The sequence below is a fragment of the Pygocentrus nattereri genome, chromosome 5 (assembly GCF_015220715.1).
Source record: "Pygocentrus nattereri isolate fPygNat1 chromosome 5, fPygNat1.pri, whole genome shotgun sequence".
Lineage (NCBI taxonomy): Eukaryota > Metazoa > Chordata > Actinopteri > Characiformes > Serrasalmidae > Pygocentrus > Pygocentrus nattereri.
Window position 1 is genome coordinate 14,136,737 of NC_051215.1, and position 288,358 is coordinate 14,425,094.

Here is a 288,358-nt window from a genome sequence, read left to right on the forward strand (position 1 = left end):
AAAAAAATAAATATATATATATTAATATATAGACAGTTTTGTTGCAGATACACCTAATAAATAATTCTAATACAAACTCCAAAGAAATTGGGACAGTAATTCTATAAAAATGCTAATAAAAACAGAAAGTAGTGACTGGTAAATTCTTTTAAACCTGTATTGCATTAAAAACTTACTAGGTTTGCCCTACTTTATGAACTTTTGCTGTTATTCATTATTTTTTTTATATATAAATACATGCTAATTCCAGTTTTGATGCTGGAAACATGTTGCAAAATAGGAGCATGTTTACCACTGTGTTACATCACCTTTCCTTTTAACAACACTTAATAATTAAATTTATGGCATTTGGCAGACACTCTTATTCAGAGCAGCTTACAGTTTGATCATTTTACAGAGGATGGTGAAGGTAGTGTTTAGGAGTCTTGCCCAAGGAGTTGTTCCTGAAAAAGTTGCTGTCTAGAAATCAGAATATGTTGCTCCAAACTATGTATATATCTTTCAGCATTAATAGTGCCTGCAAGTTACTCATACCATGAAAACTAACACACCCCTCATACAATGAAAGACCCTGACTTTTAAACTTTACACTGGTAACATTCTAGATCTTTTCTTCTTTGGCCCAGAGAACACAACGTCTATTATTTCCATATAAATCTGAAAGGTTGACTTGTCATACCACACTACATGCTTCTATTCTTCAGCAGCATCTTGAGTCCAGAGACATTGGCAACCTTTCTGGACATTGTTGGTCATGTGGCTTTTATAGTGAATAGTAAAAGTTTTTTGTGGGATGCAGCGATTGATGGTGACATTTGACATTTTGTCAAAGTGTTCCTCAGTCCATGCGATGATGGCTATCAAAGAAATATGGTGATTTTTACTGCTGTGCCATCCGAGGGCAAAGGTCCCAGGCATTCAAGTTGATGAGGAAAAAAAAATCACATATTTTTGTAGTTTTAATTAAAATACAGGTCAATGTAAATGTTTAAACTTAATTACTGTGTATTATTTCTAACAAAAAAGAATGAAAAATGTGAAATATCAAATGAAATACACACACACACACACACACACACACACACACACACACATTTTCTAAGCTGCCTAGAATCCTTCCGGATTGCAGGGGATGCTGGATTGCAGCTAGCAAGATAGGGGGTCCACAAAATCATGCATAGGGCCCCCCACAAAGGCTAGAGCTGTCCCTGTTCTTATTGGACTGTGATGCATCATTTTCCCTGCTGAAAAAAGAGACATCAAGAGAAGCAGCTTTGCTCTTCTCCCTGCCCTGCCTCCTCCCACTCTGGCCTGCAAGGATACTATAATAAAGCACTGGACAAGGAAGAATCACATCACTCCTCTGTCTCCATCTCTCTCTCTCGCTCTCTCTCTCTCTGCGTGTGTCTGTTATTGCTCTCTCACTCCCACTATTCCTTTCCGCACAGGCTTCTGTTTTGTGTATGTGCACTGGCAGTCCATTGGATGTAGAACTTGGCTTTGATCATGTCATAAGGTTTAAACCCAGCTGATGGCTGCTGACACTGTGCCTTGAGAGAGGTGCTTAAAGCCAAGTTGCTCCAGGAGGGAATATCCCTGCTATTGCTTAGTGTAAGTTGCTTCAGGCAAACAAGTAGCAACTAAATATGTTTTATGTGTCTTCCAGGTTGTAGGACTCCATCCTGTGATTTTTTAAATAGGGGAAATTATAAACAGTAATTATGTAGTATATATGGCAGTTTTGTGCTTGAGTTTTATCTTTAGCATACTGAATTTATTGCTGTGCCAACAGACCTCATCTTCTTATTTCCTAAATCCATTTGGGGTAGCTGTGCCCTCCACCTGACTGAAAGTCGAAGATTGAAAGCAAATTTCAGTTTCTTCAGAGGAAATCTTAAACAGAACTGAGAAGCACCCAGATGAGAAAATAACAATGTGTTACATCGACTGTGTTTAATTTGCATATAATCACTGTCTCCAAAATAGTCACTTTACAACAGAAGAGGACAAAAACACCCTTAACTTTTAATGTAAGTTAATGTTAACAGATTTTATTCAGTCATTTTGGACTCTCCCTATTGGTTCATTCATCAGCATAATTTAAATAACAGCCGTTGTGTTCAAATATTGGAGATTCGTGTTTTGTCTTTTTTGATCAATATTCTACATTTTTCTAATCCATTTATAAGCTCTCTGTGGTTTTATGTGCCAAATATTTCAAATTTCATTTTTATAGGACAGGTTTCCTCTCTTTATCCATTAGGATTAAGTGCTCATATCCCATATTTTAGCTTATATTATATTTTCCACTGAAGTCCACTTACATTTGTGTGACATTATCTAACAAAAATGATCATTTGCTCTTTACCTGGCCATTTTACAAACCTCTCCTTGGAACATGTTTTCATTATTGTGCCATTAAGAGTGATTTTTGTAAATGATGTCTTTTCTTCCTTTTATCGTTCCTCACTGTCCAGGCTGAAATGTGGAGCAAACATTTGCGTTTGACTGAAATTCATCAAGGATGTCTGTAAAAATAATCAATAATGACTCCTTTCACACACCTGGCAGCCAGGAACACCTGACAGCCAGGAACAACACAACGTATTATCAGTTGTGGAGAGAGTAGCAGATTTGGCTTTAAGAAGAAAAAAATGACTTTGGGTTTTGGAGCAAGTAGTGTCCTTTAAGCATATCACACTAGAAATATGATTTACTGACATCTGTATCACAACAGCAGAGAGTTTGTATGTAAACTCTTGATAAACCAATCTTTTAATAGAATGTCATTAATGAGTCTGACACTGATGTCTATTAAAATGATCATAAGCACAAAACACTGAAGACAAACAAATTCCATTAGGGAGTACCAAGTGGCTCTGAAATAACTTGGAAAAACTTCAGTCCAGACACACAAAACTACTTAAGTACAGTAACGAATTACATTTACATTTACTGTCCACCGCTCATGAGAATAGTAACAACAACCACAATAATAATTTAAATATATCAACATTTAATTGTAAACAAAACTGACATTTCAAGTGTTTCTATTTTACTGTCAGTTGTCTTTTGTTATGGTCAAAACAGAGGTGAAGTCATTAAGACAAATTGATAGAGGCCTCAATTTGATTTTTTTTATATATATATATAATATTTATTGTCTGTAATTTGATTACTGACTCAAGTTTTGGAAAATTGAAAGACTAGAAATGTGAAGGGGAGCTTTTTATCCTATGTTTTAGCATTATAAAAACAAAAATGATTGTGTAGGTTTATGAATCATCATCGTCATGAGAAACCGATGCACAGATATGGTTTAACTTCACGGCTTAGAAAATGGATGGATGCATGGATGCATGGATGGATGGCCAATAAAGTGGTTACATCTGTCATCAGAGTTAATGAATCAATCAATTGATCAATCAATAAATAAATGAGGGCGGGAAATGGGTGACGTATGATTGTTCCGTAGCACTGCTGTAACACAAAATGAACTATACCCTACGTTACTAAGCAGAAGATTTAATTCTCAAGTAAAATTTCTGGTAATATCATTAGAAAATTCTGGTTCAAATGAGATTAGATCAGCCTGACCAGCTCTTTTGCTGATTTTGACCCACAGAAGTGAAGGTCATGGTGCATTATAAGCCATAAAATCCAGGTTATCCATGCATAACACAATCTTATCAATGAGCTACCATCCTAGTATTGTAGTTATTTTGCTCTTGTGAAAAAAACGGATGACAAACTGCACAGGCTACAGTCTAGCATCATCCTGTACTGACCACTGCTGCTCGGTGTTACTTCGCCAGGGGGCAGACTGGCTGCAGCTGATTGCATTTTCATTAACTGAAGACCAGATCTTGGTCATTTGTCTCAGTAGAGGGTCCATTCACTAGTATGGTACAGTGCACTGTGAGTATATCAGTGGTTACCAACCATGCTCCTTCAGATACGCCTCCAGGTTAGTGCATTTATTGAGGAAAATAAATTCACGCTTTGATGTATTTTGTATGGAAGGAAAATGATAATATTAGGCACCATTTACTTTTCAACAAAAAGTTTAAAAACTATATTATAACGTAATACTAAAGCTGAGACTGATTCATAGATGGAAGTAAACACAAAACAAGAATATTAAAAAAGCAAGAATGTTGTTAAAAATCATCTGTCACTGTCGTGTTTTAGTCTGAATAAACTCCAAAAATGCAACCACCATCTATAGAAACTCCCTTGCATGTCCACTCTTTGACCACATATAACATACCATATAAGCCCACTATTAAGGTGTACAGTTACAGACTAAAGCCCCTCTGTTGTTGCACCATCAGCCCCATCTAATGCATTCCTCATTGCTGAGTTTCTGACCACAGGACTGATATTATTTGGGTGTCAGAAGTTCTAACACAACTTGTAGAAGTGGAGCTGTGCACTTTGAATCCACCACCCATAAATATTTAGCCACAAAGCTGTACCTACAAGATAAGGGTTTCTAATAATGCAGACAGTGTATGTATGTGGAACATTTTAAAGACCAAAAATAAAACAAAACCAAAAATGTTTTGGTCCATAGAGATATATATTATATTCCAGAGGCAGAATTTTAGCTGCTCCCATTAGGCTCAAAAATGTTAACATTCAGGTTTCCACCAGTGTTTACTCACCAGTTTGCTATTTTTGTTTTCTTGGGTGTAAACAAATACTAGTATACAGGACATTGCTTGAGCTTCTTCAGCTACAAATTGGGTCTTTACTATTTTTCCAGACACCCTTATTTTTTCATTGAAATATCTGGGTTTGCTGGGCTTCTTGTTCCCCAGCCTCAGTGTTCGCTCTTTTTGTAATTTTGAGTCCTATATTATGGGGCCTATTTTCCATCATTGAAATGTTCACAGGAAATAGCTCAATGTTCCCATATTACCTCAATCATATTTCCTCAACATGAAAATAAGAGTAATGTTCATGGCTCTAGGATACTTACAAACATTCATATTCTGATGTTACATGTTCAGTAAATTATATCTGAAATTGTGTTTATGTGAACGCTGCTGCCACACAGATCCCTTATGAATCCCTTATGACACCTAAGAGAATGAGAATTCAGTGATGGCAGCCTTTAAACTTTTGTCAATAAATTGATTTGAATTTCACAAGATTAACAACATATTGAAACATTCCCAAAACTGTTGGTGATAACGTTGGAGTCTTTATGCACCTTGTTAACAACAGGGTGACAATACGTCCTCATTTTCCAGGATATGTCCTCTTTTTGGGATCTAAAATACGTTAAGCTGTGATTCTAAACTTTGGCTTTGGTTTCATGTTATCTCTGTGGGATATACAAATGGGTTATATATATGGTCCAATGAGAACAGGGTGCATTTTGTGTGCATTTAATGTCGTCTTGTGCTCTGTGCTTTTTAATATTGCTGAAGTGGGACATTCAGAAATAGTGCTTTCTTTTTGTCACTTTTGCCCATGATGCCCATGTCATATCTAGATTATACCTTTCTAAAAAGCTTAAAATTTTCCTTTCACTATTAAAAAAAAAAGAAGAAGAAATATAAAACAGGCAGGATGTCCCTTACTGTTTATAACTGTAGTTATTGTTGATGTACATAAATAACACACACAACAAAATGTTATTCACTGATGACAGAGGAAATATCAAGTTTTACTAATCTGCCTTACACACACACACACACACACACACACACAAACTGGCCACTTTATTTGGTACACCTGTTCAGTTGCTTGTTAACACAAATGGATAATCAGCCAACCACATGGCTGTAAGTTAATGCATTTAGGCATGTAGAGGTGGTCAAGACAACTTGCTGAAGTGCAGACCGAGCATCAGAATGGGGGAGAAAGGAGATTTAAGTAACTTTGAACGTGGTGTGGTTGTTGGTGCCAGATGGGCTGGTCTGAGTATTTCAGAAACTGCTGATCTACTGGGATTTTCATGCACAACCATCTCCAGGGTTTACAGAGAATGGTCCGAAAAAGAGAAACTATCCAGTGAGCGGTCAGTTGTGTGGATGAAAATGCCTTGTTGATGTGAGAGGTCAGAGGAGAATGGGCAGACTGGTTCCAGATGATAGAAAGGCAAAAGTAACTTAAATAACCAACCAGAATCTCTGAGGAATGTTTCCAACACCTTGTTGAAAGTATGCAACAAAGAATTAAGGCAGTTCTGAAGGCAAAAGGGGGGTCCAACCTTTTACTAGCAAGGTGTACCTAATAAAGTGGCCAGTGAGTGTATATATTGCTGCTGTTGGAACAAAACCTTGTACAACCTTTTGTTGTTTTCCAGTTTTTGACATAATTTGAAAATGCCTGCTGCCTTTTATATTGTGTGTAAATTTCATTATAAACGGACCAAAAGAAATGGCACAAAATGACTCGGAAATGTAGTAAAGTAGGATTTTTCCTTCTCCTGTAAAGTTATTTTGGAGATACAAGGTTTTGTTTCAACTGCAGTGATATATACAGGGAGATTCACTCAAAAGAGGCCCCAACTATTCTGCTGTGGCTCCTGTCAGGATGAAGCAATTTGAACCCAAAAAATACTATACATATCTTGATGTATGTGTAATCGATTGCATTACATGTGATGCTGGAAGTGATCTCTGTTTTGTGCCAGACACATGAAGGGGTACAGGATCTGCACCCAGAAGTTGCAAACGTAGGTTAAACATCTCAATGGCTGTCTGACATCTACCTCATCACTCTGACGCATCCTGCTTGCATCCTGGCTTGTTCAAAGCTCCATATACTGAGGAGCACACTGCTTGGTTCAGATTGCTTCATCCTAGCGACAGTTATTACAGAATATTCAGGGCCTTTTTCAAATGTAAATATATTTTACATTTAAGGTATTTGGCTGACACTCTTATCAAGAGCGACTTAGAATTTGATCATTTTTTACACAAGTAGGTGAAGATGGTGTTAGGAGTCTTGCCCAAGGACCCTTACTGGTATAGTGTAGTGTGCTTGCCCTGATGGGGGATTGAACCCCAGTCTACAGCGTAGAAGGCAAAGATGTTAACCACTACACTAACCAACCACATACATACATACATACATACATACATACATACATACATACATACATACATACATACATACATACATACATACATACATACATACATACATACATACATACATACATACATACATACATACATACATACATACATACATACATACATACATACATACATACATACATACATACACACACACGGTTCCCTCATTTATCGTGGGTGTTACGTTCCAGGACCACCTGTGATAAACAAAAATCCGCAAAGTAGGGATGCTCGTTTTCGGTGTGTATTCATCCAGAGTAAATATGCAGTATTTACTGTAAATTGTAATATTTTATGATTTATAACATTCCTTTATTGTTAGAATTAATATTTTAAATATATTTTTATACATTTTGGGATTTTTTTTTATGTAAAAATTCATCAAATATATATTTTCCACAGATCAATTTCCGCAGAAAACCCGCGAAGTAGCGAAAATCCATGATATATTTTTTCCATTAATATTTTTGAAAACCCGCGATGCACTGAGTCCGCGAAAGGTGAACCGCGAAGTGGCGAGGGAACACTGTGTATATATATATATATATATATATATATATATATATATATATATACACACACACACACATTATATAATCACACATATACACTCATAACATTTTTCATTATTCATTTTCATGATCTGGTTTTAAATGGTGTATTCCACTCATTCAATACACTGACATCACAAACAGAACCCAAATACTTCACACCTCACTTCCACCGCCAGATGAGCTCTTAACATTTTTTGATCACTTAAGTATAAATGCATGAAGATGTAAAGGATCTGGGTTACCCATATTCACTGTGCTTAAATACCAGAAAGCACAGGAACACACACACACACACACACACACAAATTACATAAACCCACAAATGTTAGCATTTGACCAGTGTGCTTAGAGGACAGCAAACTTCTAAAGCAGACCACTGATCTATTTTAATTGCCAATTGCTAGATATACAGAGAGGTAGACAGGTAGATGAGATGTATTAATCTCCAAAAGGGAAAGTGGGTTTTTCACTCACAAACAAAAGAAAAATCAGCCATAAAACACTCAAAATGATGGATGAATTCCAAGGAAGCCATACAAAGACAATGGAGGAAAAGTGTGATACTAAAAACACCAATGAAACATTTTATAGCTAATGGCTCAAATGACTTTCTGAAGTGTTTTGTAGAATACTGAAATATTTACCCTTGATGTTTTTTGACCATATTCCATATAGCATGAATAGGATCACGTGCATTTGGAATACACCAAATAAAATACACCAAAATGTTCACAAAGGGTAGAAAAACCTTTCTCCATTCTAGCTGACTGCCTGGCTTGTATAACTGGGCTAGCACGTGCCACCCACTGGCTGCACATTTTTGCCCCGCCCCTTGCTTTAAAATGCCAACCCCCATTTAACACACCTGAGCCAGCTAATCAGGGTTGATGATGTGCTAATTAGTTGGAACAGGTGTGTTAGATCTCAACAGAAGCTGAACATGGACCTCTGGCTTACGTCAAGCTGACGATTGTAGCCTGTGAAGTGTTGAATCAAGTTCAATTTGTCAGTGGTGTTTCCCTTACTTGTGGCCCAAGTGCTTACTGGTTCCTTAGAGGGTTGTTGGATTCAACCTGTCAAACCTTTACTGGATAAGCACAGTTTAATCCTTGGCCAAGACCTTCATTAATGGATGCAATGAACCAAATAAAAGTATTCAAATGATGGCATGTGATCACAGCCCAGCCAACAAAGAGAGTACTTGGAAATTAATTTTTCATTTTGTTTTTGTTCCTGAAAATGTTCCCTTCTGCTGCACTCTTTGCTGAAGTAGATTGCCCCTTTCTCCTCTGGGGCCGATGTGAGCGACCCTATTGCGTGTACAAGCACACCAAAGAGGACTGTACACTGTCTGTTTGTGGTGGGGCAACTGCAACAGGTAAGCTTTGAGCATCTTCAAAGTGTTTCTCTAGTTTACATGAATCCCTGACTGACTGCTGTGCTTTGTTTATATGGAGTTGCATGTTAAGTTAGAATTTACAATTAGAAAATGTTCAGATACTCATTGCATCTTTTTCTTGGTTTCATGTTTGCATGTTAGCCTGTTCAATTAGCATGCATACACTATTTTTCAAGTATTCTTTAGTAGAAACAATGGTTCTATATAGAACTGTGACCACTTAATAAATTAAATAGATCTTTGCATGTTGAACTGGTCTTTCAGATTGCGTGTGGTGAATATAATGTTCTAGAGAACACTTAAAATGATTCTTTTATTTATACCTTATCAAGCTTGTTGCAATAGAAGACCTATTTCACAATTCAGAGAACTATTTAAGTGTGAAGTGGGCCTATACAATGCATGGTTCTAAATAGAACCATTTCCTTTACTAAAGAACCATTTGAAGAATTGACTTGGTAGTGGATTTTTAAGGCTGTAATGGGCTTATTCTGAGAAACTCAGTCAACTCAAACAGCACAATGTGGTGACTCTTTTTCTGGGTGTTTCATTAAACGTTATTTTTTTCCCTCCAATTTGAGCAACGCTCTACAGGCAGAAATTACTATTTTGGTCCCATCAGTCATTTTTCAGATTTTTGAACAAGTGGCATCTATAACATGTCTTCTCTTACAATGTAATCATAACAAAGCTCTACAGGAATATAATGACATTTAAATGAATGGTGTGGGTTAATGGTGGGCAGTGCAGTTCTAAGGCCCATTTTTAAAGTAATTTTTCTCAAGCAGCTTTCCTAAGTTAAGTCCTGGAGGATATTACAGAAGGATTTCCTCTACTTTTGTCTGGATTTATGCTAGATATTGTACTGAAAATTACATGAAAAAATGTTTTATGATGCTTCATAGTGTTTTCTTGATTAAAACACTAAGATCTCTAAAATCTCTCAAGGGAAAATCTAAAAAAAAAAAAAAGTTCAGACATCAACCCAAGGCTAGATTTTTATAAAAAAAAAATCTGCAAATGTATGCATACTTAAGTAGACAACACCTCACTTGCATATCTACATGTATTTATTTTGCAAAACTACTTGTAAGAATATAAGGGATCACCTGGCTGAGACTCATTAATATAATGAGTCTTGTTTTTAAACCTTGTATTGTCTTGTATTGTTTAAAACAGTGACCCTACTTACCTTTAGTATCTCTCCATTAATCTTTGCTATAGGCCATGGAGATCACTGTGCCACCAGCAGAGCTCTTCACAGCCATGAGGAGGACAGCAACACTTGTCTTTTGGAGTTGGAAAGAATCAACAAACAGATTGAAGCAGTCAGGAGTGAAGTGGAGAAAGAGCAAAAGAGACTGTCCTGGTACCAGTCCGAGCAGGCAGAGAGCGCTAGCGCTAACTCTGTGTCTAGACCAGCTGTTTCTAAAGACCAGAATGGGAACCGGCTTAAATATAAAAAGACAGCTGCTCACCCCTCTGCCTGCAAATATGTGGTTGATCGTACCAGACCTAAAACTGATCTGGAATATGACCCTTGTTCAAATTTCTCTTCTGATCTGCGATCTGGTAGCTTGAAAGATAAAATGAAGTCAACCAATAAAGCAGATCTGGAATGTCATCAGAGAGCCAAAGGACCTGCAAAGAGTGCATGTGTGGATCCAGTTCAGCAGCCATCTTGCAGTTTTAAGGATTCTGATGACGAAGGCACACTTGTCATTGACATTCCACCTCTTGAAAATAACAGAATGCACAGCAGACCTCAGCAAAGCACAGCAGCTAACAAAGACCTTGCTTATGTGGGAAATGAACCGGGAAGTAAAAGGCCTTCAAAGAAATGCACCCATGGTAAAAAGGTAAGTGGAGAATGCTCAGAGATACTACCTTTGGAAAAGAACAAGGAAAAGTTTAGGTCCACAAAGAAGAGCACAGCTAGTGCCATGCAACTGCTGGATTCACCTGACAGGAATCTTGTAATTGATATTCCTAACCAGCAGAAGGAGATAGGAAAGTCGAGACATTCCAGGCTTCAAAGAAAACTGTCTTCTGATGGAATGCACAGTCTTGAAGATGAAAAGACAGCCTCAATTCACTGCACAATGGCCAGTGAAGAACATGAGCCAACCAAGAGGCTGGTTGTCAGTGATGTAGAAAATGAGCAAAAGAGCTTGAAGCAAAGCTCAGATGACACTAAAAGTAGCAAATCCAAAGTAGAGACCTCAAAACACCAATCGATTGGAACAGAGAATTCTCTAGAACCTTGTGAAAATGCTAAGCCTTCCTCATTTGCAGATACTCCAGTATCTGTGCCTGCAAACAGTGTGAATCTTGGTGGTTACGACGAAAGATCCCAAAACATTGAAAATGTACTTGATGACATTTCCCGATGCCTGGACCACCTGAGAAGTGAAAGTGAGAACATCACCTGCCTTCCTGATGTCGAGGCTTTCCTTCTTGACAATATCCCTTCTGCACCTGACTGTTCCAAGACAGATGGTGACTTTTTTCCGCAGTCTGCCAAAGTTTGTGCACAAAGTGTGAATACTGAGAAAACAGGAGTCGAGGTGCAACAAAACAGCCTTTCAAATTGTGTTCAAAAAGTAGAGACCTTGCCCCTCAAGCACCCACCACAGGCCTTGCAAGAAATTATGGTATTTCAGGAGTACTTCCCTAACACATCATCTTTCCCAGCTGTGACCAGGGAGCCTGAAACTGGTCAGAACAATCTGACCTCTGTTGAAACATGTTGGCCACCTGCACACAAAGTTCTTACTCAATCTGTTGTTCAGAACATGCCTGTATGTATTTCTGGAACTGACACTGGATGCGTTTCTTCTGCACAGTCGGTAAAGTTGCATAACTCGGCAGCCACATCAATAGGTTTGACTTCAGGTCAAGTTCAGCAAAAACCACCTTCATCTGTTCCCTCAGGGATCACCTATGGAATAGGCAGTAATTCAGAGACCTCTTCACCTGCCTCAATGGATACAGCTAATAATAAACTCATAGAAATTGAGTCTAGCTCCTCAGAGGAGCTCAATTACTCAGACCTAGACCTTTCAGAGACCGATCCAATGGAAGAGTGCTACAAGATCTTCATGGAGGCCAATGGAGCTGAAACTCCTTCCGCTCAATGTGATGAGCTGGTAAGTGGATGGGTATACATTGGGGTTGGGTTGAACCAGGAGGGCAGGAACTGATCCTGATCCTTATTTTGTAGGAGGATGGCCCAAAGATGCCAGAGGCTGAGGAATCTGTGAAGCCACCACCTACTCAGAGGAAAAGAGTAGCCCATGTGGCAAAGTTTGAGGTAAGTTAATGTCATATATAGTATCATATATAAGTTTAAGGGAAAGTTCAAACCAACGGTGCTAATGTGGTTAAGAATACATGTATGCAAGCCTGCAGATATTGTCAACCTCTATAACTTGTATTGCTTGCTTGCAACTTATATTCTCAAGCCAGTCTTTCTTGGACTGCCTTACAAAAACTAGCAATTTTGTTCTGTTACAGCTCCCAGTACACCTGAACCTAGATGATTGAGGTCCCTAGAACTTTGATAGCCTCATTCAGGTGTGTTAGGAACTGAAACAGAACAAAGATATGAACTGGCTAAGGGTTCCTCAGGACAGTGTCAGGGAACACTGTTACTAAGAGAGTTGTATCTCCATGATCACTCAGCAGGTCAGTAAGACCAAAGCGCAGGTTATCGTGCCTCTTAGAGATGGAGGCTCACAGCTACCCGTTCCAAGCCGGAGTCAGCAGTGCCAGAAGAGAGCAACAGCGCTTACAGCAGCAATGAAAGGATCCCAGTCCTTTATTGCAGCCAATGCACCCAAGAGAGTCTTCACACCTACTGTTATAGCTTCAAGCCCTGTACCAAATGGTGAGTATTCTTATTGGAACTAAAATGTCCAGATCTAGTTTTAGGGTCTAGACAGACCACCCGTCAAGGAAAAGCTAGTGCCAACTAAGACCTCTGCTGTGAAAATGTGTGCTGTGTTAGAGTGCAAAGACTAAAGCCGTGGGCTGAAGCGCAGGGCAGAAATTCTCAATGCTTCTGCATCAAAGGAAACAGCGTAGTCTGTAAAACTACTTTGTACCATACTTTATGTATTAAAGAATATTGTTTGAACAAATTTTAAATGTGTGTTTAAACTATACCTAGTGTAAGGAAGTGAAAGTAAATCACTGTTAGCTTGGGGCTAGGTGGGTAAAAGGGCTACTTAAGTGAATGTACATTTAACAGTGGGGAAAAGGAGCCTTCATATCTCCATGCGTGTTAATTTGTAACAATCTTTTTCAACTTGTGGCTTGTTAGGAATACAGTGCTCAATTGCTGTTAATTTTAAATCTAAATTTGAATAGCAAAAATGCCTCTCAGCAGTGGTGGAAGTTTGCTACTTGTGCTCTTAGAAAGAATGAGGCTACTTCTAGGGTACACACTCTTAAGAGTGGCCACACTTTGTTGCTGTTGAGCGCCTAATTACCTACCATGTGCTCTCCAGAGATGCATTCTGTATATGTGATGTGTTGGTGTCTAACAGAGATTCTTATCTTTTAGCCTATGTGAACATCCTCCCGGTTGGTACGACCCTACGACTAGGCTCAAACCTGCACTTGATCATCCCTGAAGGCAATTGTGCTTTACCGGTCACTCTAATTCCAGCTACTGTTCCTGTAACACGTCCACTTCATCAGCCAGTTCAGAATCTACAGCCTGTACAGCCTCTACATCCTGCACAACCAGCCAACTATACACCTGCTAAGGTGGGTTCTGGTGGTGGGATTATTTTTAAACACTTCTTCCCAGAAATATTATTTCTTTTCCTTTCCATTCTCATTTACTGGGGGGAAACAAAAGGTCTGCAAATGAGTGTTGGAGAATTAAGCATTGTGTGCTTTAGGACTACTTTATTGTTTCGACAGTCAATTCCCACCAAGCGCAAAGCGAAAGGGCGTCCAGAGGTTGGAGTGAAGGTCCCACATGATGTGCGGCAGCGATACGTGAACCTGTTTGTGGAGGAGTTCTTGAGATCATCTGCCACCGTGCAGGATGCCTTTGAGAAGGTTGGCACTGTAATGATCCTTAAAGGATGTACCCTGAATTTATCAAGCTGTAATTGTAGTATATCTATGTTTTAACAGCCTATTTTATTCCTGTCATTATTTCTTACTACTCCTAGGCTCTGGCAGAAGAGAAGACCGTGTTTGACCGCAGCGTCAATAAATTAAAGTATCTAAGCATAGCAGTCAATGCACTCAAGAGACTTAAAAATCAAAACGCTGCTCCTGCCAAATGTAAGTAAATTTCAGCACATAAAGTGCTCTGAATACATTTTAACAACAAATTGCTGGGCTGGCTTTAGATAACCTCTCATGACATATGCTGGTCAGACTCAGACCAGGTCACTGACCCTGTTATTTATTTATTTATTTATTTTTTATTTAAACTATGCAGTTACTACTGAGAGAGATGCACAGGCATCTAGAGGAAATGTGCCACTCAATACTCAAGCACTCCTGGGAAACGGTAAGAGCGCCATTAGCTCTCATTTCAGGGTCACATTAAAGTGTCCATCCTCTTGGTATTAATATCAATTTCATCCGATTCATTATGTACAAATGCATGATGGTCCGTGCTTTGGAGAAGGCAATACGTTTAGTGTGTGCTGTGCACTAGATAGAAATTGTACACTCAGCCAGTGGTCCAGTTTATTTTTGACAGACAGGTCTTTGCCGTTTTGTTGTTAAACTGATGAAGTCGTGCTAATGAAGGTCATACTGGACTGCAATATCAAAATCATCAAAAGTGGTCTGCTCTAATGCAGAATCAAATCACATGGCAATTATATGGTAATCAAAATTGGTTTGCCAGGGGTCTTGTGTAATAATTAACTGAGTAAGGGTGTTGATCTGGGATAAGCCTCATTTGTCTTTCATACCCTATTGCAAGGATATAGAACTTCATTCCTTGAGAGCTACTGCAGATTGCTTGCTCTTCATGGGAGCATCAGATTCAACCTTTAAATGCTTGGATAACTAGAGCTGAACTTGGCTCAGTCAGCACTGATATAGTGCAGTGCTGTGGCCCTCAAGGACTGGGCCAGACTTTTGGCTAGTAGTGGGCAATATACTGGTTCATCCGATCTACTGGTCAGAATTCTTTCTCGGGTATCTAGCATGCCAGTTAACTTATGATACAAACGACCACAGATAACAAGACTCATCAGTACAAACTATGCCAGTGTTATCACCTTAAACTCGGTCGCTGAGTCAAAATGCCTAGCTGGCTTCCTATTTGAGTTTCCAGTTCCATCTTATATGACATGGCAGGTTACATTTTGGTGCATGTGTTGTAGTGTAACTTGCCTTGTATTTAAGGTGGAATGGAAAATATGAGCTGCCGAATAAAAGGCCAGCTTCAGCTTTTTAAATTTTGAACATGAAACAGTATTTAGCACTGTTGGGTGTGTGGAACTAGTGTTGGAAAGCTATGTTGACAGCTTTTTCTATGTATTCAGTTTTGCCTTTACACAATAAGAATGTCAGGTTTACTTTTAATTTTTAATAAGAACCATTTTAACAAGTCAAAGGACATTCCAGGATAATAAGCCACTGTTAACCTATAGAAATAGGTGTACTTCAGCATATTAAACGGTTTTATTAGAAAATAAATATACTGTCAGAAATCTCAATCATGCTTTGTTTTTGGCCATACTGCCTACTACTACTTGTAGCTTAATGAATGGAATAGAGTCCTATTATTTGGTTGGTAATGTTTTTACAGGGGCATTCCAGCCTAAAATTGACAATTTACAAACAGTTATATTCTGAAGCAGTATTGCATCCCACAGCCTCATCAGTTTGACAGATTTCAAACAGCCTGTCCTCAAGTATTGGCCAGAAAGCCCTTGCCGTATTTTTTTCCACTTCAAAGATTATTGACGGGAAGGAGGTTTTTCTATTATTTAAACTGGAAAATCCCACACGAGATCTGGGATCATCAAGGAGGCCTATGGGCCAAATCGGATCTCTTGAGGCCTTAACCATTTCAGGTCTGTTAAAACTATGTGCTAGGGCAGAGCTTTGAGCACTATTTTAGCATTAACTAGACACGTGTTCTGACAAATTTAGACACAGAAGAATGAACAGATATTTGGTTAACTGTGGCATTGGAATTAACATAGAACTGTACGCTCACCATTGGCTTCACAAGTAATTGGGTTCAATCTGTTTGTCTCTTGCTCTAGAGACTGTTGTAGCACCACTGTAGCTGGCATGTTTGTAGGCATTTTAATTTTGTTGAGTGTGACTTTCAAGTGCTTCATATAGATAAAAACAGCAGCTTAATATTGTGTGAATGCATGAGTAATTATTCTGTCTGTACTGCCTCCAACGAAGGTGATGATGCACTATATGATCAACTGAAGGAGCACATTCTTACTGAGGCCATGTTGAAGGAGAACAACTATCCTTGCAAACACCCAGACAAAACTGGCTTTGCTGTTCAATACGGAGACACCAAGAAGGGCAATAGTGATGGTGGGTCTTCTAAAAAGAGGGTTTTCAGTCGAATTACAAAGTTTAAAGCAGTTGCATCTGCCCCTGGAGATGTACTGTGCTTCAGCAGTTACTTCCATTTGTAGTCCAGCACATCTGGTTTTAATATTGAGACTTTAAGTCGGATCAGTAGTGTTTAGATTAGTGTTGGCACTCAACTCTGTATAGTGGTACTGCTCAAGGAGCCAAAATTTAAAATCTACCTCCTGGATATTTATCCAAGACTGAAATCAGAATGCCTTTGGACAAACTTCTGGAAAAAACTGAACACTAGAAACAGGCTTGATTGCCCTGACTGATTTTTGTGATGTGTTTGTGAGATGGATATCTTGCATAGTGGATATTTGGTGCTTGAAGTGTTGACTGACCAAAGCAGAAATTGGCCCCAGCTTACAGGAAGATTTGCTGTCGCTGTGGAACATCTTTCTCTGTTAGCCAGACAGGAAAGCACACTCGCAAAGAGGAGTGCAACTATCATTACGGGAAAGTCATAGAAAACAGAGGTGAGCAATGATGTTACATCCTTTTTCATGAGCCTTTCATACCTGCGCATTATAGGGCTTGTCTTAACTGTGTCTTGTTCTGTTTGCTTTCTCTCACAGTGCCTGGAGGAGTGGAGACGCGCTATAGCTGCTGTGAGAATGCTGTTGGTGCCCCTGGATGCCAAGTGTTTAAGGTACAGAGACAGTGAGAAGTGTTACGTGGGAGGATTAAGCAGTCAAACTTTGAGCAAGTTACTCAGATTAAATAATTGAGACCTGACTAGTTTCAGGTAATTCCACCCTTAAATCAACTTAGTTCAAGAAAGATGCTAATAAATGAGAGGGACTGTTTATGGAAAGGAGTAGGCACTGTGATGAGGGAAAAAAAATCTGCCAAGTGAACCGTGCTCATGAGTTACCCTTCTTGCTGGTGGTCCATGCATCCTGATCTGAGGCATAGAAGTAGAGCTGGAACTAATGCAGACCTTTCATTGGTGAAATGGTCAATCAATGGTCTTGACAGAAAATCATCACAGGTAGTCAGTCAAGTCTTCAGCCACTTCTAAGAAACATTAATGAATCAGCCAGAATCACTCTGTGACTCATGTAAAACCAAAGTTTTTTGAGTTTTGCAGCTGTTTTATGTTTATTGTTAACACTGGAGTGAAATTGTGACCTTTTTCCTGCTGTGTGATGGGAAACAGACCAGGTAGTAATTTCTGGCATAGAGAGGTCTTCTGAAACAGTTGTGATTTGCTGTAGCAGCTAATCTTAAGGTGGGAACCCATTATGTTTTCCTGGTTTTTCTCTTTCCTTTAGTGCGTTTATGTAGCTTTTTGTGAAGAAGAGGGTGCAGGCAGGATGGACTGGGTGGAGACGGGTGTCAGGGCTGATGTGTGACAGAAGGATAGCAGCAAGAGTGAAAGGGAAGGTTTACAAGACAGTAGTGCGTCCTGCTATGATGTATGGTTTGGAGTCTGTGGCTCTGAAAGACAGGAGGCTGAGCTGGAGGTGGCGGAGATGAAGATGCTGAGATTTTCGTTGGGAGTGACAAGGCTGGACAAGATTAGAAACGAGCAGATCAGAGGGACAGTGAAGATTGAGATGGTTTGGACATGTGTTGAGGAGGAATAGTGGATATATTGGTCAAAGAATATTGGAGATGGAGCTGCCGGGTAGAAGGAGAAGAGGTAGACCTCAGAGAAGATTTATGGATGTAGTGAAGGTGGACATGGAGATGGTTGGTGTAAAAGTAGAGGAGGCAGTGGATAGGGCAAGATGGAGGCAGATGATCCGCTGTGGCGACCCCTAAAGGGAGCAGCCGGAAGAAGAAGAAGAAGATGTAGCTTTTTGTGCATGTGAATGGACTGCAATGTCACAAAGCTTCAAGTATATACAAATGGAAGTAACTCTCTCCCTAAGAAATCACTTTTCTTAGCTGTTTGAAATGCTTTCTTGGAATTACAGCACTTTTCTTTTGCTACAAGATGATGTAATCTCATAACACAATCATTACTGACAGCCTACTGGCAGGGTTGCCACACCCTCGCAACGTACAACAATTATTGGCACCTGGGGAGAATTATTTCAGTTTTGCAGCCATGTCGATGCTGCTGACCTGACTTTCAGGATGAGATTTTGGCTCAAACTGATTTTGTAGAACTGTAGTCATTGAAAAAAATTGGCATGCCAGTGTTGACAACTGCTAAGGAGAGAAGAGTCTGTCTGCAGACTGCAAAACAGGGGCAGAACATGTAGGGGGGGAACTGCTCAGGCAGTTGATCAATCAGAACACACTGGAGGGAGGGAGCATTTTAAAGGCTGAATAGAGATTTGCTGCATGAGAGGTTGCTTTTGTTTTTGTGTGGTGTGTTTTTTGGAAGATTGAAGCATGTAAATCTACTTTAGTAGACCCCAAAGATACACTGACAATGAGCAGAACAGGTCTCCTTTAACATTACGAGCCCTCAGTCTACTTTTAGCCTTTGCCTATAGCAGAAAAAGAGCTGAAGAAATTATATTGACAGTCTGAAAAAAGTATTAAAAAACAAGACTGATGTCATTTACTATTACAAAGCAATGTATTTTCCCAATTTTAATGAGCAATATCAGCTTTAGGGTGTAATTACTCTTTAAGCCTTATTCTAGAGCAGCAGCTAATGATTTCAGTAATTCAGGGGTGGCGAACTGGAGGGCAACACTGGTGGATTTCCTGCTTTTAACACACCAAGTGAACCTAGCAATGAGTTAAATCAGGGGTTTGATTAAGAAAATCTCCAATCTGTGCCGGAGTTCGATCACAGCTCAATAAATGTTGCAGTGCTATCATTTTTACTCAATGTGATATGCAGATTATCAAGTAGGGCTGGGCAATAAAAGTTATTTTTGTGATAAATTACATCACATAATACTTATGTCGAGGATACTGTCAGTACAGGATTCCACATTAATAAAGATACAATTTTACTCCTACATCATTGCTATTAAATTGTCATTATCTAACGTTGTATTTTGTGATAGATGTTTTTTTTTTTTTTTTTTTTTTTTTTTTTTTTTTAGGGGACATGCCTAGTGAAGTTCTTGATGAAATTACTAGCCTTATTGAGTCTTAACAAATCAACTTCATGCAACTCTCATCTGTATTGTTTTTAAAGCTTTAATCTGCTGGTTTTTCTGTGTTTGTGTTTTAGCTCCATGTTCATGATGCAGTAAGTCTTCAGGGCTTCGTGAGCAGCATTTCTAAGACTCGTGTAGGCTGTCCAGGGATTTATGCAATAGACACTGTTGTCGTAAGAGTTTTTGTTCTCTTATTTATCCACTGTATGAGGTGCTGTTGGACCAAAACCTTTTATCTCTAAATGGAATCTTCACAGAAAAGAATAACATTCCTCATTAATGGAAAGAGATTTTATTGAAAATCATTCATTTTGGCCCATTTCTATTTGATCATTCAGCTGGTATTTTTTAAATTAAGTTTAAAAAAAAAGCACAATTTGGAGAAACATTTTTGGTCCAATAGTGACTTCCTATAATACGTGAGCTCTCCCAAGGTTGTGGCTTCTCGTTTGAGTGTGATCGATTTGTCTTGGTTTCAGTGCTACACCACTCAGGGTCTAGAGCTGGTGAGAGTCACTGTGGTCAACAGCAGTCTGCAGGTCATCTATGACACCTTTGTTAAACCTAACAATGAGGTCATTGACTACAACACCAGGTACACTTTGAGTTAATAATGTGTCTTGACATCTAGCCATAAATACCATGAATGGGGAGAGGGTTGAGATGAAGTCTTCCTCACCCCACTCAGGTTCTCAGGGGTCAGTGAGGATGACGTGAAGGGCAGCAGCTCATCTTTACGAGACGTACAAGCTGTGCTTTTGAGCTTCATCAGTGCGGACACCGTTCTGGTTGGGCATGGTTTGGAAAACGACCTGTGTGCTCTCAAAGTGAGTTGTGTTCATGTTCTTAAAGTTTCTCTTTCTCATCAGCTTTAACACCCAAGAAAACAGACTCTTGTGTTTTTGCCAAGTGCAGCTACGTGACTCGTTAGTTGCGTTTATTACACAGCAGGAGTTTCACTAACCTTCCTATATACACACCAGAAGCCTGAAGAGCTTGAAGTTGTGTTTTATGGTGAATACAGCATAGTTATTCTAAAGTTAATTATGTAAATGCAAACAAGTCTCTTGAGGTCAACAGGTAAATGATCTATTGTACATTATTCTACATCACTGTAGATGCTACATCTTCATCCTACTTATCGCCGCTGTCCAAAGAAAAACAAGTATCTCCAAAATAGTAACTTTACAGGAGAGGTCAAAGGCTTCCTTTATCTTCAATGTAAGTTAAGGGAAGAAGACTTTATTCTAAGCCATTTCTATTGGTCCAGTCATCATGAAGTTTTCATACAATGTAAAGGACAGCTGCTGAGCTCAAATGATACAGAAAAGTAAAAATTGCAAAAAGTTGTTTTTCATTGGACAGTAATGCAGTAAAATTAAATGGAATATAGTCCAGTCCATGTGTATGGGTCATTCTACTGAAGCAGTTGAAAACACTGTCCACACATGTTTAAAAGTGCATTGATGGAACATTTAATACATCACACTAATACTTAGCCATGCAACTGAACAATTTAAAATAATTTTTGATAATTTGATTTAATATTTGATAAATGTTTATGCTGTTCAGTAGTGAGCATTACATGTTCAAGTATAATCCTGAATCCCTGAAATCACGTTGGAAAAGTACTTAATGTTCTAAAAATTAGCAACATTCTAAAAATAATTTTATCTTAAGACATTTTACTCACTAGCAAGTTTAAGTGATATGTTGCCCTGGTCTTAAAAACATGAAAAAAAAAACACTCTTCAGTTGAATAAATAAATAAAATAATTCATGGTACTACCAAACCATATTCAAATACTCTCTGGACTGAATCCTGATGCCACAGTCCTAAATATATGGCCTCTTGACATATTGACCATGTATTGAGAAGATGACGTTTTGAAACAAAATTATTACAAAATTGGAAAACTTGAAATGGTGTATAATGGTGAATAATTTTACATCTGATTGATTTGCTGCTATAATCTTGCTGTGGACACATTTAGAGAAGTGCAAAACAACCTAAACAAATCTTACTGCCAACATCCATTCAGTTGTTACTGATACTTTGTTTTGGAAGTGACCATTCAGAAAAATAATGCATTGCTTGCTGTACAACATCATTAAATGTAACTTTTATGATTTGTTATTCACTCATTTAGGCATCTGAAAGTATACAAAATGTTAATTAAATTTAATTTTCCTAAATTGACACTGAGAAGTTGCTAAATATTGCAAAATGCCTAGACATCTGAAACGGCCCTCAGCAAGTAGCAAAAAAAGTTCTGTATAGCTTAGTCAAAAGAAAGGGGATACAATCGGATGTTGGTACTGATAAATTTAGATGAATTGTGCAAATATATTTTCTGAAAATACATATATGGACTTTAATGTTTGTTGAGAGAATTTCAAAATTTTAGTTGGCATGCAAAACAATGGTAAAGGATTTTTTAAAAAAATTATAAACATGAGTGTTTTTTAAGTCCCAATGTAAACCATTTCTGTAGAATGACCCATGTAAGCCCCATGTAGCCTGAAAAAGTCAGAGAATAGAAAGGGAAGGAAAGGCCCAGTCTTGAGAACCATGTAATCCCCCAACTGCCTTTCAGCTTCTCCACAGCACGGTGGTTGACACATCTGTGGTGTTTCCCCACCGGCTGGGTCCGCCACACAAGAGAGAGCTCAACAGCCTGACGGCAGAGTACCTCAGGAGGATAATCCAAGAGAGCGGTAGGTTTAGCCAATTAAATCATTTGCTCTGTTAAGCCCATCTTTAATCAAGCGTGTGACTGGCCAGTTCAAACCAGGAGCTGCTGGACCCTCTGAGCGGGTTTTCAGAAATCTTGATCATACAGTTTCTTTATCATACAAGGTTAAGTTTGATATGATCACTGAGAATAAGGGGGTGGGGGAAGGAATGGAATAAAAGCCAAAACACAAAAACAGGATTAAAAACGCATACAGTGGGATCCAAAAATCTGAGGCTACATTGAAAATCTGGTATTATTTCTCATTTAAATATGGAAGAAAAATGAAAGAGAAACATTAAAGATTTTGCACTATTTCTGGATCTTGATTCAAATATAAGCAAATTGGTCATTGATTGATTGAGCCATTTTTTTATTTTTTGGATGTTTTGTTTTATTTCTTAACCCGTTTGCTGAAGCATGTGTTCAAAACTCTCAGGTAGATCTGATCTACTCATCAGAGGCTTTTGCACAAGTTATGTGAAGTCCATGCCAGCTCGAGTGAAAGCTGTCATTAAAGAAAAAGGTGGACATGCCAAATACTAAGAAATCCTGAATAATAATAATAGAATTAGTAAAGAAGCATTTTCACTAGTGGGCTTTCGGACCCAACTGTGTATACATAGAATATACATAAAGCTGTGGGCTGCATTGATAGTACAGTGGTGCAATAATATAAGTACAGTAGCTTATTTTAAACAGCAGGCAATACAGTACTGATAATACATATAACAGATATAAGATATAATTAGAGCCATTTCTGTACATCTGGTGGCCCTAAGCAATATCCTATTTGCACCTGACACCATTCATATTGTGTGTGTAAAAATGGAAAAATAATTTTACAGAAGAAAAAATGGTAAAGGGTGTGTGTGTATAATATACAACCCCAATTCCAATGAAGTTGGGATGTTGTGTAAAACAAATAAAAACAGAATACGATGATTTGCCAATCCTTTTCAACCTATATTCAATTAAATACACTACAAAGACAAGATATTTAATGTTCAAATGGATAAACTTTTTTTTTTTTTGCAAATATTCACTCATTTTGAGTTTGGTGCCTGTAACACATTCCAAAGAAGTTGGGACAGGGGCAACAAAAGACTGGGAAAGTTGAGGAATGCTCAAATAACACCTGTTTCAAACATTTCACAGGTGAACAGGTTAATTGGAAACAGGTGAGTGTCATGATTGGGTATAAAGGGAGCATCCCTGAAAGGCTCAGTCGTTCACAAGCAAGGATGGGGTGAGGTTCACCACTTTGTAAACAACTGTGTGAGCAGTTCAACAGTAGTCCAATAGTTTAAGAACATTTCTCAAAGTGCAATTGCAAGGTATTTAGGGATTTCATCATCTAGTCTATAATATCAAAAGATTCAGAGAATCTGGAGAAATCTCTGCAAGTAAGCAGCAAGGCAGAAAACCAACATTGAATGCCTGTGACCTTCAATCCCTCAGGCGTCACTGCATTAAAAACCGACATCATTCTGTAACGGATATTACCACATGGGCTCAGGAACACTTCAGAAAACCACTGTCAGTGAACCCAGTTCGTCGCTCCATCTACAAGTACAAGTTAAAACTCTGCAATGCAAAGCGAAAGCCAGATATCAACAACACCCAGAAACGCCGCCGGCTTCTCTGGGCCCGAGCTCATCTGAGATGGACTGACACAAAGCTGAAAAGTGTCCTGTGGTCTGGCGAGTCCACATTTCAAATTGTTTTGGAAACCATGGCGTCGTGTCCTCCGGGCCAAAGAGGAAAAGGAAAACTTGCGGAATCTGTGAAGGCACCATTAATGCTGAAAGGTACATGCAGGTTTTGGAGCAACATATGCTGCCATCCATGCAACGTCTTTTTCAGGGACTTCCTGCTTGTTTCAGCAAGACAATGCCAAGCCACATTCTGCACGTGTTACAACAGTGTGGCTTTGTAGTAAGAGTGCGGGTACTAGACTGGCCTGCCTGCAGTCCAGACCTGTCTCCCATTGAAAATGTGTGGCGCATTATGAAGCACAAAATATGACAGCGGAGACCCCGGACTGTTGAGCTACTGTAGTTGTACATCAAACAAGAATGGGAAAGAATTCCACCTACAAAGCTTCAACAATTAGTTTCCTCAGTTCCCAAATGCTTATTGAGTGTTGTTAAAAGGAAAGGTGATGTAACACAGTGGTAAACATGCCCCTGTCCCAACTTCTTTGGAACGTGTTTCAGGCATCAAAATGAGAATTGTTTTTTGCAAATATTCAAAGTTTATCTGTTTGAACACTTGAATATCTTTTTCTTTGTGGTGTATTCAATTAAACGTTCCAACTTCGTTGGAACTGGGGTTGCATATGTATGCATGTATATGCAAGCTTGGGTGTGGGGGGGTACTAAGTAACTTCTTGCTGCAAGAAGTATTGAGCATACTAACAGCAATGTACAAATCTACCAGATCTACACCATGGCCTGACACCACTTGCAACTATATATACAGTATATTCTGCTACTAAGTGGCAACAATTAATGACCCGTGTGTTAAAAGGCAGTTTGTATAATCTCCATAGAAACATACTGCCAATAGAATGACACTCTGGAGCAGCCACAAGCTAAGATAGAGGGGTATAAAGACCCCAGCACTGGCCTGGGGAGCAGTGGAACTGTGTTCTTTTGAGGGTTTGGGCACCACTGAATATCTACGATGAGTTGTAGCAGCATTTGTGATCCAAGACTAATGATCCAACATCAAATTCTGGCCTCAATAATACTTGTGCCTGAATGCAATGAATTCAAAAGCAACATCCAATATCTAGTGTAAACCTTTTCTAGAGGAGTAGAGGCTATTACTAGAACAGAAGGGAACAAACTCCCCATCAAAACCCTTGATTTCAGAAGAAATATTGGATAAGCAGGTGTCTATAAACTTTTGGACATATAGTGCATCTTGCTTAATGCAAAACCGGGTTGAAGTCACTTGACTTGAGGTCCCCATGTTTTGTGTGTAGTTTGAAGTGGAAAAGAAACAGACGTGCTTGTCTGAAAGAATTGTATGATGACTGGGTGTAAAATGATAAATGAGAAACACTGTGGATTCAAAATGCACCAAACATGCATACAGTAGAGATGGTCCTGGAGGCACACTGCCCTGCACATTTTGGTGCTTTTCCTGCTTTAACACACCCACAACTTGGTGAGGGTATGACAATGAGCTGATTAGTTGGCTCACTTGTGTTGGAAGCGTTGAAAGCACTATTTTTTCCTGTGAGGTAGTAGTGATGGAGTAGTTTCAGAATGATGGCCTACATTTAGATGTCCATCTTTAGTCAAGTGTGCCAATTAAAAATAACGTATTTTAAACCTCAGTAGTTTTTCAAGAATAAATATTGCATCAGAATCAGCCACTATTCTGTTTACAGTAAAGGCTTTGATTGTGAATTGTGCCTCGACTTTTATGGAAAACTACTGTGGGAATGGTAATTGAAAGTGATGTACATTTTAAACAATTTTGGGGGGAACAGGAATCAGTTGCTCCAATCTGAATCAAGGTTTTAGAAACCCTGAGTTTTGGGTGTGACCTCAATAATATTAACAAGAATGTTGGGTCACCCTTTATTTTGATGGTCCCCTTATTGATGATCTACAGATACTTCAATTATTAGCAAACATTCTGGTGATATTTAGTTGATCAACAATATCAAGTTCTGTTTAACTGATAATTTAGTAGAAGATAGACTGAGCTTCTAGAAAGCATCCATCAAAATGTGTTACTGAATGGAGAGTGCTGTTAAAAGTGCAGTACATTTGATTTCACTCTTGGACATTATATAACCATCTTTCTCCTTGATTTTCATTTAGAGACATTTTTTAAAAAATCCCATTCTACTAAGCTTATTTATTTGTAACATTCAGCAACTGCTATTGAGAATTCATCCTAAAAAGCTGAACAAGGCAAATTTTGACAACAACTGTGTATAAAATTGAAGTAAATGCTGCTTTCAACATTGCTCTGTCAGTTATTCACTTGAATAAGATGTTATTTGTATTACTGTATCCAAAAACATCAGAACTAATTCTGATTGGTCTGAACTGAATCCAATGTGTGATGTACAATAGGGACCTTTAGTTCTTAGTGAGTGCACCAGTTTTTGGTGTTTTGCTTGCTCAAGCACACCTGATTTGACCCTTCTGTTGACAAGTTTAGATAGTGCTTTTTCAGTGGCGCAGTAACTGAACTGTGCTGGACCCCGGGCCCCCTCGGCTGGACTTGAATGTACCTGTCAGGTTTCAAAACAATAGAACGGTCACTTGTTTGTCATCACTGCTAACTTTTTATTCTTCACCCAATCACTAAATCAGAATTACACTTTGATAAAAATACATAGTTATCTATAATTGGTGTCTCCATAATGATCTGAAATTACTACCCATTCGTATGCAGACTAATGCTAAACAAGAACCATGTGTTTTTGTTCATGTTTGTCACAGCGGAGGGGCACGACTCCCGCGAGGACGCTGTGGCCTGTATGGAGCTCATGCTGTGGAAAGTGAAAGAGGATGCTAAAGTGAAAAGATGGTGATCTCATCAGTAAAGCTCATTGCTTCCTCATCCTGATATACAGGACTGAAATGCATTGTATTTGCTTATAAAAAATTGTTCACTTCTTGTCTCTTGATTTGGGGTGGTTGGCGATGTTGGCATATTAGTCATGAGTTCTGTTTTATTTATGAATGTGATTATTTTTCCATTATTTTTGTTCATCTAATAGTCATGTACTTTTCTTTTGAACCCTGTATTAATGAAATAAAAATGATGGGGTGAGGTGTGGACACATGCATGCTGGGAGAGAAAGAACACTTAGCAATGTTGGGGAAATTGGAACAAAGTAAACACACTGCAGTGATTCTTGTGTGGAGAGGCTTCTTTGAAAATGAGTTGGAGTACTTGTGTGCACGCTGGCCAAGCACTTACCTTGTTAACTAATTAGCTGATTGATTAATTGGCTTCAAAGCCTGAATCATTGCTGGAAGCCAATATCTGACCCTGGCCTAGTTTAGAAAAACTTTTGCTCAATGCCAGTATACCACCATCTACTTTCTCTGAGTTTCTTGTTTTTACATCTCTCTTAAATTTGCTACTGGTTCAACAACATTGTTTAGTGATTAGCTGAGGACCAACCTCTGATACTGTAATCTGAGTGCCATTTTTGGGAAAATCTTAATACAAACTTTGTGGAGTACACTAAACAGTGAGTATTTGAAGGTTATTCTAAAAGCATGTAGCCCAGCTAGATAATTATAAATGGAAAAGCATTATAAATGTCAATTATAAATATTAAAAGGGTTTTAATAAGATGCAGAGAAACCTAAAATAGTGGGTAGTATGTGATTAGAATGGTAATGGTTTATGGCTGACAGTTTTCAATAAAACAGTGAATATGCTTGATTTTCACAACTTTTTTTATCTCCCATTGAGGGGAACATCAGCATATTTCAATAAAATTTTTTTTGCAGTCGGTCTCATTTCCATCAACTTTATTGATGTTTTCCTAAACTCATTAAGTAAGGTAATAATTTATAGTGGCGCAAACTATAACTAGAGGATTCACAACACTTACTACACTAGATATATATATATTTTTTTTCCTCTCTATACTATAATATACTAACTGGTAGTTGTTGGTAATATGTGTAGGCACATAGTCAGAGACTTTAGGCTAGGGTCCGCAATATAGGTGGCTCCACAGCAGAATGTTTCTTGGGTGAAAATAAAATAAATTTCTTTGCAAATAAAGTAACATAAAGCACTGCTTATCATGCTAACAAAGTTAAATGCTGGCCCAGTCTTATTTTACCCCATGCCCCTACCAATTAGCCCTGAGCCCTCCGCTTTGTGCATTCACGCCTAGGGGTAGGATGTTCTGATTTTTGTTGAGATGGAGGGGTAGTGTGAAGTGTTAGGGTTACATGGCCCTCCAAACAGTGGTTTTACAAAGTTACACTCCAAACAGAGTTTTATAAGGAGGGGGGGGGGGGGGGGGGGGGGGAGGAGGAAGGAAAAAACAGCCAGATGGCTGAACCCCTCAAACGTGAATATTTTCTCCATTAAAAATTCCGAAAACCACTGTATTATCTTAATTTAATCTGTAACGAGAAACCGTCAACCTCTAAAGTTGAAAGAAATGTTGAGACATTTTACATGAAGCTATTCTAGTTTTGTGGAAAAGTGTTTCACTAGAGGTAAAAGCGGCTTTAGTTGAGCTAAAGCAAGTCTGGATATGGGCTTTATATTTTTAGTCTATACTAGTACATTAGCACATATTTACAGACAAGATAATGAATCATTACTTTAATAAAATGAGCATGGCTCCCATTGCTTTGATTTTTGTTGAAACTGGACAAAATGGCTCGTTACCTTTGGGTTGCTGACTCCTACTTTAGTCATTTATCAGTAGTCAGTTTCTGAAGCCACCACTGTTGGCTGGATGGGGCTGCCGAATGTTACACCAAAAGAGTCGGTCAGTGATTTGTAAACTTAGAAACTGCACCTATGTGGTAGTTTTACAAGATAAAATGGCCAGTTAAGTCTGAGGCCCTTCATGTGGTGTTTCTGTTATTGCATTTCCTCTTTGTACCACAGCTGATGCTTGAGGACTACTGAAATACTGAAGATTTTATTAGCACCTACATCCATCTATTTAGCTTCCCCTCTCTAACTCAGAAGCTACTGTTCCCTCTCAGATTTAGTTGCAACCTGGGGTTAAATTGGATCAGAACGACAAACAGAGCTGAGCCTTGGTACTGCAGTTTGATAGAAATGTAACTCATTTACACCAGTACACCTGGATGGAAATACCAGCAAAGCTGGTCACCAACAAAAATAGCTCAGGTATTTTGGAAGCTGGATTGCTGGTCAGCAGCAATGGAAGTTCTGCTGACCACCATCAAAGCCAGCAAATGTTGTTTTTGGAAGCTTGCCAAAGCTGGACAACCAGCTAAACCAGCACAGATCAGCTTAGGCCAGAAAAGACCTTATGCTGGTCTGTGCTGTTTATTTAGCAGGACAGTCTTTGTAAAATCCATGTAATCATCCAATCTGATAAACCATGCCCAGCATCTGTATTTAGTTTTTTGACTTGTTTTACCAGCTGAATGTTGTTAAAAGTACTTAAATGTACATCCTTTTCCACCAAGCAATTGTATTTGGTAATAAGTATTACTAATCAGCTGGATATTAATTAAGTTAAATTGGTTGGTGATGGGTTGGAAGGCTGTGGTTTACAATAGTTTGTTAAATCTGATAGGAAGTGAAATACTGCACAGAGATGAACTGTGTCTCTACCACTAGTCTCCTAAAAACAGGAGGAGGCTACTCTATCTGGACCATTTTTTTGGGCCAATTACATATAATTATTCATATGTTGCAAAGGAACATAGATAAAAATAGGGCCCCGTTACTTAGCTCACTTAGCACAGCTACTGAACATACACTGGATCTACAGTCGTGGCTTTTAGAATGGCACAAATTTTGGTTTTCACAAAGTTTGCTGCCTCAGTTTTTTTAGAACCTTTTGTCAGATGTTTATATGGTATAATGACGTACAATTATAAGCATTCCATACATGTTAGCTTTTTATTGACAAATACATCCAGTTTAAGCAAAGACTTAATGTGTACAGTACTGACCCTTCTTCTTTAAGACTTCTGCAATTCGCCTGGGCATGCTGGATATCAGCTTCTGGGCAAAATCTTTAATGGTGGCAACCCATTCTTGCCTAATCAATGCTTGGAGTTGATTGCAGTTTCTGGGTTTTTGTTTTATCCACCCTCTTTTTGAGGATTGACCACAGGTTCTCAATGGGATTGAGATCTGGGGAGTTTCCTGGCCATGGACCCAAAATTTCAATGTTTTGTGCACCAAGCCACTTGGTTATCACTTTTGCCTTGTGACATGGTGCTCCATCATGCTGGAGCATTGTTAATCTCCAAATTGCTCCTGGGACGTTGGAAGAAGATGCTCTTGGAGGATGTTTGCACTGGCATGAATCACTGAACTGTCTGCTTAACCCTTCCATCCATTTTGTCCTACTAGAAGCTCTGTATTGTAGTGCCAGACCATGGTTCCCACTGCTGCTGTTTTTCCTGAAGCGCTTGCCAAAGCAGATCCCACCCAGGAAGGACTTACTGTCCCTAAGTGGAGGTTCACTGTGGCACCTGCACCTAGTGTACTTTCCATTATAGCTTTGACTGCTGGGTCAGAGGTGCAGATGATGGACTGTGAGCCTGGATAGTCTTTGAGACTATCCGGCATTCGAGCTTTGATTATGTGGGTTTCAATGGTGTTCGTTCTTCTACAGAGCTGTCTGGATGAGAAACACCTCCTAATTTTCACTTAAATGTATGCATCTTTAATTTCTACTGCTTGCAATGCATGTGGGTGGGTTATTCTCTGGTGAACGTTATTTGGTTAGAATGCTGAGCAGGGTTCAAATTTTGGCGGAAGGTCTGGGGGAAAAGGGGGTCTGACTTTGAGGTGATGTATAGCTTGTATTTTCACATGTATTACATTACAGGAGTAATTTAACAAGAAGACAAGGCAAGTAGGTCTAATAGCCTAACTTTTCTCAGTTTAGAACTGGCATTCAGTTTTATCTTTTACTTTTTTATGCAAAATCTCAATATAGCAAACTTAAAATGGGGGGATTTCCCTTTTTACTTGCTACCAAAAGTGCTTGTTGCTAAAGTCTGAGTTCTCAGTTAGCTTAGTTAATTGGTACCTGCCTTCATATGGAAGAGACTTTAAAATAAAATGTTTTTTTTTTTAGATCAATGTCTTTCAGGTCATTGTGACCAAATCACAACCTAGTCTTCCCAGGGCATCTCTACTGATGGGTTTTCTCTGTATATATGAAGTCTAGTTCTAGACTAAACTGGACACACTGGACACTGTTTTTGTATGGCTTTTGAAAAGGCTTAGCCTGTTAACATAGGGACAGTGCAACAGTTTCTTCTTAAAACCCATTTATGCAGTTTTCACAAACACTCGGACATTCACCATTGTTTTCTTATTTGGGATTGGTTCTGAGTTAGGAAGAGAATCTACACACACTCAAGAGCACAAAGGTACAAACAGTTGAGGTTTAAGAACACGTCATGAATCTGATGCAAACTTTTTCCTCCCCAAAAATTTGGGAAGGTATTGGTGAATGAGGCCCATCGTCTTAAGTTTTAAGTGTAGAAACTTGACCTAATAACATGGAATGTGTTTTAAAATTTTAGATTATTTGCCAAGTTTAACATACTGGAAAAATGCCCTAACTTTTGCACATTTTCTGTTTTTCCTTTTTACCTTTACCTATATTATGTTCACCAAATAAACAGGAACTGCGCATTAAAATGTGCAGAAATGTGTTCTCAGAGTATGTGTGAGACCAGGGATGCCCAAACTTATGCTTATGACTGTAGGTGAGAAACAACCACTGTAGGCATGAAAACACAATTACATCTAACTGGCAGTCTGGTGCACTGCATTTAATGTTCAGGCCTCTGACTACAAAAATCTATGATGATCTTAATGCTTTGCTGCTTTAGAAGGAGAGCCCTGCAGGAGGACTTGGTTCTGGGTCAGTACCTCTTCTCTGAGATACTGGGAACACCAGCCCAGACCTTGTTTGGACACTGTAGAGAGTCTGATTCTTGATCAGCACCATCACTCTTGGATCCTTACGGAACTAAGACCTTGCTAGAGTTCAACCCCGCCGCTGACTCACTCTGCTCTTTTGACAGGTGTGTGTGAGGGCTGCTGTTCTAGGCCTCTGCGGGTGTGAGTGCGAGGCCAGCGTGAGAGCTGGCGGAACAGTGGTCGGACATGGCCGGGAGCGGTGCCAGGGCACTGCTGGTTCAGTCCGTATGGGCTCATGCTGGACAAGCTGTGTGAATGTGGCCCAGTTGGCAGATGGGCACGCCTCAGCAGCAGCGGGCCACTGTACCAGCGGCCAGGCACAGACTTTCTCTCTCTCTCTCTCTCTCTCTCTCTCTCTCTCTCTCTCTCTCTCTCGCGCACACACACTTCTCTTGGCACCGTAGAAAGAAGCCAGGTGTCTCCCCTCGAGCCAAGAGTGTGCATGTCTGTGTGTATGTGTGATTGGGATGTCTCCGTGATTAGTGCATGGATAACATTTTCATTTGATGTCATAATGTATGCTAGAATATTAACTGTGTGATTGAGTGTTATTGTGGAGTGCCATAAATGAGCCATTTCCAGCCTGGCTCTATTAGCAAGCTAAGAAGCGCTGTGGTGGTTTCAGTGTGAATGTCTAAATACAAACTTAAATTCCACAAAACACTAGGACTCCATGTAAAATGCAATAAAATATCCAAATCCACTTTGACCTGTATGTTAACCAAAACAGTACAAAGACATATTTCAATGATTTACCATATCATTTTCAGCTTCACCGTGGACTGTATTGTGGTCTTATGATTCAACTTTTCAGGACTGTGTTTCCTGAAGCATCTAAGTACAAAGATGATTCTTAAATGGAAAAGCAAGCGTCACCCCTAACATTCTCTCTACCAGAGACGATCTCAACACTCGGCTGCTTTTAGGAAACCTAGCCCAGATTATTTATGGAAACAATGGGCGTTATGGGATCTAAATGGTCTCACCCCTCAGTACCAGAGTGAATTTCTCTTATTATGAACCATCACGCCTACTTAGATCAGAAAATACTGACTTACTATTAGTACCTGGAATTAATAAAGTTACATCAGTGAGTAGAGCCTTTTCATACAAAGCCCCCCCAGCTTCTGAAAAATCTTCAAGTCAGTGTTTGGGACTCAGACACAGCCTCAGTCTTTAAGTCTTGGCTAAAAACCTACTTGTTTAGTCAAGCTTTTGGTAATTTTCCTGTTAGATAAAAGGTACAGATCTGGGGGTTCATGGACATGGAGTATTATGTTAAACTGGGAAGGTTGGTGCTGTTGTCCCGCTGCTCTCATGCGTTAACTCAAGTTCGCTGACATCTCAGGGAGCCGTCATGGTGTTACCTTCTGGTTCTCCTTTTTGGTTAGGCTGTAATAGCTAGACCAGCCAGAGTCTCTGCTGCACTCTGTTAACACTGTACAATGTAATCATTCTGTATTAACAGAACTAACTGTCTCTTTGCTTTGCTGAATTACTGCCCATCCTGTGTGGTCTGATGCTGTTGCTTCTGCTGCCTTGATCAGGTGCCCACTGCTTGCCTGCCTTCTGGACTGGTTTGACTACCATAGAGCTTCCTGCTCCACAACGCTGTGCAAACCTTGCTTATTATGAACCTCCTGATGACATTACTCCATCTTTTAATCATAATCATTACTTCTCCTGCACTTCTCCTATTTCCATATCTTATACTAATGGTCAAAGGGGCTTGGATGTAGGTTTTTTTGCTGCACTGTGAAAAGGCCTGTTGTAAAAAGCACTATATAAATAAACTTTGACTTGATGTTGTGTTCTCCAGGCCTAAGGAATTTCATGGGTAACTTGCACTTTGGTAAAGGTCCCATATGTTCGCTTGGCTGAAGAATATGCTTAGCAAATGTATAATGGACAAATAGCAAAAAAAAAAAAATCTGTTTTCAAAATCTTATCAGTTGGTGTCTTCAATTTCCAAATGATTATTAAATGTTGTTATAAGCAAAGGTGATGTAACACAGTAGTAAACGTGCTCCTGTCTCAACTTTCTGGCACATCTTGCAGGCATGATCTTCACTTAGATCATGGCAATAAACACTGCAAGCATAGGCCTGGTGGTCTACGGGACAAAAAGACTTAGATTTAGATACATGTTTTCTGCTTTAATTCGTTTGACCTAGTCCTCTATCAAATAAGAATTAATGACTTGGTTCAAAGTGTCTTAATTGGAAGACAAATGACCATGCAGTAGTGCTCTAATTGATTGAAGACAGGAACTCAGTTGAACTAATTGAGTGGCATAGCGAAAAATTAGTCAAGCTCAACTACTTTGGATTCTTCAAAAACTCAATAGGTGTTAATTACTCACACACTGAAACCAGTGTATCCACTTGCAGTAGATCGTTTTTATTAGATCATCTTTTAGCAAACCAGTGTGTATTAAAAGATAATTCACCTTATACATTGTCCTGTACAGATACTTTTTGATGAACTGTTTAATGTATTTTGAAACAAGCTTAGGAAAGTGCATTCTTTGACCATATCAGCCCCATTTTATCAACACTGCATTGGTTGTCAGTTAAATTACGCAAAGCTCAAAGTGGCCCTTTCTTTGGCTTTCTCTTTTAAGTTAGGCTAGAACAGCTAGGCCTGCCGTGGTCACTGCTACACTCTATTAACACAGTATATTGTTCTCAGTCACTCCAAACAAAACTAACTGTCTGTATGTTTCTTTGCTGAGCTAAATAACTGTCCTTCTTGTGCTGTGTGATGCTGTTGCTTCAACTGCCTTGATTGGGTGCCCATTGTTTGCCTGCCTTCTGGACCAGTTTGACCACCGTGGGGCTTCCTGCTGTCCAATGCTGTGCGAAAAGCCTCACCAATCACCCTCCTACTGATATTGGTGCATACACAACTATTTAATCATGAACATAATACACACTGAGCTCTTCTCATATTCATGCTAACCTAATGAGGCTTTAACAGTATTTTTATGGATTTCTTTCATCACTGTTACTCACTCCTAATAGTAGTCACTGGTTTTCACTGGTAACAGTGGCTTTTTTCCTACTGTTACTCTGACAGACCTCTAACAGAAGACATTGTATATCATTGGTTAATTTAAATAATTCTGTTCAATGACATGCTGGTTTCTTTTCCTCCATATTCAATTCAATTGTAGATTAATTGTAAGATCCTGTTCTCTATTCATTTCGCTCTTGTATTGTTTTGTCATCTTGTCGAACAGAGGATGCTGGGTTTCCCGTTTGAGTCTTGGTTTCTCTCAGGGTCTCTTCTTGATCTTATGGACATTTTCTTGGCACTCTTGACCTTGGCTTGGTCTTTTGGTGCTTGAGCCTGTATTTTCCACAAAGCTGCTTGATTACAGCACTTGCTGTAAGAAAGCTCTATGTAAATAAACTTGATTTTACTTTACTTGACATCAATCACTGAGTCAGTTTCAAAACTTTTCTTTAACATTCTCTAAACTCTCCAACTCACCACCCAAAAGGGCACCCCAGCTACGCCGCACAAGTGTCCACTCAGAAGGAACAAGGGGTCACTGAACACAGACACATTTAAACTCTGCTAGGTCAGCTTCAGAGAGTTAATTAGCCAGCCATGCAAACTTTGTAACTTTTATAAAACTTTTTTTGATGAACATTCATTTTATGAGTGATTTCTCTGTCTGGCCGTGAACTTTGCTTTAAAAGCTTAAGTAGAGTAATGAAACAGATGGAGTCGTTTGCTTCTTACATCCCAGACACTGCAAACAAAATGTTAGAGTCTTACAGTGTTATGCATTTTATGCATCTTACTGATATTGCCGATAAACTGCCTTTTTTGAGGATTTGAAATTAACATCAAACCTTTGCCATGCTCAGATGTATACATATTCAGTGGTATTTGAGAGAAGAATGTTCACAGGACAAAATGTATTGGGTTCTGAATATTTTAATTTAACACAGGGTGCAATAGAGTCGTTTTTTCGAAAACCCTATTCATTCTGGCCATAGAGAAATTGAGCTTAGACCCAGAGTTCCTAATATGGGCATAACAGCATGGCACCAACTACAAAATGACGACACGGCTACAGGGGCAGGGTTCGGCAACTCTTTCCCTGCCCTGTTCTCCAGAGCAGAACTAGATTTTTAGAAAGACATTTTTTAAAAATCCTCCTTTGCAGTAAAATAAAGCTCTGCTGACTGTTCAAACACAATTTTAACAATAAACGGTCTTCAACACTGGAGTTAAGACAACAATCTCACGAACGAAAGATAAAAGTAGCTAACGAAAATGGTAAAGAGAAAGATTTAAGAGGAACATCGATAAATTGGTGATGAATGGCCTTATTTCCATTTATAAGCACTCCAGTTGGTTTCCTGATAGATTTAATCCGCAGTGAGCAACTGTGAAACACTAAAAAGTTGCAAAAAAGTCAACTTCTTGTTTGGTTACACCTCAAATTATGTAGCAGTTACATTCTGGTGCCTCCAGCATCATTTATTTGGAACAGGAAAACAAGAAGCTGGTGAACGAGAAGCAACTTCAGCCTCATAAAAAGTCGAACGCTGAGAGACATTTTACAGGAAACTGTTCTACTTTTGTGGAAGCGTTTCCTGCTGGAGATGCGAGAAAAGTGGCTATAGCTGAGCTAAAGTTTTTTTTTAGTTTTTTTAGTATTTTAGTTTTAATATATACATATATAACAAAAATTTTATTTAGGGTGGTTTTGATGTATGATGATTGTATTTAAATAAATTACTTGTGATGCTGAAGTAGAAATTAAAATGCATGTAAGTACATTTTAGTCACAGTATATCACACAATACATTCAGTAGTATATTTATAATATATTGTATTATTACAGTCATGTCTACAAATTCCATACTTAAATCTACTGAAGCACAACAACAAGCACCCAAAAGCATGCACAACTAAATTCATAAAATAAATATTTTTAATCAGCTCAATTTTAATCAAATTACTTCCTTTTAAGCTTTTAGAGGTGCCACGTTCAAGAGCTGGTAAATTTTGTTTATTCAACATTGATTGTTTTCTGTTTCTGCTTTTTTTGTGCCGAACTTTTATATTGAAAAATTCACAGAAAAGTAATGAAATGTACTAGAAAAAAATAATATTAGAAGGTAGAAACTTGATAACATGGAGTAGCAAGCAGGTTTTAATGAAACATTCCACCTTGTCACAAGTTCAGTATGATGGGGTTAGACTTCTCAGTTTTATTTGGCTTGCAAAACCATTTTAAATGCCTACTGAGGTGGGATTTGTTGTTCATGTTTAGTTTATTTTAATTAAAGTTATACAGGACAAAAAAGTGTGATTAGAAAATGAGGATGTCCATTTGGCAAGTTCTGCTGCTGACATCAACACTTACGCTCACTTGGTCCCTCGCTCTTCCAAGGGCTCATCTAACAAATGATACTTGAGCTAATAAAGTAATGGAAAGGCCCTTAAGATGGCGGCAAGGAATCGCCAGGCCAATTTCACAAGAGCATGTCAAATCGTGAACTGAAATAGTTTAACTGTCTGAAATCTATGAGCTCAAACAAGTTTGGAGTTTAGTTTGAATCCGTTTCTTGTTTGGCCTTCCCCTGATGACTCAGTCTGCCCATTTACCCATCTGAAGGCATCAGTGACAGGCTTTGGAAAGTTCTGGTAATGCTTTGGCTTGCCCCTCATTCTTGAGGTTCTTTCTGACTCTGTTTGTGCTCATCTTCTGTTAATCATCACTGATCTTTTATTCAGAGTTTGTAGAAGTTAAGCTTTAATGTTCTGTTTATGGACTTAAGTCCATTCTGTCAGCGCAAGGCCGTGGTATCAGTGTGAAACTGGGCGGCATTAATATGAACCTTTATAGCAGTTTGTTTACACTCATTTCGCATCTTGACAGTTAACACAATACAAATCGATTTACTTCACACTTCAAAATGAAGAATTTTAGGCCCTACTTTTTGTAACTCCAACGTGTTCTGTGTTCACATGCTTCTTTTTCAGGGGCATTGATGGACGCAGAAAGATGCACTTGATACACAATGCTGCCACCTGTTGTTCTTGGAGGACACTTACATGCCTGTCAAACTGCTTGCTAAGAAGAGGGAAATGATTCTCTTCAAAACTTTTGAGCATCTCTCCTTATTGCATCTTTCACAAATACTGTTGAAGCAGTAGGTTGTATGAAACTAAGATACCTCAGTTCTTTCTTTAAATCTGTGTAGATTTGGCTGAAAATAAACCATTATGACTATTAGGATTAAAAACGGATGAATGTGTTTCCTAATGGGAACTGGCTTAACGATTAACATTAGTTAGAGATCACTAATTCCCTGGAGAATTTAGATCCTTTTAGAAAACCATACATTTAGAATACGTCACAGGTCTCCTATTAAAGCATTAGGATCCTTAATACTGTGATATCAACCCATCAACAAAAGCCCAAACCCAGCACAAAACTGCCAGGAATGAACAGAAACGTTATTTTCAGCAAGGGGGTAAACAGACCTCTGAAGTCGTGTATCATAGTTAACGCTATGCCCTTTTTTCTTTGACAAAAATATTAAGGATGTTTGAAAATCACTATCACACACAGTTATTTTCCCCATTGAATGTCACTGTATCATCTGAATGATGAAGTCATGAAGGACAAATATAAAGGCTGCCATGTCCATGCTATCAGCAAGCTTCCACTCTTGCGCACTGAAATGACGCTGCATGAAAGTCTATTATTACAAATGAACACTATTATATAACAAGACCAGTTCCTCCAAACGTACTCTATTACTGCCAAAGCAACTACACTGCCACTCTGGACAAGGCTTGCAGGTTTGCATAGGGTATTTTGGTGAGTATTCCAATTCAGTAAGCAGTATGTTAGCTAACATGTCGCAAAACTCATGTTGACTTCTGAAAAATCTTGCAATTCCAAGGATCTAGTGACAAATCCTATCGGGTTTCCAGCTTTCCAAAGTTTCTAATATGGGCATGTGGCCAACTACAGAATGACAACACGACTTCTGTGGTCTATAGTGAATGCAAGGATGGCTAACTATGTGTGACACTAAGTGGACAAAAAGACTTTCTTACAGGCCACAGTTGTTTGGACAGGCCAGCCCCAGAGACTTATGGGTAATCCCTCTTCCTCTCTGACACCCCCTGTGGCGCCTCCAGATTGACAGACCCCCTACTGGGCAACTGTGTGGTACAGTCTCAGCCTTGTCTGCTGAGCGAGATCGCACCACTGGGGGCAGGCTGGGGGTGGGGTCTATCAGGTCAGATGGGGGAAGAAATACGTGTCAACACATGTCCTCTCAGTACCCAATTTGCGAGCCATGCTGTTTGGCTGGAGATTAGTGATCTCACTTTAAGATGCAGCATGCACGCCGTGCCTCTCTGGTGCCAATTACCGAACAAGCGTGCAAGCAGTAGCAACATTACACTTCATTGATTGCCATGTCTTTGTTACCAGAGCAACTCTTCTGATTTCTGCTGGAGCTCTGTCCTCTGTGCTCACACGTGTTGAAAAGACTGCAAAGAAAAAAAAAAAGCGCCAAACTTTCTGTCTGTCTGTCTGTGATATTCTCTCCAAACTTAATCAATTCCAGAGTTGGGTTTCCAAAAAAAAAAAAAAAAAAAAAAACTCCCTCTGAGCACTCCTCTCTGAGAATGGCAGCCTCTGGCCTGAAGGTGTTGCTCTGTGTGTGTGTTGCTCATCACAGAGCGGAGCACGGATCTGTCTTCACTTAGCTCAGCGCAACTCCCTCTCACGCGCACTCTCATCCAGCCAGCCGATGAGGGCTGAGAGAGAGAGTGCCTGGGAAATATCGAACAGCCGCAGCACAGAGCAGAATAGAACTTAACAGTAGACCGAGTAAGAGAATGTACACGAGACTCAGGAAGATAGGAAAGTGTAGGAAAGAGTGTAAGACAGAGAAGGAAAGAGAGAGAGAGCAAGCATGGACAAAGTGACTGAGGAACAAGAAAGTGAAGGAGGGAAGAAGAAAGAGAAAGACGAGAAGAGAGCGAGCGAGTGAGTAGCAGAGGAAGGCCAGATAGAGAGAATAACTAAGGAAGGAGTGGGGCAGAGAGAGTGACTGAGAAAGGAGAGAGATAAGAAGAGAAAGAGCAGAGAAGAGTGGGATTGAGAGCAAGTTAAGAGGAAGGGACAGAGGGAATGGAAGAGAACAAGGACGGAAAGGAACGAGAGAAAAAGAATTAGGAGACCACAGACAAAGACAGAGGAGGTTTAAGACAAGACAGATAGAGAGAGAGAAAAAGAGCAAGACTAAGGCACAGAAGGGGGGAGAAATGAAGGGGGAGCAAAGAAAAAAGAGTGCATGAAAACAGCAGAAGAGAAAAAAGGGGACCAAGGAAGACAGAGAATTGGGGGGGGGGGGGGGGGGGGGGGAATGAGAGTGAGAGAGAGAAATAGAAACAAAGAGAGAATCAGAATTAGAAGACCAAAGAATAAAGAATGCGAGAGAGAGGGAGGGAGAGAAAGAGAGGGAGCAGAAAGAGTGACTGAGGTAGGGGAGAGAGAGAGGGGCAAGGAGGGGGAGAAGCTAGAGAATGGAGGGGGTAAAGGAGAGGGGGAGGCCAAAAAAGATGGAGGACAACGAAGAGAGAGAAGACAGAGGCAGAGAAGTGTTGGAGCAAGTGAGGGAGCTGGAAGAAGAGAGAGAAACAGAGAGAGAAGGTAAGATTGAGAGAGACGGAAAGGAACGGGCAGGAAGACTGACTGAGGAAGGAGAGAGAAAGAGACAAGGAGGGGGAGACAGTGGAGAACAAGGGGGTGAAAGAATGAGAAAGAGATAGAAAGAGAAAGAGGGGGGGAGACCAAAAAAGATGGAGGATGGTAAAGAGAGAGAAGAAAGACAGAGAAGGGGCAGAGCGAGTGAGGGAGGTGGACAGGGCGAGAGAAAGAGAGTGAGAGAAAAGAGGGAGAGAGCTGAGAGGAGTATGTGGGAGGAGGGCTCAACAGACAGGCTCTCCTCCTCTAAGCAGCTTTCCTCTGGAGGCGAGGTCATGCAAGGTCACGGTGGGATTACACTTTTGGCAAACAGGCGGAGGCTCCCCTCACACTGAGGCAGCAGCAGCAGTAGAGCCCGAGACAGCAGCTCCCTGATGACTCGAACCTGGCTGTAATAAAGCCAAGGCCGGCTTGAACCTACAAACAAAAAAGCCAACAGCCTATCGATCGGCTGCCGTCGACTTTTTCGCACCCGTGTCGGGAGGTTGCCTCTGCACAGACAAGACTGCAGCCTGAGGATGTGCAGAGAAAAAAACTCTCTCTCTTGCTTCCAAACCAGACACGTCTCCAGCACGGCCAGTGCAATTCTTCACATATTAATCCCTGACCTACCGTAGCTATGTTTGGAAGGATAATACTGTCTTGTTCTGAGCATAAACTCTGATCGGATGCTTCTTCCAGTTTCCCCTCCGAAATCAAAGCCAGAAATAGACAAACTGTCTTAAGTGTGAGATAAATTTTTTTTTTTTTGGTAGCCGGGTGTCCATATGACTAAATTAGCCCAGTGTGTGGCAGCGAGATACAGTGTGTGTGACCCGGTCACCCTGGAGACACACTTCTTAATCAACGTTTCCTCGGTGGCGGGGGTCAGGCGGAGTGGAGTCGCTTTCTGGCCTCCGGTGCTGCTTTGAAGTTAATTAAGATGCGTCGGAGCTCAGTGGAGAGGATTCATTAAAGCTGGAGCCAATCTGAACAGCGCCCGCCTTGGCGTGGACACTCCGTCCAGGAGGGCTTAAGCCCAGAGAAGAGCTTCCACCTCCTAGGCCACGTCCTCCAAAGCCGAGCGGCTAGTCACAAGCACATCAAAACCACTAGACTGCCATTCGTCTTGACAGTGACCCTGGGTTCACGCGCACTAGGCACTTGACGCTGACAGCTGAAGTGTCTTCAAGCTGTCGTAACGATTTTGAATTAGCAAACAAAGTCAGAACGGCCAGGGGATTCGCCACGACTTAAAAGATCACCACATCCTGTTACATATTCATAGGCATTCGTGTTGATGTCTATAGGATATGTGCATGTCTTTGGCCTACTTAACATCATTAATATTCTCTTTAGTTGCTTAATTCAGTCTTCCTGGACCACCAGTGCAGCACCTTTAATTTGGCTCCCTGTGCTTAGTAAACAGCACATATGTGTTTATTTTCTAAGTGAAATAAACATGTTCACTACAGGGAAGTAATTGAAATGTGTCATTTTTCTGCAATTTTTGTACAGAATGTCTTACTTATTTTTTTTTAATGAAAAAAACTTGGCACAGGCCACATTTTCCAATATGCTATATTCAGCAAATAAACAGTATTTGTGACTTAAAACGTGTAGGAAATTCAACAAAACATGAAATGTAACCAGGATGCCCAAACTTTTGCATACAATTGTATGCTCATTTTATTAGAAATGACCTTGTAACGCAACTTTTCTAGTGTACAGCTAGACTGTATCCCAGTGTAACTGTCATGTCATGCACAATTTATGTTAGTAATCTTCTAGCCTTTCATCAGTGGTCAGTTTCTGTCTACAAGAACATTGTTGACTGGACTTTTTTGGTTCATGCTGAGGTGATCAAAAATACCACAAACACTTAAACCAGTGAAAAACATAACGTAGCAATCCACCACCCAAACAATATCTGGTCAGTGGTGGGTCCTATGGTGGTAGTTTCTCATTGATGGTTGGGATAGAGGTTGACTTCAAAACATAAGCTCCACTCAGGTACAAGACAGAACCTAATAAGCTCTCCACTCAGCCTAGAGCTGATATACCTACAGTACTTACCGCATCTCATTGTTCCAGAAAGCATATAAATCCAGACAGGTCTACGGCTGGAGGGTTTGAACAGGCAGCCCATCTCCTGCTGCATGATGGAGGGATCCAGAGAGGGAGAAGTCCCTGTCCAAGGTGCTCCGAAGCCCCTAGGCTAACGGTGATGAATGGAGCCCCTAATGTCGGCAAACACTTTATCTCTGCTTCATCTGTTTTCATTAGGCAGCCGCAACCTTTGGCTTGGACGGAGCGCTCTGCTGCTCCCAGATTGCTAAAGACGAAACCAGGGCGGCAAGCACGTCTCTGCCTTTGGCCTTCTAACAGGGCTTCCTCCTGCTCCTGCATGCCATTAGAAAAATGTATTCAAAATAATGACTGGAGGCTAAACCAGAGGGGTATTTAGAAGAGGTTTTAACATCTCATACCTTTCAAGCTCCTATCAGGAATGCTGGAAGAGCACTGGGACATCCCTGGATAAACATATAGATACTGTATTTTGGTGATGTGTTCAAGGTTAAAAAGAAATACAGCGACCCTGATGAAGACCTCAAATGACGATTGATTTCTCAATGGGTGAAATGATCAAACCTGTCGCTGTCGTAACAAAACCTTGTATCTCATAAATGGTAACGCTGAAAAAAAAGTTAACGTTAATGTACATTAATGTGTTCTATTGATGTTCTGTTGGACCATTTACAAAAAATAAAAAAGTTAGGATAATGAGGTTTTGGTATGACAGTGACGGTATGTATGTCACTCTCTTCTGATAACACACTGTTAAATTGCACATGGAAGACAAAAACCATTGATTTAATATCTGATGTAAGCTTTACTTTCAAATCCTGTTACATTTAGAACTGGCAATCTGAACATAAAGAAATGCCAAACCGAGAAGAAAAAATACAAAACAAAAATAAACGGTACAAATGGTCTAATTACCAGTTATTGTCACAAACAACCCTGTACAGCCTTAAGAATGAAGTAATAAAAAAGCTTTTTACAGCACATAATTTTACTGAGTGCCAAAAAACAAACAAAAAAATGATACTTGAGCCTTATTGAGTCATAAAATACATCAAAAAATGCAAAGCAAACAGACTGTGCTGGAAAAAAAATGCCAAGGTAAATGCAAAACTGAATTAGTTTTTTTTTTTCTTTTTTTTTTTTAAGGAAGAAAAAACATAAGTGCTACGAGCTAGAAAGACAAGAGAGCGATTCCATGCATCTTTTGAAGGGCTAAAAAGGTAGTCTTTCATAATGAAAAATGATGTCAGAAACAAAAAAATGCACTGCCGCTTCGCAATTAGGCAACAGAAAAGAAAATAAGTGCTTATAAATACTGGTGTCAGCACAGGGAGGGACTTCTGTCCTCCACTTCCTGCCCACACAATCGGACAGGAGGGCGCTGCAGCCATCTTCTTTTACATAATGATTACGTGGTGCCAAGGCAGCCTGATGAAAGGGATCTTGCCCAGCGGACATTCGATCTGAATGGATTCCAGACAAAATGGGTCCCGAGAATCAGTTAGACTCATTCTCGGGGCTTCCAGGCCACTTTTTTTATTCCACCAAGTGGCACTAGAGCATAAAAGAACGTATTTAGCAGCCGGAGCCTTATTAACAAGTGAAAGGGGTCTTCACTTAAGATACGACGTAGCACTTACACTGCATGCTGGGCATATTTGCAGAGAAAATGTCTTTTTCAACATGGGGAAAAAAAACAGTAAAAACTGAAACAGTAGGAAAGAAAAAGAAGAAAATAGCTTTATTGGAATACCAACTTGCCTTCTGTTAGCTTAGGCTGTGTTGGTTCTAATGCAAGCCAGCAACTTGGTCTTAACGTACATCTTCATCCCAACTCACCTTCTCTAAAGGCAAACGAAAAAGCTTAATTAGGGAGGGATCAGTCAAACCACCCAAAGGTCACCTCTATAAGTAATGCTCCAGGGACTTTTGTTGTCTTTCTTGTGAATAATTCCAACTGGAACTAAATTCAAAAGCCTCCTGACTTAAGAGGAAACATCTACAACTTAACAGGGAATGTTCTTCTTATAGCCTGCGGATAACCCTTGTTTTTACTGTAAGCAGGTTGGCTCTGAGAATAAAATCACATGGTTGTCTTTGAGATAAATAAGGATAAATAACAAATCAGAGGCACTATCCTCGAATAAATGAGGGGGGAATTTACTACAAATCTATGATGGGCAATATGCAATAATGTTTCTGGCATTTATCCAGACAGAACAGAAGGACGACACTGTCTTGGCACTGTGTGCAGATTACATGGTTTGTTGATTTTCTAAGTGAAAATAAGTCAACACATCCTCTACAGAGAACAAACTTACCAATTCCAGTTTCAAGTTCATACTTTTTAGTGCTGAGTTTAACACGTTGGAAATTAATAAAGCCTATATAATGTGCCATAACTTCTGCACAGGCCACATCTTCATTTTTATGATGTTTAATACAGCAAATAAACAGTAATTGTACAATAAATTGAGCTTTCTGTAGAGGACATGTACTTAATTTCACGTTTTATTTTTATTTATTAAAATTAACAAGGGTGTCCAACTTTTTGTATACAACTATGTTTTAATCTGTTCTTAACCGATTTAAACGCCTTGGAGCTTTACTATAGAGCAATTCTTTAGATTAATTTTTAAATATAATTTAGCATATTTAGGAGCATCACTGTATACTACAGCTATTGAAATCTAAGGTATGTAATTCATTACCAATTTTAGATTCGATCAATTCAAATCATTTGGAAAAGTGCAACGTTTACACCACTGTGCAAAACTGGCGTTTAGAAATTTAGCCTGGTCCTTTAGTGCCCAGGTGAATGTCTGCTATACGCCTACTGTTCTAGACATTTTAACAGAGCAGTCCAACACTGTTGATTGGCCAAAAAAAAGAGCTTTAGAATCCTTATTTCCAACCAAGAATGGCAGACACAAAGTGAGGCATTCCATTTGCTGAATGCCACTGTTTTGGTCTGTCAAAGTGTTTGGAGGAATTGGCATCAAAGGAAATTTCTTATTGGGTTTAAGTGCTTTCTTTAAAATGTGTCAAAGAGGTTAAGTGCAATTAAAATGAAAAAAAAGGGGAACACAGAATTCTAGTACCATGTTTGCCCGCTTCAGTGAAAGCAATGCTTCCATAAATCCTCCTTCAAATAATGGCTGCCTCCACATTGCACTTAAGAGCCATTATCCAATGAGATCTTCATAATAGCTTGTTAGTACAGGATATATATATATGTATATATATATATGTATATATTTATACATTGTACATTTCAAAGGCTCGTAAAAAAAACAAAAAGAAAAACAAACAAACAAAAAAAGCAACCAGAATAAAAGAAATGTTAAGACACAGAAGGCCACCGATATACCACTGTTTCTCATATCTTCACTCCACAAAGCCCAGCTACCTCTGTATCACTTTAACATTAACCAACGAAAAGTACATTCATTCAAGTCATTTTGGAACAGGTTCTCTTTTTTTTTCTTTACACAAAAAAATTACAAAAAAGCTCCAAAAAGCACCATTGAATCGGCCTTATGTGACAAGACATGTGGGGTTTGTTTTTCTCCCCCAAATACCTGCCACCTCATATATCTTCTTAAATGTACAGGTGCACATTACGTACGATAGCTATGCACAGGGCGCTTGACTGGTCACTCATCTCGTGCTTACAGAGGATGGCCGCTCCACCTTTTTTAGCTATTGGCACAATCTGTGGCAACCGATAGGTATGGCGAAGGTGGTGTGATCCTCAAGGGCGTACGGTGGACTAACAGCCCTTATAAGGGGTGGCAATGATTGCTTGGGCCACCAGCACACCCTGAAAGGCTTGTGCAAAAAAACAAAACAAAACAAAACAAAACAAAAACGAACAAAAGAAACAAAAACTGTACTGCCATCAGCTTTGCCTGACTGGTAAAGGGCCTTCAGCCTGCTTCCGAGGCAAGATCAGTGTTTCTGAAAACCAGTCAAAGCCAAGAGGCATGGAGGGGGGATGGGGGAGGGGGTGGGGGGGCAGAGAAAGGCTACAAAACTATGTACAGTTCGATAAATAATCAAGTGCGTGGTTTGAGGCGTCGCTTTGAAAAACGAGACTTGAAAAGAATGAACTCTTTTCATTTTTTTCCTTTTTTTGTCGTGCTGCAAACGCCCTGGGATATTTCATATCGAGCCCCTAAAATGACATATAAAACAATCGTAACACATAGGCGAGCATGCTATCTGATGCTTTGTAAAAAGACATACTAATGCACGAAAATGCTGAGCGCTTGCACATTTGCATCTTCTTTTTTTTTCTCTTTGTCAAACAAAAGAAAGAAAAAAGTCCTAGATAAAGCACTATTGTCGGTTTTTCCTGGTCATTCAAAATTTGCCAAAAAATTAAAAAATAAAAACAACAACAAAAAGGTGTAATAATTAGAACAAAGAAAAGCAGCTTTGATATAAATGCATCGAGCACATACAGCCTTTTTCCTTTTGATAAACATTTTTAAACATGTTTGTGTGTCTTTCTGTTCTAATTCTCATGAGCAGCGTTTTTTTTTCCGGCTGCTGAAGGAAGGATCTGACCGGTGACTCCTACCGGCCAAAGAGGTGCTCTGGGGATGTGAAAGAATGGACAGATAGAGGATAAGAATGAAAACAGGAGGAGGAATGGAGAGGTAGGTTAAAAAGTGGGGAGGGGTCAGACGGTTTTAGCTCTCTCCGTCAGTCCCAGATAGGCCAGGAAGGAGTGCTTGGGTGACATGGGCGAAGGTGGGGGAGGAGCTTGTGAATAGGGGCGTGACCAAAGTCTAGAGGAGAAGGGCGAGGAGCAACGTGAGGGGGAGGGGCTGTGGAATGTGAAGCGGCGGGTGGTGAAGAGCGTGGTGAGGGGGATGAGGAGGTGCGCCGGGTCATAGTTCCTGTACTGATCGGAGTAGCGAGCGGCCAGTGAGGCCCCATTGGCTGAGAGGTAGTGCGGGCCGGCCAGAGCGCTGTCCGGCTGCTGTTTGCTGGAGATTGACAGGGCAACGGACTGCAGGGCCTGCGATGCGCTCAGGCTCATGAGTGGACTGCTGCTACTGCTGCCGCTGCTGTTCCCTCCACTGCTACTTCCGCCACCCTCCAGGAGCACCAGGGGCTCATGGCTGTCTCCACTGCCCAGGCACGGCATGCCTTCCTGGGCTTCTCCCTCCTCTGCACCTCCCTCTGTGCCCTGGTGCTTCTTGAGGTGGCGGCTGTATACGAACGGGTGCGTGGTGGTGAAGGGGCAGCGGGCGCAGCCGAACGTCTGCCGGGGGGCATGTTTGAGGCGCTTGTGCAGGTTGAGGTTGTCCTTGCGCTTGCAGCTGTAGCTGCAGCGGTCGCAGTGGAAGGGCCGCTCGCCTGTGTGCACACGCACGTGCTCGATCAGCTTGTTGGCCGTCTTGGACAGGTAGCCGCACTGCTCGCAGCGGTAGTGGTTGCCCAGGCGGTGGGCGCGCGCGTGCCTCTCCAACTCCGCCTGGCTGGCCCACGCCGCCTGGCAGATGCGGCAGCGGTGCTCCGGCTTGCAGTGTGTCTTCAGGTGGCACTCCATGGCTGCCGGCCTGTTGGTGGAGTAGACGCAGAGAGGGCACCTGGGTCACAGAAGACAAGAGGAAGCGCAAAAAGGGGGACGTAGGAGGCACAGGGACGGAGGGGGAAGGACATTTAATATTGCAAGGGTTTCTATCTTTTGATCTTCAAACAAAAATGGAAGTACACAAAACACACAGAATGGACGAAGGGGAAGGGATGAAGGATGCACTTAATGTATCTGACCCTGAGTGATGTGTAACAGCTATTGTATGTGTGGGTGTTTGAATGTGTTTATGTGTGTGCGTGTGTCTGTGTGTGCGTGCATGTATGTGTGTGTGTGCTACGTGTGTAGTTGTAGTGTGAGTGTAGTGTGTTTGTGTGTAATGTTTTAAGTGAGAGTTTGCGGACAGGTTTGAAACGGGGGGATTCAGACGGAGGTAAGTGAATAAATGAGTGGCACTTACATTTAAATAGCACCTTTCATCTGCTCAGGGCCCCAAAGCGCTTCACAAACCCTGCAGAACAGAATGACCTCAGAAAGCACACCATGAAGAGCGCTTCTCTACCTCCTCACTGAACCTCAAACGCTATGGCGCTCTCTCTCGCCCTCGCTCTCTGTCTCTTTCTCCCTCTTGCAGCAGCCGAGCGGCCACAATACAACAAAAAACACTCTGGGCAAAGGCTCAGGGTTTACGTAAACATTTTGGATCAATTACTTACAAAACATAAGCATAGTATGGCCTGACCGATATATAAAATTGTGGTCTCAAAAATTTGTTCAGATTTTTTCTGATAATATCAAAAAATTTGATAATTCTGGACTTCTGATTTTCTATGGCCACTCCTTGCTAAACAGTGTGATTACCAGTAGTCAACTGTGAACTGTCAAATTATGACTGTCAATTCTTGGACATCAACTTTCATAGTTTTAACTACAGTCAATAAATATACATCCTCTACAGTGAACACACTTCTGCACATCTAAACGCACAATTACTGTTTATTTGCTAAATTTAACATCTTGTGTTAAAAAAATGTGGCCTGTGCAACAGCTGTCACATTGCCTATATTTATGGGTCCAAGCACTGAAGGTATACCTCTGATAGGGAATCGTGATTACACTATGAAGCTTCAAAAGAATTAACCACTTACTTTTATCTTTTAGATTTTTTTTAGATGCTCATTTCAAAATAATTTGTGGTATCTAGAGGTAAATCTGAATGTAAATAATTTTCCAAAAAAAGGGCCGACTTTTTGGTCCGCAACAGTCATGACATACTTATTAAACATACATCATCACTAATCACTAAAACTAAAAAACACTCTTATCATATCAAACTTTAAACCACTTATATGAATTGAGATACATGACTTTGACACAGATTAGCCTTTGGTGGTAACTACAGTGCACAATTATACTTAAAATAACTATAAATCCAGCTGTCATTAATGTATGTTTCCTATAGATAAAAACACTTTCTAAAATATCTTTATTGAAGGCCCCTGATTAATAATCATGACATATGAAAGGTTTCCCATTAATATACTTTCTGCTTGCAAAAAGGCCCCAAACTGGTGCATTTTTAAGGCCGATTCATGCTTGGAATCCGCATATTGCTGCTTATTTAGTTTTCTCCAATATGGTGAGCTTAGTAAATAAATAGAAGTGGTGCATTAAATTTGAGTTTATTCCCTGTAAAGCATGTGTTAACTTATTTTCAGAAACTTTTGGACACAACTATAAATATTGCAGTGGTATTGATGGGGCATTCTTAGTGCTGAAAAATAGCATAAGAGCATGAACCCATGAAAATTCTGTAATTGAGTTATTCTTCACATATGAGAGCTTTTCATTACAATATAAAACCATCCAATTTTAAGTATTTTGGTTCTCATTATTAATCTCATTATCTTCAAGAATGCATGTATCGGTCAGGCCCTACAGCTTAGCACTGACTATTGTTTTTTATTCATAGTGCCTGGCAGTAAATGCTTTTCTTTAGCTATGCAATTGTATACCTGACCAAATCAATTAGGCAGACTATACAGAATACTCGTTGGCTTGTATTTAAAAGTGCATCAGTATACTCTCCAAGTCTCATCACCACTGAGGGAAAATTTTTTGCCCTTCTACTCTTAGTCACCCATGTGTAATTATTAAACCATATGGTGGTCTTCTTTGCTATTTTGGTTTAACCTTTAGATGTAATAAGTGAAAGAAATCAAAGCCAAAATGAAGGTACTGTTCTCTTTTCTCTTATTCCTAGATATTCTTTGGCCCAAAAGAATGTAATGCAGAAATGTAAAAACTCAACAAAAGATCTGCTGATCTACTGTGGCAAGCTCTATCTCTATTAACTCCTATTTAAGCATAATGGTGAGCTAACTAAAGGCTAATGATGCTAGCATGGGGAAAGCACAGCGATAAAGTGACATGATGAGGCAATGGTATCTGAAATACACAAGACTCTAAAAAGACATGGATTATGTATGTCACACAGCTAGACAAATACCACAGAAAAGAGCAAAGACTGGACTGGACTATGTACTGGAGCACTCTGGGGGGTAAAAAAAGAAATGATATCCACAGAGGGGTCGCTGTGTGTGTGCTGTAGAGTGTCGAGGGAGATTTGTGCTGCGTGTGTTTAGCTGTGTTTGAGTGTTGGCCACTAGGACAGGCTGGGAAAGAACAGTGTGAACTGTAGTCTAATGGTCTTGGCAGTGGTGTGGTTTAACAGATGGAGCAGCGCTGACTAGCTCGTCGTGTTTTCTTCAGATATTTCGCATGCACAACCAGCCTTCTAGCTGGAGCGAGCTTTCGTGGGATTTCAAAGGAGATGGTTTTGTTCCTGAAAGTGCTTAAGCCTTGATCAATCAAAGAGTTCAGGTAGCGCTACAAGTCTGGAGGTCAAACAGTTTGGATTCAGATGCTTTACGTAAGACCCTTAGAATATAAATGACTAAAATTAACACTGGTAATAATGCTGGTTTGGTTTGTTTCTAATTTAAGAACAATGGCAGCACTGCATACACACATTCAGGAGCTTCCTGTACTTTCTGCGTGGAAACATTTATCTTCAAATGGGATCAGGTGATAGGACAGGGGGAATTGGCCATATTTGCTTCAAATGTCACTGATATGCACTAATAAAGTGTTTCAAATCATTACCAGGACAAATGGCTTGGTTTTGATTGGTTGAACGTTAAATCTGGTGAGTCTAAAATAAATCCTACTGGCTTCAAAAATCAAGGAGTAAGTGTTCCCATGGAAAGATGCAGTTAATATTCAGCATATCAGAGACTAACTGAGGCAAATACAAAAACATGACTCTTCACTTTAACCCTTAGAAGTCTAGAGTTTTAAAGTTTAAAATGACATTTTCCTACTATTATTTACATAATTAATCACGTTATATGTTATGCACGGAATCAGGTTTAAATCCTGTATTGATATATACATAAAAAAATGACAAAAATGTGGCAAAAAGTAGGTAGGCACTGATATAGGAATTCTAGGCTGATATTTATCATTTTTATGCAGGTCAAACGACATGTTTTTCTGATTTTCTATGTGAAAATGAGTAAACATATCCTCAACTTAATTTTAGTGCACAATTTCTATTTATTTGCCAAATTTAACATATTGGGGAAAGAAAACACACTACAAACTGTGGCACATGCAACAATTTATGGTTAACTTTTCCCATTATGTTAAATTCAGCAAATAAACAGTGTATAGTGGATTAAAGTGTGCTGAAGTGTGTTCTTTGTAAAGGATATGTAACCTATTTTCATGTGGAAAATCAACAAAACAAGTTATCTGATCATTGGCACCCAAACTTTTGCATTTGCCAAAGCAGATAAGTAAGTATTTATCAAATGCAGAATCTGGGACTACCTGGATTTACATGGAGAAACATAATATTTAATCCTATTCACATATAAATGCAGTATAATGCATATAAATGCGTAAAATGCATAAAATAAAAATGCAGACATCTTAGTACAGTAGCCCAGCGTCGCTTAAATGCTGTGCTCTATTGAGGTACAAGCCGTTTTGAAGTAAATAAGTTGTTAAACAATGGTTTGAAATGTCAGTCAAATCTAAACATCTGTCTGCAGCTGATTTTTTAAAAGCAATTATCTACCAAAATCAATATGATTCCAATATCACTGTAGCTCCCTAAAGAAGACTGTACAACAGCACTTTCATCAAATTCAAATCATAACAAACAATCTCATCTTGTATACAGATAGAAATGTGGTATAGACTGTAGGTTTAAATCTGCACTTTCCACAAAAAAAATCACTGCTTGTCTCAGTGAGAAATAATTAACGTGAAATTCCAGTATGCTTTTGTTTACGTCACTGCCGACTGTGTCTTCTAAGGGTTAAATGCAGAGACATATTTGGGGCAACCTGATCCAAAGCAGCAGCCGGCTCACTAAGGTTGTAGGGTGTGTGGTGGGCGAGCGGAGGAGGAAGGGGGGCAGATGGGAGGGTGGGTTTTTTGGGGGGGGCAGTGAGGCGGTAGAGGAAGCTCGTGCTGTACTTGCTTTCCTTACTTGAGCCCTCCAGCGGGGACGGTATGGCACTTCTTGTGTTCCAGCAGCTGCTCGGGCGTCTTCATGAACTTGTGGCAGATGTCGCACTCGAACATGCGCGTGATCAGGTGGATCTGCAGGTGCCGCTCGTACATGGCCCGCGTCTTACACACAAAGTTGCAGAACACACATTCAAAGCCTTGAGGTGGGGGGGTGGGGGGAGGGAGAGAGGACACGTTTACATGTTTACGTTTATTTGCTCAGCAGACGCTCTAATCCAAAGCAATACTAAAAAGCTTGCAGACAGCAGATGGCACATTCACATGAGCACAAAGCGGTACTGCGAGGAGCCATCACCTAAAGGCTGGAGTTTTATCCAGGATTGCTTAGTAAAAGTGCATCATACATCTGCAGAAAAAGTCATTACTAACAAAATGTACAGCAAGAGAATTATATACGGCTCATTCTACTGAATTAATACAAAAATCTGAGCTGAAAACACATTTTGGATTTTTGACTGACTTGGACTTCAGACTAAAATCCTTGTGCTTTGAGTGAACCAAGACCTTTAATACGCTTACTTTATTTTGCTTATTAATTCTAAAGGCCACAGCATACGGGACACGCTGTGTCACACAGCGTCATGTAGCATCACATAACTGTCTTGTAGCAGAGCCTCTTCACAAACTGGCTGTTTTTGAGCTGAAAAATATAAGCTGAAGAACTGTAGGATGGCTGAGATAACTTACTGTTAACATTTGTCTTTGTGACTGCCTTTCTCTGCGTGAATTTTAAGCCATATGTGATCTGATGTGTATTTCTATAGTCTTGATATGGCTTTTATTCAATCTAGTTATGGTAAAATGCTTAGTGTTTTGCTGTGACTTGCTGAAAATTTGAACAGTAATCATAGTCATCTATGGCTGACGTGTGTGTACCTTCATTTAAAAAATAGTATGGGTACCTTCATTTTAAAAAATGTGTTAGCAATATCAATATTTTTATCTGTGCATTGCTTACAATACGCAAGTACTTATGAACATGTTTTAAGGCATTTTCACTGTCTCGCAAAGTGGTCCCAAACACTATTTTTAGCTGCACGTTTCATTATTTTAGTAGCCCTGTCTAGCAGAACGTCTTGCTTATAGCATCTTCATGTGTGCAATTCAAAATGTTCCTCAACTTTATTGATAAACCTGACTACTCAAGTAGGAACTGTGGTTTATTGGACATTTATTCATATTAAAACTAAACTGATCTTTTTTTAATGATAGCATTGGTTGACCAATTGTTTATCTGTAGGTTAAAAGTTAATCGATTAACAGTTATTAATTCCTAACAGTGACCAAAAAAATGTTCAGCAAATCCAAATCTTTTTACATTGTTCAAAGCAATCTCCTTTACTTTTTAGCATTCTCTTAAGCAGCTTCATGAGCTACCTGAGATGTTTTTCCCAGACAGGAAACAAACCCATACAACTTCACTATTTATGTTAAACACTATTTGTGTTTAGAACAAATTTTATGCCTCTTTAGAACAAAATGTCAAAATAAGATTATGAAAAACGAGCATCAAATGAGGTGTGTCCAAAATTTTGACCAGTACTGCACCTGACAGTACAAGTGCAGCCCACATCTGGGTTGGTTTCTCAGACAGGGATTAAGTCTAGTCCAGGACTTTGTAGCATTCTGAATGGAGATTCTCCATTAAAAGGAAAACAGTACAGGAATAAGCTTAATCCCTATCTGGGTAACCAACCCATAAAGCTCTATTTAATGTTTTGTTGGCATTTCTGTTATTGTTAGTCTTCTGCAACAAGCCCAAAAGAGCTTTAGAAATAACTGTACTCTGCTCTCCAGGCTGGCAGAAGCCCTACTTGCGCCTCTGGAAGCCGTGTGCTGCTCTCCACCCTGACGGTCAGATGCATACTGGGCTGTTTGTTTACAAGTGTCTCTGTTTTTTTAAGTCTTACTAGAGGCTGGCCTGCTTACTATCAAGTAGTTAAATAAACCCAGACTTGCTTATGTGGTTTCTAACACTAAATGACACACTGTGATCTATAACAAAATACAAATATATGTCACACAGCTATCTCGAAGCCAAAGGGTAAAATTATGTATATTTTTCACTGAATTCTTTTTTAAGCCCTCAGTCGCTTCTGCTCCCTGTTGATGGCATCTGCAATCACAGTAATCATTATATTCACTATAATAACAACGAAGGGTCACCCCACCTTTTTCTGATTTCTCCTCTGTTCCTGAGCCCGAGCTTGATTGGCTGCTGGCAGAGGAGGGCGGGGCCAACAGGCTCTTGAGTTCTTCGTTTCCCTGGGTAACATCTCCGCCCTCTGAGCTGTTCAGAGAGTCACTGAGGGCGGAGAGAGAAGAGGAGGTGCTCTTACTCTCGCTGAGGGGGCTCCGGGAGTTCAAACCTGTCAAGCAGGAACGCAGAGAAAAACCCAAGGTCACTCAAACCTTACAAAACACACAAATAAAAAAAACTGCTGCTAGGAACAGTATGGTCAATACTTCAGAAAAAATGCACCAGTAAGAATAAGCATACTACATATATATATATATATATATATATATATACACATACATACACACAGTACTGTGCGAAAGTCTTAGGCACCCAAGACACATTTTCAAAATCTATTTATTTGTGTAGTATGTGTTTATTTTCTAAGAAAAGTGTTAATATTTGAATAAACAAAATTGATAGAATATTAATTAATAATGATTATGTAAATATATATATATATATTTCCACTTGAGTAGACACACCTATCACATTGGTCTACCTTGTAGACGTAAATTCAAATATAACAGCTCATGTGCTATAGGTTTTTGGGCAGGTCTAGCAATCAAACTGGGTGTGTATCACCCTCAGTGGCCCACCCACAGCTCTGGGCACGCAATGGGGTGAAAATTTAGATAGCTACAATCATATGCGAAAGGTTGGGCGCCCTGGTCAAATTATATCTTTTGTTGATTTCATAAGTAAAAATAACTACACATCCCCTACAGTAGGGGTGCACAACTCCAGTCCTCAAGGGCCAGTGTCCAGCACAGTTTGGTAATTTCCCTACACCTGGCAATTAACAGATGAGTGCAATCAGGTGTGTCTGAGCAAGTAAATCACCCAATTGTGCTAGACACTGGCCCTTCTGGACTGGAGCTGTGAACCTCTGCTCCACAAAAAGCACACTTCTACGCATTTTAATGCACAATTACTGTTTATTTGCTGAATTTAACATACTGGAAAAACAAACAACTTAAAATGTGGCCTGTGAAACAATTATGTACAAGCTTAAAACTTGTACCAAATGCTGGTTTTGTGATTATATTTTCCACTGCAATTGTGACATGCATTGCAATTTATTTAAAGCACACCAATAAATGGATTATGTAGCATGGTTTAAGATTTAACTGCATTACTTTGCAGAAAATAATGATCATGTTCACCTGGAATTGTGATTAAGAAGCTTACAGCAACCCAAAAAACAGTGGGTATTGATTTGAAGGCTCATCTAGCCCTCTTCAATATCAGTATTGGAAAGGCCATTATCGTGAAAACAAATAATAAATGATATATTGCGTAGCTCTTCTGATGATACCTATGAAATGACTAACCATATCATACATATTGTTATTTCACTCACTCCAAGAAGCTGCATTCTGTGCAGAGTTTCTGCTAGGAATATCACAATAGTGCATGTAATGCTTGATATCGAAATGCTTTTTTGTCTCGTTTTTGAAAAAGAAGGGCCGTATCTGAGGTAAAAGGCCGGTTGGTGTTTTGCGGGCATTGTGCGGGGTGTTATTCAGCGTTAAAAGGTCGAGCAGCCTGCCGCTCTTTCCTAAGAGCAGCTCCTGCAGCATTAGTCTGATGTCTGTATCCAAGCAGCCAGAACTATCAAGCTCTGCTCCCTTATTGATCTCTTCTCTGCCTGTGAGAGCTGTGTGTGTGTTTGTGTGTGTGTGTGTGTGTATGTGTGTGTGTGTGTACGTGTGTCTGCCCAGGTCAGGGCTGCTACAACTAAGATGGCGGGAGCATCTCAGGGCATGACTCTCCCCTAGGGCTGCCCGAGCTCACGAAATGGCCGATGCCAACTCACACACACACTAACTCACTCACTCTTATTCTCTCATACACACATACAGCGCGTCAGTGCCTCTGTCCCTCTGAGAACGCGCAGGACGAGCAGAGCGGGTGGCCATGTTTAATCTTTTGTTAGCTGAGAAATATGGGACAATGCGATTTGCTGAAACTGGCCTGTACCTGCTGCTGTGAGTGAAGTGTGTGCCCTCTATTACAATAAGCAAAGCTGACGCCCTAAATAACATCGAGATGGATTAACAGCAAACCCTCAAGGAGAGAGTGCAGCGCTGAGCTTGGAATAACCAGCCGCAAATTGAAACGTGCACACATACACACAAGTTCAGTTCTCTTACCAACATACACACAGACAGACAGACCCACCCCTAAAGGACTGATTTTTTAAATAAAATGTCAGCACATGAGCTCAAACATATATCACTTACATAAAGTTAAGGTATACTTTATTGATATTGATATACCTTATTTGTTTCCAGGAGTCAGTTGTATATAGGCTGTATTGCTGCTTCAGAACAAGCAACCTTCTATCTCCATTTTTTGTTTACTTTTTATTTAATGTTTACGTAATTTGAAAAAAAAAAAATAGAAATGTTAAAATAGAGCATATACAGACATTTAATATGCACAGTACACAGTATTGTACAACAGTTTTAGGCAGCTGAAAAAACACTAATATCATACTAAAATACCAATAATTTTAATACAGTAAGTAATGATTCCTATATCACAATGTACTTTTTAATTATTTCCAAACCTCTCTTAATGCAAGCCCCGTTTTATCTTGTGTAGGGCTGGGCAATATGACAATATATCATTATGGTGATAAGTTATGTCACAACACAATGCAATATTATTTTCCAAACATATTGTGTATATTGTCAGTATTTGTAGAACACTGACAAACTGCATGTTTCATTATAAAGAGAGCAAAATTTGTCCCAAGTAACTGGATGTGTGCCAAATATTAAACAAAAAGTCTCTGTATTCACGGTTTTTCATAGAATTTTTCCAAATGTAAACAATTGTAAATAATATACTACTTTTTTTTCTCTGTTCCAACTGAACAGATGCCTGAAAAAATCAATATTGTTACACATTGTGTATCGTGAAAATTTTCTTTAAGTACTGCACATATTGAATATTATGTTTTTGTCAGATTACCAACCTCTAATTTTCTTCATTAAATGAAATCAGGTGTGCTGGTGATGGATTTTAACAAATCTATGTAAACCTATGTATAGATCTATGGTGTCAAGATAAAGTACTGCATATACATATTTGTGTATAATTAAATTACATGTTTTGTTGATTTTAAGTGAAAAAGTGATAATAAACAAAATTACATACGTAATTTTTCTGATTTTAGTGCACAATTTCAGATTTTAGTGCACAATTTCAGATTTTAGTGCACAATTTTGTTTATTTGCTGAGTTTAACATCAAATAAAATCAAATATTTTATATTAAATGCACCATAACTTTTTATTTTCCCAGTTTGTTAAATTCAGTAAATAAACAGTAATTATAATTGTGCATTATAATGTGCAGAAGCACGTTCACTTGTTTCATATGTTAACTTATTTTTTCTTAGAAAATCAACAAACCACGTAATTTGACCCGGAGCACAGAAATGTTTGTATACAACTGTGTACACATGTAAACGATGGAGAATGGCAAATACGAGTGTGAAATGTGTTTATAGTAGTGTCTCTATGTAATACAAATTTTCTTTCAGTTAAAAAATTAAACAGTGAGCAATAGACAAAGTTTTCTGGTCCTGTAGGTTAACTCTGTTTTTCTTTGGTTGGCCTGGAAATGTACAAAAACAAACACACACACACACACACCTACGGTAGTGTGTGAGAAGGCAGACAGACCTGAGTTCAGCCGTTTTGTGGCGGGAGGTGTCTCTGGCACTGGGCTAAATTGCAGCTGACAGATCAGGCTGGCCTTTGGCTGTCACTCTGCCAGCCCGCTGCCCAGTGGACAGGGCCACTCTGGCTCAGTCTAAATGCCAGCGGTGGCTGAGGGAGAGAGAGAGAGAGACTGGGCTGTGCCTGACTGCCTGGGTGGCTGCACAGGAACCACGCGGGCTATTGATTCCTCAACCTTCTATGGCTGATAACACCAGGTCTTCCAGATAAACACACTACACACACACACACACACACACACACACACACACACACACACACACACACACACACACACACACATGTACACACAGTGCTTTGGCCACCCCACTCACGCTCTCTCCTAACAGCAGGCCAGCCCACCCTGGTGATAAACCCATCAAGCTTCTTTTTTCAAAAACACAGTTATTGACCTTCACATTTGGACCAAAAAGCCAAATCTATGGAAGCACTTTTGCTCTTAAGTGACATTCTTCAAAAAAACAGTATTTCATTTTTGATGAAGTCTCTTTAAAGATTTCATATTACATTCCCAAAGCATTTATAATCTTTGCATGGTTTTTTGATGTTCAGGAAGACCATTTTATTTATCATTGACCCTTCTTTTTTTCAACTCTGCTTACTCGATTAATCACTTGATTACTCGATTACTATCACTATAGTCAACAGTGACAGCCCTAAATATTTATCTTTCTTGCTTTCAATACAAGCACAGAGAATGTCTTTTAATCCATTAGTGATTTCATTTGAAATGGTACAGGTGAACTAAAATTCTGGTGCATGCCTGTGAACAAGACACACTGTTTTTGAGAGGAACTGTGTGTTGCAGAGCAGTTAAAACTGTGCATCAATTCTCTTCCTGGGACAAAAATAAGAGTGTTACTACTCACTGCATAATCAACAGATCTGCCTGCTGGTTTACAGGTAGAACCCCAGCAGTTGAAACACCTGCTGTGAGTGAGAGAATCCACACAACTGCATAATCACCCTTTCAGAATTTTCATGACTAATAGCATTGTAACAAATCAGGCTTCAGAGCAGAGCTAGTGAGGAGCTAGTTTTTCCAAAGCCAGTTTAGAAACTAGATGAGTTACAGTAATAAGAATGATAATATAACAGTCCCTAAATTAACTATATCTACAGCACAACCACAATGCTATAGATCATATACTAGAGAGACACCAACAACTGGAACCAAATTCCTTGTGTGTGTCAACATACTTGGCCAATAAATCTGACTCTGATATCACAAACTTCACTACAGATACTGTGATACAGATATAGTATTACAGACTGTACTTAAGTCACTGCATTACAGACACCGTACTACAGACTGCACTACAAACACTGTGCTACGGATGCTATTTCACAGCCTGTACTAAATACGCTGTGCTATATATACTGTACTACTAAGTACACTGTCCTGTAGATACTTCTTTGTCGATTGTACTAATCACAAACTTCACTACAGACACTGAGTTATAGGTATTATATTACAGACTGAACTAAAGACACTGCTCTATAGATGCTGCACAACAGACTGCACTACAGACACTATGTACAGATATACAACAGACTGCATTGCAAACATTGTGCTATAGACACTACACTAAAAGCTGTACTATAAACACTATTCTAAAGATACTGTATCACAGACTGCACTACAGAAACTATACTATAGATGTTACATTGCATTGTATACTTCAGACAGTATTACAGAAACTGCCAATAAATCTGATTCTGATATCACAAACTTCACTACACAGTGCTACTGACCCTATATTACAGCCTGTACTAAATACACTGTGATGTATCTCCTGTACTACAGACTGCACCAGACATATAGATACTATATTACAGATTGTACTAAATACACTGTTATAGATACTATATTACAGATTGCACTAAAGACACATAGATACTATATCACAGACTGTACTAAGACTGCTGTAGATACTATTTCACACACTGTACTAAAGACCCTGCTATAGACACTATATCACAGACTGTACTCAATACACTGTGTTATAAACACTCTATTACAGCACTGTCTCTTTAATACAATCACAATTAAGGTAATTTGATTTCTTTTTATTGTTGTGGTTAAATAATAGTAATCCATGCATTTCTGTTAAATTGTACAACAAAATATATGATTATGGAGAGGTTATGGAGAGAGTAATTCAGTTGGATATGAGAAATAAAAGTTTTTTTTCTTTCGAAGTAAAAAGTTAGATCTTTGGGGTAAGAAGTCCCCAAGACAAGGGGCAAAGGCCCCCTTAAGCACACTATCTTAAATTTAGATGCTACTAAGAGGTGTTTCTTTTGGGGAATTAAAATTTTATTTAGGAGTCTGAGAATGTTTACTTAGCTAAATAAATCTTTTTAATTATTTAATTATAATAATTAATAAAATGATAATTGATTCTAGATTGCCAGCTTCATGGAGTATTTTACAACTTATAATGATATTTTTATAAAAATCATTATAATGATTTTAGTTAAGAAAACAGTTCTACATAGACCCATGAACATTCAAATAATGCTTTGCATGATTAAATGGGTTCTTTGCATCATTAAAAGGACCTTTAGCTATAAAGGGCTCTATGTTAAAAAGGGCCCTTCTTCTTATGATGTCAAGACTGCAACTCAGTAACTACAAAACAACCCTTTTGGTGTTATAAAGAACCCATTTCAAAAAGGTTCCACATTAAAAATACATTCTCCATCAGTCTGAAGAACCCTTTAATGATGCAATCAACCAAAGGGTTCTTTGAATGTTCCTGGGTCTATATAGAACCATTGTCTTTACTGTTTGGAGTATGTAGTTTCAATACTGTTTGTTTCAATTCTATATCTTGGAGGTGCCAGTACATTATAATGAGTTTGTAATGTGAGTGTAGCGAAGCAGACGTGAGCATTGTCCTCTGCTGTCTGCAGTGTGTGGTGTATGTTCTGACCTGCATGCTCGGCGTTCACATGGGCTTTAATCTCAGCTTCATCCACTCCTACGTATTCACACGAGCTGCAGCACAGAGAGAACATCCACTGCTCCTTATCCACATGCAGCGACATGTGGCTCACAAACTGGGCGTTCAGCTCCGTCTGGAAACCACACACTCGGCAGCTACACACACACAGGAGAAGGAGATGCATAGTGAGAGAAGTACACACATGGTGTGAGAGAGTGTGTCTCTGAGTATGTGTGTGTGTGTGTGTTTAAAGGCAGCACCAAATTAAGTCTTTGAACTTTAGTGTTTGAGTATGCCTTAATTCTTGTGGATGTGTAAGAGTAAGGTTGAATATTTTAAATGCCCATCCAATGTTTGAAGATGCTCAGCTTTTCAAAATGTTTTAATTAAGTAACTTTGACAGTTTAGTTATACTAATTAGAAACCTGTTTAGAAGTCTTAGGTTGGGAATAATGGCAAAAGCCACACAGTTTAGCCCCTTACTATGAGGTCAGCGCTCGTTGCCAAGCAAACTTTTCAGGTCTTCAGGCCATCTTTGGACCCAAAAACTGTCAAATCATTATAAGGCAAAATCTGCTCTTCATACCAGGGAGAACACATTGTTGAAGCTAATATATTCAGAGGATTAGCACATAGCTGTTATGTTTTCTTCTTTAATAAGTAAAAGCAACTCAAACATTACTCTGAAAAAGTCAAACGATGTCTCCAAACTTTTGATGGGCAATATGCAGTAGGCAATACGCAATAAGTTTGGCTCAGACAAAGAGAGAGAAAGCAAGAGAGAAAGAGAGAGAGAGAGAGAGAAAGAGAGAGAAAGATCATGCATTTTCAGCACAGATGTGTCATTATAATAAAGCCAGAGGAAAACAGAGCTTTTATAAAATTTCATATTTTTCATTTTTCAAAACTAAAAGCATTTCTTTTTGGTTACGGAGGTAAGGGTTCTTATTCCATACAGATTAAGGTTAGGGTTCTTATTCCATACAGATTACATATACATTATGTGGCCAAAAGTATGTGGACAGCTTACCATCACACCTATATGAGCTTGTTGGACACGGGCATCAATAACGACTTTCCCCTCCATCTTTGCTGCTATAACAGTGTCCACGTTTCTTGGGAGGCTTTGTACCCATTCAGTCATAAGGGCATTTGTAAGGTCAGGCACTGATTTGCATTCCCAAAGGTGTTCGATGGAGTTGAGGTCAAGGTTCTATGCAGGCCACTGGTAATCCTCCATGCCAAATTTATCATACCATGTCTTTATGGACCTTGCTTTATGTAAACAGATACAGAATAGAGGGTCTTCCTCAAACTTTTGCCACAAAGTTGGAAGCATATGTATTAACATTACCCTTCACTAAAACTAAGGGACCAAGTCCTGAGGCAGCCCCAGACCATTATCCCTCCTCCACCAAACATTACTGTTGGCACTATGCATTCCAGTAGGTAGCATTCTCCTGGTCTCTACCAAACCCAGATTAATCCATCAGACTAACAGATGGTGAAGTGTAAGTCTATTTCCGAAGTGCTCCGAAGTGCAGTGGTGATGTGTTTTACATCACTCCAACCAGGGAAAAAACAGAAGTTGATTTTTATGTTCTTCAGCACTCAGTAGCCCCACCCTGTGAGTTTGCATGATCGACTACTTTGTGACTGAGCTGTTGTTGCTCCTAAATGCTTCCTGCATGTATCAATAATAGCACTTAAAGTTTACCAGGGCAGATTCAGCAGGGCAGAAATTTCAAGAACTGATTTGTGGCAAAGGTGGGAACCTGACGCGGTGGTAATCTGACAGCGGCACATTTAAAGTCACTGAGCTTATTGGTACGACCCCAAGCTTGTCTACAGACATTACATGATTTTATACACCTGTTAGTAATGTGTGTGGCTGAAACACCTGAACTCAATAATTAGGAGGAGTGTCCACATACTTTTGGCTAAATAGTGTATGTAATACATAGTGAACATTATTATTACATATAGATACCTACATATATAATAGATATGAGACCTATTATTATTACATAGAACTTTTACATGTGTAATACATATGGGATACATTATTACAGGTATAAAATTCATATATAGCATTTATATGACCCCATTGTCCTTAAAATATATTAAAACAACCCTCTGTATGTGTATTTGTGACTGTTAATGAGAATATTCACCTGTAGTAGTAGGGGCAGTTCTTGCGCTCTCCTCCGTCGGAGGTCACTGCAGTAACGATGTGTTCAGTGTCTGTGCTGACCAGTTTGACTGAGTGGATGGTGAGATGCTGGTTTAGGTTGGCTCTGCACTTCGCTGCATACGGACACAAGTGGCATTTATACTTCCTCTCCTCTAAAATACAAACACGAGAGACACTGCTGTAGACAGTGTGACCACAATGTCAGAAGCACACACACATACAGACACTGCTACCTGACTACTGAAAAAAACACCTGGGAAACGGTGTATCTCTGTGTTTTCCACTATCCTACATGAGTGTAACGACTCTAATGGCATTTTCTAGACTAACACACACACTTTCTTTCATAATAAATTCAAGCCTTCCTCAACCAAAATTGAAGGATGCATAAAAATGTCTAACGCTTAATTTAGCATAATAGCCACTACTGACAGCACTCCCTCCCTTATAAATGTCTATCTTTGTTTCGCGGAGCTACAGAGGAGTTTTTGAGCAAAGACTTTCCTGCAAAAAAAGTTCAAGACATCCTAATCTGATGATCAGATGATTCTGAGAAATCTCAGATTCTTCTAGGATCAGACACCAACTGGAATATTGTATAATTGGAATATGTGTACTGTTGAACTTGTTAGTACAGTTAAAAACACACACACACACACACACACACACACACACACACACACATTCTTAATTTTTGATTCTTTAAGAAAAGACACTTGAAATGTTCGCTTTTAAAAATGTATATTGGTCCTTTTGCCCTGACAGAATATCAACAAATGTAAAAGGCAGCTAGTGTTTCAATTAGTGAACAAAAAAAAAAAACTTGACAAACATAACAACAAAATTAGAGTTAGGAGTTTTCTTCATTACAGCAATACATATAATTGTACTCAAATGTGTTCACTGCACTTTCAGGCCAAAGGAACAGGCACAATTAATAATTATACACAAATATTTTACAATTACGCTAATTTGCCAACAATCAATGCAAGTTTATTCACATTTAAATTAACCAAAGAGCTGTCCCATTATATTCCAAAAGTTTGCACTGATGTATTCTTACTCTACAAGGATCAGCAACCCAAACATTAAGAAGAGCCATTTTGTCAAGTTTCAACAAAAATCTAAATATCTTTGGAACCACAACATTTCATGTCCTTTTTATTGAAGTAACATTTCACCATCTTGGCTGTGAATACGTGCTAATGTCCTAGTACAGACTAAAAATATAAATGCAAACGCAAACTTTCTTTGCTTTGCTTTAAACTGTAGCTCAGATGTAGCCACTTTTCTCACATCTCAGGCAGGAAACGTTTTTCCGCAAAAGTAGAATAGTTTCCTGTAAAATGTCTTTCAGTGTTTGACTTTTTACGAAACTGAAGTCAGCTTGTCATCAGCCAGCTTCTTGTTTGAATATTCCTGTTCCACCTTAAATGGTACATGAGGTGCCAGAATGTAGCTAGCTATATAGCTAACTGTTGCACCATTTAAGGTGGAATGTGAAAATTTAAACAAAAAGCTGGCGAGTGAGAATCTGATTTAAGCTTCGCAACTTTTTAGTGTTTGACAGTGTCTTGTTGCAGATTAAACGTATCAGGAAACCAGCTGGAGTGATTATTAATGAAGATAATGTTCATCTTAGATCCTTCTCTTTGCCTTTTTGTTAGCAACTAGCTACACAAGACTGTTGTCTGCATAGCTATGTGCTTCAGGGTTAAAGGGTGAATAAGCAGTGATACAAATAACTTTAGCCAACTTTAAGACTATTCATTGTTAAAAAGCTTTATTTCACTGCAAAAGTGGATTATTTAATTTTTACCAAAAAATCTAATTCTGCTGTGGAGCCACGACAGAGCAGTAAAAGAGCAGCATGTTGCTGAACCCTGCTCTAGTGCATTAGATGGGAAACAGCTTCAGACTCTTTGTCGAAAACAGTCCCTTATACTGCGCATTAGAAACGTTTACAAACTCTTAATTCAACACACTTCAGATAATCAAACCTTTAGGAGCTTCTGAATCTGAGAATCAGGGGGTTGTAATTATAGCAGCAGAAAAATCAGTAGGAATGTAACAAATTAAAAACGGTTATCTGCACAATATTGCTCCAGTCGTTTAGGTCCGTTTTACCTAAAAATCAAAATAAGTGAAGACTAACAAAGTAAAATTTTCATTTCGATACGTATATAGCTTCCACACTTAAGTGTATTCATGCTGATAGATGTGCAGTAAGTAAACAGAAATAGTAAATATGGCAGCAAGCAGCAATGAGCGGGGCCAAGCACACATAAGCCCAAGAAGCTCTCATGCTCTTTGAGCTAATGCAGTTTGGGACTTCTAGGCAGAGAGGCTGAAAAGAAGTCAGATTTTATTGACAGGCATTCATTTGTCTTGAACAATGAGCAGGGGGCTTTAAACCTAATGTATGTTTACATTTCAATTTACTGATCTACAAAGGTTTGTAGAACATGCAAACGATTATCAACATGTCAAAAATACATGAGTAATGGTAAAATATTCGGTCTTAGTTGTGTTTGCAAAGTATTTTGTTTCTCCATGTTAAAGCCTTTGATAAGCATAACATAATGAGACCCAATGCACTCATAAGGGGCCCTTGCCATAGAGGAGCAGAAGGGGGTCAGAATTGGTCTCAAGGTCTCCACATGTTATGAAAATTAATCAGGGACATTCACCAAAGACGTCCACCGTGTTTTATTCAGATTGACCTTTTGACCTTGGTATAATAAGCTGTAGTCTTTAAATGAAAAATTTAAAATACCAGTTTATGATAAAACATGTAATTACAAAGTTATTCAGATCAGTGAACTGAATCAAATGGTACCATGTGTTTATCTGTAGACTTTGTCATAACATTGTAATATCATTTTTAATGATTTTTAGGGTTTTTAACAGCTGATGCGCCCCCTAAAGGTCATATCTGGACAAAATTTTGCATATCTCGCCTAAGTCTCAATTAATACAAGTACTCAAAGTTTTGAGATGATATGAACAAAGACTGAGTTATAGCAAATCAAGCTAGCAATGCCATGGCCACAGTGATTAATTGACTGACCAAAACCATGTTGAGTGAAAATGCCTTCTTGAGACTAAACTCTAAAAGTTTGGATCAAAGCCCAGAGACTAGTTTGAAAAGCATGGTTTTCAAACAGGTAACGATTACCAAAAAGCTGTGCATTTTTGTAATAAACATGCAATGGTAACATTGTTTGACACAATATATGGCATAAGATTCATACATAGTTTGCATCAAAAATAGTTATAATATATTAATAACATGTAATAATGTACTAATTTTTATGAGTAGCGCACCCCAGTGGCCAAATCTGTTGAAAATTCACTGGTTGTTAGGAAGTGGTTACATAGAGAAACCATTCAAGTTTCATGATGATTGGTCAATGTTAAGCCTGTCAAAAGCCTGCTGAATGCTGATTGGCTGATGGTGGCCATAAATTTCAATGTGTCAAATTGTCCTTACAGTTTCACTTATAGTCTGCCTAGTAGATGCTACCTGCTAAGTCTCAGCTCAAACAGATGCACAAATGCTGAGAAACAGTTTAATGGCAATTCCCCCGCCCCCTAATGATGTATGTCCACCGAAATTGATAGGCTTCCACGGAATCTTGGTATCAATATGCATTTCAAATTTCAATGTTTTTGGCTGAAGCATTCTTGAGTTATACAGTTTTAAATTAATTATTTATCATATTGTTTAGAAAAGTCAAGATTTTTTTGATAATTATTAAGGTTCAGACTCTCCTTAAACTTTTTGACACTAGAAACATGAGGATTGAGTGAAAATCGTAGGACTAGCTTGCAAAAGTAGGTTTTGCACATTATGCAAATTAGCAAAACATCTAAGTGGACAGAGCTAAATGGTCCAAATTGCAAAGTTATGTGGCTTGACCCAAGGAATCAGGCACAAAAACAATTTTGTCTTTACACATCATGGTGTAGGAGTTATGAAGCAAAACGTGTTTTGCTGCTCTATAGCGCCCTCCTTTGGGCAATCAGGGTCATTTTTGTTGCCTGGCGATATGCACATAAACATCAAGTTTGGTGTCTCCAGGACTTATGGTCTCTTCTCCACAACGTTTTTCAGGAGAAAAAGAAGAAGAATCCGAGCAAAAACAATAGGGTCATATGCACGGTCTGCTTGGACCCTAATAATAGCCTCTGGTTTTTTCTGACCTCATGTGACTTCTCTATAGCTAGACTGAGGCAGGTCAGCTGTCTATGTGTCTGCTTAGACTGATCTTGTAGGACTGTGTGGGCTGACGGACCCAGGACCAGCCTGGCTATGCTGCGTTCCAGCTTAGGCTACGGTATGGCTCAGTAATTAGCCCCCAGCACTTTTCCCACTGAGGCTAATCAGACGCATAATCTCTTTAAAGGAAGGGTAATCCAGTATAGTGGACCTTATTTACTTACTTGCAGCATTAATACAGCTTACAACAACATGCAGAGCCAGCTCAGAGCTCATACTGTACTCAAACAGGCGTGTGGGTGAGGTGATGAAGGTCTGTCAGTGTGGGCAAAGGCTAAACGGGACTTTACATTAGGGGTGGACTCACATTCTAGTGTATTGCGGATGTCATCAGTATCTACAGTATTTACACTGACTAACTACATGTTTCACTACAAAGTGAGCATAATTAGGCTTGCTAAATTGGATTTAGTGCAGTGAAGTTTCTAAAATACTGAATAAAAATCATTTTAATTGTAGATGTATTAATATTACCATTGATTTTTTTTGTATATAGCATTACAGATTCTTTTTTGTCAGTTTCAACTTATTAAATCTCAGACAAATGAAATATTGTGATGCATATTGTGTACTGTGAAAATATCCTGAAGTACTGTGATATGATATTTTTACCACTCACTCCTACTTCACATAATAAATAATAAATAATAGATCCATATAGCAGTGGTTTTATATATGTTTGAAATATATCAGAACTGCACTGATTGTTCAAATGTTTGTAGACGCCTGCTTCTTCAACGTTTCTTCTGAAATGTTGGGCATTAAGAATAGTTTGTCCCCCTGTTGCTACAGTAACAGACATTACTCTTAAAGCCTTTACACTACATACTAAAACATTGCTGTGGAGATCTGATTGCATTACGGCTTGACAGACACTCTAGCCAATGCTTGGCATTGGGTGCACCAAGAAGCTGAATTCATCAATTAAAAGAAAGGTCTGGCTACTTCTGGACATGCACTGTATCTTATTTATTTCATTCTTAAAATGCAGCTTTGAATGATCTTTGAAGTCTTTAGATCAAAGTGTCATTAAGGTTGTAAAAAACATTTAATCAGGTGTCTCCAAAATTTTGACTGCTGCTGCATGTAAGACAAGTATGTGTAATACATCTTAAAGTGCTACTCAATGTTTTGTTGGCATTTCTGTTTTGATGTTGGTTTTTAGCAAAAAAACAAACAAACAAACAAACAAAAAAAAAAACCAACAGAGCTATAGAAATACCTGGACTTTCCAAGCTGACAGACAAGTTCTTCAGTGTGCTGCTCTCTGATGGTCAGAGCACACTGGGCTGTTTGTTTACAACATTTTTTTTTCCAGACTTACTTTCTTCCAGACAGCTCTGTCTGGTTACTATTGCAGGCCCAAAAAGAATACAAAATAAATTTTGTGTGTGTGTGTAAGTGAGTGTGTGTGTGGTTGCTCACCTGTGTGTAAGGAAAGGTGTCTGGAGAGGGTTTGCTGGCGGCCGAACACTTTTCCACACACAGAGCAGGGGAAGAGCTGTTCGTTTATCCTCCACTGAGCCAGGCCATTCCCCGCCTCCCCAAGAGCCTTCTCCGAGTCTGCAAAGCACACAAACACAAAACACCTTCAGTTAGCCCAATGCTAAATTTACACTAGAGCTCTACTAAAATTTTGAACCAAACATGAATATAGCCCGGGAAACTTCTCTGACCGAGTCTGACACAACACGACCTCACAGTAACCTGACAAAATTCTGTCTGAATCTGACTACAGCCAGACAAAATTCTGTCTGATCTCAAAAGCAGCCCCCCAAAAATGCTGTTTGACCCTGAATGTAGCCCAACAAAATTCTATTCAAACTCGACTGCAGCCCAAGAACATGCTGTCACTGAACCTGACTGTAACCTGAAAAAATTCTGTCGGAACCTCTCTGTAACAGGACAAAATTCTGTATGAACCTGATTGTAACAGAACAAAATTCTGTCTGAACCTGATTGTAACAGAACAAAATTCTGTCTGAATCTGACTGTAACAGGACAAAATTCTGTCTGAACCCGAATGTAACAGGACAAAATTCTGTCTGAACCTGACTGTAACAGGACAAAATTCTGTCTGAACCTGAATGTAACAGGACAAAATTCTGACTGAATCTGACTGTAACAGGACAAAATTCTGTCTGAACCTGACTGTAACAGGACAAAATTCTGTCTGAACCTGAATGTAACAGGACAAAATTCTGTCTGAACCTGACTGTAACAGGACAAAATTCTGACTGAATCTGACTGTAACAGGACAAAATTCTGTCTGAACCTGACTGTAACAGAACAAAATTCTGTCTGAACCTGGTTATAACCTTTCAAAATTCTGTCTATACTTGACTGTAACCTTTCAAAATTCTGTTTGAACCTGACTGTAACAGGACTCAAACTGCACTGCATTACATCTGCATTACATCTAAACAGGACTGGTTATGCTCACTTTATAAAGAAACATGTAGTCAGTGAGTGTACTTGAAATACTGATAGTATCCAAATTATGCTCAAAAAAGTATTCTGTGACATAATTTATCACAATAATGATAGAATATTGTTATATTGCCCAGCTCTGATTCAAACCCAACTATAACACAAAAATCTGTCTAAACCGAACCTAGACCAGCAGTTTTACTCACATTCATTTTCGAAAGTGCATCGGCTTTATAAAGTTCTGTGCCAACAATTCAAACAACTCCAGCATGCCAGAACAAAACTGTTTAAGATCGTAAAAGTAGGGAGGAAGGCTAAAGTAGAAGGAAAAACCTAAGTGGAGTAGATGCAGGATAAAATCAATGAAAACTGGCTTCGAGAAACCTGAACATGAAATGTGATTCTGACTTTGCCCAGCAAATATTTGGCAAATGATACCTGAACTGGACAAAACCCTGGTGTGAACAATAGAGGGCTGTCAATTTTGGACAAATATTTCAGACACAAATTCACACATCAAATGTATTCAAATGTATTACAGCTGACAATTTCTGAACCTGGTGAACCCAATTCACAAGGCGATTCCAGTGCTTCAGCTCCAGTACATTCCACTTCTCATTTCATTTGAATGAGACGCAAAGTCTTGTCAAAAATCCTATATTCATGAATGGGCATTTTTAAAGTGGCCTTGTCTTCTAGCAGTGAAATCTGTAATGAAGCCCGCACTCACACTTGTCTCTAGCACTTGCAGTCTCTTTTATCTGAAGTTCTTATAACCCTACTCATGCTCATCTAATTGAGCTAACAATAACAATAACAGGCAGTGTTGCTCAATATATCATTTGATAATCATTGTTGTGACATTGGCCTTTGTAATATTGGTATAGCAGAAGTTTGCAGTCTGCACCCATGTGTCACAAGGCCTGCAAAATTATTTACATTTTCTATTAATATTAGCCTCTTTCACCATTAGCTGCACTAAAATCCCCAGCATGCACTGCAACATAATGTGCGCACTGACCCCCTTCCCCCAGAAACAATATATGGGCCAGCGATTACACAAAAAGAAAAGATTCCTGGTGTCTAGTACAGGGTTCTAAAAACAAATGGGGACATTTACGGAAGTTCAACAGTTATCTGTAGACAGTGTAGTTTGTTTTATATATTTTATTTCAAAATTATCTTTGAATAGTCCAAGTATTGATGCTAATCACTAGGGGTGTAAATCTGACCGACATGAAACCTCAAATTTCACTGCATTTCGGTTTATTTTTCTACGATTTGTTGAAAGCTTGTTGAATATTTTGTTCCAATCAATTCTAAAAATCATCTCAGATATATATTATGATATACACACACACAAACACACACATATACATTTTCTAAACCACATATCCTTCTCGGTCGTGGGCTGCGGGTGGGTTGGATGCTGAAGCCTATCCCAGCTGTCACTGCGTGGAAGCCAGGATACACCCTGGACAGGTCGCCAGTCCATCGCAGCGCTATATTATGATACATTTTGCAACATATAAATAGGCACTGGTGAAACAATGGCATGATGTGGTTGAAGACCAAAACAAGCCACACGGATTACATGAATATCTTTAGTCACCCATGGAACCCATCACCTGGGGATGTGACAGGTTACAAGGCTCACATGTGCATTGCAAGCCGCTCCAATATCAGTATTGCAATGATCAGTATCACAATATTGATATATAAGCGGAGTATTGTGCCATCCTATCCTTGAAGCAGTTGCAATATGTAGCTAAAAAAATGCAAAGTGGCATTTTGCCCATATTGTACAGACAATAACATCCAACCTCCTGATTGCTCAGAGAGTTTGAGGTCACTGTGGTGAGAATCAGGGCAAAGACGCAACAAAGCCAGACCAGTGTCGAACAGAGCCATGGTCAAAAAACCTCTCTCCTCTACTGCTACAGGCCTGAGACAGAGACTGAATGAACAAGAGCTAGAGTGAAATGGACAGACAAAAAGCGTGAGAGAGGGAGAGAGAGAGAGAGAGAGAGAGCAAGAGAGAGAGATAGCGAGAGAGCTGTACTCCACAAGGAGACAGACAGAATTAACCTTCTGATGAAGGTGGTTGGCTTGGCGTCAAATTAAAATGCAGCGCCACGCCTCCCCTCTCTTCAGTGGCAGAGAGAGACACAAAGAGACAGAGAGAGAAAGTGAGACAGTGAGAGTGAGAGAGAGAGAGAGAGAGAGAGAGAGAGATAAATAAATGAGTAGATAAATAAATAAATCAGAGAGAATTCCGTCATCGAACATCGTAGTCCCTTCAAATGGCTGGGTGGTGCAGTATGAATGCATGGCCATTATCCTACGGGATCAGAGAACACACAGCCACACACACAGGCAGTTCACTGGTATTCGTGCACTTAACACACACTTTTTGAACACAGTACAGTGACGTCAGCATACAATCATGTATATAACATGATAACATATAACAGCAGAGACACATTTTCAGGGACGTTTGGAAGTTTGCTGGTCATACCAATGACATATACAACATATTTAGACTCCTCCATTCTTCACCCCCCCACACACACTCATACATGGGGCAGCAAGTGCTGGTCAGTGAAATGCTGCATTAATTTCAGTGGAATTCACCAAAACGAGTGCCTTCACGTTTCTTACTTCCGGATGAACTAAATTTTGCAGTTAAATTTTTAAGTGAACTTTGACATGCAATGGCTGCATTGACATCTGAATGGGGGCCCTTCGTATAGCAGCACTGAAGATCCAAAATACAGGATGTGCTATATTTAGTAGCCTTTAAGCACAAACCCTTTTAACATATCTTCCCCACTGGGTATAAATAAAGACATAAAAGTGAGACTGCAGGATAGCAGTTAGTCAGGAGACTGTATTATTATGCTTTGATTTTACTGTTGTAACTGTAGGCAAGTTAGCCAGCTTGCTTTTTTTGTGCAGCACAATCCACCATACAATCTACAATCTACTGGTCCAGGCTTGGTCACGCTCATTCCATAAGGCGACGCAAACTCCAAACGTCTCGTTTGACTGTGACTTTAGGCTTAGAATATTCTTATACACTATACTGCCAAAGTATTCGCTCGTCTGCCTTCACACACATATGAACTTGAGTGACATCCTGTTCTTAATCCATAGGATTTAATATGATGTTGGCCCACCCTTTGCAGCTATAACAGTTTCAACTCTTCTGGGAAGGCTTTCCACAAGGATTAGGAGTGTGTTTATGGGAAATTTTGACCATTCTTCCAAAAGCGCATTTATGAGGTCAGACACTGATGTTGGATGAGAAGGCCTGGCTCACAGATTCATCCCAAAGGTGTTCTATCAGGTTGAGGTCAGGACTCTGTGCAGGCCAGGCAAATTCTTCCACACCAAACTGGCTCGTCCATGTCTTTATGGACCTTGCTTTGTGCACTGGTGAGCAGTCATGTTGTAACAGGAAGGGGCCATCCCCAAACTGTTCCCACAAAGCTGGGAGCATGAAATTGTCCAAAATCTCTTGGTCTGCTGAAGCATTAAGCATCACTGGAACTAAGGGGCTGAGCCCAACTCCTGAAAGGCAACCCCTCCACCAAACTTTACACTTGGCACAATGCAGTCAGACAAGTTCCGTTCTCCTGACAACTGCCAAACCCAAACTCCGTCAGATTGCCAAACGGAGAAGTGGGATTGGTCACTCCAGAGAACACGTCTCCACTGCTCTAGTCCAGTGTCCAGCAGTTGTGCTTTACACCACTGCATTCAACGCTTTGCATTGCACTTGGTGATGTAAGGCTTGGATGCAACTGCTCGGCCATGGAAACCCATTCCATGAAGCTCTGTACGCTGTTCTTGAGCTAATCTAAAGGCCACATGAAATTTGGAGGTCTGTAGTGATTGACTCTGCAGAAACTCTGCGTACTATGCTCCTCGGCATCCGCTGACCTCGCTCTGTCACTTTATGTGACTCTGTCATTTTATGAGTTGCTGTCATAATTTGTTATAATACCACAGACAGTTGACTGTGGAATATTAAGTAGCGAGGAAATTTCACGATTGGACACGAGTGCACAGGTGGCATCCTATCATGGTACCACACTGGAATTCACTGAGCTCCTGAGAGCGACCCATTCTTTCACAAATGTTTGTAGAAGCAGTCTGCATGTCTAGTTGCTTGCTTTTATACAGCTGTGGCCATGGAAGTGATTGGAACACCTGAATTCAATGATTTGGATGAGTGACTGAATACTTTTGGCAACATAGAGTATATCATCGCTGTCCAAAGAAGGCCTTGTATCTACAAAATGGTAACTTTATAGAAGAAGAAAAATATTTCTTAACTTTGAATACTTCATATAAAATGTCATTTTGAACAACGTCTGTTAGTCCTTTAATCATGTAATTTGTACAGAAAGGGCAGCTGGCATTTAATTAGGTAAAAAATAAATATAGAGGTAGGATGTTTCGTTCCAACAGTGATGATTGCAGATACACCTATATACTATGGACAAAAGTATGCAGACACACTTATTGTGTTTAGGTGTTTTAGCCACATACTTTACCAACAGGTATATGAAATCAAGCACACAGTCATGTAACCTACGTAGACAAAACCTGGCAGTAGAATGGGTAGTACTGAAGAATTCAGTGATGAAGAGCGTAGCATGTACAAAATCACCTCTGTTGCATTACTCACTACACAGTTCCTCACTGCTTCTGGAGGCAACAACAGCACAAGATCTGTGTGGGTTTCCAGGGCAGAGCAGCTACATATAAACCTACCATCACTACAAGCAATGCCAACTGTCAGCTGGAGTGGTGTAAAGCATGCTGTCACTGCACTCTAGAGCAATGGAAAGGTGTTCTCAGGAATGTTAAAAATCACTATCTGGCACTCTGATGGACAAATCTGGGTTTGGTTGGACTGTATAGTGCCAATAGTAAAGTATGGTGGAGGAGGGCTAATGATTTGGCCTTGGCCCCTTAGTTCCAATGATGGGTGATGTTAATGCTGCAGCATACAAGACATTTTAGATAATTATATGCTTCCAACTTTGTGGCAACAGTTTGGGGAAGGCACTTTCCTGTGCATGACTATGCCCCTGCGCACAAAGTGAGGTCTATAAAGACATGGTTTGGCGTGTTTGGTGTGTAGGATCTGCAGTGGCCTCTACAGAGCCCTGACCTCAGCACCTTTGGGATGAATTGGAATGTTGATCACAAGCCAGGCCTTCTCATGCTACATCAGTGTCTGACCTCACAAATGCTCTTTTGACTGAATACGCACAAATTCCCACAGAAACACTCCAAAATCTTTTGGAAAGCCTTCCTAGAAGAGTGGTTCCTAGAAGAGGCTGTTGTAGCTGCGCCATATTAATACTCATGGATTTTGAATGGGATGTTCAACAACTCGTATACATTTGATTTTCATGTCTCCATTTACTTTTGGCTATAAAGTCTACATGTATATAACACATATCAAACATATATAAATATATATATGCATACATGACCCCACGTCCCAAAAAATACACACAAACGTGTGTTGTGTGTGTGTGTCGGTGTGTGTGTGTATATGAGAGAGTTTGTCCCCTTGGACGGTTCCACACAAACAAGCCCATTTTTCCAAAGGCTGTCTTGTGAAGTGCAGGCTGCAGGATTGATGGGGGCAGGGAGGGGAAAGGAGAGAGAGCAGTCTGGGAGTAGTAGCAATTTTTGGCATATTGGAGAATATTTAATGGTGGCCATTAAAGAGCAGATGCACTGGCCTTGGACACTAGACCTGAAGGACGTCTCACTGGACTGCTCACTTCCACTCAGAACCCAACCCAAACAAGACCCACGACCAGCAGGCCCAATGCGGCTCTAAAAACCAACTGTGTGGAGCAGGGGATTATATTAAGGAGGGAATTCAGGTCGAGGTTGAAGTCTCCCGTTCAGACCTCATTCTTCAATGCACAGTTAGTGATAAGCAGTAGAAAACAGTGGGAAAGCTGTTAACCTGGTCATGCGATGGCTGTGTCTGCCTGTACAAGGTTTATGGAATCACAGCGGACAAAAGGAAGTGGATTCAATAGCCATGCTGAATCTAAACTGAAGTCACTCTCAAGTCTGCACTCTTAAAAATAAATAGTGCCCAAAAGGGTTCTTTGGAGCGGTGGCATGAAACAGTGACCAGCTCTCCTTCTGGAAATTCACTCTCCTGCAGAGTTTAATTCCAACCTACATGCAGCGTGCTGCCCCTCTTACCCAACATCTAATACACCAGATCCGTACAATCAATGATTTTGAAGAAGTTTTCACGCTTAGAGCAGCTGCTATTACTACTACTAATACTACTGCTATTAATGTTAGTAGTATAATAATTTGTAGGTAGTTTGACCAGAGGAGGATGGGTCCCCGCTTGTGAGCCCTGGTTCCTCCCAAGGTTCCTTCCTCAGCTCTGAGGGAGTTTTTCCTTGCCACTGTCGCCCCTTCCTTGCTCACCTGGGGGTTTTTACCTTCTTGTTAAAACTTTGTCTTTTCTGGAATTCTGGAAGCTGCTTTGTGACAACATCAGTTGTAAAAAGCGCTATACAAATAAATTTGACTTGATTTGAGGATGTGGTAGACTGTGGATTGTACTTGACTCTGCAGGAAGGTAGATCTCCAGGACTACTGCCACAGGAGAACCACTTTTGGTTCCCAACAGAACCTTTCAATGGACAGCTCTTTAAAGATTTTTTGTAAATGTGTTTTTAACATGTGTAAGTGTAAAAAATCTTTGTAAAGAGAAAAGAACTATAAAGATTCTATAACAATGAGTAGGCCAACATCATAGAAAACCATGTTTTTGAAACCTCCATAGAAACCCACTTTTTTGAAATAACAGTTTCATTTAATATATAAACACTGTTAAAGTTCCAAACCATACTGTTTATTCCCCAGTCCATATAGTACATATATGGAAACTAAGCTGCAAAAAAGCCTTTTTTGAATTCATTGCTTGTATTATGTCACAAAATACAATGCATTTACATATATCTGCCTATTCACCCTACAGCAGTTTAGCCCCACCCATTCACACTGATAAGTGTTTCAGCCTGGACTGCTTTTTGAATGAGATACAATCCAGGGCAGGTAATCAGAACAGAGCTCATTTACACATATCAGTCCTAAAGGCATAGTAGGTAGTGCTGTCACCTCACAGCAATAAAGGCTTGGGTTCTGTTCCCCTCCTGGGCAACCAGCATCCTTTCTGTGTGGAGTCCCTATGTTCTCCCTGTGCCTGCTTGGGTTTCCTCCCATAGCACAAAGACATGCATTCAGGCCAACTGAACAAGCTAAAAGCGTTTTTAGTACATAAACCTATACAAATGTTATAAGTCCCCCCCAGGTTAAAAAAAAAAAAAAAAAAAATTAAAAAAATAAAATACAAAAAAAAATGTAGGATAAGGACCCTTTTTATCTATAATAATACATCTAAATCAAAAACCAACCTTACCAACCTTTATTATTAAGAGTTTGCTGCTATAAAAATACATGTTTGTGCAGTAACAGCTGTGCGACCAGCTTGTTCAGATGTTTCTGCTAAGTTATCTATTTATCAATTATAAAAGAATGATTAGTATAACTGTCTTATTCTGAGGCAACAGAAAATAGTTAAAAGTTAAATAACAAAACTGCCTACAAGTGTTCACTGCTACACAGCAACACTTTAATTAAGCAAGACAGCATATTATCAACCAGCGTGTAAAAGATCTGTGACCTTGAACAACCTCTCCCACGTTTTAGAACATCAGAGAATGAATCAAACGCATTAATACTGTATTTGCAGTCCTGTGCTGAAGTAGCTGAGCTGGTCTTAAAAATCAGATTGGTTTAGGAATACCACCTAATTAAATAACTACAATAATGGCATGACTATGCAGTGTGTGTGTAATCATTCCAGCCCATCCGCACCCCCACCCCACCTCTTAGTCTCGTTAGGTGAACATTAATTACAGCTGCAGTAGGTGTTTGTCCTCTCTAGTGTGTACCTCTGAAAGTTGGATTGGGTGCTGAATCAGTGGAGTCACCCAAGAAGCCCACGGTGCCACCGGCTGACTCACAGCCAATAAGATCCTGTGCCTATGACTCAGTGGCTGTGTGACGGAATGGCTGCTCTGACAGCCTGCTCCACCACGACATGGAGCACGAGGACCACAGAGGGAGGGATCGCACCTTCCCACAATGTACCAAAGGTCTGTATACTGTGGTGCATACTGGGTGCCAGTCAGCGCCTCTCACACTGTCCTCTGTCTGGTGGCTGAGTGATATGGTCACAAATCATATTTTTACATATCATTTGATATCAGTAATTGCCAGTTTTGAGACCCCTTTGCTTGATGAGCAGAGAAAGGATTGGGAGGTAGGACGGACTGAGGACACGGATGGAAATTAGAAAAATGAAGGCTCATCACTCTAGGCACAATCATGTGTTGCATCACTGACAAGCTTCATTCCTGTGGAACTTAACTACAAATATGTCTACTTTTGTTTAGTGCACATCTGACGCCTATTCATAAAAAAGTTTACTTGAAAACTAACATTTCTCCTCATTTAGAACCAAAAATCTCAGCTGTTAGAATACTGACATTCATGAAACATGCAGTCATTTGTAATTAACCCTATCCTGAAGTATAATACAGCAATAATTCCTACATATTTTGCTCATAGCTGGATTTTGAACTACTTTGATTTGAAACACCTTCTAATAATAGTGCATTGTGTTTTTGTCATTAAACGATAAAGGAATGAGTTTTCAGAGATCTGTTATGTAAAAGAAATCTCTGGCTTGTGTCTTTACAATAAAATAAGCATCTAAGTTCTGTTTTTTTTTTAACGTGCAAATGTATGCATATTTAATGATAACATCTTATTTGCATATCTAAATGTCATTTATTTTTACAAATCTTCCAAAACATAGAATACATGCAAGAATATCAGTATTCAACTACCAAACATTCACTGCAACAGTGTAAAAAATGACCCTATTCATGCTATTTCATCTTAATACTTATGTCACTGCTCTTCAGCTGTTTTTTTAATACTATTCAAATCACATCAGCTGTCTTTTACATTGTGTGAAGATTTATTTCTAAATGGATCAACAGAAATGGCTGAACGTTACCTGAAATATTGTTACATTAAATTTAGGACAGCCTGAATAATATCTTGAATACCGGAGAAAACAAAAGACTTTTTCTAGCTGATTTGAGACTACCAGACCAACTCCATGCAGCCAAAGTCATGTAAACCTTTTTTGTCCCAAACCTTTTTGGTGCAGAGATGATTTCTTCTAAATTTCATGAGTTAAAATACCAAGCTAACTGTCCTGCTGATGAATGACTAGACTTCACCTCCCTCCTCGTTTAGCAAGCAAAGGGTCCACAATTAGGCCCAATCCCATTTCACCCCTTACCCCTACCACTTAGCCCTTAGCCCTTCGTCACCTCCAAGGGTAGGGTGTCCCGATTTTTGTTGAGATACAGCGGTAGGGCAAAGTGTTAGGGCTACATGGCCCTCCAAACGGAAGTTTTTTCAGAGGCACACTCCAAACAGAGTGTTATGAGAAAATAAGAAAAATTGCCAAGCTGGGTGCGCAAGAAACCCACAAATGTGAGTATTTTCTCAGTTAAGAAATTACAATAATAATTGTATTGTCTTGGTTTAATGTCATTACAATGTATTATGTTCAATCATAAAAAATCGCTAATAGTATGCTAATGTCTCGGTCGCTAGCTAGTAAAATATGCCATTTCACCTTAAAAAGTCTAGCAGTACTGATGCCTGAACATAACTGCTCCTCCATTGGAAACAGCTGACTTCAGCTCCATATCACCAAAGAATTAGGGCTGGGGGATAATAAATAATTATCGCATCCCCCCTCTTTGCAAGCATATAATACCCTAAATTTAACTCAAGACCAGAAGCGAGGTTACCTTCCTCTGCTGTCACTGGCAGGGTTGCCTACAAAGCACCGCTAGTAGCCTGTTAATGAAGTAATGTTCTTTTTTATTTGAGGGTCCCATTTCATAGAGGAAGATTTCAAACACGACACCTTATATCTCCAAGGGGCAAAGTGACATTCGAAAACAACGGGTAGGGACTGGGTCCTAATGTAGAAGTCAAAAATAGTTCAAGCTTTTGCTGCTAACACCAGACTGAGCATAACAACAGAGTATTCATTTTCTTAAAAATACCTGTTTGAATCTGATAATTATTGTTATTGTTTTATCACCCAGGCCTGGGCCTTTCACTCTCTCTTTTTCTCCCTCCCTCTTTCTTCTCCTTCCTCTCTCTCTCTTCCTCTCTCCCTCCCTCCCTGACTGCTGGTAATAGTTGCTGAGCTCATGAGCTTCTTAAAAGGTTCATGTTCAGCAGATGAAAAACTTTAAGAGCTAGCTGTTTCTGAGTTTTAGGTCAAAAGGTGAGCATGAGGTCGAGGGTTTGAAGAGGTCACAAACCTGCTGGGCCAGCCTGGTTAACAGAAGCTCTAAAGTGTGTGCATTAGGTCCTCAAGAGCTTAATGATTTAATTGGTATTATTAGAGACAGAGAGGAGAGAGGAGACAGCCCTGGCACTCATGGAAAAGTCTGACCCACGGCAAGAGGCAGGGACACACACACACAAAAGCCTCACACCCACACACCCACACACACATACACAGAGCTATGGCCACAAAAGCGACACACGCACACAGAGGCAAAAATATATACCTCTATGACTGAACAAAACAAAGTATGGATCGTTTTTAAATATGGATTGTGTGGTTATGTGAAAATAAAACAAAGTCTGAAAGAGTTCTTTGTCTTGACTGTGGAGTGGGAGTTACTGCCCACACCAGGTCACAAAAGGTGTTAAACATTTAGAAAAGAAAACGACAAGGAAAGAGAGAGAGTGAACGGCAGACTGGGGTCATGGCCATGCGAACGTCAGTTGTGTACACTGTGTGCGTGTGTGTGCATGCGTGTGTGTATGCGTGTGTGTGTGTGTGTTCAGCAAATTAACTTTCAGGGCACCCTGGACATGAAAAACCCAATAATTTTTTCATTAACTGGTGTAAGGAAGCGGGCCAGGCTGGCACACACTAATTACCCTCCGCCAGAGGGGCCAGGAGAGGGGAGCAGAGAGCAGCAGCTGCCCAGCGCTGAGGCCTCCAGGCTGGGTGAATACAAGCACAGGGCCTGCTGGAGCTCTGGAGCCTGGCAGCAGACAGGAGTTCACACCGAAGCGTGGGAATCCGCATAGGTCATAATTGGTGGGCAGCCGGCTGCAGCACCCTATACACCAGCCCAAATAAGCAGCTTAAAGACTAGATCTAAACCAGGCCTATACAAGCCTTGCACTTGTCTGTCAGGATAGCACTGGTTTCACTAGCTTTTAATCTATTAGTTTTACACACACTTATTACAGTCACAGGCAAATTCTGGGCACCCCTGGTCAAATCACATGAAACAAAAATAAAACATCGCTATTGGGACAAGATCTTTTCTCCATTTCTGCAGTTTTTAAATTTTTCTACGATTTGGAAATGATTTCTGCCCTTTGTGTCAAAATTTCAGTATGTATGAATCAATAGAAAATAAAATAAATAAAATGTCATTACATTTGCTTCCAATAAAGGTAGGGTTGCCCCAATATGGGAATTTTAGGTCAATGTCATTTTTAAATATTTTTCATATACATATATTAATGCCAGTACATTTAGAATGTAGAATTTGGCAATAAACCCACCTGGATTAGCATTACAGAAAAATGTAACACTCTGTACAGGGTTTAAAATGCAGAAAAAGAATAAATGTGAAGATATAAAAACAAAAGTAAAATAAATACAGCATCAAATATGAGTTCAAAGTCAAATATAAAGCTCTGTCCAATTCTACGATACGATACGCATCCCTAAGTTAAAAGTTAGGAATGTTTTTCCTTATGTAAAGTTACCATCTTAAAGATACAAGGTTTTGTTCCAGTGATGATTTCACTGTATTATAATGTGAGTACTTGCTTAGGTGAAAGAGAGCGGGAGGGTGGGGCTTTACCTTGCTGGTGGGCGGCTCTGGCAGACGAGCTGGCCTCAGCTGGGGAAGAGCTCTTTGAACGTGTGCTGAAGGGCGATTGTCTAAAGCGGTCGTCCAGGAAAGGGCTGAAAAAAGATAGCACGGTTGAATAACGGTGCATGATGTATGTTGATGACAATATTACCTGCTTATGAATTGGACATTTTAGTGTTTTTGAAATACTGACAAGAACAACCAATAACTTGGAACAACATCACTGCTATACCAATACGAGTCTTTGGGCAGGTAACCTAGTGTTATATTCCCTTCCCACTGTATGCTGCCCTGAATAAGAGTACCTGAAAACACAAACCATGGCTTGTAAACATAAATCAAAGATTCAACTTACACTCAGTATCAGTTTCCCCAGTCAGTCAATGGCATGTCCATTCTTATTAATTGATTGGTCATATAGTTTCGTGCAAAAGTTTGCAATCAATACACATGTTCTGTTGATTTTCTAAGTGAAAATAATTTAACACATCCTCTACAGCAAACTGCCATTTTTCTGCAACATCTAGTGCACAATTTATGCTTATTTGTTAAGTTTAACATATCAGAAAAAATGGAAACATTTCAAATGTGCCATAATTTTTGTACAGTCCACATTTCATGTTTTTTTTTTTCCCAGTATGTTAAAATCAACAACACGTAACTTGAACAGGGTCACCCAAACCTTTGCATATGACTGTTTATATGTAAACATTGTATAACTTTGTCAAATTCCATCAGCAGCACCTGATTTATTTTAATGAAGAACTGAACAGATAAACCGGGTACTGGGTGGTAACTGTAAACACTAGAATTCATGGAGGAGAAATCTGGAAATGGTTAAGCTAACGCATTGTGATTGTATCTATTGTAAAGTTAGCATTTTTACTAAACCAATGTCTGTACTGCATTTCAGATGCCTTAGATCTTTGCGCAGTACTACATAATTCTTAATACATTATAAATACTCACAGCCCAGAAATATCCATCCCTATGGTTAACTACAATGGCAGAAATGGCAAATGGCAGCAACTCACCTGTTAATGCCGAACGATGTGCTGTCTTTGTTTTCGTTAGCTTTGCTTACTTTTTCTGTAAGAGAAAAATACAAGGGGTTGTGGAGGTTAAGCTTGTGTGGGTTTTTTTTTAACACTGTACAAACAACAGATACAAAGCTATTCTAATAAAGCAGACATTTTTCATTCAAACCCAGAGCAAACAGGCCATTAGACAGCGACAGTTCAAAGTTCACTAAAAACATGAGCAAAATTAGCTGAGCATGTACAGAACCTAAAGCGCTTCCAGCACAACTGTTCTGTATCTGCAGAACAGAGGGGGTCTCTCCCCACCCTTTTTTATCTGGAGGGGTGCTGGTAATGACCCTGAATCTCTAGGTGGCACTTCCTAAGCCCCCTTTCTCAGACACCCTCTCTGTCACATGACTCACAGAGGACGGAAGGGCTCTCTGGGTTGCCATGACGATGCTGCCAGAGATGTAGAGAGAGACAGGGGGAGAGAGGGACAGTGGGAGCTATAGAGGGAAAGAGAGAGAGATAGCAGTGTGAGAGAGAGAGAGAGAAAGAGAGAGAGAGAGGGTAGAGAGAGTGAGAGAAACGGTGGGATAAGAAAGAGAGAGAAAGAGAGAGAGAGAGAGAGAGAGAGAGAGAGTGTGCCAGAATGTTTGAGAACAAGACAAATAGATACACACACACACACACACACACAAACACAGACACACACTTCAGAGATTCGACTTGGATCGTGTGAATAGTGTGAGCGTGTGTGTGTGTGTGTGTATATGTTGTGGAAGTGGTGGTGGAGGATTTCTCGCTAAAGCTTCAGAGGTGCTACATGGCATTTAAACAGAGAGCCGTAACTGGCAAAGCAAGTGCTGGGGGCAGCTTTGCCTCTGCTAATCCTCTCTGTGCTCTTGACTGAAAAGCCCAATCCTGCCATCATTTAACACCACAAACATCCTCTCCTCTTGCAGCCTTGCGGCACAACAGCCAGGCTGAGGAGCAGAAGAAAGCCCATGGCTCGCTGCCGCGGAGGCTGTACACTAAATAAACAGCCCTGGAGAGCGCTGTACTCCACATGAGGCCGAGAGATATACGCCCTCCATTTCTTACGTTTCAGGCTCTCAGGGCCACTCTAGAAAGGCCCAATCAGAGACAAGTGCCAACATAGTCATAGCCTCAGAGGCTACATCACAGAGGTTCAAGGGCTATCTGATATATCAGTGTATTCAGATGGTCTGTGTCCACTCATGAATTTACCACAATAAAGTTGCTCTTGAACATCTGACAAAGTTGTAAATACAAGTGGTGATGTTTCATATTACCAGAGTGTACAAGCTGTGATGTATAATATGGTTTGATACCACTACAACAAAATAGACCAAACTAGCAAATAATGCACCAGTAGCACAGTATACTTTTCAGTATAAAAATGTTCACAAATTATTGTAACATTCAGTGAGCAACCAAAAATAAATACCAGTAAGCAACACAAATGTACATATGCATATGAATACATTTACATACATGACCATGCAAAATTCTTCATCTTATTAGTGATAACGCATAACTTTGAGTGCTTATTTGCCTTTACACAACAATTCCACAAAATAAACAATAAGAAGTAAAGCAAAGAAGCCACAAAGATCATATATACTCTGATACCAGCAAACCCCTTCTGCCAAAAAGGCAGCACCCTTTAGCGTTATGAACAGTGTGTAATGTGATTTTTTTTGGAAATTTGCTAGAAATCTGACTTTCTCTCTTCAACATCTTGTGAAATAAATGTCAAGAAAGACTGAACACAATCATCTACAACCCACTGGTATATGTTGCTGAATGTAATGTTTCAGCAGGTTTGGGCATTGATTTCATGAGACTGAGGAGAAGAAAGTTGATTATCTAATGAAAATCTTACACAAAACCAACTTTACTGAGCTGTCATGCATACAGCCATAAAACAGCATTTTTTGTTACGTCAGTACTTTCCAGATTAACCTGAAGGTTGTCTTGTTCCAGTCATACCTATGTTGGATGCAAAGCAGTCGGTACAGCACTAGATAACTTTTAAAATCCTAATAGCCTTTGAAAACAAAGAACATCACACACTTAACTTCATTAACAGAATTTTCTGTTATCATCGAATACAGTGGTGTAAAGCACCACCACTGGACTCTAGAGCAGTGGAGACGTGTTCTCTGGAGTGATTAATCACTCTTCTCCATCTGGCAATCTGATGGACGAGTCTGGGTTTGGTGGTTGCCAGGAGAACGGTACTTGTCTGACTGCATTGTGCCAAGTGTAAAGTTTGGTGGAGGGGGATTATGGTGTGGGTTTATTTTTCAAGAGTTGGGCTGGACCCCTTAGTACCAGTAAAATGAAATCTTAATGCTTCAGCAGACGAAGAGATTTTGGACAATGCAAGGTCCATAAAGACATGGATGAGCGAGTTTGGTGTGAAAGAACTTGACTGGCCTGCACAGAGTGAATGAAAGAATGGTCAGAATTCCCATAAACACACTCCTAAACCTTGTGGAAAGCCTTTCCTGAATAGTTGAAGCTGTTATAGCTGCAAAGGGTGGGCCGACATCATATTAAACCCTATGGATTAAAAATGGGACGTCACTCAATGTCATATGCGTATGAAGGCAGATGAGCCAATACTTTTGGCAATATAGTGTACTCCTCCATTATCATGTGACACAAAGTTCAACTGGATTAGACCTTTTTCTGCTTTGATGCACAAACAAGAATAGTGAAAATGCAAACTGAAGATGAATATGAAGTTAACACGGATATCATAGTCAGAGCTAGAGAGATGTTTTACTGTCAACTGGCTGCTGACTTGAAATTGTTAATTGTTTGAACTCAACAAGCAGCTCCTCTGTCTCAGCTGTCCGCTTCTTATCTTTTTTTCTCTCCTCCTGCTTTCTAATTGGCTGTTGCCTGAATCTCTGATTTAATTACACCATAGACCAACTCACACTCATGAACATTTTATGTCATTAAAAAATGTTCTATTTTACAGCTCAACTGGGGGACAAAAGATTGACTCATTTTTTCTCTCAATCCACCGAATCATCTGTGGTGTCAATCACAGATCATGTGGTGTCAATCTCCCGACCATCACTTCAGATTGTGAAAATTTGTCAGACAGGGCAAATCAAGGCCAAGATTAGGCTAAATGCATGCAGTATGAATCCAGCTTCAGCAATCGGCAACTAACAGAATGAAAACACCAAAAAAACATGCTGTTATTTGTGAGAACGGTATGTTTTTTTACAATAGGAATGCTTTTCAACCAATCTGTTTGTGCCGTCGGAAGCGATGACCACCTGGTAGCTATGATTTACTGATGTTAAAATTTTATTAATTAATTCACCTCTGAACACTAAGACTGCCACAAACATCAGCTTCTTGTCAGTTACAGTCTACCTAGCTATACCCCACTGTGCACTCCTATGCACCTTTTTATCAGTGTCATGGGAAATCTTTGTTTATCAACTTAAATGCTAACTTCTGGCTTTGCGAGATTACTCACCAGACAGTTTGAAGAGCAGCTCGGAGGCCATTTTAACCGATATGTCCTGGGAGAAGAGGTCCTTTTGGGGGCGGGGCAGAGGCTCTGGGAGTCCAGCCGTTGGCTCTTTCTTCTCACATGCCCCTAAAGTGCTGAAGCCTAGCAGGTGAGAGGGGGGAGGGGCCACTTCAGAGGGTGGGTCCACTTCCATGGGCTCCGCCTTCACCGTCACTTTCTGGAGACAGGTGTCCTTATTGTTCTCTGGAAAGGGCCAATCAGACAACAGGACCACATTTAGTTATCTGTCTATGGGATACTATGAAATATTTCAGCATTGCTGTATTCAGTATTCATTTCAACTCTAAAAGTTCAAAATGAAAATCAATCAAAATTCAGTGGATCTGCCATAGCATCACTCCTGTCTGCCACCTTCTGTCAGATCTTCCAAGAAAAACTTTTCAAGTCATTCTCTTGAATTGGAATTTTTTTTTTTGTATTTCTAAATGTGTCAAATGAACTGCAATAAGCTGCACAATGTGAACTGATGGTGGTCCATGGAGCTAATCGAGTGCATATCCACATAGGCCAAATCCACACCAGGCCTCCATTGAGTCATCAAGCGCATCACACTTGTGTGGAGTTGCTGAGTCTGAGTGCTGATGTGATTATTAAACCACACAGACAGAGAAGCGCTAATTTTACCAAATACTTGATAGATGTGATGTACACACAACTCCAGGTGGCTGTGGCTGTCTACCTTCTCCGAAAAGAAATGTTCCTACTGTGAATCTGAAGAAAGTAGACAATGATGTTCAATTATCTTGTCTCTTCTTATAGGATATCAAATATAAATTATGCTCAGCTGCTTAACCATGTAATTATTCATGTTAGTGTTGGGTCAGCATACAGAAAGTCACATGTGTGAGCATCACAGACAGCCAAGAAGCTGAGTGGAGGGACGTGCCCAGACTGGTCATCTCAAAACCCAGAAGATTTGACTTGAAGTGAAATCAATTTTAAATTAAATTGACCAAATTTCCCCGATGTGCGGAGGCAACCATGTCATGATTCAGGCACGCAGTTGGCATGATGCTAATTAGTTGGTGTAAACCTTCATTACTTGTTAGCTACATTATCCTCATAGCTCTAGTATAAAACTACAACAGCAAACTTTATGCCTTGGCTGATCAAGTGCATCTGTGGTAAGAGTAAAATATTTGTTTTTTGGCCAAAACATTACTTTAAGCAAAGAGAAGAAGAAAAGAGATGGCAAAGCCATAAAGAGACAAACAGCGCAAGCAGCAGTGAGCTCCTACGGTTCAGTGAGCGTCTTAATGAAAACCAGTGGCTTGACTGTCCTGATATCGGAAAATAAAGAAGCTCGTGGTAGCTCTAAGAAGAGGAGAGAGAGACGGAAAAAAGAGACCATTCCAGAATTCTTCATAGCGTGTTGCAACCTTTCCCTGCCCCTTCTTATCAGATCGGTTCAAAAAGTTAGACAAATAGTGAGCTATAAATAGCAGGATGGTAGATGGCATCTGTGGCTCCGAGGTAAGCAGTCCTGATCAGTGGAGCAGGAGGCCCCTGTGCATGCATGTGTTAGTTCATTTTCACACATTTTCGATATACGAGCTATACAGAGAAAAACAGGGCTAATCTACAGGGCCAAAAAGAGGAGATCTGTATAAAAGCTTTATAAACTGAAAGAATGATATCACTTGTTTTTTGGTGACTGAGTTTAAGACTTAAGGGTTACATTCAGAGAACATATGAAGAGTTCATTTGCAAAAGCATATCTCCATTTTAATGCATTTTCATAAATTATTTATTTATTGTGCATTCCAGGTAACATCAATCAAACTGCAGTCGGGTTGTTTGAATTAAGTAAAAATGCCTCAAAATACAGGTAACTACTGACCTTCAGTGAAAATTTGCTTTTGTATTTATATTTTGTTCTTGGGCAAAAACATAACTGCAATGGTCAATTCATGCTTCAGTATTAAACAAAGCAATAAAATTGATACAAGTTTGAAATATTTCAAAATGTTGAAAATTGCAACAAAACAGCCCATTAGTGGGCAATATTAAACATATATAAGATCAGACCTTGGAAAATCCTATGGCTGAATCTCAAATGGTTCACTGCTCCCTACATAGTGCACTATGTGAGTTATGAAAATTTGGGTTTGACATTCAAATATTGCACTTTATGCCCAATATGAATTGTGCACACATGGCTGAATTTAAAGTGGTGCTTTGTTAGACAGACTGTGTTCTGTTTAGATGCAGTAGCCACTATTTAGAGACCTGTGTCCTGCACTTTGAAGAAAGTAGGGAGCTTCCACCTAAACAGTGCTGCGTCACCTGACTCGAACACTGTGCGTTGATTGGGTGAACAGATTTATGGGGTTGTGCTCAAGAACAGCACTGGCAGTCGACTGTTTCTGCTATAAAAAGTGAACCTTCATTGCCCTGATAATTGACAATTCCGACTTGTGACAAAACGTATTTAGGGGTCAGAATGTGTTAAGATTATTAAGAATAACTCACAACTGTCAGCTTGATTTTTAAAAGAATGGCGTTTACTGTTTTCTGCAAAGGAACTCTGCATATTTACATATATATTAATAAAGTATTCTTAACTTTGAAATGAATGTCAAAGTAACAAGATTTCTATGGGTCCGTTCATCAATTTTAAGATATGTAAAGGGCAGCTTGTATTCTAAAATTATGTGAAAATATGATGCAAAAGTTCCTTCAGACAAAAAACAATATATAATATACATGAGACATATGATTATTATATATAAGTTCTCACATATACATATATACATATGGTACACACTGCTAAAAATGTGTGTGTGTGTGTGTGTGTGTATGTATGGGTATGTATGTGTGTAGTAAGTGTATGTGGGAGGAGCTTGCAGTTTTAGGGCAGTTGTAGCCTGAGAGTGACCCTGACCCCTCCTCTCTCGTGAGAGCGTTGCTGGGCGGGGCCTGTCCCTGTGTTGTTGTCTGGATCTGACCTAGATAGTGTGTGAATACAGTCTGTGTGTGTGTGTGTGTGTGTGTGTGTGTGTGTGCCCAGGTGTCGGGAGCTGGAGGAGGCAACACCACACAGGGACACTGACAACCAGCAGCTCGCTAATCCTTTAATAAGGTGCCTGGAGCCAGCGCGAGGGCTGGGGTTACGGAGGGGACAGACACACGCACACACACACACACACACACACACACACACACACACACACACACACACACACAAGCGTGCACTCTCGCCTCGGGTTCACCAACGTCACTAACTGCTCTCCAATGCACTCACAATGGCAGGGAAAAGGAAGTGATCTTTGAACATACACCCTCATCCTCATCCTCATCCTCATCCACTTGCCATTATTGTACACTTTTTTGGGAGAGTTTAAAAAAAAAAGTTCTTTCACACCCCACACACAACAAGCAAATCCCTCCTTCCACCCACACACACAGACACACACACTCTACAGCTCTATGGGCTACATCTTCATTTGAAGTGAGGCTGACCAGCTGTTGCTATCTACAGCTTTGCGGGTGGATGAGCTCCCTCAGGCCTGCGCTTAACCTCTACAGCGTACACACACACACACTGTGGCCATGTGCACTTACACACCCATCACCTAGCACACACACACACACAAACACGCACACACTACTACTTCAAATGTACTTCTTGTATGTCAGCACTGCCTGTATATCAAATCTCAGCAGGACTTTACTACTTAAATTATAGATAGAAAAATACTAGTGATGTCAAAGATAACATGTTATTACCAGATTCATGCAATAAATTATTTATGGCACTAATTTTTCAACACTTTTAATACATTTTCATAGTTTGACCCTTTGAACTGTCTGTACTTTCAACCTGAAGCTTGCACACTGTTCCTATGCCTGTAACTCCTTCATTCAACTTTTAAGGACACCTATCCTTATCATGGATCTCTGATAAAACCGTATCCAGGTTGTACCATGGTGAATTTACTGATACAGTAATAGCAGTAACTGTACCGTTAGCACTGGTTGATGCCTTCAGGAGGCTGGACAGTGCTTGCAGGAGAGCTATGGATTAATCAAGCTGTAACATAGTATTACGAGAGTGAGAGGCTACAATTGTGGAGAAATTGACTGTATATATGATATGTATAAGATATCTGGTTGGAACATGCAGCCACTGCTGCTCTCACTGGACATCATTGATGAAAATGGGAGACTGTGTTCGTCCTGTGTAGCTTATTTTATCCACTCTTACAGCCATAACAAAATGCGCTACTTTTTAACTGCTGTATTCATTTAAAATTACTCAAATTATTCAATTCAATTATTCTGAATTGTGCACTTTTCTAGAGACATGATGGTCATGACAAAAAGATAAGATTTGCACACCCAGACTAAATGACTGCAATCACTGCAATCAGGCTCAGCCTTATGATTTAGCATGATAAATTAGAATGTAATTTTGTTTTTCAACTAAATAAACATCACAGCAAATTATATGTAATAAAAAATAAGTGTCGCTCCTTCAGCCAAATAACATCAACGCAGCCAAGAAGTTGAAATAGTGGTATTGTAGTATATGTGTAGTAGTGTAGTAGTTTTCAATACATAACTGTCCCTATAATCATGAGATTGTGAGTCCGATCCCTGGTGATGCTACAGCCATCTGTGGTCAGGAGTCCAAGACAGCACAATTGTCCTCACTCTCTGGGTGGGTAGGATGGCTCCCCTTTCTTCCTCCCTATCACTCAAGATGATGCTAGTCAGTGCAGGCGTCTATTAGCTGATGTAACAGATGTGGTGGTTTGTGCTTTCCTCCAAGCGCGTTCGGCTGTCCATGACATTGTATGAGAGGCAGTTTTAAAAAGGTACGGTGCCGCTTCACAGATCTTGCAGGGAGCCTTACCTGCCACTTTCAGATCAGTGCATCACAATGCACTGAAGAATTTTATCACCCCTATTGTGTCTGCTCTAACTAGCACTCAGATAATCTCTGTGTAACATGCTAGCTGATGAAATTATGCACTCTTCTGTTTCATTAGCATACTCTCCCATCTCAGATGTCCGAGCAGCACTGCAGCGAACGGTGCAAGGGAAAAGCCACTTACGGCCACTGGGACACACAGCATTAACCATTCAGCACATGCAAAGTCCTCTTATCACATGTGCCCTTTGATGTACTGTACTGTAGCAGCGGAATATGAATTCAGAGAGTGCAGAGACATGCAGAGCGGAAGAGCAATGCACAGAGAGCTAAAACAGACAGAGACAGACAGACGGAGGTATACAGAGGCCCAAAAGGATAGACAGAGAAAGGACAGAGAGGAAAGAGACAGACATGGACAGACAGGGAGAGAGAGAGAGAGAGAGAGAGAGAGAGAGAGAGAGAGAGGGAGGGAGAGAGAGAGAGAGACAGAGAGAGAGTCATAGAGCAAGGTAAAAGAGCAGTACTATAAACAAAAAACAGGGGAGAGAGAAAAGGTAAGTGAAAGACGTGGGAAATACAGCTATGGGAAAATAAGAGACAGAGAACGTGAGAGAAAGGGACTGAGAACAAGAAACAGATAGAGAGAAAAGAACAGTGGAGAGCAAAAAGGCAAACGGGAAGTGTGTAAAAGAGACAAGCACCTGAGGGGCACAGAGAGAGAGAGAGAGAGAGAGAGAGGGAGAGAAAAGACAGAGGTGGAGAGTTAGAAATGGAGGTGGCAGAGAAGGACAGAGATGGAGTGAGTGAGATACAGAGAGGTAGAGAGATAAAATAGGTATAGAGAGTGAGAGAGAGAAGCCAGAGGTGGAGAGAGAGAAAAAGAGAGAAAGAGAAGGAGAGAGACTGAGCAAGAGAGATACAGAGAGAGTGAGAGAGATACAGAGAGAAGGAGAGAGAGAGAGTGAGAGTAAGGCAGTGAAAAAAGAAAAAGAGAGAAAGAAAGAAAAAAGATGAGCAAGAGAAAAAGGAAGAAGAGAAAAAGCAGGGGAGAGAGATGGGCAGAGAGGGAGAGAGAGACAAAGCGCGAGAGAGAGAGAGAGAGAGAGAGAGCATGAGCAGACACCAAGGGAGAAGAAGAGGGACAGAGAGAGAAAGTGGGGGAGAGAGAGAGAAAGAAAGAAAGAAAGAAAGAAAGAGGGGAGACAGAAAGAAAATGATGAGCAAAACAGAAAAGAAGAAAGGAGGGGGAGAGATATGAAGAGAGACAGAGATAGAGGAAGACCAGGAGAGAGAGAGAGCAAGACAGCAAAGGAGAGGGAAAGAGAGAAAGAGATAGCAAGCAAGCAAGACAGCAAGAGGGAGAGAGAAAAAGATTATATAGATAACTGCTGCAATGATTTAACAACATGAATCATGTCAATAAAGCAAACAGACTTGAACTTGGAAAGAAAGCGAGAGGGGGAGAGAGAGAAAGAGAGAGGAGAAAGGGAGAGAGAGATGGACTCAGACTGAGCGAGAGAAAAAGTGAGCAGAGAGAGAGAGAGACAGAGAGAGAGAGAGGGAGGGAGGGAGGGAGGGAGGGAGAGGTTGTTTCTCTGTGGGTATGATGACCGCTCAGACAGAGAGGTGAAGAGTTCAGCTGCTTCAAAGAGCCGTGTTCGGCCCGTGGAGAAACGGGGGTTTGGGCTCTGCTCAATAATGCAGCACCATTGTGATGCAACACCTGCCCTGGTCCGGACAAACATACGAACGCAGAAAGAATCGGTACACCGTGTGCTTGACCACAGGCCACTGCCGTGTTTATCACAAGCACGATCACAGTGTGGAAGCAGATGAAGCTTTTATGAAACAGGTACAACTGTAAATCAGCAGATTTAATATTTTAATTGCTTTATGTAGTATTCTGTAGCACAGTCTCACCATTTTGACAAAATGCACATATTTGTCCGCCAATGTTTACTACATTACCCAGAATGCAGTGCACAAATGTGTCACTGAGAATCCCGACCGTAATTAACCTCCTGTGACTGCTGATTGCACTGCTGCAATCAATTGTATAGCTTGTAAAATCTCCATAAAAATGTTCTGCCAGTAGAATATGATGCTTTGGAACATTGCACATGAGCCTAAGGTCACCATGCCCAATGCCATGCGTCAGCTAGAGGGGTATGAAGCTTTTCAGCACTGCCCTGTGGCGCAGTAGAACTGTGTTCTGTGGAGTGAGAGAACTCCATCCAACGCCTTTACTATGATATGGAGTGATGTTTGTGATTCAGAGCTAATCATCCAACATCAGTAGTTGTACCTCAATACTGCTCTTGTGGCTGAATGCAGTTAAATACATAGCAACGTTCAGTCTAAAGCCTTTCCAGAAGTGCAGAAGCTTAGAGGCTGCTGCTGCAGCAAAGCGGGACACACCCCCTAATAACACCCTTGATTTCAGAAACACTGGATACACAGGTGTCTACAAACTTATAGCTATCAGCTAGCATTAGTCATATGGCCCCTCTAATGGAGCTCATGAAGTACCCAGGTGCAGAAAACACAAACATGTAAAAGTTAATGTGGTTATACACCCTAATGGATAACACCATGACCCCATGCACAGGGTGCAGGAAAACCAGTTGTCACTGTTATGTCCTTTTAAGATTTGAAAGGAACTTGCTGGGATATCCACCAGAGATCCGAAAGAAAGCTCAGGTTTTATTTTTTTCAGTGCAAAACAAAGGCTGAGTTCACACACCAGGTAAAAGAGGCCCAAATCTGATTTTCTCATCAAATCAGATTTTTTTTGTTTGGCTGTTAACAGTATCTTTTGAATGTGGCCTATATGTGACATTAGTCTGAACAGATCATGCTCCTAAACTGACCCACATGTGCAAAAGAACAATGCTTCATGTTGGTTCATGTGGCTCATCCAGAGGTTAACAACCATGACCGCCAATGAACCCCAGTCGCCCCCAGAGCTTCAGTTTCATCTTTACCAGCATCACAGGACCCATCATGAGGCTTCACTGACTGAAGCTGGGCTCATCACCCAGAATGTGTTTGAGCTTGCCGTAAAAAGGGCGCAGCCACTTCTTTGGTTTGTGTCCTCAGATTCTTTAAACTTTGCTTTCAGACTTTTAACCATTCTTTGATGCTGCAGCCCCACCCTCTTATGGCCACGTTCAACCATTTCCTTCGAAATCTCTTTGAACACGGAGTGGTTGCAATGGGTCTCTTCGAATTTTTTCACAGGTCACAGTAGTGCAAAATTATGACAAATGTGGAGTTGGATTGACATAAAATTCACATAAATGAATCTAATTAAGTTGCTAACTTTACTTCCTCTTGCACTTCCCAGGGTGTAGTTCTTCTGTATACTCTGGCTCGAACATGTATGGTTAGATATTGAAAAAAAATCCTCATTCTACGCTGATGATCAGATCTCTTACTTGAGTACTCCATGTTCTCTATTGTAACACTGATTTCTGCTTCACTGTAAGAGACAAGTAGGTACGTTAACAACAGTGGTTACATTTTGGTCAGATTGTCCCTTTGAGACACTGAAGATCTTTTGCCATGTTCTAATTTTATTATAAAGTGTGATTTGTGAGGTGGTGGCAACCTGCAGCCCACTGTAGCTGCTCTATCTTGACCCCTGAAATCACAGTCTCAAACTGAGCCATGGCTTTAATTGGCTGGGTGTGATGATGAAGTCTAAAGCACTGGGTGACTGGGAGGGTGGGGGTGGGGTGGTATAGAGTCATCCAGAAATCAGTCAGGAAAACAAGGTGGGCTTTTAGATCTGTCTTAGTCATGGGGAGAAAGAGCTCAAACCTGCTGGTAATATGGAGTGTTTTTCACACAGGTGGGCACAGTAGCTCCTGAAATGCTGCGGGCCTGTGTGCCCCCTGGTACAGCTCCGCGTCAGGGCCCATCTGTTGAAACCCAGTCACCGTTAGTGTGGAGGGACTAACAAGGCAGCAGTAATTAGCCCCAGGATGCTACCAGCACCCATCAGACAGATGTGGGGGGAGAAGTGGACATGCTGTTAACTGGTTTGATCAGAACAGAAGTGGAGGGGGGTGACCTACTTAAAAAAACAGGATGATGCAACTCTTCACAATGGGCAGACAGAGATGCTGCGTTCTTCTACTGTTGAATGAAAAACCAAATCAGCTTAACCTCACTATTTATTTATTTTTTTCCAGAGTGATGGATCAAAGTCCAAGTGGGCTTCAACCCCAAACATATGACCATAATAATCTTTAAAAGGCATAGGGTGGAGGAGTTTTACATTAATAAAGCATTAAGCAAACTGTCACTGACTGGCATTTAGCACTTCTAGTGTGCTTATTGTGGTTTTAAAAGCAGCATTTTAAATGTCTCTCCCTTGGCCTGCCTCTTGTCAAATTTATGAAAAAAACTACATAAAATATACAAAAAACAACAAAATAAATTGGATAAAAAAATAAAAACATTTTTATTATTGCTTTTCAATTTGATAAAAATGTGTTAATTCACAATAAATCAAAAACACAACATAAAAGTGTGACCACGATTGTGTAAGAGTAACACCTACTACACCCAGGCTACCAATTACACCTTTAATTGGTTACAGGCAGTAGCACTGCCGTCTATCACCCTGTGGATTCATCCATAACCCTGCAGACTGGGACCCCAAGAGAAGGGCACAGGGTTGCCAAGGCAACCCAGGTCAGGAGGACAGAGTGGATATGAGGCTGTGAGTCAGATGCACAGGACCCCCCCCCCCCCCAATCACCCCCCCACCACCACCTGCCCTCACTCGCTCTAACCCAAGGACGTCGCCTCACTCTGATGCGACACACTCGCTCCTCCGCTGCAGACTCTGCGTTTCCATGGTGACAGCAGACCGCTGTAGAGGCCCAACGTCATGCCTGCTGCAGTGGGACGCTTGATGGCCGGGCAGCTAACGGGACAGACTAACTGGAACCTGAACCCAGCCTATGGGGAGCAGAATGGTGTGCAGGTATGGTGTGAAGCGGAGAGGTGCTGCTGTGTGGCCTGAAGTGGACGAGACCTATTTCCGGATGCACACTTATACACACTCACACACACACACACACACTCTCACAGGGGTATAAAATCTGTGACCTCTCAATGATTTGACCATGATTCTTCAGGAAATGATTCACTGCCTCACCAAACTTCAAAATTTAACACAACTTGATTTGATCAGTTATTTCTATTTATACAGTTTATACATTTATATTGGATTATAAACAATAATAATGATATAAAGATTTTTTTCTATTACTTTTTCATTTAAAAACAATTTAAGAATTTTGTTTAGGCAAAAAATTGGGAGCGTAGTTTATTAAATATTTTGTTAACCAATTCTAATCCATTCTTACATTCAGTTAATTTCATATTGAGTTCAAGTTCAAAGTACAATCATGAAACATGTTTTATTTTCCTCCTAATGTGCTACTTTTAGCAAATAAATTGCGAGTAATTATGCATTAAAATGTGCAGAAATGTGTTCTCTGTAGTGTTTGTGATAACCCATCTTTATTTAGAAAATCAACAATACATGTCAGCTGACCAGCGGCGCCCGAACATGTCTCTGGCTACTAGGGCTGAACGTTTGCTCATGTTATGATATTCATCATGATATATGGGTCACAAAATGATACACTATGCGTAAAGATGGCACAATACCACTTCTCTGTTCCTAAATTGATACTGATATTGAAACCTTAAGTATCAGCCACATTCTGACATAATATTTCTACTTTAAAAACGAATATGCTTTAATTTCACTACACATGAGTAAGCATCAAGCTCAAACTAATCCACTCCACTAGGCCACAGGAAAAAAACACACAGCTAACAACATCTCATCACATAATGTAATTACATGCTATTTCCAGATAGACGTGCTGCAGAAATGGATTGGAATCATTCTTTTTTACCCTCAATAACTGATGCAATGGTTACCTGGTTTCGGTCCCATCTGTAATTATAAGTTGTCATGATAGCTCCATTCGATAATTATAGTAAATGCTCATATTGCTGTCCTGGCGAATATTCAGCAATCAGTAAGATGGCAGGCTGGGTACATTACAGCAATAGAAAATGCCTTACGAGAGTTACTGTCCTTTTTTAGCTACTATCATTTACAGGAGAAAAGAATTAATCTACACTGACTGAACTACAGCAATGAGTATGAATGCAGTGCTGTAAAAAATAGCTGCTTTCTTTCTAATACCTTCTGTTCTTGCATTTTTCCCACTAAATTGTTTTAGAATGTTAAACAAAATTTTATATAAAACGAAGACAAGCTGAGTAAATACACCCTCCAGTTTTCATAAGATCATGCCATTTACTGTGGGAAAAAGTTATCTAATACCAACTAGCTATAGCTGAAAAACTAACTGCCCCTTAGGTACTCAATCCACCAATTAACTAGATTTACTTGATTAATGAATCAATTCAACACCCGTGCTTTATTACTGCCAGTCCTGCTGGATCTAAACATCACTTCTCCAGCAATGTGAAGTAGGTTAAAAGGTCTCGACAAGCAGCACAAGAGATGAGAAGTTATTGAAATAAATCAGTCTGAACATAATTACAGAGCCCTGGGACTCCAGTGAGTCACAATGAGAGCAATCCAAGTCATCAAGGAACTCAGAAGAACATCTGCAATGACCTTGCTTGCCTTAGATGAGGTCAGCATTCATGATTCTACCATTAGAAAGGGTCAAAAATGGGGACAAAAATGGTCTATACACTAAACTGTTACTGGAGCGGTACCCCAGTTGTACCTGTTAAAATATATGTCTTCACATAGAGGAATATAATTGTACCATATTCCACTGAATTTATATTCTTTGAAGTTGAATTGACTCTATACACCCTGTCTTGTTTTCAGGCTTATTATTGTATTGTTTTGTTTTGACCCTCAAGCCATGTGGAATAATATTCTGTGGGCTTCCTGTTACATCTGGACTAAAGCCAACACAGCATTCCACAAAAAGAACATCATACCAACAGTGAAACATGGTGGTGGTAGTGTAATGTTGTGTGGTTGCTTTGCTCCTCATAGGCGACTTCCTATGGTAGACAGAACTATGAATTTTGCTCTCTACAAGTGAATCATGCAGGAGAATGTCCGCTCATCTGTCTGCGATCTGAAGCTCAAGCATAGCTGGGTTATGCAACAAGACAACAATCCAAAGCACAAGAGCAAGCCCACTTTTGAATGGCTCAAAACAAATAAAGGTTTTGAAAGGAGTGCCCTATTCAAAAGCTTGACCTGAAGCCTTTTGAGATGCATTGACAGGACCTTAAACAGGCAGTTCATGATCAACAACCCACCAAAGTGGCTGAATTAAAGCAATTCTGGAAGGAAAAGTGGGCCAAAATTCCCACTGATCTGTTATAGGAAGCCAACGGTAACAGTCAGGTACAGTCAGGTACACATTATTATACAAGTTTAGGGGGGGCAAATATTTTCTTTACAAGGGTGAAAAAGTGTTGCAAAACTTTTTTTACCATCAATAAATGAAAAGTTTTGTGCTCTCCTAGTCTTATATTACATTTTGTATGAGGAGCTAAAACCATTTGTTGTGACATGAAAAACAGGAAATCAGGAGGAAGGCAAATTTCATGGCACTGGTTCAAGGTACTGAAGCACTATTGTAAAAAAAAAGGATCATAATTCAACCATTACTCATAATATCAGCACAGCTCTACTATGTGTACACAGTCCTAAATGCATGCACTCACATATGCAAATGTGCACACATGCACTATTTCAGCCAAGCATACTTGTTACATGTTGTTTGTTCCCTCACTGAAAATCTCCCAAACACACACAGTCAGCACTCGCAGTCATGTTAGCAATAGCCTTGACTTCCAGGCGAGAACTTCGCTTGCGTTTACTGCGCCACAGAACTGGCATGGTCTTCTGGAGTGCAGCTTTGTTCACATACACCACTAACTGTTTCCATTGAGTGCCAAAACACAAACAGCGCACCTCAGACATGACTAAACAGATCTCTAATTTCCCAGCTTGCAGCCAAATTTTTCTCTCCTTGCAGGAGTCAAGCTTTTTTTAACATCTCCACTCATTACATGCAGAATGTAAAGGGCGAATATGGAGTAGAGCTAACCTGGAGATGAGTTTTACTGCTGCCTGTCAAAACATTCACTCAACTCAAAACCACACATGTACACTGTACTGAAAGCAATAAACCCTTCTAACTGCTATCAAAATACAGCCAGAGCAAGACACACGTCTCATATTAAAAGGCCTTGGAAAATCCCCTTCTGATGATGTATCAGAAGTTTGAGCCAGGTGATGATAGATGCGAGCCGCAGAAAGTGTCGCTGCCTTAACGACTGGGCATAAAGGGAACAAAACTCCCAGGCAAAGGTTGAAAATGAAAAGTTTTACAAATTTACTTAATTAGCACTGAGGTTGGTAGTACTAATTCAGTCATTTTTGTTCCGTTTTTTTTCCAGCCTGAAAAAAATACCACTTACCTCAGATGTAATCGATCAGCAGAGACATGTCTAGAGCCCAAATTTTGCTTCTAGTGTACAAATGAAGTCATGGAAACACTGGAGCAATGAACACTAGAACTCAGTAATCACCCAAACAGCCCAGATTGTTTCTGTAAAAAATACATCACCAAAACTTCACTAAACCCGCTCAAACTTGAGACAACAGTAGCCAGTTGCACCAGCTGAACGTAAGTTCAATTGTAACCTAGTTTGACTGTAAACTGCCACTACGTTCAAGTTTACAAGTTGCTAGAATTTGACTGGTCGCACCAAGTTACAGTTTTAACGTAAATGTAGTTAAATGTAGTTTTAGTGGGGTGAGATAAGTTTTTACAATGTATTTTTCCAGAAACTATATGGGCTATTTGGGTGACTATTGGGTTTAATTGCTTGTTAGCAATGTTAGCCTTGTATCTCCAGTTATAAACTAAGGAAGCGGAAATCAAGAGACTCCAGACTATTCCTTTAAGCCTCGGGTGTGAGTCACTGACTTGTGTCCCCAACTCTTAGTTACAGCAAGCAAAATTAGGTGCTCTCTCGACCTGCTGTGCATATACAGTCTCTGGTGAATTTCAGCTGTAAGTGAACAAGCAGCTAATGTGCTGCTGGTCACTGTCCACCTGAGGGCAGACAGCAGACTGACCTGAGGTCAGCAGAGACCATGCAGCTGTGGGGAAACACACACTGTGTTTACAAACATGAAAAGAAGCAGTCCGGTCTCTCTGTCCCTCTCTGTGTTCCCTCTCGCTCACTGTTTCACACTTGTGTTCTGTCTCTCTCTCTCTCCCTCACTCTCAATTTCTCTCCACACTCCCCCTCTTACTTTTCTCTCAGTCTGGCTCACACACACTTGTACGTGCACACACACTGGAGTTGTGACCTGAGGCCAGGCTGCACACGTGTAAAAAGGCGCTGTGTAGCCACGGCTGAGTCACAGCACAGCGAGAGCAAGAGAACACCAGCAGCTGCTGTGAGGTGCCTGTCAAACACACACAAACACACACACACACACACACACACACACACACACACGGCACTGAATCATTCTCCATCATCCTCTGTAATAGACTCCATCTCCCTCCCTCTCTCTGTGCTTATCTCCCTCTTTCTCTACTTCTATCGCTCTCCATCTCTCGATTATACTCTGCTACCTCTCCCTCTTTCTCTCTCACTATCTCTCTCTCCTGTTCCTTCTCTGTCTCTCTCTCACTATCTCTTGCTTTCTTGTCTCATTCTCTCTCTTCTTTCCCTTCTGTCTTTCTCTTTCTTTCTGCCTGTATCTCTCTCCCTCTTCACCTCTCCTTCCCGCTTCCTCTGTCTCTCCCTCTCTCTCAATGCTGCCCCCTCTCTCTTACTCTCTCTCCTTTTCTCTCTCTTTATATACAACTCCTCTCTCTCTCTTTGTATCTCTCACTCTCCTCTATATTCTCCTCTATCTTTATTCTCTTTCCCACTGTTTCTCTACCTCTGCCCCCCCATCTCTCCCCTGCTCTTTCTCTCTTCCTTTCTCTCTGTATCTCTGTCCCTCTCTATCTCTCTCACTCAGGCTCTCTCCATCTCTATCCCTCCCTCTCTTCACCTCACTTCTTCCCTTTTCTGATTGTTTTTTTTTTAATGTAATAAAGTACTCAAGACGACTCATTTTCATGTTTTTTAGACAGAAAGATCAGAAGCTGCTTACTTGTGACATTTTTATTGATTGTGACTCATGATCGGATGTGTGAGTGTAGGCATGTAATTACTGACTCATTGGATGGAGTAATTTCTAAATGAATTAAAGCAAAATTCATAATAATGATATTCTCCAGGAAATCTTCTGAGACTGTTCCTGTCAGTGCAGTAGAGCAGGGCTATCACTTTAGATTATACAAATAACTGACTAATTTCTGATTATTTGGACAAAAAAGGCCTGAAAATGAAATAGAAACAAACAAAGAACATCTGAGTGATATCAGATCATGTCTAGCCTTGGTCATTGGTACATTATGCACTGCAATAACCTATTTATAGTAATCTCTTGATTAGGTATTTACCTACAATTTGATCATCATATTTCAAATATGAATCACTCTGGATAGTAATTTTATTTTAACTTAATTAACTTTATTTAATTTTAACTTTATTTGAACTTATGGATCATTATAAAATCACTTACGGCTCTGTTCATTATCCTGGGCATCTCTAGTTTTTATAACTACTGCTACAAATAGGCTTGAATGAACACAATGCTTCCAAATATTTTGAATACTAGTAAAAAACTATTGCACTGTTGCACTGTTTCAGTACGACAATAAAAAAATTGCATTATAATCAAGTAAACTGCCAACTAATCAGTTGTCATGGACGTGCAGCACTGTTATGTTTGTCCTCATTTCAACTATATTACGTGTCTATGATGGCAGTCTGCTGAAAATGTCAATATTACTGCAAACTGCTGACCTACACTTTCATTTCTGAAAAAAAAAAAAAATATATATATATATATATATATATATATATATATATACGCAAAAGATATACTGCCCCGATCCATATACAATGCCACACTCAACCTGTACCCCTTCTGACAATGATTTTTCTGAAAAAAATCAATGCTATCACCACTAATGACAGCAACACTGTGAGATATTAAAATATATAAGTGGCTCACCAGAACACAACACTGGACAGATGGAGACCAAGACACAGCACCTTTTAGTCTCAGACTACGTGGTCACCCTTGTCTTCTAAAGTTCAGATAAAGATTGGGCCAATGGCCCCAAAAGAGCAATCGATGGGTTTGTTTTGGCTGAAGACTGCTGGGGATGAAAAGGATATTGACTACGCAACATGAAAAGGAATTGACCCTCTAGTTTCTGCCCAAAACGCAAGAGGAGTGAGCCATGGAGAGGTGTAAGGGATAGAGAGAGAGAGAGAGAGAGAGAGAGAGAGAGAGAGAGAGAGAGAGCGATAAAGAGACTGAAGAGAAAGGGAATGAGTGTCAAACTTTAAAATAAGGAAAGAGGAAGAAGAGAGAATGAAGAATGAAAGAGACAGGAAAGGGAAAAAGTGAAAGAGAAAAAGAAAGAGCGATAGAGAAAGACAAAAGACAGAAAAAGAGACAGAAAGATGGTAGTAAAAGAAAGAAAAAGAAAAGAGGGAGAAAGAGGTGATAGAGGAAGAGGGAGATACACAGAGAGTGGAGAGAGAAACTGAAAGAGATGAAAAGGAATGAGAAAGAAAAAAAAAGAGAGAGAGAAACAGAAAGAGAGAGAGAGTGAGAGATAGAGCGAGAGAGAGAGAGAGAAGGAGTGAGAGAGTGAGATATAAAGAAAGTGAAGAGAAAGGGAATGAGTGTCAAACTTAAAAAAGGAAAGAGGAAGTGGAGAGAATGAAGAATGAAAGAGACAGGTAAGGGAAAAAGTGAAAGAGAAGAGGAAAGCGATAAAGATGAGACAGAAAGAGAGAGAAAGATGGTGGTAAAAGAAAGAAAATAAGAAAGAAAGAAAGAAAGAAAGAGGAAAGAAAAGAGGGAGAAAGAGAGGTGATAGAGGAAGAGGGAGATACACAGAGAGTGGAGAGAGAAACTGAAAAAGAGATGAAAAGGAGAGAATGAGAAAGAGAGAGAGAGAGAGAGAGAGGGAGAAATGAGAGGGAGAGAGAGAGAAACAAAGACAACAGAGCAAGAAAGTATAGAGAGATAAAGAAGGTAGTGAAAGAAAGAAAGAAGTGGAGACCGGAGAGAGAGAAAGAGTGAGAAAGGGAGATATGAACACAGTGAGAGAGCGAGTTGGCAACATAATTGATAATGAACCTTATGTCAATAACACTGTCCCTGTCCAGAAAAACTTCCAATTTTTAATTTTTGTTCTTCTTCTTTGTTTGAGCAGCTGTCCTTTGCTGGATGATGACTTGACCAATAAAAACGCTCCAGAATTGCTTGGATAAAAATATCTTTACATTAAATTCCATTAAAAGTAAAGTTTTTCCTCTCTCCTGTAAATTTTGGAGAAACATGTTTTCTATGGATGGTGAAGATGTATAAAATAGCCTTGTCTCTGCTGCTGAGCTTTTACATTTTTTAAAATCCTACTTTATACACTTCACTGACAGTTAACAAGAGTGTATCTTTTGCTGGCTGCTTCAGATGTTCACTGGGTGCATTTTTGTCTGCTACATCTTTGGTGTAATTTTAAGAGAGGAATAACTGACTATTCAAAACGTTTTATCACAGGTTTGTAAGACATTTATTAAACACAGAATACTAGAACACTAGAGACATGGGAAGCACAAGGCCATTACCTTTATGCTAAGTTAAATATTCTGTGGCATATTTTGAAATTTAATCAGTAGCGGCAGCACAACTCCTTCACTAATTTTTATTATTCTAATTCATTTAATCATTCTAATTATCATAAAGTCCCAAGGTCCCAATTGGCCACACAAAGTAAACTTGAAGGGAAAGTGTAACACAGGACCATGATTTCATACACAGAGATCTCTCACTCACACCTTAATCTCCGCAAACAAAACATCATTTAATGCAGTTTCAGCATTTAAAAATAAATAAATACATACATAAATAAAACAAAAAACACATTTTCCTCACAGAGAGCAGCTAAATGTCCCCACAATGACAAAATGTTCATGTTTTCCACCAGCTTGAGGACATTTGGCCTCCACAAGGAGCTAAACACACATAAACATAGCTAAGTATGCATTGCTGTCCTTGTGGGGTGTTTCCATGGTCTTCTGTATGCATAAGAATAAATGCTGCTGTGCCAAAAAAACAAAAAGCAATTTTTGGATTCTTTTTTTCTATAGAACACTGTAGATTAAAAAATCTTCAGGGGAACCACTTTGGTCCCCAAAAAGAACTGAGAATGGATAATCCTGGAGATGTCTGTCCCCACAAAGTGCCAAAAACAAGCACAAGCATTTCACACCAGCATGTCTTACCTGAGAGTTTCATTAGCAGTTCAGAGGCCACTTTCACGTTGATGTCCTGGCTCAGCAGGCTGCTCTTGGTCAGCATGGGGCTGCCCTCTTGGTGCGGCCTGCTGGGCCCAGTGGGGCCATCCTGGGCAAGGCTGAACGAGGGGCCGCGGGGTGGGCTCAGGGGTTCCTCTGCCTGGGGCTCTTCCTTCACACAGAATGCACCCTTCAGCGCCTCCTTCTGGTTGGCCGCTGCAGGGCGAGAGAGAGAGATGGAGAGACCATTTGAACCATCTTTCCTCCTTTTCCCACAGGAACACGCACACACAAAACGAGGAGGCTCTAAATAGGATTTTCTGCATGTGGTGGTTTATCGCTAAAGCCATAGCAATAACCGTCACTGTTCACGCGTTTGAAGCACAGGGGGTGGTGGGGGGGTTATTTATTTATTTTCTGTTCGACGCCTCTGGTGCTGAATTTGTTTAGAGGGCTCGTTTTGCATCTGGGCCACACATAAAGAGCTAGGTGGGGAGTCTTTCTGGAGGAAGGCGAGCCAGGCAGTACTGCAGGGTTATTTAACGAAGCATCAGGACCAGGGAGTTGCTCTGGAATCCGGAGATGTGAGAAAAACACATACCGAGAAAGAAGGACATCTTTGAGGACGTGCCTTTAGAGGGCAACAGGGGCATCTTCAAAAGACCTCCATCCCACCACCCTCCTTTGTTTTGTCTTGCACCACAGCAAGCACTATACTAGTGAAAGCGCATCTAAACTCTAAAGCTATGCAAATATCAATATTCTACATTTTTCTTGTATTTTACTTCTTCCCTGAAAGTCACATATGACATTTGCATGGTATTATGTACTAAAAACTGACCGTATTGCAACATCTCAATTTCCATAGAATTAAACGAGCTGCTTTAAAACTGATATACACTATATGGCCAAAAGTACGCAGATACCTGACCACCACACCTAAATGAGATTGTTGGACATTCCATTCAAAACTATGAACATTAATATGGAGTTGCCCCCTTCCCCTGAACTGAAGGGGACTAAAGGACAGCGAGGAGCAGATTTTCAAATAGAACACACCTGCCGTTGTCAGATTATTGAGCAAAGCCTTTAGCTATACATAACTTTTTTTTTAAAGTTTGATATACGGCACATATACAGTAATTGTAAGCTGTAAATTGCTTTGTCTGGCTATAAACTTGGCTCAGATCTGTGGTGTAGTTGCATTATTTTGTTAGAATAGTCTTTAGCACGCTAACTAGCAAAAGTAAAGTGATTAAGCTGCATCAACAGGAATGTATAAGAGATTTTAAAAAAACCCAGCCATTTGAATGTTATGGTTTTGAAATATTAAGCATTTTGAAGTTGTTTACAGCTACAGCTTATTAACAGATTTACCTGTCATTATCAGGCTCAAAATGGGTGATGCATCAGGTCACCTTCAAGTTCTGCTGCACTTCAGCAGAATAAAGCAAGGAAATGACCCTTAAGATGGTGCTGGAGGTTGAAATGGGCAGATGGACTTCAGGGGCTGGGACGTAAATGGTACATTTTGAAACTCTAACAATGCTTATAAAGTACATAAAAGTCTTGTTTAAAAAATTTATGGTTGCTTTATGTAAAGGAATACAAAGATGAGTCTAGATGTTTGTGTATTCAAATAGCCCCGGCCTTGGACTCTTGGATATTCATATATTCAAATAACCAAGGCTTTAGAGCTACAGTGGATCAAGTGAGAAATCGTAATTAAAAATAATTTGATTCACACAAACATAAGACAGCAGAACAGCTTTGACACCTCAACAGTGCTTCTCCAGGCTTCTTGAAAAAAGATAAGCAATCACCTTCCACGGGTTATATGGAAAGCAAACAAAACACTGCATTTACTGAAAGACAGGCGGATCTTTTTGAATACTGTGCAAAAAGCTCATATCTCATCCTGACGAGTAAAAAATAACCTTCTGAAAATGTGCGTCTTGTTAAAATCTCTCTACATCCACCTTAGTGAATTTGGTGTATATCACTTCTCTAACTGGCCGGATTAGCCAGGGCAACAGGGAAAGCCTGATAATGCCAACGTGCAAAGCAATCAGGTCAATTTCAGAGCAGGATTAAAATGGCGTCTGCTGGAGAAGAGGATGGGGGTTTGGAGAGTAATTAAAGGGGTTGCTTCTGGCCCCCGGGCCACATTACGCCCAGGTCAGATCCAGCAAACTCATTCCGCTGCATGTTTGTTTTGACTGTCTCAATTAAGGCCAACGTGCGTTGGGAATGATCTGGTGCAGAGTAATGGAGAACAGAATGGAGCTGTTTTTCTGTGTGTTAGGTTGAAGCTGAGCAGGCCTTCTTCTTCTTCATGCTATACACCGCAAAAGTGGGGCATTTCTAATCAGGCTCAGATTAATAATTAATATCAAGACATGGAGCCACTTCCTATCGCTGCCAAGAAAAGAACACAGACCGTTGCCTCTCTCTGACACACATACACACACATATACACATACACACAAACCAGACTTCTCTTACTACAGTATGCATTTCTCAGTAACACAAAATGTTTGTCCATTTTTCTAATATTTATGCATGGTGTCCACTGATTTTCTTTTATACTCACAACCACATACACACCAAAGGGCAGTCTGTCATCTCTATGGTTACGTTCCTAAACTAGTTATTATAGTGCATCGTTTTGGTAATTGGTCACTTCATAATGCTGTTTAAAAACATACTGGAGAACATTCAGGGCACTCTTACAATAAAGCAATATCTATAATGCACTGTGCCATTTGCAACACAATATGAGCATTGTTAAAGAATCCTAAACAAACACAGTGAATTTAAATCGCTGAATTATTTCTTTTACTTTTAGCTAAAAAGTTTTATTTTACTGCAAAGAAGGATTATTTCATTTTTACCTAAAAATCTAATTCGGCTATGGAGCCGCAACAGGGCAGTAAAGGAGCCGCAAGTTGCTGATCCCTGGTCTAGACTACATGGACAGAATCAGAACGTTTGTAAATATAAATGGTTGCGATACTTCCAAGTGGATTGCATCCAGTCAGTAGAAGCTGCTATTGCTAAACACTAAAAGAACCAAGTGGACCAAAACATGACAATAATAATAATAGCGATAATAATCTTATTTTTGAGTCTGAAATGTCAAGTCTACCTGAGCACATAATGGACTAGGTTTTAGCTTTTGTCTTTCTTAACGCCCGTTGCAGCCTGAACAACATTCTTTCAGCTTCAGACAGCTTTCTAGCCCGGACATTTTCATTTATTCTCCGAAATAAATGAAACGGAGAGCATGCTAACTATCTAATAATCTGGAGCAGTAGGAAATTATGCGTGCACCCAGAATTAAAACCAAATTTCACCTCAAATCAGTTCAGAAAGGAGTTTTGACAGTCATTCTTATTTCAATGAGTTTGATGTGCAGTGCAGGCATTCAGCCTGATAATCGGTTCCCCTCAGAAATGTGTGGCTTTGAATGGCTTTGGTATTTTTGAACATTTTACTGAATATTAGTTGCAGTGATATTCTCAAATAACTCTTGTACAGGACCTGTACAAAATCCTGTTACACCAATGCAGGTTATCCACCCAGTGAGTGAGTCCTTCACTCTTCTGAAGTAACGCCGATTTGTCCTAAAGTCGTCTACATAGTGTCAAAAGTGTTTCTAGAGTGATAACAGCGTTGTATAGAGTGATACCAGCATTCTATAGAGTGATAGTGTTCTATAGAATGAGAACAGTGTTCTATAGAGTGAGAACAGTGCTCTATTCAATGATAAGTGTTTAACAGAGTGAAAGCAGTGTTCTATAGAGTAAAAACAGTGTTCCATAGAGTAATAACTGTGTTCTACATAGTGATAATACGGTTCTTTAAAGTGATAAGGGTTCTACAGAGTGAGAACAGTGTTCTATAGAGCAATCAGTGTTCTATTTAGTGTGTAACAGTGTAAAAACAGTGTTCTTTTGAGTAATAACTGTCTCTACATAGTGATAATAGGGTTCTTTAAAGTTTTAAGGGTTCTACAGAGTGAGAACAGTGTTCTATAGAGCAATCAGTGTTCTATTTAGTGTAGAACAGTGTTCTACAGTGTAAAAACAGTGTTCTATAGAGTAATAACTGTGTTCTACATAGTGATAATAGGGTTCTTTAAAGTTTTAAGGGTTCTACAGAGTGAGAAGTACTCTATTGAGCAATCAGTGTTCTATTTAGTGATAACAGTGTTCTGTAGAGTGATAACAGTGTTCTGTTAAGTGTTTTACAGAATATTGTACTACAGAGAGATTAAAATGTTCTATAGAGTGATTAGTGTTCTGTTTAGTAATACTAGTGTTCTACAGAGTGAGCACAGTATTCGATTCTGAGAACAGTGTTCTATAGACTGATAACTGTGTCCTATTTAGTGATGTGTTATATAGAATAACAGAAACATGACTGTTCTATTTAGTGAGACACGGGTTCTACAGAGTGAAAACAGTATTATTTTAGAGAGATAACAGTGCTCTATATAGTGATACACAGGTTCTATAAAGTGATAAGAGTTCTACAGAAGGCTAACAGTATTCTGTATTTTGATAAAAAGTGCTCTATAAGGTGACAACAGGGTTCTATACAGTAACTAGTGTTCTGTAGAGTGATAATTTGGGTTCTCTAATGTAATAAGTGTTCTATTGAGTGACAACAGTGTTCTATACAGTGATTGTAGTGTTCTTTATAGTTTTGTAAAGTGCTTAAATTGTTCTATATAGAGAGAGCAGGGTTCTGAAGAGTGATAACAGGGTTTTATAGAGTGCTTCTGATTATTCAGTGTAGGGAACCGTGACTAGAGGACCATTTCAAACACAGGATTTGGCTGCAGAATATACCTTTTGCAAATAGTTAACACAATACTGGTTTTGCAATGCTGATATCTCATAAAGTTGTCACATCAAATGAAATGATGTGACAACAATAATATTATTTATTGTCTGTTCTGAGCATCCTGACCAATCACAGTTCCTGTGGATGGTTTGATGATCTAAAGCTATTTCTACAATCCAAATTAAATAGCCTTAGGAAATTTTCTTAAATTTTGGTGGCATTTTACTCTACTGTGTAACACTGGAATAACCATGAAACAAACATGTCACATGCTGACAGATACTGTTCAGTAATATAACAGTGCCATGTTCCCATTAGCGGTAATTGTCATGAAAGACCAAATCAAGTTTTTCTTAACGTTGTTTCAGTTGCTGTTTGTTTTGTGTTAAATGTGCTTTGGTCAGCCATCATGAAATCAAACAGTGTGATATATGTCATGACAATTAACAGTAATGATAGCATGACACTGTTACATTACTAGACATAATTTGTCATCTCTCATGACACGTTTATGGCCTTGTTATGACAATGTTATGTAGCAGGTTTCAAGTGAAGTGTTACCTTGAATTTACTGAAAAATCTATCACAATTGCAGTACGTAGCACTGCTCATGTACTCTCAATCCTTGTATTCTGTCCATATTGAGAAGCCCTATTCTCTTCACTGTTTCTTTAATTCCTCTCCCTCTCCTGCCCACCTTCCCCTTCCCTCCCAATTTCAGTGGTGATTTTGATCCCTCATTCCTGACGCGTCGAACGCCCTCCTCCTGGCGACCATCTGATGTCCTCTCACCCCGAACCTTGTAAATACACAGTCCGTAACAGCGCGGGTCCGTGTCATCAATCTGCGCCGGCTGGCCGGCTGCTGTCCAGGCCTGATGGCTCTGATTAACGACGATGCGCACGCAAAGCGCCGCTGAAGTGAGATCCAGGCCAGGTGACAGGACACGGCCACCCGTGCCCGAGTCCGGCGGGAGCCGCGGGGAGAGCGAGTGACCTTCGAGCGGAGAAGTGGGCGGCGGCGCGAGCGGGGCACCGGCTGGAAATGTCACCAGTCAGGCGTCAGCAGGCGGACGGAGCAAAGCCCGGTCAGCACCTGGAAGGGCGTCCTCTAATTAAGAGCGTGTCGGGTCGCGTGTCCTATCAGACAGGGACAGGGCGCTATACACACACATATGCACACACATACACACACTTCCTCTCGAAGACGTGCAGAAAAGTACAAGTTGGAGACGTGAGTGCGGAGACACAAAGTCACACCACTCCGGTGACCTTTCGGATCGCAGCTAAAAATAGGGCAAAATTTCCATTCGAATTCATGTTACAGTGAGCGCTGAATAATTTATCAGCCTAATCCGTCAGCAAGTTTGTTTTTTTTTCTGTTCTTCTTTTTTTTCTCCGTTTCGAGGCCCTAATGCACAAAAGGTCTCCAAAATACCAATCGTAAGCTGGGCAAAATGAGCTAATTCTGCTTACTCTATTAGAATTTCATGAAAGTTATCCTATGAGCCTGTCTTGATCTTTCAAGTTGCAGGACATGAAAAAATATTCCGTTCCAAAGCCAATGAAACAGGGTATCACTAAAACAAAAGAAAATCGTATTCATGTTCAGCTCTCTCTCTGCTACCTGGCCAGAGTAACATCAACACTATCTCTGCTCTCGCTGCTGCCACCTGTCATCATCCTCGCTGTCACCTGGCCCAACCTCCCTCCGCTCTCTCTCTCTCTCTGACTCTCGCCTCATCCGTCTCTCTGCCAGATGCTTGTCCAGTCCCCCGTCACCTCTGGCTCCGTCCTGGCTGGCCGCTATCACACCACTTCATTAGCTCCCCACCCCTGTCACGGCGGCCTGCTCCCAGTGCTGACGATCGCCCTGCCGCTAACGTTAGCAAACCAGGGATCAGTGGCCAGCCGCAGCTAGCGTGACACTACATGTGACTACCAAAGCTACGCTGCTGGACAGGTCTACATACGGGGACAGACACTAACACTCTAGATGAAGACAGTCTGTCCCTCATATAATGATTTTCTTCACCAAAGCCCACTCAAAGATATCAATAAAATGGCAAAAAAAATCTAAATTATATAATTTCCCCCTCACCATAAAGCCAAAACATGTTTGGTATCTAAACCCTCATCCTGTTATGTTGTCTGGGTTCTACTGCAGCACAAAGCAGACATAAAGATGCACTGCAGCCTTTCCAGCTGAACAATTCTGTTGCAAAACATGAACAATGGCTTAAGTGATGGAAGCTATTTTTTTTTCTTCCTACATGAAGAAAATATACATAAAATACACAAAACCCGTACGCTAAACTCACTAAGTGCTGTACAAAGTAAAGAATTGTTTATTCACTTTGTCTCCCTGATGCATAAAATGAAGACACGTATTAAATTGTTTTTTTTTTTTAACTAACTGTAATTGAGAAGCCCTGTAATGGGCTGGTCCAGGGTGTATCCTGCCTTCCGCCTGATGACCGCTGGGATAGGCTCCAGCAAACCCCCCCCCGTGACCCTAAGGGAGAAGCAGCTTTGAATATGTGTGTGTGTGTGTGTGTAATTGAGAAATAACACGTTTAGCCCATGTTGCCATAATGGAGCCTAATGTTGCCTATGAGGAGGCTGTTTCTCAATCCAAATACTACTGTACTGAAGAGTATGTTCAAAACAAAACAGATATGTGACTTTGTACAGTATATCTGAGTCAAGATGCAGCCACAGAGTGCACCCACCCCGCAACTGAAAATCTCTGTGCAAGCCTGCAAGCAACCGAAAGAGCAATAAAGTGAGACAGGGTAAGAAAGAGTGGGGCATAACAACAGGACTAGAATGGAACCGTATCTATTTCAATTGATGGAATGCATTTAAAGTGAGACTTCAACAGATGTTAAAATGAGAACAACGGAAACCCAGACACCTGCCACCACATGCCCGTCATAATGCTATTGTCAAATAATGGCATGGGGGTACCATCAGATGATGCTGATGTTGTCAAATAAAATAAAATTACAGAAAAAAATACTATTTTTGTCCATTTTTATAGATTATAGTATGTCACATGGTGTTAGAAAGCACACACGCATGAGATATAATAACTAAAAGCAGTTTAAGGCAAATGATGATTTAGCTGTGCAGGTAGCATGATGCTAAATGGTGGGGCTTCAGTTGCTTGGGGAATACCTGGGGTAAGGGTAAAATTAATATTTTGTAATTCGATTTGTCAATTAATTCCTGCTTTAACTCACTGTTTGTCTATGTAGGGCTTAATTTTGTCAGGGGCAGATATTTGTAAGTCAGATGATTCGCGTGTCACAGCAGACAGTTTTGCCCACATCAACACGATGCGCTCAGCCACTTGGAACTCATAGCTCAGCTCACTGGTCAGTTCACATTACCACAACAGCACTGAGCTCTGCAACCAACATGTCAGCCTCCAGTCTTTTCCAGTCTCAATGCACCGTGGGCCAGCAGACACTGAAATGAATAGGTATTATAATCCATATCCACTTCCATTTGTATTTCAACCTCAATGCACCAAACCAGTAGCACCAACATGTAAGCCTTAGCCTCATTCTCAGGTTCTTCGCTTCAAAGCATGTTGAGAAGCGAATATTGAAAAGAATAGGTAGGCTAATCCACAGCTGCCTGTGGTGATATATTAATCTCGATGGCTTCACACCACTAGACTCAGCATGCACCGCCATCAGGTAGAAGACCAAGCCTGTGGTTGGGTCGAAAAAAAAAAAACTCTGCCCACAAAAGCTCAGACGATGAAGGCAGACTTATTCTGTACAATGCTAGTATTTTAAAAAGCTACAAGTTTGTATTATTTGGGGAACAATGTATCTGTGATCAGTGGAAAACAATTACATAGTTCTAGCTGAGCAAGTGTTTTTTGTTTTTTTATTTTATTGTACACTATAATTGGTCAATGGAGTTTCCCATTAACAGTCTTTGAGGACTCCAGCCAGTCCACATTGGGATTCGACACAAATCCTGACACACCTAAGCTAGGTAATCATGGGCTGCGGCTCAGTGATAACCTGACTGAGAGCTAAGACAGAACTAAAACACTGACAGGCTGGAAGTTTTCATTGACAAGTGTGAAAACCTTTCATGGTCCTTAAAGATGAAAGTCAAACTTACCACTGCATGTCAATTGGGGTCTCGCATTGGAGCCATGAGGCTAACGTAACAAACATGCAGTGAAAGCATTTATCAACTCCTAAATCAATTTTTAAGTAAGTTCCATTTTGTGCCCAACATAATAATACTGATTATTCTGATAAACTATGTTACATTATACAATTCCTGAGCATTTCATGCAAATCGGCAATTTTGAAAACAGGAGTTATTAAACTTTCAGCCTAAGGCCCCTAATTGTGGGTAATAAGTGGCCCCCCGCACTTCAGGCAACGTTATAGAGATACTGAATGGACAAAGGTGTACAAACTAAGATGTGGAATAATGCATTTCAATTATAACGGCAAGACTCCTATATCCTATATATGTAAAGAAGGTGGGGACTTCATGACATATCATTTACCTTGAACTGACCATTCCAATTAGCAGAGAGGCTAATTCGCTTAAACCAGCTACCCAGCCTATGAGAGGAGCCACACCCACCGGTGCAGCACGACAGAGTGTGTGAAGTGTGATCGTTACACGAGACCCAGGAAGCTTGAGCAGCGGCCTGCATTTCAAAGCACTTTGTGGGCTTTTATGTTCGAATCAGAATGTGGATCACAACTGGATGGCCGACGCTTGTGTCAGCGTGCAGGAAAATCAAAGGGGATCGGTCTAACAGCCCGAAAAGAGCCGAGCCGTCCAAAAAAATGATAGGCCAATTATGTCAGAGGTCAGAGAGAGTTCAATGTGTGTGTTCGGATGTGTGTTTGTGTGTGTGTGTGTGTGTGCATGTCTGTCTGAGTGTGTTTTGCCTGGGGATCTCTAAAAGCACTACTCCGCTGTCATTTGCTTCACTCCTCTCCCTCTCCATCTTCATCTCTTCCTTTCATCCCTCTGTCTTGCCCCCCCCCCTCTCTCTCTCGCTCTCTTTCTCTCTCTCTTACTCTTTCTCATCATGTAATCCTTGGGGGAGTATGACAGCAGCAGGCATCAAGATACATATTATTTAGAATGCTTAAGGGTTTCTTCCTATTTTTCACAAAAAAACAAAACAATGCATAAACATTGTTCTGTCTTCACTATGTGCTTCATCTAAATCTCTGAAGCAGATAACAGAACTGTGTTCAAAATATTGATCCTGCAGTGAAGTCTCAGCTGTACATGCGCCAATACAATTATTTAATGGCTATTTTGTTTTGAAAAACAGACACATTTGTAGGATTTTGTGTAGCACTGACTGTTTTTCATAATTGAGTGGAAACATGGATATGGATGGTCTATTTTGCTGATGCTTAACTTACCTTTAACTTACATCCAGAAGGTTTATATGTATTCAGCTGAACTTAACATTTCACTCACCCCATAGCTAATTCATTCTCTAATCTCAAATTCAATACAAAACACTACCTTCTTATAATCTTAAACCTAAACCTTATCACTGCTGAGGTTAGTCTGAGAGTCACCAGGTAGCCCGGCAATAATTTGAGGATCTATAGATCAACTGCATTGTTTTCGTAATGCTAGAATCACTGACTGATTCTAATAAAATTCAATGTACTTCTTTAGCTGAAATAATTTTTTCTGTTTACTTTAATACTTCTGAAGATAAAAATAGAGCCTGGTGTATTTTTTATCATCTATATTCCACTACTGTGTCACAATGTCCATATTCAGTTTTTTACAGATTCTGAATCATATTAAAATAACAAAATTATACAGAATCAAGAAAAAATGTGACATTCCATGATGCAAATGCTGAAACATTTCCTAAAAAACTGTAATGGAGTTGAATCATTTGATGCTAAATGCAGTAAAACTGCATCACAAACTTGTTTTTGTAACAAAATATATTATCAGAATACCTAAAGATATTCTCACAAACACAATAAGTATAACAATATCTCATTTTTCTGAGGTTTGGTAAGTTGGAACAGACAAAAAAAGGCACTAGTGCCACCCCACCCACAATATACTTGTTGCTAGTCACACACACACACACACACACACACACACACACACACATATATATATATATATATACGTATATATGTACTGTGGCCACAGTCTCCAGCTTCACACAACCTCAGGTTCATTGTACAGCAATATGCCATCTAAATATCAAAAACAGAAGCCACATAAGGATGAAAGCCAACACAGACGTTTTCACCAGAACCACCTCCTCTCATTCTCCTGCCTGATCGCCGCGTTAACTAAGATGTCTGCCAGCACTCTCTCGTCTCCTGACTCTGGACTGACATTGCTGAGGGTTGGTGCGGGTCCTCAGGGACCGGCCAGGCTTGATTGGGAGTCTGGGAGCAGAGTGTATCGGGCGCCCCACAAAGCCCCTGCACACACACACTCAAGACGGAGGGGGAGGCGGCTAAGCCTGAGCAGCCCCGACGCATCCAGCCAGGAGGTCACACTCTTGAGCTGAGGGCGCTAATCATTTCCAATTACGGATTCCTTTTTAATTATGAATTATGCATGAATTTTTAATTAATCTAATGTTCCGAAGGTTTTTCCTTTTTTCCACCGTGCCAAGATCTCAATCTAATTACTCTGCATTAAGTGGGGTGGCGGTGGCCCCGTCGCTGACCTTACAGCTGAACCCTGGGCAACCTTCTCGCATCAATCTTGCTGTTGACTCACAATAACCTGGCACTTCCATTACAACAGATTTAAACAAGTCAAAACTTTCTGGTTTGCATAGGTGAATAATTTTCTTAGACACTTTTTATTTTTTTGCGCACTTTTTAATGCACTGTTTAGAGAAGCCGTTCCCAAACCGTCTTGTCTCAGGATCCACATTTGTCCTTCACCATTAACTTTTTAACACTTCCATTACTTTTCTCAAGTAAACTTAAGCTTAGAAGGATTCAAATTTTTGTTGGCTAATACCTCACTACACATAACACAGTACAGTTTCTGGATTGTATTTAATATTACATACAAAAATATATTTAATATAGTTATGGTCAATTTCCTACACAGCATTCAAAATAAATATTCTTGCTTGAATGGAAAATATTGTCTACAACTGGGCTTAAGTCCTGTCTAGTGCCAGCACTTTGTGTTGAGGTCACGCTTAGAAAAGCTAGCAAACAGCCATGACAAACTGCTGTGTATGGGTGTTTTTTTTAATTAGGCTTATTTAATTTGATTGTAGGCTTATATGTTTATTGTTGTTTAGTGTTGGAATACCAGGTCTCAGATACAAGCTGTAATCTGGAAATGACAAATGCCTTTTGATGTAAAAGCACATTTTCACCAAGCTCTGTAAAACTGTAAAAAAAATTGTTTTCCCAAGTAGCATAACTGTCCGAAGGCTTCAGCATACTTGCTAAATGAAGAACAGTTCTATCACAGTTCTCATAATAGTGACATGCGAGCCCAGAATACCATTTGAGGTGGAACAAGAAAATTGGAACAACAAGCTTCAGCCTCATCCTCTTAGGAACCTAAATATAAAATAAGCTATATGTTTTGGTGCTAACAACTAGTTAGTACTACCAAATACAAATACCAAATACCAATAGACTTAACAGCTTACATATAGGAAGTATTTGTTGTTTGTTTAACAGTGAAATATTTTTGTCTGTACCAAAGCGCTCATCAAAACTTCATACGTATTTGTTTTTCTGGCATGCCTTGTTTTAACTGACCAATTACAGACTTTGTCTTGTAGTGTCTTAGTCCGTGTAGTTTGCCCAACTGTAACGTGCACAAAACCTGCGTTTGTTTGTTCTGCAATTACGTCATATTGTTTGCTGGTGCCAGGCGAACGTCGTCTCTGCAAGAAGTATGCTGAGACCTTAAAACTGGCTTTACACTATGAAACATTCATGCAACTACCTGCATGTTGGCCAATCAATGTTGCATTCAACACTGTAAATCACTATAGCATAATTACCCGCAAGGTACAATTTACATATTTGCAGCATTTCTTATCTTCAATATTGCTGTATATATGTCTTTTATCTGTTGTTCTAGAGTTTATGATTATAAATTGAGATTTTTCTCTGTTGTGTGTACGTTAGACCTTTGAAAATGAATGTTTACACAGCCATTACGGTTATAGCCCAATAAACCACCTTCTGTTTAACTTACTTGTTCTTTGACCCAGTGAAATCTATGGTTATAATCTATGGTTTCTGTGGTCTATGCTGTTCAACGTGATGCATTATCGGCACTGTCTACCTATTTCCAGTTTAGTCTCATGTTCGTTTCAATCTACTGAAATTGCATGAAAGTCTCACCGTCTAAAGCCAGCCTAAGCATTGGTCCTACCTAAGGCAGTTATGGCTGGGAGTCTGAGAGAGCATAATTGGCCTTGTTCTCTCCAGGCGGTAAGGATGCCCTCCCCCATCACTGATGCGATAGGAATGCCTGTTAGTGCAGCAACAGTAGCAGCAACATTCTCCTGAGAATGTGTTGAGTTGTCCAGTGACATTTAGTTAGCATTAGCTCCAAAAGATGGGCTGATATTCATGCATTTTCATAACTAGTATAAAGCAGGTACTGGCCATCACCCTCACCCAACTCTGCTCGTTTTTGCTTGTGATCTGACCACTGCTATAGATGTGCTGTAGAGTGAGATGATGTAACGCTACAGTGTTGTTATAGGGAAAGTAAACAGTACTTCTAAATCTACAACTTCAGTTACCTTCAGAATTTCATTCTCTTTGACTTACCACACCATTGATTATCTGACTGCAGCAATTCCCAGTTCCAACCCTACAGGACCACCTCACTGCATGTTTTTGGTGCTCTCTGGACTCAAATGGGTGCAATTTAACCCACGGAATGTGTGGTCATTAGATTATGAGTTCAATTAGATGTGTCACAGAAGTGGACAGTGTAGGTGCAGAATACAAGGGACTGGGAGAAACAACCACAAAAGTCTGCTAGTAATGTTAATGACACTGGCAGATCTGTTTTGACACTCAAATTAGTCCTGCTACATGGAAGGGTTTTACATACTCAAACTCAAAAAGAGTTGAGACAGTACGTGAAATGCTAATAAACAGAAATCAGTTATTAGTAATTTCTGGTTGACCTGAAAACAGTACAAAGACACAAAATTTATGTTTTACCTTATGAACTTCACTGATTATTGCAAATATACACTCTTTCCAAAACGTGTCTGCAAAATGTTATAAAAAGAGCATTCTTTACCACTGTGTTACTGTGTCTTGGCTTAATAACACTTAATAAACTCTGGTGAGTGAAGACAGAAACTAATCCACTTTTTGTCATTGTTACGTTATACAAGTGTTCAGATCTACAACCGCACAGGGCATTTGTTGTCATATCGTGAGCTTACTAATACGACAAATTTTCAATGAGATACAGGTCTGGACTGCAGGCAGGCCAGTCTAGCAACTGCAATCTCTGATTACACAGCCATGCCATTGTAACACGTGCAGAATGTGGTTTGGTGTTGTCATGCTGAAATGAGCATGGACATTCTTGAAAAAGACAGCGCCTAAGAGGCAGCATATGTTGCTCCAAAACAATGGTGACTTCATGAATGTGCAAATTTCCCATTAATACATCCCTCAATACCATGACAGACCTGGCTTTTTAACTTTATGCTGGTAATGTTCTGGATGGTCCTTTATTTCTTTAGCCTGTCATGGAGAGCACTCACAACATGTCCATTATTACCTCAAACAGTCTATTTCAGCAGAGGCAGAGCCCAAGGAATCAGCAGTTTTTCTTAATTTGCATTTGTGGATATACCAATAAAGGGTGTTTACTGACAACAATTTGTCCAAGCATCCCCAAGTCCAAGCAGCAATATCCATCACAATAGGTTGGGGGTTTTTCATATAGTGTCGTCTGAGAGATCAAAGGTCACAGGCATTCAGAGATTTTTCCTGAATCTTTTGATGATATTATGCGTTATTGGTTGAAATACCTAAAACCCATGCAGTCACTCACTGAGGAACGTTATTCTTAAACTGTTGGATTTTTTTGAGATTTTTATGGAGCATTCTTGCTCGTAAAGGACCAGGTCTTTCCTGGGTGCACCTTTCACACTCAAGCATGACTGGATCTCCTGTTTAAAATGCTTTTATGAACACTTCACAATGTTTCTAGTCTTAAATTGCACCGTCACAACTTTACTAAAACCTCCTGCAGGCACCAATTTCAGAATTAACATATATTTACTAAAAACAATGAAGTTGATAAGGTAAAACATTAGATATCTTGACTTAGGACTCTTTCCATTCAAATACAGGTCAAAGTAGATTTATAAATTACTGCCTTCTGTTTTTATTGAACTTTTTTAGAATTGTAATTGTTTCCCAGAAAAAAAATATATAAAAGATGTTTTTCAACATTAGCTAAGTGCTACATTCAAGGGTTGTCTGAAAACACCAAGTAAATACTGGAGACAGACCACCAGAAACACAAAAAATGTGTTGTTAGATAAAGCGAATAGCCTAGAAGGTATTAAAGACAAGCCAATGGTGATGAAGCGTTTCCTCGTCAGGTTCCTCACTGAGGTTCCCAAAACGTTTGTGGAACACTAAGCTACAGTAAAGATTAAAGGTGTCCTACCAGACAGTTTTATTAGCAAGTCCGTCGCTGTCTTTGTTGTGATGTCAGGGCTGAAGAGTGAGGCAGCTGTTGGGCCTGGAGGGCTGGTCTTGAGCCCAGGGAGGTCCAAGGAGCCACTGCTACTGCTTCCAGGCCGCTCCCTGCACAGCGGGGCGAAGGGCGACGTCACTGCCACATCCTGAGGCTCCTCTTTGATCTGCACGTGGTTGGAGGGCTCGCCAGGAGACGCCAACAGACGTCCGTCAGCCTGGGACAGGGCAGGGGATGGGGAGGCTTCCGTAGCCATCACCTGGTCTCCAGCTGCGCCACCGTCGCCCAGCAGGGAGCCCTCACCCTCTTCCGTGTCGGTGGAGGGCTCCTCCTTGACCTTGAGGTCTGGCCGGGGGAAGTGCTGGTGGCAGCGCATATGCAGCTTCAAGCTGAAGTGACGCGAGGATGTGAAGGGGCACAGCTCGCACTGGAACGTCTCGCCACGGTCTTGGTGCTGGTGCACCTGCATAGCGAAGTGAGAGAGAAGTCCAGGGCTTACATTGTGCTGGGAAGACCAGACTGGATCCAACATGATGTAATATATTTTGAATGAAAATTCAGATATTAATCACAACATTTTCTACCAACAACTCACTATATCCCAAAAAGCAAACATTGTATATTTGACTAAAAAGTAGCTATGAAATTTTCATTTAAGCATATGTACAAAATGGAAATACATGACAGACTTAAAGTCCAGTTTCAGCTCCCTAGTAAACTGTTTTTACATTTTTTACATTTATGGCATTTTGGCTGTCGCTCTTACGCAGAGCGACTTACAATTTGATCATTTTACACAGGTAGGCCAAGGTGGTGTTAGGAATCTTGCCCAAGGACTCTTATTGGTATAGTGTAGGGTGGGGGATTGAATCCCAGTCTACAGTGTAGAAGGCAGAGATGTTACCACTACACTACGCCAACCACACGTTAAAGAGAAATTTCACAGATTTTTAAAAAATTCAGATTTTGAATCAAATCGTTAATAGAGGTAAATAAAGTTATTCCGTGTGGTTTGATGTGAAATGTTCCTTTCTTGAGAAACGTAAGAGTCAGAATTATTCACAGTGATATTTATAAGAACCAGACATCCGAAAAGTTAAATGCCTCTAGAAACCATCTCACAGACAGTTAATATATGAAATAGTTACAAATATGCTGCAAAACTATTGAAAACAATAGTATTCAGATCAGACTTTGATCTAAAACATCTTAAATATATATATATATATATATATATATATAAACGGCAGAGAGATACATGCAGGGCTGTATAAGACCCTAACAAAATGGTTACGTCTGTGATACAGACATCGCAACCGCTGGTTCCTATCAACACCACTGGGAAGGACTGGACACAGAAAACTAACATTAGCATTAGCAGTCTACTGGTGATGTACAGAAATGTACCAGGTTCTTACAGCATTTACAATCTATCAATCTATTTCAGTTCTCTGAAGTAACTACTGCTGCAGTTGCCATGTCAGCTTTTATTTTGATTTTGACCTGTGTTGCAATTTTACGATGTAAACAATAAGATTCAGGGAAGTGCGCCTGCACTGTGTTTGAAATGTATGTATATCGTATATGAATGTATGTATATCACTGTTGTCGAAAAAAAAAAACTGTTCTCTGTTTTCGTTGTTGAACCAAAAGAAACAGCTCAATATGACTTGGAAAAAAAGTCTGGTTCCTTTTACTTACATTAAAAGTAAAGTAGTTTTTTTCCTCCTCCTGTAAGGTTAGCATTTTGGAGATACAAGCTTTTGTTCCAATATATATGTATATATCTATGTCTATATCTCTCTCTCTCTCTCTCTCTCTCTCTCTATATATATATATATATATATATATATATATATATATATATATATATATATATATATATATATATATATATATATATACACACACACACACACACACACACACACATTTTCTAAGCCGCTTCTCCTTCAGGGTTGCGGGGGGTGCTGGAGCCTATCACTGGACAGGATACACCCTGGACAGGTCGCCAGTCCATCACAGGGCAGATATATATATATATATATATATATATATATATATATATATATATATATATATATGCACACACACACACACACACACACACACACACACACACACACCCACATTACTTTTACTGATCAGAAAGCAAACCCTTTGCTTTTCTGATCAGTAGATCAAATCATGAGAGTTGTTTAAACATGTTTCAATGGAATATATATACAACGGGTATAACAAGACAAACCACAATACAAAAAGATGGAACCATGATAAACCCGCCCTTCACCGACCAGCTGCCATCTGCTGAGCTCTCATTACATTAATTTTTGTCAATTTAATCTACCATGTTCTTTAGTGTTCTTCTCTTCAGTCTGCCAAACTGATGGTGATTTAATAAAACTTGTTTTTTTACTTATTCTCCCTGCAACCTCCCACAAAAAATACAACACAAAACAAATAAAAGTACGAAGTAAAAGAAATACCGGAAAAAAAACATGGTACGAACCAAACGCAGGCTCAAAAATCTAGGTCTGAACTGAACCATGGCTCACCCCTTATACATATCTATGCATACATTAGTCTCTTCAGAACATAAATTCAGTAACAAATATTTATTTGATCATTTCATGAGTGGTGTCCAAAATGCAAAAGGTTAAACAAATAGGGCCTCACCTTCATGTGGGACTTGAGATTGTCTTTGCGAGCACAGCGGAAGGGACATAGGGGACACTGGTGGCTTTTTAAACCTGTGTGAATCACCATGTGTCTCTTCCAGTAGCTCTTTCTCTTGATGACCAGACCGCACACTGGACACTGGAAGGGCTTTCCACCATCCTCCGGTGAACCTAGGAGAGCGAATGGACCCGAAAAAAAATATTACATACCATAATCTTTACGACTTCGACACTGACGTCTTCCATCCCGACACTAAAAGGCCGTTTAAGATCACATCTCAGTCACTGAGAGTCAGGAAGTGTCCCTCAGTATTCTCAAGTGGATTTTATCATTAGCTGTTATTGTAATTGACTGCATTTCTGGGCTATAACAATATAAATGGCATTTTAAATTTCCCTGCTTTGCACTTTGTCCTGCAGCCCCCTGAGCTGCCCCCTTATGACCAAAGTGACCACCATGAGCCTTGATCACACCGATCAATGCCAAAGTCACAAAGGAAGCCAAACACCATGATGTTTTTAGGAAGCCGATTATTGTTGTTGGCTCTATATCCGGTGTCCATTAGGGCTTAATTGGTCTTATTAGAAGCTGGCATGATTGCATTAGAAATTCTACGAGGCCGTGTCAGGATGGCTTCATAAGTATTCCAGTCGTGTTCCTTGAAAAACATCTGGTAATCAGTGTTTGGTGAAATTACCGCGCTCAGCCATTCATTGACCCGGGGTGTAAAACTTCGAGACTGCCTATTTGCGACAATAAACCACCATCTGTGGCCCAACCTTTCGCAGCGAGGAGATCACCGTGGAAACTGCTCGTGGAGCAGAAAGACTCTGAAGGTCCTTGGAGCAGAGAGTAAGGGACAACAGCTAGTGACGGTTTTCACAGTTATTCTGCCCATTAGGTAAAAAGCAAGGTTTCAATATGAGCCAGAGGGAAGAGGATTTTCACTTGATAGAGATGGGCAATTCCCTGTAGAGAGGGAAGTTTAGCTCGTGTCATGGTGAGATATTCTGAGCCTCGAGTTAAGATTATGATTTTAACCCAGGTGCTCCCTCTTGCAGCGCCACAGCTTAACTCCTTTTATTCGCTCGTACTACTTTTCCCATCTGCCCTCACTGTGAAAGTGCTTTTCTGGATGTAGATCACAGGCTGCAATGACATCTGATCTAAGGCTATGTTCACATTACAGACCTTACGGTTTCAACTTCCATTTCTTGTACAGATCCGATCTTTCAGCCTTGATGACTCAGATGAATGTTTGTGACTCAAATCCATCATTATTGTGACCTGGGTGTGTACAAATGCATCTGAAAATGGTGAATAAACCACCAATTTTTGGAATGTTAGAATCTGTTATAACAGCATTCAATTAAGTACATGCTCATTTTTGGGAGAAATAAAATTCTCAGATTGGGGTCCACTTATGAAGTTGTCTTTGAATTAAACATGTTGTTTTTTTACTGCATCTTTAGGACTGACATACAGAAACTACTAAGCCAGTCACAATTTTAGCTGACTGTTTAAGTTCTTATAAATAATTCCGATTAACTATTTTAATTGTCTCCTTTTTCATTGCATGCAACTAAATGTCCAGACTGGAAGGTTAGATGTCTTGTTTACTAGCAGTCAATACTAAGCGGCTCCCAAATGACAGCAACTGACCTCTAAACGTACTATAAGACCAATCAGAAGTAATAACTTTTGCTGTTTTTTTGTAAGAAGACATGACATTCCTCAATAAATGCATGTTCTTCTTTCTTTTATTTACATGTCTGTGCCTTAACCAAACTAATTCAGTTTGTTGCGATGTAAACATATGACTGAGAAAGCTAAGAACTGTCAAAAACAATTACAGTCAGGCCTATAAATTACCTATAAGCTGCCATATGTGCGGCCTCATTCAAAAAGCAGCCCAGGCTTTTTATAACTTCAGCGCGAATGAGTGGAGCTAAACAGCGGTAGGCGATAACCGTAAAGGCACTGGTTTTGGTGAAATCAGAAACATCTAATTTAAAACAAGGAGTTTTGTAGCTTATATGGGCTGTGAATGAAATGCTCTGAAACTTTAACAACCTTTACATGCTACATCAAACAATTTTATTTAAAAAAAAAAGGTTTTTGATGATATGGGCCCTTAAAAAAGCACCCATAAATCAATAATGTAACCAAAACATCTTTTTGGTAGATCAAAAGAATATCTTCATTTATCAAAACAAAGAAACACACAGTTGGAATTTTTTATACTGCAGCCTTCTAGAATATCAGTATCGCAAGTATTGTGATTAACAATTTACTGTGCAGCTCTAGCTCCCACAGCTCAGATCAGTGTCAAATTTAGGCCAAAAAACAGATTTGGGCCTCTTCAGCTCTTTAATGTGAACGAGCCAAAGTTCGGTTCGGTTCTGTCCTTTGGAAGGAAGGGCTGCAGGCTGGCCGAGTTGCAGGTCGTGGGTCGTGGGCTGCTGTAGGCTGGCCCGGTGCAGAGTGGAAACTGTGATGGCTGCGCTGCCTCTGAAGAGCCTGACCTAAATTCCGGGGGAATCTGCTGAGATGGACTCAGAGCGCTCACTTGGCCTGTGTGTGTGCAAAGAGTGTGCACACAAACATACACACACATATACACACACTGCCGGCCTCCGCTTGGCAGTCGGCACATCCGAGAGGGAGAGGAACTGGTCTGGGAACGTGCCGGCGATTCCAGCAAACCCCCACCGAGCTAACAGACCTTTCCCAGAGTCCACAGCCAACCTCATACACACACACACCCTCCCGCTACATACACACACCCCAAGTGTGATCATGCTGCCACAGCCACTTCAGCTCACACTCACTCTTCCTTTCTGGCACGTCCAAAGCCTCAGGTACGGTTACAGTTCTTAAATAATTATGTGCAATACACTTCACGGCTGTATGTGATCATTTTTGCACTGTATGGCCAAAAGTATGTGGACACTTGCTCATCACACCTATATGAGCATTGTTGATTACCCCCAACCATGGTGCCTATAACAGCCTCCACCCTTCTTGGAAAGCTTTCTATGAGACTTTGGAGCGAGTCTGTGGGAACTCATTCAGTCGAAAGACCACTTGTGAGGTCAGGCGCTGACGCTGGATGAGACAAACTGGTGTTCCAATTCATCCTAAAGATTTTGAGGTCAGGGCTTTGTTTCCTCCTCACCAAACCAGTCAAACCACGTCTTTATAAACCTAGCTTTGTGCACAGAGCAACAGTCAAGCTGGAACAGGAAAGGGTCTTCCCCAAACTGTTGCCACAAGTTGGAAGCATATAATTTTCTAAAATATCTTTGTGTGCTATATCATTAACATTATCCTTCACTGGAACTAAGGGGTCCAAACCCTAAAAAACAGCACCAGACCATTATCCCTTCTTTGCCACTTTGAGTTCCAATAGGGATCATTCTTCTGGTATCCACCTAACCCAGATTTGTGAAGTGTGATTTATTGCTCCAATTATTCATCAGAGAACATATTTCCACCGCTCCACCAAGTCCAGTGGTGGTGCGCTTTACACCACTCCAGCCAACAATTGGCATTGCGTATAGTAATTTTAGGATTGTGTGCAGCTGCTTGGCAATGGACACCCATTTCATGAAGCTTCCAACACACAGTTCTTATGCTGTTGTTGCTTCCGGAGGCAGTTTTGAATTCTGTTGAGTGATTTTTATGTACGCATCATCACTCACTGGAGTGTCCACATACTTTTGGTCATATAGCGTAGATCACACAAACAGGGGCTACGTGAGCTAAAACAGCCACATCCAGTGAAAACAACCAATGAGGCATTTGAAGAGTTGCAGATACTGTTTCTAAGAGAAGTGAATAAATATTTGATCAAAGAACTGTTAATATTTCATTTTTAAGACAATTTATTTACTTTTTTATTATTTACTTTATTTCCATCTACAACTACTTTACAACTTTAAAACAGTATTAGCAATTTGACTTGTTAGATTTTTTTTCTTTTCTGAAAAGACTAACCATAGTTACAAACTTGGGTGATCTGAGCCCTTTATGAGAGGTTATGAGAGCAAGGAACTTCAGTGTGGACCCATATACAAGCCCTTTCTGTTTAACAGGATGAAAATGCACACTTTTCAGGAGGGGGTTCATATATGACGAGGTACACTCTTGTATACTAGGGATGTACAGATCATGAGTTGCTAGGGCGAAGTCCGATTTCTACCAGCAAACTGGATGCTTTTTAGGCCGATTTTAATTTGCCTTTTTTACCTGAAGCTCACACCTTGTGGTCTAAATGAAGACAAGAAACAACCAAAGCACATTACCAGAACTTTCTATTAGTCACAGTAGGAGTGACATAATTTGCTCTTTAATGGGTCAAACTGGTGTTTTAATTTCATGAATGAAAAATTTGTTGCCTATTTATACAGAATAAATCATAAAAAGTGCTACACTGAAAGTGAGAGGCAACAGTCTATTTAAAGAGTCATGCATAATTATGCCACAACATTTCTGTTTAGGTGTAGCAGCAGCATTCAAATACCATAAACACCACAGCACAGATTGGCCAAAATAAAAATGATGAATTGTCCAACTGTGTGTTTGGAGCAAAAATCTGCCAATCTTGGCAGATTCCATGGTTCCTACACATTTTCCATTTCAAAATTCCACACTTTTCCAGACGAACAGTCCACACAGCTTTGCAGAAAACTGCACAATGTTCCACTGTCCAACATCTGTTCCTGAAGATAAAGCAATATAACCGGTGCCACTGATACTCATATTACTTTTGCTTAACATACTGAATAAATAATATTGTTGTTCTGCCCAATTTTTATTCTTTTATAAATAAGAACTGAAAACAGTCTGAAAAAAGTTAATTAAGTTAATTTTCATGATGTCTGTTTAGCCCACGTGTCCATGGAAACAAAATGAATGAAGCTATATGGATTGCTTACACAGAAAAGATAGTCCCTTAACTTTTCTCATAACTACATCACTGCAAAACTCATAAACATTCAGGCAAGCTTAATATTTGTTTATTTGTGATGCTACGTGTATGTGCAATAAAAATATATTGCTGCATTCTCTATCAAACAAATTTCATCGCGGATGTCCGGATTGGGTACAGTGATCAGGCACTTGGAGTAGAGCTGTTTTGTAGGCTGTGACGTACAAGCGTAGGAGTGTGTGTTCAGTTGTATGCCATACTTTTTGCATTGCTTCTGACAACATCAAGCTCACTCTGGCCTGCGCTCTCTCACACAGTAGTAAACACTCTGGCATCACAGGCTGCCTATTACAAACATCATGAAAAACACTCTGCTTCTATGATCAATTTATTTTGAGATATTTTAAGTTTTATATTTTAAAAAACAGATCAGAGGCAATGGTCTGGAGACACAAATATTTTTCCATATTCTCCTTACTTTTTTCCATACTTATCCCGAACTTAAAATGACTAAAATCTAATTCCATACTGTTACATACTGTGTAGGTACCCTGAGATTCTGATCTCAAATGTCTGACAGCAGGAGTTTTCAAACATCTCTCCACATTTTTAAACTCCCCTTCTGCTTGGCATTGCACTGAGACAACAATACTCAAAAACTGACCGAATGCACGGTGGATTGTTGACTACACTTACCTTTGGCATGGCTTGTAAACATATATACTTAAAAACAAATAATAATTAGTCACATTTAGAACTTTTCAATGTTTAGCTGCTCAGAATCATTGTGCTATCGCACAAAATTGACAAATAAAAGAAGCAAAGAAATGTTTACATGCACCTGCCGTTGAGGGCAAGCTGTTACCTGCTTGACTGCTGGGCTTGGCCCTTCCCTTGGGGGTAGTGGGCAGCAGAAGGTCCAGGGTCTGGGTGGGTGTAGGGGCCTTCTGGTTCCTGTCTAACAAAGGCTTGACATCCTCCGAGGGTGCCAGCCCAAGCGGTGGTTGCGATGGCTCCTTTTTATCGGCCAGCAGGTTCCCAGCCGCCCGTGCCGCCACTTCTTTGAGAAGGGCAGCAGACGAGGTCATGGAGATGAGGGACAGAAAAGAGGCGGCCGAAGGCTGATGGTCTGGGGCACCGGCCTGCTGCTGCTGCTGTTGCTGCTGCTGTTGATGCTGCTGTTGATGCTGCTGCTGGCTACGCTCTGACACTTTCTTGGACAGTGCAGCTAACGTGGAGCTAGCTGACTGGGAGCTGAAGGGTGATGCGAAGGCGTCAAAGCGCATGGCATCATCTTGTCGACTGCCCAGGGCTGGCACGGAGCTGACTGAAGAGGAGGATGAAGAGGATGAGGATGAAGATGCAGAAGTGGACGAGGCCACAGCGCTTTTGTCCTGGAGGACAGCATTAGCAGCTGCTTTTAGCTTTTGGATGGCTGAGTCGGGCGACAAGCTACTGCTGCTAGCAGCTGGAGGCCATTTGTCCGCCATTTGCCCGATCCAAACGAAACCAGTGCTACTTGCGCCGGCAGGATCAGTTGGTCCAAAAGGGTCACTAGGCTCTTGCTTGACCGTTGCCACAGACGCGGGTGAAGAAGTGGCAGAGTTACCGCTATTGTTGTTGCTACTGGCCAATCTGCGGGCTAGTGCGCTAAGTTGCTGAGCATGATGGGATGACGGAGAGAGAGCCAAGCCCATTGGTGGAGACTCTGTCCCCCGGCCTGCCCCCCGCACCCCTACCAGCTCCCCTCCTTCCAGCTTCAGTGACCCCGCCTCCAGCAGTCTCCGCAGGTTGCTGCTGAGGGGTTTCCCCAGGTTCCCCTGGGCCGAGTCTCCATAGAGCGACGATACCACTGATGATAGCGTGTCCTGGGACGTCAGCAGCCGGGCATCAAGCCCAAGTGGGTCCAGGGAGGCCCGCCGCTGCACAGGTGTAGGGCAGCCTGCCGGGCCCTCGGCCGAGGCATCCGGGTCAGGCCGAGTTGTCCCGTTCTGAGGGGACACCCGTGGCTCATCCTGGACATCACCATAAGACGACTCAGACGGGCTGTCGCTGGCATTTCCGAACCAGCCGTCCTCCTCCCCCGAGCCGCCCGCCACCGCCCCCTCCTCCACCGGGTCCACATCTGCAACAACAACACAAGGAGTGAGGATTTAAAAAAAAAACATGGACATCATACACACTAGAAGCCTTTTCAAAGAGAGATGGAGTGTGATTGAGCTTTTACTCACAAAAATGTACTTTTGAAAAACAGAACAAAAGTAAAAAGAGTACTGTTCATAATTGTAGTAAATGATTTCTAAGATTTTTACTTAAGGGGCCTATATCCTCAACTTTTGCTCTTGTATTTCACTTTTACCTCCACATGTGATGCTTGTGTGATTTTAGACACTAACAACAGCCATAAATTATCTTAACATCATGCTTTTCTAACCTCAGTTAGAATTAAACAGGCTATTTTTGCCTTTAAAGCTGGCACATTGGGGGCAAAAAAAAAACTAACAAAGACAAGCACATTTTAATGTAATTTAATGAAAACAAAAAAATTTGGAGAATTTCTATTGCTCCATTTATCATGACATTGTCATACAATGTCAAAGACGGCCGCTCAAATGATGCAGAACATTAAAATTTAAATAAGTGAGATCCAAACGTTTTTTTGGACAATGATGATATGTAAACAACCACCGACTGGCTGCCCTGTGCTGTGCTTGTTCAAAAATCAGTCTGGGCTAAAAAACTCCTTATACTTCCGGTGTGAATGGGTCTAAACTGCTGTAGGTGGATGTATGTAGCAGATATTTCAGAAATCACAAAAGCAGTGAATTTAGAGCAGGCTGTTTTTGCAGCTTAGTTTCCAAGTATGGAGTGAATAGCACACTTTAAAAATGTTTATTTACTTCATCAAACTATTGCATTTCAGTAAAGCAAGAACTCCATATATGGGCCCTTTAAACTAGTTTTACATTCAATAACCAAAAGACAAAGAAGAAAAAATGCAGTCCATCAGTCCATTCTTAAAAGACACCTTTCCAGTTGACATTTTATTCCCAAGCCTAAACTGAACTACTGTGTGAAAATATGACCAATACCAGCAAAACCAACAAAAACACACAAGATCCATAACTTTTCACAGAGAGAGATGTGTGAATGATAATCCTGTCAACTTTGTCATTTCATCAAATTGCCAAATCAAAGTTTCACCCTTTAAACTGCAGGAGTATGATTCAGTTATTAATCTTAAGACGTATTATTCATTCATTATGAATTATTTTTAAATTGCTATAAAAATAATATGTATGTTATGTAGTTACGGAGCGTGGTTCTATATTCAGGTCCCTGCAGTTTACAGGGTTAATGCTTTTTTTTAAATATTCAATAGAAGAATAAAAAAGACAAAATGCAGCATTTTCTTTGAAGGCGGCTATCTGACCTTTTCCACCTGACACTTTCTCACTGAGGCCAAAAATGAAAATTATAAGAATATTACTCTGTGAAAAGATGAACAGCAAACAACAGAATTGACTGAAAATCTAAGGTTTCCCTTCATAAACAGAGCATTGGCGATGCAAGAATAACTCGCTCCTCATTCTTTTTTTTAACCATTTTTTTCTTCCCAGGGTCTAAAGGAGCCTAGTAAAAGGGTTACCATGGCGACGGGCCCTTCAGGGAGGCTAGACAGCAAAGATTAGGGTAATGGAGGTTACAGAACCAAATTAATATTCATGAGGCTGCGGATACCACCAGGGAGCCAATAAGGATAGGGTTAAGGTCACCAAGGGTCATTAATATACACTTCATGTATCAATATTCATAAGCAAAACATTACAGCTTGCCAGACAAGGGCGAACAAAGAAAGTGAATATTCCTGATACATATTAACAAACCCTCTGCTAGAACATGTCAAGAAAACACAACAGCGAGAGGCCTGTATGTGAAAGATGTCAAAACTTATCAGTAAGTTGTTGGGTGGGTTTTTTTTTACCCCTTTTTTTTTTACCGAAGAGTGTGCGGTTAAGTTAACCAATTTCAAATGGTATCACCTCTGCAGGGGGAGACAGATAATAAGAAGTTGTGGCAGCAGAAAAGGGCACCGGACCTCTGACACCAGAATACAATCTGTAAAAAAAAATCATTTGATGTCTCCCTCATTCGCTCTTGCTTGTGCGCCTCATGGCCTGCCTCACCCCGCCGACCTCAACATAAGCCTAGTGAGTTCCTCTCTGTTTACAGGAGAACGGCAAAGCCGTTGCTAGGCAACGCCGCCCCAGCGACCCACCGGGATCATTACAGTCAACACACATCTGGCCAGCGCCACTGACTGGGGGCGGTTAGTGGGGGGCTGCCGCAACCTCGGCGCAGCCATACACCCCGAAACTGACACAGGCGCCACACAAAACTTCATCGTTCACAAGCATAGGCTTGGCATAAGACGTCATGTGCACACCTTAATTTAGGTAAAAGGGGATTTGTGAGTGTATATGTCTTTGACTTCCCTTCATACTTCCCATAGCTCAGGGTTTTCCCAACCTATCCCAACTAACACAGTCCACATTTTTGCTCTATTCCAGCTCCTTACCTCACTTGAACCAAACAATCCAGAACTGAATACCTAAAACAGGTGGAAGAAAAATCTTACACCAAAAAGTTGGACTGTCTGGGCATCCCCAGGCACCAGGGTTTGAACTGAGGGGTGTGCTGGAGGGGTCCCAAACCTACCATTAGAGTAAAAGGACTCTTGGGAAGTTTCCATGTTATTTGCTTGAACAAAATGTGATGTTTCAGACAGAAATGAATGCTCTCACACAAGGTTACCATCTTTTTCATTGTGTTCAACACCAGATTCCTCACCCTGGAGGAACTGTAAAAACACGTAGACCAAATTCTTAACATAACCATACAATCTAAAGCACTGAGTCAAGTTTGAACGCACCTCAACTGCCAGAAAACTTTTACAATTTTTGACTTGAGCAGCTCTGAGTAGAGAAAATAAATGTTCTTGACAGCAGTATTATGCACCGACAAATATCTTTGTTAGCAAAGTGTATAGGCTGAGTTTAGGCTGATCGCATCTTTCATGCAACAGTAACGAAATGACTGATTTTATGGCAAACTGAATTCTAACTTGGTTTTACTTCTTATGCGACTCACCAAACATTTTTCTACTGATGACTAAATCAAGTTTTGCTATGTAAATAATTTATATTTTAATGAATTAACTGAGAAAAAGTAAGCCACTAGACCTACTTATGTCTTCTCGTCAGCTTCTGAGTGCAAAAATTCTTTATATTTAAACTGTAACTTAAAGTGTAAATGCAGAAAAAGCGATATTTCAAAATTTTTGCATAATTCACTGGTTGTAAACAAAATTATTCAGATGTGATGTATGATGTGAAATTCTGCACTGTGGAGAAACTTTGCGACTCTGATTTCATTACAGCGGTGGTGATAAGAACCACGGATCCGGATGTCTACAATATAAATACATCCATTTTATTCACTATGCAAAATGACCAGTGACCCTACATGTGTCTGAGTTTCTATGTGCAATGATGGCAAATTACTGGAAGTCTGGTTCGTATCACTACCATTGATTTTTGAATGAATTTAAACGATTTGACTATTTTTGTGTGACTTTTTAATTAGCTATGTAGTGTTAGCTAACAGTAATGTTATCTATGATGTACTAAGCTAGCTGGCTAGCACTGTTAATGCTAATATGTATTTTTAGAACTGTGTGAGGAGGCATTTATCTCTCCAGATGTCTGAACTGGTAAAATCAGATCTCATCTGGTCACACTAGGGACTCGTTTAAGTGGAAACAGTAACTGGAATCCAACCAAAGTACAAACCTCAAATCCCAAGAAGCTGAGACACTATGTAAAATGCAAATAAAAACAGACCACAAACCACTTTCACCTGTATTTAAACAAAACAAGTACAAACACAAGTTCTGACAGAGGCAATTTTACCAAAAACCACAACTGATTACCTGCGACCTCTGATCCCTCAGACAGCACTGCATTAAAAACTAGCATGCTTCTCTGACAGATATCACACTGAATCGGGAATAATTCTCTAGGCTTGAGCTCTGCTAAAATGGAGTGATGCATAGCGGAAGCATTTATTGTAGTCTAACGAGTCAGCATTTCTATTATGGAAATAATGGATGCGTTCTCTGGGCCAAAAAACAAAAATGACCATCCAGACTTTTACCAGTATAACTTTTAAAAGCCAAACTCTGTCATGGTATAGAGGTGTAATAGTGTATTAGTGCCAACACTAATACATGTATAACTTGCACATCTTGCACACTGAAATATAAACACACATTTTGGAGTAACACATCCTGTCTTCTAGCCAGCATGCTTATGATTTTGCCATAGCAGAGCAATAGCTGTCTATGCTTAAAGGGCCTATTTAACATAAAAGCAAATTTATAAAAGTGCTTTTCTTAAATAAGTTTTAAGTAATATGTAAAATAAAGTTTTATACATACCATTTACTACTCAGTGCATATGGTCCTGAGAACCACCTCATTTACATATATCCACCTATTTAGCATACAGCAGCTTAGCTCCGTCCACTCATACTGAAGTTATAAGGAGTGTTTCACCACAAATACCTGCAAGCAGCAAACACAGACCTTGCTTTTAGCCTATGAGAGTGTACTTGTGAGAGTACGTATGCAAACATGACTTTCCTCCACACTGCCCATAGCTCATCATTAAGAGATGGGGAGGAGATGGGAGAATGCACATGTGGGCGTAAGAGTGTCTCTCCTGAACTTGATGAGCAGCTCAGAGCTCAAGATCACCTGAGCGGCGCTGAAGTTCTGCCGTGCGTGACCCATTTCCATGTGACAGCGGGGTGGACGGGCACTAATGGTCATAATGTGGTTAGAAAGAAATGGCTGGATTGCTGACCCAAGGTCCCGGAGGCAGGAACACACAGACACACACGCACACACTCTCAACCTGAACTGTGGTGCTCGCCGCTACGCTAGGCTAAACTACACAGCGCTAAACTCCACCACTTGCTTTATCTCTCTCTCTCTCTCTCTCCCTCTCTCTCTCTCTCTCTCTCTCTCTCTCTCTACGGCAGTGTACAGGCAGACCACTCTGTGGGCGGCCTGACATTTCCCAAGGTCACGGCTCGGGCTCTAGTTCCGCATGGCTTTGTCTGAAACAACCCCCTGCCTCTGCCCCTCTCTCTCTCACTCTCTCTCCTAATCTCTCTCTCTCTCTCTGCCTCTCTCTCATTCTCTTAATCTCTCTCTCTCTCTCTCTCTCTCTCTCTCTCTCTCTCTCTCTCTCTCTCTCTCTCACACACACAAACTCTCTCTGCTAGCCTCTCCTCCAGACATGCTAACACTAGCACTCATAATGCTCTAGTCTAACAGTCACACATTTTTTTTTGACCCCAGCACCAGCCACCCATCACTAAGCAGCCAGGCCTGACCGACTAAGACAAGCATCAAGATGGCCGTGTGGTCATCGGACAGTCCGTTTAGCATCCAGACAAACCGCTGGAGGAAGCACTGTAGCCCAGATACGCTCTGTCTCACTCAGCGACACGCACAGGGCTGCTGGCTATCCGCGGGCTGACCGCTACTTCCGCACTCTCAATGACCTCACACCATCCAGTGGTTCAGCAGACGCTTTCACTCAAAGCCACTGGGGTTTAAGCAACTGCAGGGACAGGCCAGGAGCGACGTGGGGGTTAAGTGCAGTGCGCAGTGGCAACAGCTGGAATAAACCCCAGGACTCCTTGAGTCACAACAAAGTAAGCATGTCAACTAGGCAAATTACAGTTTCCACACTCACAGCACATATTTCATAAAAAAACTGTTTTTTTACTGCATGAGTGACGTTTTTTCTAAGGCTTTAAAGGGAATTCCAATGATTGTACAGAAAGCATAATTTGAGACATAACAGAGTAATTCAGAGTGGTTTGATGCAGATTTGTGCACCATTAAAAAGCTTGGCGACTCAGATTCTCCACAATAGTGGTGACAGGAACCAGAGGTCACAACATGTAATAACATTTTATAAGCAATCTAAAATGACCAGTGAATATACGCCTTCCGCATTTTTATATATAGCGTTTATAATGGCAAAGTAAGAGTACGTATGAAAAAATACGTTTTCTTTGGCAACTACTTTACCTTAAAACCTCCTCCGTGTACTCCTCTGCCCTGAAAGGATGTAGGTTCTAGGCCCAAACCTTATCACAAAACAAAGTCTCAGGTATCAGACAGTGTACTGGTATTCATTTCATGTAAAAAATTTCTGTGATGGGGCTTTCAGAGGCTTAAACTCTTCAGACGTCTGGTTCCTATCAACACCACTGTGAACAATTCTAAGCAAGCTTCTGCAGAAAAATTTTCACATTAAACTTGATATGACTTGCTTTACATCTTCACCTATTAATCCATACAGCTGGTCAGTTCTTTTTCCTTATTTTGATACAAATCTGATTTTTTTCCCTGCCAAACTGAACAGCGAACAGTCAAATGTATCCACACCTTTTCAATTCTAATTCAAAACCAATCTATATACCGAAGCCACCATTATTTTATGAGATGACATGTCAACAGCACAGTGAAGCCCATTAATCTCAGCAGGTCAGACCTAATGGGGTTTACAGTCCAACTAAATGTGGCCAAAGTCTTCTCTTCACACATTCATACGAAGAGGCTGCAAAAGTATTCTATCCACAAGTAAGCTGTTCTTCTAATCATTTCAGTTCTAATACATGAAGAAAAGTACGTCTGTAGCGAGTCCAGCCTGCATCGCACTGCCATACAGCAGAATACAACCTCTCTCTCTGAGCAAGAGAGAGTGATCAGGACAGGAAGGAGCAGACGCAGGCTTTCCTCCCGGGGCCATGGCCACATGACTTGCGTGAGGTTGCCTACCAACACACTGCGGCTATTCTGCCACTCAGTGGGCCATAAAAATTGGCCTGCTGACCCCAGGGGTCACGGAAAGGGCACAGGGTGGGGGTGGAGGTGGGGGTTGGGGGGGATGGCTAGTAGAGGGCTGGCTGCTTCAGCGAAGTGGAAGAAAGGTGGAGAGGCCATTAGTCGATTAAACTAGGGTGCAGCCATCAATATTCCACCACAGCCAACGAAAAAGATGCTATCGCAGGGAAGCAAGGGTGCAACTGCTTTAACTCCATCAGAAATATGAGAGTATACTCAGCAGTAGACAATGTACCATATAACGGAAACACTACATAACGTACTTATACAAATTGGCCATTTTATCTGATACAACTACTACAGGTGCAGTTTGTAAGTGTACAATTACTGACTGCAGCCCATCTATTGGTGCACAGTTTAATAGCCCTCCTCTTCCTTGTCGGCCTGGGATAGCTAGATTTTTGGATGTGATTGTTTTTTTTTTCTTTTATATCAACAGTTTAGGTAGAGATAAAGGTGGGTCACAAATAACAATATGTACCATAATATTTATTTGTTTTCTGAGTTTGTGAAGATGGAACAGACAAAAAAGAACCAGTAATTTCTCTTAAAAAATGACTATAAAAAATATGTATATAATGATTTTCTGTTCAACGCTTCAAACACTGCACTGCAATTAAGCCAATTAAACAGGATTAAATGTGCTGTCTTTGTAATGACACACATAATTGGTCACTGCTCTTGAAGTACTGACGATATCAACAGCCTACTCGGAAAAGGATCATGATAAAACACTGTATATTGCCCAGGCCTAACATGAGGGCTGTGCAGGACCACAATGACAGTGCATTAACCACAGTGTTGAGTACATAAGGGCATCCTTTTTTCCAGTCAAAACAAAAGCAAGATCACGCATTAATAAGAACACAGATTAACATGAACCCAACAACCAGTGCAATATTTCCCTATAAAGCATGTGTCCACTATTGACAAGCAACACATTTACCTCAAGCTTAAGCAAACTTAAAAAGCCAAAGGGTCAAGCATCCACCCCAGCAGGCCAGCATTTTTTTTTCCATTTATATTGTACCTCTGATGAAAGTTCACAGATCACTGTAACAAGGACAGTGCAACTTTTTTTTCTTTAACTTTGGTAACATTGTATATTTGGCTTTGGAAATACTCTTTCGAAGTATTAGGTCTCGCTTTTACAGATCCCCAGACACATCTACTGAATATCTGGAGATTCAAATTGAAATCATATTCAAAGGAACACTAGCTCACTGCTAAAAATCCGAAAGCTTGACCAACGGTCAAGCAGTGATTGGAGGAGAAAATTAAGCGGACGTTTAGGAAAGACATGGAGAGTATTATCGTTATGAACAGCCCATTACACAATGACAAATTAGTTCCCATAACGAGTCAAAACAGCTGTTTAGATTTTCTAATTACTCACACGGGCCCCATAGTGGCTTGGACCCCTGGGCCCCTGCCCCTAAAACCCATTGGATGATCTGGGCCTGTTCTCTGTCCATCAGTTAAAACGGTCCACCTTACAAAAACAATGGCCGTATGTATGAGGTAGGTACAACAGCTGTGCCTGATACAGTTATTCCAGCACCACAAATACCACTCTGTCAGTGTCAGTACTGTGCTACGAATGATCCACCATCCAAACAATATCTGCAGTGGTCCTATGGCGGTCTCTTTCCATTGATGAATGGGGTACAGGGGAGCTGACACCAGACATCTGAAGAGTTGAATGTGTCTAAAAGCTACTTCAGAGAAAGGTATTAAATGAACAGCCTATGAATACACTACATAAAACACTGCTTAACAATTGAGAAGGCCTAAAATTTTAAATTACAATATTTTTTAAATCCATTCATGACAGCGGGACACATGCAAGGTGTTGTGAGGCAAAATAGTTCTCAAAGAAAATGTAGTTTTTTAAATTTACCACTATTTTACTACTATCAATATCACATATATCAACTCAGAAGACAGCCGAAGGTTCACTGGTGGTTTTGAATAGCAAATAAAATGGCCATATTTGCATTCATATCACTATCACTGTAAAGAAATCTGAGACTAAGCTTCTCTGCAATGGATCATTTTACACTTTTAATGACTGCATTATGCACAGATATGGAAAAATTCCCAATGAAACACAAACATAAAACATTCCCAATATGAAACATAAAATGTGGGTTGTGCAAACATTATGGGGCTTTTCATATTTTATGTTTTCATGTTTTCCAGTATGTTAAATTTAGCAAATTAATAGAACAAAAATGTACTAAAATTTACACACATTAAGTTTGTTTTTTGGAGAGGATGTGTTCATTTTACTTACAAAAAAAATAAAATAATAATAATAATGATGCATGTAATTTGACTGGAAGTGTTCAAACTTTTGCATCTCACTGTACGTTAGGTGTTTCTGATAAACTGGCCAATAAGAAACTGGCCTTTACTTCTCACTCCTATTACAAGAGCAAAGCACAGCTTAGCATCTTCCTCCACGAAGATGACCCACGACATATTTGGTTTCCTTTTCATCTTTGGTTTTGCACTGGACCTATGAGGCTAATATAGCTTACAAATAAAGGAACTGTGTCAAGTTGGTAAGCAATCTCTATAATAACTCACACTGTATAACACACTGTTATCTATACAAATGAATACAGACAAAAGTTGGACTTCAGGTTGACCACTACTAATGTTTTTGCCAATCTGATGCATTTGATGTCCCTTTTAGTAAGTAACAGATAACAGATAACAGTACGTCATACAGTGTCAGAAACCATAATATTTGTGATAACAACACAATATGGTGTGAGGTGAGTGTATGATATTTTAGGCATGCAGCTTGCTGGATGGTCATGACCTTCCATTTGTTGTTCACTACATTAGCCTCACTGCTCCACTGCAAAACTAGAGAAGCAAACGTCTCCTGGCTGGTCGTCTACATTTAGTGTCAGGGGTAAACTGCCTTAATTAGAATATTTTGCTCCAAACAGTCCAGCATCCAGGCACACCTGAAACACAGGACTATCGCAATCATGGAATTTTAGCTTAAGACTAACTGTATTGTAATTAACTGCGATTTAACTATCTTTTCTAATTTGTTGTATGCATCTAGTAAGGTTGCCAAAGTTCCTAGCTAACACTGATGGTAACATTGTCAAACAGACACACCACTCTGTTGGCGTGCACACTCTCATATACTTACATATACATATACATACACATTTATGTGTAGCCAGAGAAATCTTTTTTAAGTGAAATTCTAAGCAAACAAAAGCCTCATTCTGCTAGAATACATTCTATTACACTACCATCAGCTTCATAGCTTATTAATTACAAAAACATTATATGCGCTGCCCTCTAAACATGTTATAGCATGAAGTTAGAACTTATAACTTAAAAAAAAAAGTTCCTTGATGTCTCACAAACTGCATTATGCACATTTAAACCATTTAAAGCTTTCTTTTCTTTACAATTATTTGCCTCAACTCAAAGCACATAATTCACATTCTGCTTGTAGTGGCTTAGCATTGTTGTACAATCTGCTGGCTGTGGAAAATAATTGCCGTCAGCTTATTTAACTGTGATCACCTCAAATAACTGTGATAATTTTAACTAAAAGCAATTAGGATTAGTAATTGTGACTGACTGACACATGTGAGTGGAGTGAGTGGAGGTACTACTGTACAGTGGAAGGAGTGACGTGCCAGGTGAAGTTGTGGTACTGTAACAGTGTAGTTGGGCACTAAATGTATTGGGGAGCCCTGAATGAAGGAAGATGAGGAGTGGTTGGTGGCAGTAATTAAGTGTCCGGCTGGGCTCTGGCGGGGGCTGCCACGGCCGCGGGCTATGCTAATGAGTCTGCCTGCTGGTCAGCACTGCCTTATTAGTGCATGGCGACAATATGGCGAGAAGGACACAGGGCCGCCGGTCGCACGCTGCCTCAAGTGACTAACGGAGCTCCACAGGGGGGCGGCCAATCCGTTAATTGGGGAGTTCTCAGATCAGGCCTGACAGACGAGGAGAAGTGTTGAGGAAAAACAAAACAGTCCTTTGAGTTCAAGAAGAGATGTGACAAATCCAACAGACAACATATAATTCCAGACTGTTAGCTTGTCTTATATGTATCTGTACTTGGATGTGAGCTTCAGTGAATTTGGATTTTCGTGGAAAATCAGCTCTAACTGATGATAAGGAGAAGAAAAAAGAAGAGTGTAAGTGGAAATGTGGCAGTGCAGCAAACATCTGTCTTATATGTACTAGGAAGTAGGCTTCAGAAGTTGAGAGCTGTTATTACTGATGCATTGTTCAACTCTTTTAACATCACTGAATAATAGCATAATTACATAGTTAATTACAAATTTAATTACATTTGCATTCTATCTACATGCAGACTCAAACCTGTCGATAAAGAGTCTGCATGTTCATCTCTTCTGCTTTTGTTCAGACGTGCAGCATATGACAAAAAGATGTAATAGACGCAATGTAAAGGATGTTTTTCCATAAAACAAGACTGCATGTATGACAGTAACTTCTCATCCAGCACCAATTGCCACTAGCACAATGTTGTTGGGTAGCTCAGCAAGTCTGCAGGAAAACACTATCAATATTGTTTTGTCAGCTGACTAACATCCACATTGGCTAGCATGATGCTGAATGATGGGGAGAGAAGGAAAACCATCCTACCCACCCAAAGAGATTGAGGCTTATTACACTATCTTAATCTCCCAGACATGGATGGCTGTGTCATCACTTTGGGCTGAACTCACAATCCCTGATATAGGACATATGTCTAAACCAGCGGTTCTCAAAAGGGTCTTCAGGGACTCCAGATGGTCCACATTTTTGTTTCAACCCAACTCAGAACATATCTATCTATCTATCTATCTATCTATCTATCTATCTATCTATCTATCTATCTACAAGGATAAAGCAAAAATGTGGACCACGCTGCGAATCACTGGCTTACACAGTTTAGGTACAATGTCACAAACATTAATGTTGTGTGTATTGCAAGCTCTACTTATTTCAATGAGCTATGACTGAAAAATAATTCATATCATGACATAATTTTCTTACTGATGGTGCTAACATATATGTCCAAGGGTTAAAAAAGAAAATCTGAATCTCTCATACATTGGAATGCATGGAATGCATGAGCAGTACAACAATTACCAAACAAATAAGTCCAGAGACAAAATTGTATTATTCATATATTAAAACAAGCCGCAAAATTCACATAACCTTGAGCTTTTTGGCCATACAAGATAGAAGAACGAGCCCTATTGTATGTTTAATGAGTTTCCCAGCTTTTGAGCTCCGCTCATTGACAAAGTCCTTAAAGCTGCAAATTTCCACATTAACGTAGCTGCTTGTCACGCTGTAAAGCAGCCGGCTATCATCCTGCAGGCCCTCCAGCCTGTGTTCCTCTGTAGCTCCGCTCCTGAAGGCCCTGTGTGGCACACTGAACGGCCCCATCTTTCACAGAGCTGGAGTGAGACCACACTCGCAGCATGGCCCCTGCTATATATAATGGCGGTGATGTCGTTCTGAAGTGTACTACATATTACCATCTGTGTATTTTCGGCACGGCCTCGGCGGTCTGCGGGCACGGCGGGCTCTGTGCCAGAGGTGAAACAGGAAGGAGAAGTGTTCTTGGAAGAGAATGAGACGGCTTTGGCTCTGAGACCTCTGAAATTCCTCTTTGCAGATGAAGCGCCCTTTTCTCGCTCGGCCGTTTATTTTCTAGCACCCCCTCCCCCAACCACTCTTCCATTTTTAGAGACCGCACACAAAAAAGCAACAAAAAAAACACTCCACGGACTAATAATAATAATAATCTCAGATTTACCTTCAAAGAGTGTTGAAATTACACAGTCAGCAGAACTAGGTATCCCCTATACTGCCATGAGGAGCTAATTGGCCCGCTCCGAAAAAGTAATCACTGGCTTCTTTAAGAGTGGTGAGCCGGGGCGATATTAAACAAACTGACAAGGAGAGCTCGGTTTTACGCATAGGAGGATAAAAAACGGATTACGCCTTTAGATTAGATGAATCACTGAAAACCCAAACAAAAATCAAAAAAGGGAGAGAGAGAAAGAAACGGAAGGATGGCTCAGTGTGGTCTGTGTAAACCTGGCAGAAGCAGAAGACGGGAGATAAAAGTAGCAGTGTGCATCGCATGGGGACAGGAAGCAGGGGTGGGCAGGAGTAGGTGCTATGACGCTAATGGCACAACAGGCAGTTGCTACAGAGCTATGGCCGCCTACCCAGGCAGACGGGGGGCGGGGGGGGTAGCGAACACAGGGACGGGTTAAAGCGGCCAGGGAAACTCTCCAGCTACTGTAAATCACACTCCGTCCTACTAACGCAGGCAGGGGACGCAGCCAAGCCAGGCTACTGCCACCCAGAGAGGGAGAGAGGGAGCGGGGGGGGATGGGAGAAAAAAGAAAAAAAAAGAGAAGAAAGAAGGGGGTGTGCGTGAGAGAAAATGGAGGAGGAGGTATGGGGGTTAAAGAAAAAAGAGAAAAAAAAGATGGCTTTTTTTTTTTTTTTACAGTGATATTGGTTTGACAGCAGCTTGGCAGCGGCGCCTACGGCAGTGCCTTCCTGGACGCGAGCCTGTCACTCAAAAACAGGGACACTAATCAGGATTGGTCCCGGTTCCATCCTCAGGAACGGGGGAGGCGGCTCTTCTTCTCGGCCATTAGAGAGAGAAGGACAGGAAAGAAAGAGAGAGAGAGAGAGGGAGAGAGAGAGAGAGAGAACAGCGGGAGAGACTCCTCTCATTTACATGCAGGTCCAGGAGGACAGCACGCTGATTCCTTTTCCAATCTCCATGTTAAACGGTGGCCAGGGCAGCCGATGGTTACTGCCGCATTGTTCAGTGCCGGCACTCTCTGTCACGACGATACCCATCTCGGCTTTCAGAAAAGGCGAAAAAGACACACGGGCCAGATAACACTGCGAACGCTGTACCGAATATGACTGAAAAATCTGCCATGCCAAAGGAGGACGCACAAGTTATTTTTGTCTCCTTTACAACGGCGCCCCTCTTTTTTCGCTTTGTGTAGATACAACCAGGTGTGTCGAACAGAATCCCCTCGACAAATGATTACAAAAGAAAGAAAAAAAAAAAAGAGTGTAATGATCACTATGACAACCATGGCTGTGCCTTTGGCAGGAGGATAAGGCTGACATTTCGTGTTGACCTCAGTGCTGAATTGAGGCGTCATTTGAATTGAAGACTACATTAGAGCTACAGTAGCTATGAGGCTAAAATGTACTCACTGAAACCAGACAAGGCCCGTGTCAGAGTGACTTACGGCACCAGGGACCCACGGAAGGTGGGCCAGCCTAGGAAGGCCCAAAGAATGCAGCCTCCAAAGCACACACCAAATGAAGCTTTAAAACACATTTTGCAGGGCCGGATTTTTGCTAATCAGGAAAACCTTATGAAGAAATTGCAAATACCCACGTTTCTGTGCACCACTTGGGTGGCGGAAAGGATTAATAGCTTGGTGTCCTGAATCAACACGGCCCTCTGAAACTATTCAACATCTCGTAACCAAGAGAAAAATCAAATTTGCACAATTTTCCTCTCATGCCAACCATGTTTCCATCAGCCAAAACATGTTTAGACTCTGAAGCTTTGGTTGTGCGCTGGAACTACAGTGCTAATGTAGCTAATAAGCAATGAAAGCTTATGCCCACCAATTGTGGAAACTGTATCTCTACATCATGGACATAAAATCAGACAAATATTCAAGCTCAAATGTATCTTTTTCTGGATTTTTGCCCTTAAAATCATTTTTTGACAATTTTATATCAATTTCTTTCAAAATTTCTGATGTTTCACAATATAACTTATATTATACACTCAAGGGCATGTCAGTACTGCTAAAACTATTCTAATAATAGCCCTACCGGTTCAGCAAAAACAATCTCAGGCTCAATCTGGTTCATATTCTCCAGCTTTTGTTCAGGCGGAACAGGAAACTCGTATAAGAAGTAACTTTAAGCTATGTTGAATTTCTCAAACCATGTGTCTCATAAGTGCATCCTGCATGCTTGTCCGTCCGACCACCAGACACTGCTAGACATTGGAAAATACCACAGCCATTGATGCTAACAGTCCCAGATGGCCCATGGCTTGGTGGACTAACTCAGATGCAACTGACTGGACAGCAAGAGGTGACTGAGTGACTGCTGCATTTTCACTTTCATTTGTAATGCGACTGAAACATCCCGGACTACGGTCTGCACTGTTTGTAGGTTGCGTTATCTGCTATACTATATAACCAGTACACCGCCATCTACTAGATTACAGCATTTCACTCAGCATGAGTGGTGGGCAATATGACAATATCAGTATTGTGATCAATTACTTCACATTACGTCACATTATACAACAGTTGCTTCCGGCCACGCAAACTGATTGAGAAGCGTTGTTATTTCGCTGTAACATCACAAACATGGTATCACTCCGCTGTGACGCCGTTGCTAAGCAACAACTTTGATAGGAGACGCTCAAGCTATTTGAACGCTTTTACTTCTTATTTTGCCACAAACAGAAAATGGATACTTTTGAAAATGGATCACATTTGACCTGCAGACGATTTGGTCAGACTCTAAAGATGAGACTACACTAAATTCCCAAACTGTCAGTCTGTGCGAGGAGTTGGAGAACGAACTGCCAGCTGTACAGCGTGTGAGCGGAACTTGTTACTCTGACGTAGCAACAAGGAACTAGTTCTAGTCCTTCTACTAGAACTAGTAGAAGGAATTGCTAACATTAAAATATATTGAATGCAACATTCACAGCCCAATGTATTTGTTTGAACACACTCCCTCTCCTGTTCTATTGCTTAAATATGCTTTTCCAATCATTTCATGGACATGAATATAGATAAAATTCCATTACTTGTTTGCTACAGTAGCCTAGTAGCTCCAAACAAGACTAAGGAAGCAAATGTCAGACACCAAACTTGTACGAGAACAAAGCACTGAATAAATGTGATTTAAATGCTGTTAGACTGGACACAGATGTTGATGCTCTGACTGCAGGACTCAGCATTCACTTCCAGAAGCCCACGCCAATACAGTAACTGTCCTTGTTTAACAATGTGACTAGGATGGTGGATCCACGTATCAAGGGCAGGGGTGGATCACAAACACTGAGAAGTTGTCCGCAGAAGGACGTGGCCCGGCACTCTTCAGGTACGCACCTGCATTTTCCGCACTGTAAATCAAGCCCCGGCAGCAGTGACAATGGCTTTCGCAGAGATGACTTCACATCATGAACATAACTCCTCGCTTTTGTAAGGCAGCCAAACGCCTCTGCTCTCTCCAGCTGATATATCGCTTCCCTTGAAATGTGTCAATAGCCGGGGCCGCCCGTGCTCTGTGTCTGTTTCGTTACTGGCACTTTTAATCTCCTCAGTCATAAGCCGGCACTGACTCCAAAAAAGCCCTCCGAGCCTCCTGCTAACCCACTAGTTAAACTCATTAGCATGCCTCCGCTTCTCTGGGCTGGATGGTGGAGACTCTGAGCTCCGTCTCCAAGCTCTGACAGAAATGAAGATGCCCTTTAACTGGGAAAATCCCCACTCTAGAATGAAGATGCTCCCACATGAAAAACACAGGCCTTTAGGAGTGTGTTTAAAGTGGCAGTCTGGCGAAAAATACACAATTTGGCCAAATGTAGTCAATCAGCCAAGATATGTTTAGTGACTTGCGCTCGGGCTACAAAGCTAATGTAGCTAACCAGTAATGGAAGCTTATACTTTATAAAATCAGGCACAGCATAAGTAAGTCTAGTTGAGTTTAAGGGTCCATATCACTAAATTTTTTTCAGTCTTTTCACTGTTAATGTTTCAAAGCAAAGTGTTCAGACCGTTCAGTCCTTATACAGAAGCTATGCAGCAAAAACAGCTTGTTTTGAATGATTTGTGTTTGTGATGTCGCAAAAACAGATGCATTTACATACATACATCTATTCAGCTTACAGCAGTTTATCTCCACCCATTCACACTTAAGTTATAAGGAGTGTTTCAGCTTGTACTCTTTTTTGAATAAGGCACAATACAAGGCAGCCAATCAGAACAGAGCTCCTTTGCATGTCATGTCATAAAAGCATAGACTTTTAATTATAAGGGATACGAAATGGTTGGAAAATGGTCATGAAAAATGAATTATGGTTATTCTTAGTACATATCACTCCAGAAATCTCATAAGTGGAACTTTGCATGCTTGGAAGTATGTGATGATTTAGGTATGCAGTTTGCATGACGCTACATCAGCCTCATAGATTCGGTGCAAAACTAAAGAAGCTAAATTCAGACACCAAACATGTCTAGGATGAATACATTTAAGGTAAGAGGAACTATCATTTTAAGGATGCCACTGAGTTTGACTGCACTCAGTGAGTAGGTCAGGGCACGTTTAAAAAAAAGAAAGGCATTATGAGTTCAGTTTGTAAAGCCTTTTTGTATGGCCTAAATTCACGATACAACTGGGGCCCCAAAATTGTCCAAATCAGTGAGGACAAACTTGTCCAACATGAGCAAGATGCTCTATTTTAAGGTTGGCTGAACTAGGCCTAACATTTCAGATTTCCTACCACAGTCAGTATTTTAACGATCAGGTTAAAAGCGTTCGTTTGGGGAAGAAAGTCCCTCTAAAGGCTGATATTGAGATCAGTCAGGAGAGGTGACAAGACAAGCTCACCACCTGGAGGCCATTTCTGTGTGTTGAAAAATGACAGAAAAAAAAGAAACGAATAGCAAATCACTCTGTTCTATTTTAAACCTATTAACTTTGCCTGGTTCGACAGGCAATGCTCTCCCTCCCCCACTCACCTGGCTGCACTCCATTTAACCAGTGTAACAATCCTAAAGCGATACCAGCCCACCCCTCCTTCCCGCAAGCTCACTCTCTCCCTTGACATCTGAGGAGCGCTGCTCTCTTTCGCTCTTTCAGTCCGTCTAGTAATTCTCCTCCTCTCTTAAGACGGCCACGCCACTCTAGCTAATAAATCACATCCCCTTGTCTGGCGTGGCTCGGCTGGACAGCGGGCAGCCTGGGCCGGACCTGGGTGTTTGGACGTGTGATTGGGCGCAGTGCGGGCGTTAGCAGGCTGTTAAAGGCTGTCCTGCAGGGGCTGGATGCACTTGTGTGGTACAACAACAGAGAAAAGCGCCTCCAGGCCCAACAGCCTCTCTCTCTTTCTCTCTGGCTCTCTCTCCTCCCCCCTCCTCTCTCTTTCCCCAGTTGAAGCAGTGAGCTGTTCCTTATGAAGCTGTGCCAACAGTATGCCTGCTACTCCTCCTGCGAGATGGTTATTACTCAGTCCAGGGCCGAGGTAGCCAAAGGGCTGCTCTCCGAGCTGTACATCTCCATGTTGTGACTTGTCAACATGCGGAAAATCGTTACCCAGCTCAGGCACTTCTATTCCACCAAGGCTTTGATTGAGAAGAGGGTTGGAGGGCTGTGCGGGGGGAGTGTGTGTTTGGACTGTTTTTTCTTTTTTTTTTGTTCCATGTCAGCACTGCTTCAAACACCAGGCTATGCCACTTCCTCTAGATATTGAGACAATGTGACTCTGTCAAGCGTGTTTTTTACACAGGCTTTGATGGCTAGGTGGGTGGACGACTCTCCACCAACCCCCCCCCCCAAAAAAATCATGTTTTGAAACAGGGGGGACCTCAAGTTATTTAAAAACTTTTCTCTGTCAAGTGGTTTCTATAATGTCTGTGCCTATGTGACCTCGCGCCTTCCTGTCTTTCAGCCACAAAAAAGTTTGAAACCGTTCTCCAAGAAAAAAAAAAGAAAGAAAGAAAACAATCTCAAGGCCGTGACTTGCTGAAACACTTAGGCTAGCACATGCAAAGCAGTCCTAAAGCACAAGAAACAGATGTGAGTGGAGAGACACACATCAGTCATTACTCCAGTAAACCAAGCAGAATAAATAAAATAAACAAACAGATATATAACACATATTGTAGCTACCAGAACAGGAGCCTGCATCAGCAAAACGGTAATTTCACAGTTTCTAAGACCCTTCTTAACATCCTTAATAGGCTCTTGCCCAGTGATGGTTAATCGCTTTATCATGGAAACATCCCCCAGTGACAGTAAAAACATTTTAATACTTGTTTTGAAAAAATATAATTCAATTATTGACTTATTTCATGCCAACTATAGGAAGACAGTAGTATTCCCACACACACACATAACTGACTGAACTTTTAACCATTTAAGATGATGTGATATTCTACATTAATACCACATTCATTGTACCCAGCATAGATGAAATTGTTCTAAAAACATGGCTATTGACTTGCGCACGTTAAACGTGCTGGGTGGCCGGGGCTGGGGGGGGGGGGGGGGGGGGGGGTGTGTGTGCAGCAGGCAGATATCATGCCTCTACTAAGATCTGCCTATGGTACGATGTATATTTAGACAACAACAGATCTTTAGACAACAACGTCAGGTTTCAGAGATTAGACAAATGTCTAAATCTCTTACAACTGGGCATCAGGGGAATCACACTCAGACAATGAACTATCAGGCTAAGCTAGGCAGCTAGAGACATGTTGTCTTTGGGCAGTAAAGTTCAAGTGTGATTTGCAATTCTATTCTTTATTAGTACAATGAAAAAAAAGTTGTTGAATTTACATGATTCCAATGTGTAAACTGGTTACGCACAATTTAAATGTTATATCAACTCAAATAACTTAATTAAGTACTTACACATAGTAATTATGTTGATGTAATATATTTCATTCTCATGAAGCCAGTGGACAAATTTGAATTATATGTCAAATTTGAATTATTATATGGACATATTATAAGGAAAAAAATAAGCATATAGCCTTGGAATCTCAATAGACAATCAGTGGCAATAGATTGAGTCATACAGATAAGCTCACAGGATGACACCTTCACCCCAAGTGAAGTTTCTGTCCTGCTAGATCTGCCCTTGACAACTGTAAGTGCTATCACTGTGAAATGAAAGCATCTAGGAACAGCAACAGCTCAATCATAAAGTGGTAGACCGCACAAACTCAGAGTGGGCCCACCGAGTGCTGCGGCACACAGTGCCTATCCTCTATTGAATCACTCTTGAAAGAGTTCCATATGGCCTCTGAAAGCAACATCGGAAAAACTGCGCATTAGGAGCTTCATGAAATGGGTTTCCATGGCCGAGCAGCTACACACAAGCCTAAGATCAAAATGCTCAAAGCCAAATTGGGGTAGGGGGGTGGGTAGATGTACTTCAGACTTCAGATGCACTGAACTCTGAAGCAGTGGAAACATACTCTGTGGAGTGACAAATCACACCTCTTGAGTTTGGAAGAGCGTTACCTGCCTGACTGCATTGTGCCAAGTGTAAAGTTTGGTGGAGGAGAGATAATGCTATGGGGTTGTTTTTCAGGGCTTGGGCTGAACCCTTAGTTCCAGTGAAGGGAAATCTTAATGCTTCAGCAGACCGAGACATTTTGGACAACCATGGAAACAGTTTGAGGAAGACCTTTTTCCGTTTCAGCATGACTGTGCCCCAGTGCACAAAGCAAGGTCCATAATGGCATGTTTGGGTGAGTTTGGTGTGGAACAACTTGACTGGCCCACACAGAGTCCTGACCTCAACCCAATTGCAAACTTTTGGAATTAACTAGAAAGGAGATTATGAGACAGGCCTTCTTGTCCAACATCAGTGTCTGACCACACAAATGGTCTTCTAGATGAATGTGCAAAAATTCCTACAAACTCAATCCAAAATCTTGACGAAAGCTTCCCAGAAGAAGGGAAGCTATATATATATTTATATACACACACACATACATACAAACACACGTGCCTCAATAGTCCAAAAGACTCTGAAAGCCTCATCAACTGCGCCGGTCACTTTACTGCATCACTGTACACTTTAGTCATATAGATCAATGCGTTCCATAGAGCTATTTTTCTCACTGCCATTCACCTGTTCCATTTAGCTTCTTTCTTTAATTATGAGTCAGTGTGGAGCCTTTAAGGCTGTACCTGTGATGAAAGCCAGGCGGTCCAGCTCGCCAGATTAATCTAAATGTTCTGGTTGGCTATGCGCGGCTGGAGCTGTTCTGTGGGTAAGCGCTTGTTCAGGAGAGCATCCGCCACCCCCTCTGCCTTGCCCTTTAATTCATTTCTAAGCGAAAGCCTGTGTATCATTATTCGCTTGAGCTGAACTGGGCAGACACCGGTGAGAGAGCCTGATCAAGTTGGTGGAGAAAAGGGGGGGGGGCAGGGTTGGAGAGGGAGAGGAGAAGGAGGGGTTCTTGGCAGATATTTTCAACAAATCGGATGCCAAGAGCGAAATGGAAACCTCCCCTCATTTTCCTCTCCCCTTAATCCAATGTTTTCAAGCCCTACCCCAGCCAAGGTCATTATAATCATAGAGGAGTGGAAGGGAGCCAGTGACCCACCATTACAGTAAAGGTACGGAGCAAGCTACCCAGACACACACGCGCACGCACACGCACACACACACACACACACACACACACACACACACACACACACACACACTTCTGCCGTCGGTCCAGTAATGAAGACACAGCATCCGTGTAATGCTCCAGTTCCTCCATTTGCAAAATGCAGATACCCTCGAAGCTCATAAGGCTAAAACAGAAATGGCTGGCTCCCCATAGGGAGACATTTTAGCTGATGGCAAAGGTCAGGGCGTAAGAACGATATGGGCTGTGGGTTTCCACAAAATGGTGGCCTTCAACTGAGACAAAGAACAGCAGAGAGCAAGAGTGAGAGAGAGAGAGGGGAAAAAAAGAAGTGGTAACCTCATTCAACCTCTGTGGCTCGGTAGAGAGCTTTTAAAAAACATCTTAATGAGGGATCAACATTTAAAACCAGGCACTAGACGCTCTTCTGTACTCTGATTACTTTACAGGAAGACTGCTGATCTCTGACCTGACGGCCGATGAAAATGTACAAAGTTCTCCTAAATGAGAACACACCAAGGTTATAAAAGCCAAAAGGTGTCACAGTCCCTGCAGGTTTCAAGTGCGGCACTGGAGCTAAAGGCTTTATATTTGACTGTCAAAAAAGAGGGCATGTCACCTCACTCTGGCCTCAGTGCCCTCTGGCCCATTTTCCACATGCAGGTCAGGTCAAATGCTGTGTGTTCTCATTTACTTATGGAAAAAAACAAAAAAACCAAGAGCCAGGGCAGGTATACCTTAATAAATGCTCCGGATCTATGTAATCATGAGCTTTATGATCATTACTGGAAAAATAGTGATTATTCCCTTTTTGATGACTTGTGGAAACGTGTTGAAATTTTGACTGTAGTACCGAGCCTACAAGGCACTTCACTGTACAATACTGCATTGCATAATGACCAAATTTATTGTTCTGCAAAAATTATTGTCACTTTCTATATATGGAAGCAGAGAGCACACACCTGTATTTCGGTATGCAACCCTGATCTGTATAATGGCAAAGCTGACTGGTGACATTTGTTGTGAACAGCTGGACGTTAGCTGAAGTGAAGGAGTTTCACTTTCATTCAGCTGAAGGGCCACTCTTGGCTGGGCCTCATCTTGTAGGAGATTTCTAACCAACAGGAAGAACCAGTGAAATACGATGTCACAACCCTCAGAGCGTTATGGAAGCCTAAACTGAAAAGAGCACCATGAAACCGCAGCTAGCAGTTTTGCAAAGTGAGCACTTTCAGGGTTAACTAGAAGCCTTCTGCCCTAAAGAAAAATAGATTTTTTTTTCAGAAACATCAGCCTTAGAATTGCAATTCATGGCAACTAAAGCAAAAGAAAGTTCTAAAATCATACACCACAAAGCATAAAGCTGACTAATTCTAAGAAAGCCTTCACACACACCTCATGTAACTTCACGCGGAATCTAAAAATAACAGACAGTCCAAGATGGACTATTTCAGTGTGCTGTACAGTACAGCACCACATGTCACAGCTTTTAATGAAAATGGGGACATTTAAAAGTAACATTTAACCCCATTGTGTACATGGTTATGATGGGTCTGGACTTTTTCCATTAGTCATCCCAGAAGTCATGTTCACAACAAAGCAAAAAGAAATTACAGATTATAGCAGAGGCCACCACCAACTCTCTCAGGTGAAAACAATGCTTCTCCATGGTGCTTAGAAAATGTGACTTGAGTAATGTTATTATCATGGCATATTAGAAATTTCCAGTTGTTCTTGTGGCACTTCCAGTTTTAACCATGCAATGTGCCCTGCTCAGTGTTTTCTATACTTAAAAGAAATATTGATTTTGTAGAGAAACATTTTCTTGTTATAACTATTAGTTTTAACAGCACTACTCACCTCCTTTTAGGTTCAACTCAGGGGTTTTCACACTTAAATGTGCATTTTTTTTTGCTGTGGCGCTACCAATTTTAATTCAGAAATGTGCCTTATTTAGTGTTTTCCAAAGTCATAAGAAATGTGGATTTTATTCACTTTTGCAGCAGAAAAAGTAGCTGATACAGGCACCAATTTTGCCAGCAAAATTTGCCCCGTTTTAGCCCATTTCCTCTGATGACTGTTTTCCACAGTAAGGGTAAATGCTAATTTTGTGCTGTAGCACTTTATATAGCAGCTTTAACAGTACAACCTATCCCAATGTTTACTTTCAAAAGCCATGACGAATGTTCTTTTGCTGATACAAGTACCGGTTTACTGGCAAAATTTGGCCCCACTTAACCAATTCCTCTTCTCAACCTTTTCCACTTTCCACCACCAATATTACCAGCTGCCCTGGTGTTTGCTTCCCAAAGTCATGAGAAATGTTCTTTTATTTATGAAAAAGAGGCAAATCTCCCTGTAAAACTGCTAAATTTGCCACAATTTAGCCAATGCTTCTACTCAACCTTTTCCACTTAATATATAACGTTCAGTTGTGTGAACATTACCAGCACAAGCAGCCCTGTTGTTTACTTTCTAAAGTCACAAGCAATTTTGTTCATTCTGTAAGTTTGCAGGGCTAACTGCTAGTTTCACGTGTTTCTCTGCATAGCCAACTCTTCTCGGCCTTTTCCACTTCATATAACATGTACATTTTGGGTTGTGACACTATGAGTATAACCAGCACAAGTTGCCATATTCTGTTTACTTCCCAAGACCATGGGAATTGTTCATTTTGTTCATGACACAGGAAAAAAATTTCTGAAGTAAAAGCTAGTAACAATTCCTTAGCTGAAATGTTCATTTTATGTTGAGGCACTATCACTATTACCAGCATAAATACCCATAGGTTTTGCTTCATAAAGTCATGAGAAATGTTCACATTGCTCATGATGTAGGGGCAAATTGTGTAGTAAAGGTTGCTATAGCAGCTAAATTTAGCCAATTCCTCCTGCTCAGCGTTTTCTACTTAATGCAAAATGTGCAGTTTGTATTATGCCGCAGATTTAACAGTACAGTTTGTCTTTTTCCCCCAAAGCTATGAAAAATTGCTCGTTGTGGGCGTTGATTGTGGCATAAAACTACCAATTTTCCTAGCAAAATTTGCCCCCGTTTAGCTCCTCTGCTCAGTGTTTTGCACAGTCTCGCGACCTCTAGCGGGCAGCACGAAGCGCTGCGGCTCTGTTATACCGAGCTGATAAAAAAGCACAATCTGAACATCCTGCTCCACACACACCACACCGGGGCAAAAACACTCATCACCAACTCCAACAGCACCGACTCAAACACACACACACACACACAGGAACACATAACTCTTAGCACGTCGAGGTCGGACACAAAAGTATTGCTCGTCTTATTGATTGATCTGTGTGCACCGAAAGGCTGCAAAAAGGCAAAAGGGGGGAAAGAGGGGGGCGGAAAAGACGAAAAAAGCCTGAACTTCAGGTGACCGAGCACGGCTCTGACACACAGGCAGCCTGCAGAAGACATGAACCCGAACTGGGAGGGGTGGGAGAGAAACTAACGTTACCTCAGCCTTTAAGAAACCACACACACACATAAAGTAGACAAAAACAAACCGGTCCGGAGTTGCTTAAAGTAGAGTAAAGTTGTCTTTCTGTTGTTCTAAGGCGGCTGCGTGCTGTCTTTGCGCGCTGGTTAAGTCTAGTCTAGTGTGGTAAGCGCCGGAGGACGGGCACTAGCAGCCCAGGCTTGGCTCGCCTGATCCGGCTGACCCCTTCGCCTTTCACCGCGGTTCGTTTCACCCCTCCTCCTTCTCCAGACCGCGCGAGTCTGCGGATCCTCCGGCCGCTCGCCTGGCGCGGGAAGCCGCGAGGGGGGAGGAAAGAGAGCGGCTCGCTCGGGCAGAAGAAGCGGCGCAACCTTTTTGGGGGGGCTAAAGCGAGCGAGACCTTTTGTATCGCTACGGCACGGTGAGTAGTGCCCTGGCGGCTCGCTATAGCCTCACTCACCGCCAACATGGCTGCCTTAAAAAAGAGAGAGAGAGGGGAGAGAGAGGCAGAGAGAGAGCGGGAGAGGGAGAAATAACCTCCGCCGCGCGCCTTTGTCTGCTTCACCTCTTTAACCCTAAACTACGGGCGACCTAAACGAGCGTTAGAAACGCAGAGGGAAAGACACACTTACGCGAAGGCAGACGCTTGGGTTGCTCCTGTTTCCTCCTTGGCATTTTCTCCCCCCCCCCTTTTCGCGTCTTCTGTTTATCACATTCTCCTCCTTGGTTCGGGCTGAGGAGAAAAAAGGTCTTCTGCCATTGAAAGGAGGCGCGCGGAGGCTCGTCGTGCACCTGGCTGCTGCCTTCGCTTTCGCCTGGGCTCGAGGAGGAGGAGGAGGAGGAGGCGCTGGTTGTTGTTGCCGTGTCTTGACTATGGCTGCTCTCTCCGTGCAAGTGTGTGTGTGTGTGTGCGTGTGTGTGTGTGTATGTGTGTGTGTGTGTGTGTGTGCGTGCGCGCGTGTGTCTCCGAGCCCCTAACTAACACTAATGCAGGGATCAAAGGGCAGCAACAGCAGAGCACGCACACACACACTCACTCACACACATACACACTCGCACACACTCCCTCTGTCGCACACACTCACTCACACATACACACGCTGGAGCTCTGGCGCTAGAGAGAGGAGAAAAGGAACAAGGTGCCCCCAAGCTTTCAGGGTGTATACTTTACTGACCAAGAAGAGATTTTTTTTGTACTGTAAGAACAAATTAGCATTTAAATGTAAATAAATAATTAATGTACATTTTACATCTTTTATTTTTAGCGTTTATATATATATATATATATATATATATATATATATATATATATATATATATACACACACACACACATGCACACACACAAAATTACAATTTTACCTTTTACATGAATTTTGAGCACATGCATGTAAAACCCAGTGAAATCCATGACATTTCCCAAAACATTTACTATTTACATACAAATATGAATGTAAAGAACAGTCATGTTCATGTGTTAATTCAGATCATTCTTTTGAATATTCATACATAAATTCTTAAAATGTTTTTACTTTCATATATCAAATCATCACACGTCCTTTTCACGTTGCAACATTATTTTTGGGAATGATCATGTTCTAAATATACATATGATTTATGAAAGATGTATGTGTATAGTTCAATCTGAAGTGATACAACAGATTTGTCATGCAAGGAAGACACATAGCAGCTCATTGAAGGCCTTTTGCTCACAAAAGCTCAGAAAACCACACGTCTGCTTTTTATTATGGTTTATTACAGTTATTACATTAACAAAATCATCAAGTTATAACAATAACGATATATTTTCAGATTTTGTCATTAGAAACAAGTTCATTGTAGACATTTTACACATACAAACATGTTATTACAGTATTTATACAATTACTACAGTTACACAGTCACAAGCAGGTTTTAACAAAATTCAGTTAACCCTAAAATACAACAATATGGGGGAAAGTAACACATTACAAAGGAGCCTAACATGGATATTCCACACACAACTCAGAAAAAGAAGCCACACGAGCATAGTTATTATGCTTATACAATCTCAAGCAGGGTTGTAAGGCCATTAAAATAATAACTGATGAAAATATATAAATAAGTGGAGAATGAAACGATCCTGAAAGCAGCACAAAAGCGTTTCTGTGTGTTTTTAGTGCTGGAGCCGGTTGGAGCCTGGAGCGGCCGGCTGCTCCCCACACGCGGCATGTCTCCAGCAGGCTGGCCGCCGTTGGCTGCTCTCGTTCTTTCACACCTCTCTGGTGTGAGCAGGACGGAGCTGCCATGCTGCCGTCCCCCTCACACACTGCCACCCGCACGTGCTGCTCGTTACCGTGGCAATTAGCGCAGGCCCAAATTAGCCCACTTTGCCTCTGCACAGGTGACTGACACACACTCAGTACCTAGCTCATTAGAATAAGGGAGCCTCTCTCCCTCATACACACACACACACACACACACACACACACACACACACCTACACACACACTCACACTGGCCCATTGTCCTTCTGCAGCAGGTCCTGAGAGGGGGCCGGTCAACTGTAAACTTTTGGATAAAGGGAACAGGAGGAGTGTGAATGTGGGGGCCTAATGTAGCTCAGAGAGATGATGCGTGTATGACTGACAGTTGACTGTATGAATGAAGACAGTGACAGCAGGCGATAGATCTAAAACAGATGAGATTGTTTTAGTTCATTTGTTATGGCTCTAGATATTCTGTAGTTTGTGTTATTTATATAGAGAGCATCTAAAGACTCTATTATAACTCATACACCTCTGTTATCCTGTGTGTGTATGTGTATACCAGGTACATGCCACATTGTGGGGACCAAAAGCTGTTTCTACACTCACATTGTGAGGACCTTTGTTACTTATAATGATATAAATCATTACATTTAAAGTGAATTCTTCTAACCAACTGAATTCTTCTAACCAGCATACTTTTTGAAACTTTTATACTTTTTTTTCATTTTACTGCATTGATTTTTGTATCCATATTGTTAAATTTTAAAAAGTTAGTAACTGTGCTGCCTTATGTAATAAATGAAACCAGTTATTTTTAGCTACTGTATTGGCATGAATTTGTTTGTCAACGATGCATGATGTGTCTGAAGTTAACAAAAAATCTAGGTGATTGCTTCATTACTGACTACAACTAAAAACATCAACCTGTTTTGGATTTAGTAAGAGCTTTAAAACATCATTGACAGCTAAATAACAATGGATATTTGACAGCTGAGATATAAATCTTAGCAAAATACTATATGTTTGACCACCATCCTGAGACAACCAAAGTTCTCACTTAATTTCAAAATTTCTTCCTGCCTGGAGTGGTATCAGAGCAACAAGGAACCGTTGGATGATGGTGATTAAAACGAAACTGCATTTACTCTGTGGAAATCTCATGATATTCATGTTCAGGTTCATGTGAAGCTAGTATTCATGTAATGCAAATGAAGTTATTGACATACGAATTTGAATAATATTAACAAAATACTTAATTACTGTTGAAATAAAACTTTCTAATGATGCCTACTTTGTCCACTAATATACAGTCGTATCAAAAGTTTGAATGATGTTTTGTCATTTGATTGTAGGTTAGCACATCATTTACAGAGAACAAATTTAAATATGGCATTTTTCTGCAAATTGTAGTTTCATTGCAGAATTTAACATTGAAATGAAATAAAACATAAAATATAAAATGTGGCATAACTTGTGCACAGGCTGCAGTACATTAAATGCAGCAAATAAAGAGTAAAGATGCATTAAAATGTGCAGAAGTGTGTTCACGGTAGAGGATGTGTCAACTTATTTTCACTTCAACCCACACTTGAACAAACTTGCACACTGTAAAAATCATGCAGCTTTTAAACTTAAACAAGTAACCAGTTTAACCTGAAATTTTGACTTCACTGAACTTGTAGTATTAAAGTTATAAATTATTTTAATATCATACAATGCTTTAATTGAATATAAAAAATTGAGTTTTACATTTATTAACTAATCATTTGAAGTTCTGCAAACTCAACATTTCAAGATAGATTGGTTACTTATCTGTTTAAGTTTAAAACTGCCAAATGTTTTAGTGTGTGTATGTACTGTCAGAGTGTGTTTAGTGCTTAAGTGTGTTTGTACCATATCAGTGTGTGTGTGTGTGTGTATGCGTATGTTTGTGTTTATGTACTATGAGTGTGTGTGCTGTTTAAATGTCTGTGTATGTACTATATGTGTGTGTGTGTGTACTGTATAAATGTGTGTGTGTGTGTGTGTGTGTGCAATGGTTGTTTTTATTCAACTTTAGATCGCTCTCCTCAGCGAGGTCAGGGGCTGTGCTGTGACCCTGCCAATGCCAGGCAGCTGAGGTAATGTGTGCAAGCAGACAATTGGCTGATAGTAGCCATGGCAACCGCTGCATGACCTCACACTCAGTGTCGACCTAAAGGTCATCTCCCAGACATCATTTTGCCGTGTGGCTCTGTATCAACAGGACCTTGACAGTGACAAATGCCTGCCAATGGAAGGATACAGTGCATTTTCCTATCTGTTTCCATTCAATACTTCACACACACACACACACACACACACACACACACACACACACACATTGTAGTATCATTTTACTAATTACTTCTGGACCTTTAGTCACACATTTACATTTAAATATGTACATTTCAATTAGTTAGAAATTTCCATTTATAAACTGATGATTTCTATCCTAAAGTCTGATGGGCTGAGAGGCGTTTGAAGTCGAAATACTTGATATATGCACACTTGTGGAATAGCTGAAGTCTATATTAATAGACCAAGTTGCTAAAAATCCCTGTTTTGTGAACTGTTATGCTTATACTTAACTCTAATCCTAATCATAACCTCAAGGCAAAACCTACACCTACTCCTAAACCTAACCCAAACCTTAATGTTGTATATTATCAGCTATCACCAGAAAGTTTGTTAGTAATGTAAGTATCTATAGGCTCTGGGCAAAAGACAAGAATTCCACCTCCCAACTCTCTCCCCCAAGCCCCCGCCCCCAGATTGCACATTTGTAAATCAGCTGAGTCTCTGTGCTCCTGAGTGGTGTAACCATATTCCTCATTTTGAGATTGTTGAAAAAACATAAGATTATTTAGGGGCTCAGATTAGCCCACTTATAACACTTGTATGGGTTTAAGTACCAAAAACAATAATTCTTAATTAATTTTTACACAGCTACTTTCCAGCTTCCATTATCCCTTAACATTAAACAGAATGTTTTAGTTCCTGGGTCTTTAAGATGTATGCATGTATGTAAATGACCTCTGTTCTGATTGGATTAAATATAAATCTGATTAAATAAATTTCCCAAAATTGTGTTATTTCACTACAAGTTTGCTTCTATAGCCAAGATGTGATGTTAGCATTGCACTGACTGCTGTCTTCCTCTGTATTTAGAGTAACATTTAAAATAAAATAAAATATGTGATTTTAAAGTTACTTTTAAAGACTTTTCAGCCCAGAAAAGGGAACAGTAACTTGAGTAACTCCACTTGAGTAAAAGTACAAATGTACTTAAATATCGAAAGTAAAAGTACTAAAAGATTATTTATGACTCTAATGTCATAATTATCATTTTTGTAACAAGACATGCTTCATCAACTCTTTTTTTGGTGGAAAATATTCTAGTGTCACTCTTTTTAAACCAGTTTTTTAAAAATATAATGTCATTAATTTGTCTGACACTGATGTCTATCAAAATGATCATAAGCACAAAACACTGAAGGCAAACAATTTCCATTAGGTAGAACTGGGTGGCTCTGAAATAACTTTTTGCGAGCAAGCAAAGTTTCAGATTAATTTGCAACTTAGTTACAAGTTTAAGTTGAATAAAAGCTTGCTTCAAACAGGATCACAAATTAGTTTTCCTTTACTACACTGCTCAAAAAAATAAAGGGAACACTTAAACAACACAGTATGACTCCAAGTAAATCAAACTTCTGTGAAATCAAACTGTCCAGTTAGGAAACAACACTGATTGACAATCAATTTCACTGCTGTTGTGCAAATGGAATAGACAACAGGTGGAAATTATTGGCAATTAGCAAGACACACTCAATAAAGGAGTGGTTCTGCAGGTGGGGACCACAGACCACTTCTCAGTACCTTTCTGCTTTCTGGCTGATGTTTTGGTCACTTTTGAATATTGGTGGTGCTTTCACACTCATGGTAGCATGAGATGGACTCTACAACCCACACAAGTGGCTCAGGTAGTGCAGCTCATCCAGGATGGCACATCAATGCGAGCTGTGACAAGAAGGTTTGCTGTGTCTGTCAGCGTAGTGTCCAGAGGCTGGAGGCACTACCAGGAGACAGGCCAGTACACCAGGAGATGTGGAGGAGGCCGTAGGAGGGGAACAACCTAGCAGCAGGACCACTACCTCCACCTTTGTGCAAGAAGGAACAGGAGGAGCACTGCCAGAGCCTTGCAAAATGACCTCCAGCAGGCCACAAATGTGCATGTGTCTGCACAACGGTTAGAAACCGACTCCATGAGGATGGTATGAGGGCCCGACGTCCACAGATGGGGGTTGTGCTCACAGCTCAACACCATGCAGGACGCTTGGCATTTGCCAGAGAATGCCAGGATTGGCACATTCGCCACTGGCGAATGAAAGCAGGTTCACACTGAGCACATGTGACAAACATGACAGAGTCTGGAGACGCTGTGAAGAGCGATCTGCTGCCTGCAACATCCTTCAGCATGACCGGTTTGGCAGTGGGTCAGTAATGGTGTGGGGTGGCATTTCTTTGGAGGGCCGCACAGCCCTCCATGTGCTCGCCAGAGATAGCCTGACTGCCATTAGGTACCGAGATGAAATCCTCAGGCCCCTTGTGAGACCATATGCTGGTGCGGTTGGCCCTGGGTTCCTCCTAATGCAGGACAATGCTAGACCTCATGTGGCTGGTGTGTGTCAGCAGTTACTGCAAGATGAAGGCATTGAAGCTATGGACTGGCCTGCCCATTCCCCAGAGCTGAATCCGATTGAGCACATCTGGGACATCATGTCTCGCTCCATCCACCAACGCCACGTTGCACCACACACTGTCCAGGACTTTGCGGATGCTTTAGTCCAGGTCTGGGAGGAGATCCCTCAGGAGACCATCCGCCACCTCATCAGGAGCATGCCCAGGTGTTGTAGGGAGGTCATACAGGCACGTGGAGGCCACACACAATACTGAGCCTCATTTTGACTTGTTTTAAGGACATTACATCAAAGTTGGATCAGCCTGTAGTGTGTTTTTCCACTTTAATTTTGTGTGTGACTCCAAATCCAGGCCTCCATTGGTTAATACATTTGATTTCCATTGATGATTTTTGTTTGATTTTGTTGTCAGCACATTCAACTTTGTACAGAACAAAGTATTCAATGAGAATATTTCATTCATTCAGATCTAGGATGTGTTATTTGAGTGTTCCCTTTTTTTGAGCAGTGTATATTAGATCTGTAGATCTCTGTTCATAAACACAAACTAGCAAAATCAAATTTACTATAAAAGGAAATAGTGTTTGTTTAAATTCTGAAAAAAAGACACATGCCAGTCACAACTGCATAGATTGCACATATTTTATATTGTGGTCTATTTATACAAAGTTGGGTTAGTTCCGTCATTTATGTTGGAATAGACACTTCCAAACTTTTACACCACTGTGCTGATGTTGAACCGTGTGCTTGCACTGGGTCGATATGTCCAACAGGTCAAAACAAGCTCAAAACAAAGTGCCTGCTGTGCCCTGATTGGTGTTCTTGCTTCGTGCTTCTTTCATTTTGACATGTTGTGTTTTTATGCAAACATAAGCCAAAAGGAACAACAGATTTTGAATAATGTAATGGAGTAAAAAGATATTTGACTTTGAAATGTAGTGGAGTGAAATAAAAAGTTGCCCAAAATGGAAATACTTCAGTAAATTACTAAACTACTAAAAAACTATTTAAGTACAGTAGCAAATGAAATTTGGGTTGTTTTGGTGATGTTAATGGTTTTACTGAATAAACTCTGGTAAAGAAGCTCCATGGTTGTGAATTTAGATTAATGAAGTAGTAGTAAGATTGTAAGATGAGTGGTGCTATGAGACTGAGTCACTAAAGTCATTGATTGTCTGCAGCAGGGTGTGCACCCTCATTAAAAACTGTTTGGATGCTGCTTGGCCCGGTGTGCATCATAAAATAATGAAAATTAGTCATCTATTGCTCATTGCTAGCAATGTGACCACCTCTTTCCATGCTTAGTAAAGCATATGTAATTTATCCACATCAGTGGGGAGGGAAATCAGTTGTGTCATTTTGCATTATACTATTTCTATAGATTGTAAGTAGAGCCATGGGGCACATGACCTACTGTAGCCTCCAGGTCACCAAGCAGGTTAAACAGAGTTGCACAGATGGACTACTGGGTGTACTGATAGATGAAGTAAAAAACAGCTTTTGTTTAAACTGAGGGGCTGACTGCTTTTTTTTCTTAACAATTAAGCCAGATCATAGCAAGCTATACAGGCTCACAGTTAGCAAACAGGCTAAACTGCTCTCCCATTAACATCCAGTGTAAAACGGCAATATAAAAAGTAAAGATTATGGTTTGTGTTTTTGTAGATCTGCCTCAGTGTTACACATTGTGGGAAAGTGAATGTGTGGCATCAAGGTAGGTTGCTGCTATAGGAAAGTCTGTCCACTCAGCAGCTGGTGGAAGAAGCTCATATCTTTTTGAATAAAGGCAAACCTATAAACTCTGAAATAAAAGCCACATTAGTATTTCAAAAACATTTAAAATAACATCTAAAATCTCACAAAAATGGCTTAAATAGATTTAAATAAAGCACAAAAATGGCATGTTTTTATGTTGCTCTGGCTACTTCACATGTGCATATCTCCACAAAAAGGAGGAGCTTTTCTCGCTTGTGGCTTTACCAGCAAGTCAATCGAAGGGTGAGACTTTCCCCATAAAGACACAGCATTGAGCATTGCAAGATATCTTTATCATTATTTAACCAGGGACCTGTCTCCTCCTCCTTTGTAATGTTTCTGGTGGTACTGTTAGCTTGATGCTTGCATAACATAGAAAAGTACATAGAAAAAAAAGTGGAAATTAGCATCATCATTATGGTGCAAAAATGACTTTTCATGTGAAGGTTTTGGCATTAAACACAGCTACATTATGCAATTTGTAGTATTATATGACATACATTATTGGATAATGTTCATGAAATGACTGCAATATGCAAAGATAGACCCTCAGAAGAAAACACATACATTTCACATGTGAATAAACATGTTGTTTTTGAACACATATTAAAGTATATTTATTTATGTGATCATACATGAAAACCTGTTCACATATGAAAAAATACGTGATGTGTCATTTCATGTGACACATGTTCTTCACATGTAAAATATGTGTGACTTTTCTGTAAAGGAAATTTAGATCTTCTGTTCTTTCAGCAGTCTTTTCATAGTTGCTTGCCAATAGCATACTCAAAACAACTACAATTCCTGTTGGAAGAAGTGGTTGTTGTGATTTTTATTAATTATAACTTATCATACTTTATGTCTTCAATGCTGTATGAAAGCAATAAGCCACTTGAGGCCATGATTACAGTGATTTTACCACAGAGAAGGACTTTCTACTATGTGTCCTGCCTAAGAACATCACATTACCCATGCTAAATTCACAGTGATGTGCATCCTTTCATGGCTAATTGCTTTAAAAAGTCCATATCCTACATTTTTCTTGTATTTTATTTTTACCCTTGTGGTCCACTTAGTTACTTAAACAGTTTCTGTGCCTTTAAGACTCATTTAAGATGAATGAGCTCTGTTCTTATTGACTGCCCTATGCTGTATATACACTTTCAGAGTTGAAGCACTTCAGCATAAGTGGGCGGAGCTAAACTGCTGTAAGCTGAATAGGTGGTTAGATGTAAATAAGTTGGTTATTCTAACATCACAGAAACAATGGAATCAAAACGTGCAGAGTTTTCATATATGGACCACATGGACTGGGTGGCAAATAGTACATTTTGAAACTTTAACCTCTTATCCTCCAGGGTATATTTTGGTTTGTCCATCTGAATTTACATAACCAAATCATTAGGCAAAATATTCAGTAACTGCATGAAATAAATGCAATTTTTAAATGTATTTATTTATTTATTGTAAATATTCACAATAAATTAACAGAAAATGTGTTTTATGATCATAGACATGTTGCTATATGCTTACTATTTACTGCTGAAAGCCAAAAATCATAGAAAGTGTTACCAAAATCTTCGTATTTTTTTTTTTTATAAAAATAATTTTTACAAAGCAGATCACTGAAGAGATGCCATCTGTTTATAGTTTAGAGCCCAGATCTGTGGAAAAATAATTGTGAGTTCAGCTTCTTCTATTATAAGGGTTTAAAACTCCATTACCCATCTATTTGACTGGAAAGAAGACAGTTACAGCCTCATATGACACTGACTTTTTGAATGTAGCTTATGAAATACAAAAGTTATGAAGAATAACTTGACGAAGTGCATTTTGGAACCACCGGTGGTTCCAAGGAGTATAAGGGGCTACCATGGTTGCTTAAGTCCTTTATTTAAAAAAGCAGGGGGAATTTGGTTTTCCATGACATGGGACCTTTAAGATTCAATGAGTGTTGTCAGCTTGATCTCATTGTGGACACACCAGTGTTTTTATCAGTTTGATCTAACATGTATTCAGGAGCTAGATTTTAATATCACTCATTTCACACTAGACCTTTCTTTATTTTTTTAATATTCTATACACAAAATTTCTGGGCAACAGTGGTCAACCTACAGGTAACCCAGCTCTAAAAGACGGTCCGTACCTTCTATATACACATTTTTTACCAGCACAGTGAGGCTCTTCTCTCTATTTAACTACATGAAATTAGCCTGATGCCTTTTCTCAGCCACAGATTATATTCGATCCGGGGCTGTCTGCCTAATTATGTTTCTTTTAACTTTATTGATAACAGCGATTGTTCTGCTGCTCTTTTGAAAATGACTGGTTTTGTCTGTTGGCGTTATTACTACTTATTAAAATGGCTTCCCTGCAGCAGCACAGGTTGTTAGTGTGCTAAATGAATTTCAGGTGATTCAGTGGAGGATAAAGGAGGCTGGATAAAGAGGTATATCTCTCCCTGAGGCCGAACACAGTGGTGTGAGTTACCACTTTTCCAGCTCATCTCAGCCTTCCTCCACCATGTTAGCTTGAGATTAAGCTCAGCAGCACTTTACTTACAGTCCTTTAAAAAACGAGGCCATGAAAGATGTCATAACAAGTGACATGAGGTCCTCTTTATGTAAGAGTCTTTTGCTAACTAAAAGATGTAGCATTACTGTTTTGGGAGAAAAAAAAACACTAAAATAAGATCTGTGCAAATGGATTTGGCAGGAGTCGCATGTCTTTACGTATTAATGTCATAAGCACTGGCTCAGTAAGAAGGTCTGGCTCAATGTTTACACTATATTGCCGAAAGTGTTCACTCACACATGCAAATCATTGAATTCAGTTGTTCCAATCACTTTCATGGCCACAGGTGTATAAAACCAAGGACCTAGGGTTGCAGACTGCCTCTACAAACATTTGTGAAAGAATGGGTCGCTCTCAGGAGTTCAGTGAATTCCAGCGTGGTATAGTGATAGGATGCCACCTGTCCAGTCATGAAATTTTCTTGCTACTAAATATTCCACAGTCAACTGTCAGTGCTAATATAACAAAGTGGAAGTGATTGGGAATGACAGCAACTCAGCCCCAAAGTGGTAGGCCACGTAAAATGACCGTGTGGGTCAGCATATGCTAAGGTGCATAATGCGCAGATGTTGCCAATGAGTCCATTGCTACGGACCTCCAAACTTCATGTGGCCTTTAGATTTGCACAAGAATAGCATAGAGAGCTTCATGGAATGGGTTTCCATGGCTAAGCAGCTGCATCCAAGCCTTACGTCACCAAGCAGAATGCAAAACGTTTAATGCAGTGCTATAAAGTGCCGGCACTGGACTCTAGAGCAGTGGAGATATGTACGCTGGATTGAAGAATTACGCTTCTCCGTCCTGCAATCTGATGGACTAGTTTGGGTTTGGTTGCCAAGAGAACGGTACTTGTCTGACTGCATTATGCCAAGTGTAAAGCTTGGTGTGGAAGTGGAAGACTGGCTAGCACAGAGTCCTAATCTCAACCTGACAGAACACCTTTGGGATGAATTAGAGCAGAAACCGCTAGCCATGCCTTCTCGTCCAACATCTGTGTCTGACCTCACAATTGTGCTTCTGGAAGAATAGTCAAGAATGGCCATAAACACACTCCTAAAACTTGTGGAAAACCTTCCCAGAAGAGTTGAAGCTGTTATAGCTGCAAAGGGTGAGCCTACATCATATTAAACCCTATGGATTAAGAATGGGATGTCACTCAATTTCATACGCATGTGAAGGCAGACGAGCGAATACTTTTGGCAATATAGTGTATGTCTCAAGTGTTAAATCTGCATTAAACTGATGAAGATACATGGGTGGCAGCCTTGTTTCTACACTTTATCCATTTTATCAGCTACACTTACCATGTAGGTGCTAGAATTACAGACTGTAGTCCACCTGTTTCTCTACATACTTTGTTAGCCCCCTGCCCTTCTGTGGTTGTGACCCCATAGGACCAGGTGTTAGTGTGTGTTGTGCTGGTACGAGTGGATCAGACAAAGCTGTATCTGATGCACCAGAGAGGTGTTCAAATCCCCAAAACATACATAATTTAGCTTGTTCAAAAATTGTTTTTTTAATTTTTATAAATGTTTGATTCAATTTTCTTGCATAAAACACCTGATTATTAAAACCGAAAGCATTTTTGAAAAATTCTTTATGCAGATGTACTTTTGGGGTATGTTGCCTTGAGGCAATATTGTGCAACAGCAGAAATAAATGATATTACTGAATATTACTGAACTGTTTAAGAATCAGATTTCAAAACACATTGGAGACTTTTAACTGACATGGACTTTAGACTAAAGTTCTTTTGCTTTGAATGACCCTATAATTTAATTATGTTATTTATTATTTAATTATTTGTTTTATGATGTATTAAGTCTTTAAAAAAACTTTAAAAAATGGCAAATGTTTTAAGTAAAATTGTGTGTAAATTTAGGGACAAACAACTTCCAATAGAAAGTAGCCTAAAATTTATGATTCTGTATATACACTGCTCAAAAAAATAAAGGGAACACTCAAATAACACATCCTAGATCTGAATGAATGAAATATTCTCATTGAATACTTTGTTCTGTACAAAGTTGAATGTGCTGACAACAAAATCACACAAAAATCATCAATGTACATCTAATTTATTAACCAATGGAGGCCTGGATTTGGAGTCACACACAAAATTAAAGTGGAAAAACACACTACAGGCTGATCCAACTTTGATGTAATGTCCTTAAAACAAGTCAAAATGAGGCTCAGTATTGTGTGTGGCCTCCACGTGCCTGTATGACCTCCCTACAACCCCTGGGCATGCTCCTGATGAGGTGGCGGAGGTCTCCCGAGGGATCTCCTCCCAGACCTGGACTAAATCAATGCAACGTGGCGTTGGTGGATGGAGCGAGACATGATGTCCCAGATGTGCTCAATCGGATTCAAGTCTGAGGAACGGGCGGGTCAGTCCATAGCTTCAATGCCTTCATCTTGCAGGAACTGCTGACACACTCCAGCCACATGAGGTCTAGCATTGTCCTGCATTAGGAGGAACCCAGGGCCAACCGCACCAGCATATGGTCTCACAAGGGGTCTGAGGATCTCATCTCGGTACTTAATGGCAGTCACGCTACCTCTGGCGAGCACATGGAGGGCTGTGTGGCCCTCCAAAGAAATGCCACCCCACACCATTACTGACCCACTGCCAAACCGGCCATGCTGAAGGATGTTGCAGGCAGCAGATTGCTCTCCACGGCGTCACCAGACTCTGTCACGGCTGTCACATGTGCTCAGTGTGAACCTACTTTCATCTGTTAAGAGCACAGGGTGCCAGTGGCGAATTTGCCAATCCTGGTGTTCTCTGGCATATGCCAAGCGTCCTGCACGGCATTGGGCTGTGAGCACACCCCCCATCTGTGGACGTCGGGCCCTCATACCATCCTCATGGAGTCGGTTTCTAACCGTTTTTGCAGACACATGCACATTTGTGGCCTGCTGGAGGTCATTTTGCAGGGCTCTGGCAGTGCTCCTCCTGTTCCTCCTTGCACAAATGCGGGGGTAGCGGTCCTGCTGCTGGGTTGTTGCCCTCCTATGGCCTCCTCCACATCTCCTGGTGTACTGGCCTGTCTCCTGGTAGCACCTCCAGCCTCTGGACACTACGCTGACAGACACAGCAAACCTTCTTGCCACAGCTCGCATTGATGTGCCATCCTGGATGAGCTGCACTACCTGAGCCACTTGTTTGGGTTGTAGAGTCCGTCTCATGCTACCACAGGTGTGAAAGCACCACCAATATTCAAAAGTGACCAAAACATCAGCCAGAAAGCAGAAAGGTACTGAGAAGTGGTCTGTGGTCCCCACCTGCAGAACCACTCCTTTATTGAGTGTGTCTTGCTAATTGCCAATAATTTCCATCTGTTGCCTGTTTCATTTGCACAACAGCTGTGAAATTGATTGTCAATCAGTGTTGCTTCCTAAGTGGACAGTTTGATTTCACACAAGTTTGATTTACTTGGAGTTATATTGTGTTGTTTAAGTGTTCCCTTTATTTTTTTGAGCAGTGTATATTTGATTACTATTTTAATAAAATTTTTGCATCGAAATAGATCATAATATAATCCATATATGTATCTAGGGTCTGAATACTTAATTATTTTTTTAAATAGTTTATTTATTTCCTGTGGGATTGCAGTTTAAACTAGTTTGATAGAATGATTCATATAAGAAAAAGGATTTTTTAAGTTTAAACATTTGTAATTTGTACAAGCCCAATTCCAATGAAGTTGGGACGTTGTGTAAAACAAATAAAAACAGAATACGATGATTTGCAAATCCTTTTCAATCTGTATTCAATTGAATACACTACAAAGACAAGATATTTAATGTTCAAATGGAGAAACTTTATTATTTTTTGCAAATATTCACTCATTTTTTTAATTTGATGCCTGCAACACGTTCCAGAGAAGTTGGGACAGGGACAACAAAAGACTGGGAAAGTTGAGGAATGCTCAAAAAACACCTGTTTGGAACATTCCACAGGTGAACAAGTTCATTGGAAACAGGTAAGTGTCATGATTGGGTATAAAGGGAGCATCCCTGAAAGGCTCAGTCATTCACAAGCAAGGATGGGGTGAGGTTCATCACTTTGTGAACAATTGAGAATCTGGAGAAATCTCTGCAAAGTAAGTGGCAAGGCAGAAAACCAACATTGAATGCCCGTGACCTTCGATCCCTCAGGTGGCACTGCATTAAAAACCGACATCATTATGTAATGGATATTACCACATGGGCTCAGGAACACTTCAGAAAACCATTGTCAGTGAACACAGTTTGTCGCTCCATCTACAAGTGCAAGTTAAAACTCTGCAATGCAAAGCGAAAGCCATATATCAACAACACCCAGAAATGCCGCCAGCTACTCTGGGCCCGAGCTCATCTGAGATGGACTGACGCAAAGTGGAAAAGTGTCCGGTGGTCTGATGAGTCCACATTTCAAATTGTTTTTTAGAAATCATGGACGTTGTGTCCATGAGGAAAAGAGGAAAAGGACTGTCCAGATTGTTATCAGTGCAAAGTTCAAAAGCCAGCATCTCTGATGGTGTGGGGGTGTGTTAGTGCCTATGGCATGGGTAATGTGTATATCTGTGAAGGCACCATTAATGCTGAAAGGTACATACAGGTTTTGGAGCAACATATGCTGCCATCCAAGCCACGTCTTTTTCAGGGAAGTCCCTGCTTATTTCAGCAAGACAATGCCAAGCCACATTCTGCACATGTTACACCAGCGTAGCTTCGTTGCAAAAGAGTGCAGATACTAGACTGGCCTGCCTGCAGTCCTGTCTCCCATTGAAAATGTGTGGCACATTATGAAGCGCAAAATACGACAACAGAGACCCCGGACTGCTAAGCAACTGAAGTTGTACATCAAGCAAGAATGGGAAAGAATTCCACATACAAAGCTTCAACAATCAGTGTCCTCAGTTCCCAAACGCTTCTTGAGTTGTTTAAAGGAAAGGTGATGTAACACAGTGGTAAACATGCCCCTGTCCCAACTTCTTTGGAACATGTTGCAGGCATCAAATTCAAAAGGAGTGAATATTTGCAAAAACACAAAGTTTATCCATTTGAACATTAAATATCTTGTCTTTGTAGTGTATTCAATTGAATACAGATTGAAAAGGACTTGCAAATCATTGTATTCTGTTTTTATTTATTTTACACAACGTCCTAACTTCATTGGAATTAGGGTTGTACTATTTCAATGAGACCATGTTACTATAATAATCTTTGCAATGTTTTGATATTTTGCACACCTAATAATCATCAAAAACCACAATTATCTTTTAAAACATGCTAAAACATGAAAAATAATAAGTACTTTTCAAAATGGCCTTCATTTTATAAACAAAAATGCCAACTCAAGTGAAAACTGCAAGACACTTCATGGGTTGTAGGTCTTCTTTACAGAGGAAGGTAAAGTGCCAAGGTCTGATTTGTTTCATTCTGGGTTTAGAAATGGTGTACTTTCAAAATTTTTTGCACAATTTAAAACATATTGGTTGGGATTGATATTCAGACTTCAAGGACAATAAGAGACATCAGACATCAAATAAACACAGCCTAAGGCCCAAATTTATCAGAGTAAATTTGGCTCAGAGCAAGCATCCTGCTCTAAATCAGCCACCTCTGGTTCTTCAGTTATGTGTGGTGGGAAAAACTGGTTCCAGACCAGCACTTACTTTAAACCTCTTGCTGAACATGGCACTTACTGTGCTGTTTTATGTTTATTATGAGCTGTCAGGGCAGTGGGTCTAGTGCCAATGGGTTGTGACAATAAACCGTTGAATAGTAAGAGGGTCAGTGCCAGATTTTTCCATTATGAACATTACACTTACAACACAGAAGGCATGTAGGTTCGCTGGTCATTTTGGATAGTAAATAAAACGGGTATCACATTTTGTAGATGTCATAACCTCTGGTTCCTATCACCATCATAGAAACCATTTCACATCAAAACAAGCCGAGGTACTTTAGTATTGAATAGTGCAGAAATTTGGAAAAGAATGGTGGAATTCCCCTTCAACATTGATATATGTAAATATAGGCACTTTACCTTTAAAAATTTATCTGAGTGGACAGTGCAGAAAGAAGACTTCATCATGGTTGGGCTGGTATAAATGAATGAAGGTTGGCATATGTAAGTGTGTTCATAGTTGTGACGTCACAACCAATATTAGTTCAAAACAAATTAGTACAAAACAAAAGCTGTTTTGTAGCTTCGTGTGTGGACTGGCGATGAACAGTATGATTTTATTTTAAAAAAACAATGAAAATGTGTTGCTCCAAAGATACTAGGCCTTTAACACAGCCAGGGTTGGGCTGAATCAGATGTAACTTCTTTATTTAAAGCATTCTAGTTATTGTTTTGGCCTCTGTTGTTGCCCAGACACTTGCATCAAGCATTCCCCTACTACCTTGCTATCTTGGCTAAATGGATCTTTGCTGTATAACTTTGATTGAGCCACTCAGTTGCAGTGGTGTACACAGATAATGTACTTGAGTTAAAATAGAGATACCCAAGGTAGAATATTACTCCAATAAAAGTAGATGTTTCTTCGTCTAGACCTCCACTTGAGTAGAAGTACAAAAGTATTTGCCTTCAAATGTACTTAAGTATCAAAAGTAAAAGTACTAAAAGATTAACTATGGCTCAATTGTCCCATTATCATCTTTGTAACTATAATGATTTCACAGAATATAGACTCTTGCGGATTAAGGAAAATGTTGAATGTTGAATTCAGAATCCAAAATTCATTATTAAAAAACAGGCAGAAGGTCAAAGCACAAAAAACAGAGATCCAAGGCAAAGAATCCAAAGGGCAAATTAGAAACCAGAGTCAGAGAAAACAGGGAAAAACAAGTCATACACAGCAATACAACTGAAAGAATGCTCAGTAGTTTTCAGAAGAAACAATACCTCACAACTAACTGTTGCTAAAGCCAGGGCTTATAAGATAAACTGATGTCATGTGATCATGAAAACAGGTGTTACACATTAGAATTCAGGAGATCTTGAATTGCTGGAAGCGATAAGGTCTTTTGATCTCCCAGAGGATTCTGGGAGATTAGATACCCAATTGCTGAAACCCAACTCTGCTCCTCTGGTCCGTATCCCTCCCAGTCCATGAGATACTGGAGTTGGCCCCAATGCCTTCTGGAGTCCAGCAGCCTTTGAACAGCATGGAGTGGTGCCCCATCTATCTCCTCACATGGATGTGACGCACTGCACAGAATAGCCTCGTCCAATGGCCCTGCAACAACGGGTTTGAGAAGAGGCACGTGAAAAGAATGGGACACGTGATATCGGGGGGCAAGTCTAGTCTATAAGTAACATCATTGATTCTTTTCACAATTTTGAAGGGCCCTATGTATTTGGGCTGAAGCTTTCTACTTCCCTTGAATTGACGAAAGTTCTTGGTTGAGAGCCACACACGGTCTCTGAGCTGAAATACTTGGTTCTAGCTCCTGCGTCTGTCAGCTTGTTCTTTGTCTCATCTTAGGACATCTTCAATCTGCTGGTGCGTATTCTCCCATACTTGTTCACTCTTCTGCATCCACTCGTCTACGGCCGGCACATCCGTGGTCATACCTGTCCATGATGCTATAGGTGGTTGATACCCCAAAATACACTGGACCGGTGTCATTCCCGTGGCAAGCTTGTGAGAGAATTTTGTGCCCTTTCTGCCCATGGTAGAAAACGCAACCAGTCCGAGGGATTATCACGGCAAAAAAGTTTCAGAAATTTGCCCAGTTCCTGATTGGCTCTTTCATATTGTCCATTCAATTGGGGGTTATATCCAGACGTGAGACTCATGGTAATGCCCAAACTTTCAAAAAATGCAGTCCAAACTTGTGAAATAAATTGTGGTCCCCTATCTGACACTATATCTTCTGGTATCCCATACAACCTAAAAGCATGATGAAAAAGAACTTCCACTGTCTGAAATGTGGTGGGAGATGCAGAAAAAGGAACAAATCCCCCTTGAGAAGCAATCTCTGACTGTTAAGATGGTCATATGGCCTTGGGATTCAGGTAAGTTTGTGACAAAACCACTGCTAGATGGGCCAGGGTCTGCTAGGGATAGACAAGGTCAGGAGTTTTCCTGCAGGCAGCGTCTTAGTGGTCTTAAATTGGGCATAGGTAGAACAAGAGCTAGCAAATAAATGAATGTCTTTATGCATCAATTCCCACCAGTATCTATTGGCTATGAGTTGCTGTGTTCTAGTTTTGCCTGGATGGCTGGATGCAAGGGATGAGTGAGCCCAAGTAATGAGGGAAGGGCAGAACTGATTGGGTACATAAATCTTCCCTGAGGGGCAATGAGCAGGTATCTCTATATTAGCTAATGCCTTTTCGATCTCTTCGTCTATCTCCCAGCGTACCATACTTATGTGTACTTCAGGTGGAAGTATATGTTCCACCTTGTCTACTGAACTTGCTGTGGTGTGTGTGTGTGATGTATTCTGGACAGGGTATCAGCTTTAGTGTTTTGAGATCCAGGTCTATAGTGAGGCTGAAATTGAAATGTGAGAAAAAGCGAGATTGTCTAGCTTGGCTGGAGTTTAAATGTTTAGCAGTACATAAATACTCTAGGTTCTTGTGATCAGTTAAAACAATGAACAGGTTTGAGGCACCTTTGAGCCAGTGATGGAATTCTTTGAGAGCTAGTTTCACAGCTAACAGTTCTCTGTCTCTAATGCCATAATTACATTCTGCTAGGCATAGTTTGTGTGAGTAGAATGCTACAGGATGTAATTTAAGAGGTGAGCCTGAGCAGTGGGATAAGACTGCTCCTACACCTGTCTCAGAAGCATCAACTTCCACAACAAAGGGCTCTGAAGGGTCTGGGTGTTGCAAAATAGGGGCTATGGTAAAAGCTTCCTTTAGTATGGAAAGCCCTATCTGCCTGCTCTGTTCACTGTAATTTCTTACTGCCACCTTTTAGTAGGGAGGTAAGAGGTGCCATAATACCACTGATGAAAAAGTTCTGATGAATCTACAGTAGAAATGAACAAACCCTAAGAAGTACTTTTATGGAGGAGGGTGTTGGCCACTGAACTACTGCTTCGACCTTTTGAACGTCCATGATCACGCCTTGGGAACTGATGATGTAACCTAAAAACGCCACGGCTTGTAGATGAAATTTACATTTTTCACCTTTTAGGTTCAAGCTATTTTCAAGCAAGCGTTCTAAGATGGTCAAAACATGTTAAACATGGGATTTTCTATCTGCGGAATAGACTAGGATGTCGTCTAGGCATGCAATTACATTTCTCCCTAGCATATCTCTCAGTACTTCATTTATAAAGGCTTGAAAAACAGAGGGGGGCGATAGAGTCCAAAAGGCATCACCTGGTACTCATAGTGCCCCATAGTAGCCATGAAAGCAGTTTTCCACTCATCCACTAGAGGCAGAGGATAAGGGTAATTCTTGGTGACTTGATTGAGTGCTCGATAATCGATACAAGGACGTAATCCATCATCTTTCTGATGGAAGGAGGAGTAATACAGTTCTGTAAACAAAAAGCTGACCATTTTTCTATATTATGATCAGTCCAGGAAATCAAGGGGTTGTGTTTCTCGAGCCAAGGGAGACCTAAAATCATCTCAAATTCTGATTGTTCTAATTCTAACAGGGGTAGAGTCTCTGTGTGACGTGCATTAGTCTGTACAAGCACTGGCTCTGTCACTTCTGGGATGATCCCCAGACCTGCTGGACCTCCATCAAGCGCTGTCACCTTCAAAGCTGTCTTTAACTTCTCTACGGGAATATGAAGCTGCTCAACCACTCTGGCATGAATGAAATTGCCTTTGGCTCCAGAGTCAATCAGGACTGAAACGACAAGAGATTGATGCTGACAGTATATAGTAACAGGTATCATAACAGACTTTGAGACCAACCCCTTTCTTGGTACACCCACCACAGTAAACTCCACGTGCTGTCCAGGGGTACCTTCATCATTTGTGGCCTGATTCATGGAGCTGGTGTCCTGCTTTCCTACAATATAGACACAATTGTTCTCGGAGACGACATTGTCTCTCTTCTTGGGATAGCTGAAACACTGCATGGTTTTGACACTGTCAGTCGATTCGGTGCTGTTGGTCGATTCGGCGCTGTCAGTCGATTCTTTAATGTTGAATTCATGTTTCAAAAATTGTTATAAAAAAAACAGAGATCCAAGGCAAACAATCCAAAGGGCAAATCAGAAACCAGACTCAGAGAAAACAGGGAAAACACAAGTAATACACGGGAATACAATCAAAAGAACACTCTGTAGTTTTCAACAATACCTCATAACTAACTATTGCTAAAGCCTGGGATTAAAAGCTAAACTGTTGTCATGTGATCATGAAAACAGGTGTTACACATTTTAATTGAATTGGAGATCTTGAACGCTGATAGGAGCGTGTGTGGAAACCAGAAGTCAGCTGATCTCCTTGTGTATTCTGGGAGATGAAGTCCATGTGTGTTTCCAGAAGTGATAAGGTCTTTTAAAATAACTTTTAATAACTTTTCATGAACAAGCAAAGTTTCAGTTTAGGGTTAATTTGTAACTAAGGCTACGTTTACACAGCAGGTAAAAGTGGCCCAAATCTGATCTTTTTCCTCATATCTGACCAGATGTGTCATCTGTGAGGCTGTGCGAATGGAAAAAAAAAACGCATTGAATCCAAACGATTCCGATTTGAGACGCTTGCATTTGTTATACTGAAATCTGATCTGTATCCAATCTGCAGCAATGCGACTCAGTCTGAACATCCAGATAGGAATTCATGAGACTTTTACGTCAGTTCAACTTGACATTTCGCACTGTTGAGACTCATAAACATTTAGGCTGACATTTCTGTAAAAAAATTAGAGGAGACTCGTCGCAGCCGCTCCGTGTTTGAAAAGGTTTTGAACGAAACGGCCGAATGTGGCTGGAAAAAACTGAGGCTGCAGAGTCAGAGAACAGTGTGAAGAGGGCACGGTGGCATGGTGGGTAGCGCTGTCGCCTCACAGCAAGGAGGGCCTGCGTTCAATTCCCCGGCCGGGTGACCAGGGTCCTCTCTGTGTGGAGTTTGCATGTTCTCCCCGTGTCTGCGTGGGTTTTCTCTGGTTTCCTCCCACAGTCCAAAAGACATGCAGTTAGGCTGTTTGTGTAAAATGATCAAATTGTAAGTCGCTCTGTATAAGAGCGTCAGCCAAATGCCTGTAATGTAATGAAGCCGAGGACACGAAACAAAGAAGTGGCTGAATACCATGCCCTTTTTATTGAGAACTTGAACACACTGCGGGTGATGAGTCCAGCTATCAACCATTGGAACTTCATAATTGCTCCTGTGATGCTGGCAAAGACGAAACCGGGAGCGACTAGTGTTCACTAGTTGTCATGATTGTTTACCTCTGGACAAGCCACATAAAGTATTTTCTTTCGGGCATGTGGGTCGCTTTAGGAGCGTGATCTGTTCAGACTGATGTTGCATACAAATCACATTTAAAAGATAGTGTAAACAGGCAAAAAACAAAAAAATAGGATTTGGTGAGAAAATCAGATTTAGGCCACTTTTACCTGCTGTGCCAACGTAGCCTAAGGCTGTGTAAACGTAGCCTAAGTAAAAGTGGAAAAAATCCCACCTTTTTCCTCATAGGTGACACAGATGTGTGAATGGCAAAAAACGCACTGAATTGGACATTTTCAATTCCAATTTGAGATGCTTTCATATGTGATACTGAAATCCAATCTGTATCTGATCTGCGGCAATGTGACTCAGTCTGAACAGACAGATCGGAATTCATGTAACTATTATGTCAGTACAACTTGACATTTGTTATCATTTCGCGCTGCTGAGACTCATAAACATTTAGGCTGATGTTTCTGTGCCAAATAAAATTAGAGGAGACTCATCGCAGCTGCTCCAAGTTTGAAGAGGTTTCGCACGCTGCCGGAGGAGACCGTATCTGCAGCATTTAAAGAATCTGAGGACATGAACCAAAGAAGTGGCCGTGGTGGAATACCGGGTCTTTTATATTTCGAAACTCGAACACACTGTGGGTGATGCGTCCAGCTGTCAACCACTGGAACTTCACAATCACTCCTGTGATGCTGGCAAAGACAAAACCGGGAGCAACTAGTGTTCACTAGTCGCCATGACTGTTTACTTCTGGACGAGCCATGTGAAGTACTGTTCTTTTGCGCATGCGGGACGGTTTAGTAGCTGATCTGTTGAGACTGATGTCGCATACAGATCACATTTAAAGGAGAGTGTGAACAGACAAACAAAAAATCGGATTTGGTGAGAAAATCAGATTTGGGCCACTTTTACCTGCTGTGTAAACATAGACTTAGTTACAAGTTTAAGTTTAATAAAAATTTGCTTTAAACTCAGGTTCACAAATGCATAAACTAAACTAAACATAAACTAGCAAAAACAAATTCACTGTAACATTAAATAGTGTTTGTATAAATCTAGAAAAAAGAAACATGACAGTCACAACTGCATATGTGTACATATTTTTGTGGTCTCTTTATACATAGTTCGGTTAGTTCATCATTTATGTTGGAATAGACTCTCCCAAAATTTTATGTTGCTGCACTGATGTTGAACTGTGTGCTTACACTGGGTCGGTATGACCAACAGGCCAAAACAAGCTCAAAACAAAGTGACTGCTGTGCCCTGATTGTTGTTCTTGCTTCATGCTTCTATCGTTTCTACATGTTACGTTTTTATACACACATAAACCAAAAGGAACGACAGATTTTGCATAATGTAGTGGAGTGAAAAGTAAGATATTTGACTTTGAAATGTAGTGGAGTGAAAGTGAAAAGTCACCCAAAATGGAAATACTTCAGTAAAGTACACATACACAAAAAAAGTACTTAAGTACAGTAACAAATTACATTTAATTAGTTACTGTCCACCACTGCTCAGTTGTCTGTTTTATGCTAAAGTTTAGAAATAAACAGCAGCATCTGTTACTGCTCTGGGCTGCTGCATGTGGGGCAAACACAGTGGGTGAGTGCCAGTGCCAGGCTGCTCCCGGCATGCCACCTGTCCCCCTCTACCCCTCCTCTACTCTCAACTTGTCCAGCAGTGTGACAGAAGCAGGTGGTCCCCCCAAGATTCACCCTTTGACCTTTTACACCAGTGAAGACATTGTGCATGTACTCCTCTGCACAGAGGCATACAGCGGTGGGGAAAGTACCCTAACTGAATGTTTAAAAATAAAGAAAGTAAGGAAAAGTGACTTCTCTGAAGTGACGCCTGAAGTAGAAGTAAACATTTTTAACAACTTTTAACAATAGGATTTAATAACTTCAAGTTTACTAACTTCAGAATCTCATAATTAAATGGTCATTCAGAGTGGTTTGGTGTGAAACACTCAGTTCTAGAGAAACTAACAGAGTCAGAACTGTTCACAGTGGTGGTCACAGGAACCTGTTGTTTTTGTTTATTCAAATATACCAAATTGTCAACAACAAAATACAGGCACTTATAGTAGACCTTCAAATATGACAAGAATACTTGAAATATTCAAAATGTATATGTCTCCAGTATGTAGAACTTACCTTCTTGGTCTCAATTCTTGGGCTCAAAATCTGAGCTGCTGAGCTAAATTTAAACATTTATGTTGGTTGAACTACAGCTGAAATGCAGCTACTGTGTTTGTTGATATCACTCGTGTGAAACTGTGTAGAATTGTGGTGTAATCACTGTCCCATAGACTCTTGTTGGGGAAGGAGAGTCAGAGCGCACATTGCATTGCAGTGCATGCTGGGGACTGTAGTGCAGCAGCATGTTGTGAAACAGGCTAATATTAATAGAAAATTAAAACACTTTTGGGACACATGGGCTGTAAGTGCTACATGACAAAGTTATTAAATGAACTGGTTATGAATAAGCTGCCTGGTGCCTCAGACATTGAGTCAGTTTTCAGAAGGTTTTGGCCTAAAACATTTTAAAACACATTTATGGTTAAGATGAACATGCAGGGTGATGAAAAGAAAAAAGAAAAGAAAATGTAATTTTTCTCATTTAGCACCACTTCATCATCATTAACTTAAACATAATTTACTGCAATTTCCCCCTGGGATCAATAAAGGAATCTGAATCTGAATCTGAATCTGAATAACATAAAGATTCAGAAGACGTATAGGTTGAATGGTCACTGCGGACAGTAAATATTAAATGGCTGTATTTGCATTGTAGACATTGCGATTCCTGGAACCCTGGAACCTGTAAAGAAATAAGAATCTGTAAGTTTCTCTACAGCCATTTCACATCAAACCACTTGGAATGACTTTGTTTACATATCAATGATTTAATCACATTTTGCAAAATTGGTGGAATGTTCATTTAAAGTGTGTAATGTCTATGAAACTACTCAAGAACTGAATTCTCTATAGAACTGCAGTGGCATTTCTTAGCATATGGCCATTGTCCAGTGAAAAACATCTCAAAGGTAGTATGTTTACTGGAGAAGGCAAAATCTCTTTTAGCTTTGAATGTAAGTTAATGTAGAGGGCTTTGATTCAAAGTGACTTTGGAGCATTTCTATTGGTTCATTCATGGAATGTTTACACAATGTGAAGGACAGCCACTGTGTTCAAATGATGTAGAAAAACAAAAAGCAATAGCGATGGAGATACATGGTTGGTTTTTTTTTTGTTATTGTTGCTTATTTTCATTTGCTTATAAGTTTGTTAAGCTCTATTCTTTGCTTTTGGAAGTCTTTGGGTTTAAGACAAAGTGCAAAAACTACAAAGTGGGTAAAGAGGTAATGCAGTTCAGGAGCTGAACCTACAGAACAGAATGAAATGAAATCCAAAGAAGAGAATTAGGAACTCTGGACTCTAACATGAATTACCACTGTGGAACTGAGGAACATAGTTTTATTCTCGTCACAAATAAACTGTAGTACAAGTTAAATGATTAACATTTGAGACATAAAATCCAAATGTCATTTGTTAAAAATGTACTTGTTGCCATCCTCTGCAGGTGTTGAATGGACATGCTGTATGCAGTTAACTGACAGGAGATCAGTTATGGCTCAGTCATCATAGCAGAGAAGTGAAAGCAAGCAGGTCCCAGATCAGCTGCTGAGAACAATATCAGCCACATTAAGTGAGTGGGCAGTCCCTTTCCTTAAACAGCGCTTCCAAAAAAAACGGATTTCCTCTGCCTCTCGTCCCGTGGAAAGTATGACGAAGGTAGTTGACCCTTACCTTGACCCTTCACCTCCAGCTCTCTGGCTCCTTCGGTGTTTTGATGCTGCTGCATGCCTCAGAGCCTGTGAGCTGACCCAGGTCATTGAAAATAATGATCATTACACAAACGTGTACCAGAGTGTAGAAAAGTGGGGAAAGCATCTCATTTTTTAACCATGAGATGTTGGCAGTTATTCCTTTCGTTTTGCTATGCTACTCAAACGTATTTACATAATAACATATTTAATTGCCTAATAAGTTTAGCAGTGAATTAAATTTACATTTGATGTGCACTCTGCATTAACAGGTTTGAGTCTGAACTTCTGACTTGTAGGTTTGTTTTGATATCATGAACAAAATGTGGCAAAAATGCATAGGATGTAGTAGTTTTCCTCAAAACAACATTAAATTAATATAATAATAATAATAATAATAATAATCATCATGTAGGTCTATTCAATTTCACAGTGACCAGTTAACAGCTGAGCTTTCCTTCAGATAAGAGTGACCCAACAAGAACAGAACAGTGCCTCCAAAGACAAACAAAAAAAAAAACTGACCCTTTGACCTCGCCAGAGCTGACCTATCGTACTTCTCATGTAGTCTGAGTGAGAGGCTCCTAATTAAAAAAAGAAGCTGATCTCTGACCTCTCTAGTACTGACACATCCTTTTTTTCTACAGACAGCATTCTTAAATCCTGGAAGAGGCATTCCACAGCTATACTGTCGACATGTAGTATACCAATGCTGAGATGGGTAATTGACAGAGTGGCAAGAATTCCCATTAGGCCTGTAATGCTTTGGGGGAGTTAATGTACAGTCATATACAAAAGTGTGAATGCCTCTGTTCAAATTTACTGAAAAAATAAATTAACACATCCTCTCAGAGAGCAAATTGTGCAACATTTCTGTGTATTTGCTGAGTTTTACATATTGGGAAATAATAAAAAATATATATATATAAATACACAATATGTCATAACTTTTGAAACAGGCCATAAATTATGGTTTACTTTTTCCCCGTATGTTAATTTCAGGGAATTAACAGTGATTGTGCATTAAAATGTGCTTAAGTGTATCCTGTGAAGGGAATATGTTAACCTAATATCACTTAGAAAATAATGCGGCCTATTTTTATTATGGTTGCGATGCCAGAACCAAGAAAACATTTACACAGGACTCCTTATTCAGCCTACAGCATTTCATCCCATTCGTACGGAAGTATATCTTCGCCTGGACTGCTTCCTGAATGAACCATACAAGGAAATCAATCTCAACAGATGTCATTTACCTACATACAGTTATATGCAAAAGATGGAAAAGCTCTGGGCAATAGACATGATTTGTTTATTTTCAAAGAGAAAATAGGTTATCACATCCTCTTCAGAGAACAGACGCACATTGCACATTGTACTACACAATTTAAATTAAAAAATTTTTTTTTGCTAAGTTTAACTTACTGGAAAAAATAAATAAAATAAAGAATGTACCATACCTTTTTCATATTTTATTTCTTTTCAATATATTAAAATTGAGTAATTAAACAGCAATCTCGCGTGCTTTGTACAGGACATATTCACTGCAAATATTAATGATGAGGCCAGAGACACTTAAGAAATGTCAGGAGTGTGAAATGGGTCTGTGCAACTAGATAGCAATAGATAAATTATATGTCCAAAGTATGTGGAAACCCAAATGAAACAGTTTTATTCAACCTAAATAAATACTTTTAACGAACGATTCTTTCAGTCAATGTAGTTTAGTTAAGTTGAGTAAAAGTAGTTAAGTTGCTTGTTACCACATAAAGTAATTTTTTCAGTAGATCTGATGAGCCAGTTTTTACAGTGCATGCAATCTCAACAGACAAACGTGGGTAGTAAAATGGGTTGTACTGAAGAGCTCAGAAATTTTAAATGTGGCATTGCCATAATTATGATGCCACCTTTGCCAGTTTGTGAAACTTTTGCCTTGCTAGATCTGCCCCAGTGCATTGTAAGTGATTGTAAGAAGTTATTGTGAATTGGAACATCAAGGAGCAACAACATCTCAGCCATGAAAAGCTGGATCATGGAAGCTCACAGAGTGCTGAAGCATACAGCACATAAAAATCACCTATCGTTTGTCGTATCACTCACTGAGAATTCACAGTTGAAGCAACAACAGCATAAGAACTGTGTGTCAGGAACCCAGGGTGTCCATGGCAAGGTGGCTGAACACAAGGCTAGGATCACTATGCACAATGTCAGGTGTTGGCTGGAGTGATGTAAAGCATTCCACTGCCACCACTAGACTCTGGAGCAGTGGAAACGTGTTCTATGGAGTGATGACTCACGCTTCACTATCTGGCTGTCTGATAGAGAGGTTTAACATGTGACAAGAGAACACTACCTACGGTAATGCAAAATGCCAGCAGTAAAGTTTGGTGGAGGAGGGATGATGGTAGGTCTGTATTTCAGGGTTTGGGCTTAGCTTAGTTCCCCTTTGTTTCAGTAAAGAGCAACCATGGTTTGATGAGTTTTGTGTAGAAGAACTCCAGTGGTCTGTACAGAGCCCTGACCTCAACCCCACCAAACACCTTTAGGATGAATTAGAACGTCAATTGCAGCCCAAGCCATCTCGTCCAACATTAGTGCCAGACCTCACCAGTGCTTTTCTGACTTGACGGACACAAATTCCTGTAGACACACTCCAAAATCTTGGGGAAAGCCCTCCCAGATGAGTGGAGGCTGTAATAGCTGCAAATGGGGGCCAACTCTATGGGTTTTTGATGGAATGTTTGATTAGCTCATGTAAGTGTGATGGTCGTGTCCACATAGATTTGGCCATATAGTGTATCGCCTGCAGAGAGTGCTAAGAAAAATGGTCACAGAGGCTCCCAGTGATTTTTATAAGTTATTCAAGTTGTTGATTGTTCATATTCATTTTGATCTGTGTATTTTACTTGGTTTTGTCTTTAAAAAAGTGAAAAAAAGAATTTCTAATGCTTTTATGCATTTGCTTATTTTTTTCACCTGAAACCCTGGAAATTTGTGGTATTACCTAAAAGCTTTGTGTATCATATGTATCATATGTTCATTGTTATACAACAAAGAGTTTTAAAAAAATCTTGAAATGACTGCAGTAGACAGTGATGGGCAACTGAAAATTCTCCTTATTCAGTGGTCCATGGTTGCTTGGCAACAATACTATAAAGGAACTACATCACTTGGCTTAATACGTTTTACGTTTATGTTGATTATTATTAATAATAACTTAAATTGCTTTCTGAAAAATTGTGCATTTTAGCATATTTTATGTTGGTAGCCGTTTAATAAGAGCAATAAGCCACTAAGATCCAGTCAAAAACACTAAGATATGCCCAGACAGTTCTAAATTGTTAAATCACAAAGATTTAAATAAGAAATGCACCGTGTAAGCATACTACAGTTAGATTCACTCGAAAGAGGCCCCAAATATTCTGTAACAACTCTCACTAGGATGAAGCAATCTGAACGAAACAACGTGCAATGTACTCCTCAGTATATGGAGCTTCAACAAGCCGGGATGCCCCTGCATCGGAGTGATGAGGTCGGCGCCAGACAGCTGTCGTAACATTTAACCTCTGCTTGCAACATCTGGGTGCATATCCCTGTACCCCTTCATGTGTCTGGCAGAAAACGGAGATCACTTCCAGCATCACATGTAATGCAGTTGATTACATATACGTCAAGGCATTCAGAGTATTTCAAATTGCTTCATCCTAACGGGAGTTACAACAGAATATTCAGGGCCTCTTTCGAGTGAATCTCCCTGTATAATTTTGATCTGTATCATACTATAATTATAATTCTTTACCACAGAATATCTGAACTTCACAAACTTTAATATCTAATGAGTTTTTTGATTGATCTTGTCTGTAAAATGGTCACCCTGGACTGACCCATCAGTGACCATCCATTATTACTCACTCCAGTTATAATGGCACCTATCAAATTGACACATTTAATTGATCAGCATATGTGTGGGTGCTTGTGTCTGAGTGTGTGTATGAGAGAGAGAGAGGGGGAGTAATAGTGTGCTGATTAATGTCACTTCACCTTAAATTGAGCTCACTAACTGTGCTCAGATAACTCTAATGGTTTACTTGATTTTATTGCCACAGCATAATAGGATATTGCCTTTATCACAATTTGGATTAAGTTTCATATCGCTGCTAATGAATGGTTTGCCACAGTATATGAGTGTGTGTAAGTTCAATTTCACTGTTAATGAATAGGTTGTCTTGATATGTTTGTGTGTGTGTGTATGTGTGTGTGTGTTTTCTGAGAAATGTCTTGGAGTTTGCGAAGAAGTCTATTTGTGGTTGATTCGTTTTCAGTACAACTTCCATGTCTTATCCTGACCTTCTGTTAGGACACTTTCTCCATTTCTATCAGCTGTCATTTATTATATTCCGAATGGAAATGTTTCATTGGAAAACCTCTCAGCTGTAGATACACTGTTATGGTTACCACAGTACAGTAGCCTATCTGACCGCTGCCTAAAATTTGAAATATTGAGAACAGTGTTAAACACAGGCGCTCAAAATCCAATTATAATTTTAATAGGCCTATGTCATAGCCAAAAGAGTAATGATAGAAAATGGGAAATAAAAAGAATATGGTTATTCAGCTTTTCAAGAGCAAGGTTGACACAGTGTGAAGGAGCGATTAGACCTCGCACATACATACATTTATTCAAGCCAAATTTTTTTATAGTGCATACACCACTTTTGAAATATCACTGTTTTTTCAATAATCTTCCATATAATATCCTCTAAAGAGAACACACTTAAACTGTTAATCATCACTCCATTTTTGCCTGAAATGGCATACCCAAAGTAAAAAGAGCAGTATTACCACATACTTTTAGGTAAAGTTTTTCATTTTCCCCAACCAGAATAATTGTATGAATTAGTGACGTAGAGTATTATGATGAATCTATTGATAGCAGCAAGGCTTTGATGAGATGACTGTTACTGCTGTGAATAACAGATCATAAAACTGTTTGTAGGAATCAAATCATGAGATCTCAAGCTTTCTAACTGTATATTGGATCACTGTATTGCTGGACAACTTGATGCAAAAAAAATGCATTTTTAAAAAAAAAACAGGAGGGTATGCTTCGATGGAAGTGTACTGGTACCGGTAAATTAATTAATTAATTAAGCCAGTTATCCTCCTGGGTTGCAGGGTGCTGAAGCCTATTCGAGCACGCATTTGGCAGAAGGCAGGAAACACTATGGACAGGTTTACCAGTCCATCACAGATTAGTAGCAGCGCAGTCATCTAGAAAAGGTTAAGTATGACATTTTTCTGTAGTTTTTAGTGCACAATTTCTATTTAATTTCTGAGTATAACATATTTAGGCCTACCCATGGTTTTGCCCAGGCCTGGATCATTCAATGATTTTTTATGGGCGTGTGCCCAGGGGCCCAAGTCACTAGGGGGCCCCTGTGAGCAATTATGAAATAAAAGCAAGCGAGAACAACAAAACGAAAATGCTTTCATTATAACCAATCAGAATTCACACCATTTTTGCCAGATGCCCCATTTCTGGTCTCCCTGAAATGGAGGAGAGAGAGATCGTTACGACCCTTCCAGTAAACAGTTTGAAGAGAAGCAGCCAGAGTGCTGGAAGTTACAGGTAAAAACAATTTGTCTTGTTTTAGATCTGGTTAGGTTAGCTAAGTTGATACCAGCTAGCGTAACCAAGCTGCCCAAAATCTGGTTGGTAAAATGCTATTTAGACTGATGTTAAATGTGGTGATAAAATTTCTCCCATTACAAAATCTATTAAATACATGCCCCAAACCACAGCTAGACAGCTCTGTCAGTAAAGCATCTATCTTTTGAGAGACTTGTGGTTTGTTCATGTTTTGATGCATACTTGATGTTTCCAGTGTAGACATGATGCGATACTGTATGTTGTTAATTTTGTGCTTTGGCCAATTCATAATTCTGACACTCTCCACTTTCCTAAACATCAGTTTATTTTTCTCCTCCAATCACTGCTTAGTAATAGCTCTTCATTATCTCACTCAAGCTTTTGCATTTTTAGCAGTGAGCTAGTGTCCATATGAATGTACTTTGAATGTAAAGCTCCAGATATTCAAAAGATGTGCCTGAGGGATCATCAAAAGCAGAAGATGCATATTTCCAAAGCCAATATAAAATTTCAACCACTCTAGTTTTAAAAAAATGCTCTGTCATTGACTGCAGTAATCTGCATCATCAGAGGTAAGATATAAATGGAAAAAGAAACAAATAGTTTAGCCAGGCTGCTTGACAGTTTGGGTTTTTAATTTTGTTGCTTTTTCCATCTTTATTTCAGCTGTCCAATTTTTGTTTGTCAAGAACAGATGCATGCTTTATAGGCAAGTGTTGCACTGGTTGTTGGGTTTATGTGTGTAATCTTGCTTGTTTTGTCTCAATTAAAAAAAATGTGCTCATAGTGTTGACATGCCAACATTGCAGTTAGTGTGCTGTGATATTATAACGAAAAAAGTGTAGCCAGATAGGGGTCCACCAAACATATGTGCCCAGGGCAACTCAGCTGCCAGTAAAAGTTAACCGAAGTAAACTGGGTTGTCTGGTACGGTACTGTAAAACCAGTACACTGCTCTAAATGCATAATCTTTTACAGTATGATTCTGTAAAAAAGCAAATATTGTACTGTAAAACAACAGTACATTTACGGCAATAATTACAGTGCATCTTATAAAATGTATACAGTGTTCAGTATCTTCATTATATTAAAATTTCTCTTGAATTTCTGTAAACAGTATTTGTCTGATTTTACTTGTTTGAATTAAGCTCAGATCATATCAGTATTCAGTATAAGCAATTGTACTAGCAATAACCACAGCTCTTTTGTCTTGCTTTTATCGTATTCTATTTTATTTTTCTTTATTCATTATGTTTTTGAATATGTGTCAACATGCCTTGCATACTTGTCTGCTCAGTTTAATATGTATGTCATACATAAACCAAGACAGATTCCTCATATATCTGACACACTTGGGGAAATAAAGGTGACTTTCACTCTGAAATCCTGTTCTAAGTTCCATGCAGTCCTCCAGTCTCGTCTAACACTCCAACCTTCTGTAAAATGGTGTAGCTGCAGTGTCAATATGAGCGATCGAATCTCGGCGTGGTGACTGCAGCCCTGTGGCAGTATGGTGTGTAGTGCAGGGCGTGCTGTGTGCTTTTGTGTGGTCGTGGTTTTGTCTCAGACTGCATTTCTGCCCTCCCTCCATTTCCCTTTGTTTCTCCTCTGCCCCCCTTTGCCAGCCCACAGGCTCCGCCCCCTCCCCAGCCAACCCTCCAATGGGAGAGTCTTCAGGTGTTGACCTTATCGGGTGGAGGTCAATGCCAGGTCAGGGATCTGTTGCTAGGCTACCATCAGATAAGTGGCACCAAGGCTGCATGGTGGGTTGCGCTGTCATTCAGTGCTTGTCATGTAATCTCATTCATTTGCTGACAATTGCCTGCACGTCACAGAAGGTTATCAGGCCCATCCTGTCATAATGAAACGCATTAAAATATTAAAGCAGCCAAAGCCAAGTTCTTTCTCTCTCTCTCTCTCTCTCTCTCTCTCTCTCTCTCTTTTGCATGTCTTCTCTTGTGGGAATGCAACACAGCAAGCACATTCAGACTGGCTGGGTTGCTAAACAGTTCAGCAAATGATCTGCAAAAACCATAAATGACCATCATCAAAAGCACAATTCATAAATGATTATATATGATTATAAATGATTCTTATAGGTGAAAGTGGCATCTTACAGCACAGTTCATTATTGACACTTTTATATCAAAATTCAGATACACAGTCCTTTCAGTACAGTGCAAATGTCTTTGCCAAAGTACATCTAAAGCTGTTTATCTGCGCAATAAGAGATTATTTGTTTAGAATAAACAAATTAACATTAGAATAAATGCAAATAAACATTGCATTGTGATATTATGTGTATCTCCTCGAGGAAGTCCAGCATTTACAGATGGACTAGCTTGTCTAATAAGACCTTGATTCATTTGAATCAGGTGAAGCTGGCAAAATTTCAAGGGGAATTTCACCTATTTTCAAATTCTTGACACAATTCAGTCATTCATTGAGTTATTCACAATGGTTTGTCATGAAATGGAGCATCGTAGAGAAACTCTGCTGCGATCTCACAAAGCAAGATTTCTCAGTTAGCTTCAGAGTTTAGGCCAAAAAGAGGAGAAAGAGGAGAAAAGCTAAGGAATTGTCCTATATGACAGTCCTCAACATTTGGCTTAAGGTATCCAGTTTACTGAGAAATGCGGCTTTGTGAAATATCTCCCAGGAGTCAGGGTGTCTACAACACATATACAGCCGTGTTATTCACCTTCCAAAATGACCATATGATCATAATAAATGTTGACTTATGAAGGTAATGTTGATAATGATAATGGGCTCTTGGGTTGCCATTTTCCCCTCCAGTGTGAATAGGTTTTAAACATTTTCTTGGTAGAGAGATACTTGGTGGAATTTTCCTTTAGATCCCAGTCCCAGTGTTGGTTATAAAATTAGGCGTTTTTCCTTAAAATTTTCAGCCCTAATACAACTACACACACAGACACGTAACACTGCATATGCAGGCACATTAAATGGAAAGCACATACCAAAAGAAAAGAAAAAGGTCATTTTTCATCAAACTTATGGCATCAGAGTTGACCATGACTTTTCATACAGGTACAGTGCTAAGCAAGTCTTAGTTTTAAGTCTTAACTTTGGCTAAAATTATTTATCTGGACAGTAAGTGCATTGTTGCCAGCAAAAACACTATAAACCTACAATGAATGCGAATGAGCACAAACATTTCAAATCATTATTTGAATTTTTGTTTGCTTGTTTGTTTTGTTTCTAATGAGTCGTTTAAATGAACATAGGTTTGTTTCCTAACTTCTTGATGTACTCCAATCCACCTCATGGATTTGTTAAATGGAAATTTTCTCACATTTGTTCACAATTTTTGAGAAATGAAATGGTTAAAAATATAAACAAAGTCATTTAGAGTGGTTTGATAAATGCCTGATGCCGCTGTTTTAAAAGAGTTTTGAGAAGATTTTGGCCTAAAACATATTTTAACCCTCTATCTGGTCATAGGCCTGCTGACAGGCCCCAAAAATGTATTACACACTTCTATAACCTAAGAAAAGCTCCCTTAGTTTGCACTGAAGTCTCTGTAGTTTCTGAATAATAAGCCTTAGTATGCAATAAGCCTGGAATATTAAGGGGTAAAACCCCTTAAATGGCCCTGTGGGCCCAAAGTTTTATTACACACTTATAAGAATAGGTCAGCCAGTTTGCACTGAAGTTGTTGAAAAATAAGCCTTACTATGTAAAAAGCCTGGGATTTTAAGGGGTTAAAATACATTTTAGGCCATAACCTCATTGCAAAACTATTGCAGAATAATCTCAGGCTTTAGACAGTGTATTCATAACCAATTAATGTTAAGAAGTTTCTATTAGGGAGCTTTTTAGAGGAATGAAATGCTTCAGATGTTTGGTTTCTATCACCACCACTGTGAAAAATTCTGTCATGGCAAATTTCTCAAGATCAGAGCATTTCATATCAATCCACTCTGAAAGAATTTGATTATATCTTAACAATTGAATTACGTAGAAATTTTAAAAACTTGGTGGATATGCTCTTTAAATTGTGATTATTTGGCTAAGAATGTCCACCAGAATGTCCACTTTTTCTGGCTTGACTCTTAAACACTCATGTGTCATGTACACAGCACATGGTTGCTTTTGATTGTTCTAACGCATCTACAGTCAGTTCACAAGCTCTGTGTTATTATGCTAAATATCCCCACTTAAAAATGAAGACAACGTTGTTAATAATATAGGCCATAATTAAAATCGCAACTTGTAAGTGCTTGTGTTCACTTGAACACACTCGAGCACATGTAATATTGCATCTACACACATGGGGGTCTGCATGTGCATACATGCGCTTGTGTCCATGTGATTTTTATTTTTTATTTTTTTATGTGTGTGTCAGTATGAGTGTGTGCTGCTGATGGGACTGATCCATCATGACTCATTTGAGGGACAAGTGCTCATGATTACTTACAACCTCCAAATAGCACAAACAAGAGTAGGGGAGGCAGTGTATTATATTTAGTCAGTGTATCCAAGGTCTTCACACAAATGTAATTCAGCCTCCCACTCACTGCCACCTGGACACATCCACTGAATGTGCTGCTCGAAAGCCCGTGTGGATAAATGACAACTGAAAGACAAGGCCCTTTCACACCAGGCCATAAAGAGAGCGAGAGAGACAGAGTGAGAGACAGAGAGAGACTGAGCCTACATTACAGACACACTATAGTGGCGGTAACAGAATTTGAAGCAAGTATGTCTCAAATGAACAATACTCATTGGAGACTAGCACTGACAGTGTCATCAGATAGACTTGAAACCAAAACCTTATACATTTCAGATGATTTTATAAGTCTTCTCCTCAGGGCTGTTTCGTGCTATAAGCAGTGAACTACTGGCGGAACCCAGTTTCCTTTTAAGATTTATGTAATCATTCTGTGAAATATCAATTTTCCACTCAGCCCCAATGCTGTCAGTCAGCCAAGACATATGTGTGTGTAAATTTTGCTTCTTTAGTTTAGAACTGAAGCTGCTAGGCTAGTAGTTCTAACAAACACTGGAAGTAAATGGTCACCAAAGCGATTTACACAAATGCATGCCAAAATCTTCATATACTTGCTTCAAATTATGTGGATAAACTATATAAACTTGTCTGAAAAAACTTGAACATATTTTAGTGAAGAGGCATAGATAGACGTCATTTGCACATGTGAGCTAGAATGGAAGGAACATTACGGTTGGTTGGTGTGGTGGTTAACACCTCTGCCTTCTACACTGTAGACTGGGGTTCAATCCCCACCTGGGCAAACACCCTACACTATACCAATAAGAGTCCTTGGGCAAGACTCCTAACACCGCCTTGGCCTACCTGTGTAAAATGATCAAATTGTAAGTCGCTCTGGATAAGAGCGTCAGCCAAATGCCGTAAATGTAAAATGATCATCTATCTTATGTCTATGACTTTCCGCTACTATTTCAGATTTAAACTCTGGGAGGCTGGAGTGCAGAGGCATGCTATCAAATGTAACTATGCTGGTACAGTGTTAGCACTGTAATACCAAAGGTTTGGGTGACTACTGACTTCCAGTGTTAGCTGCATTAGCCTCACAGCTCCAAGATTTTTAAGACCAAACATGTCTTGGCTGATTGACTGCAATCTGATTTTTTACTGAACTATTCCTTCATTAACTTGTCATTTTCAAGATAACAGCAGGAGCCCACATTATAAATAAAGGTACTGTACAGATATATTTTTTGTTCATTAAGGTACAAAGAGTGTAAACGGTTCCTCAAATGTACAACAGTAGTTTCAAAGTTTAATTGTGTACCCTAAATTTAAAGTTTTCCCAGTGGAAAAATATGTATTTGTACCTTTTCAAAAGCTAATGTTTTAAAACAAAACAATGAAAGAAAAAGCCTGGAGATGAGACTGGATGTGTGAAGTCAAAACAACTCAGAAATGATCATTTCCCTGATTAAAGGTGTACCTTTGGGGGTGCCACCCCTGGGGTACCTTACCACAGTGACAGTGTCATACCTTTTTTTCTGTGAGTGAAGGCTGGTGAAGACCATAGCTAACATCCAGAACTCTAGTTCAGTGAGACCATAACTAACATTCATCTAGTGCCAGCTCCCACTCTGCAGGTTCGATAGTTACTAAAACTTTGAAACTGATGTTGCCTTTTTGTCAGCTCAATAGACTCTGTTAAAGGCTGCACAATTGAGTACCATAAGAAAAATACATGTATACAAACAAATAAACAAACTGATAGGTATTTTCTATTCTGCTAGCTGCCATCGTTGTTTCCATGACAGCATCTTTGTTGATTGGTTATGAACTTGTTATTATTATTGTCATGTTAAAGTGACCTTGTTTAGCATTTGTCACCATGCATGCATTAGCTAGATAGATAGATTTTAGTTAATAGATGCTGGTTTATAGACTTACAGACTGGAATTTAGTAGAAGGATAGCTTGAAACTGGCAACAAATTCTGCTCTCAAAACTAGATTTGTTAATGTCTTCCATCCCCAAATGTTTATTAAGTGCTGTTAAAAGGAAATGAGATGTAACACAATGGTACACATGCTCCTGTCCCAACATCTTTGGAAAATATTTTAGACAACAAATTTGGAATGAATGTAAGTTCACAAAGCAATAAAGTTAGGTAAAACATAAAATATTCTGTTTTAATTTAATACAAGACCAACAGAATGTACTAATCACTGTTTTTTGTATTTTTTAGCATGTCAGATACTGTCCCAACTTTTTTGGAATTGGGTTTGTAGAACATGTTGACTCATGTGCACTGTTTGCTGAAAGCAGCCATATAGAAATTACACTGCAAATGGTAATCATTGGGGTCCAAGCATTAGACACAATTTGCAGTTAGCAGACAGAACAAAAATAATGGGTGGAGTTTTCAGAACAGCCTCTATTTATGATAATCATTAAGGCAAAAGCAGAGGTTAGCCAAATTTCATACACACTGACCTTTCGACCTTGGTGTGGGAGAGCAGTACCGTTTTTGACTTATATTGGTGTAGCTGTTAAACTCAATGATCCAAATCATTCTATAGAATTTACTAGGTGTACCAGAATTCTTCATTTGCATACTAAAATTTTCTGCTGGGAGACCAGGCCTCCGACCCTCCTGAAGGGGGATGGTTTCTGAACTTGCCAGTTTTTCACTGCTTGTAAGTTTACATGTCTGAATGGCAGGTTTGAAATGATAAGCCTTGTGACTGGATACTGAATGTAAAACACACAATAATACATGGAATGAGTTACATCAGTAGTGTAGTTGATGCTTAATTGATTGTTCTCTTTATAACAAATGTATCTAGTGATTTTATGAGATAATTATAGAGCTCTTTAAACTTGAATGATTTCGTTTAGTTCTTTAACATAAACTATGGCCCCCTTATGGCCCCACCTAAAAATCCTTTATAAATTGTGTTGATAGCTGGAAGTCCTAAAGCAACATACCATTAGGCCTGCTACAATAAAACGTTTTATTTTGGAGTTTTTTCTTGGTATCATACTGTAGAGTTTACAATATTGTGGGGGCTGCTGTTTCCTTCATGTTGCAGAAGGGACTTGGGAGGCATGATAAGCAAAAGCTGCATTGCACACTCTGCCTGCTGGAAAGCGAAGTTAAACATTGCTGTTTAATGTCATTTAATGTTGTTTACGTTTTTCAGCTTAAAGTGTGTGTATATGTTATTTGTTTGGTTATGCTTTAGTTTATGTGCTGGTTCACCACCGTGAAGATAAAGTGTATAGCTATAAGTGGCCTTCGTCCTGTTCAGACTAGTAGATAGTAGCTCTTTCTGCCTTGTTCTGAATAAAAGAGTATTTTCAGAGCAGAAATTATGGCCTTCTCTGACTTATTCTGCATGACGCTACAATTTATACCAATAATTGATGCTATTAAATGTATTTCATCTATATAAGTGCATATTTTTCAATACTCGAAAAGTCACAGAACCGATAAAGGCTCATGAAAATGCACACAATGTAGCACTCAATGATTATGTCTGAAAACAGCTACACTTGTTTGGTAGACCACCAGGCCTACAAAATTCAAAATGTGATGACAGTAAAATAATTGAACATTTGCTGTTAATTGTAACATTTCATGTTAAAAAGCCACTTGTCTGCTAGACGATGTTGAGGTTGTGTCTCCTGATAAACAGTGGGCTGCTGGTCTGCACTGTATGATGCTGTGACTTATGTAGTTTGCGTCTGAATTACAGCATCTTATGTCTGTGGAGCCAAACGCATCTCGACACATCTCTCCACAGGTCTCCATGGCGAAGGCAGTGTTCTGTCACTGTCGCTCTGAGTCGGTCGGGTTAACTGCAGGTCAGGAGGGCGGCCGGCTGTGACCCCGCTGGATGGTGGACAGGACTGTTTGATGAGGCGTCTGGCCGATACCGTGGCTGCTAACATGGAGCCTGGGTGAGACTGGCACACTGAGAGGAGCAGAGACTTTGACGACTGGACACTCGCCAGCTGACATTCCACATACAGAGAGAGAGAGAGAGAGAGAGAGAGAGAGAGAGTCAGAGAGACAGAACCAGAGAGCAGAGGTGGATGAAGTGCACAAATCATGTAGTTGAGTTAAAGTAGAGATACCCAAGGTAAAATATTACTCCAGTAAAAGTAGAAGTTCCTCCCTTTAGACCTCAACTTGAGTAAAAGTACTAAAGTAAAGTATTTGGCTTCAAATGTTCTTTAGGTTTCGAAAGTAAAAGTACTAAAAGATGAATTATGACTCTGATTTCCTGTTATTATTTTTATAACAAGACTTGCTTCATGAACTCATTTTAGGTGAAAATCCTCCAGCGTCTCTCTTGGTAAACCAGTCTTTTAATAGAACGTCATTAATTAGTGACGCGGACGTCTATTAAAATGATCATAAGCACAAAACACAGAAGGCAAACAGTTTCCATCAGGTAGAACTGAGTGGCTCTGAAATCACTTTTTACAAACAAGCAAAGTTTTAGTTTAAGATTACTTTGTAAATTAGTTACAAGTTGCATAAAATCTTGCTTTAAACTCAGGATCAGAAATAAGTTTTCCTTTACTGTATTGATCTGTAGGTCTCTGTTCATAAACATAAACTAACCCAAACTAATTTACTATAAAATGAAAGTGTTTGTATGAATTCAGAAAAAAAGAAACGTGTCAGTCACGACTGCATATGTGTGCATATTTCTATATTGTGGTCTATTTACAGGTTAGGTTAGTTCCATCATTCTTGTCTTGCTTTGCACTTCTTTTGAAGGAATGGCAGATTTCTTAAAATGTAGTGGAGTAAAAAGTAAAATATTTGACTTTGAAATGTAGTTGAGTGAAAGTAAAAAGTCACCTGAAATGAAAACACTTAAGTAAAGTACAGATGCAGAAAAAAACTACTTAAGTACAGTAACTAATTACATTTACTTAGTTACTGTCCACCACTGCCAGAGAGAGAGAGAGAGAGAGAGAGAGAGAGAGAGAGAGAGAGAACTAGAGAGAAGGAAAGAAAATGAGAGATATAGAAATAAAGGAAGAAGGAAAAGAAAAATAAATGAGAGAAACAGAAAAAGAGATGACAGAAAGAAAAAGAGAAATTAAGAGAAAGAGAGACAGAGATAGAGAAGAGGGAGAGACAGAGATATGAGGAGAGAGGTGGAGAAAAAGAGGAGAATAATATAGAGAGAAGGAGAGTAAGAAACAGAAAGAGAAGGAGAGATAAAGAAAAAGAAAGAAGGTAGAAAGGAAGAGAAAGCAGAAGAGTGGGGATGAAAGAAAAAAGAAGAGCGAAAGAAATAGACAGAAACAGATTGAAAAAGAAAGAAGGAAAGAAATGACAGCGAGAGCAGGTAAGAGAATAAGAAAGACAGAGAAAGGAAATGAATGAGAAAGACAAAAACAGAAAGAAGGTAAAGACAGAGAGGGAGAAGGAGGGATGAAAACTAAGAAAGGAGAGAGCAAAAGAAAGAGAGAAAATGGCAAAGAGAGAGAAAGAGAGAAAGAAAGGGCGAGAACAATAAAAATTGAGAGAGAGGGAGAGCGAGGGAGGGAGAGAGTGAGGGGAGAGATAGAAAGAGAGAAAGAAAGGGAGAGAGCAATAGAAAATGAGAGTGAGAGGGAGAGACAGAGGGAGAGAGGAAGAGAGAGAGTGGTCAGGGCAGATTTACCGAGCCACTCTGGAATGTTCGTGTAACACTGCACTCCTGTGAAAAGGATAAAGAAATTAGTGTCAAACTCTCTCTCTCTCTCTCTCTCTCTCTCTCCCTCTCTCTCTCTGTCTGCCAGTCTCCCCTCTGTCTCAGTCTCTCTCTCTTCGTCTCTCTTCCTATCATGCTATGGCCGTATCTCAGTGTGTAATCCCCTTGTTGTTTGTATGCTAAATGGAAGGCTGCAGGATCAAACGCGACATGTCTCCTCCGTCTGCATGAATATTCACTGTCTCTGACTCACGGCTCCTCTGTGGCAGCGATCACTGCTGGTCAAAAAGGCAGAGTGGGAGTCTATGTGTGTGTGTATGTGTGTAAGAGAGAGATGTAGAGGGTGCAAGGGAGAGGGAGAGGAAGGTGGAGAGGGAGAGGGATGGGTGGAGAGCTCCTCACCCGAGGAAAGAGGCGTGCAGGTGCTGAAAGGTGAGTGTTCTGGCTGCCTGGAGTTTTATCTCTTTTTTAGAGTGAGAGATTAGATGTTTGGCACCAGTGCTTCTCAGCCCTGGTCATGCAGTTTTCCTGCCCTGCATACACTGGTGTTTTTTTCCTGCTCTACCACACCTGATCCAACTAATCAGATTATTAAAAAGCCCTCACAATAAAAACACTAAATTATGCAGAACATGGGTACTTCAGAGTACGGTGGAACTAAAGATTATGTTTTATGATCAATTAAATAATCGACTATATTGCAAAGAATGATCTCTTGGCAAGTGATTTTCTTTTAAATGTAGTCAATGCACCTAATATTTCTCATTCTAAGATTGTTGATATCATATTGCATTGTCCTATTACTTATTCTTTAAGTTTAAGTTTTACTTTTTCACAGTTTATTTTTCACTTTTTTAAAGTTATTTCAAGATAATTCATCTTATTTTACAGGCAGTTCATTTTGCTTGTGTTGGGCATTATTATTTGCCAAAAATACAAGACAATTACATTAGATACAATTACAAAAAGTGGCTATCTACAAATGATAATATTCTTACAACAATCTCAAAATAGACATAAAAATATTACATATTTTGACTAGTTTTATGATCATTTCATTCAACATTCTGTCTGTAGCCCCATGCCATTTGCCACACATGTGGTCCAGCAGTCCTCATTTGGGTATGCTTATGAAGACTACAAGTCCACATAATATCCCATTTCTTATTATAGCATGCAAAGGGCTGCACTCTATGTACCCTTACTGCAGCCTTTGGCCAGGGTCCCATGGATGTGGACTCAGTGGTGGCCTCTCACACAAAAGTTTGTGACATCCAAAAGAGCACCAAAGACCATTATTTTTTTGTATAGAGTAAATGCACTCACTAAGCACTCTATACTAATACTGGGTAGGGACTCCCTTTGCTCTAAAAAAAATAGATACAATTCTTTATGGCATGGATTCCACAAGATGTTGACAACATTCCTTTGGGATTCTAGAGATTTTTCAGGTGCATTTTCATGCTGTGGATCTCTCGTTCTACCAAGTCCCAAAGGTGCTCTATTGGATTCAGATCCAGTGATTGGGAAGGCCACAGAACACTAAACTCATTGCCATGTTCACAAAACCAGAAACAAATTTTGCTTTGATACACTGTGCATTATCTTGATGGAAGTACTCATTAGAAGATGGTAAATTGTGGCCATCTAGGGATGCACATGGTCAGCATTAGTTCTCAAATAGACTGTGGCATTCAAGTGATGATTGATGGATATTAATGAGCCCAAACTGTGCCAAGAAAACATTCCCCACACTATTACACCACCTCCATCAGCCTGGACTGTTGACACAAAGCAGGCTGGGTCCATGCATTCATGCGGTTTGTGCCAAATTCTGACCCTACCATCTCTGTGCCTCAGGGGAAATCAGAATTCATCAGACCAGGGTATGTTTTTCCAGTCTTCAACTATCCAATTTTGGGGAGCCTGTGCCCAGTGCAGCCTCAGCTTTCTGTTCTTGGCTGACAGAAGTGGAACAGTTGTAGCCCATCCAACTCAAGGTTTGACATGTGCATTCTGAGATGCCTTTAACTCATCACAATTGTACAGTGTGTTATCTGAGTTACTGTAGTCTTTCTGTCAGCTTGAACCAGTCTGGCCATTCAACTCTGCTATTGTCACACGATTGGCTGATTGGATTAGGTTAGATTAACTAAGACACTGTTAGCTCTCCCTGTGTAAAATGTTGTAACTTGGTTGAGGTGCTAGCAAGCAATGAGGGGTGTACTCAACTGTGCTGAGATGAAATGCACAACACATCTGTGGCTTTCTTATCAAATAATCATGTACTATCATAATGAAAAAAAGCATTGAAACACAACAAAAAACTTAATAAATGTTGATTTTCTATATGTATGCACTAAAGTGCATGTATATAAAGACTTTGTACATACATATACTACCATGCAAAACCTAAGGTTAAACCTAGCACCCCTGAAGTTACTGAGCATTGTTGATGTCACTAAAGTATGGAGAACTGCAGAGCTCTGCAGAGACCCAATTTTCTTCATTAGGGCAGTGAAACAATAGAAGCCATATCGCCCTCTAGACTTCCTGTAGGGCATTGCAATCTCTCAGAATTATAGCACGTACTACATGAACAATATAGTGCACTTTTTAAGTAAACATATTATAAGAATTCTAATTAAAATTCCTAAAGGATATCATTCATTCTCACCGAAACAGTTGCAGACCAGCCTTGGGAACCACTGCGTTACACTCATAGTGGAATAAACTCACCTGCATTCACTTCTCCAAGTGTGGTGCTGTGATGCTATTACAGTTACGTAAAGAAACAATAATTAGAACTAGTTGTTAAACATTCTTTCATAGCCTTGGCCTCCAAGCAATACTGCAACAATTCCATAGCCATTCAATAGGAATAGACTGTGCAGCAATGCCTAGAATGTACTATGCACCTATTCATTCTCTGACATATGGCACAATGGGTGGTCGTATCATGTTCACTGTATAGATTCCTACAGCATATGTAGAGAAAATATACTGGCCCCATATCTCCTGACTGCAGCCCTTTCAGGTGATCAGCCAAGTTGATGAACAGGGGAGATTGCCTATGAAACACAAGGTGCGACGGTATGGCAGTACGTTACAGGACGCTGGAAAGAACTCATCATGAAAGCAAGATGAGGGGGCTTTGTTCCAAATGTCACGATGCATATTTATGGCTGTGACGGACTGTTCCTTTTTGTATAAGCACCATCCATCCACTCCGCCATCCCCATCACTTCTGCTTACATCACATGGACGACAAATGCAATCAAACCGCCAGCACAGTTTTGGCGCGACCCAACCTTTGGAGCTGGCACGGCCTTTTAGATAAAAGATCGCACGCAACAAGGAAAGACGCAGTGAGTGGTGCATTTGCTGCTATAGGAATGAGACAGAGCAAACAGTTGACGTGAGATCAGGACAAAGACCATAATGAGCATGAGAGCAGGACAAAGACCAAAAACAGTGCAGAACTGAGATTGCCTATAATCAGTTTTCAAACTTGGGAAAAGTGTAATTCAGCACTGGATAGAAGAAGTAAGATATACACAGTAAAGAAGAACAGTATAAAAATAAGGAAGGGGAAAGTCAGAGCTTTCAACACAGAAGTTAAAAAAAATATGAATAGTTATTGAGAAAATGGGACTCCTAACAACTGCGCAAGACCTTGTAGACCACAATCAGACAAACAGTACTTAAAGCTTTCATCACTGAGAAGCTTTAGATCTGAAGTGTTTCTATTCATCCACTGTGGAAGACAACTCAATGGGTCTGAAAGGATGTGCAGCTGTTCAGAAGCTGTGAGTCAGAAAAGAAAAAGCTAAAGAAGTCCAGACCTCAACAGCAGTGAATGTGTTTGAGATTACTGGGATTGTGGGAAGCTTAAAGGTCTAAGACTGAACATAGAGAATAAAAATATCCCTGTAGATTTCTTTGAAAAACTAAAAGCTAGTCTCTCGAAAAGAATGGAAGCTGTAATAAAGAACACTAAATACTGGAAAAATCACTATATACAGATGTTTAGGTTCCTGTCTAATTTTCTGTCAAGTGTTTTCCATTATTTTGATGCTGAAATATGTGAAACTTGTCTGTTTTAATTAAGAAATTTAAAAAGTGGTCTCTGATTTTTCGTGTGTACTGTACATAACCAAAACTGCTCAAACTCCCTCAAATCACATCCAGATCTTCATTAAGGTCTCAGTGACTTGCCATGTGGTTAAGAACAGAGTATGATGACCTATATGTGATCTTGAAAAAGGGACAAAACTTCACCATGAAGTTTTGAAGATTTACTAACAAAAGATTTGGGTTCCTATCGACTTGTAGTGTTTATTTGCTACGTTAGCCCCGTAGGTCCAGTGCAAAACTCAAGAAGCAAAATTTGGACACCAAATATGTCTTGGCTGATTGACTACATCTGGGGTAAGTTGAACAACTGTGGACATTAGATTTTCTCCTTTCTTTATTTACCTGGTCTACTGGCTATGTTTGAGCAGGAAACTGGACACCTCCAAAACTGATGACCGCTGCTGTAAATGGTCTACAATTGAAGACAGAAGCGCTTAGTCTAGGCGGATCAGACGAGTAGGTCATCTTTTTCTTTCTCTCTCAGGGGTTGGATTTCTGAACTCCCTCTCCAGGCGGATGGTGGCCAGTCTGACTGGTTGGGGTCCTATTCCACTTTGGGGGTGGTGGGGGTGGGGGGGTTGGGGGGGTCGCATAATATGGCGCATGTCTGCAGGAATGGGGTCGTGGAGAGCCACTTCCACAGAGGCTGGAGGACCTGCTGCTTTTGGAGGAGGGGGGAGGGGTGTTGGGCATGTCAACCTCAGAGGCCTGGGACTGCACAGCCTCTCCCAGGCTTCACTGCTGTCTGCACAAAGCTCTTTTCTTTCATCTTGGAGAGGCTCTGTGGATTTCCTCCAAATTGCAGTGAGCACTTGTGCCCTGGACTTGCCCTCCTTTCTCCTCTCTCTCTTTTCTCCCCCCACACACTTACACTCACCCACATACATGCACCGTGTACAGTGGGTTCAAAGGTCACAAGTAAGCCTAGCAAAGTCTAGATATATTTCATTCACACTCTTGATGGTGGAGCCCACAGAGGATCTATTGATGTGTCTCATTAGCTTCAATTAGCTTCAGCAGGAGTAACACTATCCTGCAATGACAGGCCTAACTAATAATTTATTATGAGCTGTTGACTTCGATCTTGCAATTCAGGGAGGAAGCCTATGTAAATAACATAAACCAAACTTTATGCAGAACTTTTTTTTTTTATGCGGAACGGTTTTTTAAGTGTGTAGGTTACTTTTTTACATTTCTACTTTCTACAAGCATCAGTGGCAGTTTCAGCAAGCTCTCTTTAAAAAACAATATAGATTTTATTGAATTTTATTCATTTAAAGGGGAACTGCACTGATTTTGCAAACTTAATCATTCAACCATTTAGATGTAAGCATCTAAATATATGAATTGCACCTTTCTACAGAAATTTACTAAAAATGTTCACAATTATAGTACTAGGAATCAGATGTTGTTATATCTACACTATAATTATCACCAATTTATCTGCATTAAAATGACCAGTGAACTTACATGTGTCTGATAATGGTGCAATAGTGCTAAATTTAGAGCCATTAAATGCTTTGGACATCTGGTTCCTAGTACTATAATGGTGAACTCCGTGGAGTTCCCCTTTAAGTCCATTTTTAAGTTTGTATGGTTTCATGAAGGAGCCGACCTGTAAAATCCAGCCTGTGCAAAAGTTTTTAAATTTATAATTTATACTTTATTTTCATGTTTAGTTTTTTTCATTAGGTTACACTGAGCAAATCAATAGAATTAGTGCACTAAAATGTGCAGAGCAATCTCATATTTATGTTTGTTTCCTGTAGAGGATGTGTTCATTTATTTTCACTTGGAAAATCAGCAATACATGTCATTTGATTGGTGGTATTTAATCATTTGTATATGACTATATGTATGTAAATGACTAGCTGCCCTGTATTCAGGAAAGCAATCCAGGCTCAAATGTGCTTGTGCGCTGTGAGCAGGCGAGATAAACTGCAAATAAGCAGCCCTGTGTAAATGTGTTCATGGTTGTGACATCATAACCATGATGAATTTAAAAGAGGCAGCTTAGTTTCCATATATTCAGTGTGTTGACTTCACAGTTTTAACTTGTTTACACAGAACATCCAACTTTTTTTATCTAAAGGTATTTAAAAAACGATGTGGCCCCTTGGAGATGATGACATCAGGCTGATATAATATACGGTGTGTGTTATAGTAATGTGGCTCAACATCTCATACATTCACACAATCCCATTTCAAACAGACATAAGGCCTCTATACAAATTCGCATCAGGCACATATTTGACACAGGGCTCGAGGACACAGCCGGAGACTTGGAATCACATTCTGGCTGCAGTCCATAACCACGCGTGCTATCTTTGCTCAGTTAGAGGGTAGGCATGGATGGATCTGGGTGTTAGGAGAGGCGACTGAGGCTCCGCTGTTCATTTTTTTGATCAAGGCGACGGTCTCCCCCCATCATTTCTAAGCTATTACCTCCATCCAGTGTGGGGATTAGGGAGAGAGTGGATGGAGGGGAGGTAAGTGGGGGGGGTTTGGCGGAGGAGAAAAAGTACACGCCAGCAGCCAATCTGGTTTTCATTTGAAAACTCCCTCGAGGTTTTTCCATTATATCCCCCCCTCCATATCCAGGCTGACCCCGGAGAGAAAGCCCTCGCCCGCGAAGGTCAGCCTAGTCTAGACTCTCCCCTCCATCTCTCCATCCATGCCTCCCCTCTGTCTTCTTCCTAGTAAATGCCTGCGGCGGCTGAGGGATACCCCCCTCCATTTTTCTCTCCTCAGCTCCTACTGACCTCCCTCCTCCTCTTTCTAACCCCGCTACAGCTCCCTCTGTAATCTTTTCATTTCGCCTCCCCTCCTTCTCAGGTCTTCAGGGGCTTGGAAAGGTGAAGCAGGTTGTGCCAGCGAATCAACTGTGCCACTGTCCATCTGAGCACCCCCCAGTGTTTTCGAGGCAGGCCCGAAAAACAGTCCCATCTGGCCTCGCCGGGCGGCTATTACTGTTGAGTTACCGCTTTCACACCGGTCAGGGCTCAGGGCACCCTTCCAAGGCTCGCCCCCAGTATTTGTGAAGGGTCATCTGTGCTATAAGCCACCACAAAAGCTTTCTTTTGTTTTTACAAAACAGTTTTGCGTTCACACAGAACCCCCCCCAGCCAGTCAATGATGATCCGCAATCTCTTTATTCATTTCATCATGAAAGAAAATGTGAAAATGCAGAGCTGTAGAGCAGTGCTGGTCCAGAAGGACAGGTCAATAAGGTTAAAATGTCTTCTCTTTGCGAGCAGAGACAGAGGGAAACATTCTCGTTCACTCTCCAGGCAACTGGCACAATGGCAGAGAGAAAAAGCTCGTGAAACCCAAGTTGTGTCTCCACGGCTCCATTGTGTTTTCATTCAGTATCACTTAACAAGCCAGGCTCTTGGCTCCCTTCCAATAAAGTCAAGACTGAGCTGCAGTACACCAAGAAGGTCAATATTGTGTGTGCGCCTGCGTATGTGTGTGTCACGCAGCTCACAACATTATGACAGTAGCTCCTTCTACCGCTCCATTATTATCAACTCCTGCTGGATCTTCTGCAACCTCACTGCGAGGAACGATTGCTTTGATTAAGAAAGTCAGCTCTCTTCTTTTGAAACCCCTTCCGGACACGGACTGAGGGAAGCGACGAGGGAAAAAAAAAATATTGCTCATTGAATATTCATTAACCTGTGCCTAGGTGTGTACGCGGTTCTTAACCACACTTGTTTATGACTTAAGGACTTGTAGCGCTGACCTTAGTTTAACACGGCGCCAGATACCAAATTAACCTCTAGCCTCCGCAGGGCTCGCCATGCCCCGCTAACAAGCAAACTGTCTGGATGCGCCAGACGTGCTTTATGATTCTGCCTCTCAGGTTCCTGCCTTGCTCTGCCTGAGAGCAACACACAGTGCTCTTCAGCCTTGCTCTTTCCTCACTGTTTTTCTCCAAATACATCCTTCTTTCCAAAGCTCCTGCAGATCCTCCTATCATGCAGTCCATTCTGGACCCAATAACAACTAAGGACTTAGAGAGACTAATCTGGCTATTAAATGAAAGGGAACAAGAGGGAGCTTCTTAAAGGAAAAGCTTGAGCAAACATACTAATATGGATAACAATGAGTTAATGCTACTCACCACCGCTTAGCATGATGTCATTTGCATAACGCTAATAGGTTACAGTTATTCATTAATTGTTAGCTGTATTTTCTGTTTTTCACTACATTGTTTCTGTTTCAGTTATTGTTCTTTCCAATCATACACTAGATATCACGCTGACCAGCCATGGCCCTATGACCTTGACTAGCACCTTATAGCTTGAAGGTTTATTTATTTATTTATTTTAAACCTTTATTTAAAATGAACTCTATTTTGACATGTTCTATTTCATGTAGTGACTTTGTTTAAATAAACACATTTGAATCTATAGGTTTTACGTTGGTTGTGTGGTCAAAGGTGCTGGATTTCTATCCTCTTTACGATGCTGTTTTATGTTCAGAGGTAATAACTAACCCCAGGGAAACACTAACCAATGAGCTCTGCCTCACTGCCCAATGTAAAACCTTAAAAAACAAACAACTTTTTTTTTTATTCATCTGTAAAAAAAATGAAATAAAACATAAATAAAATACAAATACAAAAACAGCACAGCATCTATGTGCAATCTGGAGAGTTTTCTTTCTCTTTACGGTTTTGAAGACTACTGTGAACAAAACTGTGAACTGTGCTGTTTTGTTACGAATGTATTTAATTATCTATTTCATTTGTATATTTTTAGTTTGTTTTTTAAAATTCAAATATTTATCTTAGCATTACCGTCACAATATGTTTTATTTAGCATTGTTATGTGTTCTTGTATAACACAAACATAGTCATTTTATTTACTATCCAACACGACCAGTGAACCAATTGTGTCTTCTGTGTTTTACATGAAACGCTGATAATGGTATACTAGTAGTAATTCATAAGAAAATCAGAAAAAAAATTATTTAGGTAATATATTTACCGCACAGTGCCCTGCATGTACATCTAAGCAACGTAGTTCTTTACATCAAACTACTGTGTTCACTTCAAACCACTTTGTTTATGTCTTAATCACTGAGTTCCTCACACATTTTAAATACTTTGGTGGACTTCCCCTTTCAGACACCGGGCAGCATTTGAAACGCATAAGCCGAAACGTCGCACGGCGGCTTCCGTATTACTGGTTTATTCTCGCCAGCTGATTGGCTGGAAACCGTCAACACCGAGACGACGTGCAGTAAACGTTGTAGCCGCTAAGCTAAACCGAGCTAAGCTAACGTGAGTATAAAGATGTGCTTTATTCACACGTGAGTTATAAAACAGCGCCTTGTAGAAACCGAGCTTTAACTTCACTCAGCGTATATATTTGACTTTTCCCTTAGAAAATGGCATTTAACGCAGTGTGCGCCTGCAATATGAGGCTTCGCTAGCTGAGTGGGTCACAGCTACGTTGAATGTCGCTGTAGTGTAGTTCGTTTTACTTTTACACGCATTATATATGTTACAAATAACGTTACCAGCTAAGAGATTACATCTGTTGTTCTCGAAATTGGAGAAACTGGGAAAAACTGACGTTCTCTTAGCCAGAATACCATTAAAGTGAAGACAGACAGCTGCTGGAGTTCCTACGACGCTCAAGTCAGCTCCAGCCTCTTGTTCTAATTACCCCGTACCGCCTTAAATGGTGCATCAGTTGCATTCTGGCGTCTTAGTCGACAGAATGTAACAGCTGCATTATTTAAGGTGGAACGGGGAAATTAGAACAAGAGCTTGACTTAAGCTTCGTCGAGTTTCTTTAGCTTATTTCGTTTTAACAAGAGGGTCTGGCTAACGGTGTAGTAGCTCGTTTAATTACTGTTCCATCACAGTGATAAAAGGGACAAAAGTTTGCATTAAATATTGCTAACCTAGCTAGTTAACTATATCGCATAAAAATTATGAGCAAATCAAAATGTTTTTGTAGTGTCACTAAAACTTCCCTTTCAAACATCTTTGCTCTGTACTACTCCAGTTCCCGAGCTACTGTGTTTCTAAAAGCATGTTGTGCGGGAATTCATCACGATAACAAAAAAGTTCTGTTGCCTAAGCCCTGAGATCAGGGCCTCATAATACTTCTCAGAATAGATGTGCTAATCTAGGGTATTATTAAACAAGAGAAGAATCAGGTCTTGATCAGCACTCCTACTCTGAGAATCAATATGGATACGGGCCCAGAAATGTTAAAAATCGGAGCTTTTTGAAGTCTGTTTGAAACTGTGCAGCTGTCCAGCTTTAGTTCTCACTCTGATTTCATTTCTCATTGACAGTCAACATGAGCCTCCGGAAGCAGACCCCCAGTGACTTCCTGAAGCAGATAATTGGAAGGCCAGTGGTGGTGAAACTGAATTCTGGAGTGGACTACAGAGGTAGAAACTGCCACTATTCGGATCATCTAACAAGCGTAATAAACCTTAATTTAGTGTTTACTTTGCCGAGCTTCAGTCAAGTGGATATATGCAGGCACTGCATCCACAATGTAGGTTTATTTCATCAAAAGGCTAAGTGTGTTATAAGATAATGTATTACCTAATAGTATAAATAAATAAATAAATATACAGATTTTCGCTTGCCTCAGATGTAATCAATCAGCCAAGACGAAATTTTATTTTAGTTTAGCGCCGGAGCTACAAATCTGCTGTTGCTAATAAACACTGGAAGTCAACAGCCACCTATGATTTTTTTTTTTTTTTTTTTTTTAACACATTCCAAGAAACTCTTTCAGCGTGATCATACTACATATAGGTTTTTATTAAGGGCGTAGAGACTTATTAATGTGGTTTAGAACACAGTCTTACTTACTGAGCTAAAAACAATTAACTTACATCATGTAGCTAAATGTAGTGGGCAGTCATTGTAGACAGCATGTGCTGTGCTGAATTGTGCTGTGCTGATAACTGTTGGAGAACTGTTTAGGTACAGCTCAGTGAGTCCTATAAAAGGTTTTTATCCTGAAATCACCTTACCTTTTCTCATGAAGGTCTTACCCAGAATTTGTTTAACTAATATGAGAGATTAGAAACGTCACTGCTCAATTATTTGTATAAAAGCAGGAGCTTCAGCACTAAACATTCTGATGTTTCCACTGCTCTGAATCACCTTGTTCTAGGCATAAAATGTCATAACACAGTTGATAATCAGGTGTGGCCTTCTGTCCCTTCCTCCTGTGATACACATGAGTCAGGTTATATAGTAGGGGTTTCATTAATTGCTGAAGTTTGTTTTATGGATATTCGTTCACAGGTGTTCTAGCTTGCCTTGATGGCTACATGAACATTGCTGTGGAGCAGACAGAAGAGTATGTCAATGGTCAGCTGAAGAATAAGTATGGAGATGCATTTCTCAGAGGAAACAATGGTAGGCAGTAAAAAATATAATATTTATTATTATTTAACAAATAATATTTGCATGTTTTCACTACAAGTTGTCGAAGCTATATGTTGCATAGACCTGTACTTGTCAACAGGTTAAAAAAAAAAAAGGCTGTACTGTAAGGATTTTCATAATTTTCCACTGTGGATTCAGTCTCACTTTGAAAATCATGATTGTGTAACAGCTGGGTTTGATTGTTATCTGTCTTTGCTGTGTTATCTGTCTTTGCTGACCTAAGCTTAGGCAGATCACAACGTGTACTCCTGGCCGTTTTTGGCTGGACGACTTTGGGTTATATTTGCACCAAAATGCTTAGATTGCTCTACTGACTCTCACTAGTTTTTGGGGCACTTTGCTGCCTTTTTCAGCAGTAGCATGTGTGATGATGACAATTTAGTATTACCAAAATCAACATAAGTGACAAAAGTTAGGGTGACCTGCATGATGTGGTTTCATCAGATGTCAGAAGTATTGGCACCCCTGGAAAACATGAGCAAAACAGGCTGTGAAAAACATACTTTATTGCTCATCCTTTTGAGCTATTATTCCAAATATTGTGAATTTCCCTGCTGTGGGACTAATAAAGTATTATCTTGCCTTATTAACAAAAAAAATTGTATTATGAAATAAAGATTTTTGTGTCCTAATTATTGCCACCCTATCATTTAATCATTTTTGCAGCCTCTGTGGAAAGATAACAGCTCTGACTTCTTTTATGATGCTTAATGAGACTGAAGAACACATGGCCAAAGATCTGAGACCATTTGTCCATACAGAACCTCTCCACATCCTTCAGGTTCCGAAGTCCACACTGTGAACTCTACATTTCAGCTTATCCAATGGGTTTTCTATGGGGTTTAGGTCGGGAGGCCGGGGTGAGCATGGCAAAACCTTAATTCTGTGGACAGTTAATCATTTTTGTGTTAATTTTGAGGATCACTGTCCTACTGGAAGATCCAAACTATGCCCAGTTTAAGCTTCCTGGCTGAGGCAATCAGGTTTTGATTTTATTTCTGCTGGTACTTGGAGTCTGTGATAACATTGTGTCCGAATAAATTGTCCAGAGCCTTTGGAAGAAGAGCAGCCCCACAATGTCAGTGACCACTGTATTTTACAGTGGGGATGAGGTACTTTTCTGCATGGCTGTTTTTGTGTCAAGGCCGAACTTGGCTTTGATGTTTGTTGCCAAAACCTTTCATTTGGTCTTATTCACATCGAAACTGGTCCCGCTGAAAGTTTCATTAATGTTTGGTAAACTGTAGTCACTGGAGTTTGTTGCTCCTTGACAGCAGAATATGTCTTCTGGCAACTCCCTTATACAACCTGTGGCTATATAGGTGCTGTTTGATTGTAGTTTGGGAGATGCTCTGACCACAAGACCTAGCTAATTTCTGCAGTTCCCCATCTGTGATCCTTGGAGGTTCTTTGTCCACTCAAACCATTTTCATTATCTTGCGTGGGGGCAGTATAGATGAGTGTCCTCTTCCCGGTGGGTTGGTAACATCTCCCAGATGTTTTAAACCCCTTAATTACTGCCCTGACAGTGGAAATCGGCATTTAACTGTTTATTGTAGCCATCCTGATTTTATGCACCTCAACATTATTTTGCCACACATCATTGCTGTTTTTTCTGGCCTTTCTCATTACAATGAATGACTGAGGGCATGTGGCATGTTTCATCTCATACATTCCCTAGGTAAACAGGAATTCATGACTGACCATTTGTGCTTCTAATAACTTAGGTGGACTTCAAAACATATGAACGGGAAAATACTTCAGTTAGATTTCACTCCTAAGAATTTCTAGGGGTACCAATAATTGTGGTGCAAATAAATTTGATTTTTTTTTTTAGATTTTTGCTAATATTTTGAATGAAGGTTTAAACAGAATAGGTATTTAAGTAATTACAGCTCATTTTGCTCATGATTACCAGGGGTGCTATTATTTGTAGAGGGCACTGACTGTAGCCCCTCTACCCTAATCATATTTTTTTTGTTTCTGTTTTTTAGTGTTATACATCAGCACCCAGAAGAGGAAGATGTGAAATGAGCTTCTGAATTATGTGACAAGTGGACGTTAGTGTTCCCTGTTGGTATTATGTTATTTTAAGTTTGCTGTTAATACACTGATGTTTTTGTTTCTCAGTGACCTTTTGTAAAATTTGTATTGGTATTAAACGCACATGGTGCAATAAATTCTTTTTTTCCCCGCCCACTTGACATTTGATATTTTTAGTTATGATTTGATTATTCTTTATGCTTATGTGGAGCAAGTAATCAGGGTTTTACTCCCTGTGATTACAGTTGCCAGTATGTTTTATCCTTGTGTGGGCTGTGTTTATGTAGAACTATTCTTTTGATGCATATCAGAAAATTTAATAGGAAAGCCGGGCAGGTGAGGATTTACAAGGCAGTGACATAGGAACATAAACTGATAAAGGGGCCAAGCAAAAATACATTTCTCATTGAACATGTTAAACATAGTTTTAAATCACTACTTACTTGATGCAGTTCATATATGCAAATTAAGCTTGTTTGCATGTGGAAATGAATCTTTGTTTTGATTTCACAACCATGATCGCACTTTTGACACAAGTGATGTGGAGTGCTGTTCCTGCAGACAGTCTGTAGCAAACTTATTGGACTGTGTAGCTCAATCATTAAGCTAAAAAAAATGGTAAACAGTGGTTTGATCTGAAATACTCTTCGATAGAAACTTGCAGAGTCAGAATTGTTCACAGTGGTTGGTGATAGGAAGCAGACGTCTGAAGAGTTTAATGCCTCTGAAAGCTCTCTCACGAAAGGTTATCACATGAAAGAGTCAGATAATTGACAGTTTTCTGATAGTTTTTCAGTTAGATAAATTATTTTTAAAAACCTATTCAGGGCTTTGAGTCATAATAATACCCAAATAACATTCAGATTGACCTATTTTAGCTTTGTTAGTATTACATACAAAAGTTCAGAAGATGTGCTGGGTTTGCTAGTACCTTTTGATTGTAAATGTAATGGATTTATTACATTGTAGATATCGTAGTCCCTGGTTCCTACCACCACTGTAAAGAAAATGAGTGACTTTGTCTCTAATGAGCCATTTAACATCACACCGCTCTGAATGACTTTGTGTACATCTCAATGATTCAATTATGTAGACATTTTGTAAAATCAGTAGAATTCTCCTTGAGCAATTTGTTCTATACATTTCAACTCGGGCTGCTTTGTGAACGAGGTGCAATACAAAGCAGCTGACCAGAATAGATGACATTTATATGTAGAGGTTGGCAGTTTGATGATATTTTATCATTGTTGTATTACAATTTTTATCAAGATATACAGTATGTGTTTCTGAGCGTTTTTGTGGATTATCGATAGTGCTTAATAAACACTGACCAACTGCATGCTTCATTTCAGACAGCATATTTAGTTCTGTTTAATTGGATTTAGTAATTTTGGGAGACTCTTCTTTCCCGGGCAGCTATTTCTAGCAATACAAGACCAGTCTCCTATACTGAATGAAGAGAGACCTAAATACTTGAAACTGAAGGCCAAAAACATTTGAAATTACTGGTATAATCTGACAAAAATCTTATAAATATTTCATAGCATTTGACTCAAAAAACACACAAAAAGCTGTGTGTTTTTCAACTTGTCTCTACAACTGAGCAAACCAGCAAGCTGACTGGCTTTTTTTATTGAAGAGGGGGGTTTTCTCCACAAACAGATGCCATATTGAGCATTACAAGCTTTCTGATTCATATTTCAACCAGTGACCTGTCTCCTCTTTTAAAATGTCTCTGGTACAGTGTGGTGTGTGAAAGGTTAAGTAAAAATCAATGTATTCGTAATATTGCATAGCATTTTTAACATGTGATATGAGTAGCCTATATAGGTCTGTTTGTAAATATATTGTGATACATATTGTGTATTGTAAGAATGTCTAAGGATTATGGTATTTTTTCATTGAATTTAAATTTGAAGGCACAGCAACAATAGCCTGTTTAAATGTAAGAGGCAAGGAGGTGTTGGAAAATGTACATGTAAGAAATTGTTTTCGGTACGTAAAACCACATATTAAAGGTGGGTTTAGGAAGAAATGATCAGATACATGAAATGCAGAATATGATCCATGTAGACCTTTTCATTTTATTAACTGGGAACAAGATAGGCTCTCAATACTAACTAAGTAAAACAATTATCATGTGAATGTGAGCGGTTTATTTGGTGACCCCCATTTTTAGCACACCAGTATGTGATATTTTATGCAGTACTTCTGTGTTTTCGGTGCTTATTTGAGCATCTTTTCCTTTATTATTTGGCTTGTAGGTTACACTGTGATTAGTTGTTGAATGTTGTTTTGCACTGCTTTTCATCCAGAAGTAGACTCTGCACACAGACTGGCTGTTTAAGCCTTGTGACAGTGCTCTGTCCACACAAGGTTCTGACACCTATCGCCTTAAGTGCGTCCAGTAATTTAGCAAATGAGCCCAAGCGCTGCGTCAGTTCATTAGGCTAAGATAAGGAAACCCAATAAACATATGATTCATTAGGCTCCTAATGAGCTGTTTTGGATGCTCAGGGTTTTCTCAGCATGGAGGGATTTGCTAGGGACCCTTGTTTCTTCTTCTCAGCCTGTGGCTGCATACATGTGCTCTCTGCCCCCTGAAACGGAGACAAAAGCCTGCCAAGGTCAGGCCCGAATGCAGGATGAAGGACAGTGTATTGATTAAACTCCGTCTGTAACAGGAGAGAGAGAGAGAGAGAAAGAGCTTTCAGGATCGTTATGGCGACCGTGGCAAATGTTGTTCCTACTGTAATCAAAGACCTAGACCCCCCCCCCCTTCCTCATCTCCCCTCCACCTCCCTCCTCACTTTGCTTCCCTGTGCTAGAAGCCTAATTAGCACTGTTTGCAGTAATGGCCCAATGGCTAAATGGACACCATCTTATTAGGGCCACTCTAATGACCCTGTGGCGTGGCATGCAGTGCCTTCAGTGGCCGTCTCAGACATGATCTGTTGTCCTCACGCATTCATATAACCCCCTTTTTTCATTTCCATGCTTCATTAATTACACAGCGCAGAACTGTGCACCCCCTCTTCATGTTGCTCAGCTTTTGTTGGTTTTTGAACACTACGCTGTTTCAGGTGTTATTTGTACTGTAAAGCTCCTGTGCAGTAACAAGCAGCTGTGCATGTTGGTGATGCAGAGAGCATACAAGACTTGTGGTTTGGTTTAAAGTCAGCAGCTCCACCAACAGGTAAAAGCATGCAACTGCAATTTTTTCTGCATGTGACCAGGGGATGACCCAAATGCCCCCATTGCAGTGGAGCATATTGTATAACCATTAACCCTTTTTCTGATGGAGCCTGTATTCAGCTGATTCAGTCTGGAACAAAAGAGCATTGATAGTTGCTGTATATGTTAGATTTCTTTTAGAAAAGAAAATTGACTTGACTTGATGGATTGTTGGTTATGCTAACACTGTAAAATCATTGTGTGTTAAACAAGTTAGTACCCTGGTTGCCTTAAACATTCTAGTTACCCGAACTACTAATAGTAAGTTAACACAACAGTAATCTGTTTTGCATTCTGTTATGTATTATTTGAAGTTCATTGAACATGTAGGGCAACCAGGTTACCTACTTTGAGTTTTTTATTTTTTTGTTTTGTTTTTTATACAGTGAATTGAGAAGAAAATGAAGTTATTGGAGGTGAATTTCACTGACTTTTCAACATTGCTGCATAAATACACCATTTAGATGAAAACAAAATCATTTAGAATGGTTCACTGTGAAATGGTTCACTGTAGCGATAGTTAGAGTCAGAGTTCTTTACATTGGTGGTGATGGGAACCAGGTGTTGTGATTTCTGCGACAAACATTTTATTATCTGTTACTATTAGTTATGACCAGTAAAACAACACATGCCTTCTAAGTTTAAATATGTAGTATTGATGATGGTAAAATAGTGATTGATGAATAAATAAATAAAACTATGCTTTAGGCCTAATTTTTATCCATAAAATATCATAACACCATCCAAATGCACCAGAGAGTGTATTCATAAACATTTCATGAAATGACATTTTCTGATGTAGCTTTAAGAGGTATTAATCACGTCGGATGTCTGGTTCCCATCACCTGAACTGAGCAATTCACATCAAACCACACTAAATGACTTCATAGACATCATAGTGATTGAACGTTGTAACCATTTCAGAGTTGTGGACACGCTACAATGTGTAATCATGTTATTTCCAGCAGAAATATGAAGGTATGAAGAGCCGAGTTTAAGGGTAGTTCCTCGCTTTCCATGAAAGGACAGCAAGGCCTTCTCTTAGAAAACCGTGCACACCCAGTCTACAATACCCTGAGCCCTTCCTTCTGAGAAGGAATAAAATATTCCTCTCCAGATCCTCAGCATCAACAGACTTCGCTTCTATTTACATAGCAAAGCCAGCAGAAGGAGTGTGTGTGCGCGTGTCTCCATACAGGGTAAAGCCCTGGATTGCCCTGTGTGTGAACTTGAACTGCCGTGACCTGGAGATGATGTAAATGAAAAAAATCACCTTTCACTCTCTCACTGTCTTCCGCACACTGCCTACCGGGTAAAGGGCATGGAATCTTCTTCATAGCTCTTTCCCTTTCCATTAGCTATGTAAACAAATGATGAAAACGCCAATAAGTCACATACTGCAATATGAAAGTGCTCTGGGTCTGTTATGCAGCAATGCCATTTTCTTCATAAGCTCAAAGAGAAAAAGCAGTGTGGTTAGGCCAAACGCAAAGTCCACCTCAGAAGCTATTGCTGACCAGCATTCTGCCACCTCTGGGCGCTTAATTTAGATTGCAGTACTGTCACCCTTGGCCTGGAATGTACCCCCTGACCTTCCTATCTGAAAGGAGCTATTCCGGACGCAGACGAGGGGCGTCAGATGATTTATCTAAAGTACAAATGGTCCCGTGAAGTTGCTTGGCTGGAAAGAAGTGCCATTAGTTTAGAGGAAAAAGAAGCCTTGCAGGGACAGTTTACCTTGACAGACACCCTTTACCTGGCTACGTTGACCTCTTGTGGTCGCTGTAAATTACACCTCTGTGATGCAGTGGGATTGCTTTAACTTGGGGTATTATGCTGTTAATAAGGCTGTTAATAAGTCTAGACTGTGTGCTGCGTGTATGTTTGCAGTAATAAGATATAATGTCCATAGATCAGACACAAGTCCTACCAAAGCCGGGATCTGGAAAAGTCAAAAGACAAAGGGTCTATGTTTATCTTATCTTCTCTAAGATCTATGTTTATCTTCTCTGACCTGAAGGTTTTGGAATGTCTTAGAGAAATTATAAGCACTGGCTGTAATAGGATCTTATGTGCAAACAAAACAAAATAAAATGAACAGACAAAATAATAAATAAAACTATTAGGCCCTTTATATAAAAACTACCTTATGTCAATTAAAACTTTACAATGAACTTTGCTTGTTTATTCATTATTGGTATGTTTCAACCTTGTTGGTGCTCTAATATGTTTGGGTTTAGTAACCTATAAATAATGATTTTGTAAATATTTAGCTTTCTGAGCTTCCTCAGCTGATGACTCAGCTTTAAATAGATCTTTCAAAATACTTCTTAACTGTGGGACCACAATCTGAACTAATTCTGTAGAATAATCCATAAATAACTTCACTGAGAACAATAAAGTCCCATTACATGTTACTGTTTTTCTTTATTGATTCTAATGTTAGTCAGTGTTTTTTTAGTGGCAAAATCTTCCTGCTGGGAAAAAGCATGTTAGCCCATTTTTATGGCTGCCTAACATTTTTGCATGACCACTAGCCCCTACATTTGTGAAAAAAAATATTTTGCATAACTTGGATTTAATCTTAGTGCTGTTTAAAAATTTTTTATTTATAAATTTAAAAAAAAAATCCAATTTTCTCCCCGATTTATCCAATTCCACCCACTAGTTAGGACTCTCCCAGTTACGTGACGCCAACAGTGCTAGGAGGATGAAGGCAAACACAAGTTTCCTCCAAGAAACCAGCCACTGCATCTTTTCAAACTGCCGCTAACACATTGTCATTGGGCAGCTGAATGCGCTTGGAGGAGAACACTTACTGCCAGCTAACAGGTGCCTGCGCTGACTAGCATCACATGGGGGATGGAGGGCAATCCTACCCACCCAGAGAAAGCAAGGCAGATTTTGCTCTCCTGCACTCCCCACTATGGATGACTGTAGCATAACTGGGGATCACACTTATAAAAAACAATCAAAAAAATCTGTTCCACATTTTCATGTCACTATTGAAGCACAAAGAGCTTTAGGCTGTAGGTGGTGCCTTTTTTAGCCACTCCCCTGCATTTTAGAACAGGAAGTGAGACTGCACTCCTGTCCCTCGTGGCCACATGGTGAGCAGTTAGATCCATTGTAAGTAAATGTTCCCCAAAGAGCATATCAATGCGTAACATTAGGAATGGTCAATACTCAAACACTTGCTTTCTGCAGTTAAGCATTCAGTTAAGCAGTCATATACTAGCTAGAAATTAAATTAAATTGTTAGTACTGAAACATTTGGTGATGTTAGTGATATAATTGTTTTGATAGTGAAAAAATGGAATCTTTAAAATTTATTTATTTATTTTAAAATTAAAATAAAGATAATGAAGATATAACGTCACTCAAAGCAACAGACATTTATTCTAAAGTCCACGTTTTCAATTATGAATTTGAATGAATTCTGTAGAATGGACATAAATATGTTGAATACATTTGGAAGAACACCAGTTTAGTTCTTGGTGTCTTGGTACTCTTAACACAGTGGCTATCAACCTTGGTCTTAAAAGGTTAATTTGTACTCATGTTTTAGTGCAAGGAAACACAAAAATGTGCAGGTCCTACAGGACCAGGGTTGGGAACCACTGCTCTGACATAGATTGGTTAAACTCCCTTAGCAGCACCTGATTTAATTTTTTAATGAAGGATTAAATAGATAAATAAATAGGTATATACACCGATCAGGCATTACATTATAAGCACCTCATTGTTTCGACACTCATTGTTCATTTCATCATCTCCACTTACTATATAGTTGCACTTTATAGCTCTACAGTTACAGACTGTAGTCCATCTGTTTCTCTGCATACTTTGTCAGCCCCCTTTTAGCCCGTTCTTCAGTGGTCAGGACCACCATGGACCCTCACAGAGCAGATACTATTTGGGTGGTGGATCATTTTGAGCACTGCAGTAACACTGATGTGGTGGTATGTTAGTGTTTGTTGTGCTGGTCTGAGTGGATCAGACACAGCAGTGGTGCTGGAGTTTTTAAACACCTCAGTGTCACTGCTGGACTGAGAAAAGTCCACCAACCAAAAATATCCAGCCAACAGCGTCCTGTGACCACTGATGAAGGTCTAGTGGATGACCAACACAAACTGTGCAGCAGTAGATGAGCTATCGTCTCTGACTTTACATCTACAAGGTGGACTGACAAGGTAGGAGTGTCTAATGGAACGGACAGTGCATGGACAGACTGTTTAAAAGCTCCAGCAGCGCTGCTGTGTCTGATCCACTTGTACCAGTGCAGTGTTACTGCAGTGCTCCGTGAGGGTCCATCGGGGTCCTGACCACTGAAAAACAGGGTAAAGGGGGCTAACAAAGTATGCAGAGAAAGAGATGGACTACAGTTGTAGAACTACAAAGTGCACCTATATAGTAAGTGGAGCTGATTAAATGGACAATGAGCGTAGAAACAAGGAGATGGTGATAATATTATGCCTGATCGGTGTAAATAAGGGTAATGAACAATTGTCGTTTAACTATGCAGGATGTAAATAAAGCTATTTTTTTCCTGTGAAATCCAGGTAAAAATACAATTCACTCAACTGTGCTAAAAAAACGAAAGCTAGCTGTAGATGGTTACCATAGACATACTAACCCCCCCCCCCACCTTTTATTCGTTGTTACCCATGTTTAGCCATGTTTATGAATTTAAAGGTGAATTATTTATTCATTTGTGAGTGAGTAACAGGCCATGGAAGCCATTATTCCAGACCATGCAGCTGTCTGGTAGCGAATACAGCTAATACACTCGCACACGAACACACACACCAGAGCTTTCTGGGCATCTTTTTAGATTTTGTTTATAATATTCATTATCAGACACTCCCACCTGTCACTTCACCTAATTTACTGAGTGTAGTGTAAGCATTGCTGTGCAATCACTTACCCCTTTTGTGAGATGGGGACAGGGAGTGCTCATAAAACATGCTAAAAAGGAAAAATCCTAGACAGGTGGTATTGTTTAAGTTGCTCATGAATTAAAACTCTGGCCTGTGAGTGGAAAGGAGGTCCAAATGTTAAGACAGAATGCTTGAATCAAGCCACACATCACCATGCTGTGTTTTTACAGCAGTGAAGGGTTTGTGTTTAAGCAGGTAAATCTGTTCCACTGGCCCATCTCTCCCTGTGCATTTGAGCCTCACATGAAAAACAGACTAACCCTGCACTCAAGCAATTAGCCCCCTTCACAGCATCATTTTGACTGCCAATTTGTCTGCCATAGAACATAATGCAGAGTGTGGTTGGCAAGCGCCCAACATGCTAATGGGATTGCCAGAGCGTTTTTGTTTCTCTTCGAGTAACCGCGGCTGGCGTGTGCCGTCAAGTCGCTGTTAGGCCGTGGTAATTGAGTGTGTTCTGTTGCTTGTGCCATTAGGAATAACTGGGCACCTCTGGCCTTGCTTAAAGCCCTGCCATTCTGTATCTTTATGGCGACGTGGGTTCAGCAGGTCTCAGAATGGAGAAGTATGTTTTGGAGACTCATGTGAGCCAGAAGGCGGTAACTTTTGGGGCTAATTTTAAAGCATTTTTTATCGCTTGCTTTTAAGCTCATGGTATTCTCACTCTGATTGACATCTGCTTTAATAAAACTGTCCAGTCTGTCAGAGATATCAATGCTGATGAGAATACAGAATGCAACTAAGCACACAAAAGCTTACCCGTTATCTATGTAAATCAATCTAGTGACTTTTATTGTCCTAGCCTGCAGTTAATGCCAAAGGCTACTCAAAGCATTTTGCAGAAAACAAAGGTGTGGCAGCACCACTTGCAAATGCTTTGCTGGAAATTATATACATATATACACTGCTCAAAAAAATAAAGGGAACACTAAAACAACACAATATAACTCCAAGTAAATCAAACTTCTGTGAAATCAAACTGTCCACTTAGGAAGCAACACTGATTGACAATCAATTTCACTGCTGCTGTGCAAATGGAATAGACAACAGGTGGAAATTATTGACAATTAGCAAGACACACTCAATAAAGGAGTGGTTCTGCAGGTGGGGACCACAGACCACTTCTCAGTACTTATCTGGCTGATGTTTTGATCACTTTGAATGTTTGTGGTGCTTTCACACTCGTGGTAGCATGAGACTGACTCTACAACCCACACAAGTGGCTCAGGTAGTGCAGCTCATCCAGGATGGCACATCAATGCGAGCTGTGGCAAGAAGGTTTGCTGTGTCTGTCAGGGTAGTGTCCAGAGGCTGGAGGCGCTACCAGAAGACAGGCCAGTACACCAGGAGACGTGGAGGAGGCCGTAGAAGGGCAACAACCCAGCAGCAGGAACACTACCTTGTGCAAGGAGGAACAGGAGGAGCACTGCCAGAGCCCTGCAAAATGACCTCCAGCAGGCCACAAATGTGCATGTGTCTGCACAACGGTTAGAAACCGACTCCATGAGGATGGTATGAGGGCCCGACGTCCACAGATGGGGGTTGTGCTCACAGCCCAACACTGTGCAGGACGCTTGGCATTTGCCAGAGAACACCAGGATTGGCAAATTCGCCACTGGCGCCCTGTGCTTTTCACAGAAGAAAGCAGGTTCACACTGAGCACATGTGACAACGATTTGCTGCCTGCAACATCCTTCAGCATGACCAGTTTGGCAGTTGGTCAGTAATGGTGTGGGGTGGCATTTCTTTGGATGGCCGCACAGCCCTCCATGTGCTCGCCAGAGGTAGCCTGACTGCCATCAGGTACGGAGATGAGATCCTCAGACCCCTTGTGAGACCATATGCTGGTGTGGTTGACCATGGGCTCCTCCTAATGCAAGACAATGCTAGACCTCATGTGGCTGGAGTGTGTCAGCAGTTCCTACAAGATGAAGGCATTGAAGCTATGGACTGGCCCGTCCGTTCCCCAGACCTGAATCCGATTGAGCACATCTGGGACATCATGTCTTGCTCCATCCACCAATGCCATGTTGCACCACAGACTGTCCAGGAGTTGGCGGATGCTTTAGTCCAGGTCTGGGAGAAGATCCCTCAGGAGCCCATCCGCCACCTCATCAGGAGCATGCCCAGGCGTTGTAGGGAGGTCATACAGGCACGTGGAGGCCACACACAATACTGAGCCTCATTTTGACTTGTTTTAAGGACATTACATCAAAGTTGGATCAGCCTGTAGTGTGTTTTTCCACTTTAATTTTGTGTGTGACTCCAAATCCAGGCCTCCATTGGTTAATAAATTTGATTTGGATTGATGATTTTTGTGTGATTTTGTTGTCAGCACATTCAACTTTGTACAGAGCAAAGTATTCAATGAGAATATTTCATTCATTCAGATCTAGGATGTGTTATTTGAATGTTCCCTTTATTTTTTTGAGCAGTGTATATATGATGGTATAAAGCATGCCACTACTGGACTCATTCAAACGCATTCTGTGGCATGATGAATCATGCTTTTTTATCTGGCAGTTTGATGGATGAGTCTGAGTTTGGCAAATGCCAGGTGAATGTTTCCTGCCTGACTGCATTGTGTCAGGTGTGAAGTTTGGTAGAAGAGGAATAATGCTATGGGGTTGATTTTTAAGAGCCAGCCATGGCCCCTTAGTTCCAGTGAAGGGAAATCTCATTGCTTCAGCAGACCAAGACAATTTAGACAATTTCACGCTTGATGCCAACTTTGTAGGAACAGTTTAGGGAAAACCCTTTTCTGTTCCAGCATGACTGTGCCCCAGTGCACAAAGCAAGGTCCACAAAGACATTGATGAGTGAGTTTGGTGTGGAAGAACTTGACTGGCCCACATAGAGCCCTGACTTCAACCCCATCAAACATCTTTAGGATGAACTAGAATGGAGATTGCGAGCCAAGCCCTCTCGTCCAGCATCAGTGTCTGACCTCACAAATGCTCTTCTGGATGAATGAGCAAAAATTCCCACAGACACAAGGAAAGCTTCCCAGAAGAGGTGAAGTTATTATCCTATGCCTATCCTACTAGTTGTTATGTTAATGTATTTTACTAGACCTTAGCTTGCTGTAAGTAAAACTAAGTGAGTGCCAGACGGATCCTAAGTTTTGCATTATTTTATTCCAAAGCCTTTGTGTATTAAAACAGATTATACAGTACAAATGTTCTACCATTTATTCTAAGCTGTCATATTTGTTAAATAAATGGAAGGGAAATGTTTTGGAATATTAAAGTTTGCACAGTGTTCACATTACATCAACAGGAAGATGAATATTGGAAATTAGTATGTTTTTTAAACATTAGATCACCAGACAACCTTTATATTGTGTTAATTTCCAGCTAATGGTCATAGAAGAGGCTGATGAAGGACCGTTGTGTGTTATGTGATGGCTGTCTTCCTTTTATAAAGCCTGTTTGATCTGGGCAGATGAGATCGAATTTTTCCAGCCTTGTTGAGAGTTGCACATTCATCCAGTATGTTGGCTGGACCAGGCTCCAATAGCCCACTTTCTTCAAGAGACTCCAAATGCCTGCAGGGGGAGCAAGATGACTGCAGTGATATTGGCTCAAGGGTAAGCCCAGAGAGCAGAGTTATGACTGAGTTATGAGTTGCATCAGGGCGTGTACATGCAAAAGGATGTGTACTCATATTTCATATATTCATAGTGATACCTTCATGTTCCATGTGTGTGTAAATGCTGTTGTGCTCCACCAAACCTTAGCAAACTCTAACCTTAACCTCACACACATAACTACACCAACCTTAACCTTGACTTACATAACCAAAACATTAGCTTTGTTGCTTCCAGATGTCCCTACAATGTCAAAGTAATGTTTTCCATCTTGGGGCCATTTCTATTCACAAGTAGCTAAACATGGACAGAAGTATGCTGGAGAAGCAGGACTGTGTAACAGACATAATTAGGCCAGCTGGACATGCCTCTATTTTTCCTATCAGTCATTGAAGGGGCACACAGGCTGCCTTTCAGGGCCTATGAAGTAAAGTAGAGGTTTAGAGAGGCTGTTATGCTGAAACTGATTTCCAGGCCGGGCACCTCCACTGCCCAGCCCAAGTCATTCAGATAGGTTTATCGAGTGCTGTGTGAAGGGAAGAAAATGTTATCTGCTCTTACTCAGATGAATTTTGTTTGTATGACATGACTGGAAATATGTGTGCATGCACTCCTGGTTCCAACAGAGGGCGCACATTTAACCACCTAAAACACAGGAGGCAAGACGCCAGTATCAGCAAATGAGGCAGGACACACACACACACACACACACACACACACACACACACACACACACACACACACACACACACACACACACACACACGCACACACATCTTCTAAGCCGCTTCTCCCTAAGGGTTGTGGGGAGTGCTGCAGTCTATTCCAGCTGTCATCAGGCAGAAGGCATCATCGGGCGGAAGGCAAGACACTACTAGTTAATTCCAGAAAACTTGCAGAGAGGAGAATTCCTACTCTGTAAAATATTCCAAGTTTCTCAAATACTATTGGCTTTTAGTTACCACTCCCAAGGGTGCTCCCAAAATGAAATGGTGAGAATGCATTCGTGTCCTGAACACACAACAGCATAAAACATTTTAACACTGCTGTTATATTTTTGAGTGCTTGTGTACATCCGTAATATTAGTGAGTGCAAACAGCCAATCAGCGCTCAGTATCAGTAATGCTAGCATCTTGCTGAAACATACAGGTATGTTTTCTTTGCTTTTTTTAGTGAAACACATCCTTCTACTTTCTAAAATTAAAGATCTGGGCAAGCAATTAGAAACTAGTTTAACTTTCAATTTTTAGCCATTTAGCTTCATTCATAGAGGACTTGCTCACGGGAACCCTCAGTCACATTTGTGATATAATGGGAGAAATAGAAAGAGGATAGGCTCCTCATAAACTGGCTCTGCTAAATCCAGCACAGGAGATGCAATCTCAGATACTACTAGCCAAGCCCAGTGCAGGAGATGTGTAAAGGTCTTATGGAAAGTGCTGAACGTCAGGTTGGATGTACTATAGACATGGAGGCAAGGGTAATGACAGACACTAAAGATGGCCTGATTTACACAATAGTTTTGCAGGAGTAGAAAAATATTGCATCTTGATAATTTCTTACATGTTTTTACCAAACTCTAATCCATTCAGATCAGAGGGTGTGAGACTTCCCTTGAATATTTTATATGTTATTATCCATTCTCTCAAACTTAAGTCAATTTTTGCTTTCTTTAATCTCTGAAGTTCTCCCGAGACGCAGGATCCTCACTGAGCCCTTTTTGTTGGCTTATTTTCAAATGTAGTTTTGATTTGATTGTGATGTTTGAGGTTGTATCTATGAGATGGTTCTATGAGACTGCTGGGACTGGGACATTTTTACACTAATGTTATGTTTCTGCTCTGAATTCTCTGACAGTCATTCGAGACAAATATATTGTTGTATAACATTTTTATTATACCAAATCATAGCTTTAGGGTACCTTTCCACATTCATGGCTTTTTAGGGTTATGAAGTAAGCAGTAGTCTATTGCTTTAGTCAGATTCATTGCTTTAACACTGTAGGCAACACTGCTTAATAATAAAGGAAATGAACGCACCTTATTTAAGTTTTCAGACTTTGGTCCAGCAGGTCATGGCACTATACCACACGTTCACTGGATTAAATTGTTACTTTGAACAAAAATGCTAGCGCTGCCTGTAAAACATGAAAGCCAGTATCCACCAGTGGTGGACAGTACTGAAGTAAATGAAATTAGTTACTGTACTTAAGTAGTTTTTTCGTGCATCTACACTTTACTGAAGTATTTCCATTTTGGGCAATATAATAAAGGAAACCTCATCTGTGAACCAAATAAATCTTAAACTGCAACTTTGCTTGTTTGCAAAAAGTTATTTCAGAGCCACTCGGTTCTACCTAATGGTCTTCGGTGTCTTTTGTGCTTATGATAATTTTATAAGACATCATCGTCAGACTAATTAATGACATTCTATTAAAAAGATGAGTATTTTCACCTAAAATGAGTTAATGAAGCAAGAGTCTTGTTACAAAATGGTAAAAGGACATTAGAGTTAATCTAATTAATCTTTTAGTACTTTTACTTTCGATACTTAAGTACATTTGAAGGCAAATACTTCTGTACTTTTACTCAAGTGGAGGTCTAAAGTGAGGACGTCTACTTTTACTGGGGTAATATTTCACTTTGGGCATCTCTTCTTTAACTCAAGTACATGATTTGTGTACTTTGTCCACCACTAGTAACTACCAATTAGCATTATGCAGATAAGCCATGCTAACCAGAGGGTGTTAGCTTTCATTTATTGTTAGCCATGTTGGTACTTTTGGTCAAAGTACTCCTGATTCCGAGTGAAGGGCTTGGTAATTGATGAGTTGAATAGGTTAGGAATAAAACATTCTAGTGCTGCTAGTAATTCATGAAAGTAACCACCAATTAGCATCATACAAATAAGCTCTGTTAATCAATGGCTATCATCTTACATTAATTGTTAGCCATATTAGCACCTCTGGCCAAAGTACAGCTTTGATTTTCCTGATTCAGAGGATAAAGTGCTCGATAATTAACAGATGAATTGAGAAAGAGGAGGATGATGGTTGGTGACTGCAGTATAGGGCATTGAGCTAAAAAGGTGTAAGAGACCCCAGATCGTGTCACTTGTAGACCATATGACCCAGTTTTCTCCACCTTTGCCCTTGGTCATGGTTTCAAACTCTTGATACTTTGTGCAAATGTACCTATGGTGCCCCCTTGTGGTTGCCTACAATTACTGCAAATCTATATGAGTACAAAGCTATGCAGTCATGACATGATAAAAACACTGCATATCCAAGTAATGAAAGTAATCTTTTCATCAAACTTGATTTCACTAAACACATTTAGAATCAACACTTCTACTACAGTTCAGGTTTCATAGTGAGAGGGGAAAGGAGCACACATTGAGGCACATACCATGCAGTTTCATGCCTACCCTCCAACATTTGTCGCTGGCTGGTATCCAAAACTCCGCTGTAAATCTACTCTGTGCAGTGGAGGCCCTCTTATCCAAACACAACTGCTCACCCTCAGTGACACCAAGCAATGGGTCTTGATGGACGGTCTCTAGACGCCCAGCCCAGAACCCTCTGACCCAAACTTGATCCTTCCATGGTCTGCAGGCCGGCAGAAGGGAGGCCCTGAGGCCTAAGAGAGGTGTATTGAACCGGGGAGGACAAAAATATGCTAAGGGGACCCGGGGTGTGTGTGAAGGTGGAAGGAGAGGCTGAAGGTTTGACCGAATTTAGCTGCCCACAGCTGGGCCTCCTGCTAGCCTGCCCCAGGCAATGCTCCAGGACACGGGGTCCACCGGGACAGGTGGTGACTGTGTGTGTGTGTGTGTGTGTGTGTGTGTGTGCACTGTGTGTTGCGATGAAAAGACCATACTAAGGAGACATTCTAGTCATGCATACACTACCACAAAGAGCAGAATCACTCATCATATTAATATTTTTTGTTGTTTTGCATGCTTACAATGAATATGCAGAAGAAATTTACTAGACATAAATGGTATTTTTTAGATATTCATGCAATATAAGACAAGAATTTATATTATAAATAATATATTTGATCTATTTACAGATGTTTTTTGTCATTTTTTTGCCACAAGATTATTATTATTATTATGATTTGCGCTTTTGAAACATGAGGCAATCTGGATATTAGAATGATCTAATATCAGGTTCTGAACCTTTTTCCATCTCATGGCCCACCAGTTTATCAGTGGAAAGCATGCAGGCTCACCAAAAAAAAAACAAAACAAAAAACCTCAAGTTTTTAAATTTGAGATTTAATTTGTAATTTAGATGTATTTTTAGATAAGTAATTTTTGGAAATTTTCAACATAGCTATGCTTGAATGTCAACTCCTGCAGTATGTGACACGTATGAGTGAGTATGAAATATGAAAAGAATGGTAGCATATTCAGTGAAAACTTTCCACAGCAATTTTTTGAGTATTTTTAAGTGTTTGTAGCATCATGAATAAACAACTGAAACATCAAGGGAAGACCAAAGGACGAAGACCTGATGAAGCTGGCTTTGTGCATTATTTTTGCAGGGCAGTAATGTTTCTGAGAACATTTCTTTTTATTGTTAAATTAAATATAAATAAATAAATATTTTTTTCACAGATTTTTTATGATAAAGTGTCATCACCAGCACAACTACCCCTCCTCAGTATTGGCCTGAGGACCACCAAAGGTTGTTTAATGGGCTACTTGTGATCTGCTATCCAGTGGTTGAGAAACCCTGAACTACAGTTCTTTTCATCAGCTTGGACATGTCTAAAATGTATTCATTTATACCTGCAATCTAACAGGTTAGGTACTGACCTCACCATGTAAAAAAAGGCAGAAATTCAAACTTTCTTGGCTAACTACAAATTTTCACTTCAGTACAGAGTGTCCACTGAGATATTAATGGGATAAAAAGAAGAAAAGCGCATTATAGACACATCACTTACAAACTGGTACTGTTATTAATTCGTCACAAGATATTTTTGAGGAGGTTAGGTATAAGACAAGAAAAGACAATGCACAGGACTTGAATTAATGTTATTTATTACAGAAATAAACATTTCTTTTTATTGCTAAGTTTCATATTTTTCATAGATTTTTATGACAAAGTGCAATCACTGGTCCCCTATGGCCAACTGGCCTTTCCTCAGTATTGGCCCAAGGACCACCAAAGGATGCTTTGTGGCCCACTTGTATTCTGTGGCCAAGTAGTTGAAAAACCTTTACCTACAGTTCTTTTCATTAATCTAGACACATTTAAATTTCTTAATTTTAATGTTTTTTTCCTATTAATAATGGAAAACCATGTTAAGCTGAAAATGACTAGAATATTACAATCATTGCAACACTTCAGTATGAGGGAGCATTATAATGCCTTTGTAGTGCACTCATTAAGCCTTATTCAGCCTGTAGCAGTGTGCCTTATTGAGCCAGTAGCAGTGTGCTCATTGCCACTTTATTAAGCAATAATTAGGGTGAATTAAGTGTTTTTTTCAGAGCGCTTATTTGTGTAAGCACTGGATCTATAATGTTCATTAATAAATAAGCAATACTTTGTGATTTGATGTGTACAAGTGTGTTGCCTTAACCAGTTCTAGGGCTCACTGAGGAATTACAGTACTTACAGTTACCATTCAATGTTTATCCAATCAGTTATTCATTAAATCAAATCAGGTGATGCTGATAATGGAATTTAACAAAACCATACCAAAGCTGAAGTGCAGGAACCCAATTAAAACTGGCCACCATGCAGTACGGTACAAATGTAATTTCCAGTCAAGGTCAGTTATTCATTTTTCAGGGTTAGGGAAAAAGCAGAAAACATATTTAATAGAAAATTATACAGAGGTCTGTAAGTCTATATACATAATATAACATTGATCAGTATTTGTTGTGCCCACCATTTGCCATTATTACAGCTTCCATTCATTTTGGGGGACGAGTTCTTTTTTTCCCACAGTTCTAAAATACAGTCCAACTGCATTCAATGAGGTTGAGGTCTGGACTCTGGGGTGGGCAGATCATTGTTCTGAGAACACTCAGAGCTTCTTTGGATCTGAAGCGGAACTTGATTTTATCCTTTTCTCTTAAATATCTCTCTTATCTAATGGTGACAGTTTGGGTGGTCTACCAGGTCTTGCACGGTTTCTCTCTCTATTTGAATATTTACTTATTTTCTTTTGATGTTCCCCTTACTTGAGCAATTATCCAATATCTAATCTCCTCAGAAGTATCCCCTGAAGAAACCCCTGACCAGTAGCACTTCTTTTTGTGAGTATTGAGTCTATAATGTGCTTATTTTGTTTCGATTCCTATTAATATCTAATTGGACCCTCTATTCCAAAGGGAAAATGTCTAGTTAACTGTGAAAGGTTTAACGTCTGATCAGTAGGCTTTTTTGGAGATTGGGGACTACATGACCTAAGTGTCTTCATATCAGCAAATGAAACCACATACTGAAGTGCTATCAAATCATTTTAATGCACATTTTTTATTATTGAAAACCCCGGGTATAAACCTATGAAACATGATTCTAAACTCTTAAGATTCCATGGAAACCCATGCAGTACAAAACAGTCTCACACTCTTACCCATGTCTGCTGCCCTCGTGCTACAAGAGAATAGAGTCTAAGCTACCCCTGATGAAATGGCTGGAAAGCAAATAATTCAGGCTGGTATTAATTTTACATATATTCAAGACCTCCTATACATATTTTAGCCATTTAATTATCTGTTCTGTCTTTTATATGATATATTTTACTGGTGATATTTTTTTAAAGAGCAACAGGTCACCACATTCATTAGTAAAGCTGGACATCTCCGAACTGGTCAGCTTGGACTTGCTGTGTTTTGAGAGATTATTATACATCTGGGAGTAAAGCACTTCCTGCCCAATGGGTAGAGCAGCACTTCTTGATCTCAGTAAAAGATGCTGCGCTGCCCTACAAAAGCAAAGAGAAGTAACTACGGTAACAGCAACTGAGACATGAAGGTGAGTATGTAGGTGATGCTGATGTTAACTCATCCATATTTGGACCATTTCTGTTGGTCCATTCATTACGAAATGTTCACAATGAAAAGGACGGCTGGCATTTTTCAAGCTCCCAATGTTTCTAGCAATAACTTGAATCTTGGTTCATCAGTTAGCATGCACGCCCCTTTCACTCAATAAAATCCTTTATAGACCTCTTATATATTATATATAATATAGATTATATTGACCTCTTATTCAAATATTCCATTCCACCTTAAATGGTGCATCAGTTATATTGTGATAGACTAGCACCTTAGGACAAACTGCTGCAGCATTTAAGGTAGAACACAAAAGTAGAACAAGAAGCTGGTGCATCAGTTATATCGTGGAGCCTTCCAGGCTAAATGCTGCACCATTTAAGGTGGAAGGGAAATCTCAAGAAGCTGGCAGGAAGCCTAATTCAGCCTCGCTGGTTAGCATGCACTAACAACTTGGACATAACTAGACATTTGGAAACAGAAAAGAAAAACTCTCCGTAGCAGAATATTGTTTCAGGCATGACTAGCTTTAGAATGGTAGGTGTATTTCAGCAGTCTACCTTCCTGTAGAGCCTAGCTCTAATCACAATTTGCCAGCTAATCAACATTAAGTCCCTGATTAGCTCAATCAGATGTATTAGAGTTAAGTAAGGGGTAGCTTATTGGATAGAGATTGGATCTAAACTCTGAAGGAATGTAGCTCTCTATGGCCAGGGTTGGAGATCACTGCTGTGTTTATATCAGAGCATAATGGCATGTAGCCTTATACATTTCTATTAGTCCATTCAAATTTTCATCCAATCATAATACATTTTTAATATCCAAAATTGACCATATATTGACCAATATGTCAAGATATGTGATGCTTCCTGGCAAACATGTGGCACCAGAGAGACCTGCAGAAGAACAAATTAAGACTGTTTCACTGTTGCTGTAGTTAATATCAGTTATATTAATAATCAAGTCAACTACTTGTTATTTTGAGTAATCTGAGGTTAAAAATGAAGACCAAATATGTATGGCTTGGTGTTAGAAGGGGTACAGAGAGTGGGTTCTCTATAGATGGTCTGCAAAAGTTTTTCCAGGTTAGCTCCAGTGCTCTCTTTATTAATGTGGCCAGTATCCAAACAAACACACTATGTACAGTCCGAGAAAAATACATAAAATAACAGTTTTTAAAGTCACATAGTTAGTCCCTTAGCTCATCTCCAGTCGTCATAATCAATAGCAGAAAACGCGAAATTAGCAGCGGAATTAGATGAACTCCCAACACACTCAAGGCCAGTGCTTTTATACCAAAGTACTTCTGTTTCTCATTAAAGCTGAATGTTAAAAAAAACTTTAGACATCTGTTTATCATACCATGGTTTTCATTTAGCTGTATGTCATATTTCATGACACACACACACACACACACACACACACACACACACACACACACACACACACACACACACACACACACATATTTTCTAAGCCACTCATCCTTCTGGGTCACTGCGGGAGCTGAAGCCTATCCCAGCAGCCATTGGGCAGAAGGCAGGAAACACCTTAGACAGGTCGCTAGTCCACTTTAATACATTAATGAAATAATATTTAAAAACGTTTATTTTGTCACATATTTTGCTGTGCTTGCTTTGGCATGCCCATTCCTGTAGACACTAAGCTGATATTTTTTTGCACAAAATTATATCTTTATTTAAATTTTAAGTTCTTGGGTGTGGTGCTCTGGTGATGAGACAGGTCTGTCCTCATGAAACAAGAAAAAATTACTTGGAAAATCCACTTGGAATACTTGGAACATTTTTGGAAATGTTGGAAAAAGATGGTAGGAAACCTTATGGTCACAATAAGAAAAGTATTAAAACATTGTGCCAAAAATGCATATGAATGTGCATGTCCATCAGGCTCTGTTTCTCCCTGTGAGATAGGAGAATGTAAAATATTGCTGTTGTCGCAAGAAAGCCATGTATCTCCAAAATGGTCATTTTTACAGGAAAAGTAAAAAACTGCTTTACTTTCAATGTGAGTCAATGGAACCAGACTTTTTATTCAAGTAATTTTCCTGTTTGGTTTGGTGTGGAGGAACTCCAGCGGCCCACACAGAGCCCTGACCTCAACCCCATTGAACACCGTTGGGATGAATTGGAATGTTGTGTGTGAGTCAGACCTTCATACCCAACACCTGTAACTGACCTCACAAAATCTTGTGGAAAGCCTTCTCATAAGAGTGGAGGCTGGGGTGTTCAGGCATATGTGTCAGGCTCTAGTCCTTGTAGGCCAAAACAGGCTCTGGTGATGAGACAGGTCTGTCCTCATGAAACCAAACAAGAAAAATTACTTGGGAAATCCACTTGGAATACTTGGAAAAATTTTGGAAATATTGGAAAAAGATGGTAACTTTAAGATCACATTAAGAAAAGTATTAAAACACAAAACACACAAAAATGCATATGAATGTGCATGTGCATGTTTCTCACTGTAAGATAGGAGGATGTAAAATATCGCAGTTGTCAGAAGAAAACCTCATGTCTCCAGAATGGTAATTTTACAGGAAAAGTAAAAAACTGCTTTACTTCTAATGTAACTTAATGGAAGTAGACCTTTTCCAAGTAATTTTGCACCAATTTCTTTACATACAATGTAAAGACAGGCAACAACTTAAACAAGCCATTTTCAAATCATGTCAAAAACTGAAAAACAGATTTCTTCTGACAGCAGCGATATACTTTATCATTCAAATGAACTGATTGATTAAGAATATGAATATTTATTAGGCAATTTTCTTTCTTAAGCTAGTTAATTCAGGCAATCCTAGTAGCTACTGCAGTTTTTGTTTGTAGTGCAGTGCATTTTTTTTCCTCTGTTATAAATACTTCTGTTTGATCGTTTAAAGAATTTTTTAATGAACTAATGGGTTGAATCAGACATGCTAGACATAATATAAATGTTTTGCTGAAAGCCTTTCACATTCACAGTGCACATGGTCACTGGTGGTGGTTGGTTAGTGTGCTGTGATTCCCATTTTCCCATTTTTGTAAAGCTGCTTTGTGACAACATCAGTTGTAAAAAGCGCTATATAAATAAATTTGATTTGATTTGATTTGATTAGTGGTTAACACCTTTGCCTTCTACGCTGTAGACTGGGGTTCAATCCCCGACCGGGGCAAGCACCCTACACTAAACCGATATGGGTCCTTGGGCAAGACTCCTAACACCACCTTGGCTTACCTGTGTAAAATGATCAAATTGTAAGTTGCTCTGGATAGGAGCTTCAGCCAAATGATGTAAATGTAATATCTCTGTAAACTGTCACTGGGCTTTTGTTCCCAAAGGTACTTTACCCCTCCTTCTTTTCTTTATAAACCTTAATTATGTTACACTTTAATTAAGCTTCCAGTCCAAGTATAACTTGTTTTCTTTTTACTTCGTGTCATTTGTATACCTGTGAGAACAAGCAACATGCTTTGTAGCGTTTTGTTAAAAACATCTTTTCTTTGCTTCCGTAATGGCGGCTAAATTTAACATGGTCCAAGTTACTGTCGATCATGTATGTGAGCTTCATCTTCTGTAAGAATGTGCGCTTCATTGACACATGTATGAGCCGGAAAGCATATATGTAATATATGTAAATATATGTAAACATTACAACAGTGTAATTACAGTTACAATATTACACTACTGGAAATACAGTTTTATTACATAAATAGTTAATAATCTTCTGTAACATTTTACTGAACGGCAGCATTCAGAGGTGATATGATAGCTACCTACATCATGACAACCTATACAAACCTACATAAACTCCAGCAAACATCAGTTGCTCATAATAAAACTTGCTTGTATTCATCTTGAGGCCATTTCAGCTCAGCAAGTGTTATAACAACTGACTCTTGTTGGAAGGAGTCTGTAGAAATGTCTATACTGGTTTATGTCACTTGTCATGAAAGCTTTATGTGGGTGTCTTGTAGCCTTATAAATGTTGCCCTTCAGCACAGTGTTACACAATGTTCTTGACTCTCTGTGATTTCTAAGCTATACTGGACTTCTCTGGAAGTCCTATTTTTTACTTCAGATGTGTCAGCCACACTCATTGCTAGCAGGTGTATAAAATCAAGTATATAACCAAGCAATCTCCAGACAAACATTGGCAATAGATTGGGTCATACTGAAGAGCTCAAAGACTTTAAGCATGGCACTGTCACAGGATGTCAACTTTGCCACTGATCAGGTTATGGAATTTCCACCCTGCTAGATCTGCCCTGGTCAACTGTAAGTGCTATTATTGTAAATGGAAGCATTTAGGAGCAACAACAGCTCAAACATGAAAAAGAAGTAAAAAGTGTTGAAGTCTATCTTTCTGAATCTCTCAATACAGAGTTCTAAACTGCCTATAGATGCAACATAAGCACAAGACCTGTGCACTCAAGAGTTTCATGATGATCGCTATGTACAAAGCCAAGTGTCAGCAGGGGTGGTGTAAACCACACTGCCACTGGACTCTGGAGCAGTGAAACATGTTCTCAGGAGTCATGATTCAAACTTCACTAGTTGGCAGAATGATGGATGAATCTGAGTTTGACAGATGCCAGCTGAACTGAAATTCATAGCACCGACAGTAAAGGAATAATGACCTGGGCAGGTTTTCAGGGTTTGGACTCAGCCCTTTAGTCCCAGTTTCCAGTTTCAACTTTATAGCAACAGTTTGGGGAAGGCCCTTTCCTGTTCCAGCATGTCTGTACCCATGTGCACAAAGCAAGGTCTATAAAGACATGGTTTAACAAGTTTGGCTTGGAGGAACTCCAGTGGCCTGCACAGAGCCCTAACCTCAACCCCACTGAACACCACTGGGATGAATTGGAATGTTGTTTGTGAGCCAGGCCTTCATGCACAACACCTGTAACTGACCTCACAAAATCTTGTGGAAAGCCTTCTCATAAGAGTGGAGGCGGAGGGGTTAAGGCACATGTGTCAGACTCCAAAACATTTCAGACATCAGCACACTGCCTCATTAATCATACCTGATTCAGCTCATTAGTTAATTTCAAGGCCTTCATGAATCGAACAGAGTGTGAGTTGACGGTAAATGCTAATCTCCTTAGCACTTTGGCCTGGAATGTCCCCAGTTTGGTATGCTGGAGTTAGGGTGTGGGGAACAGGCATGGTTGATAGCGACAGGTTTGGAATGGGATGTCCAACAAGTTTATATAGATATGAAAGTCAGGTGTCCACATACTTTTGGCCATATAGTTTTTCTCTGAATAGATTTCAGTCTGTATGTCACTGGCGTTGCAGACTTAGTAGAGCAACCAAGACATAAGTATAGATGTTGTATAAGATGAAAATGCATTGTATGAAAATATTTTAAAAGTTTAAACCTTATTCTTAATTCATAATATCCACATCTGTCCTGTTTTGTCATTTTCAAGTCTTGTACCATTTGTAATTTTACAGCAACCCATTGTCTTTTGCTTGGATTTGCCTTAAGTCTGGCTGTAACTTCTCTTTCTGTTCTTTATTCATTAAAACAGTCTATGGCTTTGCGGGATCGTCTTGTGTAGACTTCTGTAGACCACTAGGGGGCACGATTGCACAGTGTAACTCACAGCAGGTTCTCAAAGGGCCGGAGAAAAACTTGCTGCTAAGAGCCATCCACTGTGACCGAATCTGCGGCTTTGATGAACAAACAAAAGACTTGTAATCCTTTTATCTATTAGCTTTTTTCAAGTAAGCAAATCCATATAGTATGTAAGACAATAAAGCATATTGAATATTTCACAAGACATTTCACATATTTAATGAGTACAAGAATTCATAGCACTATTTGAATATGAATAAGTTAACAAAACTGGACTAAAATGTCAGATGTATCGAGACAAAAAGTTAAATTCATCACAGTGACTCAGTCTAGTGCTCTTTTTGGGGCTGTAAAAAAAGGACACACAAAAGACAGTTCTGGTTGTGTAGCCAGCTAATTACTTAAATATGACTGACCATAACTTATTAAGTCCTCTTTGAATCTGTGATGGTTTTTGAGCTTGTAAGGGATGAATGTTGTATTAATTTCAAGCTTTTTGGGGCTATCGATAAAGCAAAACTTTGAGTTCTTTTTTCAAAGTAAGTGAATGGTGTGATGCATTATAGAAGCATACGCTGTTCGCTGCAGAAAAAGCCTGAGGCTGTGACAACACACCGATATTTATGATCAGTCTAGTCTGATTTTTTTTCTTTTTTTTCTTTGGGTGATGCTAAGATGACAGCTTATTTCTACCTCGCCACAGATTTCCACAAAGTACATTCTGTGGACTGTGGGTATTTGTTCTGGTTCGTTCGACCAACATGAAAACCTCACCTTACAGGCCGTCATAAATCTCAGCACAGGACAATGCTGCCGGACATTGCTGAGAGCTTGTTATGAGACAGTGCTTTTTCTTAGCTTTGAACTCTGACAGTGAGGTTTTAGTAAAAGATGAGAAAAACTGCATGGCTTCTGTACAAAGTTCAGGTTTAGACATCACAAAGGATGCTGGAGTTTATTGTATGCAGCACGGTCAAAGTGAAATATACCTTTATATATCTTAGTTGTTATAGTTATATATCTTAATACTACTAATAATGATGATTTACTGCACAGGTACTGTTTAATTGCTAAATGTAACATATTAAAAAGTATATAAAACATAAAATGTGACCTGTGCAAGTTATGGCATGTTTTATGGCCAAATGTTTAATTTTAGCAAACAAAGGGCCTCATTCACCAACCATTCTGAATAAGAAATAAGTCTTCTTAAAACCTGTTTATGCAGTTATCACCAGTATCACCAGCTGTGTACAGCGGTGATATAATCCAACTGAACTAAGTGATACTTTTTTTAATCCCACAAACGGGGAAATTCCACCTCCACATTTAACCCATCCGTGAAGTGAAACACCACATACACACTAGTGACACACACTAGGGGGCAGTGAGCACACTTGCCCGGAGCGGTGGGCAGCCCTATCCACAGCGCCCAGGGAGCAACTGGGGGTTAGGTGCCAGTTCCCTAACCTCCAGCCCACAACTGCCCCCACTTACGACTTAAGACTTAAGACTTAAGACTTTTTTCTTTATATTTATATTTAAATCCACATTGTATAAATTATTATTATTTGGAAAATAACAATAAATAAAATAACAAGTGATCCTAAACACTTGGGTGCTACTGTATAATGCGTGTTTACTCTATGTGGCTGTGTGATGCTGCTTGAAAAGCAATTTATTGGGCCAGTTTCGGAAATGCATCCATTTTTCATTTAAGACTCTTTCCAAAAAAACTCAACACTGTACCACTCAGTGAATCTAATGAGGACAGATTGTGCTTACTTACTGATGCTTCCTGTTTGTTCTGTGTGTGTAAGAGAGAGTATGTGCAATGTGTGTATATGTGCATGCATGTGTGAATGTATCAGTTTTTGTGTGTTTACGTCTGTGTGTGTGCATGTGTGTGTGTATGCGTGTATTTGTGTGTGTGTGTGTGTGTGTATGCACATGCGAATGTATCAGTTTTTGTGTGTTTAAGTCTGTGTGAGTGTGTGTGTTTGTGTGTGTGTGTGTCTGTGCCTGTGTGTGTGCGTGTACATGCATGTGCGTGTGTGTATGCACGCACGTGCGAATGTATCACTTTTGTGTGTTTAATTCTGTGTGTATGTGTGTGTGTGTGTGTGTGTGTGTGTGTATGTGTGCATGCACATGTGAATGTATCAGTTTTTGTGTGTTTAAGTCTGTGTGTGTGTGTGTGTGCGTGTGTGTGTGCATGCAAGTATGAATGTATCATTTTTTTGTGTGTTTACATCTGAGTGTGAGAGAGAGGAAGTACACTAGGGATGCACTGATCATAAAATGTTATGGCAAGTTGCGTCTCTTGATGGGAAACTCTTATGAACTACACCAGCACCGGTACCTTCTCTTAACAACATTGCAATATAAATAACATTATTTGCTATTTATCAGGCCAAACTCACATTTTTAATTTATAAATAAAATATCAGGCATGTACTTCAATAACATGAACCAAATAAAAAGCTAGATTGATGGTAAGAGGCAACTGGCTATTTAGTGCAATGAGTCATATGTGATTATAGTACAGCAAATAGATATACAGTAAAGTTGGACATTAAAATGAATTCATTTACAGGAGATATGTCTGATGAAGATTACATATTAGCTGATTCACTTGTATAAGGAAAAGAATGTCAAAGGAAAACATGTGACAAACTTTGCAAGACCTGGTAGACCACCAAAACTGTCATCATAAACAGTGCTTAAAGCTTTCATCTCTGAGAGAGAGGAGAGTCTTGGTTCAGATCTGGAAAAAATCTCCCACTGTGAGAAGACAACTCAACGCTGGAGGAATGTGTAGCTGTCAAGAAGCCGATTCTAGAAAAAGGAGATGAGGAGGAAAAAAAAGAAGAACAAGAACAGCTTTGAAAAAGCTGCCAGTGTTCTCAGAACAATGGACTGGCCACCCCAGAGTCCAAACCTCAACATCTGTGAATGTGTTTGGGATCACTTCGATGGTGAGAAACAGAAAACGCAACCAACTTCTAAGACTGAACTTTGGAAGTGTGAAAAAATATCCCTGTAGATTTCTTTCTCAAAAAGACTGGATGCTGTGATAAAAGCAAAGAGTGGATGCACTAAATGCTGGAAAGCGTTTTTAAGATTCTATTTAGTTGTTGAGATTTTCTGCTTTTTATTTCTGGCACTGAAAAACAAATAACTAGTACTTAATGGTCATTTTGACTGGACATTAAATTTAGCACAGGACAGTACTTTAGGTGTTGCAACAGTATTGAAATACAGTGCAAGTGCATGTACCAGGCTCACTAATACGCAAGCTATGTTGATAGCTGGAATGAGATGAAGTGTGGACCCACATGAAGAGTTTAAGAAGTTAAACAGTAGCCCACTACATGTCTGCTGTGTCTTACTGCTTCAGGTGCGCTCTGTTTGTGTGTGTGTGTGTGTGTGTTGCTGCTGTCCAGTGTGCCCATGCTGCTCCTTGTGTGAAGTAGTTTGAGGGTAGAAAGTGAATGTGCTCTAATGTAAGAAAGCCTGAAAAAAAGTCTTTTAGCAACAATGCAGAGTCCTTAACAACCTGTCACAGCCAGAGGGACGGGAGCGTTTAAAATCAAAAGTAGATCACCCCAGGTAGAACCTCTCTCTCTCTCTCTCTCTCTCTCTCTCTCTCTCCCTCCCTCCTTCCTGCATGCGCACACTGCACTAATAGGGCACGGTGTTCTTGCTTAATGGAACCTGAGCTAAAGAGAGTTTTCTGCTCAGGTATATGGGGCCCTCAAGGCAAAAAAGCATTAGCCTATTTTGAGACGGTGAATTCTAAATGATGTTATTAGGGATGAGTCTCGCCACCTTTAGCTCTCCTGCTCAAGGAAGCGAAACAGCCTCTTTTGTTCAGTGGCTTATACTGCCTTCTTTCGCTGGGAAAAAAGGCCCCGTAGTTATAAAGAAAGCCAATTTAACAGGTGTATATTAGGCCAAGATCAGCTTTCAAGCCCACAGTACCATTACCATAAGAGCCATTTGTTTTTATGTACTTTGGAGGAAGCTGTTTTCTCTTTCTGGTGTGGTGGAACTCTGTGGTACTATCAGCAAAATGACTTTTTCAATGGGAAATTCAGACTAGATGTTGCCTCATAGGTGCACTGCTCTCAGATGTAAAGGCGAATGAAAGCTTTCTCTCTGCTGCATGCTGCTTTCATAAAGATGGTTGTGCTAAAGCAGTGGTTTGCAATCTTGTCCATGGAGAGCTGGCATGGCTATAGGTTTTCATTCCAATCAAGCAGGAGCATAATTGATTCCACTCAAGGATACGTCCTCGGTACCTTTAGCTAGGGAACAGAACTTTACCATGTTTCATTACAGAAATAAATTTTAGGTTGTACTGACTCCACACACCCCGTCTTGTCTCCATGCTTTTTGTGTTATGGTCCTGTATTAAAGAACAATACATTAGGTTATTTGGCTTCTCTGGGAAAAACTCATATAAAGTATGCAGCTGGACAAACCATTGTTGTACCTTTACACAGTTTGTGACTTGATGAATGAAAAATGTACCAGCACAGAACCTTTTTTTGACAGTTTACATTCAAATCCAAAGGATTCTCTTCCAGAATATTTTATACAAGCTAACAAGAGAAGCCACCTCTGGATTTGACAGTAGGTATACTGTCAAAGGTGTTGTATGCAGCTTTTGTTTCACTGGCTAGGATTTCACTTATGAAGAACTTTTTATGGACATGAAGTAACTTCACTAGTGTAATGGATTAAGCCATCAACCCAACAGGAGCTCATGAGTTTGAACCCCAGCAAAGCTGTAGATGTTCATAAATGAGTCCCTGAGAGGAGGAAATGTCTGGTAGCATTGTGCAATGGAAAAAAAAATACCAGTTAGTAGGGAAACTGAGTTTAAAAAATACTATTTGGTTACTTCAGTGAGAGGCAGAAATAAAAAATTAATAGAACTTTTGACTCAACTAAGAAGTTCGAGTGAACTGTGGTGTTCTCAAGTTGAGTCAACTCAAGAAAAGCAATGTAATCAGTTGCTTTATCATTTTAAGTTGGCTTTTCATTTATAACAGTGAATGCATAAGTTAAACACCCCTTATTACAGGATTTATTCCCCTAAATTTAACATATTTGGAAATAATTAATCATAAAATATGGTCTGAGGAAAAGCTAAGACAAAAACTTTTGTTTCAGAAAAGAAAAAAATCTGTTTATTCCCTGTAGGAATCAGTTCATTCTCAGTAGAAATTAGCACTTAGAAAATGATCATAACATGTAATTTGACCAGGGGACTTGGAAACAAACCCTTTCAAACAACTGTATATAGATATAGCTAGACAACAACTTTGCTGACAACAAAAGTGCTGAAGGCAACTGTAGGGTTACCAAAGAACCTGTCCGAGACATACAGTGTTGTACAAAAGTCTTAGCAGTCATCAACATTGTTTAAAATGGTTTGGTCTGTTATTGCCTCTAATATATAAGATCAGAACAAATTCAAACGCTGTAAAGTGTATGAATGTTTTGATTAAGAAGTGAAATGTTAATATATTAGTTAGAAGAATTCAGTTAACACAGGTTTGTTTCCTGATGTCGCAGTGAACTCCAGCCATTGTGTAGTGGGTAACACCACTGCCTCCCTCACTGTGGCCTGGGATTTAACCCTCTGCTTGGGCAAGACTCCTAACACTACATTTGCCTACCTGTGTAAAAAAAGGTCCAATTATAAGTCAGTCTGGATAAGGCTGTCTGCTAAATGCCATACATGTAAATGATTTAATTTAATAAAAAGTTGATTAGGTAACCTAAGTATTTGATGGTCGCTGTAAATACTGGATTTGACAAGTGGTATGGAGTTGGTTAAGCAAACACAATTATACACATCAAATTACAATGGATTATTTATTTACATTTATTTTAACATTATTATTTTTCATTCATTTTTGACCAAATAAACACTGCCCAAGTAAATGATGTTGCATATTTCTCAGATGTCCTAAGACTTTTTCACAGGGTACATGTATTATAAATATTTATAAAATTTACAAGACAGCACAATAGTCTAAAACAAAATCTACAAACAAAAGTGTTTGAACCAGATTGCAGTCCATTTCCAGTTTGACTTGATTGCATTGCTTGTTCACAAACGGATCCATCCAGTCATTCCAAGATGCAGAAAATTGCTAACTGTAAGAGCTTAGACTGGATTGGTGGATCAGGTGTAGTCTGTAATTGCCTGATGATCGGAACCTCTGCTTTGTAGACTGTCTTTTAAACTGCTGTGGCACTTGGGAAGTTGATTAAGTTAATTAAAAGCCTGACAAAGTTTGAGTGAGGCAGCTCAGGGGGTTAAGCACTCTTTAATGGCTCTTTATCCTTCATAGCTTTTGACATGGCAAATATCTGCAAAGTCATGTACATAACAAATCACCAATAACACTTCCTGAGCTCATATTTGGTGCTGTGAGAAGCGTACAGATACTTTTTATCCCTTGGACGTCCAACCCAATTGGGTCTGAAAGTGCATTGGCGCTGATATGACACCTATTGCATGACATTATGCCTAGTTTCAGTGCTCACAGTTTCACAAACAGTAAATATTTCTTCTTGTCAATAATTTAGCACACAGAATTATTTATCTAATATGTATTTATTATTCATATTTAAACAGGAGGGTGGCCTTTTGGGACCAGGTCTCATTTTCAGTCTCTTATTTTGTAAACACACATCCACAAAAGCGACAGTTCTACTGATTTAAGGAGACAAGTGGGTGTTTGTGAGTTTGAGGCCTACCTTGAGCTGAAATGGAACGGGATCAATTTTTAATAGCTGGCATGATTTGCATCAAGTCCCGTCAGATTCTCCTTCTCCCTCTCGAAAATGGACAATGGAGGTTGCGCTTTTGCGCTCCAAAGTGGAAAAAGCAAGCTAATGCACGAAATCCATCAGAATCACTAACACTTAGAAACTGGGCTACTGCACTGTATGTCTATGAGTGCAAATCCTGGTAGGGCTTTTCACAGTAAGATACCGTTTGTAAAAGATTCATAAGGGTTTCATTTCTCTGTGAGCTCTGAATCCATACAGTCATGAATGTGTACCATCATTATAATTCCCAATTAGGAATAAAGATATAGTTATACTGTTACATTATTCTGAACAACTATGGGCATGTTTTAGATGCCAAAAAACTTTAGAAATGTACTAAATGGCACAGTTGGCAGTCATTTCTTATTGTAAACTGTTAGTCTGGGAACTACATTTGCACATGTGTATGGGAAGTCTGGCCTCAAAATGTGTATCTTGAACCATTTCATGGGTCAGTTTTATGGCATTAACACATTCAAAGGGAGTAAGTAGAATGCTTAAAATGTGTATAGTTATTATATAAATATTAATAGTTATTACTGTATATGGCCTAAGAAAAACATGCTTAGCATTCTTGTCATTACATAACAAAATTATTCACAAAAAAAAAGTATTCACAAAAATCTGACCTTGTGCAAAACTAATTGCTACTTCATACATGTATCTAAATCCAGCAGATAAGCCTGCTGGCATGTAGTGAATGGGAATAGGCTGTGGCATGTATGTGCAAACTAACCTGTGTCTCTACCTGCGTCTCTGCCCTCTCATCACTTATTTCTTAGTATACTGAAAGCACCAACACAATTGCATTTCAAACAGAATAATGTTGAACAACATGTCAACTTTTTGATATATTTATATATATATTTAATTTTTTTCTTTCGTCTGCATTAAATTTAAAGCTCGCATTCTTAAGGAGGATGTCAAAGAAAGGAAAACTGTGTTCGAACTCAAAGTCGAGGGAAAACAGACAGACTAAAGTTATGCAAATGAAGCGAACACGCAGGAATCAGAGTGAAGAATTGATGAGGACATGAAATTGAGTCTGTATTTGATGGCGGAATGGGCTGGTGGACGCATGTCGCTGAGTCTTTCAAGGGGGAGGGAGTATGCCAGCGCGATCACTGCTGCTCCGCCAGCCATGTGTCTATGTCTGTGTGTGTGTGTCTATGTCTGTGTGTATCTGTGTGTGTGAGTGTGTGAGACTCGTGGATTAATTTTAATGCCCTACTCTGCGGGTTCCGTGTCATTCTCCCTCCTGTCGGAGGACCCGTCGAGATGACATCGGAACAGGCGCTCTCCTCGGCATGAGGAGCCGGCAGAAGCCTGGGTGCCGAGGAAAGTGTTTATGAAAGATTCATCACAGATGTCGCTCTAATCTGCCATGCATTGTCAGGGAGCTGTTCCAAAGCACACATTGTAAATGGATTCCCCCCCAACCAACCCCCTAACTTAAGTTGTCTGTGGCTAAGAGTAGAGGATGGAGAGGAGATGGAGGGATGGCAATGGTAGTGGTGGGGGGGGTTCGCAGGGGTGGTGGAAGGACAAGTACATGGTGTGAGTAGATGAGGAGCAGCACTTTATGGGCCACATTACCGTGCGTCCGTGGAGAGCCGGGGGAGTCTCTAATGCACAGCCGGCCATGTTAACCGTGTCAAAAAAGACCCGACTTAAAGTGACAGCGCTTCACCGGCCCCTTGAGAAGAGCTCGTAGGCCTGCCGTTAAGGCCCTGACTTTTATTTACCCATTAGTGCTTGCAAGAAAAGCGGGACTCCAACACGACTGGAAATGCAGCCACTTCGGCTGGTTTTGGTCTGAGAATAAAGCCGTTTTATGTGAGAGAATTGAGGGGGTTTCTGAAACTTTGGCCTCCTTGGACCACAGTATGATTCCACTGAGCTACAAAAATGTACCACTTAAAAGGTACTCTTTTATTGTTGATTTCTGTATACAAGCTTACACTGGTTTCAAAGTTAGGAATCATGATTTTCAATTAAGTACAACCAATCTGTATGCTGCTAATATGCTGCTGGTACTGTGCTCCTTCATTGTTGATGTGTCCAGAATGATCTTAAAAAAACAAAAAAACGATCAAATCCTGAGGCAGATAAATCCTTACAGATAAATATTTACAAACACAAAGGCAGGACACTCTTTGAAAAGCAATGGTTATTCAATTGTACGTCACCTAAATAAAGTACAGTAAAAAAATCACAATGTTTGATGTTTTACCTCAGAACTTTTTTTAGAACTGCATTTTTGTGTATATACGCATATTCCAAATCTGAGGCCTGCAACACGTTCCAAAAAAGTTGAGACAGGAGCATGTTTACCACTTTGCTACATCACTTTTCCTTTTAACAATACGTAATAATTGTTTTGGAGACTGAAGACACAAACTGATCATATTTTGAGGTGCCACACATTTCAATAGGAGTTCTGGACTGCAGGTGGGCCAGTCTGGCTCTCTGATTACACTCCCATTACTCTCTGGTACACTCCCATGCTGTTGTAACACAGGCAGAATGTTTATGGCATTGTCATGTTGAAATAATCAGGGTTGTCTCTGAAAAAGACAGTGGCATATGTTGCTCCAAACACTGTTCAGCGTTAATGGTTCCTTTACAGATGTGAGTTACTCCTGTAAATAATCTGTTAAACAGAAGAACAAAAGGCCATGTAAACACCTATATCTGATTATATTTCCAATCGGAATGTGTAAGTACGTTCTTCACATGTGCATCGCGTCATAGCAAAAGTTTATAAAGTTCAACATGGCGGGAGCAGAAACTGGTCTGCAGAGGAGACGTTTATGATCTGATCTTTAAAAGACGGTGGAGGGACGGACGTCCAGCTTATGTGTCTCAGATCATGACGTCTTCCTCTCTCTGCTTCCTTAATTAGTACATGTGAGGTACATTTTTCTGAGTCGGACACATTTTTAAAGCAATTAAAAACACAATTGAAAACTCATCTCACTCTGACTGGACCTCATGTGATGTTAACGGTCATGGTAGCATTTACTTTAAGTGGTTCTCCATGCATGTGCATCATTTGGATAAGATTAGTAGTATGGTGCGTCAGATTGTTGTACAGAGTGAGTATATAAACACCTCAGTCTGAATCTGTAATCAGAATGTATTCAATTGGATTGGCAAAAATCTTTGCATTGTGAGCCATTGTGAGAGTGAACAACTGAAGTGTGGGCTATCTAAGGATCCTTAGAGATCTTCATCAGTGTTCTGCCTGGCAAAAACTCACCCAAAAGCAGTTGTAGCTTTTCAAAGGTTCCTCATAGCTTCAAGATTCATCATTAGAAGGGGGCTTTCCTAGACTTCGAAACCAAATATATCTCACTTGAGACTTCTGTGGCACTGCTGTAAGCTATGAGGAAGCATTTGCAATAGATGTAGTGATGGTTACATTTGACTTTTTAGCCGAAGTGTCAAGGTGCGGGCGCAAGCACTTACAGTGGGCCATCATAATTAAGTGTCACTGTTACTGTATGTATTCAGTTAAGTTGTCTTTTGTGTTTCTTAGAAATATCTGCATCTTGCAGGAGTTCAAAGGTAATGGTCGAGTGTGGAGTCATGCAAAGACCCGCCCTCTGAGCCCTCGGGTGCAGTGGCATTAGACTCTCTAGCTTTTAGTGCTGCTTTTGAAAACTAAAATCATAGTGAAGGGAAAAAAGGGGAAAAAATCCAAAGCGCTACTTTCAAACACTTTTTCTTCCCCCTCAGCTTTTAGTGCGATGCCTTTTGGATACCAGGGCCTTTCCCTCTCCATCATCAGGGTGACAATATTAAGCATGACTTATTTATACCCTGTTTTGCGGGGCCCTGGGTGATGAAAGAGAGGGAAGTGACAGCGAGGTGAATCGGACCCGTCCCAGTACCTGGAGTCAACACTCGGCACATTTTGTACCGCTTTGATCTCCGGCCCTGCGCTCTCGTCTTCGCTCTTTCCTCTCACACTGATAAGATTTTACCATCTCGTCTTCTTCCATCGCTCTTTTCCTTCTTCCTTTTCTTCTTCTTCTTCCTCTTCTTCTTCTTTTTCTTCTTCTGCTTCTTCTTATTCCCTCATTATGATTATATCACAAGGGAAGTAAACAAGCCTTCTCTGCTCTAATGAGTTACTGTGACATGCTGCTGAGTTCCCTCACTCAATCGTTTTAAGACGTAGTGTGAGGAAGAGTGGATTCTTTCACTTTTACGCCCTCTGCCATCTTTCCCTGTGGATTTGTTTGCTCCTTCCACGTACATAAAGCTCAGTGAGTGTTAGTTAAACATTGCATATGCATCCATATCCATATGTCTGAATAGCATTTGATCTGTACTAAAATCAGTATATCGCTGCTGTTGAAAGAAAACATTTTTCGGTTACTGTCATAATCTGTTGCTCTTTACATGGTGTATAAATTTCACGAAGAATGGACCAAAGGAAGCAACACAAAATGACTTAAAAGTAAAGTAGTTTTTTTTCTTTCTTCTGTAAAGTTACCATTTTGGAGATACAAGGTTTTCTTCTGACAACAGCGATATGTATTATTACATATCAATATATATATTATATGTAAAAATATGTCTATCTATTCTTGATTAACTACCATAGATTAATCTATTTTACAATAATCTACCATAGACCTGTATTAGACCTACTGTAGACCTACAGCTGTGGATCTAATGTAGAGCTAAAACAAAGGTAGATCTAAGTCAGATCGAAGATAAATATAAATCTAATATTAAATTCAACACAGATGTAGATCTATTGTGAAGCTAATACAGACGTAATTCTAAAACAGGTGTACTGTGTTGCATTAGCCATGCATTAGATCTACATCTGTGTAAGATTGACACCTGTATTAGCTAAACATTAGGACCACAGCTGTAGAATTTGCATCTGTACTTGCCCTAAATTAGATCTACAGTTGTATTAGATTTACATATGCATTGGCACTACATTAGCTCAACATGTGTCATAGATTTACATCTGTATTAGATGTATTAGACCTAAATTAAACCCACAGCTGTAGTATTTACATTTGTATCAGATCTACATTCGATCTTTTTCAGCTTCACATTAGCACTACATCTGTATTAGCACTACATTAGCACTACATCTGTATTAGCACTACATTAGATCTACACCTGTATAATCTCTACATTAGATCTATATTTCTATTAGATTTACATTAGATCTACATTTGTATTAGATTAGATTAACACCTGTAAAATCTCTACATTAGATCTACATTTGTATGAGATCTACATTAGATCTGAATCTGTATTATCTCTTTTGATCTACATCTGTATTAGCACTACATTAGATCTACACCTGTATAATCTCTACATTAGATCTATATTTCTATTAGATTTACATTAGATCTACATTTGTATTAGATTAGATTAACACCTGTAAAATCTCTACATTAGATCTACATTTGTATGAGATCTACATTAGATCTGAATCTGTATTATCTCTACTTTTGATCTACATCTGTACTAGATTTACCTATGTATTAGATCTATATGAGATCTCCTTTAGTGCTTCTTCAGATAAAAATCGGTACTATTTCTATGTTAGATCTACATTTTTATTAGATTTCCATCTATACTATCTGTACATTAGATCAACAGTTGCATTAGATATTTTTGGATCTGTATTAAATCTACACCTGTATTATTTTTAGATTAGATCCTTAGTAGATGGACATGTCTATTAGATCTACACCGGATCTTAGGGACTCAGCAGTCTTTTGAGGGCCTTGCAGTGACGATCACAGAAAGGCACGCAAGTCTGAGCCAGTTATCATCAAAGCTGTTAGCAAAGCCCACAGTGCCATGCTTTAAAACTCTTTGTTAATTATGTAAAACTGGTTGAGTTGTGGACTGAATCTGTGTCAATAATATGATGTGCGGTATGTAAACCTCTACATAAAAGCTGCACTCAAACAAGGCAGCCACTAAACATAATGGACAGTTCCGTAATGGGAGCCACAAGGGGTTTAAACAGTAGTCCTCTACAGCCTGCTGTTACTAAAAGGAATCGTCAGTTACTCCCCATTAATCTTTATCTTTCATGGCAGTACCTGCTGTTGTGTTCAGTAGCTGTAAAGCAACAATAATAGAAACTCTAAGTTAAAAGTGTGAACATTCAGAGTCTCCTCTGGAGTTTTTGTTAAAAGTTTATTTGGAAGATTTTGTGCTTGTGTTTGTGGGTTTAGGTGAGTCTGTTTTTTGGTGCTGGGTAATCTTGACTAGGAGTTGAAGGGTTCAAGGTGTTTTTTGTAAACCCCTATGTTGTAGGTCCTCCCTGCTGGTGCACAGTTAAAGTTCTTGCCTTGCACAAAATGTGTTTAGTTTGAATGCTTACTTCATATTTTCCATTTTTATATTAATAGATTCCTGTAACTGTCTTTTGTTTATTGTAATTTTACTCTTGTGACAACAAGAGGAGGCTGAGTTCCCCTTTTCAGTCTCAGGTTCTAGAATTTTCTCCCCTATTCACACTGTTCTTCAATTTTCTCCCTCCATTTACACTGTTGTAGAATGTTCTCACCAGTTATACAGTTCTCAAATGTTCTCCCATTCACTCTGTCCTAGAATGATCTTACCATTCCCACCATTCTAGAATGTTCTCCCTGTTCATAGAGTACTAGAATGTTTTCCTCATTTACTCTGTCCTAGAATGACCTCCCCATTCCCACTGTTCTAGAATGTTCTCCCCATTCACATTGTCATAAAATGTTCTTCCCATTAATACAGTTCTAGAATGTTCTCCCCATTCACATTGGTCTAACAAATTCTCTAAATTCACATTGTTCTACAGTGTTCCCAATTCTTTCAGTTCTACAATGTTCTCCCCATTTACACTATCATAGAATGCTTTCCCCTCTTACAATGTTCTAGAATGTTTTGCCCATTCACTTCATCCAAGAATAATCTCCCAATTCACACTGTTCTAAAATGTTCTCCCCATTCACACTGCCATAGAATGCATTCTAGAATGTTCTCCCTATTCATACTGTCATAGAATGTTTCCCCTTCACACTGTTTTAGAATGTTCTCCCCATTCACTTCATCCTAGAATGATCTCCCCATTCACACTGTTCTAGAATATTCTCCCCGTTCACATTGTTCTCCCAAAGTCTCCCCATTCACTGCTCCAGGATGTTCCCTCATTCAAACAGTTTTAAAATGTTGTCTGTCCATTCACGCTGTCATAGAATGTTCTCCTCATTCATGCAGTTCTAGGATATTCTCCCATTCACTGATCTAGAAAATCCTCCAGTCTGTCGGGTTTTTCTAGAATGTTCCCACATTCACAATTTTCTAGAAAGTTCTCCCTATTCACACTGCTCAAAAAGGTTCTCCTCTTTTTCACATTATTCTAGAATGTTCTCCCTCCATACACACTGTCGTAGAATGTTCTCTCCTTTCATGCAGTTCTAAAATGTTCTCTCTTGTTTACACTGTGATAGAATGTTTTCTCCAGTTCACAATCTCCTGTAATGTTCTCTGATTTATGACTGTTATAGAATGTTCTCCACACTCACACTTTTCTAAAATGTTCTAAACACCGTCATGCTGTTCTAGATTGTTCTCTCCATTCACACTATCTTACAATGTTCTCTTCTTTCACCTCCTGGTTTGTAGAATATTCAGCTCATTCATACTGTTCTACAGCGATCTCCCCCATTCACACCTTTCTGGAAGGAGCTCCCCTCATTCACACTGGTCATTTTGGCTTGGCTGGTCAGTTCCTATTCTGAAACAGTATAAGGATTAATGCCTGGGCATTTTAAAATGTCAAATCTTAGACTACTGAGCAAAGGCAACTCAATGCCACACTGTATGTGGAACAGGTTCCGCTTTCTGATCTTAACTTGAAAAGAAATGACAGTTACATTTACGCCAATCCATAAATTATGGGGAGCTCTTCTCAGCTCGGGTGCAGCCCAGACAGAAATATGTGGTTGTTAGAATGCACTGAGCGGTTTGGGTGCCAACTTTCATGTCAGCTTGGAGGGGAAGTTTGCTCGGCCAGATTTTTTGAGATTTAAGTCCTGTGACGTTACTGTTAAAAGATTGAAATAACTGACCTAAGATATTTTCCCCCATGAACTGTTGGTTGAAAGAAATGTGCTTGAACTTACCTCACATCCTCTCAAATAAAAAAATAAATACTATGTCTGTAATTGGGTTGTGCTGCTATGTACACTCTCAGTTTGGTGTTATTAGGCTGTGAGTCATGTTGCCCTGCTGTGAGGCCCATAGTACTGCTATTGCTTTCTTTACTAATAGTAGTAAACTCATAGTAGTTTACCAGATATTATTATCACAGCTTTATATATTTTATATATTTTGTTTGTTTATTTGTTAATGTCATAAGTAAGTTGGGATTTTACTATTAGCCTGCTGAAAAAAGGAATTCAGGCCACAAATGTCTTTAGTGAGAATGGCTAAAATACCCACTGCTGAGCTTACTGCCTTTACCATCTTTAGCCTATATTATTTTTAGAATTAACTTGCTTGAACTAAAAGCTTCATATTAAATAAAACTGAGTCTTACCTTCACATAGTAAACTATTTTGCTTCCTTTTTGAAATTTGCTACCGCAACACATTTGCATTCATAGAATCCTGTGGGTGGAAGTTTCCCCCTTTCAATGGTGCACACAAAAGCAATTTGAGCTCTCCTAATGCCCCTTGTGGAGGATCTAAATTGTGGAGAAAATAAATAGCTGTATACTATAAAAAATTACCGCTGAAATTCAAAGCTCTTCAAATGTTGTTTTTCACAGTTAAAATAACATGTTCTGTAAATAGTAACTTAGTATTCCTTCACTTTTTTGAAATACTGTTTTATCTCAGTGCTACAATATTTTAATTTGTGCTACAACTCTTGCAACTTTTCTAGCATCATTGCTACCTATTCAAAATATAGCCCTGCATAAAACATTGCCAATCCTGGAAGTTAAATAAGTAAATAAAATAAAACCACAAATATAGGTTTCAAACTTAGCATACTAAACTTGATGATTAGTTCAGAATCTTCTACAAAGAACAGTCATCTAATTTTGTTCAGATTAAAGGGGTGCAGGGGTTATGTGACAGGTGTGTGATAGACGTCGAGTCGACAATGACCCGTTGCTAATGACATCATGAATAAAACCACAGGAGATGGGAATGTTTAGCACCAAGCAACTTTAAATATCAAACTTTCAAAATTTGTGTTGAAGCTAAACTCCACAGGTCAGAAGAGCAAGACATGCTTTTTCCAGTGAGCCCTTGTTGCTTTCCTTCTAGCCTTTAGGGAACCGGAGATACAAACCCTGGCATCTTGTGTTCGACTTAAACGCACCCTAGGTGGCCTTGCTGAGACACTTGCCCACTGCAGACACCCAGCGAGCCAGAAAAGTTTAGAGCACAATAACTTGGTGAAAATAAGAGTGGCTTCAAACTTTACATTATTATAGGATTATGCCCCCTTTCCAATGATGCATAACGTTTTATTGTAGTTTTAGGGAAGCCAGAAATAATGATGTTCAGTATCTGAGCTTTGAAGCACTGTAGATTGGTGCAGAAATGTTGCAGGCTCTTCACCTGTGAGGTGTTCTTGTTGTTGGTGCCATAATCATGAGATGAGCGACTGGCTAACATCAAGCATAAAGCATCAACGCCAAACAGTAAGGTCTACAAATTGACTGGATGACTAGTCTGTGCAGATCAAACAGAGGTCCAGATAGAAAGCAAGCAAATAAACAAACAATAATACAAACAATAATAATAACATCATGTATGTAGTTAAGAAGGCTAAGATTTTCAGCCTGTCACACTTCTTTAGCCTCAGTTCAGCAACCAAGAAACTATGTTGTTAACTAGCATAAAGTTTGTCGTATCTAAAGCAACTAGGCTTATGCTGTCATCAAAAATGTCCCATCATGTAGCTCAATTAGCAGAACTTTTCCCTTGTTTCAAAGCCCCGCTGCCCATGTTGTGTCTTCGCCAATCACGGCCTGATTAAACTGGAAGTAGGCAGACGAGTGCCTCTGCCTGTCTCTCTGCATAATTCCTCTCTCTCCCACCACAAGACTGATTGGGTGGGACACTTCTCACTCGACCTAACTCAAAGAGCACTGTTTCCTCACTTTGACTTGAATCTAAAATTCACTTTCTCACTCTCTCTTTCTCTTTCCATCTCTTTCTCTCTCTTTCTTTCCACTCAACTCCTTCAAGTGTGCATTTGCATCCCTTCACTGCTGCTCAATTAAAGAGGAATGAGTGGGCTGTTGGGGTGGAGAGGAAAAAAAAACAAGGAGTCAAACCAAAAAAAAAAAAAAAAAGAAACACATAATGCGGTTTGTATGTCAGGTCCAATTTACCGTGCCGACTTAAAGTTAAACAGACTCAATGAATTATTTGACAGGGTGGGGTGGAAAGATGAGAGGAGCAGAAGAGCGAGGGGGAGGGGGCAGAGGGAAAATGACATTGTTATTCATCTGTCTCTTTGTCACTGAGTTGGGAACCAAAAGACGCGCGAAGAAAACTTCAAGCGCAGCCCCAGTCCCCCTCCCCGTCCCCCCTGGGGGTGTGAGCTACCATGGTTCAAACAAAGTAAACAACTCATTTTTCTCAGATGCTCACTTTAGTGTTGCTCCAGGCAAAAGTTGCCTTCCTTTGGCAGCTGGTGCTGTGGCACATTTAGCCGGGGGGTTTTGGGAGGAAGAGGGGGGGGCTGTGTGGGAGAAACTTGAGGTACTGGCACACCGTCCCTATCCCATGGACACCTGGGAAAACCCTGCCGAATGATTTGTGAGAATTTGTGCTGGTTGGATTTTTCATGCTCACCTGCGCGATTAGCAATGAAAGGATCATGTGCAGTACAGAAAGTCATAAATGCATGTTTTACAAAATGTACATACAAACGGCTGCTTTCCTGTTGGTGTTGCATGGTGCCATCTTGCCTTGAGTTTGTCATGGGAAGCTCCATGATGAGCCATTTCTGTTCACTCAGTTGTAGACAAATGGAGAAAAACAGGGCAATTCTAAAGGACCAACAAAATGGTCCTGACTTTTAATTTTTATGAACCATTTGTGTTCGGTTGCTAAGGTTAATGTGAAGATTACGTATACATATGGACATTAACTTGTATATAATACAAATGTGATGTATGTATTACTGCTATAAAGCATAAGTACTTACATATATAGATAAACAATACTGTGTGTAAGTCAGAGGCAGCCTACAGATGTTAAATACAAGTTACTCATTTTTCAGCAGCAGAAAAAAGGAATATATATATATACATACACAAACATACATACATACTGTAACTAGTTTTATTCAACTCACATTGTTCACAACTCACACTTGTTTTATTTAAATTCCACTGAGTAAAAATGGTTCATTCAAAGTGTTGATTTAGTTTGAAGTAAAGTAGTTAATTAATTTACTTCTTACCACTTTAAGTAATGTTTTAGGTTCAACTGATGAGCCATTTTTACAGTGTACACATAGAAGAAATAAAAATGAATGAAAATGAAAATAGATAAATTAAGCAGAAATAAAAAATGTATATGAGTTAAAGTATAAAAGAATAAATCTAGGAATAAAAGTATATCTATTTACATACTTAGCAAGTATTGCACTAATTGGTATGACACAACACAATGAGCATAAACATAGCAAAATAGCAGCACTACTTACATTCTAAAGTAAGAAGCGAAGATATAAACCAAATCCAAGGCCTGTAAGCACACAAACCATTACTCCACGTCTCAGATATCCAGTTTTTTTCGATAACAGCTTCTTGACAGCTTCACATCCTCTCAGAACCGTATCACTGAGCTGTCTTCTCACAGTGCAACACCTGTGGGTTTTCTTTTAGATGTGAAGCAAAATTGGAGCTTGATTTTCTTTCAATCTCTTTTTCAAATTTGAAAGTAAAACTTCAACGTCATGCCATTTGGAAAGTTATACTATGTATGTTTTGGGAATTTCTATGTATTTAAAGCATCTAATTATACAGTCATGTGCAGAGTTTGGGCACTCTGGTTAAATTACATGTTTTGCTGATTTCTAAATGAAAATAAACTAATACACCCTACAGATAATAAACTTTTGCAGGTTTATATACTGAGTTCAACATATTGGTAAAAAATAGAACATAAAATGTGGTCTGTGCAAATGTTATGGCATATTTTATATTTTATGTTCTATTTTATTATGTTATACATATAAAACACATAAATTGTGTACTGAAATCTGCAGAAGAGTATATGACTATAAATTATATATGCTACATAATACATAAGAGACATACGTATGGCACCACATCTTGACACTGCACATTGTGTATACATAAGTGTTTTGGGCAGATGATGCCAGTGAGCTGCTCTGATACAGCAGTTTACTGTACTCTTGATCATTTCCCGTGTGGGACTGTTCTGTAATAAGGTTTTGTTGTAGACACACAAAACAACAATAAAATGAAGTCGTGGGAAAAGGTAACAGAAAACAACAGAAAAACGCCTTGGGTGAGACTGGTGGTTTAAAACTTCAAGTCTTTATTCTCTACCTGGTCGAGAGAGCATCCCCCACATGAAAACACATCAAAGGTAGCACGCCAGCAAAAGAAAAAATTCCTGCTTGTGTGAGTTCCTTTTTTTCTGTAGTCTTCTGTTTAACTATAAAACCGAATGGGATTTCAAGGTCTGCTCTAGCTCTGTTTAGCTATCCATCTGTAGGAGTCTGTTATTAAATACATTTTTTAAGGATAATTTATTTGAACAATTTCTGTAATTAATGACAAACTTCATCTCATGATGGAATCCTACGCAAAGCATACAGGTAATGTACTCAGCTACAGCAAAGTTATTCCAAGCCATATGGTTCAGTATACAAGGAGGAGGTGGCGGAGATGAAGATGCTGAGATTTTCGTTGGGAGTGACAAGGCTGGACAAGATTAGAAATGAGCAGATCAGAGGGACAGTGAAGGTGGAGCAGTTTGGAGATAAAGACAGAGAGGCCAGGTTGAGATGGTTTGGACATGTGTTGAGGATTAATAGTGGATATATTGGGCAAAGAATGTTGGAGATGGAGCTGCCGGGTAGAAGGAGAAGAGGTAGACCTCAGAGAAGGTTTATGGATGTAGTTAAGGTGGACATGGAGATGGTTGGTTTGAAAGTAGAGGAGGCAAAGGATAGGGCAAGATGGAGGCAGATGATCCGCTGTGGTGACCTCTAAAGGGAGCAGCCGAAAGAAGAAGAAGATGGTTCAGTATACAAATGAATACACACACATCTTCTAAGCTGCTTCTCCTTCTGGGTCGCGGGAGGTGCTGGAGCCTATCCCAGCTGTCATTGGGTGAAAGGCAGGATACACCCTGGAGAGGTCAATATACAAATTAATATATTCACCAAAATGATGCACAAAGTCTTTGCTAAAATTGAAAGAAATTACATTAATCAGAAACAAACAAACTATCAACAAACAAAATAAACAAAAAAAATATCAAATATGGCTTTTATCAAAGTCAGAGGTACAGTGCAGGATTTCCCAGACCACATCATACAGCTTCAAAAAGCTCTGGCTTAATGTTTAGGTGTCAAATGCAAAATCAACATACTGATGAAGATGACAATAACAGTTCAGTCACATACATTCTCTGAAGACATATTATTTACCAAGTTTTGACTGAGTTCTCTTCTGACACTATTAATTGGCTTACAATCATCAGATTCATCTGCTTGGGGAAGGGGTCCAAAGCACAACACACAGTACAAAATGTTCTTCCACACATTGCATGCAGTTACACGTGTCCACCAGAGATGTCTCTAAATCCCCAAAGCTTACATAGTGTAGCTTTGAAATGAAGGTAGTACTTTTGTCTTACAGATCAATTTATTTGACATTTCAAGCAGCCTATAGTAATATTTTTTATATTTTAAGCCATATTGGCTGAGCTTTAACCAAAATAAGCCTCTATTTCGATTGGATTGAACATATGACATTTATATAGCAGTTTTACAAAATTTATTTGCTTGAGTATTTAGAAAGAATAATAAAAGGATAAGAAAAAGCATATATGAAAAGTTTCCGCCCGATGACTGCTGGGATAGGCTCCAGCACCCCCCCGCGACCCTGACGGAGAAGCGGCTTAGAAAATGGATGGATGGATGGAAAATGGATGGATGGATGGATGGATGGATGTATGAAAAGGACAACAGAGGGCTTTTAAATGCTAAGACGTTTTCTTAAAAGCAAGCAAATGCATATCTAAAAATCCACATCATTTATTTATTTTTTGCTAGAATTTGAATGAGTGACTTTTATTGTCTGTCAGTTCTCTCTTTTGGGATATGTAGTTTGCTACTATTCCTGCTTTGCCAGCTCAATGTGTGGGCCCTAGAAGGTGGTAGCCAGTATCTAAAGCATTTACAACGCCTTTCATAACAAATGATTACATTCAAAGCTGCCAACACAGCAACTCTTTTTGTCTATACGTGTTCAGAAAGAGTGTGATATGGGCCCTGTTCCAATTCTTGCTCTAATGCCTGAGGCCATGCTTTTACTTCTTGGTGATGAGGAGAAACTAGACTAATGACGGTCAGCTGTAGAAGGTTCATGGGTTTCAAAGAAATAAACAGTGACGCTATACTTTGCTCATCACATGACTAAAGTCTACGACATGGACAAAAGTCTACAACATGGACAAAAGTTTAACTTAGGATTTTTTTCCATACTTTATTTTATAAAAAATTAAAGAAAATGAGAACATATATTAAAGCCACAAGACCACAAAGAGGGGAATCTGGACAGGACCTCACCATCATGTGGTGGTCTTTTTTCATTTCCCCCCCCCCCCAAAAGCCCACAGTGAGATTTTCCAAACATTACTTGTAGGAGTTCAGTAACTGTCTAGTTCAGTCTATGTGGTCTTGCAACTGTCCATGATGAGAAAGAAACCCAGTCAGCCTTCTGGTGGGCATTTGCCAAAATAATGCTATCAGTAAAGGTCAAGAAACCACTAAAGCACCGAATAACTTACAGTAAGACTTCTTAGTTCATTCAGCATCTATGAGCATAAGACCTACATTTGTTATGCTCTATTATATTATTTTGTTCAAAAATAAAACTTCAGAAGTGTGACCAATCACAAAGCAGCACAGGTGATGTATCCAGCATATAATGCCATGAAAACCTTTTCAGCTGTTTTGTGTATTTGTCACACTGAATGGTTTCAGTGTTTGAGGGAACACATAATATTTTTTAAATGATAATTTTATTTATTAAGGTAAAAAAAACACTCACATCACTCAAATCACTCATGTGAAAAAGTAATTGCCCCCTTTAGCAGCAAAACTACTGTTCCTCCATTGTGGTGGTTCACCGAAGTCCTAGAGCCTTAGAGATGGCTCTGTATGCCTTTCCAGACTGATATATTGACATATATAACTTCTAGAATTTCTTTTGAGGGCGTGGTGTGCTGCATGGTAAGACCTTTTAGCTTACTTCACATTGCTGGCAAGGTTTAATGTAAGTGATATTTAGATTTAACAGGACTGACAGTAATCAAGCCTGAGTGTGTTTAGTCTAATTGATCCCAATTAACTACACCTGCATAACTGACTGGCTGAATAACTAAGGGGGCACTTTTTCCACACAGTTTCACAAGTTGGTCTTGGAGAACCTTTTTCCTTTAATAAATGAAATGATCTCTGTAATTTGTGTTTACTCAGCTCATCTTTGTCCTCCATTCGTTTTGATTTGAAGATCTGAAACAACTTAATGTGACAAATGTGCAAAAATGGAAGAATTGTCACAGGGCTGTAACATAATAACACTAATGAGAGAAAAAGGGAAATGTGACTAAATAAAAGGTGGAATAGTTTCTATACTAATATACATGAGTAGAGGTAAAACCATTTAAGTTCAAATTCATGTACTTGAGGAATGTAACTAGTTACCGGAAGCTAGTTACAGCATTCACTAACCATGAAGCTTGTTGAGTCCGACACTGAACATCTAGGAAAGCACTAACTAGCATCTGAAGAAAAATAAATGGGATCATTTAATGAAAACTTGTTTCTTAATGATGAAGCTTGTGAGTTAAGCTAACACCAGTGGACACTGTACCAATGTGGCCTGTTCCCACAGTAATAAGGGAGTCAAATTGTGTGTTGTAGCAGCTGAGCAAATAATCCCAGAAAAATAGGCTTCAACTGTGTTCCAGCCTGCACGTAAGTGAAATTTTATTTTGCTGATGGGCTATGGAGCAGTAAAAATAGAGAGGAGGCTGAAAAAACAGGAGCTGAGCCTGCGAGGCATTCCCAACTGCGATTTCAGCTTAAAACAGCAGAACGCTAATCAGAAGCAGGATCCTTTAGAAGCCATTACTCCACACTAGGCACTCTGTAGGGGAAATACCTGCTCCACACATCGCAGTGTTGGAGCAGATTAGCTGTGAGAGCCAACAGCAGGGCTGTAAGCACCACAGCAAATTGCAACCTAAATAAAGGCGCCAAGAAAATTACAAGTAATATGTAATGTTAAGAGCGCTGCTCGGTTTCGGCGCATTCGGGGAAATGCACAGGCAAATGTTACGTTTGTCTCTTTTTGATCAAATGTGGATAACTCATGGAGAAAACACACGCGCTTCCTCTGTCACTTTCAAATGCAAATGGGACCTCATTAAAAAGTGCGAGCCAAATTCATTAAGGCTCGGACCGCCAGATTTTATTGATTTATCCACTTGTGAACCCTAATGCACCCTATAGGCAAACGAGGTACAAAGGTTTATCTAAATGCTTATTTAAATCTTGTGGCTGAGGGGCAGATGAGAACACTAGCTTTGGGCTTCTAGCATCTGGAGAAGTAACATTTACATAAGGCTTTCTTTGTGTCGGAGCACTTCATTATTTCAGTGACTATATCAAAGCTTTGAACTTCTCTGCAAAACAACTACGGTCAGGGATTGTTTAGGTGGCTGAGAAGCAGATGATTCTAATTCTTCTTGTCTGGGATATATGGCGTAGAATATGATGCAACGTGGGATTTCTCAATAGATGTTTCGATCACTGAGCTAACAGCCCAAGGCTAATTCATCCCCATCATCTATACTACATGCTGGCATGTTTGAGGCCTAAGGCTACTGTTTTCTCTGACCAATGAAAGAAGATAAAGTTTATTGGCATGTGTTTTGTCTGTTAATTTATTTAATTGACATTTTTTGCAGTATAGGAGATGAGATGTCATACATTTACGCTAGATAGATAGATAGATAGATAGATAGATAGATAGATAGATAGATAGATAGATAGATAGATAGATAGATAGATAGATAGATTCAACTTTATTGTCATTGCTAAGTACAAGGCAGATAAATGTAGCTAGCCTTGGTAGATGTAGCTGCATCTACCAGAAGTGCAAATAGTAGCAATAGTGCAAAACAGACAGCGCAAACGTGCAGTAATTGACTAAAATATGACATATCTATAGAATTTATAACTATATGAACAATATATACACAATTACAGATATATCTATTAAAAATAGCATATATACACATAACACTATAGATACAATGTACACAATATGTCACATACTGTTAGAGTAAGAAGAGGAGATTTTACAGTAGTAAAAAATTTAGAGACTACATTACAAATTAAATAGAATTTTCTGCAACTCTGTAAGACAGACTTGAAAATTGCATCTTGTCATGCCTTCATAATGTCCAGGAATGATCTGTTATAGCTGTTGGCTTTAAGCTGACTTGCTCACTAGCACCACACAGTGGACACAGTCTCCCCTGGGCAGCTTTTGGGAAGTTTACACAAACAAGAGGAGATCCCAGCCTTCTGACATTTGGCCATGTTATACTGGCATGTGCTGCTGGGAGCTGCATGTGAATTAAGGTTTGCTCATAAACACTATGGCGTAGAAGACTACTGCTAATGTACCTCTTACTGCAAAATGGTGGTTTAAAGACCTTAAAAAAGGAAAAAGAAAAAAAGGAATGGCACCAAATTACACAAATCTATTGCAAATGTTATTTAACCAATGCAGAGTTACAGATGTATAGAAATGTACACTTCTGTGCAAAAGTCAGAGACCACCCTTCATTTCTTTAGTTTCCGGATGAAACTGTCATTAAGTATGAGTTCTTCATTCGTTTTTTTAGAAGATTTGATATTAGATGATTGTATATGGAAGGGAAATGTCAAATGAAAATAAATGAAAAAAAAAGAAAAAACTGGGGTTTAAACAAGTTTTAAAACAAAAAGAGAAAATGGAACTCATAAAAACCATGCAAGAGCTGGTAGACCACAAAACCTCTCACCATCACATAAACAGCACTTAAAGCTTTTGTCTTTCAAAATTAGGAGTAAATCAATCTCTTAGATCTGAAAAAATCCACAGATGTTCCTTTCTAACCTTGCACTGTGAGAAGACTCACAAAACTCATGTTATGGGCCTGTAAGAATGTGTAGCTGTAAAGTAGCTGTTACTGCACTGTAAATGGTAACAGTATACTTAACAACAAAGCTGTAAGCAAGTTTCCTTATTTTAAAGCAAATCAACAATTTCCGCAAATATTGTAGGCTTTCAGAAGAGACATTTATAGACTTGAAATACACTTACTTACTTACAATGTCACCATTTGCAGTGTGATAAAAGGGAAAAAAGACCAAAAAGAAATCAAACAAAGAAGCTGCTGCTGTTCTCAGAACAATGGACTGAACACTACAGAGTAAGGACCTCAACATCACTGAATGTGGTTGGCATTGATAACTTGGAACATGAGAAGATGAAAATGTAACCAACTTCTAAGACTAAACTTGAGGTGTGGAAATATATCCCTGCAGAATTCTTTAAGAAACTGAAGGAGATTATGCTGAAAAGAATGGAAGCTGTAAGAAAGGCAAAGGGTGGAAACACTAAATACTTAAAAATATATAGATTTTATGTAGTTGATGAGTCTGTATTTTTTGGTTGCTTCCTGCCAATAAATGAATCAAGTATTGTGTATAGATAGATGGATGGATGGATGGATGGATAGATAGATAGATAGATCCTACACATCTTACTTGCAAAAAAAAAACAACAACTTTTGAGCCCTCTCTCCTTCTTGCTCTCTTTAACTTTGTATTCTTTCTTATATACACACTCATAGAGAAACTCATACTGCATTCCAAATTTCCCTTTCCCTTTTGTACCTCCGTGGGGATTTGCAGTAGGGTCTCTCAGTAAAGAACCTTGCTTCCAGCCTCTGCTCCCTCACCCCTCCTCTTCCCCTGCAGCAGACCTGACCTGCCCCCAGTGATTGAGGGTCAAAACGGTGCCACCCATGTCATTAGAATAAAGGAGAGAGGGGCGCTGCACTGTGGGCTCTAATGAACATCATGTATCACACACCCTGCACTCAGGCACGTATCTGTGGCATCATTAACTAACAGTGCACACAGGCCAGGGCCTGAAGACACCTCTCTAATCACCAGCCAGTAACCGCTGCTGTTCTACATGACTCTTTGGCTTAGATTTGTCATTATTTGAGGTGCAAAATGGCTGCCAAAAATAGACTGCAGAGCTTAATTAGGTGTCAGTGTCCTAAGCAGGCAAGATAATAAGCCTTTTTTTACCAGTGGCAATTACAGATGAGATTAAACTAGCCAGCACCTGTTGTGTTTGAATACAGAATTTCAGAGTGGGGTGAACCTTTGACTTTGGCTTTTTCATGACTGACTGCATATTATCTATGGGTGCTGTAACTGTAAGTACTTTTTTGTGTTGTTCTTATGAAAGTGAGGCCTTAAAGCAGGGGTGCACAACTCCAGCACAGTTTGGTGCTTTACGTGCTCCAAAAATCCTGATTGCACTTGTCTGTTAATTGCCCGGTTTAGTGGGTGTGTTACAGTGAGGAAGCCTCCAAAGTGTGCTGGACATTGAACCCCCAGGACTGGAGTTTTGCACCCCTGCCTTAAAGCCTTTTTCTAAAATCACAGCATGGAGTAGCCTTGGTCAGCACAATATCAACATATTCATGAAAACAGTGATATTAAAAAAAAGTCTGCAGTATTAACTTTACAAAAGAAGAGTTTTACAATTTCACACAAGAGAAACTGCAGGTGTAAAGTTACGGCTCTTTGGCTCTGCAGTCATGCCCTTCTCTTGTTGTCTAGTCTAGCTTAACCAACAAATGTTTAAATTCCTTGGAAGATTTGTCATAGCTACCTGGTCATCATTATAACTGTCTTCAGATGATTGGCTAAATTCTTATTCCTACTTGTGATAGGAACATATAAAACCATCACTGTCACTGTAGTAACTCCCAGTTTAACTTTAACTCCATGATCTGATTTCTCACACAGATTCAAAGTCTGATTCCTGACAGAAAATAAAAGCTTAAGGAAGAAAGCCTGTGGTTATTTGGTTATTTACATAGCTGTGGGTGCTTCACCATCAGCCACAGTACAGTCTAAATTTTTTTTCTTTTTTCAAATCTGACTTTGGTTAATCCTTATCAAGCCACAAATGTTTAAGATATTTGAGATTAAAAATTATCCTTGGGTTTTGATTTTCTTAGCAAATTTCACATCGTTTTCAGTGATTCAGGTAATTCTTTAGTTTTCCTAAAGACAGGTATTAATATTAGCTCTAATGGACATTTGCTTACTTTTGTAACCATTGGTTGCACTGAGAGACTAACTTGTGCCAGAATAATGTGGATCTGGATCCTATATTGAATTTGATACCAGCACCTATACTTGCATCTTATTCTCCAATAAAAATAAATCCATAAATATGTGACAACATGTAAACAGATGTCAAACATCAGGAAAATTGTAATATTTTTTATAAACAACTCACTTCATTTCCATGACAAAATGTTGCAAATTCGATTCAAACGTAACTAGTTTGCATTCTTTATGCATTCAGTGAGCCCTCCACCCATCAACCTGCCCCATCTGTCATTACTCAGTGTCCCAGAACATCACAATTTGCAATCTAGGCACTGCCTGCATTATGTATATAGTTATAATGGATGAAAATGTTAGGTCACCATTTTAGGTCAGGCTAGCTAACTAAGGGATAAGCCTAACCATTTTTCCATGTATAAAACACTGTGTAGTTACAACTTTGCAGGTGTGAAACAAGACCATTCGACAAGCATGTGAAGGCATTACAGCAGGGAAAATGTCCAAGAAGAAAATGACAAACTAATCTAAGATGAGGACTGAGCTAGCAATGTTTGTGAACAACACTCTTTAATGAAGCCTCTCAAACTTTTCCTCTCTATCTTACCACCAAGGTCTGCACTTCATCCAATGGTCCCTTGCACAGACCAAGGCCTTTCTGCAGTGATTGTCATAGCTGTGACCTCAGTGGTGGCTTCGGTGGGTACATGGCTGGAGTGAATGTAGAGTGGTGGAAACAATGTCATGTCAGGTCTCCCAACTCTCTTTCTCTCTCTCTCTTTTTCCATGCAGCTCCCTGCTGGCCCCAGGAAGGACCCCAAGAGAGGCCCCGGCGTGAGAGAGCACCGGCTCAGCTCTCATTAGCCACGCCATGATGAAACGAGCTGTAACGTGTGTCATCAGCGCGGCGGCTACGCTAAGCTAATCCGACGGCCCTCTGCCTCCTGAATCATGGATGACCCCCGTCTGCCAGGGCGCTAGTGGGCTGCATAGCTGGTGGAAGACGCACACCTCGCTGGGGGCATCAAAAATTAACACACCCCATACCCGCACCTCCTCCTCCTCTTTCTTCCTCCTTTTTCTGCCTCCACCCTGTGACCTCCGCTCCCTCTTTCATGAAATCCTTGCTTCCCTCGCAGGACCCCATCATCATCTGCTGCTCCTTTTACCTCCTTCCGCTTCCTTCTGCATTCTCGCAGTCCTTTTTCCTTCCCTCCATCGTTCTGCTTCTCTCTGTGATGAGGTGTTGGTGGAGCTGAGAAGGGAGACGAATGGGTGAATGCATGAAAGAGAGAGAGAGTGTGTGTGTGTGTGGTGTGTGTGTGTGTGTGTGTGTGGGGGGGTGGGGGCTCAGGAGATTACACGAGTGTTACAGCATAGCGTCATTAACATTTTACACCCCAGAATGTGGTGCCCATGCTACCATGAGGTGTGTTGGCACTAATGATCGAAGCTCAACACATGCCACCGGCGCATCAATCATGCTTCCCCTGCGACATTTAACCAGACAGGCGACAGGCACGGAGCCCGTCGGACTCAGGTACTGATGAAATGAAACCCGCACCGCGCCTTCAGCCAGGAAATCAAAGGGACATCGCCTGTACAGCACTTAGAAAGCTCACTTCACTTTGGATCTGGACAGCGGGTCTACTGAATCCAAACGCAGCTTAGCTCCAAACTTCTTCCCATGAAGTGAAGTGGTTTTGAGGTTAAAGCCATCATATTTATGGTGGAAAAACCATACATTGGTGATCATCTAGGTATAAATACTGTAAATGTACCTTTAAAAGTGGAACAATAGCCCTCATTTACCTACCATCACCAATGTTTTCTTGTGAACAGTTCTGCACTTTAGGAACATGTCATAAACCTTATATAGACTTTTTCTTAGGACCTTTCTCAAGAAGACATTTTAAGATAAAACTCAGGAACATACTGGTGAATCTTGGTGGTCTTATGATCCCACTGTGTACATTTAGTAAGTTTAAGGGAAGTTTTATACAGGTTTTGTACCTCTTCAAAACCTAATATGTTAAAATAGAACCATAAAATAAAAAGCCTGAAATCAAGACAAGATGGATGGAATCAGTTAACTTGAAAAACGTATTTCCAGTTGAACTTGGTGCCACTATGTGCCCTAAGGAAAGGTTCTAAAGGTGTGCCCATGAGTACCACTTTCATGAAGAGGTTTTGGCTCAACAACAGTTTACCTTTTCTCTGAGAATGTCACGAGAAAACTTCACAGATTTACTGAGAAAACTCCACAGATTACAAGTAACTAGTAAGAAGAAGTAGCATAAATTGCTCCTGGACAATGAGATTTGAATTTGAATTTAATTTGAATTTAATCTCATTTCTGCGTTTACCAGTACCACATCTAGTTCCCACACATCTTCTAAGCTGCTTCTCCCTCAGGGTTGCAGGGGGTCCCTAGAAGAAGGAGAACAATCAAAATAACATCAAACATAAATACATCAGTGATAAATAATAAAATAATAAAAGCAATAGGTATTTAATTAATCCCTTCATTATTATCATTTGCTCCTATTTATGTGATGTTCTCCCCATGTCTGCATGGAATTCCTCCCACAGTCCAAAGACAGCCAAACTGGAGATGCTAAATTTGCACTAAAGTGAATGTATATGTCCATATGTTTGGCTTGTGATGGACCGGTGACCAGTCCAGAGTGTCTTCGGCTTTCCACTGGAAGCTTTGTAAATGCTGCTTGACAAAAACCCTTGTTATTGTTGAAATCCTTGCCCATATAGTCCAGCCAGATAAAGAATTGCAAGTTGAACATCACTGGTTGCTGCTAACAGATGCATTTTAACTGGTTTACACTTTATATTCCCTGTAACTGTAAATACTCTGTCCTCATTAGAGTAGGCTGAGCAAGTTGGCAGAAAGCTAACCAGCTAACCAGGTCAAGCCTTCAGAGAAAGACTGCATTTGGGTGCTCGTCAGAAAGTGGTATATACCACATGGTTAAATAGTAAATACGACTTCACTCTGTTTGGGTTCTTGTTTGTAGATACATACACTCATCAGATACATAGATTGTTTTATATTCACTTCAAGTTTAGCGTTTTTCATTCATGTAAAAAGTGAAAGGATGCATAATATCTCACATCTCATGAACTCATGTATCAACCAGAATTCTGAGCTTCTCCGTTGTAAAAAACACTTTGTCGGCTGTTCAAGCACAATTTACAAGTGGGAAAACTGGTATTTCTTAACCTCTTAAAATCCGAGACTTATTATACACTAAGCCATATTTTTCAGTCACTACAGGAACTATAATATAAACAGGTTGAGTTCTTTTTAAGTTTGTAATAAAACTTTTGGGACTGCTGATGGGCCCATGTCCTTTAAAAGTGCTAATTTCTGACACCACTCGAATGAAGCATTATTTAAAAACTGGGACATACAAAATAAAGGACGTTATTTACACATCTGTTATGAACTTTAAACAATTTTATTTATTTACAAAAAGATTACAAACATCAGTACAAAAGCCTTTAAGCATCTCAGTAAAAAAGATTATTTACATTTTTATTTATACCCACATTTCAGCAGTGTTATTGTGATTTCTTTCAAGCTCGTGTAAGAGTTCTAGCAGCAGCATTTTGGACATGAATGTGGCCCAAATCGAAAGCCTACCTCTAATACTCACAAAGTACCTTTTAATGTTTTAGTTTGCAATATCTTAGTCTGCAAAAGTGAATAATATAACAATTAATAATAAGTGATTCCAAACTTTTGAACTTTTAATCATCATAAGCCAGAACATTTTATTTCAACATGTTATTAAAAAACTCAGTCAGTCCCTTCAAATTCCTGTTTTTATCAGACCACAGACAAAGAACATTCCTGACTGGGAACCATTTAATAGGGAAAAATAGCTATGCACTGTAGCCTGAGTGAAATTAAATTAAATGCAAATGTATTGCAGAAGGTTCCTACTACTTATCAACCATAAATTGCTGGAGTAAGGTAATTAAGATGGTCCTCCGTAATAACATTTTAATATCTTCGGGCAAAACATTTCTTTACCCCTCTCTTTTTACACCTTGACTTAAACCATAATTCTGAGATTAAAGCCAGTTTAAGGAACCCTAATGTTATATTAAAACAGAGTTAATCAATGCAGCTGCTTTGGAAATCTCTTACCATACATTAGCATGCAGAAAAAGCGATTTAATATGCTAGAAAAGCGAGAAAGAAAAGATTTTTATGGTCCTTGATAAGATTTGTACATATATTACTACAGGTTAATAAAACCTCACATTTCTTAATTTTTCATATGGATAGTACATATGTAAATATTTAATGGTGGCCTCTTGCTCCAGATATTTAACAAAGAAGTTAATACACATTGAGAAAGAGCAATGCAGCATAATCAGAGGGGCAGTTTTTAGTTCTGCCTAAAACAAGACTTTAGAAAAACATATAGTACAGTATTGTTTTGCTCGGCTGACTTACAAACAAGAGAAAAAGTAGTGCTACAATAGAAAAGCTTGAATGTCACTACTTGTTATTTGTTATTTTTTCAGTTTATATTTGTCACTAATCACAACTGATTGAATGTGATATTCAGATTTCAAGTTTGAACTAAATTTACAATTGCAATGCATAATTAGCTGTAATTAATTAGACACGGTTCCCCTTATAAGGACAGCATAGTCTTGGTGGGGAGTATAGAAAAAACTTGCGTTCTTTTACAGTCCCTCAGGTTCTAGGTATTAGACCAGTAAGTGTAAAAGAACAAAGTAAGTGATCAGTTCCAAGACAGTTGAACTAAATTACACCTGCCTAACAAAGTCTAGGTCTTGTATGTGTGGTGCTGCGTAATTATTTTAGATAAAACGGGAGTACCAAGACAGTCTAACTAAATACCACTGAAAGGTCCCATAGATCCTACCTATTAAGGTGAAGGATGTAGTAGAATATCTTATAACTGAGGAATTATTTGGAGTAACACGGTAGAAAGTACAAAATGCTCTAAATTTGACTGAATGTACATTAAGCAGGAAAGTAAATCAGAAAAAACTGAAAAGTAATTAGTAAGGACCTGGTAAAACTCTACTAGGAATTGCTGCTTTCATTCATAGCCCAGATTCAGATTTGTTTCTAGGTAATATATTGGTATGCACTATATAAATATTGCCCTTTTACCTCATATAACCAGCTGGAGAATTTTCTGATTTACTTTACTGTTTAAACATCTGACATTTCAGAATAACTCAGTTAGACTGTCTAGCTATTTACTTTCACTTTATATTATGCTTCTAATAACTATGTACTTACACATGTAACAAACGTGTAAATACTGGTGACTTATGCACAATTATAAATGGATTACAACAATACAGCTTCTGTAAACACATACATTATCAGCTTCTGCTTTTACTTGTGTAATTACACAAATGCAACTTAAAAAGTGAATTTTCTCTTATGCTATTACACATAAGTAATAGGATGTGAGGGATTGAATTTGTATGAAATGCTGTTTTTCCAAAAAGCTTTTCAGATTATAACAGGAGGTGTGTAATGATTTGCTTTATGAAAGTACTTACACTGCATTTGCACAGTAAATACCAATTATCCTAAGCTAGCTGTAGGACACCCTTTTTTAAAAAAGTTGGGAAGCTGTGCAAAATGTAAATTAAATCAGTGCAATGATGTGCAAATCATTTAAAGCCTATTTGATGCCAGAAACACATTTTTAAAAAGTTGGACAGGGGCATGTTTACGACTGTGCTGCATCACTGTAACGTGTGGGAGCAATGATGAGGCAAACACATATGCGAAGAGAAGCAAGATTTATTAAGGGCAAATCCATAATCAGGGTCAAAATGATCCAGGGTCAGATAGCCAACATGGATAGAACGGGGGACAGACATGACAAAAAGAAACACAGGATAAACACCACAACAGAGAACAGAAAATAAAAGGCCAGAAGACATAACAGCAAACAAAACTATACAAAACTACAAGGGGGCAGGACTGGAAAGAAACAAAACAAAAGCACATGGAGGACTGGGAGTGGCCAATCGTGACAATACCCCCTGCCCCCCTGGCCAAGGCCAGAAGCTCCAAAGTGTGCCAAACAAAAAAACAAAAAAACGAAACCAAACACAGACACAAGAGACCAAAAACCAGGGACAGAACTAAATAGGGACAGGAGCTGGGGCGAAAAGAGCAGGGACAGGACATGGGACACAAGGAACAGAAGAAGGAACAGGCACAGGAAACAGGGCAGGCAAGGAAACAGGAGCAGAGGCCGAGACAGGAGACAAAGCAGGGTGAGGAACAGACACCAAAGGAGAGCACAGAACAGGAGCCATGGGCACAGACACAGAGGGAGAACATGGAACAACAGGAGCCACGGGCACAGACACAGAAACAGGAAAGGAAACAGAAGAGACAGCACAAGACTCAGGAATAGACAAAACTTGAACCTTGAGGACGAAACAAGGGCCGGGAGGGAGGATAAGGAGGAACAACAGAAAATGACACAGAACGAGGGACGAGCGAAGGCGCAACAGGACGAGGAAAACAAGAATGCAACACAGACCATGCAAAAGACAACGGAACAGGAACCAGAACAGACAGAGGCACAGGAATTGACCCACATACAGACACCGGGACAGAAACAGAAGCAGAGACAGGAACAGGAACCACAACAGGAACGGGCATGGGCACAGACACAACAGCAGGGAACAAAACCAAACTATGAACAGAGGAGGGCAAAAAAAAGGAGCAGGCAAAACAGAGGACACATTAGCAGACACAGGTGGAACAGGATGCCCATGGGGAGCAGCAGACACAGGTGGGGGTGGGACGGATGGGAACAAAGGGGCAGGCGGGCCTGCATCGACATCTTCGGAGGTAGGCGGACCTGCAGTGACGTCGTCAGAGGCAGGTGGGTCCAGAGGCGCAGGCATGCAGCCTCAGGAACAGGCGTGCCGCAAGGTGCGGCAATGGGATCAGGAACTCTGGTGGCATCCACAATCCCAGGCACGGACTGCTACACCTACCTGGAGGAATACACAGAAACGGGACCCTCTCGGCCGTTCCCAAGGCTCACCCGAGCTGTGGGAAGCTTGCAGTAGCGCTTGAGAATGAGCTGAGTGTTGTTCCTGCATGTTCCTTCCTTCTAACTATGTCTTGCGTTACAGGTTGCTCCTCCCTGCAGCGTTGCTCAAGACGGATAGACCCAAGGTGCTTACCTGGGATCTCATTGTTATAACACAAAGCCGGATCTTTTTTCAAGTTCTACAGAAATGACAAGATGCCCGTGTACCCTCAGCACCAGGGGATTTGCTATCTCTGGCTTGGTTGAGACATGTTGAACTCGGGCTGCATCGAAACAGCCGGAGTTTCATCCCAACGGAACAACCACATACTGGTGTCTCTCCCTCGCTGTGTTCTTGGGCACTTGGTCTTTCTGTAACGTGTGGGAGAGATGATGAGGCAGACGCATGTGCGAAGAGAAGCGAGCTTTATTAAGGGCAAATCCATAATCAGGGTCAAAACAATCCAGGGTCAGAGAGCCAACATGGATTGAACGGGGAACAGACATGACAAAAAGAAACACAGGATGACAGAGGGTGGCATTTAGAAACAAGGGGGCAAGACTGGGAAGAAACAAAACAAAAGCACATGCAGGACTGGGAGGGGCCAATCGTGACAATCACCTCTTCTTTTAACAACACTGTAAGTGTTTGGAAACTTAGGAGACCAATTGTGGGTGAGAGTTGATGAGCTGATGTTGAGTTTTATTTTTGGCTTATTCAGACAGTTTCTCAGATTTTTGCATAGGCTGTTGCTGTTGCCCTGGGAGACGCCATGTGTTTGAACCCCTTTGACTTAAATAGGCCTCTGTTTACCTTGTATATAATCTTTGTTAATAGCGCCCAAAAAAAGATACATCTTTTGAAGTTAAATATACATCTGCTCTTGCTTTGTAAATATAGTCACATTACAGACACAGATACAATCAAATACATCATATTGTACAGTTAAATACAATCAAGAGCAGTTCATATGAATGCAATAACCCTCCCCCTATTACACACCTAATACATATGTAACTGCATCAGAAAAATGTATTGCTACAACCTAAAACCTTATTATTTCAGTTGAATTTGGTTAAATTGTTTTGGAACGTACCATAATGTTGCCAAAGGTTATTACCTAGTACCATTTGTATCTCACACTTACATGGTTAATGCTTATAACTACCAAATTATATCATTTCTGTCAGGCAAAAAACTTGTATTTCAACCATAATACCTTTTCAGATGAAGAAAAAGGAAAAGAAGGAAAATGAACTTTTCACTTTCAATGTAAGTTATAATAAAAAACATTTTATTCCAGGCCATTTTGGACAATTTCTATTGGTCCATTCATTATTTTCACACAATTTAAAGGGCTGCTCATGCTCACAAATTGTAAACCAATGACAAATGACAAAAATAGATGTGAAACATTCTGGCTTAGCCCAGTGAAATATAACACCTTAAGTATCAAGTCAGATCATGCAATATTAAGTGAATGTTGAGTATCAACTGCTTCTCACTTTCTTAAAAGAAGAGTTAAACCACAAAATGCTAATTTTAGTTATTGATTAAATAAAGTTATTAGCCACCAATTAGCATGATCTGCATAAAGGTAATTGGTGAGTACTAGACTTCATTGTTCACATTCAACAGTAGCATGTTTGGTCAGACTGGTCAGGAACATTAACAATGCACTCTTCGCATGAGCATTCTTAATTAACACACAAACGCTGCACACATCGCTGCATTGCGATGCCATGTGTAATTAATATTTTAGTGGCTGCGTCGCTCTCTTTTGCCACTTAGCCTTGGCTAATATGGAGATGACATACTCACAGCCCATAAGCCCATGAAAAATGCACCAACCACTTAAAACCAATGGACAGTCAAAAAGAAGACTCCTTCCATCATGAGTTTTGACTTTTTACTGATGACAAAAATGGATCATATTTTCAGAACGAATACCCCAAACTAATGTACCCCCTCTGTGCATATTTCGGCTCAGAGGACAGGACGGAATAGTTTGATGGTGAAACATTATCTTCTTTTAAATCTTATGCCTCACAAGCATTCTTCAAATGTAATGCATGCTTAATAATTTACTGGTCACCCACTCGTCGGGATACTCATCGTCATCCGGTCTGATGGTCCTGTGAAGTGAGCAGTTCTTTAGACACTTAAAACGGCTCTCGTTGCTTTGAGCTGAACCCTGGTCCACTCTGCTTATGTGGTACGTGGGGAGCAGGAGCTGACAAGGCATGTAAGGGGAATAAAAGCAAATGCTGGTGCTGTTTGCAGGGCCTGCTGTGCTCTGGATATAAACTTACATGGTAGAGAATGTCTGTAACTACCGAGGCTGGCAAAATACGGCTACGAGCAAGAGGGGATAAAAAGCATTGATGTGTTGCAATGCACTTATCCAGAGATGCTAGTTTTACTACAATAATTTTGAAAGTTTAGAATCAATGATAATCAATTGTAACAATATTCATTATACAGATTTTTGACCAAAATTAAATTCTGTATATTTGTAAAAGAGCTTGGTGTATTTTTATTGGTCACATTCTACTACTTTGCATATAGTTCGTCTAGTTACATTTGTGTATTCAGTTTATTCCTTATATAATCTAAACTGAACCAAATAAACCAAACTATGCTGTAATTTAACCTCTTAAAATCACAGGATTATTACATACTAAGGTGTTTCTTATTAATTAGTAACTACAGGATCACCAATATAAACTTGCTTAGGTTATAGAGCTGTGTAATAAAACTTTGGGCCCACTGTTGGCCCCTGGCCAATTAACGGGTTGATATTTCACAGTGCATTTAATTGTTTTTGAAAGAATAAGAATTGTCAAAGATTTATGCCCTGAAAATTAATGTAAGGATGCACTCCTGTGAATTCTGTGTTGATGCCAATTCAGTTATAGAGGGCTACAAATGGTATTCCAGCATTGCTCTTCCAGAGTACAACAAATACTTCACCATATACCAGTTTGAAATAATGGCCCATCTGATACCTCCCTAAATGAATGAGTCAGTGTGTAGATGTAGGATGCTGGGATTACTGCTTTGCAGATACAGTGGGAGAGATCTCGCACCTGGTTAGTGTCACTGGGCCAAACGTGGTCTTGTAACAAGAATACACATCTGGAACTAACTTGTAAAATATTTGGTCCATTGCTAACAAAAGTACACCCCCTTTAAAACCTGCCCCAAATTCCTATAGTCCATGCTCTTTTAATGTCTAGGGTTGTTTATTGGAGAATATCGGACATCATGATTAAACTGCATGTTGACATTCAATACTTTTATGATATTGCCGGAATTATTTTCCATTCATTAAACAGAGTATCAAAAAATGTTGTCATTCTTATTAGAGATTGCAAATTCAAACCCTGGCACCTCCCTCCTCTCATCACTCCACATGATGTTGGTCAGTGCAGATGTCTGTTAGCTGATGTAACAGAACCAGCAGTTGGTACTTTCCTCCGAGCATGTTTGACTGGCCAATGAGATTGCATTAGCAGCTCCAATATATACAGTGGTTGGCTTTACAGGTCTCAGAGAAAGACTGTGCCAGCTTTCACCCTCCTATCTCTGGTGGTATGATATGATTGGGGGTATCCTAACTACAGGACGGAATTGCACATGACAAAATTGGTTGAGAGAATTGGGGAAAACAATTTAAAAAATGTCATTCATTAAAAAAATGTAATACCGGTTTAATCTGTTTTACTCATGAGCCAATTGATGTGGCCACCCTTTTAGTTCATTCATCAGTGCTGTGGCGGTTTGTAATGAGATAACAAAGCCATAACCAAGGCAGCAGTTAAACATATTTTTAATGTGATTTCATCTTATATTTAAAACATATTTACCAATGTATTTGAGTGTATTGACTTGATTTCATATAATTTATTGCTGTAGTGACAAAACATGAAAGCTAAAATGGCTAAAACAGCTAAACGGCTGATACATTATTATTTTTGCAACAAGAATTCAGTTGGCATGTGATAAAATGAAAAAAAAAAGTTTAAATTTGACTAGTAAAATGTCAGTTTCACATTTGCTAATTTCTTTGTAAAATCCATTATAAATTTACATGTAATTATAATCTCAAATGTTTTAATCTTCTTGTCACTAAACCTATTTTCCATAGGCTATTTGTGAAACAATGAAATTGATGCAGGAAGAAGAGGCTGTTTTAAATACACTCCCAGTTATATCTGTCAGTCTGAAATTCTCCTCAAATAAGTCCATTCCTCATTTCAACAGTTAGAAGGGGAAAATTACCACCAGAGAAGTTCAGACATTATTTTCTTTGCAGGATTGTGCCGGCATATGTAAAAGTGTGCTCAAGCCTCACATCACGCAAGTGGTAAAACAAGCTGGTAATCCTCATTTATGAATGAGGAAACATTACCACAACAATATTTGCTCTTAACGTCATGGTAAATGTGGCAGGGTTTTTATGAATCTCTAGTCTCATGTTTGGAGTGTAGAGCTGCATGTGCTGTAATGAGTACCTTGTGTGATTGTATCCAATGTGTCTCACATTTCTGAATCCTATTGTTCACAAATATGACTGGGACCAAACTGATGTCCTGAAAGGAATGCCTTAGAGGCTGTAAAATATGGTTTATCATTATTACTAAGGGGCTTCTTTGTTGCCAGTGGCTTTCAGGCTCTTTTTTAGATCAATTTTAGAATCATGAATTCTCAAAAATGGCTGAAAACTTGGCATTACTGCCATGAGGCTATGTTTTGGCAGAGTAAGTTAGATGTCTTTCAGCATGACAGTGATCAAAAATATGCTTTAAAACTAACCAAGTTCTGATTCACTGAAAAGAAATAAAGTGTTTTGCTACTGCCATGTCAGTCTAGGCCTAGGCCTAGGTCCGCTAGGCCTGCACAATACATTTTGGCTCATCATTGTCACAATATTGGCTTTTGGCATTACACAACTGAGCCTTCTAACTAATCACCATATTTTTACTGTATGTTGAGAGCATCCTGACCAATCACAGTCATAAAGGATTCTCAGTAGTTTTGAAGAATCTATATATTCATGTAATCAATCACAAGGACATTATTACACTGGTCAAAATATAATTGCTATACTGCTAATTTGTCTTGATACATGTAAGTGTACATGTACAAACCTTGGGAGGAGCCTCATTTAGGAAGATCAATCTGTGGACCAGGTTCACAAAGTTCCCGAAGTATTTTAGGAAAAGTCTTGCTGCCTTCATCATTGTCAAGTACTAAATCAGAGAATTATATGCCAGTAATTATGTTTTCTTTATTTTGGGGGACAAAACAGTGCATTTTTCCATTCATTGTACATCTGTAACTGTTGTGAGACAAGTAGTTTGCATAAACATCAAAAATAAATGTTAACAACATAGATCAAAGATCATACAGTGATGAAAAGTTTGTGAAGCCTTTAAAATTTTCGGAAAATCTTCATAAATGTCACCTAAAATGCGATCATATAATCTTTGTCTTCATCAAAATACACATAAACATACAACATGTAATTGTATATTATTTTGTTCATTTATTGAACAAAGTGTTCCAACATTAAATCTTTTTTTATGGAAAATCTATGTGAACCTATGTTTTTAAAACACTTAGGACAGATAAGTCAAAAAAAGAGACCTCCTTAGTGTAGTTTCTTCTGGATAATAATGATATCAGATGGAAAGACAAAGGAGACAAAAGTCTCCTGTTGCTCAGATATTTCTTCTGAGGAAAAAGCTCCAGTGATCTTATCATTGTCGCTGAGTATAAGCAGAGATCTCAGTAAAGTCATGCATAAAGTCACACTGTCCTTTGCTACAATGAAAATGCCGATGCTTATCTCCAATTGAACTATCATCTCTCCTTTATCTTGCTTGTATGTCATGTCACTTTTTTATCTAATGCTATTTTTCTTTTTTCCTGTTATTTCATATTTATAGCATCTCACAAAAGTGAGTACACACCTCACATTTTTGCAAATATTTTATTTTATCTTTTTATGGGACAACAGGCAGTTGTCATCTTGGAGATGTGTTTGGGGTCATTATCGAGTTGGAAAACTGCCGTGCGACACAGTTTCCAAACGCAGGGGATCATTCAGAAAGTCACAGTACATGATGCAACCACTACCACCACAATGCTTGACTGTCGGCAAGAGACAGTTGCCTTGGTACTCCTCACCAGTGCGCCACCACACATGCTGGAGACCATATGAACCAAACAAGTTTATCTTGGTCTCATCAGACCACAGGGCATGATTGCAGTAATCCATATTCTTGGCCTGTTTGTCTTCAGCAAACTGTTTCTGGGCTGTCTTGTGCATCAGCTTCAGAAAAAGCTTCCTTCTGGGGCGATGGCCATGCAGACTGAGTCGATGCATTGTGTGGCATATGGTTTGAGCACTGACAGGCTGACTTCCCACTTCTTCAACCTCTGCAGCAATGCTGGCAGTACTTATGCGTCTATTTTATGAAGCCAACCTCTGGATATGATGCTGAACACGTGGACTCAACTTCTTTGGTCAACCCTGGCAAGGCCTGTTTGGAGTGGAACCTGTCCTGGAAAACTGCTGTATGACCTTGGCCACCATGCTATAGCTCAGATTCAGGATGTAAGCAAACTTCTTATAGTCTAGGCCATCTTTGGGGAGAGCAACAATTCTATTTCATACATTCTCAGAGAGCTTTTTGCCATGAGGTGCCATGTTGAATATCCAGTGGCCAGAATGAGCGAATTGTACACAAAACACCAAGTCTAATGGCCCTGCTCCCCATTCACACCTGGAACTTTGTAACTCTAACAAGTCACATGACACCAGGGAAGGGCAACACCACAATTGGGCACAATTTGGACATGTTCACTGTGAGGACTCACTTGCTTTGCCAACTATTTAGACATTAATGGCTGTGTGTTGAGTTATTCAAGTTATATCCAAGTTTCATTTCTATAGTGTTGTCCCATGAAAAGATATAATGTAATATTTACAGAAATGTGAGGGGTGTACTCACTTTTGTGAGATACTGTATTTTATGTAGGGATATTGATTAATTTTCTTGCATTAAATCCATGTTTCAGGTCCTGTCACAATATTCCTTTTGGATTAAGGTCTGAACTTTGACTTAGCCATTTCACAACACAAAATTTCTTTTAGTGTTTTTAGGAATGTGTGTTATAGCAATGATGGCATGCCATCTTCAACAAGTGGCAGAAAAGCAGCCCCACACCATGATACTGTCACCACCATGTTTTACAGTTTGGATGAAGTTCTAATGCTGGAATTCCATGTTTAGTTTTTGCCAGACACAACATTTTTATTTACGCCATCTACTTTTTTATTTAACTTTCATCAATGCCCACCAATCCACAACATTTACTCAGTGGCTCTCTTACTCATCCAAGCGGTCGTTGGCAAACAGACAGCTATATTCCTTTTGGAGAGTAGAGGCTTTCTCTTTGAACCCCTCCAATATACAATGTTTTTGTTATTTGTTTGCTTGGTGGTGGACTCATGAATACCAACATTAGCTAGTGCAAGAGAGGGCTGTTGTTTCTTAGATGCTACCCAGGGGTTCCCTGTGTTCTCTAGGAATATTATACACGCTTACAGTAATTTTTGTTGAACAACCACTCCCAGGGAGGGTAACAATGGTATTGAATTTCATCCATTTGTAAACCGCCTGAGAGGATTGGTGAAAACTCCTTAGAAAATGTTTGGTAACCTCTTTTTAACTTTGCCTTTTGAGCAGTTTGAGGCAATATTGTGGAAAAAAATGTAGAATAGATAGTCCAGCTTGTCCATCGGTGTTAAGAGATTTGAGTGCTTATCTGTTCTGTGCTTGTGTCCTTTGAATAATGAATGTCATAAAAGCATAATCTAATCTATTTATAATCTACTTTAACCTTCTACATGCCTCAGTGATGCCTTAGTAAACGGGACACCAAACTAGCACATATTGACCATCAAACACAAATTCCACCAAGAATCGCAAGCTATTTGTGCAGCTTTGACGATCACATCCAATTTCATGGACTACACTTGAGACAGGACAGCTTTGGTATGGGGCAACTTTTGGCACTCTGCTGGCCTCTGGATAGTGCAGAGAGCCTACATCCTCTGGTGTAAAGGTTTTAAAGCAGGCTAATTCTAGCTTTGACTCCTAACAGGCCTGGATCCATAATTATCTCAGATTAAAGAGTGCTGATCTAGGATCAGTTCTTATGTTTTATATTCTTTACTCACCCATTTGGGCAGAAAGTGCATCTGATCGTAGACCAGTACTCACTCTCTTTCTGAAATATAAAAAAAAAAGAACCTCCTTTGGACAAGGTGGTGGTCTGGGGGGTGCTGTGCTACAATGTTTCATCTGGCCCATTGGCCTTTAGCAGCCATGCTCTTCGCTGTTAGGAATAAATGGAGCAGCGTTTAAGAGGGCACATTGCTAACAAGGCCATGCAGCGATGCCTGACTCAATAGCAAAGATCACTGTTGAAATATTAAAGGTAATAAACAAATACAATTAGAGGAAAACCGGGAAGAGAGTTGGAGAGTGGGCTGCTGTGGTTTACCACATGCTGAGAAAGACCATCAGCTCAGCAGCATTTTCTGTAACTCTGCTGTTTTCTCTCTGAGCCAGGCATCCACAGTTCAGCTAACGATGGACCTCTTGCACATGATGGTTGATGTTGAGGTGAAATGGAACATACTTATTTCTTCTTATCGCCGCTATATTCAGGCAAAATGGAAAGGTTTCTCTGGAACAAAAAATTAGTGTTGCTAATAAGGGCTGTAATGATACATTAAGCTCATGATCTGATTTTAATCAAAATACTTATGATATATGAATGAAGCAAAATGATGACTGTATAATGACTGTGTTATTGCACAACCTACTAATGAGACCAGATCTGGGAACTGGGAGAAGAGAAACTGTGTTATAAACGATGCTAAATAAGGTAGGGTGAGCAAAGCTGGTGAGATGTATGAGACTGAGGGATGGATGCATGTGAGTGCAGATGCAGTGCAAAATGTGCCTTGATGTGACCGTAATATGCACCCACAGTGTGTCTAAAATGAACATTTGATTTACTGAGCTGCAGCTAATCGCAAAAACTGCCTATTTGAATTGCCCTAATCAGTAAGACTGCCTACTAACCATGCACTCACAGGGTTTAATAGGCCCAGCAAAATAGTGGAACAGTAAAGTCCGAGACAAAAGAGAAAATGAAATTTCAGTGAGGAAGAGATTTATGTTAATAATTTCTACTCCAGTTCAAAAATCTGAATTTGTGGTACAAAAACTTGCATATATCACTGCACATTTTATGCTCCATCTTCTCATATATACAGTACTGTTACTAAATGCTGAGGCCACCATTTATATATTTAACTTCAATAATTTTTTCAATTTCCAAAGCCATTAACTACAAGTCATTCCTTTTTCAGGAGATATTTCAGAAGAGATGTAATATCAGAAAATCCACTTGCATAAGGAAGGGAAAAGTCAAAGGAAAAAAAAGTGAAAAAACAGAAACTTCCAAAACTGGAGTTAAAAAAAATGATTAAACGAGGAAACAGAGGGAAAATGGGTCTCTTAAGAGCCATGCAAGATCTGGAAGATGACCATCAGATAAACAGTAGCTTTCATTTTTGAGAGAATGAAGAAAATCAAGCTCCCAACATCCCAACACAAAGCAAGTCTCTGAAAAAGAGTGGAAGCTAGACACACTACATGCTGAAATTTCTGATATTATATGTAGCTTCTGTGTAATAGTTTGTTAAATAAATGTGTTTTGCTCTTTTGCCTGCAGTATATAGTGCTGCTGCTTCATGGCAAGGAGGCCTGAATTTGATTCTCTGGCTGGGTGGCCAGTGTCCTTTCTGTGTGGACATTGCATGTTCTCCCTGTCTCTGGGTGGGTTTCCTCTCACAGTCCAAAGGCATGCAATTAGGCTAATTGGACACTCTAAATTGTCACTAGGTGTGAATGTGTGTGTGTGTATGTGTGTGTCTGCTCTGTGATGGACTGGTGACCTATCCAGGGTGTGTCCTGCCCTCTACCCAATGACTGCTGGGATACACTCCAGCACTCTCCGGGACCCAGGAAGATGAGGGGCTTGGTTTCTATGTATGTAATGGCTGTTTTGACAGGAAATTAAAAAAAAAAAAATGGTGGTCTTTGACATGGTATAGTTTTACATACTGTATGCTACTCTGAGAGTTAAAATAACATTAGCATTAGCTTTCAACATGTGTTTCAGGCTTGTGATTACAGCTGCTGTGCCTGCTGTTGTTAAAGAAGGCCTCCCAATGACATGTCTTTGATGATGTATGTTCCCCATGAAATAACTTTGAGAAAATAGCTTTAATGGAAGAATAAATACTAGTCAGACAAAGATGAAAGTAAATGCTGGTTTATAATTAGCCCAGTCGCCCATAGCGAGAGATCATGAGTACATCTTTGCCATCTTGATGGAGTGCCAATGTCCGCTCGGGTTGCTTGGCTAGGAAGGATTAAGCAACCTATCAACCAGATGAAGAGTAGATATTTCAAATATACACACACATACACACGCACACAAAGACATGCATGCAGAGGTGCTCATACAGAAGATAACACATCTACAACAACATTTATTCAGTTGTGTTAGGTGTATTTCCAGAAAAGCATTAATATGTAGCATGTCACGGCAGCATATAGTCCATCCATCCATCCATCCATCATCTTCCGCTTCTCCGGGGTTCGGGTCGCGGGGGCAGCATCCTGAGCAATGAAGCCCAGACCTCCCTTTCCCCAGCCACTTCCACTAGCTCCCTGGGAGGGATTCCGAGGCGCTCCCAGGCCAGCTGGGCGATATAGTCACGCCAGCGTGTCCTGGGTCTTCCCCGGGGTCTCCTCCCCGGTGGACTTGCCTGTGACACCTCCCAAGGGAGGTGTCCAGGAGGCATCCTAACAAGATGCCCGAACCACCTCAACTGGCTCCTCTCGACGTGAAGAAGCAGCGGCTCTACTCCGAGTCCCTCCCGGATGACCGAACTTAAAACTGGTTATCTTTTGCTGTGTTCTGCATACCGTGGCTTTATTCTCCTTTTTTCTATGCATCTGTAACCCCTCTGCTTTGTTACCACACTTTTTAAAAACTCTGTAGTGTACTTAGATTAAAAACTCAGCTGAAATAAGCTCCTGGGTGGGCTGGAGGCAGTGTGATCTTTAGTCTGCTGTTCTTGTCCTCATCTTTTCTGCCTCTTCATCGTTTCTGCCTCAAATCAGATAAAGCTATGTTCCAGGTTCTGAGCTTGTAGTCAGAATCCTGACTCTCTGAGGCCAGAGGGGACACACAGGCAACACACACACAACACACACACACACACACACACACACACACACACACACACACACACACACACACATATATATATATATATATATACATACACATAGATAGATAGATTCATCTCATTTCAAAATGCTTTGTTTTACTTCTAAATCATTACAGAACAATGCTGTAAATTGTAAAAGGTTTAAATGAGCATTACATTTATTATGTAATTTTATTATGCATAGCTATTTTAAGTGAATCTAGTTTCATTTGGATGGTCATTAGCAGAAGAAAACACCGTGACATAACATCATTCATTTTCTGTTATTTTGCGTTTTACTGTATTAATGTTTGGAGTTGAGCACTTGAGGCAGGACAGTACATATTAGCTTGATTTGGGCCACTGGGAATGCAAGTAAATGCTTCCTCAAGCACCTCCAGTCTTCAGAGAAACATTAAAATATGAATATCTAAATGAAATATTTACTGACATAACAGTTAGCACCTGATTAATATAACCAGGGATGTAAAAGCAGCTGGAATCTGTACTGACTCGGCATTGCACAGTCCATATAGATCACTGACTTGGCAAATCCAGACGACCAAAATAATTAAAATGACTAAAATCAAATAAGAGACGTTGAAGAGTTTCCTTCCAAAATGCTGTATAGCTATTATATAGCGAACAGTAGCACCTATCATATAATAGAACCTTTATTTCTCTAATCAAGGTGGTGTTAATGAAAATGTTGCACTGATATGTCTTGTATGTGTAATGCCCACTCCCTGTAATGTATAGTATGAAAAAAGTGGTCTATATAGTGTTTTTTAACTAAACCCCTTCATTTTTTTAACCCACCTCCCCATATAAAACTAATCATGTCTGAAGTATGCTTAAATGTAACCTGTAACCTTAATCTTAATCTCAGTAACCAAAAAGAAATAGTTTTGCCCTTTACATTTAAGACAAGGAAAAGCTGTTTTAAAAGGCATTTTATATATTTATAACTGTTGGTTAATCCTGGTTTTTACTACACAGTGGGGACATTTTTGTTCTGAAAACACACACGATCAGTCTCATATCAACAGGTTGCATTCAGGGGCCAGCCTGAGAGATTTCTTTCCATCCTTCAATACTTCCTGACCTTTTTCCCCCATCCACCCATCCCATTCCATCCCTGCTGGAGATTGTAAACCTGCGCTTTCTTAATTAGCTGAACATGCTCGACTCCACCCAGCATCTTAATCAGCCCAGATGACACTCCTCGTCCTTGCCGTGTGTCACGGTGGCCCCATTAAAAACCTCCCAGAAGCCTCAGCCCCACTGTTGATTCTAAATGGAGGCACGCAATTACCAGAGTGTCCCATTGCGTTGACAAACATTTCTTTTTTTTCTTTTTTCTTTTTTGAGCACGGGGGATGGTGGGTGGCTCTTGTAGGACTGGGAGGGAAAAGAGCGAGACATATAGAGTAAGAGAGAGAGATATACAGATTAAGAGAGAAAGAGAGTGAGAGTGAGAGAGAGAAAACACCAGCTCTGACATCTCAGGGAATTTCGCAGGCATGGCTAATCGAAAGTGATCAGCGGAAGAGTTTAATATTTAACTAGCTGGCGACGCAGCCCCGAAAGTTTCTAATGAAATTATAACTCATGCTTGAAAAGCAAAAGTGCATGTGTTGTGGGAGTTTGAATAATTCAAGCAGCCCATATCTCCTCGTTTCTGTTAACCCGGAGACAAGTGGCACTCGCAAGCTTTTAACGGAGGGATTGTGGGGTGGGGGTTGGGGAGAGCGGTTGGGAGTTGTGACAAAAAGAGCAACATGAACAACAGGATCTCATCTGCTTCCAAATTAAAGTGACTCGCCAGCTGAAGTACAACCAGGAGAAGGCTGGGGGGAATTAAGTGTCTTAATTAATTGATTTGTTCAGTTAAAGGGCACCGCTGGGCCTTACAAAAGAATTACATCACTGGATCACATGACCTGCCGACAAAGAGCTACAGTACCTAATACCCCGGCTACCTGTGAATCCATTTTTGTAAAAAAACTCTCATATGTTTTAAAAAAGTATTCAATTATCCAAAAAATCTATTAATTAGCTCTTTTCTGAGAGGCCGGCCTGATGGGTCCACAATATCCATGAGGGCTAGTGAAATATTTAGGCTGACAGCATTCATATTAATGGTAACATTACACATACGTCTCGCAAAAATTCAATTAGAATTCAACTCCACGCTGATGTCAGGGGCACGTCAGGCATATAAATGTACCGTGGCTTCGGGTTATGGTGTCTATTTTCATACATTATTTTTCAGGTAGCTTAGCTTTTGGCTACTCAACCTCCCTCGCGGCGTTATTCCAACAGAAAAAAAAAAAAGAATTACATATTTGATGGGAACTAATTAGACCGGTCCTCACCTGTGGGGGCTTCAGGCAGCCGCACGAGTTACTGGAGGTATTCTGTTCAGTAACTTTTCAGAGGAGTGCTTTCTGTGAGAGAGAGAGAGAGAGAGAGAGAGAGAGAGAGAGAGAGAGAGAGAGCAAAGAAATCAATTAACTGATTCCAAAGTGCTTTAACCTGAAAAACTCCCTGTTCCCAAACAAGTTGATTTGCAAGGCTCTCTTTACAGCCTCAAGTCCTGTCTTGGCTTTGTTTTTCACTTGATGCCCGTGTAAAAGATACATTTTTGCTGGATATGCATTTCCAGCATTTTTGCCAACAAATACAGGTGGCATCTGTATTAAATTGATCAAATCAGATTTGGACACAAACTACAGTCTTGAAAAATTCTTAGTTGTATTATCTCATATCAGTCACTATTAGAGCTAGGCTTTCAGATCAAGCTAACTATTAAACTTGGTCAAAATAAAAGGAAAAACATGATTAGCAATAATGCTAATTTTTCGTTCACGGCCAGAGAGCTAGTGTCAAGCTCCAGTCCTGGTGGCCAAAAACACTGCAGGGTTTAGCATGCTACATCATTAAACACACCTGATTTAGCTAATTAGCTAATTAGCAAGGTCTTCATGAACTGAATTCAGAGTGTTAGATCAGGGTAGATCAGGGTAAACAGGGTAACACTTTGACCCGGAAGATCCCTGGTTTGACATGCCCGCTGTAGATTTTTATAATATTTTAGCTCCTTTTAAAACTTGTAAAACTCTCCAGAGCTCAACCAGCTAAGCGTTGGCTCTGCCATGATAAGATTAGCCATCGCACACTACCAGGGCTGGATTTAGTGATTCTGAGACAACCCAAATTTTAAGAAGAGAAATTTTGTCCTGTTTCAGCAAAAATCAAACTGCCACAGGAGCCACAACATTTCATGCTAATTTCTTTGTTTTACCATCTTGGCTGTAAATATGTCTCAGGTTGTGATAATGTCCTGGTATAGGCTTAAAATATAAATGAAAATCCAGGCTTACTTTGCTCTGCTTTAAGCTTTAGCTCAGCTATAATGGCTTTTCCGCATGTGGCTCGAGAGCAGTATGTCGCCACTCCTTGCTATAGGTAAAAGACAGAAATGGGTCCCCCTGAATGCACATTTTTAAAATAGTTGAGGCTCTGGTCTCATTAGTCGTACCACCATGTACACCACAATAAATAATATCTTGGCAAGTGAAACTGTCTTCAACCTAGCTGATGTCTTTTTTTAGTGTATTTCTAGCTTATTTTTATTATTATGTCAAGTTTTTTAGTGGGTAAAAAAAATGTAACCTAGAAGTAACGAATAATGAGATTCCTTTTTCCAGGAGTTAATAAGTGATAAAATCCCATTCAATTTTGAGAGAAGTGATTTGTAATCGGAATGGATTTCTTTGAGTAACTCCATTTTCACTGGAGCGATCTATACTTACACTCTGCTAGCATTATGTACAGTCTGCTGAGCCTGTTCACTCTGTTCTGAGTGAAAAAAACAAAGTTGGCTTTGGGGGTGAAGTGAGAAATGTTTCACTTTCCTCCCCCTTTGTGCATTTTTCTGCTGCACTTTAGTACCGTCTTTTGATTCTTCCCCCTCAACAGCCAGAAAATCCAACATAAGAACTTCTATTATGCAGATTATTTTCTGTACGCAGTTGTGAAATGACCAAAAACACACAAATAACAGCTACTTTTAAATGTTTATATGTTTCGGAATAGGTACATATTGTCGCTGTCCAACGAAAAACACGTATCTCCGTTTTTGTCGATTTTTATTTGTCTACGTCACTTGAACACAGCAGTTCTCCTTTACATTGCATGAAAATTCCATGATGATTTGCCCAATAGAAATGTCCCAAAATGAATTGGAATAAAATCTCTTTACATTAACTTAAGTTAAAAGTAAAGGGTGTTTTTGCCCTCTCCTGTAAAGTTACTATTTTGGAGATACTTGTCTTTCTTTGGACCGCGACAATAAAAGAACATGACATGTATATCTATATTTGTTATGGGACCCTTGGCTCATGAGGGCCCTAGGCTGCTGCCTATCTTTGCATCTATCTAGTAAAAAGATCACCCTGCACACCACAGAATGTTTTGAGTTGTAAAATCAAACATGTTCTAAAATATCTAGAGGCCTTCGATCCTGTGAAGGGAAAAGATTGACTCATCTTGTGCTGACAGTAAATTTTGACTGAGCTCCTGCCCTGGAAATTCACTTTCAGTCATGAAAATGAGTCGGAAGGGGTAAATCCACCCAGCACAAAAAGAATGTATATATCTGTTGGATATATTTATCTTCTGAGATGGTCCAAAAGCATCAGTGTTGTCTCTCCAACAATGAGATGTAGCTCTTTTATGAGTACCAGACAAAGATTCATTGTGGTTTAAAGTTTATTCCTATTCCTTCAGTTTGTTGTACTTCATCACACAAGAAAGGCCACAGAGCATGAAGCGGGCGGACCGGGGGGTCACACATAAATGCATGAATGCGCAGTCAGTAGTCACTAAGTTTTTAATTGTTCTTATGCTGGGTAAAAAAAGAATACCTTTCAAGAAGCTTCTGTTTCAAGCACGCTGATTAAAGAATGCGTGATACTTCAGTGACAAGGCGGACATTATTAATTCATCGCAAACAGTGGAATTTGGATGTGTTACTTTGAAAAATGTTCAAAAATGCCGGCCTATAATAAAAAAGCAGTGGGTTGGGGTGGGGCGGAGTGTTGGGGGGAATCTAACTCATTAACATTTCATTGGCAAATTCACTTTTATATGAAACATCCCCAATATACGGCTGTCACAATCAATCAGGTGTCCAGAAAAGAGAGTTTGACAAGTGAATAAAGGGATGGGGAATATGTCAACGGTGGCACTCGCTGTTTCTTCTTCTCTGTCATGTTGCCAAAGCCCAGTGTTAAGCAGACACCACTGCCAAAGGAACAGTGAAGCTTGAGGTACTGACATAAAAAAAGGAAGAGGGTGGGGAGGGAGAAAAAAAAAAGTTCATGCTATCCTTCCCGTGACAGAAGTCTCCTACTAAGGTTATCTTGTGAGCCATGAGGGGATTGTTCAAAGCAGATAAAGGTTTCTCTGGTTTCAGGAACTTTGGGATGCAGGGGGAAAATGAGCTCAGCTCATAATTGTGTAATTGTGTGCACTTGTTCCCCTGGCTTTTTCTGAATTGTCTTAATTTCACCTTGAACTCAACTCATGAAAGCGCCAGTGTAGACGCGAGGGGAACAGGAGGGAGAAGTTTGGAGCCGAAGCTTGTGATGCTGCCCCTGCTCTAAGGCAATATTCCAACAAAAGTGCATTCCAGTTCTTAGGCAAATTCTCAGGTGCTTCAAAGGAAAGAGTTTTCTTAGTGGCCTTGATCACTTAGACCCATTAATGAGTCCTGAAACTTGTTTTTAATGCAAAAAATATCCACCTGTTTATAAATTCATAGGACATGCCCAGGACATGTTTGCAGACTGCCACAACCTTTTCACTTCAGTTCCTCATACAGTTGATAGCTACAATAAGTCTGCAATGGCTTGGTTGATCAGTCATCAGTGTCAT

At 39.9% G+C, this 288,358-nt stretch overlaps 3 protein-coding genes and 2 long non-coding RNA genes across 11 annotated transcripts in view; 2 read left to right on the forward strand and 3 right to left on the reverse strand.

Annotated features, from left to right (window-relative positions):
• The first annotated feature begins 8,850 nt into the window (after positions 1-8,850).
• On the forward strand, positions 8,851-27,155 carry zgc:152968 (uncharacterized protein LOC564848 homolog). 2 transcript variants are annotated; one of them, XM_017701435.2, is made up of 16 exons: positions 8,851-9,029; positions 10,275-12,199; positions 12,274-12,363; positions 12,735-12,939; positions 13,618-13,823; positions 13,983-14,123; positions 14,240-14,354; positions 14,515-14,586; positions 16,458-16,598; positions 17,006-17,119; positions 17,219-17,292; positions 19,789-19,887; positions 20,194-20,309; positions 20,403-20,541; positions 22,312-22,432; positions 26,922-27,155. In XM_017701435.2, exons 1-16 carry the CDS (start codon positions 8,891-8,893, stop codon positions 27,011-27,013), a joined length of 3,789 nt encoding a protein of 1,262 aa, XP_017556924.1. In that variant the 5' UTR covers positions 8,851-8,890; the 3' UTR covers positions 27,014-27,155. The 2 variants fall into 2 exon arrangements, with proteins under 2 accessions (XP_017556924.1, XP_017556925.1); XM_017701436.2 differs by having other exon boundaries at positions 12,738-12,939.
• A 15,354-nt stretch (positions 27,156-42,509) lies between these two features.
• On the reverse strand, positions 42,510-43,388 carry LOC119263519. The gene is made up of 2 exons (XR_005130328.1): positions 43,342-43,388; positions 42,510-43,255 (listed from the first exon to the last, which is right to left on the reverse strand). It is a non-coding gene; the product is annotated as an uncharacterized LOC119263519 (long non-coding RNA).
• A 337-nt stretch (positions 43,389-43,725) lies between these two features.
• Positions 43,726-157,117, reverse strand: znf827 (zinc finger protein 827). Of its 6 annotated transcripts, XM_037538485.1 has the most exons (15): positions 156,714-157,117; positions 130,045-131,304; positions 124,244-124,416; positions 121,538-122,030; positions 105,981-106,208; positions 87,569-87,808; positions 84,049-84,103; positions 83,003-83,106; positions 69,936-70,073; positions 64,209-64,380; positions 62,023-62,189; positions 55,262-55,459; positions 53,050-53,227; positions 48,949-48,999; positions 48,405-48,543 (listed from the first exon to the last, which is right to left on the reverse strand). In XM_037538485.1, the coding sequence occupies exons 1-14, from the start codon at positions 156,754-156,756 to the stop codon at positions 48,951-48,953; spliced, it is 3,498 nt and encodes a 1,165-aa protein (XP_037394382.1). In that variant the 5' UTR covers positions 156,757-157,117; the 3' UTR covers positions 48,405-48,543; positions 48,949-48,950. The 6 variants fall into 6 exon arrangements, with proteins under 6 accessions (XP_037394377.1, XP_037394376.1, XP_037394380.1 ...); XM_037538480.1 differs by lacking the exon at positions 48,949-48,999 and having other exon boundaries at positions 43,726-48,513; positions 156,714-157,116; XM_037538479.1 differs by lacking the exon at positions 48,949-48,999 and having other exon boundaries at positions 43,726-48,543; positions 156,714-157,116.
• Positions 157,118-207,718: 50,601 nt separating this feature from the next.
• On the forward strand, positions 207,719-212,212 carry lsm6 (LSM6 homolog, U6 small nuclear RNA and mRNA degradation associated). The gene is made up of 4 exons (XM_017701438.2): positions 207,719-207,856; positions 208,885-208,983; positions 209,858-209,971; positions 211,996-212,212. The coding sequence occupies exons 2-4, from the start codon at positions 208,890-208,892 to the stop codon at positions 212,028-212,030; spliced, it is 243 nt and encodes an 80-aa protein (XP_017556927.1). The 5' UTR covers positions 207,719-207,856; positions 208,885-208,889; the 3' UTR covers positions 212,031-212,212.
• A 71,565-nt stretch (positions 212,213-283,777) lies between these two features.
• Positions 283,778-288,358, reverse strand: part of LOC119263516 — a 51,650-nt gene continuing 47,069 nt past the window's right edge. Inside the window, exons 2-3 of the long non-coding RNA XR_005130325.1 lie at positions 284,794-284,865; positions 283,778-283,816 (exon numbers count right to left, since the gene is read on the reverse strand). This is a non-coding gene — a long non-coding RNA (uncharacterized LOC119263516). The remainder of the gene's footprint in view (positions 283,817-284,793; positions 284,866-288,358) is intronic.

Bases quoted from the DNA above. Each gene is read 5' to 3' on its own strand.
- znf827 (XM_037538479.1), bottom strand. From the start codon at position 156,756: ATGCCAAGGAGGAAACAGGAGCAACCCAAGCGTCTGCCTTCGC. The intron at 131,305-156,713 runs GTAAGTGTGTCT...TTGTTGTTGCAG, and splicing joins ACCCAAGCGTCTGCCTTCGC to ATGTGGACCCGGTGGAGGAG. The intron at 62,190-64,208 runs GTGAATATTCTC...GTGTGTGTGTAG, and splicing joins AACTGCCCCTACTACTACAG to CTGCCGAGTGTGTGGTTTCC.
- lsm6 (XM_017701438.2), top strand. From the start codon at position 208,890: ATGAGCCTCCGGAAGCAGACCCCCAGTGACTTCCTGAAGCAGATAATT. The intron at 208,984-209,857 runs GTAGAAACTGCC...ATTCGTTCACAG, and splicing joins TTCTGGAGTGGACTACAGAG to GTGTTCTAGCTTGCCTTGAT. The intron at 209,972-211,995 runs GTAGGCAGTAAA...TCTGTTTTTTAG, and splicing joins ATTTCTCAGAGGAAACAATG to TGTTATACATCAGCACCCAG.
- zgc:152968 (XM_017701435.2), top strand. From the start codon at position 8,891: ATGTTCCCTTCTGCTGCACTCTTTGCTGAAGTAGATTGCCCCTTTCTC. The intron at 17,293-19,788 runs GTACAGAGACAG...TTTGTGTTTTAG, and splicing joins CTGGATGCCAAGTGTTTAAG to CTCCATGTTCATGATGCAGT. The intron at 20,542-22,311 runs GTGAGTTGTGTT...ACTGCCTTTCAG, and splicing joins ACGACCTGTGTGCTCTCAAA to CTTCTCCACAGCACGGTGGT.